Below are 287,703 nucleotides of genomic sequence, written 5' to 3'. Positions count from 1 at the left end.
TGAAGCGCCCAGCTGGAGGCAGCTCTCAAACTGCTCCTGATCTCACGCAGTGATGATCCCGGGTGTGGATGTCTGTCTTTGGAAGCCTTGTTAGATACACCCTCATCTCTCAAGCTGATGAGAGCAGGCGGCCTGTGCCTGTCATTGAGGTGTCACGTCCATAGCTCCTGCTCTCTGACAGTGGACAATCTGTCTGCTCTCCTGAACTCAACCTGCTCCTCTGAAAGAAGGAGATGTCAGCCTTGGCCAGTTCCCAGGAGGACTGCCGTGCAACTAAAGTCACTTCTCTGAGCACACTTGAAAGCACTGCAAGCTCCCTAGTAAAGCTAAGAGGGGACCTTCCACCTCCCTATCTGGATGCACCATAGACAGAAGTTTCATCTGCTCACTTTCCTTCCATTAGATTGCCAGCCTTTTGAAGAAGTCCAGGATGGGACAGGAACGAGCCTACCTTCCATCCCTCCCTTCCTCTTTCCTTCCTGCCTTTGTTTATAATTAATCAATTTTAAAAAGTGTTCATTTTGGCTGTGCTGGGTCTGCATTGCTGCACACACACTTTCTCTAGCTGCACCAAGTAGGGGCTCCTCTCTAGTTGTGATGCGTGGCCTTCTTACTGCAGTGGCTTCTCTTGTTGTGGGTTTCCCAGGTGGCGCTAGTGGTAAAGAATCTGCCTGGAGTGCAGGAGACCCAGGTTCCATCCCTGGGTTGGAAAGATCCCCTGGAGGAGGGCATGACAACCCACTCCAGTATTTTTGCCTGGAAAGTTCCAGGGACAGAGGAGCCTGGCAGGCTTCAGTACATGGGGTCACACAGAGTTGGACACAACTGAGTGACTAACATGTCCTCCTGTTGTGGAGCACAGGCTCAGTAGTTGTGGCACACGGGCTTAGTGGCTCCGCTGCACGTGGAATCTTCCCATACCAGGGACTCAACCTGTGTCCCCTGCATTGGCAGGCGGATTCTTAACCACTGGACAACCAGGGAAGTCTCTTTCCTGTCTTTCTTTCTCTCTCTTACTTTGACTTGGAACTTTTTCCACTGACAATCCATAGTACCCAAGCCACGCTGGGCCCAGGCAGGAACTCCGGTCTGAGACAAGAATGGATGTTGTGGTCTGCCTTGCTCTGGATTTGCTCAAGAAAAACATAGGTTGCCTGTTTACTCCATTTTATTTATTTATTTTTAAAATCAGAGGTGACTTGATTACTTTAAAAGCCAATGACATTGATGCATTTTCACCTTTCTGGATCCATGGTTAAAGGGACAGCATTTTCAGAGATGATTGTGTAGAGCAGCAAGTGTGTGCAAAAGTATTGGAAGAAAATATATAAATGAGAACAGCACTCGTAAAGTCTACCTCTGAAGCACTCAGAAAACATGGTTATAGGCATCGCACAAGTCTTGAGGGTTGCTTCAGGGAAACTGCATCTTTGCAATGACTGAATCTCCACCTTCAGGGACGGAGGAACAGACTGAATCTGTCTCTTGGTCAGGGACCAGTGGGGAGGAGAGGTCGGTTAATGACTAAGGGACAGCAGCACCAGCAGCACAGCCCTGACCGGCAGAGCTCCCAAGCATATCTCAATCCCCCACACAGCCTCTGTCCAGCAAGAGCCTCTAACTAGTGTTGCACACACACGGCAGAGTGACCATTGGAACTGAGGCCTGATTAATGTGTGTTTCTCCATAGTAATATCGAACTTTTAAAAGTTCTAAAAATTGTTTTTAAAAATATTCATTTTTTATTATTGGGCTGCATCAAGTCTTAGTTGTGGCACACAGGATCTTTGTTGCATCATGCAGATCCTTTGATGTGGCACGTGCTCCAGTGGGAGCTTTTCCAGTTGGTTCCGTATGTCTCTGACGTTCCTCCATAACTCTCCCTTTATGGAGCACTTCCTTACTTTCTAGCACTGTAAGATGCTCCAGGTTCATTTTGTATACCCCAGTCCTAGAATCAGCTGTTTCTCCATAGAGCCCTAGTTCCTTCTCATTGGAGTGTGATATTAGAAGCCAAGATCTGGTCAATAGATGTGTTCATTGCTACCTGGGTCTTATTGCTTCTGGCGCCTCTCAAATGACAGAGCAAGAAAATATATGTGTATATGCTAACTTGTGTACACATACACATCTCTAAATATGTCTAAATGTAGCAATATTTATTTATATTAAGTTAAACATGAGGGGAAACAGTGGAAACAGTGTCAGACTTCATTTTGGGGGGCTCCAAAATCACTGCAGATGGTGATTGCAGCCATGAAATTAAAAGACGCTTACTCCTTGGAAGGAAAGTTATGACCAACCTAGATAGCATATTGAAAAGCAGAGACATTACTTTGCCAAGAAAGGTCCATTTAGTCAAGGCTATGGTTTTTCCAGTGGTCATGTATGGATGTGAGAGTTGGACTGTGAAGAAAGCAGAATGCAGAATTGATGCTTTTGAACTGTGGTGTTGGAGAAGACTCTTGAGAGTCCCTTGGACTGCAAGGAGATCCAACCAGTCCATCCTAAAGGAGATCAGTCCTGGGTGTTGATTGGAAGGACTGATGCTAAAGTTGAAACTCCAATACTTTGGCGACCTCATGCGAAGAGCTGACTTATTGGAAAAGACCCTGATTCTGGGAGGGATTGGGGGCAGGAGGAGAAGGGGACGACAGAGGATGAGATGGCTGGATGGCATCACCGACTCGATGGACATGAGTTTGAGTGAACTCCAGGAGTTGGTGATGGACAGGGAGGCCTGGCGTGCTGTGATTCATGGGGTCACAAAGAGTCAGACACGACTGAGCTACCTGGATCTTATTGGACACATACTGATGTCTCCAACTCTAATCTATTACCGCATGTATCATTCTAGTATCCTCCCATTGCTTATGTGTAAACCAACACTCCATTAGTGAGAAACCTGGCTCCAATCATCCACCATCCATTTATGTAATTATTATATATATTGAGTAGTTTTACAATTGTTAACCCTTACCCCTATGGATGGAGAAGGCAATGGCACCCCACTCCAGCACTCTTGCCTGGAAAATCCCATGGACGGAGGAGCCTGGTGGGCTGCAGTCCAGTGGAACAATGGACTGGTTCAAAATTGGGAAAGGAGTATATTGGGAAAGGCTGTATATTGTCATTCTGCTTATTTAACTTATATGCAGAGTACATCATGTGAAATGCCATCATGGATGAAGAACAAGCTGGAATCGAGGTTGCGGGAGAAATATCAATAACTTCAGATATGCAGATGACACCACCGTTATGGCAGAAAGCAAAGAGGAACTAAAGAGCCTCTTGATTAAGGTGAAAGAGGAGAGTGAAAAAGTTGGCTTAAAACTCAACTTTCAGAAAATGAAATTCATGGCATCCGGTCCCATCACTTCATGGCAAATAGATGGGGAAACAATGGAAACAGTGACAGACTTTAGTTTCTTGGGCTCCAAAATCACTGCAGATGGTGACTGCAATCATGAAATTAAAAGACGCTTGCTCCTTGGAAAGAAAGCTATGACAAATCTAGACAGCGTATTATAAAGCAGACACATCACTTTGTCAGCAAAGGTGCTTATAGTCAAACCTCTGGTTTTTCCAGTAGTCATGTATGGATGTGAGAGCTGAACTAAGAAAAAGAAGGCTAAGTGCCGAAGTATTAATGCTTCTGAACTGTGGTGTTGGAGAAGACTCTTGAGAGTCCCTTGGACTGCAAGGAGATCCAACCAGTCAATCCTAAAAGAAATCAACCCTGAATATTCATTGGAAGGATTGATGATGTAGCTGAAACTCCAGTACTTTGGCCACCTAATGCACAGAGTTGACTTATTGGAAAAGACTCTGATGCTGGGAAAGATTGAGGGCAAGAGAAGGGGGCTACGAAGGATGAAATGGTTGGATGGAATCACTGACTCAGTGGACATGAGTTTGAGCAAACTCTGGGAGATAGTGAAGGACAGGGAAGCCTGGCAAGCTGCAGTTCATGGGGTCGCAAAGAGCTGGACACAGAGTGACTGAATAACAACAACCCCCAAGGGAAACACTGTATCGACTACAGTTCAGTATGTATGTATAGTTCCCTTTGCCTTTAGTCCTAAGTCTTCTGTCTGCTGCTGCTGCTTTTTTTTTTTTTTTAATTGTGCTGTGAAGCATGTGAGATCTTATAGTTTCCTGACTGTAAGGAATTGAACCTGTGTCCCCTGCATTGGAAGCGTGGACTCTTAACCACTGGACTGGCAGCGAAGTCCCTCCACTCATTTCTTAAGTTACTGTCCCAATCCCTTCAGTGACATTACTTCATCCATTTCTAATACAGTTGAATTCTCTTGTCATCTGCATTCTATCCTGGGATTCTCCAGCCTCTTAAATGATTTTTTAAATTTACACAGCTTAAATTCTTCTTTTCTCTGTAAAGTTCTATGGGTTTGATAAATGCATAGTATCAGGTATCCACCATTACAGCATCATATAGTTTCTCTGCCTTAAAAACAAAAATCACCTGGGTTTTGCTCAAATAAGCCTTCTTTTCCAAACCTCTGGCAACCACTGTTTACCATCTCTACAGTTATGCCTTTTCTAAAATGTCATATAAATGGAATCATAAAATATGATATCATAAAAAATCAAAAAAGCCTTTTCAGATTGGCTTCTTTCATTTTGGCAATATATATTTAATATTCACCCATATTTACAGTCCATGGGGTCACAAAAGAGTTGGACGCGACTTAGTGACTAAACAACATAACTTAGAAAATTTTATTTTTCTAATTTAATTGATGTAATTGATTTTTAACCTTTTAGACTTGCCAGGTGGCTCAGTGGTAAAGAGTCTGCCTGCCAAGCAGGAGACACTGGTTTAACCCCTGGGTTGGGAAGATCCCCTGGAAAAGGAAATGGTAACCTGCTCCACTATTCTTTCCTGGGAAACCCCAAGGACAGAGGAGCCTGATGGGCTAAACAGCAACAATTCCTTTTTATCACTAAATAGTATTCCACTGAATAGATTTATCACTGCTTATCCTTTAACTCCTTGGAAGGAAAGTTATGACCAACCTAGATAGCATACTCAAAAGCAGAGACATTACTTTGCCAACAAAGGTCCGTCTAGTCAAGGCCATGGTTTTTCCAGTGGTCATGTATGGATGTGAGAGTTGGGCTGTGAAGAAGGCTGAGTGCCAAAGAATTAATGCTTCTGAACTGTGGTGTTGGAGAAGACTCTTGAGAGTCCCTTGGACTGCAAGGAGATTCAACCAGTCCATCCTAAAGGAGATCAGTCCTGGGTGTTGATTGGAAGGACTGATGCTAAAGCTGAAGAAACTCCAATACTTTGGCCACCTCATACGAAGAGTTGACTCATTAGAAAAGACCCTGATGCTGGGAGGGATTGGGGGCAGGAGGAGAAGGGGACGAGAGAGGATGAGATGGCTGGATGGCTTCACCGATTCGATGCACATGAGTTTGAGTGACCTCCGGGAGTCGGTGATGGACAGGGAGGCCTGGCGTGCTGTGATTCATGGGGTTGCAAAGAGTTGGACACGACTGAGTGACTGAACTGAATTGATCCTTTAACTTGGGGCTTCCCAGGTGGCAGGTGGCTTCCCAGTGGTAAAGAACCTGCTTGCTAATGCAGGAGACATACGAGACATGGGTTTGATCCCTGGGTCAGGAAGATCCTCTGGAGGAGGGCAGGGCAACCTACTCAGTATTCTTGCCTGGAGAATCCCCATGGACAGAGGAACCTGGTGGGCTACAAGTCCATAGGGTCACATAGAGTCAGACACAACTGAAGCGACTTAGTGTGCATGCACACACTCTTTCACTTACTGAAGAATATCTTGGTTGCTTCCAGTTTGGGATAATTATGAATAAAATTACTATAAGTATTAATGGACAGACTTTTGCGTGGACATAGTTCTCAATCCAGTTGGATAAATGCCTAGGAGTATGACTGGGTTGTTTGGTAAGGCTGGGTTGCACTTTGTAAGAAACTGCCAAATGATCTTCCAAAGTGGCTGCTCTATTTTGCATTCCCATCAGCAATATGAGTTCCTGTTGCTTCACATTTCCTCATCAGCAATTGGTATTGTCAGTTTTTTGGATTTTAGCCATTCTAATACGTGTGTAGCAGTATTGCATTGCTGTTTTGATTTGCATTTCCCTAATGACAAACGACGTTAAACATCTTTTCATTTGCTTATTTGCCATCTGTATATCTTCTATAGATCATTTTTGTTTTTAAATAATTTCAAATCTACAGAAAGAAGACAGATACAGTAGGAAGAGCTTCACTATTCTTGAACAACATGAACTTAAGTTGCTGGCTTGATGCCCTGTATTGAATGCGTATTTCCTACAAAGACAGTCTCCTAAATAAGCACAATGCACAGCTAACATTGGGAAATTAACATTGACACATTACTCACATCTACTCCTCAGACCTTATTCAAGTTTCACCAGTTGTTTCAGTCACATCCTTTATAGCAGAAGGATTAGGTTTAGAATCACATGAAGCATTTAATTGTCAAATCTTCTAGTTTCCCTCAGTCTGGAAATATTCCCACTGTTCCTGACTTTCCTTGACTTTCCTAACTTTAATATTTTTGAAGGTTTTTGAATACAGACCAGGTATTTTGTAACTGTCCCTCAGTTTGGTTTGACTGATGTCCCCTCATGTTTAGATTCAGATTTGTATGAGTGGGAAGGTCACAGGTTGCTCTTCTAGGTATACCTTATCAGATCAGATCAGATCAGTCCCTCAGTCGTGTCCGACTCTTTGCGACCCCATGAAGTAGCATCAATTTTCAATTTATCCCATTACTGATGATGGTAACTTGATTAAGCTGGATTTGTATCTACCAAGCTTCTTTACTACAAAATTACTTTTTACCTTTGTAATTAGTAAACATTTTGTGGGGAAAGTGTTTTGAAAATACTATCTCATTCCTCATCAAACTTCCTCCTATTAGTTCTAACATCCACTGATGATTCTTAGATGAGTTACTCTTAGTTGTGAAATGATGCTTTTCTGACTCCACTCTTCCTTTTACAGCTGGCATTCTGCCATAGGGAAGCATTCTACTGTTCTTCCCATTTAATCATGAGTATCAGTACAGATAGCTTCCCTGGGGGCTCAGATGGTAAAGCGTCTGCCTGCAATGTGGGAGACCTGGGTTTGATCCCTGGGTCGGGAAGATCCCCTGGAGAAGGAAATGGCAACCCACTCCAGTACTCTTGCCTGGAAAATTCCATGGACAGAGGAGCCTGGTAGGCTACAGTCCATGGGGTTGCAAAGAGTCAGATATGACTGAGCAACTTCACTTCACTTATCAGTACAGATTCATGGGTTTTCATTCAGTTGCCCCAGACGTGGCCAGGGGGAGCTCCTTCTGTGTGTTTGCCATGTCCGTATCATTCTTTGGGCACCTCCTTATTTTCTGGCACCACAAGATGTTCCAGGCTCATCTTGTTCTTTCCCTAATCTGCCCTTTTAATGGAGAATGGTATTTAGAAAGCAAGATCTGGACACTAGGGGAACTTGTGCCTTTGGGGATGTCACTGCTCCCAGGGACTCTCAGTGAACGGGGATGGGAACAGAAATAGGAAACACATGAATGCATATACATACATGCAAACATACATACACCTATTTATATAACACACACGCATTTACATCTGCATTTATTTTTATATCTATTTTAATGTACATTGAAAACCACGTACTTGCACTGATAACTCCAATTGTCATCTAGTCCTAAAGTGTTCTATGTGTGTTTGCTAGGGCTAACCGTAACAAAACCCCACAGACCGGGTGGCTTACACAACAGATACTCAATTTCTCACAGTCCTGGAGGACTGCAGATGAACAGATACGTGATAAAGCAAGTATTGTAAATATTAATTGTATCATGTAGGTGGAACATGCATAAGTGTTTACTGCACAATTCTCTGAATTTTTCTGTATATTTGACATTTTTTACAATAGAATGTTGGTAAGGGAAAGAGTAGGAACCACTGTGAATAAAAAAAAAAATCACTAGTTCACATTTATCATGTATTACAATGTGCTGGGCCTGTACCAAGCACTGTTATAATCATCTCACTTAATTTTCTAACAGCCCCATATTATTATTTTCTGGTGCTATTATTTTCCCCATTTGATAGCTAAGCAGTCTGAGGCTCGGAGAGGTTAAGTCACTTATCTGAAGTAATAACGCTTGTAAATAGAGGTGGGACTCTAATTCAGAAATGTGTGATTCCATAATTGATGCTCTTAACTCTCTTAGATCTAGAACACCAGCATTCCTGTCCACCCTCCATCCATCTCTATGATTAAAAAAAAAAAGTTAAAACCCAATAAATGGCTTCTAATGACTCCTTGATTTTTTACATTTCTCCAGGATGGAATTATACTTTTGCAGAAGGAAAAATAAAGTTCTTATTTAAGTTCTCTTCTTTCGGGGATGGTATCATCTCCCTCCCAGAAGTCTTGGCAGTTGTACATTCTTTTCCAGGGGGTAAGAAAACTGGTAGCAGTCAGTTGTCCTGTCTGCGTGTCCTGTTGTACTCTGAAGTAGGGCAGGCTCTTTTTATGCATGAGAACACTGTGAGGCTCAGAGACTTTACATACATTGACCAAGTCACACAGGATTATGGGACTGGGCAGCTCTGACGCTCAAGTCTCCTGATGCCCAGTTTGGGGGCTTTGGTCTTGGCACTTCTCTCTTAACTGGTCTCCAGACTTGTTTCCGTCTAAACCCAGCTTGACAATTAAGCAGCACTTGTTCTCAAAGGCCAATGGTTACTGTGGGTATTTTCCAAACAGTCGTACTTGCCGATCTGCCCTCCTCGCCTGGCATAAATTCCCAGAGAGTAAGCAGAGATCTGACATGCTTTTGGTCTTCGACATGCGCTCTTGGTCACCTGCGTGTCTTCCCTGAAAGGGCTGTTTTCTGTCTAGTTTTCCGTTCTCACAGAGGGCGTGTAAAACGCCTGGATGCCCGACCTCGTGCGTCACTGTGTCCCTAGGGGAGCTGCAGCAGAAAGGGGGGGGGGGGGGGGAGTGAGGGGGTGGGGCTGGTGTGGGTAGCGGGGAAGGGGGCGATCTTACCCAACAGTAAAGGCAGAGACGAGGCCCCAGAGGAGGCCGTGCTTTGTCCCGGCTCAGCAGGGCCGCAGCCTGAACAGGCGCCGGCCTCGCTCGTGCCCTGACGCCCCTGGAGCGAAACTGGAGGCCCTGGGCGCGCCAGCTGACCAGATGGCCTGAGCTGCAAACCCCAGAGACCCCGGGCGGGTTCTGGCAGCCCCCAGACCCGGGCCTGGGTCTCGCCGCCACAAGGCTCAGCTCAGCCCGAGCGCCCCCATTAGGAGGTGCGGCCCACGGAGGTGGCGTGACTGGGCCGGCCGGATAGCCCCACCCGGAGCCCAGAGGCGCGGCGCCCGCGGCCCACGCGGGGCGGGCGGGACGGGGGTCGTCCGCTGGCGTGCCCGCGGGCTTTCACCCGCAAAGCAGCCGTCCGAGGTTCCGGTCTCCGCCTGGGGTCGCCTGAGTACTGCGTCTACCAGGGCTCCTCCGGAGGGCGTGGGGGAAGGGGGAAGAAGCAGCTGCGCCACGGCTGCTTGCGGCCTGTGCCCAAGGCGGGGTCGGTTTCTAGGCAACGAGGCCCTTGCACGGGTCGCGCCCTCCCTCTTCTGGGTCGGTCTCCCCTCCCCCATTGAAGCTCTGCAGAGTCAGAGCCCCGGGACCCAAGGCGGAGCCCAGGTGTGGCCTGGGGGCCTGGGGGTGTGGAGCCCGACGGGCGTGGGAGTGGGTGACTCCAGGGCTGCCCAGCTGCCGGCCGGAGTTTCTCCGACTTCGGTGGGGCTGCGCTGGGGGCTGGGGACCCGGACGGCCCGAGGCGGGGGCGACAAGTCTGTTTCCTCCCGGTCTCCGCCTGCGCCGGCTGAAACGAGTCTTTCCGGTGGGGCTGCCCAGCCGGGTCCGCCCCGCCCGGCCTCCCGGAACCCGCTCGGAGACGTGAACGACCCCGCCCGGGCCGAGGGCGCGAGGAGGAGGGTGGGTGGAGCGGCTGGAGAGGCAAGAGCCCGGGTCCTGGGTTCTAGCGAGCTCTGGAGCCCCTCTTTCTGATCCGGTGGCTCCCCAAGGGCACCCTGACCGAAGGTTTATGTTGAAGCTTCCTGGGTGATTCTGCGAATCAAGGCTGCGAATAAAGTAACCTTATTACTTTACAACTGGGGAAACTGAGGCACACACTGTGCCAAGGTCTTACCGTAAGTTAGCCAACCACAAGGAAGCCAAGGGAAAGCCTACAAGGAGAGACCCCACGAAGGCCAGGATTTTTCCCAGGGCCTGAGTCCTGAGGGATTGGAGTAGAAGAGGCAGGCAGGGACGCAGGAAGGTCTGGGCACGCTGCCCTGACAGGTTCGCAGGATCACCGCGGCGGTCCCCAGCCTCACGAAATTAATGAGGAAGAGGCCTTTCTTTCCTCAGTCGAGGAGTAGAGGTTCCGCTTAACCTCTGCAGACAGTAAGACAGCGACCACTCTCCTCCCAGCCTGGCGCCAGCATGAACCCGAGGGCATGTCAGCAGGAGCCAGGAACTGGAGGCGAAGCATCCTTCATTTCCTCTGCGGCAGTGGAACGAGTGAGGTCTCTGATTGCCAGAGTCTTGTTTTTTTCAAAATTGCAGCATGCTGAGACCGAAAGCGGGGTACCCTGGAGGATTCTTTTATATGCTCAACCTTGAGTCAGACTTGCAATCAGCATTTGATCAAGAAACTTGGTCAGTTTCTCAAAATGCAGAATCAATCGCCGGTTTTACTTTTTTGCTTGGCATTTCCTTGGGTTAGTCTCGGTTCTGAGGATGAAAGATTATAAACTATTGTCTTAAATTCTACCCTGATTAGCATCTTTCCTCCATCCAGGATTTCCCTGGAGCCAGATATTTGCAGCTTCAGGATTATGACTTTTTTAAAATATAAATTTGATGAATTTTTATCCATTCCCCAAATTAGAAACTCCCTTAATTACAGGAGAAAACATTTTCAAAGAGAAAAGGTAGACTTTTAGAGCAAGCCCAGGAGCAATGCTTCTAAAGAAAATCTCAGGGCAGGCAGGTCCTCAGAACCAAGTGAGATGGTCTTTCTGCAGCTGTCAGGCCCACCGTCTTTCAGTTAGTTCTTGACTAAAAAATAAAGAATAAATGAAGGTTTCCTTGAAGCTGTTCATTCTCCTGCAGAGGATTCTACTTTGAGAGAAAGCATGGTGTTGGTTCAAATTCTTTTAAAACTGGGCTTGGGTGGCCAGATGGTAGATGGGGGGAAATTTCGCTTTGTGAAAGTATTTCCAGCTAATAAATGAAGAAAGAATTATAGACAGAACATCACCATTTTGTATTCTTAATGAATGGTTAGATCTAGGCATGATCAGCTATGACTACTAAGTCTTGAAAAGAGCACATGATGTGCTAATGAAAAAACTCATCACCAGCTATGAAATCATCTTGATACTCCTTACAACCCTGCCCTCACACAAATCAAAGCAGCATCTGATCAAGAGTCATCTAGATCAACAACACTGTGGAACATAATCAAAATGATCTACATCTTGTGAAACTATAAATGGCCCAGTTCTTTAATAATAATTGTGTAGAAAATATTGCATTTAGATTCTAAATTGGATAAATGAAAGGAAAAATTGACATTCATAGGACACTTGTAAATTTGAACACTACTGGGTATTGGATATTTAAAAAGTATTATTACATTATATCAGATGGATAATATCATGGTTATATTTTTAAGTATTTACAAACATTTAAACATTTTCAATGTATGTTGAAATTTGGAAATGCAGTACTAAAATACAGATGAAATGATATGAAATCTGGAATTTATTTCTAAATAATCTTATGTAGAAATAAGAAAAAGTAAGTGTTGGAAACAGGGTTGAACATTAGTAATGAGTATATGGTGGTTCATTTTATTATTCTTTTTTTTATGTTTTACTTTTTGCAAGGTATTCTCAAACTTGGGAACCAGCCTTGTAGCCTGACAAAATTACCTGGGATGGAGCTCAGGACGACTGGCCCTTGTCTTGCTCTGTGACTGTACATGTCACTTCTCACTTGTCCATTCAAAAAAAACTCTGGAGAACCTCCTGTCTGCTTGGGCTTCTAAATCATGGCATCTGCCAAATAGAAGCATGGAAGGCTTTGCAAAAGAATTGACATTTGATATGGATTCTGACAGAAGAAAAGGAGTTCCCTGGGTGGCATCAGTTCATCTTCTATAAGGTAAGGTGGTTAGACTAGGTCTACATCCATTTAATCCTAATAGATTCTGGGGTTTTAATGTGCCGGTAACCAATTTTTTTCTTCTCTGGGTGTCCCTCCAGGGAGTTGAGCGACACCCCCCCCCACCTCCCACCCGCTCCACACTGTGTACTTCTTGTCATCATCCTTTATGTTGTTAGCTGAGACAATCCAAACGTGAGTCCCCTAGTTGTGTTTGAAGGCCAAAGCATCATCATATTAACCAGTCTATAACCTTCTTTGGGAATGGTCTCTTGGACTCCTAGATTTATTTCTGTCTATCTGGTTCCCAAGGCATTTCACTTAGTAACTTTAGCTATACCAAGGCTCAGCCTTGGTGGTAAAGCCCATTTGCTCCTCAAAACATGGGTGCCTATAGTGAATACTCTCTGCCTTCCCAACTGTTCTTAACCTCCCTCTCTTCCTGTAGGACATGCAGTTTAATATACAGCATGCAGCCTGGCCTTCAGGTTAATTGTTCATGCTGATACTCTGCCAAAACAGGTCACACTTTGTGCTTTGATGGCCTTTTCACCCATGTGACATGAACCATCTGTTGGGGCAAAGCTTAAAACACTAGTTGCCATTTAGCAAGTAGTTGGAAGTATCACGTCTTTACTCCATTATGGAGAATTATTCTCTTTTCATCTTCTTGGTTTTGTGGATGTTTGTACTTTAAAAGGACAATTTCTGAAACTCTTGGAGAAGTAAGATATGACTATTTAAATTTGGTTGCTCCGTGTTTGTTGAATGAGTTTGCCTGGGCTATGATGCTGAATCAAATATGCTGTTTTTTTAGGGACCTGGCAGCATCTAGCAGTGTGATCCAGAGCCTGGTGGAGGGCTGGGAATGCTAGCAGCTCCTCTAATTTTTACTGCTGTAAACCAAAGGTACACTTCACTGTGGGAAAATATTGGGAAATTAGCTATGATATATTGTATGTTTCCAGTGACTGCTCAAAAGCTTCTTATACTAATTTAATTAGAATAATTTACCTTAATAGGAAACTATAATTTTCTACTTTTTCCAATCGGTTGAACCAATTTGTATTTTTTTTACCCACCCAGATGGAATTTATTACACCAAAGCTAATAACCTAAACCTTAATTTTTGTGCTAGCCATCATTATAACTGAGGAATTATGCTATAAGAATAGTTGAGACCTCTGCTTCTGGCTCTGGAACACCAGGCTAGATCAAACTAAACTTCCTACCTCAAACAAGTAAAACAGCTGGATAATTTAGTGAATATATCTGACAGTGAGAACCTGAGAGGGCAAGATCCTAGAGAGAATGGAAACATAGGAAGGTGAGCCTGACATTTGACATTTGTCTAAGCTATGTCTAAAATATGTCTAAAATATGCCAGAGTCTGGGTGGTTTAAACAGTAGACATTTCTTTCTCACAGTTATAGAGGCTGAAAGTCTAAGATCAAGGTGTCAGCAGATTTGGTTCTTGGTGATGGCTGCCTGGCAGATTGCCACCTTCTCTCTGTGTCTGTCTTCACATGGCAGAGAGAGAGCTCTGGTGTCTCTTCTTCATCCTACAAGAGCACTAATCCCATCATAGAGGCTACACCCTACACCTGACCCAACCTAAACCTGATTACCTTCCCAAGGCTTCACTTCCTTATATGAGCACTTTGAGGGCCAGGGCTTCAGTATATGAATGGGGGAGGCACAAATATTCAGTATATAACAGCACTGTTATTCCCCTTAAGACATCTCTAAGAACAGTGATTTCAATGCTAAGAAGTTGAGAAAAGCTTTGGCAATCTCATAGAGACCCTGCTAATATCCTGGGCTTTTGGTTAGGACTTCTGAAAGGTCTCTTCCCTGGTGGCTCAGACAGTAAAGCGTCTACCTACAATGCGGGAGACCCAGGTTCAATCCCTGGGTCAGGAAGATCTCCTGGAGAAGGAAATGGCAACCCACTCCAGTATTCTTGCCTGGAAAATCCCATGGATGGTGGAACCTGGTAGGCTACAGTCCATGGGTTGCAAAGAGTCGGACACAACTGAGTGACTTCACTTCACTCTGAAAGGTTACACCAGTAGGAAGGGCAAATCACAAAAGGACCAACTCAACTCTCACAAAGGTTCAGCTTTGACTCAAACTAGGTTAAGATGGTCTGCCTCTATACTAACTGCATTACAAAAGCAAAAGAAAATCTCTGGAGAAAGATAGCATTACCTACAAAACTACATTTGTTCTACAACTTTTCATATACAACATGTTGCAGTTGATCAAAATGTATTAGGCATACTAGGAGATAAGACCAAGTCACCTTTAACCAAGAGAAGAAATAGATAATATAAACTGATTCACAGAAATCCAGTTATTGGAGTTATCAGATATAGACATGTATTGATAGAATAACCTCTGATCAATACATTTCAGGAGATAAAGACAAAATGGAAAATTCCAACAGGAAATGTGTGTATATATATATATAAAGAATAGATGGAAATTTTACAAGAGAGAGAATGTAATTAAAAATAAGAACATATTAGATGAGTTCAAAGTAGATTAGACAGATGAAGAGAGGTGAACTGGAAGAAAGAAAATGATCTTAAATGAATCACCAAGAGATAAAAGAGTGGAAAATACAGAAAGAGTGTATCATATTTTGGACATAGTAAAAGGTTTTAGCAAAATTGTAACTGAAGTCCCAGAAAATGACAGGGAGAGAGAGAATTGAACAGAGCAATTTTTGAATAGATAATGGCCAGAAATTTTCCAAAATTGATAAAATACATAAATCCACAGATTCAAGAATCCCTTTAGAGCCCTGTGAGTGAGTGAAAGTCACTTAGTCACATCCAGCTCTTTGCGACCCCATGGACTGTTGTCCATGGAATTCTCCAGACCAGAATACTGGAGGGGGTAGCTGTTCCCTTCTGCAGGGGATCTTCCCAACCCAGGGATCAAACCTAGGTCTCCCACATTGCAGGCATATTCTTTACCAGCTGAGCCACAAGAGAAGCCCAGGAATACTGGAGTGGGTACCCTAACTTCTCCAGCAGATCTTCCCGCCCCAGGAATCAAACCGGAGTCTCCTGCATTGCAGGTGGATTCTTCATCAGCTGAGCTACCAGGGAAGCCTTTAGAGCCCTAAGCAGTGTAAATTCAAAAAAAAAAAAATCACATCTAGACACATCCGAGTCAAACTACCAAAAATCAAAGAACAACACACTATGCAAACAAGGACTAAAGAGATTGTTGAGAGGCAGAAAGATAAATATTTCTGTGACCACACAAATTTGGCACTGTCAGTAATAATTCATGGAAAATGTATTTTTCTGATTCTTATTGGATCAAACAATTGGATCAAACTATCTTATTGATTGTTTTCATGTCTTTGAAGCTAGCATTTTCTTAAAGAAGGATCACACTCTGTTTTACCCACATGCCACCCATACTCCAAGAGTCAGGTGCCAAGAGCTTCCTGCTAGCCTGAAAACCATGCCATTGAGTCTGGCAGTCGGCATGTGTATAGTGTATAAATACTCATAGCTCTCTTTCTGTTCACCCCAAGTTTGCTGAGCTTTGCCAAAGGTCAGGTTCAGTGTTGGGCAGTGCCTGTCCTCAGTTCAGTTTAGTTCAGTCACTCAGTTGTGTCCAACTCTGCAACCCCATGAATCGCAGTATGCCAGGCCTCCCTGTCCATCACCAACTCCCAGAGTTCACTCAAACTCATGTCCATCGAGTCGGTGATGCCATCCAGCCATCTCATCCTCTGTCGTCCCCTTCTCCTCCTGCCCCCAATCCCTCCCAGCATCAGAGTCTTTTCCAATGAGTCAGCTCTTCGCATGAGGTGGCCAAAGTATTGGAGTTTCAGCTTTAGCATCAGTCCTTCTAATCAACACCCAGGACTAATCTCCTTTAGAATGGACTGCTTGGATCTGCTTGCAGTCCAAGGGACTCTCAAGGGTCTTCTCTAACACCACAGTTCAAAAGCATCAATTCTTCAGTGTTCCACTTTCTTCACAGTCCAACTCTCACATCCATACATGATCACTGGAAAAACCATAGCCTTGACTAGACAGACCTTTGTTGGCCAAGTAGTGTCTCTGCTTTTTGATATGCTATCTAGGTTGGTCATAACTTTCCTTTCAAGGAGTAAGCATCTTTTAACTTCATGGCTGCAATCCTGCCTAGTGGAGCTCAAAACTTGAGAGAGAGAGAGAGGCAGGCATGGATGGGACCCCACATCTCTGAGTGTGCGCTGTACTTAAGACACAGGAGCCCAGTGAGAGAGGGACTCATTCTTTCTGCAGAGTTCCTTTCTCAAATATTCATTGAGCACCTATTATGTGCCAGACTCATTAACATGTTTTTTTTTCCCCCTTGTCTTATTTTTTTCTGAACTAAGACCCATAGTCTTTCCAAAAAAAACTATGACTTTTTTTTTTTTTTGGCTGTGCCATGTGGCATGCAGGATCGAAACTATGCTGGGGTTGAACCTGTGCCCCCTGCTTTGAAAGCACAAAGCCCTAGCCCCTGGATGGACATCATTTTTTTTAAAGGGGAAGATTTTTCTCCCCAGTCAGTGAGTTTTGTGAAATACCTATAAAATTAACAGCAAACAGGTAAACACAAGAGGCCAAGGTAGGGAAAAGGGGAAGAGGAAGGCAAATAACCCTTACAGAACCTCCACTGTTTATTCTCTCATTGATCCCCATGATAACCAAATGTGGGAAGTGTGGGTACACTTTATAGGTTGGAAATTCAGGCACAGAGAGGTTGAGTAACTTGTCCCAAGGCCCCAGCTTACAAATTGAGTAGCTGGTCTATAGACGCCAAGCCTTTTGACTCTGGGTCCAGTGTTCTTCCTACACAAGGCAACTGAGTAGTAGGTGTCCTGGAGACCTTCTTTTTCACTCATGGATCCCCTGGGCTTGGGGCTGGTATTTGTGAGGCAATGTGAGGAGTCTGAGGGAACACATTTCATCCTCCTTGTCTGCTCTGCTGATGGGTTGAAATGCCTAGAAGTCCCAGATGGGGTTGGAGTCTGGTGCCTCCTCCACCCACCGCTCACCCCATTGGCCTTCCTGTCTTTGGGACTTAGCATCAGCATGTCATCTTCTGACAGGTAGAGAGATAGAGCAACTGAAGGTGAATAAAGGCTTTTGTCTTTGTGGATGATCCTCTCATCATCAGGGGGGTCCTAGCATTTTCTTGACAGTTTCTAGAGGGTCCTTTACTTATTTAGAACTGGCATCTGCATCTGGCTCTTGTGCAAGATGTTCACCTAGTCCTTTTGGCCAACAGTGTAGCTTCAAAACCAGACCAGAGAAAAATGAAGAAAAGACCATTCATAGGTGTCGTAGTCTTCTCGGGCTGCCTTAATAAAATACCATAGATTGGATGGCTTAAACAATAGAAACTGATTTTCTCAAAATTTTGGAGGGTAGAAGTCTGAGATCAAGATACCTGTATGGACAGGCTCTGAGCTCTCTTTCTGGCTTGCAGAGGACTGCCTTCTAACTGTGTCCTCATATGGCATAAAGAGTGAGCTCACTGGAATTGTAATAAGCCACTAATCCCATCATGGGAGCCCCACCCTCATGATGTCATCTAACCTAATTACCTCTCAAAGCCTCCGTCTCTGAGTACTATCTCATGAGAGGTTAGAGCTTCAACATATAAATTTCTGTGTACATCCTAAGTCGCTTCAGTTGTGCCTGACTCTGTATGACCCCATGGGCTGTAGCCCACCAGGCTCCTCCACCCATGGGATTCTCCAGGCAAGAATACTGGAGTGGGTTGCCATGTGTAAATTTGGAGGGGACACAATTCAGCCCATAGACATTGGTTTTTCCTTCAAGCAAATCTCGTCATCTCTTACCAGGGTAATGGGCATATTATGATTCCAAAAGGGTAGCAAGTAAGAGCCACTGCCCTGATGTTTGTTCTTTAACATTTGTCTTTTCAGGGGTCCCTTTGGCAGTTTCATAGTCAGGTTTCAGGAGAGACCAGTTTCCCATACTGAGAAAAAAGACCCCAAGGAGGCTATATGCAAGTTCTCTGAGTGAGTTTTGGTGGGGGGTGGGTGGGAACCAGATGTCCCAGGTGGTATTGAGCATGTGTCTAGACACCTGGAGACCTAAGGGAGGTGACTGCTGCTCCCATCTGAAGGTCAGGTCATTAAGTGGCCTTTACACATTTTATAGCTTTCCCAATTAATTGTTTTTAAATCTCTGAAGTTTGAACCTTATAGGTTCAGCTGCTGAAAACAAAGATGCTGTAGAGGCTGTTGCCCTATTTTTCTTTGGATGGTCTGTCTCTGTGCCCCAAACTCACTCCCACTGATCCTCAGAAGAATCTATTTACTAGATCTTCCTTTTGGGGACCTGGTCCCCTTGTTTCTGGTAGGACCTCATGCTGTGTGCTCTAGGGTTCCGAGCGAAGGTTTTGACGCCCAGCCCAGCCCTCTTTCAGGTTCTGGGCCTGCACCAGAAGTCTGAGTGGGGTGTCCAAGCCTCAGTGCTCCTACCAGGCTGAGGACTCCTGCTGCTTGGCCTGTGGCCACTTCTGGCCAGCCTGGACCTAAGCTTTTCCCTGGACTGGACTCTGGTCTCTGCTTCTGATCGGCGACACCCTCTCCCAGTTTCCCGGTGCCCTTGAAAACCACTGCTGACCTTTCATGGCTTCCCTGGTGACCCTTCTGCACACACACCCCTGTCCCTAGCACGTGAGCAACTGTCCTGGGTCTTCCTGGGGCCTGTTCCCTCCCTCCTCGCCCTTTGAGGGTGCCCCTGACCATACCTGCCAAGTGGCTTGTCAGGAGGCTGGTGACACCTCCAGGGAGGGCAGTCTAGGGGCAGGGGGCAGGGGACTTCAGCAAAGCTGGTGGGTCTGGATTGCTCTGCTGTGACCTAGAAACAGGGCTTTACAGAATTGCCCTGTACTACGTGCTCTCCACACCCCTGGAAGTTTGGCAGCGGGAGGATGGATTCATGCACAGTTTAGTAACAAAAAGCAGCACTTCCCATTTTGACTGCTCAGGGTTGACAACGTGGCAGCAATACAACTGGATCAAGCTGGCCCGTGTCGGGAGGCACTCGGGGCAAGAACAAGGCCTTCACGTGTGCTCTCTTATTTAGCTCTCACATCTACCCCTGGGGGATGTATGGATCAAGCTGGCCCGTGTCAGGAGGTACTCAGGGCAAGAACAAGGACTTCACGTGAGCTCTCTTATTTAGCTCTCACAACTACCCCTGGGGGAGGTGGTTTCTCTGAAAACATAAGACTCAGAGAAGTTAGGTACCTTGGCCACGGTCACACAGCACATCTATGACAGGGTATGATTTTAAACCATACCCACCGAGGCCCAGGCTCACAAGGCGCGAGGCTGGAATGAGCACCTTCTGTTGCTCCACACACAGAGCAGCCTCAGGATAGGGGTGGGCAACTGATATTTCCAAAGATACTTAGTCTTTTCTTCTTTGAAAAAGTACGCCACTATGCAAGTCTTCAAATATGACTGTGCTTCACTACTTGCTAGACAGACCTGGATAAATGCAGAGCGTGCAGGATAAAGGGCCGCAGCGGTGGGTGCCTTGGCAGCTAATAAACCAGTTGGGAGGTACTGTTCTCACCCTGCCCCGTGCCTGGAGCTGCCCCGAGCTCCACTCCAGAGGGCAAGACTCTGCCTTGATGCTTGTCAGGGCTGTGCCCACGCACAGCTCTGGGTAAACCTTTGCCTTCACCCAAGTGACCGTGTGTCCCAAGGGATACATTTATGCTAAATAGCACCTTCTGAGATCCTGCTCCCTCCTGAAGGAATGATACCCAGTTTCAGAGAATCCAGAGGAGGGCCTCGTGGCCAGGCCCTTACTGGGATAGAGTAGAAATCTCCACTCAGCTGCCACTGGACCCAACTCGCCCCTCCCTCCCTCGACTGCCCCAAAGCTCTTTTCTGCAGAGAGGGCCCCACATCCCAAGCCCTCTGACCGCTGGCAGCCACATCTAACCAGCCACCACTCCCAGCTTCCTAGTCACCCCCACACTGGGAGTCGGGCCAGGCTTGCAGGCAGCGTCTGGCCTGACGAGGTGGTGGCCGGGGGTGGTGGCTATGTCTGATTGAAGTCCCCATTTCCCTCCTACAAAGGCAGCATAATTAATCAGGCAGTAATGAATTCAGGTACCCCCGGCTTGTCACCTCAAGAGATAGGCTCTCTGAGAGCACTGGAATTCACAAGAGGCAATCAGGTCACCATTATGATTTTTTAGTATTAAATGTTAAGAGGAAGATGTATTGGAATTTGACCAAAATTTTGTCTGTTTACCTTTGAGAACCCCTCGCCCATTTTCTTTCTTTCTATTATTTATTTATAATTTACTTTGGGCCATTCTGGGTCTTTGTTGCTGTGTGTGGGCTTTCTCTAGTTGCGGTGAGTGGGAGTTGCTCTTCTTCATTGCAGTGCACGGGCTCCTCATTGCGGGGGCTGCTCCTGTGGTGGAGCATGGACTCTAGGCTCGAGGGCTTCAGAAGTTGTGGTGCACTGGATTCGTTGCCCCACAGTATGTGGGACCTTAGTTCCAGATCAGGGATCAAACCTGTGTCCTCAGCATTGGCCGGCATATTCTTAACCACTGGACCATCTAGGAAGTCCCCTGACCCATTTTCTTTCTCTCTTCCTTTGGCTCGTGGAGCTGGGGCACTTGGGGTGGGTGGTCCTCTGGCTGACTCTGATCCTCCACCTGAGGTTTTCTCAGTTCAAGGATGACTGTCCCCTTGTGTCCCTGTTATTCAGCATCCTCTCATGTGAGGCCTTGGGGAAGGGGAGGCGGGTGTTCCCCTCACTGAGAATTCAGGCTCCCCAGTGCTCTGCCACCAGGGCTCTGGAGATGGACCAAGTGGGCAAAGGTGTTGGGAGGGCTGTGGGATGCTGTGACTGGGCCCTGATTACACTGACCTGTACTCTTCAGCTTCCAGGAGCAGCCAGCCCAGGAGCACAGTGGGGCTATCAGCAAAGCAGGGATGCTGATCCAAGTTCAAATCCCAGTCTTCCCAGGGCCACACTGGGAGCTTTGGAGAAAATTGCAGAAGTTGGAGTTGGCATCCGTCAACGTAGTGGGATGAAACAAAGTGGCAGTCGTGGGCCACCTTGCATATGGCCTGCACACAGTAGGCCCTCAGCTAGTGAAGGCTTCTGCAGGTGGGGCCCATGGAGCCCCAGGCTTTGGGCTGAGGGAGGCCCAGGCCTAGCCCATTAGAGGCTGCTGAGCTCCACATGGAAACCCCAGCTGGCTGTGGGGCCCAAGGTGTAGTGTGGTGAAGTGGCTTCTGGTCAGTGCCAGCGCACGTCCCTACCAGATTTAGGACCAGTGGCCCCCCAGTGCCATGAGAATACTGTGAAAGCTTCCCAGAGGAGGTGCTATTTGATCCCCTTTAAAGGAATACATCAAAGCCCTACAGGTTGGCCCAAAGCTGCTGTGTCCCTGTAGACAGTGGATAAGTAACTTGAAATTCCCTGTGTCCCAAGCACCTGCTGTGTGCTCAATCAGGAAAGCAAGTGATAAGCCGAAAAGACAAGCTGCTCAAATGGGCAAAGAATATGAGTAGGTATGAATAGGTATATGAATATGAATAGGTTCACCAAAGAGGCATGGAAAGTGGCTCGGAAATTGATTTTTAAAAAGAATGCTCAGTCCTGCCAAACCTGAAGGGAGATGCAACTTAAGTCAAGTAGTGTGTGTGTGTATATATATATATATATATATATATATATACACACACACTGGAATAGTACTCAGCCAGAAAAAGAGAATGAAATAGGGTTTCCCTGGTGGCTCAGTGGTAAAGAATCTGCCAATGCAGGAGACATGGGTTTGATCCCTAATCTGGGAAGATCCCACATGCCAAGAAGCAACCAAGCCGCATGAGCCATAGCTATTGAATCTATGCTCTAGAGCCTGGGAGCCACAAGTACTGAACCCAGAGCCACAACTACTGAACCTGTGTGCCTCAACTACTAAAGCCCATGCACCCCAGAGCCCACATTCAGCAACAGGAGAAGCCACTGCAATGAGAAGCCTGCACACCACCACTACAGAAAAGCCCTCATAGCAGCGAAGACCCGGCACAGCCAGAAGTGAATAAATAGAATTATTTTTTAAATAAAATGAAGTAACGCTCTCTGCAGCAACGTGGATGGACCTAGAGATTATCATAGGAAGTGAAGTAAGCTAGACAGAGAACGACAAATATCATATGATACCATTTATATGTGGAAACTACAGAAATGATACAAATGAACTTATTTACAGAACAGGAACAGCCTCACAGACTTGGAAAACAAACTTATGGTTACCAAAGGGGCAAGATGGGCAGGGGAGGAATAAATTAGGAATTTGGCATTAACATACTGCTGCTATGTAAAATAGATAATCAACAGGGACCTGCTGTCTAGAACACAGAACTATACTTAATATTCTGTAGTAACCTATATGAAAGAATATTGAAATCTGAATAAGAATGAATATGTGTATAAATGAATCACTTTGCTGTACACCTGAAACTAACACAACATTGTAACTCAACTGTTGTTGTTTAGCCACTCGTTTGTGTCCGACTCTTCTTCGGCTCTATGGACTGTATCCTTTCAGGCTCCTCTGTCCATGGGGTTTTCCAGGCAAGAATACTGGGGTGGTTACCATTCCCTTCTCTAGGGAATCTTCCCAACCCAGGGATAAACCTGAGTCTCCTGTTTTGCAGGCAGATCCTTTACTGCTGAGCCACTGGGGAAGTCCAAAACAACTGCACTCTAACAAAAAATTAAATTTGAAAAATGAGGTAGCATTTCTCACTCATCAGATGTATAAAAATTTACATGTCTGATAGTATCAGGTACTAGTGAGAATGTCAGGATAGTGCTCTCAGAGCTACCTATTGGTGCAACTGTTTTGGAGGGCCTAGCCATGTCCTTTAGAACTTCAAATGTGTATACCCTGAAACCCAGCAATTTCCCTTCTGCTTTACCTGCCCCCAAGAAACATACATATGCACACAGAGAGAAATGATCACACCAGTCTTCGTAATTGTAGAAACCCAAATGCCCATCAGTATTGGAATGCCTAAATAGATTAAGGCATCTTCGCAGTGTGGAGTTTTATATAGCAATTTAAAAAAATTGAGTTGAACCTATATGTATGCAAATAGATCTCTAAGATTGAGTAAAAAAAAAAATCTGCAGAACAATACATGTATTTTTCACGTAAAAAAAAAAAAAAACCTTCATCAATAACGACAAATACTGCATAGTTTTAACGGAGTTCTATGTGTATTGCAAAAGCAGAGAACAAAAATCAGAAAAAATATGTACAGACTCATGTACAGTGGCTACCTTTGAGCAGGTTGAGTGGTAGCCATGGATTATAGGAGTTTGGCAAGGATGGAATGGCTTGAGTTTTCTCTACAATGCTATAGGCTTTGGGGAGACAAATGGGTTACTGTACCTTATGTAGAATATAGATTAATTTTGAAAAGAGTATGCTAGGGGAAACAGACTGCATGTAGGCACAGTTGGCAGAATACAACATGAAAAGCTGAGAGAATGGCGAAGAAGGAATGGGAGTGAGCATACTGTGTGCAAAAGCCCTCTGGGGCTGGCCGAGGGGAGGAAAGGGAAGAGCAGAGTGAGAAAGTCAGGGAGCCTGGACACGCAGAAGGAACCCCCAGGGAGGGAAGGTGAAGAGCCAGGCTGCTGATTGCTTTGTCCTTGACTGGAGAGGGAGCATGACACACAGAGATGCCCTTCCTGATGCTGAAGTTTCCAGCTGTGACAGCTAAGGTTCCTCCCCACACTCCTCCTCTCTTCCTTTCAAGCTGGAAATCTATTTCTCTTGCTGGCTTAGAGAGGAAGTCTTGATTAGTTTTGCATAAGGACCCTGAATTACAACTCAGTACTCCGGGACTTCCCTGGTGGTCCAGTGGTTAAGAATCTGCCTGCCAGTGCAGAGAGCATGGGTTCGATACCTGGTCTGGGAAGAGTCCACATGCTGGGGAGCAACTAAGCCTATGTGCCACAACTGCTGAGGCCTACATGCCTAGAGACTGTGCTCTACAACAGAAGACACTGCAATGAGAAGCCCCACACACCAGAACAAAGAGTAGCCCCTACTCGCTGCAAGTAGAGAAAGTCCATGTGCAGCAACAAAGACCCAGTGCAGCCAAAAATAAAAATTTTAAAAAGTCAGTACTCCTGGGACTTCCCTGGTGGTCCAGTGGTTATGAATGTGCCTTGCAATGCAGGGGGCACAGGTTCGATCCCTGGCTGGGGAACGAAGATCCCACATGCTGTGTAGCAACTAAGCCCCCACACTGGAGCCTATGAGTCAGAACTAGAAATCCCGCATGCCTGCAACTGTTGAGCCCACCCACCACAACTAGAGTCGAAACGCTGCAACGAAAGATCCTGTATGATGCAAGAAGATCTCATGTGCTGCAACTAAGACTGATGCAGCCAATAAAAAATAAATTAAAAATCAGTACTGCTGCTGACCCCTCTGAGAGCATCATCTGCAGGAATGGACACTGACCCTGGACACACCTTTGCTGTAAAGGGCTGCCCAACAGGTCTAGAAACCTGCTTCTGCCCATGTCTGTGTGGATGGGGAACCTGCTTCTCCTGGGTCATGCTCAGGGGTCCTCAGGTTTACAAGGTGGGGATGGTATGGGAGCCTCAGTTGCAGCCAACTGGGCAACCTTCAGCCCTGGGCTCAGTATCCTGGCACAGAGCTAGGCCAGAAAAATGTGCAAAAAAGAGTAAAACTTATCTCCAAAGCTCCATAGTATGGGGGCTTTGGAGTCCGATCTGAATTCATACGCCAGCTCATTCCCACGGCTGGTACGTGTAACTGTGCAACCTCAGATACACCAGCAGCCTTTCTGGGAACTAAATAAATAAAATGTTATCAAGCTCTCAGCTCCATGAATGTCGCCCAGAGGTGGTTGAAAATAATGATGCTAACATACATCTCCTGTCTCTTCAAGACCTTTATCAGAACAGCAGACCTTGACGTACTGTGAATGTGGTTTCTGATGGATTGGATTGGTCAAAAGTTCATTTGGGTTTTTGCAGAAGATCTTACAGAAATGCCTGAATGAACTTTTTGGCCAAACCAATACTTAGTTTATTCTAGTGTGATGTTCAAGAAAACTCTTCTTTTAACTCAGTAACTCTTTCCTATCCTGCATTTCTTAAAATTGGAGGCTTATAGTTTCAGAAATCTTTATGAAGGAATGAGACCTAAGAAGAGAGATCCCAGTGAGCCTGGATTGGGAAAGGCCAGTAAAGAAATTGCTTCCAGCCATCCAGAGGCGAGGCGTTGAGAGAAATGGCCCCTCCTCTGCCATGTTGGCTGGCCCCTGTGGGACCCCAGTCAGCTAGTGAGGCATCCATCATTCCCACCAGCAAAGCCAGGACCAGGGAGAGGTGAGCGAGGCACCTGCCTGGGGGCAAAATTTAAGGCGGTGTCAAAACTGGGCTTCCCAGGTGGCACTAGTGGTAAAGAACCCACCTGCCAATATAGGAGACATAGGAGATGTGGGTTCAGTCCCTGGGTTGGGAAGATCCCCTGGAGGAGGAAATGACAACTCACTCCAGTATTCTTGCCTGGAGAATCCCATGGACAGAGAGCCTGCGGGCTACAGTCCATAGGGTCACAAAAAGTCAGACACGACTGAAGCAACTTAGCATGCACAGCATGCCAAAGCACTCAGTAATCAAGATAAATAATATTTTAATGCAATATATGTTTAATAAGAATTAATGCAAAAAAAAAATCTACGATGAACAAAGTATCATCACTTTACACCCTGGCTTCCAGTCTCATCTTACTGACCCCATAAGCTGCTGTCAAGCTGTTTTCATCCTCCTTGCTGGGCTCTCTTGGGCATGGCTTGGTCTGCCTAGGTCTAGGAGAAAGGGGCTGGGGAATGGACTCTGTAATTTGTCTTCCATCAGCATGGGGAGGAGCAAGGAAACCTTTCTGGACAATTATCTTTTGAGTGTGTGTGTGTGTGATTTTTTTTTTTTTTAAAGCACAGCACACACTGGCTTTTTTAAAAATAAAAATTATTTGGCTGTGCTGGGTCTTAGTTGCAGCATGTGGGATCTAGTTCCCTGACCAGGGATCGAATCGTGCCCCCTGCTTTGGGAATGCAGCATCTTAGCCACTGGACCACCAGGGAAGTTCCTATATGATTTTTTAAAATATTTATTTTTTGGGGACCCTGTAGAGGAAATAGATTTAAACAAAATAAAACCTAAAAACAAGGGATAGGAACATGAGAATTTAGAGAAAGCAGATTTGAAAACAGTTTTCAGAAAGCCTTCTACTGTCTGTCATCTGATTTTTCAGAAAATAGCCAGGGATTTGCAAAAGCAAATTTTCAGTTTTAAGTGCCTTTATTTCCCCTCAATGATGCTGCTGCAGTAAATACAGTTCAAGTGCACATCCCACTTGCCCCTCTAGAATCTGAGCATTCTGTACACCTGGCTTGAAAGCTCAGCTGGTTTGCCCTCAGACACCACCCATCTCAGTCCCAGGCTCATCCCTCCATCCCTGGCTGAGGGGGCTGGATGCCCAGCTAGTATGGAAGAGACACCATACTGGCTGGGCATCCAGTATGGGACACCTAGGTCTCTGCCACCTAGGAAGAGACAAGACAGCTACAATGTAGAAGATGTTGGCTTGATGAGACAATCCCTTAGTTGGTTAAATACCCTCCCAAAAGGAATGTGCTCTGTGCTAAGTCTCTCAGTCATGTCCGACTCTCTGCAACCCCATGGACTGTAGCCTGCCAGGCTCCTCTGTCTGTGGGATTCTCCAGGCAAAAATGCTGGAGTGGATTGCTGTGCCCTCCTCCAAGGACTCTTCCCAACCCAGGGAATGGGGTTGGGGCAGGGGGGAAAGGCCTTTTTATTTAAGTTGGAAATCATGTAACAATTTTTGTTGCGATACAGTATTTAAATCAAACTAGATTAATAATGTAATCATATGCATTTATTCTGCTATTCTACATATTAAAAAAGAAACTAATTTGAGAATATTTAGAAATAAGGGCTTCCCTGGTGGCTCAGTGGTAAAGAGTCCGCCTGCAATGATCCCTGGGTCAGGAAGATCACCTAGAGAAGGAAATGGAAACCCACTCCAGTGTTCTTGCCTAGAGAATCCCTTGGACAGGGGAGCCTGGTGGGATATAGTCCATGGGGTCTCAAAAGAGTCAGACGTGACTGAGCAACTAAACAACAAGCTGTTGGTGGTGATTATTTGTGGTGTGTGTTCTTCGCTCACTGCTGAGGAGGCTGCTGTTCTATCAAGAGGGATGTCGGGGGACTAGGTTGGGGGAGCTGGAGGAAATCTAGGGCAGAGGAAGACCCCATTTCCAAAAGAGACAGCAATGGAGGCAGGCAGTTGAGTTTTAAGTTTTCAAGCAAATACTGCTTTTAAAAAAACTGGATTCTATAATTTTTTTATATTAATGATATACTTTAAATTATTACTAAAAATGCCATCCAAGGGAACGGGAAAATGGAATCCGTTTTGTCCTTCCCTTTATCTGTGGACTTCATTTTAAAATCACTTTATTTTCAGCACCTTGGTTTTGTTGTCTTTGCCAGAAAGTAACTTTTCTGTTCAACAGTATATTAATGCAGAATAGAAATAAAGATGCTTTAAAAAAATTCTTTCAAGCACAAAAGGAGATGGTTTTCAACAGATAATTTTACATATTTACATATTTTACCTTAAGCATTTTGTAGTCTCTGCCTACTGGTGAATGGATCAGATTTTTGCACTCTTCAAAATGAACCAGTTTGGCTTCTAAGCCTTTGCGAAGGACGGAAATGAATTCTAACTTTTTTTTTTTTCACTTTATTTTCGCATCTTCACATTTCCTTATTTCACATGGTTTAAAATAAAATGCCTCCAGCATTATTTTTCCTTTTTCAAGAGCAAAGTGAATGTGACTTTTCGGAGGGGTCACAGGATGCCCTGGAGGCCTGTGGGTGTTGTTGGACTGCTGCCTGCTTTCAGCTTGACTGAAGGGCTTGTCAGAGTTTTCATCTCCTAAGAAACGCGCCGCCGGCGATGGCCAGAAGCAGGGGAAGGCAGCAGTATGAGTCCCACGCTGGTTTCTTTCCCACTGACATCAAATCCTGAGGTTTTAAAATTAATCCCACACAAAGACAGCCCTTCATTGTGGTGCCTGTTTGAAATTAGATGAGCAGTAATGACCTTTCTAAGATGTCTCGTTGTTAAGATAGCCCCCTGTTGAAATTGAAAGGCTGCCGAGGGGGCCCCCCGACCAGAGTGGGTGAGATGCCTCAGCAGTCAGCCGGGTCAAGGTAACCGCCTGGCCTGGCCGGAGGTGCTGCCGGGTGGCAGGAAGTGGCCACTAGCCCAGATGGCCATGGTCCTCGGGCTCCTACAACCTGGAGCCACCGATGCTCCCCAGGTCTGAGCTGCTGACTGGCCCCAGCTGAGAATGGCTCCCACCTCCAGGTCAAACAGATTCCTTGAGTTCTAACAAGCATTTTTTGTTAAAGGAACCTGGAGATATAAAGGGACTCGACCTGAACATTAACAAAGAATGCAGTCACCTTCCAAGAAGGAGGAGCACAGAATGGGGACTGGTCCTCTGCAGAACCCCTGCGATACCCCACTTAATCTTACTTCTCTTGCACAGTGGCTTTTCTTTCCCACATCATGTGGCTTCCACACCAAACCGCCTTACCCGGGATCCGGGTGCAGCCAAGCGGGCAAGCCCGGTTCAGGCAGCTAACTGTGCCGTCCGAATCCAGGGCAGCGCGGCCACCTCTCCGCCAGGCCCTGGGCACCCATCCATCGTCTCTGTGGTACCTACGGGCTCTTCACACAGTGGCCACTAAGAAAACTTCTCAGGGAGAACAGGTTTGAATGGCAACGTCCCTGCACATTAACAGAAACAGCGGAGCATTTAGAGCTTATGTGGTTTGAATGTGACCTTCTTACCAGACTAGACCGGAATAACAATTTAGTTATTTTCGATAACTGCTATGCTTCTAAATAATTAGATATTGTAATCATTTCCATCAGTGACTCCGTTCGGAGCCCTGTTTCAGTTAACACGGTCATGGTGCCACCGTGGCCTGCATGAAGGGCTCAGTCTTTGGAAATAGAAAGTGTGTGTTAAGCATCCTGTTATTTTTACTGCCCACCACAAGCTCGGCTATATTTTTCCCATTGTTCCTATTTGGAGAAGGCGTCTATGCTGTTGAATTTTGAAATTCCTACTGTCCTCTGCAAAGGTTGCATCTCATTTGAGTTGCTTCTTTTAACCCTTGGCAGTGGTTTTGAAGAGAAGAGGCACAGGGAGACGGTCTGAGTATTTTGTAAACAACCAAAGCTGATTTATCAAAAGAGCACTTTTTTTTTTTTTTCCTAGCGTCATGGTCTCTGTCAAACTTCTTTCTGTATTCTGAGTGCTGGAGAATGCGCATTTGGAAAGTTAGAACGACAGCCTCCTTCTCTGTTTTAATATATTTCACCTCTCTGAGGCAGACGGATCAGAAGCTCACAAGGAAAACCGATGCCCTTTCCCGCAGCAAAATTAACCAGAATCACGTGGAAAACAATCCAAGCCTTGTAGGGAAGGGGAGCCATTAAAATGTGCCCTGAGCGATGGGCTGCACCCAATCTCGCAGCCTGGCTCGCTCGGCGGCAGACAGGAGGCTGCTCCCCGGGATGGAGGGAGCCTTGTTGTAGTGCCACAATTAAAATCAGCTCCTCTGCCAAAAAATAAAAGGGAGGAGGGAAGAAGGAGAACATCAAAGACAGATTGAAATGTGTAGTTAGTAATAAGAGTGGTCTCCTCTTGAACCAAAGCCTGCAGCGATTCACGGCCCCCTTGTTAATGAGAAATTTTGACCTCTGGTTTGTAAGTTAAACTTGTAATCCCAGCTAATGAAGTAAATCACTTCCAACTTGAGTCTGTTGTTCCCCCGTCTGCTTTGCACACTGGGTGTGAGAGTGAAGAGCCAGGTACACACACACACACACACACACATACACATACAGATCGAGGGGAAATATAATTATTCGGTGACTGCAGAGTTTCTTGCTTGTTGAGGACGTGCTCACAGTGACGCCGCAGGCACGGACTGTGGACCTATCCGTTATTTTATGGTACCCTGTGTGTTGATAAGAGAGAAAGCCTCTTAGACTCTGGGTTGAACAGCAGGATTGAATGACACTGCAGGGAGGTAAGCCGGGGACCCTACACACCACATTTCTTCATTTCTTAAGCAAATGGAAGTACATCTTACTCAGTTCGAGGCCAGTGACTGAGCAGACAGTCTAGTCCTTTGCATAGGGAAGAAGTCGATGGAGATTTACTGAAGAAATGTTGCTGAATGAAGGAAAGACTGGTTGGGTGATGTGGAACTTGGAGGGTAGAAAGCATTGCTCAGGAATGTGTGTCCAGGAGAGGCAGGGCTGAGGAGTCTGTGAGCTGCCTGACTTCCGGCTGCGCTGAGGCTCAGTAGGGAGAAGAGCCATTGTGTTCAACTGGATACAGCTGGGATGCTCAGGGGCTTTCTCCTTCGAGTGACAGATTGTAGCGCAGACAAATAGGCTAAAAAATTACCCAGTTTTTATTGCGTGAGGGCAAACATAAGTATTAGGCTGTTTCGTCTCAGAAGGATTTCATTCAGAGAACTGTTGAGATTCTGATGCAGGGCCCTATTTTTTACTCAATTCTATGATGCATCATGTTCTATTCCTCCCAATGAGTCTACAGTCTCTAAAAATTTCCAGATCCCTCTCTAAAAATTATCAGTGATCTTAGTTTTTGACTGGGCAACAATCGCCTTAATTTTTGGCCAGGAGACAACTCAGCCACACAGTCTAGTGCCATCCTTGGCATAGTGACCTTGGGGCATGAGCTGTCAGAGGTGAGACTTCTGGTCTTTGGGAGATGTTAGCCTCCCCCCAGAGTTCAGGCCACCACCCTCTAATCAAGGCGGACTTTACCGCTGGCAGGGGGTGGGGGGAGGTGGCAGCCCCCAGAACCTGCTGGAACCACGAATCAGGGGGAGCCCCCATGGCGCAGGGATGTCCCTGCCCACCCTCTCTGTAGGCAGGATCTGTGTAACAAAATCCCACAGTGGAAAATGGCTCTTGTTTGGCAAATCTGGGGAGGCAGGCCCCTTTTTCATCATCTCCCATATTGGACGTCCTTGTCCCTCTCCTGTCCCTTGGCATATGTTGGCCTAAAAGGTTTCTGAAAACTTCAAACTCTCTGGGCGTAAGGAAGGAGTTGGGGAGGGAAGATGTTTTTAAAGCACTGATTCCTGTTATTTCCGTTGAAGGGCATCCAGACCTAGTCTCCTCTGGTTTTTCATTAGACAAAGCAAAGCATTTGGGCATTTGTCCTGTTTGTATGACCCTGCAGAGAGCTCTGGGGTGAGTCCCCAGGCAGGAAAAGTCACTGACCGGGTGTCTGAAATCTGAGGACGTCTGGGGCCCGAGGCTGGGCATTTAGATCTGCTATAAACAACAGTGCGTTTTATGTCAAGTGATTTGAATAATCTCATCTTTCCTCTAAATTTGAGCATGTATAAAATATTAATTTTGTCAACAAGTGGAGAAAATGCCACAGTGAATTTGTTCTCCGATGGGGTACCTGGTATGTGGAGGAGCCAGTCGAGAAGGGGCCATGATGAACATAATCATGGTTTATTAGCTGCACGGGCTTTTTCCTTTGTTTCTTTTCATTTAATTCAAAGTGGAACAACTCAGCATGCAAAACTAAAATTAGCTGGAAAAAAAGGTGTAAGTGAATAAACAGGCAGATCCATTAGAGTCGATGGGTTATCGGATCCCTTGCCACTCCTCAGACAGCGGCCTATTAAAAGTGGTAATGTTCGCTGCCGGCAGTGCCCCTGGCAAAGAAAGAAGGCCAAGGCAGGCCTATTTCACATGCATCAGACACAGGAATTAAATAGACCAATGTTCCCTAAAAGACTGAAGTACATCTCTTTCTGACGTTCATCTCAGGCAAAAATTCATTGATCTCAGTATGTCCCTTGGCAATTATAAAATATTAAATCCAAGTCACACTTTTCTAGTTGGCTTAATTTTTTCTCTTTTCACAGCTTTCTATTTGATCAGTTTTAACAAGTTAGGAATAGCATCTAATAATAAAAAGTGCAGAGTTTAAAAGTTTGTTCTTTTGACATTCTTTCCTTTCTTTATTTTGTTTTGGGTTGGCATTAACTTTGCATTATATAAATGACTTGAATGCTATTTTAACAAACAGAATGAGTGAGCCAGAAGGTTCTTTATTGAGAATGATATTCATTAGTCAGTATCCAATGATAACGATAGCCTGATTTAAGGCTTTTTTTTTTTTTTTTAGCACATGCCCAAATAGCCTTCTTTTTGTTTTGTAGTCATTAATGCTCCCCTCTTCCAAAATTACCATGTGGTTTCAGCTGGGAGTATCTGGTAGGGCTAGAGGTTTGACTATGTTCCCACCGAGATTTACAAAAGATGTAAATTCCTTTCCCCATTTTTATGCATATGTAATTTTTTTAGCGTTTGATGTTTGTTAATTCAGAATATAACATAAATGCTAGCACAGACACACATGAGAAAAATGCAGAATTTTGGGAGCCCATTTTCATTAGACTATCAGTATGGGAATTATTGAAGGGAAAAACATTGCATAATAGTAACTTTACTCTCCAATTCTCCTTGCCATAAACTATGAGAACATTCTCTCCAAATTTATAATTTATAATGTATAGAATCATTTTATGTGAAATAATAAATTCTTCTGAAACAAAATCTACTATGATCTCCTTACATTTAAGTTTTCATGTGGGGGAAGTTATTCATCAGTTGCCCACCATATACCAATTACTTTATGAAAAGCTTTATTTAAATAATTTGATCCTTACCACAAACTCATGAGGTCATGATATTGTCTCCATTTTTCAGATGGGTGCAAGGGCCTCACAATCATGCAGCAACTTCCGTCTCTGGGCAAGCAGGCCAGTCCCTTGGGGGTTTTGACAGCAGGATCAGAAAGAAAAAGAGAGGGAAAGAAGGTCAAGCTAGAGAGCGAGAGGCCTGGTGGATAGTGTTGAGGAGGGTAGAAAAGATGGGGCCACCACAGTACTCCAGGGAGAAAGCAGGAGAGAAGAGCCGGGTTCCAAAGGAGTGCTGTAATCTGTTATCTCCTTCAGACTGTTAGACAAGTGTGAGGGTTGAACTTGGCTTATTTTGAAATTACCTTTAAGTTGGTCAATGGTGTTTCATCTGAGACTCTTCCCTGAGACTGGACCACGTGGGTGATGGCTTTAGAACTACTAGGGTTGTTTGAAATGGCCAGTTACAAACAGTGTTTCAAAGAGAATTCAAAATAGAGCCGGAGCATGAGGACGAGAGGCTGTAAGTCTGGTGGCTTCTGGGCTTCGGATAGGCTCAACCCGGGTCTCTAAAGGGACCTTGCATGCAGAATTTTCTGCACAGTCTTTTTGTGGCCGCCATTGTCGTTCCCCTCCTGTTCCTGTTTCCCTTCCTGCCCATGCCTCCTCTCTCTCACTGTGCAAGGATGGTGTATCACATTTTTTCTCTCTGAGATAGTAGGAAGAGACCTCTCAAGGAGACGATTAGTGCCTTAGGGTTCAAACTGTGCCTTGAGCCATCTTTTATCATGGTCCAAGCCACACAGGGCCTGCTGTGAGACCCCCTGCCCAGGGCCAACAGTGTGTGCAGTCGTGGTGGACTCACCCATCTCTGCATCTCCCACAGTGGTGTCCCCTCTCTGAGTCACTAGCCCCCTTTAAGATCTGCTCCCTCCTCTGCATACTGAGACCTCTTTTTATCACTCCAGCACCTAGAACATGGCTTGACACAGAACAGGTGTTCAGGAAAGATCCACTGAGCAGAAGGATGGATGGCTGGCTTGGTGGCGAATGGATGGATGGACAGATTGGAGGATGGTTGAGAGTATCTCATAAACTCATGTCAGGAACTGAATGAGCTACCCCTCCCCGGAGCATGAGTGTTTTTTGAAAGACCTAGTATCGACTAAAATAATCAATAAACAATCTATGATAGGAATAGAAAAGAGTTTATTTGAATCAAACTGACTATAGTCTAGAAGCCGGCCTCTCAGCTAACTCTGAGGGACTGCTCCGGAGAAGTGTGGTTTTCAGCACAGCTTTATATCTCATCAGAACAAAGAACATTAAACAAGTCAGGGATACATTCCTTCAAGGTGTCCAAAAAATAGATCAGCAGTACACAGCTAGTCAGTATGGCCTCGGCACCCGGAGAGGGAATCTTATCATGGAAAGAGGACCAGCACTGGTGTCCCAGGAAGGAAGGCTTTTTCATCTTTATTTTTAATATGGACATTCTGTATTTCCGGTCAATGCACCCTTTCCTTAATACCGAAAGCAGATGTATAATGTATGTTTGATAGGCCATAAACAGGCTGTTTTAGTTAGCATACAGTGCAAGTTAATTCATATATAAGCCAGAATGACTTCCCCATACCTCAGTACATGAACATTTCTTTTATCACTAGGTAGGATGCTGCACACACAAAGAAATGTTACCCCAAATTGGGGTCCCCCAAATTGTGCTCCTCTAACCACTTATTACGTGACTTGCCTGAGCAGCCTGTTTACTGAGTCCCTGGGCCCCGCTCAAGACCTACTTCATCAGAATTGTGTGTTTTGAACAGGTGCACTCCAGTATTTGAGGATTCTTGTGCACTCCAGTGGGCTTTCCCAGGTATTGTTAGTGGTAAGGAACCTGCCTGCCAATGCAGGAGACATAAGACAGCAAGTTCAATCCCTGGGTTGGGAAGATTCCCCTGGAGGAGGGCATGGCAACCTACTCCAATATTCTTTCCTGGAGAAGCCCATGGACAGAGGAACCTGGTGGGCATTTGAGCATTTGAGCACTTCTGCTATCCTAAATTGGAGAAGGAAATGGCAACCCACTCCAGTGTTCTTGCCTGGAGAATCCCATGGACGGAAAAGCCTGGTAGGCTGCAGTCCATGGGGTCGCACAGAGTCGGACACAACTGAAGCGACTTAGCAGCAGCAGCTATCCTAAAAGTAAGATTTCAGCAGTCCGGATGCTGATCTGAAAAAGGTGGAATGGAAACTCTTTCCTGGTGTCAGCAGCTAGAACCTCCTTTCTGCACCACCTACTGTTTATCTGCTGAGCCCAGGCAGCCTGAGGATCCAGCCCAGCCTCCTGAACACAAGGGGCCCTGCCAGTCACAAGGCAGAGGCTATGTTCCCATAATCCTCATCCCAACTCTGTCAGCAGCAGGCACCTTCCTCACTTCCTGGGATCAGGGTGGGCCTCTGCAGCTTTGTCCTGCCCCCATGCTGCCACATTAAGCTCCTTGGGTCCCAGGGACCTTGTGTAGTGAGGGGTCCCAGGCTCTTTGGGTCAGTGGTTTGCTACAAGCTTGTCCAGCCAGTTCTCCCAAAGGAGGGAGCCTAGACCTTCCTTCTGGGATTCAGGGAGGAGTTCCTGAGATAGAGCTGTTGTTGGGGTCAGCTAACAAAGCTGCTTCTTCTTGGGTGGAGCCTCAGTCATCTCATCTGTTAACTGGGAGTAAGAACAACCTCCATGCTTGGTTGCTTCAGACGTCTTGTGAAGGTGAGAGGCCTTGGCAAGTCTTAGTGTAAACAAAGGCTGTGTGCATATGTGCCCATTTGAACTAACAGTCCTCAAGTGCATCTGGGGTGATTTCTTTCCTCCATGGTGGAGCTGGGGCAGGGCTGTCCTCCTCCCCCGATCTGAACTTCTGCATGCCTTGTGGGGTGGAGGGTGGGGTGGGAAGGACAAGGGCCCCTCGAAGGTCTGTGTGCAGTGAGACTTTGCACAGACTTGGAGGGTCTCAGCCTCTCCTCCAACCCCCTTTTCCAGATTAAATGTTTGCATCCTTTTTATATTAGGAATTTGATCTCCTTTGTGAGCATTACACCCAAGTACCTCTAAAATGCTTCCCTGGTGGCTCAGACAATAAAGAATCCACCTGCAATGCAGAAGACCCGGGTTCAATCCCTGGGTTTGGAAGATCCCCTGGAGAAGGGAACAGCTACCCACTCTGGTATTCTTGCCTGGAGAATTCCATGGACAGAGGAACCTGGTTGACTACAGTCCATAGGGTCGCAAAGAGTCAGACACTATTGAGCAACTAACACTTTCACTTTTCACCTGTAAAATACAGCCGTGGCTAGTATCTATGAATTGGCTGTTTTTGGTGTGCATGCATACCTCCATGTATGTGTGCGTGTGTGTGTGCGTGCACACGTGTGTGTGTGTGTGTGTGTGTGTGTGTAATGTATATTCGAGACAGGCAAAATGGTTTACATATTCCCAACCCATGTTAACATGATGTTCTTTCCTGAACATAACATGTTTCTGAAAATTCCCAAATCTTTCACTCTGAAACTCAACAATATTGTCATTAACATGGTTCTGTTTAAAGAACACTTGGCTGAACTTGGTTGCCTTTTAACGACACGCTCATTTGAAAAGGTCAGGGTATTGTGTTGCTGGAGCTGTGACCTAAGCATAACCCTTTGCTGCTACCTGGGTTTCTGATCTGTGGTGTTAGCATTCGGAAACGCTCTTTCCCTTCGAGTTTCAGCAGCTAAATAAGTTGCAGCCCCTTCAGCTATACTCATAAAAATTTGCTTCCAGACAACATGGTCTGTTTATTGTGTAATAATCGAAATGGCACTAAATTGCAGTGATTGCCGAACACTTAGGAATTGTGTTAACCTCTTAAGTGCTAAGCGGTTGGCTGCCTGTCTCCCCACTCAGATGTGCAGCCCCAAAGTGTTTCTCTTCCTCTGCCTCCCTCAGTCAGTGGGGGAGGCCAGTGTCCTCGACCTCAAGTCCTGCCTTGGGAGCAGGCCGGAGGCTGCTGGCACCACGCTCACCAGAAGACAGTCCTGCCCAGCCGGTGGCAGAGACAGTGAGCTGTCCCTACCCAGGGTCCCTAGAGGCTGGATCAGCCAGTCTTGGCCCACAAAGTCCCACCTCTGTCCCTTGGCTTCAGCCGTGTTGTGTTTCATGACAGCTGCTTTATAGTTTAGTTCGAAGATCGATTCTCCAAAGAGCAAAGGGAATAACTCGTCTTTCTGCCAGAGCCGCCACCTTTGGGAAGCGGCTCCGGTTTGGGCGAGTCCCTGGCTGCCCCGCAGAAGCCGGGTGGCCACGGCCTTGGCGTCCCTGGGCCTTGACCGCCCGCCGCCAGCCCTGTCCACACTGCTCCTGCGAGCGGCGGGCCCGGGAAGGAAGAGTTAACCAGAAATGGAGCGGCGCAGCTCCGGGGCAGGCAGCCTCGCTGCAGAACCGAGCAGCGTTCGTGCAAAGGCAAGTCATTTCCCGAAACACTGCAGACACACGGCCTCGGGCAGCCTAAAACCTTTGGAGACCAAAATGGCTCGCAGGGGTTGGAAGTAATAAGGTGTTTTTCCCTTCTTTCTCCTTCACTGAAATTCTACGAGGTTGCTCTGCTTGCTGGGGAACAATGGTGCTGTTTTTGTGTTTTCTGTGGGTATTAAGATCCATTACGCTGTGACATTTTTAAGATTGGTTATCCTGGAGTTTGGTGTTAAATTGAAGTTGTTTGTTTTGAATTTAATTCTTTCATTTTTCAAATGGAAAAAGGCGACTCGGCGGGGCGGTGATGCTGGCTCGCTGAAGTGTGCCCGTACTTGTTCTTGGGCAGAGACCTCTGCCGTCCCCGGACCTCGGCAGAATTAGCCCTGAAAGAACATGACCTATTTCTCTATCAGAAAGTCTAAGAATCCTGGGAGACGACTTTCAAAACTAGGAACCAGGGGTCGTTTCCATTGTATGTCGAGAAACAGGATACGAGCTGGTTTTTAGCAGAATGTTATACATCCAATCTGTTATGCCTAATGCAGCCTGCATATAATTATTACCACTCTCTGTTTACAACAGCAGCAAAATCAGCTTCCATCCACCAAATGACCTGGCAGCAGCGGGCCAGCCGCCTCTGAAATGACATCTGTTAACTCTTTGTCAAATGCCTTCTCATTGTCCCTTTCTCCCAAGCAGCGCTGTGGTTAATTATGACCTGAGCATATGACACAGACTTTCGAGTGGAGAGAACCACTTAGGGGCAAGGAGAAATCTAGCCCCAAGAAATTCTCTTCTCTCACCCCCTTTAAAAAAAAAAAGCCATAGTAAATTGTTTTAAAATAAACATTCATTTATTGACCAGAATATGTTGTTGAAATATGTTTTGACTGAGGTCCAAGATTATAGCGTTACTATATAGCATTGTGTCGAGAGGCCCAGCCCTTCACAGGAAAAAGAATCACATCAAATTCTTGTCAATCCCTAAGAAAGTTTCTATCAGGGGAACCTGGGCGCCTTGATGCCTGTGAGCAGGGAGCACATTTGTGCCTCTGTCACCAACTTGGTTAATGGCGAAAGGTGGTTTCCTTCCAATAAAGATTGGTCTCTGGAACTGGGAAAGACCAATCTGATAAACCAACATTTCAGCACAGCCACAATAAGGAAGTAAAGGGCGTGAAAGTGTTAGTTGCTCCGTCATGTTCAACTCTTCATGATTCCATGGAACGTAGCCCCACAAGGCTCCTCTGTCCTTGGGATTCTCCAGGCAAAAATACTGGAGTGGGTTGCCATTCCCTTCTCCAGGGGATCTTCCCGACCCAGGGATCGAACTGAGATCTCCTGAACAGCAAGCAAATTCTTTACTGTCTGAGCCACCAATAAGGAAGTAAAGTGCCATTTATATCCGGGCGCCCGGAGCTCATGAGGGGCTGGGTTTTCTCCTTGGAGTCTAAGTGGGGTGGCTGGTTTCTGGTACTAGATCTGATGTTGCATCTGGGGGCCTCCTTGCCTTCACCCCCCAGGTGGTGAGCTCACAGCTGCGCGCGTGGACCCTCACTTTGGATCCATCCAGCAGCGCAGGGCTGAGTGTGTGCTGGTCTAGCCTCTGGGTCTGTGCTCTCTGCCTGCTCTTGGCCGAGGTTCTTGCTAAGTGTCTCCCACTGCGGTAGCCCATTAGCTCCTTTGTGTGAAGATCATCAAAGAATTGGCCAGGAATTGGGCTAAGTCACCCTACAGGGCCACAGGGCTCGAGCCTGCCCTGGACACCAGTCCTTGAGAAATCTAGAATGACGTCCCTCACCTTGCCCACCTAGGGGAGAGGCACTTGGGGTCCCACCATGCTCAGGAAGGTCTCCTAGACCCTTCCATCCTGAAGGAAGCTCCTGATAGCGGCCTCCGGGTTGCATCTGGACCCCTGTCTTCAGATTGAGAGGTGTAGTTGGTGGCCAGGAGATTTCAAAACTTTCAATCTAAGACCCCAGGGAGCCCTGCCCTGTGTTTGGCAGAGGGGACCCTGACGAGACAGCCTGGTCAGAGACATGAACAAGGACTGTTCTCCAATCTGTGGACAGTAAATGGAAACCCATTCCATGCTGATGTTCTCAAATACTGGTTTCATTTCCTCTGCTGCTTCTGATGGAATGCATTTTAGTATAATTTAGAAAAATTCATTAGCTGTCCAAATCCCATCTTTCCAGCCACGTCCTCTAAGTTGCCACCCACATGGGTTCTGAGGGCAGGTCCTGGCACTTCCTCGCTAAAGGGTGGGCTCAACTCTTGGAAACCACAAGTGTGAAAGGGGTCCCAGGTGTAAGCTTGTGTGAACATTCCCGTGCTGCCTCAGACATCAGTTTCTTTATATACAGGTGTCTAAATGTGCTTTTGCTTGGAATCCAAGGCCAGACCAAGTAGACGGCAAGTTTTGGAGTAGAGGGAACAACTCCAGAGGTGGCCAACTTGGGGAAGGAGGAGCAGCGTTTCTGTGTGGATTCTTTCATTCACTAAGACCCTGACGCAGAAGCCACCCAAAGAGCCTAGACTGTGAGTCGAAGTCATACGCTTAGGCTAGTCCTCCTGTGCTGTGTCTCCTGTCCCAGTCAGGAGTAAACATCTGTGTGCGAGAGGTCCTGTTTCCTAATTTGTGGCAACGGGTTCCTCCGAATAATTATATTCAAAATAAGTTCTGTGACGGGAGCAGAATTTGAAGGCAGTATTGAAATGAGTGCCCTGGCTTTGTTCCCTGCTGGCTTCCTGCCAGTGAGGTGGGGCTGCGAGACCAGTTTCTGAAACCACGGCCCACAACACACAGCCAGGTGTTGACACAGATTTCATGTGTTCTCGCTCTTTTTTAAAAAAAATTGAGATATAATTGATTTACAACGTTGTGTTCATTTCAGGTGTACAGGAGTGATTCAGTTATATGTGTATATATTTATGTATTCTTCATTTAAAAATTAACAAATAATTATTTATTTTGGCTGTACTGGGTATTCACTGCTGCACACGAGCTTTCTCGAGTTGCGATGCACGGGCTTCTCATTTCGGTGGGTTTTTGGTGCGGAGCACAGGCTCTAGGGCTTGAGGGCTCTACAGCACGGGCTCAGTATTGTGGCCACAAACTTAGTTGCCCTGTACTATATGGGACCTTTCCCACCCAGGGATCGAACTGGTGTCCCCTGCTTTGCAAGGTAGGTTCTTCACCACTGGACCACCAGGGAAGCCCTATATAGTCTTTTTTTAGATTCTTTTCCATTACAAGAGATTGAGTATAGTTTCCTGTGCTATAGTTATCTACTTTATATATATAAATGTATAAATTTTAACCCCAAACTCCTAATTTATCCCTCCCCACTTTGACCTTTGATAACCACGTTTGTTTTTTATGTCTGTGAGTCTGTTTCTGTTCTGTAAGTAAGTTCACCTGTATCACGTTTTTAGATTCCGTATATATCTCATGTGTTCTTCTGCCACATCATAGAGCCCTGACCCGGGCCCATCCTGCAGGCAGCATCTCCCCCGAGCAATTGGATAAATTACCTCATGTCACCCCTGCTCCACTTTTGAGACCTTGTTCCTGGGGAAAGGAGTAGAAGAAGGTGATGGGAAGTCAAACCTCTCGTGCCCGGTCCCTCTGCCCACTCTGTCCTACACGGTACAGGCCATAGAGGCTTCCTTGCAAGCCTGCTTTCCCATGACACTCCTCTCCTCCTTGCTCAGGACACAGCAGGGTGCAGACTAGCTCAGGGGGACCCTGAAAGGTGGGTCTGGGTCAGTCCTGAGGCCACAACCCTTCCCTGCCACATCCACAGGGCTGGAGCTTTGGGCCTGAGACTCAGGACCTAAAGTTTCCTTTTAGAGTCGGTCCTGGGGATGCACATGTGGATTAAATTAGAGCAATATGTTTTTCTAACAGCATCTTGGCTGAAAAGCCAAGCAGATAAATGGAAACAAACACAGCTTTATGTGAATGAAAAGGGGCTGACGAGGCAGCCACTTCTGCCTGAAGCGCCATAGCCAGCAGGGTTGCCCTCCTGGGGTCTCCCCCTCCTCCCGCTTCCCCCTCCAGCCCTGACCCTGGAAGCATTCACCAGAGGGCTCCTCAAGGCCCCTCACCCAGCCTCTGCCCTGGCTGAACTGGCTTCCTGCCCATCTCCAAACCCGATTTGTGCTGCCCACTCTTGACCACAGTCATCACCTATGCTGTGCTCTCTGTGCAGGTATGTGTGTGTGTGTGTGTTCAGTCGCTTCAGTCTTGTCCGCCTCTGTGTGACCCCACAGACTGCAGCCCGCCAGGCTCCTCTGTCCATGGAATTCTCCAGGCAAGAATACTGGAGTGGGTTACCATGCCTTCCTCCAGGGGATCTTCCCAGCCCAGGGATCGAACCCGTGCCTCCTGCATTGCAGGTGGGTTCTTTACCTACTAAGCCAGCTGGGAAGCCCTCTCTGTGTAGAATTTTCCCTCAAGTCCACGTGGCACTAGTGTGAAGAGTACACAACCCAGAGTCACCTCAGGCAGGTAATTTACCTGTTTCATTTCAGTTTCCTCATTGTCTCCCCTGCAGTGTTCAGAGAGGACTGAGGGAAATATTCACACGAAGCCCTTAACAGTAGTAGTTAAGTAGTTAAGCTGTGGGCCACAGCTACTGATGATTAGCTGTGATGTGTTGATCATCATCATCATTATGATTACTATTACTACCACCTCTCCAAACTCCACCTGGCCTCGGGGCACCACTCTGTCTCCGCCCCACTGATCACCTCCATTGAAGGGGTCATCTCCTCCTTGTGGAGTTCCTTCTGCACCTCTGACAGATGGTTTCATGCTGGGCTGAAGGCAGGGGACCTGCAGGGCAGGAGCTTTGTCAGAGTAGCAGCAGACGCAAAGATGGTGGCTATTTGGGTAACATTTGTTGGTAGATTGGTTTGTGACTACAGCTTTTGCTGTTGGGTTGAATGAAAAGGAAAGAGTGGGCCAAGCTCTCCCAAGAAGGCAGCCCGTATGCATCACTCGTGGGCCCACTTACAGGTCTTTCTTACGGAGCTGGTCCTGAGGCTCCTGGGGAACCAGGTGGTAACTTCCTAGCCATTGAATGCTAGTCGGAAACTGATTGGGCTTCCCTGGTGGCTCAGTGGTGAAGAACCTGCTGCCAATGCAGGAGACATGGGTTTGATCCCTGGGTCAGGAAGATCCCCTAGAGAAGGAAATGGCAACCCTCTCCAGTATTCTTGCCTGGGAAATCTCATGGATGGTGGAGCCTGATGAGCTGCAGTCCATGGGGTTGCAAAGAGTCGTACACGGCTAAGCACACACATGTATGTAGGAGCTGATTAGTCCCTGGGTGACTCAAGAGTCCAGGAGCAGTGTTTTGTATTATCTGAAGCCACTCTATTTGTAAACACTTTCAAGGCCTTTCACTAAAGGAACCCCTTCCTGGTGTGATAGAGCATTAGTGGACTCCCTCCTTCTCCACTCTCCCCTGTGCCCACAGGCTGCTTCCCCACCAGAAATCCTTCCTCATCAGACAGCCCCACTCAGCTGACATTCCCCTGTAGTGGTGGTGGTTTAGTCCCTAAGTCGTGTCCGACTCTTGTAATCCCATGATCTGTAGCCTACCAGGCTCCTCTGTCCATGGGATTCTCCAGGCAAGAATACTGGAGTGGGTTCCTTCTCTAGGGGATCTTCCTGACTCAGGCATCAAACCGGGGTCTCCTGCATTGCAGGCTGATTCTTTACCCACTGAGGCCCCAGGGAAGCCCGAATACCCCCTGCTGCTGCTGCTGCTAAGTCACTTCAGTCATGTCCGACTCTGTGCGACCCCATAGACGGCAGCCCACCAGGCTTCCCCGTCCCTGGGATTCTCCAGGCAAGAACACTGGAGTGGGTTGCCATTTCCTTCTCCAATGCATGAAAGTGAAAAGTGAAAGTAAAGTCCCTCAGTCGTGTCCGACTCTAGCGACCCCATGGACCGCAGCCCACCAGGCTCCTCCGTCCATGGGATTTTCCAGGCAAAAGTACTGGAGTGGGGTGCCGTTGCCTTCTCCATACCCCCTAGTAGACCGTAATCTTCAATAGGGAAGGGAAGGGGTTGTTTTCCAACTTGTACACCTGCCTCCAATGGCGAGGCACTTGTAGAAGTTGCAGGCCAGGCAACTGCTCTGAATCTCGAGTGTCTGAAATTACTACCTAGGAATGCTCAACCCTCCTCTCCTTGTGACCTTCTCAGCTCTGTATCTGCACTTCTCTCCCAGACATACCACGTTCTCCTGGAAGGCAGGGACTGCATCCAGCTCCTCCTTGTCATCCTCCCAATGCTGAGAACATGATGGGTGTTACATAAATAGATGCTGTAAGTGAATGAGTGGAAGGAGACAGAGAGTGTGAGATAACAGAAAATATGTTTTGGTCTTTGACTTTGGTTCCTGTCATGAGATTCCTGAAGCCCTGGTAATTTTCTGGGTGGTAGGAGTGTCTTTGGTTCTAATGAAGTGACTCTGGGCGGGGCAGGGGGTGGGAGGCGGTGCTCCTGGATGACAACTGGCCACCAGAGAGACCAAGCCGTGATTAGAAGCTTGAAATTTTCAGCCCCGCCCCTGATTCTCTTGAAAAGGAAGAAAATGAAGTTAATGATAGATCATGTCTGTCTGATGAAGCCACCACAAAAATCCCAGAAGTACAGGGTTCAGAGAACTTCCAGGTTGGTGAACACAGCCACATACCAGGAGGGTGAAGCACCCTAACTCTATGGACACAGAAGCTCCTGGACTTGGGACTCTCCTGGATCTTGCCCTGTGTGTCTCTATATCTGGCTGCTCATCATATTTATCATATCCTTTTATAACCTGGTAAATGTAAGTAACCACTTTCCTGAGTTTTGTGAGCTGCTCTAGCAAATTAATTGAGCCCAAAGAGAGGGTTGGGGATTATTGGAGCTGAAGCTCCAATACTCTGGCCACCTGATTCAAAGAGCCGACTCACTGAAAAAGACCCCAGGGCTGGGAGAGATTGAAGGCAAAAAGAGAAGTGGGTGGCAGAGGATGAGGTAGTATCTAACATGAATGGACTCAATGGACATGAATTTGAGCAAACTCTGGGAAATAGTGAAGCCTGGAGTACTGCAGTCCATGGGGTCACAAATTTGGACATGAATTAGCAACTGAACAACGATAACAACAAAGAGAGGGTTGTGGGAGCTTCTGATTTATAGCTGATCCATCAGAAGCACAGGTGGCAACCCAGACTTGTAACTGGCATCTGAAAGCAGGGTGGGGAGCAGGGCAGCTTTGTGAGACTGAGCCCTTAACCATGGGATCTGACAATATCTTCAGGTTGATTGTGGCAGAACTGAGTTAAATGGTAGGACATCCAGCTGATGTTGCAGACTTGCTTGCTGTAGGAACCGCCCCAGCCCCCCACCACCCCCACCACACACACACATCTGGTGACCAGAAGCATGAGAAGTGTTCCATGTGAAAGTAAAGACAAAGATGCAGGAGGATGAAGGAGCAAGTTTTCTTCTTAATAGAGAGAGATTGCTAAGACAATGACAATGAAGGTACTGTTAGGATATTGTCACAAGAAGCTGGCTGTGAGTGGGCTTGTGTGAAGCTCCTCTGGGCAGTAACCTTTACCAAGGGTGGCCCCATAGGGGATAAATGCCCTCTCTCTTTCCAATCTTGAGCCGGAGAATCCCTGGGGGCTGAACCCCCACTAAAAGCCAGAGGCAAAGGAACCCACTAATGCGGACCACCTGGGCCAGCCCTGAGGGTGGAGGGCCAGGTAAAGAGGGATGTGGAAGGGCAAAAGGAGCAGGCTTGGCTCTCTGGGGAAGGGGAAGTGGGTCTCATTTCTCAGCAGTGTTCTCTGATGGGTACAGAAAAGGGCCTTCATCTGCTTTGCCCATTCTGTTGCTTGGCGAACAGATTCTGTTGCTTTTTATATTCCCCACAGAAGACAGACAGAGACTCAGGTAGGGTCCTGCTCAGAGACAAACCACAGTCATCCCCATGCCCCATCTTCCTACACCCCAGCCTCAGAAGGGGGATCAGAAGTCACATGTTTAAAATCACAACGAGGATCCATCCACAAACTCGTTTGGGATTATCGAGGTCAGAGTGCATGGGAAGGAAAAAAAGCAGATTTCTCTTTGAGTTAAAAGTTTTCAACATACAAGCTACTCTTCTATGCATGTCATTTTTGGAGACAAAGGGCAGTTGGAAAATTAGTAAGTAGCTTTTTATTTTTTCTTTTCCTTCTTATTTGATGCTAGTGTCTTAAGAATCTGAATTTATATTAAAAATGTGAAAGTGCCAAACCTCAAAGCAAGTCCGTGGAGCCTAAATAAGTGGAATGGGAGTGGAGAAGAAACACGGAGGCGAGGTTGTGATGTGGCGTGGCGCAGGAGGCCCTGTGGGCCTGCTCATCTGGAATTCTGCAGCGCGGTTGTGTGGGATCACAACGCTTTCCGGCACTTGTTCATATCTTATTGCCACGGGTGAGACGGGAAGCCAACAGCAGCATCCCACACATTCAAAAGACCTGCGTTGCTGGTGGACGGCTTGGACCGGGTCTCTGTTGAGAAGTCCCAGTCAGGGGGAAGGGCTTATCGCCCAGCAGGTCCCCCTTTTATCTCCATAAAGTGGGGACCCCCTGTCTCAGGGTCCTGCTAAGCACCTCCCTTTCTGGGGCAGTTTTTGTAGCTTGCTTTTCCACCATCTCTCTCTATATATATATATAAATGTATATTGTGGTGATGTGTCCAGATCTAGGTTGTTCATTTTAATTCCTGAATATATTTCATCATATGACTGTACTACATTTTTTCATTGGAATATAATTGCTTTATAAAGTGTTAGTTTCTGCTGTACAATAACGTGAATCAGCCGTGTGTATACATGTACTACATTTTATTTATCCATTGCTCAATTAATGAAAGTTTAGGATGGTCCCAGTTTGGTGCTAATAGACAATGCTGCAGGTAACACATTTTAGAATTTCCTTGTGCACCCAGGCTTGGGCACTCTGGGGAATGTAGCTAAAAGCAGAACTTGCAGGTGATGGGTTAGTGCATCTTCGACTTGCTGAGTTCTTGCCCAATTCACCTCCAAATTCTGCCGTGAAGGTACAGTCCCACGGGGAACACAAAACCGGTCCCATTTCCAACATCCTTGCCAACAGCTGATGTCATCAGAAGATTGTTACATTTTGCCATTCTTATTTATGTTGACCTATTTAATAGTAAGCTTGAATATCTTGTCACATATTTATGGACTTCTTTTTTTCTCACCTATGATTTACCTGATGATATCCTGACATTTCTATTAGATTATTCATATTTTTCTTATTTATAACAGTTTGCGAAATACTCTGGATATGATTTTTGTTGTTGTTGTTATAGGGGTTGTAAATATTTCCTCCAAGCTTGTGGACTGTGGGTTTTCTTTTGACTGGACTGTGGCTTTTTTTGTTTATTTTGGTTTGGTTTTTAACATTGCTAGTGGTGTCTTTTTGATGTGCAGAACTTTAAAATTTTAATGTGGTAAAAGTCTCTCTTTTGTGGTTGGTAATTTTTCTATTTTATTCAAAAAATCCTTCTGTAACCTCAGTGACATAAAAATATTTTCCTATATTTTTCTTAATTCAAATGGATTGAGGCATAATTTACACACAATAAAACGCACCCATTTGAAGTATAGTGCCTGCCGCATTTTGACAAATGTATACGACCATGTTGGAGAAGGCAATGGCACCCCACTCCAGTACTCTTGCCTGGAAAATCCCATGGACAGAGGAGCCTGGAAGGCTGCAGTCCATGGGGTCGCTAAGAGTCGGACACGACTGAGTGACTTCATTTTCACTTTTCACTTTCATGCATTGGAGAAGGAAATGGCAACCCACTCCAGTGTTCTTGCCTGGAGAATCCCAGGGATGGGGGAGCCTGGTGGGCTGCCGTCTATGGGGTCGCACAGAGTCGGACATGACTGAAGTGACTTAGCAGCAGCAGCAGCAGCAGCATACAACCATGTAACCCTGCCCCCCAAAGAAAATATAGAATGTTACCTCATACATGCCCAGACAGACTGCCTTCCTACTCTCCAACCCTAGGCAATGACTCATCAACTTTCTGTCACTATAAATGAGCTTAACTTTTCCAGATTTCATATCAATAAAATATATGGCACATAGATAGACTTCTGGCTTCTTCATGTGCAGCATCATGGTTTTGACTGTCATCCATGCTGTCACATGTACATCATTTTTATTGCTGAGTAGTATTCCACTGTATGGATATAACACAATTTATTTTTCCAGCAAATCTGTTACACATTTATTTCCAATAGGGCTATTATGAGTAACGCTGCTATGAACACTTGTGTGCCCATATTTGTTATGTATATACGTTTTGCTGTTTCTTAGGTAAATATCTAGGTGTGGAATCACTGATTCACATATAAGTATACGTTTAACATTATTATGAAAACTGCTAGGCTGTTTGCAAACAAATTCAACCATTTTACATTTCTGAAATATAAGAGAGTTCTAGTTGCTCCACCAAAATTTGGTATGGTCAGTCTTTTTAATTTTAACCTATTTTAGTGGGTGTTTGCTGCTGCTGCTGCCACTGCTAAGTCGCTTCAGTCGTGTCCGACTCTGTGCGACCTCATAGATGGCAGCCCACCAGGCTCCCCCATCCCTGGGATTCTCCAGGCAAGAACACTAGAGTGGGTTGCCATTTCCTTCTCCAATGCATGAAAGGGAAAAGTGAAAGTGAAGTCACTCAGTCGTGTCCGACTCTTAGCGACCCCATGGACTGCAGCCCACCAGGCTCCTCCGTCCATGGGATTTTCCAGGCAAGAGACTAGAGTGGGGTGCCATTGCAGTGGGTGTTTAGTGGTATCTTATTGTGGTCTTAATTGATATCTCCCTAATGATTAATAATGTTGAACATCTGTTCATGTGTTTCTTGACCTGTGAAATGTCTATTCATATCTTTTTCCCGTTTTCATTTTGGGTTGTTTGTCTTATTGAATCATTTGTAGATATTATGAAGTCCTTTGTACGACATGTGTTAAGAACATTTACTCTCCACTTATGTCTTGAATTTTTATTTTTTGAAAGTGTCTTTCAGAAAGCAGTTTTTTTTTTATTTTGATAGAATCCAGTTTGTCAAAACTGTCTTTTATGAAAAGAAAATACGTCTTATTCAGCACATCTTTGCTTACCGCTGCCACTGCTGCTGCTGGTGCTGCTGCTAAGTCGCTTCTGTCAAGTCCGACTCTGTGCAACCCCATAAACGGCTCCCTGGGATTGCTTACTACCAGCTCACAAAGATTTTCTCCTATGTTTACTACTGTAGATTTTATCATTTTATATTTTACATTTAGGTCTATGAATCCATTTCAAGTTAATTTCTGTGTAAGTTGTGAGATAAGGGTTGAGCTGATTTTTTTCCCCTACACATGTCCAGTTGTTCTGGCACCATTTGCTGTAAAGACTATCATTTTCCCAATCAAATAACCTTAGAAGTTGTGTCAAAAATCAAGTAACTGAAAGAAAAAAAAAATCAAGTAACTAAGCGTGGGCCTATTTCTGGACTTCTGATGAGTTTTTCAGAATCTATATCCAGTTATCTATACGTCTATCCTGACACCAATTGTCCTTTTTAAAAAATGTTATTTATTTATTTATTTATTTTTGGCTGTGCTGGGTCTTTGTTGCTACACAGGCTTTTCTCTAGTCGGGGCAAGTGGGGGGCTGCTCTTTAGCTTGGGGCTTGGGCTTCTCATTACAGTGGCTTCTCCCGTTGGCGGTACGTGGACTCCAGGTGCGTGGGCTCCGTAGTTGTGGCTCTGGGCCTGGTTGCTCCACAGCTTGTGGGATCCTCCCGGATGAGGGGTTGAACCTGTGTCTCTTGCACTGGCAGTCAGATTCTTCACCACTGAGTCACCAAGGAAACCCCATGCTGTCTTGGTTACTATCGTTTTACCAAAAGTCTTGAAGTCAGTTAGCACAAGTCCTCCAACTTTTCTTTTTTTCAAAATTGTTTTGGATGTTCTAGACCTTTGCATTTCCATATAAATTTTAGAGTAAGTTTGTCCCATTCAACCCAAACATAAAAGCCCACTGACATTTCTAATTGGGATTGTTTTGAATCTGTAGATCCACTTGGAAAGAATTGACATTTTAACTATACTGAGTCTTCAATCAATAAACATGGAATATTTCTCCACTTATTTAGGTCTTCTTTAATTTATCTCAAGTGTTTTATAGTTTTAAATATAAAAGTCTTGAAAATCTATTGTTAAATTTGTTGCTGTTTAGGCTTCCCAATGATTCAGTGGGTAAAGAATCCGCCTGCAATGCAGGAGACACAAGAGATGCGGGTTCAATTCCTGGGTTGGGAAGATCCTCCGGAGAAGGGCATTGCAACCTACTCCAGTATTCTTGACTGGAGAATCCCACAGTCAAAGCATCTCAAAGAGTCGGACACAACTGAGTGACTAAACTCACAGATACACAGACACACACACATACAGTCACTAAATTTTGTCCAACTCTTTGCAGCCTCATGAACTATAGCCCACCAGACTCCTCTGTCCATGGGACTTCCCAGGCAAGAATACTGGAGTGGGTTGCCATTTCCTTCTGCAGGGGACCCTCCTGACTCAGGGATCAAACATGAGTCCCTTGTATTGACAGGTAGATTCTTTACCACTGAGTCACCAGAGAAGCCCCCATTGTTAAAATTAGTCCTATATAATTTCCTGGTTTTAGGTGCTATTGTAAATTTTTAAAACTTAAATTTTCAATTGTTTGTTGCTAATATGGAAAAAAGTTGGGTTTTTAATACTGAATTTAACTCTGGGGCTTTATTAAATTCACTTATTATTTCTAGTAGGCTTTTGAACATTTCTTAGAATTTTTGTGTATGATATTATGTCATCTTTGAAGAAAAAAATTCTTCCTAAATAGGATGTCTGTGTTAAAATTTTCTTACCTTATTGCATTGACTAGGATATTCAATGCAATGTTAAATAGAAGTGCGGTGAGAGTGGAAATCTTGTTATTCCTGACCTCAGAATGAAAACATTCAGTATGATGTTAGGTGTAGCCCAATAAAGAGGTGCCCTTTATTGGGCTCAAGACGTTCCTTTCTAGTCCTTGTTTGCTGAGTTTTTTCTTTTTCATAAATGATTGATGAATTTTGTCAAAAGCTTCTTTTTGCATCTGTTGAGATGGTCATATGAATTTTTCTCCTTTATTTCACTAACAAAATGAATTGCATTGATTTTTAAAATGTTAAACCCATCTAACATTCCTCAGGAAAACCACATTTGGTCATCTATTGTTGGAACTAATTTGCTCGTATTTTGTTGAAGACTTATATACCAATGTTAATGAAGTATATCAGCCTGGAGTATTCTTTTCTTGTAATGTACGTGTTTGGTTTCAGTTCAGTGCAGTTGCTCAGTCATGTCCAACTCTTCGCGACCCCATGGACCACAGCACGCCAGGCCTCCCTGTCCATCACCAACTCCCAGAGTATACTCAAACTCATCTCCATTGAGTCAGTGATGCCATCCAACCATCTCATCCTCTGTCATCCCCTTCTCCTTCTGCCTTCAATCTTTCCCAGCATCAGGGTCTTTTCAAATGAGTCACCTCTTTGCATCAGGTGGCCAAAGTATTGGAGTTTCAGCTTCAACATCAGTCCTTCCAATGAACACTCAGGACTGATCTCCTTTAGAATGGACTGGATGGATCTCCTTGCAGTCCAAGGGACTCTCAAGAGCCTTCTCCAACACCACAGTTCAAAAGCATCAATTCTTTGGTGCTCAGCTTTCTTTATAGTCCAACTCTCACATCTATACATGATTACTGGAAAAACCATAGCTTTGACTATACAGACCTTTGTTGGTAAAGTAATGTCTCTGCTTTTTAATATGCTGTCTAGGTTGGTCATAACTTTCCTTCTAAGGAGCAAACGTCTTTTAATTTCATAGCTGCATTATCAGGTTAATATTGGCTTCATAAAATGGGGTGGGAAGTGGTTCCTTTCTTCTGTATTTTCTGAAAAAAAATTTATGTATCCTTATGAATGATTTCTTAAGTGTTTCACAGGAATAATCAGTGAAGCCACCTAGGCCCAGTAATTTTGTTAGTTTTAAAAGTTGTTGTTCTGTTGCTAATCATATAAGACTGCAATTCCATGGACTGAAGCACACCAGTTTTCTCTGTTCTTCACTATCTCCTAAAATCTGCTCAAATTCACGCCCACTTAGTAGGTTATGCTATTAAGCAATCTCATCCTCTGCTGCCCTCTTGTCCTTTTGCCTTCAATCTTTTCCAGCATCAGGGTCTTTTCCAATGAGTTGGCTTTTGTATAAGATGGCCAAAGTATTGGAGCTTCAGCTTTAGCATCAGCCCTTCCAGTGAATATTCAAAGTTGATTTCCTTTAGGATTGACTGGTTTGATTTCCTTGCAGTCCAAGGGACTCTCAAGAGTCTTCTCCAGCACCACAATTTACAAGCATCAATCCTTCAGCACTCAGCCTTCTTTATGGTTCGGCTCTCACATCCCTATGTGACTATTGGAAAAACCATGAAAGTGCAAGTCTCTCAGTCATGTCTGACTCTTTTCGAGTCTATGGACTGGAGCCTGTCAGGCTCTTCTGTCCATGGAATTCTCCAGGCCAGAATACTGGAGTGGGTAGCCTATCCCTTCTCCAGGGGATCTTCCTGACTCAGGAATGGAACCAAGGTCTCCTGCATTACAGGCAGATTCTTAACCAGCTGAGCTACAAGGGAAGCCCCCATAGTTTTGACTCTTTGGACCTTTGTCAGCAAAGTGACATCTCTGCTTTTTAATATGCTGTCTAGATTTGGAGGACTATTTAGAATCTCTGTTTCTTACTGAGTCAGTTTTGTTTCTTTGTATCTCTCAAGCAACTTGTCCAGTTTTCTGCATCATCAAATTTTATTGACATAGAGATGTTTGTAATATACCTCATTATTCTTTTAATGTTTGTATATTATTTAGTATGACTTTTCTTTTGCATATGGTGTTGGTAATTATCTTCACTTTTTTGTGATCAATTTAACCAGAAGTTTTTAGATCTTATTGATTTTTTAAAAAATCATGTTTTAATGTCGTTGCTTTTTCTCTATTGTTTTTCATCTTCAATTTGTTTATGTTTTATCTTATTTATATTATTTCCTATATTCTATTTTTCTTGGGTTTGATTTTCTTTTCTTTTTCTAGTTTCTTAATATGGTATCATAGATTATTAAATTTAGACTTTTATTTTCTAAATATATGCATTGAAAGACCTCGGTTTTCAGCTAAGCACTATTTACACTCAAGTCCACATTAGCTGTGTACCAGTAATTTAGCTTGTTTCATTTAATTAACTGTGATTTCTTCTTCTGTTGTTGTTCAGTTGTTAAGTTGTATGTGACTCTTTGTGACCCCATGAACAGCATGCCAGGCTTCCCTGTTCTTCACTGTCTCCCTGAGGTTGCTCAAACTCACATCCATTGACTCAGTGATGTCATCCAACCACCTTATCTTCTGTCATCCCCTTCTCCTCCTGCCCTCAATCTTTCCCAGCATCAGGGACTTTTCAAATGAGTCAGCTCTTCCCATCAGGTGGCCAAAGTACTGGAGCTTCCGCTTCAGCATCAGTCCTTCCAATGAATATTCAGGGTTGATTTCCTTTACGATTGACTGGTTTGATCTCCTTGCTGTCCAAGGCTACAACACCACAATTCGAAAGCGTCAGTTCTTCGATGCTCAGCTTTCTTTACGGTCCAACTCCTACATGCACACATGACTACTGGAAAAGTCATAGCTTTGACTCTATGGACCTTTGTAGGCAAAGTGATATCTCTGCTTTTGAATACGCTGTCTAGGTTTGTCGTAGCTATTAAAAGGAGCAAGTGTCTTTTAATTTTGTGGTTGCAATCACCGTCTGTGTTGATTTTGGAGCCCAAGAAAATGAAATCTGACACTGTCTCCACATTTTCCCTGTCTATTTGCCATGAAGTGATAGGACCAATGCCATGATCTTTGGTTTTTAAATGTTAGTTTTCAGCCAGCTTTTTCACTCTTCTCTTTCATCTTCATCAAGAGGCTCTTTAGTTCCTCTTCACTTTCTGCCATTAAGGTGGTATTATCTGCATATCTGAGGTTGTTGATATTTCTCCCAGCAATCTTGATTCCAGCTTGGGATTCATCCAGCCTAGCATTTCATATGATGTACTCTACATATAAGTTGAATAAGCAGGGTGATTTCTTCTTTACCCATTGAATATTTAAAACTGTATTATTTAATTTACAAATATTTAGGTATTTAATAGATATCTTATTGTTGCTGCTGCTGATAAGTCACTTCAGTCATGTCCGACTCTGTGCGACCCCATAGACGGCAGCCCACCAGGCTCCCCCGTCCCTGGGATTCTCCAGGCAAGAACACTGGAGTGGGTTGCCATTTCCTTCTCCAATGTATGAAAGTGAAAAGTGAAAGTGAAGACGCTCAGTCGTATCCAACTCTTAGTGACCCCATGGACTGCAGCCCACCAGGCTCCTCCATCCATGGGATTTTCCAGGCAAGAGTGCTAGAGTGGGGTGCCATTGCCTTCTCCGTATCTTAGTGTTACTGATTTTTAATTTAACATTGTATGATCAGAAAAACCTATTATTTCAATCCTTTTAGACTTATGGAGGCTTGTGTTATATAACAGCCAGTAGTCTATTTTGGTGACTGATTAAAGTGCACTTGAAGTGAATGTGTATCCTTCCATTATTTAGAGTAGGGTTCTATAAATGTCAGTTATGTCAAGATGGTCGATAATGTTCAATTCTCTATACTGCTTGATATTGTTCTACAGATCCCCGAAACTGCTCATTTTTAAAAGTTTTTTCTTTCTGCTTAAATTTATTTCTATGCTTTCAAATTCTGTCTTCATGTTTGCTGGTTTTTATCTTCTTCAGTGTCTATTCTGATATTAACCCCATCCAGTGAAATTTTCATTTCATATTTAAATTTTTCATCTCTAGAAGTTCAATTTGGCTTTTCTCTTTATACCTTTCATTAGTCTTACTATATTCCCTTTAAATCCTTCAATTTAAGGATTTAAATTTTTAAAATAGCTGATTAAATATTTGCCTGATAATATTATCATCTCTATTATTTCTGGTATATTGTATTGCCTCATTTTTTTCATGGTTATAGGTCACATTTTCACATACCTAATAATTTTTATTGGATGCTAGACATTGTTTCAGAGAAGGCAATGGCACCCCACTCCAGTACTCTTGCCTGGAAAATCCCATGGATGGAGGAGCCTGGTGGGCTGCAGTCCATGGGGTGGCTAAGAGTCAGACACGACTGAGTGACTTCACTTTCACTTTTCACTTTCATGCATTGGAGAAGGAAATGGCAACCCACTCCAGTGTTCTTGCCTGGAGAATCCCAGGGACGGGGGAGCCTGGTGGGCTGCCGTCTATGGGGTCACACAGAGTCGGACACGACTGAAGCAACTTAGCAGCAGCAGACATTGTTTAGTCACTGGATTTTGTTGTCTTCCTTTCAAGAAAGTGAAGTTTTATTTTGACAACCAACCAAGTTACCTGTGGATCATTTGAAGCATTTTTTTTTTTAAACGTTTGTTATGTTGGGTCTAGAGTTGTCTTTCTGCTAGGCCTAGTTTGGCTCCAATACTGCACTGTGTTCCTTCTAGGGTATTTACTGAATGGCCTCTGTGTTCAACGAATTCTCTCCACCCTGCCTGTTAGAATTCTAACATCTTCCAGCTCTGCGTGAGCTCTGGGAATTTTCCCACTTATTGCTTCTTGATAACTGTTCTTTTCAGGATAAGCTGCTCCTTATCCAGCCTCTTTGAGTCTCACATTATACATACAGTTTAATTGCAACTAAAGAATCAAGGGAATGCCTATACATATTTCTAGAGATTGTACTGTACAGAACTCGTTTTTCTCTATTGTGTCCTGAAAATTCCAGTCTCCTTCACTTCTCTGAACTCTTGTCTCTGTATTCTTAATTGAATAGAAGTGCCTTGCTCTGTTTGAATAATTCCTTCCCCTGTGGCACCGTCCAAAGGTGCCGCCCAGCAGAAAGCTAAAGTGATTATCAGAACCCACTTCATCCGTTTCCTTTCTCTCAGACATCAAGTCCTGCACTGCCTGTTGTTTGGTGTTAGAAAATAGGTGATTTGGGGGATTCCCAAGTTGCTCAGTGGTAAAGAATCCGCCTGTTGACGTGGGTTGGGAAGATCCCTGGGTCGGGAAGATTCCCTGGAGAAGGAAATGGCAACCCACTCTAGTTTCTTACTGGGAAATCCCATGGACAGAAGAACCTGGCAAGCTCAGTCCATGGGGTCACAAAGAGCCAGACGTGGCTTAGCGACGAAATAGCAGCAGCATATTAACTATATCTCAATAAAACTGGATGAGAAAAAAATGTTGCTTTAAAAACAAAAAAGAATATGGTGGATTTGTATATTTTGTCCAATTTTCTAATTGTTTGTGGTATATGATGGCCAGATACAGAAATTTACCTATGTTATTTAAATGTTTACATCTTGCTTTTCACATTTAGGATTTTATTTTCATATATACTGTGAAATGGTAGGGGGAGATGATTTTATTTTTTTCTATGTGTAGTCAGTAGTCCCAACAATACTTATTGAGTAATTCCTTTGTCCACTCATTTTAAAGTCACCTCTCTCATATGTCAAGCTTCTATATTTGCATTCATCACTTCATTCTATTTTGTTTCTTTGGTTCTCGCTGTATTTTTTTTTCAAACTGTTTTGGTCAAGCTAGGGCCTATGTCTTCCCATGTAAATTTTAGAATAAGTTTGACTTCATCTACAAAAAATTTTGCTGAGAATTTGATAGAAGTTGCATTAAACCTGTAGATCATTTTAGGGAGAAATCACATGTTTACTGTGTTGTGTCTTCCAGTTAATGAACATAGTATGTCTCTTCAGGTATTTAGGTCTTTGATTTCTTTCATCAGCATTTTGTAATTTTCATCAAATAGACCTTTTACATATTTTGTTGGATTTATACCTAAGTATTTAATTTTATTTGGTACAATTTTAAATGCTATTGCATTCTTTTAGTTTTAACTTGTTCACGTGAGTATATAGAAATGCAATTGATTTTGTGTGTGTTGATGGTGTCTCCTGCAACTGTACTGAACTCATTTATAAGCTCTAGGAGGTGTTTTTGTTGTTTTTCTGTAAATTTCTTGTGATTTTACTCATCAACAGCATGTCATATGCAAATAAGAGAATGTTTTATTTGTTCCATCCCATCTGTATGCTTTTAATTTCTTTCTCTGGGCTTCTCTGGTGGCTCAGACAGTAAAGAATCTGCTTGCAGTGCAGCAGACCTGGGTTCAATACCTAGGTCAGGAAGATCCCCTGGAGAAAGGAATGGCTACCCACTCAAGTGTTCTTGCCCGAAGAATTCCATGGAGAGAGGTGGGCTTTTAATTAATTAATTTTTTTTTTGTATGCTTTTAATTTCTTTTTCTAGACTCTTGAGATGGGAGTGTAGATGATTTATTTGAGACTTTTCCTTTTTTTCAAATGTAAGCATTTAGTTGTATAAATTTCCTTCTCATCACTTCTTTAGCTACATCTCACAAATTTAGATATGTTGTGTCTTCATTGTTTTCATTTTCACAAAGTGATATATTTTTAAAATTTCTTTGAGGCTTCTTCTTTGATCCATGGACTGTTTAAAAGTGAGTTGTTTAGTTTCAAAGCATCCAGAGATTTTCTTGTTGTCTTTCTGTTATTGATTTCTAGTTTGAGTCCTTTATGGTCAGAGAACACACTCTGTATGATTTCAATCGGTTTAAATTTGTTAAGATTTGTTTTATAACCCAGGACATGGTCTATGTTGGCTGAGCCCATGTGCTCCAGCAAAACTCCTATGGGCCATAACTAAGACCTGACACAGCCAAAATTAATTGATTAATTATTTTTTTTAAAAAAGATCTTACTCTCTTGGCAATTTTAAAATATATATAATACAATATTATTAATTGTGGTCACCATACTTTGTATTACCTCTCCCAGGACTTATTTTTTTATCACTAGAACTTTACATCTTTTGACGGCCTTCACCCGTTTTCTCCGCCCCCAGCTCCTGCCTCTGGCCACCACCAGTCTGTTCTTTGTATCTGTGAGTTTAGTTTGCCTTTGTTTGTTTATATCATTTTTGTTTTTAGATTCCACATATAAGTGAAACAGTATTTTTCTTTCTCTGACTTATCTCACTTAGCATAGTGCCCTCAAGTTTCATCCATATTGTTCCACACGGCAAGATTTCATTCTTTTTATGGTTGAATAATATCCCATTGTATAAATACACCAAATATTCTGTATCCATTGTCCATCAATGAACACTTACATTGTTTCCATGTCTTGGCTAGTATATGAACAAGGGTGCAATGAACATTTTGGGACATATTTGAGTTAGTGCTTTCATTTTATGCAGATGAATATCCAGAGGGAGAATTGTTGGTTCATATGGTAGTTCTATTTTTAATGTTTTGAGGAGCCTCCATACTGTTTTCCATAGTGGCTGTACCACTTTACATCCAACCACCCACACACAATGGTTCCCTTTCTCCACATCCTCGTCAATATTTATTATCTCTCGTCTTTTTGCTAATAATCATTCTAACAGATATGAGGTGATATCTTATTATGGTTTTGATTTGCATTTCCCTGCTGATTAGGGATGTTAAATACCTGTTGGCCATCTGTATGTCTTCTTTGGAAAAGCATCTATTTAGATCCTCTGCCCATTTAAAAATTTTAAATATATATTGAGTTTGCCATCTATTTTGGATATTAACCCTTTATCAGATATATGATTTGCAAGTATTTTCTCCCATTTTGTAGGCTGCCTTTTCTTTTTGTTGATGTTTTCTTTTGCTGTGCAGAAGCTTTTTAGTTTGATATAGTCCCACTTGTTTATTTTTGCATTTGTTGCCTTTGCTTTTGGTGTCAAATCTAAAAAATCATTGCCAATTTTAAAAAAATTAATGTTTGCATGATATGTCTTTTCCATCCTTTTATTTTTAACCTCTCTCTGTTGTTATGTTTGAAGTGAGTTTTTCGTAGGCAGCATATCCTTGGGTTGTGCTTTTTTACATGCTCTGTCAATCTCTGTCTTTTAATTTGTGAATTTAGAGCATTCATTTTTAAAGCACTTACTGATATGTTCGAGTTTAAGTCTGCCATTTTATTATTTGTTTTCTGTTTGTTGTCTCTGATTCTCATTGCTCTGTTTCTTTTTTTCTTACCTTCCCATGGGCTATTTGAGCATTTTTAGAGCTTCATTTTGAACTCTCTATGGTATGTTTGAGTATATCGCTCTGTATGGTTTTCTAAGTATTGCTCTAGGTGTTACCGTATACACATATAGCATCACAGTCTACTGGTGTCAGCATTTGACCACGTCAAGTGAAGGGTAGAAGCCATACTTCCATTTAGATCCTTTTACCATCTCCACATTCTAAACATAATGGACTTGTTTCCTCTCTATATACCAGTTGGTGTTATAACCTTTTCTTCAACCACAAAATATGATCAAACAGATTCGTGAGGTGAAGGATAGTCTGTTGTACTGACTTCTATTTTTCACCCATTCCATTGCTTTTCTTTCTTTTCTGAATGACTCCGTCTTCTACTTTTATCATTTTCTTTCTGTTTGAAGAGCTTCCTTTAAGAATGGATCTGCAAGCAACAAATTATCTTGAGTTTTCTTTATCTGAGAAGGACTTTCTTTTCTCTTATTCCTGAAAGAATAGTTTCACTGGTTAGAAGATTCATAGTTAATGGTTCTTCAGCACTTGAAAAATGCTGTGCCACTTCCTTCTGACCTCCATGGTTCCAGATGAGAAATTCATTGTTATTTAAATTGATCTTTCTTTACAGGTAATGTGTTGTTACTCATTGACTGTTTTTATGATTTTTTCCCCATCATTTTTAGTTTTCAGAGGTTTGATGAAGCTATATCTTGGTGTAGATTTCTTCTAGAATTTCTTCTCATATTTTTCAGTCCCACATTCTTTTCTCCTCTCCTTCTTGGACTTGGATCATATTAACGTTACATCTTTTATTACTGTCTACAGAATTCTGAAGCTCTGTAAATTCTTAATCTGCTTTCTATTTAGATTGAGTAAATTCTATTGATCTGTTTTCAAGTTCATCATTTCTATCCTCTGTCATCTCCGTTTTACTATTGAATCCATCTAGCAAGTTTTTTTTTTCCAGTTGTTGTATTTTTTAGTTTTATAATTTCCATTTGGTTGTCTTTTATTACAGTTATTTTTTGCTAAGATTTTTAATTTTTAAATTTATTCTCTGAGAATTTGTGTTTGTTGAAGAATTTTTATGGCATGGCTTTAAAATTGTCAGGTGGTTCTGACATCTAATCCATCTAGTTATTAGAGTCAGTTTTCTCATTTAAACTGTTTTTCTTTGGAATGATGAGCGATTTTTCAATTGTATCCTAGATACTTTTGTCTTTATGTTATGATACTCTTGACTTTTGTATGCAGGTCAAGAAGCAACAGTTAGAACTGGACATGGAACACCGGACTGGTTCCAAATAGGGAAAGGAGTACATTAAGGCTGTATATTGTCACCCTGCTTGTTTAACTTATATGCAGAGTGTGTGTGTGTGGGGGTGGGTGGGTGGGTGTGTGCATGCACGCACGCATGCATGCATGCTTAGTTGCTTAGTTGTGTCTGACTCTTTGCAACCCCATGGACTATAACCCACCAGGCTCCTCTGTCCTCTGTCCATGGGGATTCTCCAGGCAAGAATACTGGAGTGGGTTGCCATGCCCTCCTCCAGGGGATCTTCCCAACCCAGGGATCAAACCCAGGTCTCCTGCATTGCAAGTAGATTCTTTACCATCTGAGCCAACCAGAGAAGCCCTATATGCAGAGTATATCATACGAAATGCTGGGTTGGATGAAGCACAAACTGGAATCAAGAGTGCCAGGAGAAATATCAATAACCTCAGATATACAGATGACACCACCCTTATGGCAGAAAGTTAAGAGGAACTAAAGATCCTCTTGATGAAAGTGAAAGCGGAGAGTGAAAAAGCTGGGTTAAAACTCAACATTCATCACTCATTATCAGAGAAATGCAAATCAAAACCACTATGAGGTACCATTTCACACCAGTCAGAATGGCTGCGATCCAAAAGTCTACAAGCAATAAATGCTGGAGAGGGTGTGGAGAAAAGGGAACCCTCTTACACTGTTGGTGGGAATGCAAACTAGTACAGCCACTATGGAGAACAGTGTGGAGATTCCTTAAAAAACTGGAAATAGAACTGCCTTATGATCCAGCAATCCCACTGCTGGGCATACACACTGAGGAAACCAGAAGGGAAAGAGATATGTGTACCCCAGTGTTCATCGCAGCACTGTTTATAATAGCCAGGACATGGAAGCAACCTAGATGTCCATCAGCAGATGAATGGATAAGAAAGCAGTGGTACATATACACAATGGAGTATTACTCAGCCATTAAAAAGAATATATTTGAATCAGTTCTAATGAGGTGGATGAAACTGGAGCCTATTATACAGAGTGAAGTAAGCCAGAAAGAAAAACACCAATACAGTATACTAACACATATATATGGAATTTAGAAAGATGCTAACAATAACCCTGTGTACGAGACAGCAAAAGAGACACTAATGTATAGAAGAGTCTTATGGACTCTGTTGCAGAGGGAGAGGGTGAGAAGATTTGGGAGAATGGCATTGAAACATGTATAATATCATGTATGAAACAAGTTGCCAGTCCAGGTTCGATGCATGATACTGGATGCTTGGGGCTAGTACACTGGGATGACCCAGAGGGATGGTATGGGGAGGAAGGAGGGAGAAAGGTTCAGAATGGGGAACACATGTATACCTGTGGCGGATTCATTTTGATATTTGGCAAAACTAATACAATTTGTAAAGTTTAAAAATAAAATTAAAAAAAAAAAAAAAACCTCAACATTCAAAAAACTAAGATCATGGCATCCGGTCCTATCACCTCATGGCAAATAGATGGGAAAACAATGGCAACAGTGACAGACTTTATTTTTTTGGACTCCAAAGTCACTGCAGATGGTGACTGCAGCCATGAAATTAAAGGGCACTTGCTCCTTGGAAGAAAAGCTGTGACCAACCTAGACAGCATTTTTAAAAAGCAGAGACATTACTTTGCTGACAAAGGTCTGTCTAGTCAAGGCTATCATTTTTCCAGTAGTCATGTATGGATATGAGAGTTGGACTATAAAGAAGGCTGAGCGCCGAAGAATTGATGCTTTTGAACTGTGGAGAAGACTCTTGAGAGTCCCGTGGACTGCAAGGAGATCAAAGCAGTCAATCCTAAAGGAAATCAGTCCTAAATATTCATTGGAAGGACTGATGCTGAAGCTCCAATACTTTGGCCACCTGATGGGAAAACTCACTGGAAAAGATTGTTCTAATGCTGGGAAGATTGAAGGCAGGAGGAGAAGGGGATGACAGAGGATGAGATGATTGGATGGCATCACTGACTCGATGGACATGAATTTGCGCAAGCTCCGGGAATTGGTGATGGACAGGGAAGCCTGGTGTACTGCAGTCCATGGAGTTTCAAAGAGTCAGACACAACTGAGTGACTGAACTAAACTGAACTCTTGACTTATTTAATCCGTTTTAGCATATAGGTGCTGGTATATACATTATATATATATATATATATACACACACACACACACACACACACACACAGACACATACTGAAAGAGATGGGAATACCAGACCACCTGATCTGCCTCTTGAGAAATTTATATGCAGGTCAGGAAGCAACAATTAGAACTGGACATGGAACAACAGACTGGTTCCAAATAGGAAAAGGAACACGTCAAGGCTGTATATTGTCACCCTGCTTATTTAACTTATATGCAGAGTACATCATGAGAAACGCTGGGCTGGAAGAAGCACAAGCTGGAATCAAGATTGCCGGGAGAAATATCAATAACCTGAGATATGCAGATGACACCACCCTTATGGCAGAAAGTGAAGAGGAACTAAAAAGCCTCTTGATGAAAGTGAAAGTGGAGAGTGAAAAAGTTGGCTTAAAGCTCAACATTCAGAAAACGAAGGTCATGGCATCTGGTCCCATCACTTCATGGGAAATAGATGGGGAAACAGTGGAAACAGTGTCAGACTTTATTTTTCTGGGCTCCAAAATCACTACAGATGGTGACTGCAGCCATGAAATTAAAAGATGCTTACTCCTTGGAAGGTAAGTTATGACTAACCTAGATAGCATATTCAAAAGCAGAGACATTACTTTGCCAACAAAGGTTCATCTAGTCAAGGCTATGGTTTTTCCTGTGGTCATGTATGGATGTGAGAGTTGGACTGTGAAGAAGGCTGAGTGCCAAAGAATTGATGCTTTTGCACTGTGGTGTTGGAGAAGACTCTTGAGAGTCCCTTGGACTGCAAGGAGATCCAACCAGTCCATCCTAAAGGAGATCAGCCCTGGGATTTCTTTGGAAGGACTGATGCTGAAGCTGAAACTCCAGTACTTTGGCCACCTCATGTGAAGAGTTGACTCATTAGAAAAGACTCTGATGCTGGGAGGGATTGAGGGCAGGAGGAGAAGGGGACGACAGAGGATGAGATGGCTGGATGGCATCACTGACTCGATGGACGTGAGTCTGAGTGAACTCCAGGAGTTGGTGATGGACAGGGAGGCCTGGCGTGCTGCGATTCATGGGGTCGCAAAGAGTCGGACATGACTGAGTGACTGAACTGAACTGAACTGAAATACATCATATGTAGACGTATATGTATACCTGAACCTACATGTGTTAGTTACAGTGATGGTTTGCTTATGGAATCCTTTCAGTGTGACTCTGGGCTTCTAGCTTCGTTCTTCTAGTGCTGCTGGTGCTACTGCTCAGTCTCTGTGGACGTCATCTGTCAGTGCCATTCCCAAGGCTGCCTGGCATTGCTGCAACATCTTCTTCAGCTAGAGGGTTAGGGATGGGGAACAAAAGCTGCTGGGCCTGGATCTTTCTATGCTGCTAGCTGCTGCTGCCCCTGCAGATTGACCAGTTCACCAACCTCTACTCTGGTGGTTCAACTGTTGTAGGTGGGCCAGATCACCTGCCAGTGCCTCCATCACAGAGCGGGCACTGGGGCTCCCCACTAAGTCTCTTTGGGCCTTTTCTTTGTCCTTTGTCCAGAAAGAGCAGACCTTTTGGTTCTGAGTTGTAGGAATCTTTGACACCTACTCCTTGGTATATGTGAGATAAAAAGGAAAACTGGGGAAATTCACTGTGTTGTTGTTCCTCAAGTCCTGAAGCCCCTAGCTAGTCCACCTTCTGCTTTCTGACTTTAAGAGTCTTTTAACCATTGTCTGTTAAATAATTTCCAAGATATTTAGTTATCATTAGAGGGCAGTGTTTTAACACCTTTTCTTTACTCCACGGGTGAGGAGGTCTTCCTGCCCTAGGTTTGTGGGGATGGTTGAATATACAACTGCTGAGATGGGCAAATGAGCTTCCCAGGTTTTTAATAGTCACATATAGTCATAGCCTGAGGCAGGACACCACATGCCGTGCAGGGTCACATGGGGATTGCGCTTGGGAACAGAGTGAACAAACAGGGGCTGTAGGAGGCAGGCCACACAGTATCAGGAAGATGGGGTGCCCCCTGATTCCCACAGGAGAATGTGATTAACTTGTTTGAATAATTCCATGGACTGATAGAGTACTGAAACCTAATACTCAGGATACAAAGGGACCTGGGTCCCTTTGATAAGGAGGTTGTTTGGCTAGGGGATCATATCTGTGGAAGCAGAGTGAGGAGGGAACCTGCAGTTATGCCATTTGAGGGCCTCCTGATTTTCCCAGGTGTCAAGACAGCACACCGTATTGAGTCTTACAACACAGAAGCAGAAAAAAGCATCATCTTTTGCCAGAACTGGTACTCAAGTTTTATTTTAAAAATTCCTAAGAATTTAATTTTTATCAAATTGTTGTATTCTGATCCAGGTTTGTTTTGATATTAAACCTGCTTTTCTCCAGACCTTCTATTAAAATTGTGGGTATCTTCTTGGGCCATCAGCATGAATCCTGAGCACACTGAATACAGATTGCAATGATTTAGAAAGTGTTATTTGGAACTTCCTTTCTGGTCCAGTGACCAAGACTCTGTGCTCCCAATGCAGAGGGTCCAGGTTCAATCCCTGGTCAGGGAACTAGATCCCACATGCTGCAACTAAAGATCCCATGTGCCACAGCTAGCAATCCTGTGTGCCAGCACAGCCAAATAAATAAGTAAATAAATATTTTTTTAAAAAAGAAAGTGCTATTTTAGTTATGCTTTTAATTGAAAAGTAACATAACCATATTAGAGATAATTTGGGAACTATGGAAAAGGGAAAAACCTCTACAATCATACTGATTCTCATTTTAGTGTACTTTCTACAGTCTTTTTTTCCACCCAAAATTTAAAACTGTAAATATAGACTGCATAGAGTTTGTTCATCTGCTTTTATGCCTGGTGTTTTATCAGAGTTCTTCTATCTCTTTTTCTTTCCTTAACAATTCAAGAAAACATTTATTAGGTGGGGCTGAACAAGGGAGGAAGCTGAGGTCATCCAAGGTACCCCTTGCATCCTGAGAGTTGAGCAGGACATCTGCAGAGGAGGGTGTTTCAATGCACGATGAGGGTGTCAGAACCCATGATGGATGAGGAGAACATCTGTGCAAGGGTGTGACCTAGCACAGATGTCAGAGCTGAAGGGGAATGAGAAAGACATCTGAGGATTTGGGAAGAGGGCAGTGACTGGATACTTGAAGCCTCTGGGAGCTGTGTTTCTCATAGTTGGAAAACGGAGAATACTAGATTGGAATTATTGGTAAGAACTCATAATTTTCTATATATATAGAAGTATATGAAAGTGAAAGTGTTAGCCATTCAGTAGTGTCCGACTCTTTGCAACCCCGTGGCCTGTAGCCTGCCAGGCTCCTCTATTCACGGAATTCTCCAGGCAAGAATACTGGAGAGGGTAGCCATTCCCTTCTCCAGTGGATCTTCCTGACCCAGGGATCAAACCCATGTCTCCTGCATTGCAGGTGGATTCTTTACCGTCTGAGCCACCAGGAAAACCCATGGAAGTATATAAATACGTATAAAAGCATGAGATGTACACACACACTTATATTCCCTGGCATTGTCCACTGAGAATGTCTGGGAGAAATGATATCCCAGTAGCAAAGAGTATGCTTAGCCCTATATCTTGGCTTCTAAATACTAGTCTCCATTATAAAGAACTAGAGGTCCTTGCAGGAAGGGCACTCTAGGATCAGAGCAGGAAAAATACAAGATGACCTTGTTATGCCAGGAAGCAAGGAGGTATTAAAAATAATGAGGGCATGTCAAAAGAATATGAAAGTCAGCATAAAGAAGTTCCTACTGGACAAATCTGGGGTAATTGAAGCACCAAAGTAAGTAAGGTAACAGATTATAACCCAACGAATAGAATAGAAGTGGATGACTATGAAGTCACTGACATAAACAGATAAACAAATAGATGGAAAATTCCACAAAGAACCAAGTATTACATAATTTCAAAGTACTATTCATTACAAACAGGAAAGGAGTAACTTTAAGGAGGAGAAACCTGGTAGACACCACCTTAGTCTGATGGTCAAAGCAATCATCTTCAGTAAGGGGACAAATAGAAATCATATACAACTTGGTAGACTGCAATGAGCAAAAAAGAATACCTGTCTGGGATAGTCTCTTCAAAAATGCATAACCTGAATCTTTATTTTTTTTTTAATTAAGGTAAAATTCAAGTAACATAAACATCACCATTTTAAAGCAAATGATTCTGTGAAATTTAGTTCATTCATAATGTTATGGAATTGCCACCTCCATCTAGTTCAAAAGTATGTTCATTACTCAAAAAAAAAAAAAACAAAAACCCAACAACAAAAAAGCACCCTACTCATTAAGCAGTAACTCCCTATTACTACATACCTCCTGTCCCTGGAAACCACTAACCTGCTTTCTGCCTCTATGGATTTACCTATTCTGGATATTGCATATAAATGGACTCATATAATATGTAACCTTTTGTGTCTGCCTTCTTTCACCTTAGATAATGCTTTTGAAATTCATCCATGTAGCATATATCAACACCTTTTCATGGCTGAATAGTATTCCATTGTATAGATATGCCACCCTTTTATAAAATTAACTTTTATTGAAGTACAGGCTTCCCTGATAGCTCAGTTGGTAAAGAATCTGCCTGCAATGCAGGAGACCCTGGTTTGATTCCTGGGTCCGGAAGATCCCCTGGAGAAGGGATAGGCTACCCACTCCAGTATTCTTGGGCTTTCCTGTGGCTCAGCTGGTAAAGAGTCCACCTGCAATGCAGGAGACCTGGGTTCAATCCCTGGGTTGGGAAGATATCCTGGAGAAGGGAAAGGCTACCCACCCTAATATTCTGGTCTGGAGAATTCCATGGCCTGTATAGTCCATGGGATTGCAAAGAGTTGGACACAACTGAGCAACTTTCACTTCACTTTATTGGAGTATAGTTGATTTACAGTGTTGTGTTAGTTCCTGCTTTACAGATAAATAAATCTGTTATACATACAGATTATATATGTTATATACCCACTCTTTTAAAAATTCCTTTCACATATAGATCATTACAGAATATTGAGTAGAGTTCCCTGTGCTATACTGCTGCTGCTGCCAAGTCACTTCAGTCGTGTCCGACTCTGTGCAATCCCATGGACTGCAGCCCACCAGGCTCCGCTGTCCCTGGGATTCTCCAGGCAAGAACACTGGAGTGGGTTGCCATTTCCTTCTCCAGTGCTATACAGTAGATTCTTATTAGTTACCTATTTTATATATAGTAGTATGTATATGTCAATCCCTATCTCCCAATTTATCCTTCTCCCTTTTCCCCCTTGGTAACCATGAGGTTTTTTTCTGTTTTGTGAATAGGTTCATTTACACCATTTTTCATCACTTTCACTTTCACCTTCTGTTTCACACCTTGTTTTTAAGATTCCACGTATATATACCAGGGCTTTTCAGGTGGTGCTAGTGGTAAAGAACCCACCTGCCAATGAAGAAGATGTAAAGAGATGTGGGCTCACCCCCTGGGTCAGGAAGATCCCCTGGAGGAGAGCATGGCAACCCACTCCAGTATTCTTGCCTGAGAATCCCTTGGACAGAGGAGCCTGGCAGGTTACAGTCCATAGGGTTGCAAAGAGGCAGACACGACTGAAGCCGCTTAGCACTGCACACATATATACCATCTTTTGTTTGTCTATTCAACCACTGCTGAACATTTGGGTTGTTTCTACTTATCAGCTATTGTGAGTAGTGCTGTGCAAGTATTTATTTGGCCATCTGTTTGTAATTCTTTTGAGGCTGTACCTAAGAGTAGAATTGCTGGATCATATACCCTGCTCTTGTCATGAGAAAATTATCAGTGAGCCAAAACTGAGGAACATTCTGTAAAATAACTGACTTATAATCATCAAAAGTGTTGAGAATATGAAAGTTAGGGAAAGATAGGGGAAATTTCCCAGATGGAGATACTAAAAACACATGGCCATGGCTGCTAAATGCAGCACATGATTCTGGACTGGTTACCTTGCTGTTAAGAAAGCTATCAGAAGAGGCGGTGACCCAGTGGGTCAGAGGAGTAGATGTTGATAATGTATCAGTGTACTTGCCTGATGGTTGAGATTGTTTGGTGACTATATGAGAGAATGTCCTTGTTTGTGAAAAACTCACATCAGTATTTGGGGGTGATGGACGGCAAATCGTGTCAATGAGTTACTATGAAATAGCTCATCAAAAAAAATTTTGTTTTACATGGTGATTGCAACATCTCTGTGGATTTGGGATTGTTTCAAAATGAAAAACAATTAATTTAAAATATTTGATACATTTTCCTTCAAGGTTGTCCATACTTGTTTCCAATTTTCTCCTATTCTTGCCTCCTCATTCCACTTGATAGGGTGAGTATTGAAGTCATCGATGAGCTCTATGCTCCTGAATCCAGCGGTAAGCCCCAGGCTGGGCCTCATGCCTGCCTCATCAGTGGCATCTGGCAGGTTGATCTCATCTTCCTCATTCAGCCTCCTGGCCTTCCTCCCACTTTGCTGGCTGCTCCTTCTCAGACTCCTCTGCTAATCCCTTCTTGTCTCTCCTAACTTTTAGACCTTGGGTGCCAAGGCTCAGTCCTGGGGCCTTTTCCCTATTCTTTCTCCCCTCACTCCCTTGGAGACCTCATCCAGTCTTTATCTACTACCTCTCAACCAATGAGCCTCCAACTTCTGTCTGTAGTCTGTCCTCCTCCCGAGTTCCCCACTTGTGTACCTGACTATCTGCCTGCTCACCATCTCCACTCATATGTCTAACAGGCATCTCAACTCAGCATATCCAAACCTGAGCTCCCAACCTTCTGTTGGGAAGGTTACTCTCCCCCCAATAGTCTTCCTCATCTCAGTAAAATGCAACTCCATCCTTGCTTTGCTCAGGGCAAAAACTTGAAATCGCCCTAGACAGTTTAGTGTCTTTTATATCCCATATCCAAACAGACAGCAAATGACCTTGACTCTTCTTTTCAAAGTGTATTCCAAAATCTTACCACCTCTGCTGCTTCTACCCTGCTCCAAGCCACCTTCATCACTCCTCCAGACTATTACTGTAGCGTCTAACTGGTCTCTCTTCCTCTCCCTTTGCCCACTTCAGTCCATGTCATTCCTCTAATGACCATCCTGCAGTGAATGCTCATCTCAGTCTCTTAAAAGTCCAACTCCTAGTAATGGCCCACAGGCTACCTTAGATTAGGATGCTCTAGAGGCTGATGCTGAGACAAGAGCTTGAGTACAAGAGGTTCATTTGGGAGGTCCCCAGGAGCAGAGAGAGAGAGAGAAATGGGAAAGTAAGACAGGGAAAGGAAGGTTGCCAATACAAGGTGTGTTAAAAGTGAGTTATTGCTGTGGGCACCAGGGCTTCATGCTTCTGGGGACCTCTGGGAGGCTGCCGAGGGCATGCCTCACAAGCGTTAAGGCATTTGGGTATTTATTCACCAACTCCACATTGTCTGAGAGCTACTTCCAAGGATAATAACTCCCTGACATGCCTTGCTGTATTCCTGTGGCCAGAAAAGGCCCTCAGACAGAGAGCTGCAGGGGCAGTAGGAAGCCAGAGGGTCTGCACGCATCAGTGGGCAGCGCTGAGGGGACACAGGTGGGGCACCGGCAGCACTTTCTTCAAAGGCCCCACATGATCTGACTTCTGTCCTACACCAAGTCCCCCTGTGACCTCACCTATCACTCCTGTACTTACTCCAGCCACACAAGCTTCCTTCTGGCTGTGTCTCAAACACATCATGCATGATTTTACCTGCCACAGGACCTTTGCACTCGCAGCCACCATGCCCAAAGTGCTCTTCCACCAGATATCTGCATGTCTCCCACCTTACCTTCTTTAGGGGTTTTATCTAAATGTTACCAGCTCAGCAAGGCTTCCTGGGAAAACAGATGGCACCCTCCAGTTAGAACAAGCTGAAGAGAGTTTAATAAAATACTATTACAAAAAGTGGACAGGGTTTAGGGAAACCAGAAATGGTGATGAGTCACCCTGGGACTAATAAAGGCAGCCATAGTTACCATCCCTAGGCTTGAAAGGGCAAGAAAAGGAAGATGTTCTTGGAGCTGGGTGGGCTGCATGAAAAGACTCCTGATAGGGGGTGAGGCCTTTGGATGAGGGATGCTGACCTCAGTTGTATTCTGCCCTCCAGTCTCCTGAAGGTGTTTCTCATCAGCCATGACCAAAAGAAAGGCAGAGGATAAGAGAACCATGCTGTTCACAGATGTTAGCCCACCAGGAAAAGGGCAGGAATAGAGGGACAAATGGTAGATGTCCAGTACGTTGGCTGAAATAGCAATACACACATAACTGCCTATCCCTTTCTCTGCTTCACATTTTCCCCTTGACTTAGCACCATCTAACCTATGATACGGAGAAGGCAATGGCACCCCACTCCAGTACTCTTGCCTGGAAAATCCCATGGATGGAGGAGCCTGGTAGGCTGCAGTCCACGGGGTCACTAAGAGTCAGACACGACTGAGCGACTTCACTTTCACTTTTCACTTTCATGCATTGGAGAAGGAAATGGCAACCCACTCCAGTGTTCTTGCCTGGAGAGTCCCAGGGACGGGGGAGCCTGGTGGGCTGCCGTCTATGGGGTCGCACAGAGTCGGACACGACTGAAGCGACTTAGTAGTAGTAACCTATGAATGTTTTGCTTATTTATTCATTTATTTTGATGGCGCATCTCCCTCTACTGGAGCATAAGCTCCACAAGGTCGGGGATCTGCCTTCCTCTTTCACTGTCGTGCGTCAGCAGCACCGGCACCGGGCTTCCCAGATGGTGCTGGTGGTAGAGAACCTGCCTGCAATACAGGAGACACGGGAGATGCAGATTTGGTCCCTGGGTTGGGAAGATCCCCTGGAGGAGGGCATGGCAACCCACTCTAGTATTCTTGCCTGGAGAATCCCATGGACAGAGGAGCCTGGCGGGCTACAGTCCATGGGGTTGCAGAGTCAGACGTGACTAAAGCAACTTAGCACACACATGCACAGCGCCTACACTAGTGCTAGGCATATAGTTGAGAGAAAGTGAAAGTGTTAGTCGCTCAGTCATGTCTGACTCTTCGTGACCCCATGGACTAAGGCCTGGAGGCTCCTCTGTCCACGGGATTCTCTAGGCAAGAATACTGGAGTGGGTAGTCATTCCCTTCTCCAGGGGGTCTTCCTGACCCAGGGATAAAACCCAGGGCTCCTGCATTGTAGGCAGATTTTTTTTTACCATCTGAGCCACCAAGGAAGACCATAGGCATATAGTTGGTGCTCAATAAAAAGTTTCTGATTAGTTAAGGTTGCTACTTAGCTCTGGCAGAGAGAATAACACCCCCAAATATGTCCACATCCTAAACCTAGGAATCTGTGAATGTATTAGATGTTGTGGCAAAGAACAAGTAAGGTTGCAAATATAATTCAGGTTAATCAGTTGATCTTGAAATAGTGAGATTATCCTGGATTATCTGGGTGAAAGTGAAAGTCATTCAGGTGTGTCTGGCACTTCCAGGCCAGAATACTGGAGTAGGTAGCCATTCCCTTCTCCAGGGGATCTTTCCAACCCAGGGATTGAACCCAGGTCACCTGCATTGCAGGCAGATTCTTTACCATCTTAGCCACAAAGGAAGCCCATATATCTGGTTGGGCCCAATGTAATCATGAGTCCAGAAGAGTCAGAGTCAGAGATATTTAAAGATATTACAGTACTGGCTTTGAAGATGGAGGGGGCCATGAGACAAAGAATGTGGGCAGCCTCTAGAAACTGGAAAAGTCAAAGAAACACATTCTTCCCTAGAGCCACCAGTCAGCTCCACGGACACCTTGCTTTTAGCCTGGCAAACCCATGTCAAAATTCCAATCTCTAGAACTGCATCATGATAAATTTATGTTTTAAGACACTAAGTTTGTGGTACTAAGTCACAGCAGCAATATGAAGTTAACACAATAGTTGCTGCTTTCAGTGGCAGGAGTGTGGACTCCAGGGCTGCCCCTCTGGCCCTCGTTAGCTGTGGGATCTCACACCTTTCCTTTTCTCTGTAAATGAGACTTGATCGCTGCTTCATCCCAGGTGTGGTTGAAGGATTTGGTGAGTTAATGCGTGAAACACTCATGGCTCAGAGCCTGACCTCCTTAGAAGCCCCTCTGCTTGAACCCAGGCCCTACAAGGGCCTGGCAGACTGGAGACAATAAGTATTTATAGAAGGATAAATACATTTCATCAAATGATGTTCCATAATAGATGTCATCTTCTCTCTGTTTTTAGGACACATTCCCACATTTAAACACATTTTTTTATTGGAGTGTAGTTGCTTTACAAAGTTGTGTTAGTTTCTGCTGTACAGCAAAGTGAATCAGCACATGTACACATATATCCCCTCCTTTGGAGATTTCCTTCCCATCTAGGCGACCATAGAGCATTGAGTAGAGTGCTCTGTGCTCTACAGTAGGTTCTTATTAGTTATCTATTTTATACATAGTATCAAGAGTGTATATATGCCAGTCCCAATCTCCCAATTCATCCCACCACCCCTCTTTCCCCCTTGGTATCCATACATTTGTTCTCTATATTTGTGTCTGTATTTCTGCTTTGTAAATAAGATCGTCTACGGCTGTATTACCCTGAATGTCCCCTGTCTTGTCTGATCTCTGAACCCCTATTTTAATTTTTACTATTGTAAATAAAATTTGAGAATCCTTGTGCACAGCTTTTTTTTCCCTGAAATTTTAGCTTTCTACTTCTTCCAAACAAGAGTTCTAGTTGGCTGCAAGGCTGGTGCTCATCACACCAAGCAGGTAGGTAGCTACCTACTCTGCCTTCAGCGCAGAGTGGGCAGGTGACCACCCCCCTCCCACCCCTGGGGACAGTGAGCCCCTATGTGGTCAGCCCAGCTGGAGATGGCAGATGGGGAGGGGAAAGAAGGCAGACAAGAGGCTGTGTCTGAAGGCACTTTGACAAATTCCATTCCTGGGCTGGGCTTCCACTGGGCTCCTCCACCGGGGCATGGGAAGTAGGGGAGGCTGAGAGAATGGAGAGCCACGAGAGTAAGTGATGGTGCCGCAGTCATCTGAGCCAAGGGAGCCTCTTCGTGATGCAAGAGAAGAGTCAGGGGCCAGTTCAGCAGCTCTAGGTGGTGCCGGCCAGGATGAGCACATCCAAACCACCCTCCCTCCCGGCACTCGTCCAGGACTGAGCTCTGAAGGCTGCACACCCACTACCTGGGCAGGAGGTGAGGGTTTCCCCAGATGTCTGGGGTGGTGAGAGAGCCTGAGCTCTGAGAGCAGGGGACAGAGGAAGGGAGGTGCCAGCCTTCTGCAATGCCAGACCACTGTCCATCTGCCACCTCTGTGCTGCTGACAGTCAGTGCCCCCCAAACCCTCAGAACCTGCATCTGCAACCCAGAGGGGAGGAAAGGGTTGTGAAGTGAAGCCAGCAGGAGAACAAAGGAGGCTTTGCTGCAGAGGGAGGCACCTTCATCTGAGGCCTCCAGGGCCTGGGGAAGTGACTCACAGGGCCCCCAGGAGGGATCCACCCATGGGGGCTCTGTGGGCCTGAGAATGCAGCCCAGCTGCCCTCGGGCTGGGAAAGGGGGTGTCAGTCTCCTACTTTTGTTGGGTGGGGCCTCCCCCAGCGCTCCCCCTACTGCCCTCCCTCAGGATCTGGTATGCATCCAGCCTAGGGGCTTTGGGGATGGCCCTGTGCTCATTGGACACTGCCAGGCCCGGCTGTCGCCACTGCTTCAACTTCTGCTACTTTGGCTGCAGGCACGGGCCCCTCTGCCCAAGCTTCACTCCCACTGGCCCAGCAGGGACCTGGGCTCCCCAACTCTCGCCAGGGCCACACTGCTCCTCTGCCAGAGCGAGGCCATCAGTGCCACCCAAAGGTGGCAATGTTGGTGTCTGACTCTGTCCCAGGCTCCCTGGATCCCTGCGATGAGAACTTGGACAGCCCTGGCAGCGCACCCCGGCTCCTCGAGCAGTTGCACAACCTCCGCCGCCGCCAACTCCACCCCCCGCCCGCCCCAATTATGCTCCTTATATTGTGTGGCAACCGGGCGAGAATTCCAGGACCTTGTGCGTACTCGTACAAATCTGCTTGGTGCTGTTTGGCTGCAGGGATAGGCGTGTCCTGTGAGCCCCGGGAAATGGGGGTGTGTTCGCGTCCAAGGGGGCGTGGCCCGCGTCCGGAGTGGGAGCAGCCGCCCCGCCCTGCTGGTGCAGACTGTTCGCCCCAGACCGCAGCTTCCGAGGGAGCCCTGGCCAGAGTCCAGGACACAGAGGAGGAAGCTCCGGTGACATTCTAGACATGGGCTTAGAGCAGCAAGCTTGGCTCCCAGCCGCTCAAGCCCGTGGCAGGTGGCGCACCTCCCACTCCGTCCAGCCAGGGATGTGGGGACCCGTGTTCTCCTGGGGGCTGGGCGGGCATCCTTCCAGGCGCTTGGCTTAGGCGTTCTAGCGCTTCCCGGGCTCCGCCCCTGCTCTTCTAAGAATTTGTCGTGGTTTGTGATGGTTATGTGAGGAGGTCCTGGGAGTCAGGGCCGGGGTGACCCAGCTGTTGTCATCCTAGAGCCATGACTCTGGGTCAAGGAGATGATTGTCCAGCTTGCTGTCAGGCCCAGAGATAGCTGTCAGGACTGGCTGTTGAGTGTAATGGAAACAAAGACGAAAATCCAAATGCAACTGACCTCTGGCCCTCTCCTTTGTGTTCGTCCTGGGGAGTGTGCCTGCTTCAGTCCCTGGATGTCTCATTAGAATTTCAAGGATGCCTCGTTCACTATGGAGGTACCACTATGGAACTCCAGTCATTGGGGCTGGAGAGGTGGTTGACTCTACTTGCAAACCAAGGAATTTGGGGGTAATTCGACAGTTGTTCGATGTTGTGACCAACTTGAAAACTGTCATATGGAAAGTTCTCTTCCAGATAAGTTTACAGAGCCTCTAACAATTCTTGTGGATAAATAGATGTCTTCTCTTAGCCTTGTGGGCTGTCTTGTTCTCCAAGCACCTGCAGTGACTGGCACATGCTGACCCTCAGTCAATGGCACTCATCGGGTGACCAGGAAGATAAAGATCTTTGCAGTGAGGACCCGTTTGCTGACTGAGGTCCAAAGCCACTGCAGCCACATTAGGCCACTGTTCAAGTCAAAGTTACATGATCCCAAAATAGAACAAATACTGTCCCAGGACAACCTTCCATTGGGGGTGGGAGGGAGAGATTGGAAACTAGAGTGCTTCTTCCCTGTGAATAAACAACTACTTCCAAGCAGCAGTGCCTGGATACGCATCCCAGAAGTGGTTCCCACTCTCCCTGAGCCTCTGAGGTTTGAAGAGCTCCCTGTGGATCACTCAGGTGCCTTGTTTTTCCAATTCTGGGGCTTGGGAGCAGAGAGCTGCCATCTGGCGTTCCCAAACAAGATCAGCCGGGGAGCAGGGGGTAAGGTTTGGGGAGTTTTCCCAGGGGCTGGGCTCTCCTTGCATTAAAAGCTCTCAGGGCAGTGCCCCTGGACTTACAGAGGATGTGTGGCAGGGCCAGATGCGGGGGCTATGAGATCCTATTCTGACCTTCGAACCTCACTGGGGTTGGGTTCCATCTGGGTCAATCTGTGGCTCCTGAGAGAATTTCACTGCTAGCCTGACCCCTGGCAGGAAGCTGCCCCTAGCTGCCATCCATTCCTTTTTCTTTACCTCGGTCCACAAAAGGCTAACCCGTGAGCCTTTGTCTCCAGGTGGGGCAAGGCTTCTCTCTACATGGAGTTGCCCACTTTGGGTGGAGAGTGGGTGAGCAGAAAGGGGGCCAGCCACATCCTCATCACATCTGAGACAAGGCCAGCATTATGTGGCTGTCAGTTTGTGGCTGAAAACATCTGCCCACCCACCTTAAAGTCAACCGAAGTCAAACTTCGGTCTGATGACCATCAATCTGTGACATCACAGTTCTTACAACATCCCTTGTCAACCCAGATGTCAGGCTCAAGGCCAGCACCTGTCCTCTCTGACCAACAGCTGGCCCTCCAGCTTGATCTAGAACTGCCCAGTGGCTTGAGTCAAGTGCTCTGCCTCAAACTGAAGATTCTCTGGCAGCTCCTGCATTTGTATGTCCCACTTTGTCATCCCCTTAGGGGAAACTCCGATCTTATGGGTCCTACTGTGTCCTCCAGGGCCACTGCAGCTGACCTCTTGTGTCTGGGGAGTCAGGAGGGTAAGAAGGGCCCAGTGGGATGGGGCCATCTTAACAGACAGCATTCTCCAGAGATCGCAGGACTGCCTCCTGGATGGGGAGCAGGGTAGCCCCCAGTCCTGTGCTCTAATTTAGGCTCAGCTAAATTGGTCTTCCCTTGGTCAGGAGCCATTTCTCGCATCCTTGCTTCTCTACCCGTTTGTCAGCTGGTTTGGTTTATATATGTGCGTGCATGCCTGCTCAGTCGTGTCTGACTTTTTGCGACCCCATGAACTGCAGCCTGCCAGGCTCCTCTGTCCGTGGGATTTTCCAGGCAGGAATACTGGAGTGGGTTGCCCTTTCCTCCTCCAGGGGACCTTCCTAACCCAGTGATCTAATCTGAATCTCATCCATTGGCAAGCGGATTCTTTACCACTGAGCCACCTGGGAAGCCCCTGGTTTACATATGCTTGCTAAGTCACTTCACTCCTGTCTGACTCTTTGCAACCCTGTGGACTATTGCCCACCAAGCTCCTCTGTCTATGGGATTTTCCAGGCAAGAACACTGGCGTGGGTTGTCATTTCCTCCTCCCAGGGGATCTTCCCAACCCATCAAAACTGTGGATTCTTTACCACTGGCTACCTGGGAAGCCCCTGGTTGACATATACTCATGAGCAAAATGAATACAGTGTAAAAGGGCCCAACTCTCCACAGCAACTCTTTACCTAGACCAAGAAGGCTCAGTATGTGGGACTAGGGCTACTCAAGGTCCTTATTCAGTGGTCAAGCCAAGTCACAAGTGTGGGGGCAGTGGCTCCAGAGTAATCCACACCAGAGTACCTTTTTGTGGCTGCCTCGGTGGATCAGAAACAAAGCGCTACAGCTAGGTGTATAATTTATAAAATATCCTTTATTTATTCTATGGAACACAGTCAAGTGGGAGCTTCGGGAAAAAAAAATTTTTTTAAGATAATAGTGTTGTGACCTGGTTTTGAGCCCCATTGATCAGGCAGTGGCCAACATCTCCTGCTGTGGCTTTGACAAATTCTCTCCTGCACAGGCAGAGAGGTCTGGTGGGAAACAGGGAAGTGTTGGCACAGTCATCTGTCCAGTTGCTTATAATCAAGAATAATTTATGAAGAGCAGAAGTAACATTTATACTGCTGGTTTGTGATCAAGAGATGACTTACAATCTAGTGTATTCATTCCAGGAAGTATAAAAATGTTTTTACTTATTGTTTATGGGGACTTTCTTAGAATTTTAGCATTTCTTTGGGAACACAGTATTTCTCTACAAATTTAGAAATTCCCTAGATTATATAAAATCAAACTTCCTGGTTTGACTTAATTAGTAAGGAAATAATTAAGAGTAACATTCGGTAAGGTAGTTACTCTTTTTATTTATTTTTTTAGCACAATGGTTTAATCAAAGATGGTTTGCTTGAAAATGTTAGGGGATCTCCACCAATGGGCAACTATGCTGGCTATCATGCCAGAAAAATCCATAAACGCACGCGCCACTGAGCTGTTTTCACCAGACTTCCTTTCTAATAAACACAACACTTCTTCCTCCTCTCAGATGTGAACCTCAGAAGCCAAAATGCCCATGTGCCAACTGTAGGCATGTTGCTGAGCAAAGAAGGCTGGCAAATCTGTCCAGCAAATTCACTCTATGGTGGGATGGCAACAGCTTTGTGGCCTTGGAGGAGTGGCTGTGCATGCCCTCCAGGCAGTACGAGGTTGGTGGCCCCTAGCAGCAGGGGAAAAGGTCCTTGCTTAGTTAGAACATAAGAACTTTGAGGGAAAATACAAACGGGCTCATTAAAAGTGGACGTCTTGTGAATACGTTCCAACTCCTCCCCCTGCAACCCCCCGACCTAGGGGGACCTGCAGCTCCCCATGCTTTCGCCGGCTGCATGTCCCCAGGCTGACCTGGGCCAGGGACTGCCACCTTCTCCTACCGCTCTGTGGTGCTCCAAAGAGGACGTCAACCCTCAACCAAAAAAACCAGAGGGAAAAATCACAAACGCTGAAAACTGGGTTCAAAAGCTCCCCCGGACACCTTTGGTCTGCCTTCCCCCAGCTTGTATCTGGTTAGGGGCTGTGAATCAGAATTCAGAAACTGTGCTGCCCAGAGGGGACAAGGTACAGCCGTGAGGAAACACCCCAAAGCAATAAATAACAGCCAGCTCGGGACCCTTGTCCCTGCCCCTCCCCCAACTACCACCGCTGGTTTTTCCTCCCTGGAACCCAAGGAATCTCATCCTCAAACCTCCCTGCTGGGCACGGAATGCTGGAATCTGGTTTCCCGCTTCGGCACAGGACGGAGCCTCAGTCTTTCGCTTTATAGCATCATTTATGGCATGAACTAGGAACATAATGTGTTTACACAAACACACGACAATTGTACATCAGCATCTTTACAATATTAAAGGAATCATATACAAGTCTACAGGCATCGTACAAGGGGTGGGGCCGGCCGGGACGCCCCACCCGCCCAGCAGTTCTCTGCAGTTTCTCCACCCCCTGGGGAAGAGCCATCTGGGGAGGGGAAGTGTGACAAGACAGGGGGTATCCATCTTTGGGCCTGTCATCTGGGAGGCAGCAGGTCTGCGAGGACTCCAGCAGGATTCCAGTCCTCGTTGGAATCTGGGGCCAAGAACCCAAGGTCTGACTGTGTCCAGGTCTTACTGGCAGACTAGTGTAACCATAGTTTAAAAATTCAGTATGCAGGTGAGTGTGGGAAAATCAGAGTGGAGGACGGCTTCCTGAGCTGGGGACCCAGAGGATGCTGCTGACAGATGGGCTCCTCCACCATGGGGCCCATTCCTGAGGTAAGGATGCAGCGTGGCCCCGGTGCTGATCCCGACGGGGAGTGACTCCTCTCAGAGCCCATGAGGGTGCACACAGATAGAAACCAAAGCCCCCGGGCATGAGTAGGTCAAGTGACGCTCAAGAGTGGCCTGTGCCCCAAGCGGCAGCAAAGACAGGGTCTCGAATGGTCCCAGAGTGGTCCCTCCCCCATGCCCATACCACCCTCCTCCCAGCAGCCCCACCCCGTGGGGCCGTGTTTCAGCCCCGATGGCACTGCCATGCCTGCCCTCTGTCCCTAGAGCAGGGACCAGGAGTCTCCAAGTCCTGTTCTGCAGGAACCCGGGCAGAGGGTCCCGCAGCTCTTCCACCGCCCCCACACAGACGTGCTGCCGTGTCCCACTGAGCTGAGCACCAGATAAAGAAGCAGGGGTCCTTGTCGGCCTCTCTGACTTGTGCACTGACAGTTACTTCCGTCTTAAATACTGTAGAAAAATAAGCCATCTCTGACGCAAGAGACCCACTGGAGTCTGCCGCATGGAGAAAGACGGACAGCTCCTCTGGAGTGGACCGGGGAGGCCTCTGCTGACCCTGCCTCTGCACATACAGAGCCTCCAGGGTGCTGTACCAGGCTGGGAGCCCAGGGGCCCAGATGACTGGTGGCGGAGTTCCCCCCTCGGCATCTTTGGGTCACATCCATGGTCCTCTGGTGGGCATGCCTCCAGCATCCCACATTCTGTTATGATGCCCTGGGCCTTGGGGCTCCCCAGGCGGGCTCTGGACCCTCCGGCCCCACCCTCAGTCTCATGCCCACTGCTAAGCAGGCGTAGGCAGAACTCCCCAGCACTGTTTCCAGGTCCCTGGGGGTGTCCCTAGGGCCAAGGGGCCTCAGGTGGACACTGAGGCAGGGCCTAGTCCAGGGGCTCCTGCTTTATTCGGACGGCAGTGGGGGTGGGCTGTGGTCGCCGCTCCTCCCGGCAAAGCACATACTCGCTGAACTGGGAGGAGTCCACGCCCCCCCCGCAGGATGCAGCCACGCTGAAACCCCTCTGGAAGAGCCTCTCCAGGACCTGCCAGGGAAGAAACAGGGGTCAGCAAAGCCCAGCCGCAACAATCTGCCCCCCGGGGCCTGGTGGGCAGGTGGGCACTTGCCAGACCCCTTCTCCTGACAGGGGTCTGGGCACAGACACCAGCCGGGCAGCCACAGAAGGGCCAGGGCCCCTTAAGAGATAAAACCTGGATGGGTGCCATCCCACTGCCCTCAGGGGTCCACAACCTTGACTGGGCCCCTCTCTCCCAGACACATGGTCCTGGGTCCCCCTCCCCCACTGAGGCCCCAGCAACAGAGACCCGGCCCCTGGCCTCGGGGCAGCCACCTGCTTCCCTGAGCTGGGAATCCCAGATGGTTTGAGGCCTGGGGCCTGATCAGCTCAAGGGAGCTCGCGGTGGAGAGGAGTTCTCTCCCATCTCTGCAGGTCTCCATGTCCACATGGGTTTGTGCCTCTGTGAGAGGGAGGCTCAGTCACTGTGTCTGACACCCGTGTCCTGCAACTAACTAGCAAGTTCTGAAGGACAGCCTACAGTTTTCCCTACCAAGTGCGCTCTGCCCCAACCAAGCCTGAAGCAGGAGTCTGCTCTTGGGTCTGGAAGAGCCTGCGGAAAATAGGCCCCCACTCCATCTGGGGCTCTCCAACTCTTAGACCCATGTGGGGAAAACCAGTCTAGAAATGCTCTGGGAAGCTGTGCCGTGGGTGCTGGTGGCCCCAGGTCAGCATGATGAGGAAGGGGGCTCCAAACCGCCCCCACTCTCAGCCTCTGACCTGCTGCTCCTACTGCCTGGGTTTAATTTGAAGCCAAAGTCAGACTCTGGGTGTCAAATGAAGCACACTTTGTTGAAAATACTCTAGGCCATTTTTATAGAACATCCTTTTGGAAAAAAAAAAAAAGCACAGATCAATTTTTTTAAGTCCATCCCCCAGGCGCCATCATTTAATTATGAGCGGGACATAAATTATGCATCGACACATTGTTGCCTTTTCTGTAAGATGGCACGGAGGGCCTCGCCATCCCAGGGACCCGGCCTCCCCCCCACACCAATCTCCCTCTGCCGCTGCCCCAGGGCTTCAGGGAGGCAGTGGGGGAGGAGGCAGGGGCAGTCCGGCCCTCACCTGCACCGAGTTGAGCCGGCAGTAGCCGTTGAGCGGGAAGCGGATGACGTGCGTGGGGTCCTGGTTCCAACCAGCGTTGACCGAGTTGCACATGACGTCCCCGGTCTCGGGGAAGACCTCCTCGATGAGGGCCTTCTCGCCGCTGAGCGCGATCCGCTCGCCCAGGTCCGGCGTGACCCGCACCACCAGGCAGTCGCAGGCCCGGCTGCGGCGCCGCTGCTCCTGCTCCTGCTGCCAGCGCTCCAGCTCGCGCACCATGGGCTGTAGCTGGTAATAGCGCGCCTCCTCGTACAGCAGGCTGAAGTCCTGCAGGCATGTGCATACGGTGGGGGCGGTGGGGGTCCGCCCTTCGGGCTCCGGAGCTCCGCGCCCCACTCCCGCTCAAAGTCCAGGGGAATTGTGCCCCCATCCCCACCCCCAGCACAATGTGGGCTGGGATGGTTGTCCCCATTGTACAGATGGGGAAAGTGAGGCTCCGGTGAGTGTGCCCCCCAAAATCTCTGGCCTCCGCCCAGTGGCAGTGGCTGGTGTGCACCTGTCCCAGACCCCATAAGCCCTTCCATCGGGCCCCAAAGCCACGGGAGCAGCTTTATCCCCCTCCCCCGAAGCAGAGAGAAGTTTCTAGAAAGACCTGGAGGCTAGACTAGAGGAGCCTGAGGCTGTGTGGATGGTTGGGGACCCGCTGCCTTCCCTGAGAGGACAGGCTGGGGTGGGCACAAGGCAGCCCCGGCCTCCCTCCCTGGAGATGCTCACTGTCCTACAGGGAGGAGAAAGGGACCTGCCTGGGTTGGATTTTCAGCAGCAGCAGCATCTACCAGACCTTTTCTGAGCCTTAGTTTCCTCATCTATAAAATGGATGTTATCACGCAGCTCAAAGAGTGGGTGAAGCTTAAAGGTCAGCAAGGTTGCTCCCTGCCTTCGCCAGCAGTGTGAGGAGGTGTCTGGGGTGGGGCCCCACCTCTCACCAGCAGCTCAACCCCGGGCTGGCGGGCTCACACTGACCTCCCCTCAAGGCCCTGACATTGGTCCCCTGCCCCCTCAAACACATGTCCACCCACACCCACCCTAGCCCTGAGCAGCTGATGACCCATGACCAGACCACTCGGCTCAAGTCCCGCTGGTGAGCCTGAGGAGCCCTGGGGGCAGGCAAGGAAGCCCAATCCCCAAAGCTGGGCCCACACCGCTGGCCCTAAGTCCCTCTGCCTGCTGACTGACCCTAGCCTTCAGAGTCACCCCAGGCCTGCCATCAGTCAAGAGCCTATCCTGTCAAGAACCACAAGAGTTCATCACAGCTTCATGCCGGGCCCCAGTTCTCATCCACTAGAGGTTTTAAATGATATCTGCAAACCAGCAACCCCCACATCCTTCCTCAAAGCCCAGAATACCTCCCCCAGACGCCCCACCAGTTCTTCCAAATAGGCGTGGAATGCTTCAGCCTGTTCTACCCTGGGCCTCCACACATCCACTCAGGGCTCAAGCTTCAGGTCAGGGGAATCCCCAAGCCCCCTGACCCCCGCTATCCACACTGTGGCTTTTGCATCTTTTTCCCAAATGTGAATCTAATCGACCACTTTGTTCCACCTTCGCTGCCTCCACCTTCCTGCTCCCTCCACATCCTTCACACAACAGATCTGAGGGTCCTGCCCCTACTCACCCTCCCTCTGCATTCAGGGCAAAACACCCAGAGTGCAAGGACCGAGGACCGGACACAGTCTGCAGCCTCTTCCTGCTCTTCCCCTCCCAGTTCACACAGCCCCAGGCTGCCACCTATCTAGCTCCCTACCCTCGCTGCTCCTCACCCCCAAGACCCTCATACCCTTCTGCCTCTGTTTCTCCATCATCACCCAGAGAAACACCCTTCCCTCCAAACCCACCCAGGCCAGCTTCCCTGTGGTTCCCTCTCACCGTACTTCCTGTTTCTCTGCCCCTGTGGAATTTAAGTGGTTTTCTGTTCAACATCTATCATCCCATAAACTATAACCACTGTGAGCACAGGACCTATGTCTGCCTCTCCCCACTGCATTTTTAGCCTGAGTTCAGTTGCTGGCATCGTTGGGTCCTCTGGGTGCCAGAAGGAAGGACATTTGCTGGTTGGAGCTGGGGTAGCCCCAGCCTGGATTTCCTGCCTCTGGGATCCCTGAGCCACAGAGGAGTCCAACCCTGGAGGCAGGACTCTCAGAACCAGGTTGGCTGCGGCAGACAGGCTCATCCCAGGACCGGGGGGTGAGAACTTTTGTTTAAAGTTCTTTTTGGTGTGGATCAGGGTGTTCCCTCTGCCAAGTGCCGACAAGGACCAGCTTTGGGAACCTCTAACTCCTGTAACTCCAGCACAAGACGGTCCTTCAGCATACAACTGGGGTAAGCGCTTGCTGTCGCTGCTTAATTGTTGTTACACCCTGATAAATAAGCTAAAAATGTGAGAAAACAAAATTAGTTTAGAAAAACTGATTTAGCCCTCGGCTCCATCGTTTAAGTTTTTATGGTTGCCATGACAACCATGGGTCCGCTTATTAAGTCACAGCGTCCCCTGTGTAATGCCACCGCACAGGCTGTGCCGGGGAGCCGCAGGCTGCGGACTTACCTTGAAGTCATCAGGAAGCAGCAGTTTGGATGTCCGCAGGAAGCTCAAAACATAGCGGAAAATCTCCCCATCCCGGTCGATGAAATAGTGTTGCTTCAAACTGTCCAGGACAATGGGCTCGGTGCCATTGAAGAGGCGGCTTATTCTGGGAGAGATGGAAGGTGGGATGCGGGATGGAAGGGCTGGTCTACTGCCCCGCCCCCCACTCCTTAGAGCCCACCCTGCTGGATGGGTGAGAGGCATTACATGAGTGATTCTGGGACTACCCCAGGCCTGAAAAGGACGTGTGCACACACCGGTGGCAGCCAGGACACCAGCATGGCAACTAGCACATGCAAACGCCCCATCTACACTCACAAGCCATAGGCAGAGAGAGTCACACCCAGCTCTACACCCCTGTCCGCTGACACAGGTGACAGGCCTGTAAAACTACAGTGAGACAGACACCTTGTCCCATGCGCACAAACCCTTGCCCAACAGACCCGCCCAGAAAACCCCCACCAACCATCAGATACCCCAGCCCGCAGCCACACACCTGGTGAAGACGTGTAAACCAGCCAAGACACTCCTGGGTCACACGCCTCACCCAACCTGCATGAACAAGCATTGGACACAACACACCCAGCAACAGGCACAGGGTCACACGGTCTCCGCCCTCGAGCACACCGACCACAGGCAGAACCAGACACATCCTGGCGAGGGACACACCAACAACATGAGTCCACCAGAGAGACAGCTAGGCACACTCAACAAACTTACAAATGATCCACCCACAGCTTTGGCTCAGGGCAGACCAGAGGGACGGCACATGTGGGTGCAGTCACAGGGTACAGACACCCACAGTCCAGTGTGTGCACACCTACTACAGCATGTGACACCTGCCACAGGGTGTGCACACCAGTGAGGGGGGGACTGGGAGGGAGGCAGCTCCCAGCACCCCATCCTCTGAAGGGTGCTGGTTCTGACGGAAGCATAGGACCTGAAGGACGCTCTTGGGGAGCCCCGACGCCTGGCCCCCTCCACTTCCGGGCGGAGGAACCAGGCCTCCCCACTGCCCAGGGCGGCAGGCTCTGGTTTGGCTCACGTCCCCTGCAGACCTCCCCAGTGGGGAGGGTTAGGATCCCCTGAAGAGGGGTGGGGGACATCAAGAGCTTGACTCGGGAATAGGAGGGAGGTTGGCAGGGTTTCCCCAGGGACACCACCTCGGCAGGCAGGCCACACACACGCCCCCAGATGGACTCAGCATAGCCTGGGAGAAGGGTGGCTGGATCCTGGCCCCAGGCCTCCCAGCTCAGTCTGTACAATTCAAGGCTCAGCCCCCTCAGTCTCTACCTGCAGCGGCAAGGACCTCCAGGAAAGTTCCCGTCCCCCTCGGCAGCCCATCCCACCCTCCGCTCCAAGTCACCGCTCTCAGGCTGTCTCACCCCTGCCACCCAGGGCAATGAGCTGGGTAGAAGCTGAGGGGTCACAGCACCCACAGCCTCTCTAGAGGCCTCCCACCAACAGTGTCTGCTCTGCTGGCCTGGCACACTCATCAGCCAGGAGGTTGAGTGACTAACCCCTTTTCACTCTGGGGACATGGCCCAGTAGGGCTGTATATAAGTCAAAGCTGCCTCATAGATGAGTGTGAGCGGGTCAGAACCCATGGAGAGGTGTGGAGCAGCCTGAGTCTGTGAAACCAGGGCTGCGGTCACCCAGATACAACTCATCTCAGAGTTCCGAAAGCCATGGAGCCCTCTTGACCTCCCTAGGCCTGGTAACAATGACAATGGGGTACCCTCCCCTGCTGGCAAGCTCTGCGGGCTCCATGCCTATTCTAGGCGTTAAATTCCCCAGACCTAACCTCAGCAGAGCACGGGCATCCAGATGTCAGAATGAAGGCCACCTAGCATGCCTGGACAGACAGGACGGAGTGAGGCTGTCAGGCACCACGGGCAGTCTTCAGCAGACCGCAGAAGGACCCCATGTGGCACCGGCAGGAAGATGGAAGAGCCACGTCTATAGGTCAGCCTCCCCACGGAACTTTCTCCAGGCTTCCTGGTTGAGCTCAAGCGTTCTGTGCAACAAGCAATATTTCCAGGCCCTTTGTGTTGCAAACCCCTCAGACCATCCTGGTGGTCTAGGGGACTCCTGGTCCACCACATTCCAGGGCTGCCTGGGTTCTAGGTCGTCTTAAGGGTCCAAGGCTAGAAGGCTCTCAGTCTGTCTTATCTTGGGACTGGCTGGTTCTAGGTCTTTCCATGGTTCAGCGTCTCTTCCCAGCCTAAGGCCTCTCGTGCCCTCAGGGTCTGAAACTATCAGAGAGGTGTGCAGCCTGAGGGAAGGTTAGGGCAGTCACCTCAAAGGCACCCACTGACCCTTGTGAGGTCTTAGAGAGCCTGTTCCTACCCCGGGCCACCCTCCAAGGGAGGCTGTAAGTTTGGGGTACTGACTTCAGACGGTGTATAAGGAATAAGCTGGCCAGTTCTGACCCCAGCTGATAGGGGTCACCTTCTTTTCTCTTCTTTCTTTTTTTTAAGTTTTGGCTCTAATTTCCTGGATGTTTCAGTGGTTACACCTAGGTTTACTTCCTAGGTTCCTGGACCTTGGTGGCCTCCCACAGCCAGGATGGACACCAGCAAGGGGCTGAGATGCAGGAGCTAAGTGATGTCCAGCAAGCGTGAGGCAGACACAGGAGTCCACTCCCAGTCCTGGGCAGCTGGGCTGGGCGGGTTCCGGGCGAGGACCTTTGGCCATCCTGGGCTGACTAGCACCCATGGGGGCTCCCTGCTATGGAGCCGCCCTGACCAACCAAGAACGACAGCCCAGGCCTAGCTCTGTGGGCACAGGGTCCGAAGGGGTGAAGGCACAAGCCCCCTTATCTCACAGCATTGCCCAGGGTGGGACTTGACATCCAGAACAAGCCCCCTCCCCCGGTGACCTTAACACAATCCTCTATTTCCAGGTGACTTATACCTCAGTGACCCTGGGTGAGCCACTGATCATTTTTTCCAGAATTACTGAAAAACTGTTTTGTTTTAATTTTAACATTCACTCAAAGAAGGAAGAGAGACATCTGAAGGGCTCCAGCCAGCACAGCTGCCCAATGCACATGTCAGGCCTGGCCTGACCCACTGTCCTGACTGTCCTACAAGTCATTCCACCTCCATGACCTCTAGGCCAGAGCTTCCGTCTCAGGAGCACCTCTCCTGCGGGCCAGGCCAGGCAGAGCTATCCAGGCAGAACAGCAGATTTATCCTGAGGTTCAGCCCTGGGGAAAAATGCAGACTGCCACCCCCTCTGGGCCCATCCTGGTGGCCCGAGGGTCCCACAGGTCATGGGACCACTGAGGCAGTCTGGCCAGGGGGCCTGCCCCAAAGCAGGATGTGGGGTGGCGGGGCGGGGGGGGGGCCAGTTTGGACAGCTAGGAGGGGAGGACCACCCCGCCTGCCAAGCTCTAGGCAGCAGCCTGGAGGCAGAATGAGGAGGCTGGTCCTTCCAGGCCTGGGCTGTGATTACTCCAGAAAGGCAAGTGTCTGATTTCCAGAAACACTTTTCAGAGAGGTGGTGGGCAAGGGTTTTATGAATGTCACTCGCAAATGTCAGCTGATTAAGGGATGATCTATCTCAAACAACGCGTGAATGCCGCAGAAGGCAAAATTGAAATGAAATAAGCAGAATCCATCTCCCATCCTAGACAGGGCCCTGCCGGTTAGTGTCAGACTCTGGCAAGTTAGCGCCAGGCCAACATAGCCGACGTGGCCTCCTGGCTGCTGCCCCCCAAGGTCCCCAGGTCACAAGTGCCCCAGGCCTAGCCTCTGTCTGCGGAGGGGGAGAGCTCCAACCACACCTGCACCCCACACTCCTATTCTGAACCAGACGCTGCATTGGCCTCCAGCAGTCCCTCCTCCAGGGCACCCCCTTGGCCTCCAATGCGCTCTCTATGCAGCCACCTCCACACACTACAAATCCTTCCTCCATAAGCAACCACACGAGCGACAAGGCGGCTAGATCAGAAAGCTTCCCAGAGACATCCCTCGGCATCTGGGGGATTAATTAACTCCTCTTTTTATTTTAAATGTCTAAAACAGAGGTGATGTCCGCAGGCGTGGCCCTCCCGCTGCCAGGCCTTGGCGGTGGCCACCTTTCGGTACCCAGAACAGGCGGTCCCGGGCTCAGCCAGCAGCATGCAGCATCACCTCCCGGAGCTGCTCAGAGACCCATCCCACCTCCAGTCAGCCCTGCTGTTACATGCCAACGGAGAAACCTAGGAGAGAAATGCCCGACAGGCAAGAGCAGGGCAGTGCCTGGAGCCCCCACAGGCTCAGGAATCAGGGGCACCAGGGAGCCAGGCAGAGGGTAAAGCTCCTTGGTCAGAGATCCTTCATCTGCTGATGGTGCTATGTGGCTCATGCTTGTCCATAGCTGTGGATATCCCCGGACATCCTGGAATTCTTAGCCAGTCACTGCCACCCACCCCCTCCCAACTCCAAAGGAGCCTGCTGCTAGCCCTGAGGGTCCAGCAGTAGCCACTCAAACAAAGATGACAAATCGCAGCTGCCCCCCACCCCCATCCTTGAACTTATGCACTATCCTAGTCGTTAAGACTTGGAAATAGGATGAACTACTTCTCCCCCAGATGATCCCAAGAAGTACACTGCATGGCTCAGAACCAGTCTCCTGCACAGGCCAGGTGTGAGTCACACACAAGAGGAACCTGAAGGATCATGAGGTTCTCCAGCCAGCTGCTGGCCAGCTTCGGGTGGGGCTGGCTCTGAAAAGTGGCCTCTGCCAGTGGGTCAGGAGCTCCACCAGTACCACCAGCTCAGGGCCACAAGTCCCTGTGCTGGGCAGCCATGGGCAGGCGGGGCTGGGAGCAGGGGGACCCTGGGGAGCCCCGTGTGTCGGCTGGCAGCAGGCTTCATATGTCTCCTATGGCCACCACACGCCCTGGTGCTGTGAGGGGCTCGGCTCTTACCTGGAGTCTGGGTACTTGGTGAGCGTGGCCAGGCTGCTGGTGTACATGTGGCCGCCCACGTCGATGTGCACAGGCGCATTGGACTTCGTGAGCTGGGCTGGCAGCGGGATCCCCTGGGCGGCCAGGGGAGACACAGGCGACCGGGTAAGAGACAACCGAGACATGCTTCCTCCCTCCTGGAGATGGAAACAAGGGGCACAACAAGGGTTTCTCCACGACGGAGCTAGGCACTCCCTTGATTGCCAATGTGATCACAGATCTAATCAGATCACTTCTGCTTGTGCCTGATCACATATTCGCCTGACAAATTATGGCCACCACTGTAATTAAGTGTATTTGCATCATTTTCTTCAAAGTACCAGAGGGGCAAAAAAAAGAAAGATGCTTATTAGCAATAAGATATCAAGAAAAAAAATTTTTTTCAAGGTGTCAGCCTCCAGGGGCATAAAACAAACTGCAAAATTCTAATTAAAGGTCGCAGGCTTATGTGTTAGATGTGAAATATCCCCTGACAAACGAATCACCAATTTGTGAATTGGGATTCAGGGGTTTTTGCAAGTTTGTCTCAGTAACGAGACACCTCTAAATTAGTGACTTCCTCAGCACCTAAGGCGTTGAGTTTTATACATGTAGTAAATTTCACATCAAATTAAGAGCATTTTTGTTTCGAGAAAATACATAATCGTACAGCCAGTCAACAGCCATCTCTTGAGCACCACGGCTATGGCTGCAAGGAAGGACAGCCAGTGAGCAGGTGCTCAGGAAGAGGGCATAAAGGGGGCCACCAGCCCCTGACCCAGCCCACCCTGCCAGCTCTCACCGCCGTGCCGGTGCTGCCGTGGGCGTGAAGCGAGGACCCGCTCGGCCGCTCCTTGCGGTGAGGCATCTAGGCTTCCATCGCTGCCCAGAACATCTGTGGGGAGCACCGACAAAACCAAACACGACTTACTCCTCAATGGTCTTGGGTGCCGTGTCTCCCAGTCAAAGACGCTTATAATTGTCCTCTCTGAACATGCTTCCCAAGACCCCATGCCCTACCACAGAGATGGCAACTAGCCTGACCCCACACCCCAAGGCAAGCCTCTGGGCCATCGGAGATTAGTTATACACACATGCATGCACACACATTCACTCACACACGTGTTCTCAGGGCAGCTCCATGTCTGCTAATTCAGCTAATGACAGTACTGAAACATATGCTCACCATTATTGCCCCCAAAATGTTTCAGAACAAATCCGATTTGCTTGGTATTTTGGTTTCGAGCCACATTACCAAGCGTGTCTCCTCTTGCTTCAGAGAGCACCCTGGGAACCACAGCTCGGAGAGGATCCCCCACCCTCCAGGGGCTGGAGAGCCCCACAACCGCTTTAAATACGGTCTCTGCAGTGTTAACATGCAGCCTGAGACTGGCTGGACCCAGAGAAGCCTCTTCCAGCAGGAGCCAGGGAAGAGCGAAAGTCACCAAGGAAGCCGCCGCTCCCTCTGTGGCTCCTTAGAGAGGAAAACTTGTCTTTGTTTGCCCAGCCTGCACCTCTGCAGCTTCTCCCCAGGCCCCCAGAAAGGTCTTGTCTGTGCCTAATATATTCCAGATCCCCTCGGGATCAAGCCCCAAGGCATTACAGAGATGGCCAGAAGGAGACAGCAGCTCAGCTAATGAACCCTCCTGCTTCTCCCTATGGTCACTCAGCGACTCTCCTCTGTGTCCCGGCCACCTGAAATTGTCCCACAGTCTCCAGAAGCTGCCTGAAGACATTCTGCAGACCCTACGTAGGAGGGTTGGAGAAGAGCAGTTTTAAGCAGACCCTTCCACTGACCTGGGGCTGGGGAAGGTGGACACAGGGAATATCACCCTCTCCCCTCCCCCCACTGGCTTCCCCACACCTAAAGCTGTACTTATCTCTTGCAGGTTTAACCCCACCCTCCCTCAAGGATTGACTTTGTGCCTTGAAATTCAACATCCAGTTTTCATACATGGACCAAGGTCGAATGAGAATCAAAGCCTGCAAATTTCAGTCAGGTCATTCTCCTAGGATTTGTTCTGCCCTCCGTGTGCTGGCAAGTTCTCTGACAGGAAACGGGGGTGGGGGTTGCCATTAGCAGACAGTGATGTTTAACTTACAGCCATCCAGGGTCGGCTGCTTTTGGCATTCCTGAGTTCCCTCAAGTTTCAAGAAAGAAAACCAGGTCACTTATCTCAAGTTCTGAGAAACCAAAACACATCTCAGGAATGGGTTCTCCTGCCCTGGGAGGCTCTGCTGGGGGGAGGAGTCAGAAGGAAAGCCGCACTGAGTATAAACTGCTGGAAGGAATTCCAATGGAAATTCTATCAAAGCGGACTTTGCCCTACTACCAGGACGCTGCTCGGAAGTGACATTTCACACCAAGTACCCATCAAAAAGCTGCTCCATCCTGTTCTCACCCAGCCTCTTTTCCATCGCAAGCACAACCTGATGTTCACGGCAAACCAGACACTCACCATTGGAAGCCCCAGGCTGTACGCCTTGACGCGAACCTCCACTGCTCCCTCCGACAAACGCATCTGTGCTGGACAAGGACCCTTTCCCCGACACCACTGCTGAGGTCAGAAGCACAAAGTAGGTGCAGGAAGAGACACAAGTTCATTCTGCCAGCACCCGCATCAAACCCACGACCCATCCCCCGCGCGGCACGGCCCTCCCGACGTCGGCCAAGACCGCCTGTTGCAGGGGCCTCGGCGGTACCGGGCTCCACGGCCCGGCCCGCGGGTTTCCAAACTGGCTGGTATTGACCCGTTTCTCCGAACTGAGGCGGGAGCCCCGGGTCCCACGCCCGCCCGCTGCCAAGCCCCGCCCGCCAGAGCAGAGGGAAGCGAGCAGAATGCCACGCTCATTTACACACAAAATGATTTTGTGTCCCATTGTGCTCGCAGTTGTTCAGCTCTCTGGGGGTGATTAAACTGGCTGAGCTGCGGCAGCTTGAGACGATTTCACTAAATCGCTTCTTCGTGAAGTCGCTTCTTTGCTAAGCTGTTATTTTAACCATAAAAGGTAAACAGAAGGCGCCTGGAGAACTCTCTTCAGCTCTGCGCCCAGGGCGCCAGCCCCGGGGCCAGAGAGCCGGGGGCCTGCCGAGTTGTCCAGGAGGTGGGCCAGAAGGGAGGCAGGCGGGCCACCTGGCGCGCGCCTGCCTTGCCGCGTAGCCCGCCGGCCGGTGTGAACTTCGGGGCGGCCGGAGCCGGCTGGGCCCAGGCCCGCGGCGCCGCGGGGCTGGGGTGGCCGCGGAACCCAAACCGCCTGGCAGGACCGGGAGGGTGTGCGGCAGGGGCGGGGCGGAAGACGAAGTTAAATCAAGAGGCAGACACTTAGAGACCACAGATGGGAAGCTCGCCTAATTAAGGACGTAAAAGCGCTTTTGTTCTCAAAGTTTATTGTTGCCAGGGTTTAAAAAAAAAATTAATTGAAACTAATGCTGTTATTCACTCGTGCAGTTAAATTCCTCCATGCACATTTGAGACACGGAGTGAAAACTTGAAGCTTATCTTTTTGCAGTCGGGGGTGGGGGCAACGGGAGGACGGAAACGCGCTCCAGCTACGGGGGAGGAGGGAGGCATTTGCGAGTGTGAGCGGTGCCCGCGTCCAGGTCAGGGGCTACCGCCGGGCAACAGGGATCCGGACGCGGCGATCGCGTCTCCGCGCGGCCCGCCTGGGGGCTCCAGACCCCGAGCGCTTGGAACGACCACCAGCGCGCCAGCCCCTCCCGCTCTGTCTCGGACTCGCGGGTGGGCGTCACGGGACGCACGTCCGTCCCGTTGGAGACTTTTCCTCGCTCTGATTTGGACACCAAGCCGGGCCCAGTCAGCCTGAAGCCCAGGCTGCGTGAGCCGGGTTTTGACCTCGGAAACTCGCTGGCCCTGCAGGGCGTTCGGCCCTGCACCGAGGCCCGAGTGCCGGGACCTGAGGAAACCCCCACCCCACGCCACCCCACCCCGCGCGGCAGGAAGCTCGCTGACCGCCAGTGAGGGGAGGGTCCACCCGGGGCGAGGGCCGGCCCACGTGGGCAATCCCCCACTCCCGCGCCAGGCCTTTGTGCTGGGTGCCCCCTCGCCGTCAGCCCCCGCCGCCCTGCACCCGGACAAAGCAGCCGCCCCCGCCCAGGTCCGAATCCCGGCCGGGCGACTTTCCGGGTATTGCAGCCACTTCGGGGACTGGGGTGCGCGTCGCTGAGTGGTGGCCGCCCGCGCGGTGCTTACCTCGGAGCCGGAGCGGCGGATCGGGCTCGGGTGCAGCCCCCGCCCCCCGCAGCCGCCGGTCTTGGGAGCCGGGCTCAGCCTCGCAGCCTGTGCTCGCTGCGCGGGTCGCTCCGGTCTCGTCCTGGAGTTACTTTCTCTCTCGCCCCCAACCCTCCCCCCACCCACCCCTCCCGCCCCGGCCCCCGCTTCGCGCGGCCCCTCGCGGCGCGGCGCGCCGGGGCCTCCCCTCCCCGCCCTCCCCTCGCCTCCTCCCCTCCTCGCGGCCGCCGCCGCCGCCTCCTCTTCGCGCCGCTCTCCGGCTGCCCTCCCGCCGCTCCCACCTCCTTTCCTCCCTCCTCTTTTCTCCAGCGGCCTTCTCCGACTGCTGGCGAGAAAACCAGCCCCCCACCTTAGCCTGTAGCCCGCGCCCCGTCTCGGCCGAGCCCGGACGCAAAGGGCAGCGATCCGGCTCAAAATTAACCCAGCGCGGCGAGCGCGAGCGGGAGCGCGCGGCGACTCCTGGCTCGGGGCTCGGCTGTGCCGCGGGGCAGAGGATTAGAGTCGCAATTAGCTCCGCGCGCCCGCGCCTGCCGCGCTCGGCGACAAAAATGCGCCGTTTCCCTTCCTTTAGCCGGGCGAGTACACCCGCCTCCCCCGGAGCCCGCGCCTTCCCGCCGGGGCCTCCGCCAGGACCCTCCCGGGAGCCGTGCGCCCAGGCCCCCGCGCCCTCCGCCGCCCAGCCCCCCGCCCCCCGCCGGCCAGCCACGCGGCGCCCAGGCCTCCTCCGGGCTCGGGAGGGGGCGGGGGAGAAGCTGATTTTAATCATTGTCATTTCATCTGATGTAATATTTCCCCGGGCGCTTTCAGCTGGGCATAAATTTTCGGCTCCCAAATAAGTAACACAGGGCACGTTTCTCACATTTCTTGACTCCTCGGTTACAAAGAGGAGAGCAGCCGCCGCCGCGGCGCCCGGGGGAAGGGGCGGGACTTGGGAAGAAAGTAGGCTGCGAGTCGGCCGGGGCAGGAGAGGAGCTGGGGGCCAGGGCCACCCCTCCCCCTCCCCGGCCGTCCTCCCTGAGTCCCTGCCCCGACTGCCCCTCTACCGGGGCGCAGCGCCGCGCGTGACGTCTGCGGACGCGCGGTCTGCCACCGCCGGGGAGGGGAGCACGGGGGGCGCCCGGCCGGCCGCCCGCGGCCAGACGCGCCATTTCCTTTCCGCGCGCGGCGCGATGGAGACGTCTACCGCCAAGACTCCTCGCGGCACCGAGGCCTGCGCTCCGGGCGTCCCCTCGATCCCCGGGTCGGCTGCCCCGTCCTCCTCTCCTACCTCCTCCTCCTCCCCTTCCTCTTTCTCCTGTTTCCCTTGCGCCCCGTCCGTCCCCCCGCCCCCACCCCCACCCCCCTCCTCCTGGACCATTTCCCGGCTCCTAGGAAACGGAGCGCGGAGCCTCCGGTGCACTCCGCCCGGCCTGCACTGCGCCCCCGTCCGGCTCTCCCGGGACGCCCGGGCCAGAGCCAGGCTCGAGCTGGAGGACCGGTGCGCTCCGGCGCGGAGCGGCGCTGGGGCCCCCACCCCGAGGTCCAGCCGGATCTGGGCGCCCTCTAGCGGCCTCACTCACAGGGGGCGCTCGGGGCGGCTCCGAACCCGGGCGGGGGAAGGTGGTGAGAGGAGGACCCGGTGGGGCCCTGCCTGCGTTGACCAGGGGACCTCGCGCGTGGAAAGAGCTCCTCTAACTTCTCCACGCGGGAATAAGCAGAAACTTCCCTCCAAGGGAAGGTTTTATTTATTTATTTATTTTAGAGCTCGAACTACAGGAGAAGGGGGAAATTTTCTCATTAAAGTTACATCCCTGCAGTTAGTTCAATTACTTGATATATGCAGAAGATGTTGTAAATTTATAGATTTAAATAGCTTACAAAGATGCCGCAGGCCCCATCAGTTAATTTCCTTAATTTATGGATTTTTAGCTGCTCCTAGAACAGAAAGGGGCCGTGGAAGTAGGTCAGGGATCTGTACAGCGGCTGCAGCACGGCCCAGGGGCTGCCCACCCTGCTCCCCACGCCCTGGCGCCCCCCAGACTTCTGGCTCCCAGCTCGGTCCTGACAGTACCACTCTTTGCTCTCTACATCTGGGCCAGGCCCTGCAGGTCTGCTTTGCTCCCTGGTGACTGCCCCAGTCTCTCCAGGGCTGCTCAAGGCTAAGGAGCAGCAAAGCCCGCATCTACACCCTTCCCTTCCGGCACTGAGAGATGGACCCAAATAAGAAGGGAAGCAAGTATCCAAATACTTGGACCTCCAGTGTCCTCACTTCAGTGCTGGCTGGGATCACAAATGGAGAAGGTCATGTGTAGATAAAACAAACCTTTTCAGCCTTTGAGTGCTTAGGGGGAAGGAGGAGGCATGAGGAAGTCAGGCTCCCTTTGCAGGAGCACCAGGGTGCAGGCTCAGTCATGTTCCACTCTTTGCAGCCCTGTGGACTGCAGCCCGCTGGGCTCCTCTGTCCATGGGACTTTCCAGGCAAGAATACTGGAGTGAGTTGCCATTTCCTCCTCCAAGGGATGTTCCCCACCCAGGGGTTGAACCCCAGCCTCCTGCATCTCCTGCACTGTCGGAGGATTCTTTACTGCTGAGACACCCTGGAAGGCCCATTGAGAAACACAGATCCACTGAAAACCTGCTTATCATGGGGCTGTCCCTGTGGCTCCCATCACCCCTCACCACTCTCCCCTCACCCCCAGGTGCCTGCTAGGGCTTCTTTGTTTTGTGTTCAATATGGGTGAATATATACATATAAATTAATACTTAGAAGATGGGTATAAACCAAACTGTTTTAGGAAGCCACATGGCGATGTGATTAGTATTGGTATTCATGATTTAACATTTCTTTTCCCACTAGATGAAGTTTCTAAGATTTGCAAGGTACATGTCAAGGACGGGTGTATAAATGGATTTTTATTTATTCACAACTCCAAGACTAATTGCTTCTCTTTGCCTCAAGGCCACGAGATTGGTTTTAATATGACACTTCAAAAGTATTCATGGGACTACAGAGATAGTAAGTGTCATTGTTAAAGAGACAGATCTCACCGTGGTACTGGTGACCCTGCAAAGAGGAGGTTCCATTTCATTTTAAATTCCTCGATGTGTTTTTAAGAGTTTCACTTTATACCAACTGTATTAAAAATGCACAATTTAATCGAAATAAGAACTGACCATTTTGGAAGACCTTTATTTCCTTAATATTGCTGGGAAATTTGTTTTCATATTCCTGAATCCTTTTATTAAAGAGCTGAACTTTATACGTGTCATTAAGAAGAGTAAGTTTGGGCCATAATTTATTCTCAAGTGTTTTAAAAGTTCCCGGCTAAATGTCAACCATCTTTTACATTGAGAGACTTGGACATGGGCTGTGATAGGCACTTAATGATCTGTGGTGTATAATGTAATGGTGAGGGTTTTTTTTTTTTTTAATTGAAGATGTATAATTAGAACTGAAAACATACTGAAACATCTTGTGCAATACATCTCGTTTCATTACTATAGTCCAAGAAATTGGATGTGAGTGATTGGACGAAATTGGATGTGAGTCTAATCAGAATGGAACTTGCTTTATCAGTAGATTTGACTAGCCCTTGAGCCCTTATGGTTTACATATTTTAAAAGTGGGTTCAAACTTAAGCTTGCTTTGAGGTTGCTGTCCGTGAGTTCACACGAAGCTGATGCAGGTTGGGCCCTGCATCTAGGTGCTGTGGATAAGACAGTCTCTGGACATTTCAAAGTGGTTTCCAGTGTAATTTTGTATTTTGTTGCTGCTGTCTGCAGACTATATTTTAAGATGAAGACCTAAATAAGAAAATGAGGTCCCAGGGTCTGCTGAACTCAACCTTTTCAGAAAATCCATGACCAGATAGCAGATGAATAGGCTGTATGTAACACAGCGGCTGCTGTCTGAGAGGGGCGAGTGTGGGGTGGGGGGTATGGGGAAAAGCTGGGGTGTTGAGGCAAGGCTGTCTGCTTCCCCACCCCAGGCTGCCTGGGGTGAAAACCAGACCCCTGTAGGTCTGTGCCCACCTCCAGGCTAGAATGGAGCCAGCCTGTCCCAGAGATCACAGTCTGACATCTACTTGACCTCTTCCTCCACACCAGGAATCCCCCAGTCTTCTTTCTAGGATCCCAGTGAACCTGGAGAATAAAGGGGGTAGTGAAATGGGGGGTGGTTAGTGCTGCTCTATGCAAATGGAGCTCCTGACTGTCAGCCAGTTGACCTAGTCCCTGGAGAGTTGCAGTCCAACTATGACTGAGAGATGGGAGGTAATAAAACAGGACCACTCAGCCCTCAGGGAGTTTTGCCCAGTCCCCAACACCATGCTCTGAGGGACTTCTGCTTCTGATGGAGCGAAAGTAGAGCCCATCTGCAGGGGCTATAGACCATCCCCTCCTTCTTGCCTTCTGCCTGCAGCCCAGGTATCCTGCTCAAAGCCAAGCCACCTGCCCTCTCCAGGAGCCAGCATCAGGGTGACAATGAGACAAGACCAGGAATCCTAACATGGTGGCAGTTTGTGGATGACCTCTAGGGGATCAAAACCCCACCATTGATCAATATTCGGCATCTGAACCTTCTTCCCAAGAGAAGTTTCAGCATGTTTACCAGATTCTCAGAGTCTCTGTGAATTTGTGTGCAAGTAATAAAACTCTTGGAAGAAAAGTTATGACAAACCTAGACAGCAAATTAAAAAGCAGAGACATCACTTAGCCAACAAAGGCCCATCTAGTCAAAGCTATGGTTTTTCCAGTAGACCATGTACTGGTGTGACAGTTGGACCTAAAGAAGGCTGAGTGATGAAAACTTGATGCTTTCCAACTGCAGTGCTGGAGAAGACTCTTGAGTCCCTTGGACTGCAAGGGGATCAATCAGTCCTAAGGGAAGTCAACTCTGAATATTCATTGGAAGGACTGTTGCTGAAGCTGAAGCTCCAATACTTTGGCCACCTGATGGGAAGAGCCAACTCACTGGAAAAGATCCTGATGCTGGGAAAGATTGAGGCAGGAGGAGAAGGGGGCGACAGAGGATGACATAGTTGGATGGCATCACTGACTCAGTGAACATGAGTTTGAGCAAACTCCAGGAGATGGTGAAGGACAGGGAAGCCTGGCATGCTGCAGTCCATGAGGTTGCAAAGAGTTGGACATGACTTAGTGACTGAACAACAAAACCATCACAATGGCTTCATGATCAGGAAAGTAGATTTGTTTTGTATAAAAGCCAGTGGAGGCAGAGTGGCCCTGAAGTCCACTCGGAGACTCAGCAGAGTGTCCAGGGACCCAGGCTCCCTCCACTTTCCCCTGCCGTCCTCTGCACACCCTCCATTCTTATGCCATGTCCTGCCTGGTTTCAAAATAATGTAGTTCAAAGCTTCCTGCGCAGAGAACAAGGAGGTGCTCCTGAAACCGTTTGGTGGTGTATCAGGGGCTCCGAAGAGCTCCAGTACCGTAGTCCTTTATGTCACACCCTGGGAACTTACTGAGCTACAGTTTTATAATCAAAGGAAGAGTAGGGAGGGAGAGAAGAATTTCTTTCCCTTTCTTGAGTAGATATCATGCCTCCATCATCAGCTCCTCCTCCAGGTTGAGCAGGGGAGTTTTCTTGTCCCTGTGTGTACAAGGTAAAGAAAGAAAGTGAAGTCGCTCAGTTGTGTCTGACTCTTTGTGATCCCTTGGACCGTAGCCTACCAGGCTCCTCTGTCCATGGAATTTTCCAGGCAAGAGTACTGGAGTGGGTTGCCATTTCCTTCTCCAGGCAGTCTTCCCAACCCAGGGATCGAACCCGGGTCTCCCGCATTGCAGGCAGACGCTTTACCATCTGAGTCACCAGGGAAGCCTGGTGTACAAGCTAGGTCCACAAATTATCCTTTTTCATGTATGCAGAGAGCATGTCCTAGGGATCATTGACTTCCTGAGCTCACTGGGCAGGATGTGGGTCTCATGCCAACATCGCTGTATTGTTTGGGGGCACGTCTCATGCTTCTGTTGCCTGGTTTTGTTAAGCAAGCCTGCTTGGTTTTATGGTTAAGCAAACCTGCTCTCCTGAGTAATCATTAACTTACAGGGGTCTCCCATATTTTTTCTACTTACAATCTCCTAATAAGATTAACTAATCTATTAATTAATCACCTATTTTGTCCCTCTACCCTGTCCCTATCAATCCAGTGGCCCTCACAGCTCTCTCTGGCCCATCCCACTGGCCAACTTGCAAGCCATTCCCAGGGAAAATGTGAACCAATCAGGCTTAGTCCTGGCCTTGGGGGGAGCTGGAGGTGCTGCGTGGGGAGGAAGGTAGACCCTGAGCACAGTCAGGATTTGCCTGGGGAAAGGAGGAGAGGATGGGTTTTGTGTTGGGGACCCCAGAGGTGAAGAGCTGTTGACCAGAACCCTGAGCTGGAAGGAAGGAACAAGTGTTAGTCTCTCAGTCGTGTCCAATTCTTTATAACCCCATGGACTGTAACCCGCCAGACTCCTCTGTCCATGGAATTCTCCAGGCAAGAATACTGGAGTCGGTAGCCTTTCCCTTGCCTAGGGATCGAACCCAGGACTCCAGCATTGCAGGCAGATTCTTTTACCATCTGAGCCACCAGGGCAGACCCACCTGGAAGGAAGGCAGAGCACCTGCAGAGAGGCTGCCACACAGATGATGCTCCAGATCCTTCTAGAGTCCCAGGAGACAGCTGACCTGCCAAAATATGGCTGCCCCCAGGCAACCAAGCCAGGCCACTGGCCCCAGGCCCTCTGCCCTCCTCACCTCTGGCTTCGTCTCAGGTCTCTTTCTCTGTAGCTACATCAGTGAAGTCACGAGGTCCTCCCAGCAACCCCTCAAGGTTTGAAGACGAGGCTGCTCCCTGTCAACAGCACCTGGTGTTCATCAGGGCCCTTGACATGTGTGGCTCTCCCCATGACACACACAGAAAAGAATTCCAGAAATATGAGGCTGTTGCGGTCACTGGGGGCCGACGAGGCCCTCCCTAGGGTCCTGCAGGCCTCGCAGCCAGTGTCAGGCTGGCCTGGACGCCTGGGAAACACCAAATCCTGCCCCTAAATGGCTTTGTGTGGCTGCCACTCAGGCTCCAGGCAACCACTGAAGTGGCCCTGGGTCACAGGACCCCAGGGGCCCTGCGCATGCATTGACACAGGCCTCAGGGAAAAATAGAGTTGAGACAGGGAGACAGCCTTTGATCAGTCAGCAACCTGCCCAGGGCTCCTTCCTCCGGCCAAAGCTCAGTATACCCACCGTCTTCCTTGTCCCAGGCAATTCATTCTCCCGGGGCCTATTCTGTAGCAGCAGTCCCCAACCTTTTTGGCACCAGGAACTGGTTTTGTGGCAGATCATTTTACCCTGGACGGGGAGCGGGGGATGGTTTCAGGATGATTGCAGCACATTCCGTTAATTGTGTACTTTAGTTCTATTATTTCTACATCAGCTCCGCCTGGATCAGCTAGCATCAGATCTGGAGGTTGGGGACTCCTGCTGCAGGGAGACAGTCTGTATATGGCAGGAACTTGGACTTCTGAGTACAACTGGGTGACCTTCAGTTTCATCTCATGGAGTCATGTAGCCGCCCCTGTAACGTGAGAACAGCAATAGTGCAGAGCTGCTGCCCGCGTTGGGAGATTTCAGTGTGACAGCTAACATGGAGAACTGGGCTCAGCCCAGCGTAAGCACCCTTGGAAGGAGCATGGTTGCTCGCTCTTCCAACTGACCTTCCAGAACCTCTGGTGGGGCCGTCGTTACACCCCCGGATCCTACTTCAAGCCCTGTTGGCCCAACACCTACCTACAGGAGACACCCATAAGCTAGGGAAGGTGAGTGAGAGGGAGGCCCCTTGACTGCAAGATTTCGGGGTTAAAACCTCGTGATTGTATAATTAAGATAAGCATGTATACATTAAAGGGGAGAATGTAAAGGTTGCCTAACATTTCAAGATAAAACAAACTTCAGAGAAATTTCATGCTTGCTTTGGGCCATGCCCTTGGGGTAGGGGTAGGAAGTGTCCTTAGGCTCCTCGGAGCTCAGTGCGCTTGGAGGTGGATGGAATCCCAGGTTGGGACCCAGGGGGCAAAGAGGAGGCCCCGGAGGGCATCTAGGGTCTGCTGATAAATTCTTCCCATTTTTCAAACTGTGAAACTCCTTACTGGCTTTTTTAAAGTATTTTTAAATTTGAAGAAAGACTACATGATCATTGTAAAACAAAATCAAAACCCATACACACGGTGAAATGTACAAAGGAGAAACAAAAATTGGTTTCTTCGTCCCAGGGAGCAATGAGTCAGTGATCCGGTGTTTGTTCTGCCAGTGGCCTTCCTGTTCTTGTTCACGCGGCACAGATACACACACAACGCACACACAGTCAGACACACGAGCACAACCGTGGACACAGATAGTTGCACAGACATAGAAGTGGCAGACACAAAGGGAGATGCAGTGCACACACAAGCACACACAAGGTTGCACGAGTGCAGATACACCTGGAGTTGCACAGAAGCAAAGACACGTGTGCATATACGTCTGAGCACCTAGGCACATGTGCACACGGGTACATGGTGTTTAAACTATGGCACCAAACTCTTCATACCAGCCTGCAGTCTGTCTTCCCCGCTACTGTGTATTTCAAAATACAGAAAATCACCTAACAAATATCTACATACCCACCACCCAGACGTGCCAAATGGTCACAGCTCCAATATTGGCTTCAGATCCCTTTTTAAAAATCAAATGAAAAGATACAGCCCAGTTTAAACCCCTCGCCTCTTCCCCCCACCCTGTAATTGCACCCCCAAAGGTGCTACAGTCCTGAGCACATGTTGATACTTTTTGCAACACATGAATGTATTCAGAAACAATGATGACATTTGTGTGTGTGTGGAACTTTCACATAGATGGTATCCATGGCTGCCTCCTCTTGCACTGTGTTTTGGCCACTTAACTCTTCTCACATTCCTGGTAGGCACCCTCCCTTGTCACTCCTTTGATCTGCTGGGGGCTGGGGGGCTCTGCCTCCTGCCCTGGCCCCTCCCTCAGCCAGCGCATCTGTGTGTTATGTGTCAGGGGTCCCCAAAGGCCTTTCCTGGTGGAACTGGGTCTTTGATGCTTTTGCTGAAAACTGTGGTTTCTGGCCACTATGGTGTCAGAGGGAAGGAACGGCCCCACCTCCCACCTCCATCTCCCACCTTCCACCTCCCAGCAGGCTGCTTTTGGAAGAGCTGTATGGGTAGGTGTGGTCCACTCTTCCCAGCTCCCTTCCTCCCTCTCCCTCCCCCAGCCCTCATTCCCCTCCTTTCTGCCTCCTCTCCCACCCCCTCCCTTTGCCCATCCTCCTCCTCCTTCTTCAGTCCCCCTCCCTTCTCCTCCCTGCGCCTCTCTCTCTCCACCTCTAGGCGATGCAAGCCTCTGGCTGGAAAGCTGGAAGGTCACCCAAGGAAGTGCAAAAAGAAAAGGCATCTTGCTATATCTCAAAATATTATCTCCCAACAAATTGTTACAGCTCTGTTTTTGCATTTAGGTCTCTTATCCTCTTAGAATTAACTTTTGTTTGTGGTTTGAGGTCAGGATCTAACAAAGAATTTGTTTTTCAAAATGGCTAGCCAGTCTTCCTGGTGAATCAAGCAGTAAAAATTTTATGTTAGGATTTTGACTGGGACTTGGGAGAATGAAGGTTTGATTTTTGCTTTCTTAACAGAGGAATGTGGGATTACAGGTAAATTGTAAAAAGAAGAAAAAAATTGTGATTTTAGTAATTAAAGTTCCAAATTACGTCCCACTCCAACACACACACCCACCACCACCACCACCGTACCCACCCTGACAGTCTCATATTCCTCTTCCTAGAGAACCTCAGTTTGGTACATGATAGACTAAATTATTGATACCGTTTTTCCCTGCCTTGCAGTGGCTTTTGACATCTATACCCTTGCCAGGGCATCATGCTTGGGAGAATGTACTCCTCCAATCCCCCATCCTGGGCTTCACTGAAGGGAAGTTAGCAGATGCTGCTTAAGGAGCAGAGGCTTGAAGTGTGTGAACCTGCCTCCTGATCGAGCTTCTGCCATTGCAGGAGGAAGAAAATGCCCCAGGCTGCCACTGACCTTCCAGGCTGAGCCCCAGAACGAACCACGTGGGTGGGGCTGCACTAGCAACCACCAACTTGTGAGCAATAAGTGGTTGTTGTTGTATGCCACTGAAACTGTGGGTTTCTTTGTCACACAGCAAAAGCTGACCGATACAAACTGTATCCTTGTGTGTGTGTGTGTGTGTGTGTGTGCGCGCTCGCGCGCCACAATCCCAATCCAATTGGAATAGGAATGTATATTCTATATATATATGTGTGTGTGTGTGTGTGCGTTATCTTTTAGTCTATGATTTAGAATTATGTAATATATATTTATTATAGATTATATACAATATAAATAATATATAAAGTAAAATACATTTATGTGTATTTGTCTGTTTATTTATTACACATCTTGGCCCACCCTTAATATTGGCAGGGTTCAAAACAAGAGGATAAGTGGAGATCCACATATCTTATGTCTAAATACTTGAAAGTGAAGGTCACTCAGTCATGTCTGACTCTTTGCAATCCCATGGACTATACAGTCCATGGAATTCTCCAGGCCAGAATACTGGAGTGGGTAGCCTTTCCCTGCTCCAGGGGATCTTCCCAACCCAGGGATCGAACCCAGGTCTCCCGCATTGCAGGCGGATTCTTTACCTGCTGAGCCACCAGGGAAGCCCAAGAATACTGGAGTGGGTAGCCTATCTCTTCTCCAGCGGATCTTCCTGGATCCAGGAATTGAACCAGGGTCTCCTGCATTGCAGGTGAATTCTTTACCAGCTGAGCTATTGGGGAAGCCCAGGCAAACTCTTATTTGCAGTATGTGGGATCTAGTTCCTTGACCAGGAATCGAACCCAGGCCCTCTGCACTGAGAGCACGGAGTCTTAGCCCCTGGGCCACCAGGGAAGTCCCTATTTGTCCTTTGCTTTGGTTGCCCCGGCGTGTTCCAGGTACTGCAGCTCCTGAAAGTTGTACTGGTATGACAGGTCCCTGAAACTTCACTGGGCTTACCCCCTCACCCTTTGGAGTATGTGGATCCACAACATACTAGCTACTTCTTGTTCATTCATTCTGATGAGCACGAGGTTATTGATACAGCAGATCAATGCAATATTTTGCAAGATAGGAAGCCAATTCAGATCTTTGGGGCCTATGATTAGACAGGGGCCTGAAGAGTGAATATATTTCTGGGGTAAGACTGTGAAGGTATACTATTAGCCATTCCAACTGAACACAAACTATTTTTTAAAGATTTATTTTGGCTGCACCAGGTCTTAGCTGCAGCATGCGGGATCTAGTTCCCTGACCAGGGATAGAACCCAGGCCTCCTGCATTGGGAGCATGCAGTCTTAGCCTCTAGACCACCAGGGAAGTCCCTGCAAACTGTTTTTGAACCTCTTTCCTGTTAAGGATAGAACGTAATGCATTTGCCAGATCAATGGCCAAGTACTACGGACTGAGGCTGTGATAATTTGCACTAGCGAGACTGTCACATTTGTCACAGCAGCTGTGATTCTGACTAGAACTTGACTGGTTTGCACTGTCATCTCTGAGATCTGTCTTGTTTTTGCAGGGGCCAAACTGGTCAGTTCCATGGAACTGTAATGAGGACCATCACCCTTTGATCCTTGAGCTTTTAAAAGGGCGCTCCAATATCTGGTACCACCCTTCCCCTCCCCCATTTGGGATGCGACATTGTGTGTTTTTTTTTATATTTTTAAGATTTTTATTTATTTATTCTTCGCTGTGCTGGGTCTTTGTTCCTGCATGCAGGCTACTCTCTAGCTGAGGTGGGTGGGCTTCTCCTTGCGGTGGCTTCTCTTGTTGCGGAGCATGGTCTCTGGGACACACGGCCTTCAGCAGCTGTGTGGCCACACAGCCTTCAGCTGCAGAGGCTCCGTTGCCCCATGGCATCTGGGATCTTAGTTCCCAGACCAGGAATCGAACCCATGTACCCTGCATTGTAAGGTGGATTCTTAACCCCTGGTCTAGCAGGGAAGTCCCAGAGATACTTTTTTTTTTTTAATTTACTATCTCAGAAGGGAAAAGAAGACAGTTTCAGAGGCTTCCTCTTTGCCTACCCCACCACAAAATCTCTCACCTTCCAAGCCAAGGAGTCAAAGTGGGGTTTGTGACAATTACTGTCTCTAATTACACTTTGGGGAGTGGGGAAATGACCACTGGGTGACGCTATGGACCCACTGGATCCACTGTGAACCAGGCCTGGTCCAGTATTCCATCTATCACCTGGGCTGTAGGGCCCCACTCTAACAGAGGGCCACCACCGTACACCAGAGCTCAGCGGATCTTTATCAAGCCGGACTCTGTCTTACGTCCTAGATTTATTCAGGTGGCCTCTTTCTGCAGGACACATTTTGGAGGAGGACTGAGGTATGATCACGAGATACACTTGCTTTGTGTTACCGGCTCATCCTGCGGGCTTGGTATCTCCTTTCGTCAGTGGGTTCCGGATCTGAAAACTGACCTCCAGAAACTTGATGAGGAATCCTGACATTTTTGTTTCACTGGCAGGATTGCCCTTGGCCTCTTGACTGTCCTTTCTTGATTTCTTTGATTGTACAGCTTGAGTAGGACATTTGTTGGCTGCCCATCTATTTTATGTCCAGGGAACACCTTGTTCTCGAGGACTTGCTATAGGCCTGGTCACCTGGGGCCACTCTGACCTGACCACTCACTATAATGATTGCATCCACCTCTCTTCGGATGGGTCAGCATCACCACCAGACCGAGATTGTTTGGGGCTCCCTTGCCCTCGTTGCTGTTAGTGACCCTTGTTCCAGGAGAGCTGACCCCGCCAGCTCCAGGCCCACAGAGGCGAGCCGTCGTCCACCATCCCAGTGATGCTGGGCTCCTCTTAAATGCGCACCCCCTCTGCTAGGGGAGCGGTGTGTCCACCAGGCCCTCCAGACGAGCGTACTCCTCCACTGGTTTTCCCCGCCTTAGGGCTTTAGCACATCCACTCCAGCCCACCCTCTCCACAGAGCCCTTTAATTCCCCCTTCTACCATCTAACACAAAAATCCCGGCTTCCTAAACATACAGGCCATGCTGTTTTCTGTGCTTCTTTTTTAACTTTTTAAAGAGTATTGATTTATTTGGCTGCACTGGTTCTTAGCTGCGGCACGTGAACTCTTAATTGTGGCATGTGGGATCTAAGCTCCCTGACCAGGGACTGAACCCAGGTCCCCTGCATTGGGAGCTCGGAGTCTTAGCCGCTGGCCCACCAGGGAAGTACCTCTCTGTGCTTCTAGCAGCATCTTTGCGCCACCTCCATGGTCCTTGTTAGGGAACCTACATCTCAGGAAAGTGCTGTCACACCGGTAAGATTTCCCATCAGTCTAGCCTTCTGTGTCTCTCCCGCCATCTGACTTTGGATGATACACCTTCAAAATCCAGTCTCACCTGTGCTGTCCTGGCTCCTGCCCCTGGGCTCTAGTTCCTTTCCTTCCTTATCAAGTCCAGCACTGCTTTGGCCTGGTCATTGTGTGATTTGACCCCCAATTACAGGTCTAGTGACCGAAAGGGGAGATGGAGGCAGATCCTGGAGGGGCTTCATAAATCGCCGAGCAGAGAGTCTGCATTTTTCCTAAAGGAATAAGGAAGTAGTAACCCTTAATAGGGAGAAGGCAATGGCACCCCACTCCAGTACTCTTGCCTGGAAAATCCCATGGACGGAGGAGCCTGGTAGGCTGCAGTCCATGGGGTCGCTAAGAGTCGGACACGACTGAGCGACTTCACTTTCACTTTTCACTTTCATGCATTGGAGAAGGAAATGGCAACCCACTCCAGTGTTCTTGCCTGGAGAATCTCAGGGACAGGGGAGTCTGGTAGGCTGCCGTCTATGGGGTCACACAGAGTCGGACACGACTGAAGTGACTTAGCATAGCATAGCAACCCTTAATAGGGGCTTCCCAGGTGGCGCTACTGGTAAAGAACCTGCCTGCCAATGCAGGAGACATAAGAGACACGACTTCCGTCCCTGGGTAGGGAAGACTCCCTGGAGGAGGGCTTGGCAACCCACTCCAGTATTATTGCCTGGAGAATCCCATGGACAGAGAAGCCTGGTGGGCTACAGTCCATGGATTTGCAAAGAGTTGGACACAACTGAAGTGATTTAGCAGGAACAGCAGAGGCAGCCCTTAATAGGGAAGAATGGGTTACTTCTGCAAGGCTCAGAAGGTTCAAGAAAATCAAGGGATTTCAGATTTGGGGTGCATCAACTCAGATGTCCCATCTGAAATGTCAAGGGGCCATCCTCTCCCCATCAGAGCACAGTCTTGACACAGAGCTAAGTTAGGTTGAGTTTAATCTTCTTTGGAACTTGGCTGCTCTGAGATCCTCCTCTTTGCTCTCCCACCACAGGACTTGAGGACCTCCTTTCACACTTAGCTCTTATCTACTCTCAGCTTTTGGTTATCTTTTTTTTCAAAGGGCTAGTCAAGTTTAGCCATAGCCACCTAATTCCACTTATTTTGCTATTTCTCAGGTATCCAAATAGCTGCCCTCAGCATTGCATTTCCTTTCACAGGTGAACTATCTTAATTCATTGAAGGCGAACATTCCAACAATTGCACCGTCAGCTTGTTGTAATCCACCTACTCCTGTCGCCAGGCAGGAGATGGGCGAACCTGCCCCCAAATCCCACCCAGCACCTGCTTTCTCAGACTCCTCAGCTCTCGCTGCTGTAGGAGGGGTTCCCCGGCAAGAGGAACTTACTAGCACGCAAGGGCTAGATAAGGGAGCGTTCCCAGGACCCAGAAGTCGCTCTCCAATGCTGTGTCAGTTTCCTGTTGCTGTTATAACAAGTTGCCGCAAACAGAGTGGCTCAGAGCAGCACAAGTTTACTACCTTACAGTTCCGGAGTTCAGAAGTTGAGAATGGGTCCCAGGACTGTGTTCCTTCTGAAGGCTCCAGGAAGAAGGCGTTTCCCTGCTTTTTCCAGTGTCTGGAGGCTGTCTGCCTTCCTTGGTCCGTGGCTTCTTCCTTCCATCATTCTGACCTCTGCTTCCATTGTTTCCGCTTCCTCCCTGACTCTGACCCTTCTGCTTCCTTTAAATTCTTTTTTAATTAAAAAAATTATTTCTTTACTTATTTATTTGGCTGCAGTGGGTCTTAGTGGTGGCACGCGGGATCTGTAGTTGTGGCCTTTGACATCTTAGTGGCAGCATGTGGAATCTAGCTCCCAGATGAAGGATCGAACCTGGACTTTCTGCATTGGGAACTTGGAATCTTAGCCACTGGACCACCAGGGAAGCCCCTGCCTCCCTTTATAAGGGCACTTGTGATTACATTGTCCCCCACCCCCTCCCCGGATGAGCCAGGATCACCACTCCACCTCTCAATCCTTAATAATAGTGGAGAAAATCCTTTGGCCCTGTAAACTAGCATATTCACAAGTTCTGGGGGTTAGGACGTGGACATCTTTGGGGGCCATTGTTCAGACCAGGTAGGTGGAGCTTTGAGGCTGGATGGCCCTTCAGAATTGCTGTATGAATGTGCCGGACCTTTCGTTTCCATGTCGATTAGACACTGGGTGCACCCTGGCCTTAAGCAAGCACCTGTCTTTAGCCTACGTGTGTGCCCGCTAAGTCCCTTCAGTCGTGTCCAGCTCTTTTTGACCCCTGGGACTGCAGCCTGCCAGGCTTCTCTGTCCATGGGGTTCTCCAGGCAAGAATACTGGAGTGGGTTGCCATTTCCTCCTCCAGGGGATCTTCCTGACTCAGGAATCAAACCCATTTCTCTTGTGCCTGCTGCAGTGGCAGGTGGGGTCTTCATCACTAGCACCACCTGGGAAGCCCCTGTCTTTAGTCTAGACAATCCCATAAGAGCATTGTCTGCCAGCGGTGCTGCTGACCCTGGCAGCTCTGCCCTCCCGAGGGGCATCTGGGTGCCTCACCATGGCATCCACCACCATCCCTTTTCCTCCTTCCCTCACTGGCCACACAATCTTTTACCCCTGGACATTTGCACATGCTCTTTTCCTTCATCTCCCTCTTGTCCTGATCTGGGTGCAATCACCACTTCCTCCAGGAAGTCTTCCCTGACTTCTCTATCCAGGTCATCTGCACTACAGCCCTCCGGAGCTCAGGAAGCTGCACCTGCAGTGTTAACACATCATTAGCATCAGACTCCCCAGGTAGAGCGAGCTCTGTGAGGCAAGGATGGGGTTTGGTTTTGTTCACTACTGTGTCCCCTTCACTGAGCACAGTGTGCCTCCCACAAGTGCTCAGAAGGTATTTGTTGAATAAATGAATGAGGGGAACTATTGCTTTCTTAATTAGGTGGATACATCAAATTCGGCAGCATGAGTGGATAGCATTTGTCTATTTCTCTGCTGATGACTATTTAAAGTGTTTCCAGTGTTTTAATAGCTAGTTCACATCATGCTGCAGTGATCATTTCCTGAATATTCTTGTCTTCCTGCCTGGAGTTTCTGCAAGACAGATTTCTAGAGATGGAACTGCAGGGCCCATGAGAGTGTCCCTGGGATGGGGACTGGGTCCAGTCCCTCCCTGGGCAGCGGGGTCCCTGGCGAGTCCCCTGCCTGAGTTTCTACTGTGGGCACAGAAGGAGCAGGAGAAGTGGGTAATGCACAGTGGGACAGGGAAGCAGCAAACAGCCCTCCAGGGGAGCAGGGGTAAGCCCGATAAAGAGCCTTGGTGGCACTCCGGGTCCCAGGCTTGGGCCCCTGCAGCCCTTCTGTGTGTGTGTGTCCCCCCATCTTCCTGGGCCTCTCATCAGGTCCTCCTTCAACTGAAACTGCTGCCAACACTTTTCTTATACTTGCTACCAAAAGGTCCCAGCTGTTGTAAGCTCCAATCACGTCATTGATGTCTGAATATATGACTTTTATATTTTACATGCCTTCCTTGGGAACTGAGAGGTGTGCATGTGTGTGTGTGTGTGAGAGAGAGAGACAAAGAGACTCAGAGGGATCTGTGAAAACCTTTTTAAAAAATTTTTATTTATTCCTATTTATTTTTGGCTGTGCAGGGTCTTCGTTGTTGCGCGGGCTTTTCTCTAGTTGTGACAAGCAGGGGGCTACTCTAGCTGCGGTGTGCTGGCATTCTCATTGCGGAGGCTTTCCTTGTTGCAGAGCTCGGGTTCCAGGGCACACGGGCTTCAGCAGTTGCAGTGTGAGGGCTCAGTAGTTGCTGCTCCGCGGCTCTAGGGCACTGGCTCAATAGTTGTGGGGCACGGGCTTAGTTGCTCTGTCACGGGGGCTCTTCCTGGATTAGGGATCGAACCAGTGTCTCCTGCATTGGTAGGCAGATTCTTTACCACTGAGCCACCAGGGAAGCCCTGTGATAAACTTTTGTATGTATTCCAGAGGCCTCTGAAAAGATGATGCATTCTCTGGGGGAAGTGGTGCAAAGTGACATTTATGCTATAAGCTTATCAGCGTTTCCTGAGGTTTGTGACAGGAGCTGGAGGCAGGCTGTTCCGGGAGAGTCTTTTGTGCACCTGCCCTGACTGGCTCAGACAGTAAAGAATCCGCCTGCAGTGTGGGAGCCCTGGGTTCCATCCCTGTGGTGGGAAGATCCCCTTGAGGAGGAAATGGCAGCCCACTCCAGTATTCTTGCCTGGAGAATCCCCAAGGACAGAGGAGCCTGGTGGGCTACAGTCCCTGGGGTGGCAAAGAGTCGGACACGACTGAGTGACCACGTGCACACGTGCACACACCCACCCTCCCCATCGTGCTCCTATAGGGGCAGCAGAAGCTCTCTGACCTGACTGAGTGGCTGAGGGTCGATCCACGTGGGGGACCCACAGTCCCAGCATCATCCCACGTGCTGGGCCCTGGTTCTTAGCAGGAGCACACGGGAGCTGGCACCATGTGCCCCCAGCGCCCAGCACAGTGCCTGGCACGTGTGACGGCTCAGGAAACCTGGTGTGGATGAGTGTCCATGGCCTCTCCTCTTATGGATCTTTCTTTTTTTTTAACGTTTTTTTCTTCTTAGCCTCACCGTGAGGCATGTGGGATCCTAGTTCCCTGATTGAACCTGAGTCCCCTGCAGTGGAAGCACAGAATCTTAACCACTGGGCCGCCAAGGAAGTCCTTTTCTCAAAAAAAAATTATTATTTTATCTTTTGGCCGCGCCCTGCAGAAAGTGGGATCTTAGTTCCCCAATCAGGGATCAAAACTGCAACCCCTGCATTGGAAGGTCAGAATCTTAATCACAGGGCAGCCAGGGAAGTCCCTTATGCATTTTTTTTAACGCATCTTTTTGGACATAGAAAAGCTGTCACATCTCCAGGTCTCAAAGCCCTCCTGTGGCTTCCCATTGTTTCTAGCACAAACTCCAATCTCCTTATCACCACGAAGAGGTACTGTCTTCCCCACCCCGCACACAGGAGGCAAGCGTCCTGCGGGAACTCAAGCCCACTCTGCCTGGGGGTGGGGGTGGGGGTGGCGATTCCTTGGAGGGGTGTCCTTGGAGGCAGCCCTATGGGATGGCACTCTTCTCAGCCATTGGGCTCCAGAGGCCGGTCACTCCCTGCCCCAGATCAGGGCCCTCAGCCCCACCCTGGGCCCTGCGACCTCACAGACCCCATTAGGCCAGCAACCCTGGCTGCAAACCCACGGAGAGCCTGAGCCCTGAAAAATGATGGCGAACCTGGTCCTTGTGCCATTCATTCTCCTGTGACCCAGGCCTCCCACAGGGTGGGTGCGAGGCTGGGCACCGAGGGCACCTGCTTGGTGGGAGGTGCGGATAGTGTCTCCAAGTGAAATGCCAAGTGGAGACGAATGACTCCTGAGTTGTGGGCACCCGGTACGTGAGGCCTGGGTTGAGTCAGGCGGGGCCTGGGGGCTTGGACCCCCAGCTGTTCCCCCTACCCCTTCAAGGGGCCGGGCTGCGGGCTCTTCACCTTCACCCAGGTGCCCAGGATTTCCCAGAAACAGTTGCCTCGGCTTCATGCCTGAAACCTCAAACACAAATAATTTTCAATTTGCCTGGGAGTTTCAATCGCACAATCCAATGTTAAATAATAGATTAGATGCCTCAGGGAGAGAAACAGGATTTAAGCAGAAGAAATAAATAAAAGGAAAAGTAAAATTCAGCACATGGGCTTGGAGAGTAAGAATGCAGCTTTCCTTCCTGACCTACCTGCCTTCACTGCCCTGGTCCATCCTGTCTGGCTGGGTCGTCTTTCCCGAGTCAGCCCAAACTGCCCTTCGCCCACCTGGGTCTCCCCACCAGCAGGTCCCAGCCCCACTGCCAGGCTTTGTACCCCGAAGAGAGGCCCAACTCGCAGCCCAGGTGATGCCACCTAGTTCGCAGTCAGGCTGACTCACACACAGCGGTTCCAGATAGGTAGACACAGACTGTCCCAGGTGACAGGCAGATGACAGGAATGACATGACAGGGTTGGGTGCAGGCACAGGTGTGGGATGAGGGCATCCTTGGACCAAGAGTAGGCTGAAGAACGTATGTCTGTGAAGCATGACTTTCTACAAGCTCTGTGCTCCCTGCCGCCCGCTCCCCTCCCCAGCCAGCTACAGTTGGTCCTTGTCATCACAAGCAATCACACCATCTCCAAGGTCACAGACACCCAACGCCCACCTTACTTCCTCTACAGAACCCCCCACCTTCCCCTGCCGGCAGCCCTTCCTGCCCTCACAGCCCTTCTTGTTGAGCCCAGATCCCTTGGGCCACTGCTTCTGTCTCCCTTTCCTTCTTTCCACCCCATGTGCCCAGCAGGAGTCTAGTTCTAACCTTTTTCTGCAGAAGCATGAGAGCACGCTGGGGGATTCCAGGGCCAGAGTGCCAGGGGCTGAATCTTGGAACATCCTCTTCATAGCTGTGCGAGCTTGGGCAAATTACATAACCTCTCTGTGTGCCAGTTTCCTCTTCTGTAAAAACTGGGAGGATAAATGACTATACCTACCTTTCAGGGTTGTGGTGACGATTACATAAGGTAATATACATGAAATGCTTAGAGCAGTCTCCAGTATAGCAGTAAAGCCAGAATTCTTAACATTGCTTCAGAGGCCTAGGAGGGAACGAAGCAGAATCCTGGTGGTTCAGTGATTAAGATTCCATGCTTCCACTGCAGGGGACATGGATTCAATCCCTGGTTGAGGAATTAAGATCCCACATGGAAAAAAAGATGAAGGCACTCGACAAGCAGAGAAGTGCATGAATTCAGGATACACTTAGGGGACAGAGAGAATGACCTCCAGGGCCGGTCGGGGATGGAAGGCTGATGAGAGGCCTGGGGAGGAAAGCTGGGAGAGATGGGAGGTGCCCTGAGACAGCCGGCAGGGATGCGGTCTGAGGTCAGGGCTGGAGGTGCCGGTTTGGGAGTCCACCTGACAGCGGAGTGTGGGTGGCGAGCTGGTCCAGGGAGCATGGTGACTGTCGAATTCAGAACATGGGATAGCTGGGGACTCAGAAGCGAGCCATTTCTGTGGGGGGGTGGGGGTGGAACTGGCAGGCAGACCACAGTGGATTCAAGAGCAAAAGGCTGGAGGAGGCGTGAGGTGGCGGGACAAGTTTTGCAGAGAAGGAGCAGACAGAAATGGGGCCAGGGCTGGAGGGCCTCTTTGGTTTGCGGGCTAAGGCTTCTTTGGTTTTGAAGACAGGGAGCTGCTGCTGAAGCCTAATGAGCCAGCAGAGAGAGGGCAATGCCTCTGAGGAGGAGACAAGGGGCTGGGCTCTGAGACGGATTGGAGGGTGGACCCTGGCAGGGCAGGGGGAGGGGGGCAACTGGGCTCGGTGCTCTTGGAGCATCAGTTTGACAGAAGACGTGAGGGCCTATCTGGCCCTCCCCTTTCCTTTCACTGCACTAAGAGGCACTCTGTCAGTTCTGCACATTTCTGTGTGCGTGTGCATGCGTGCATGTGTGTGCCCGTGTAGGCATGTGTGTGTGTGTGCACCCATGTGAGCATGTGTGTGGGGTGTGGCTGTGGTCACAGAAGGCTCGGGTCACCCTCATGGACAGTGGAGGACGAATGCTTGCAGGCTGTTGGTGGCCCTGAGAGGTTTGTGATGGTGAATGTGCGGAGAGCCCAGGGGGTCCTCTCCTCTTGCAGCTGAGGGGGCAGGCTGCAGGGGTTGGCTGCTTTGGGGTTTGCCAGGGGCAGGAGACAGAAGGAACAATGGCCAAGGTGGGTCAGGGTGTGCCCCCAATCTAAGCTTGCCAAAGAGGGGAGTGAAGCCGGCCGGACTGAAGGCAGCACCCCAGCTGACCCCTGACCCCTCTGTCCGGGTGGACCGGTCTGTGCCCTCCAGGGCTTCCTGAAAGCTTACCTCCTCATTAGAGGGCGCTGGGGATGTTTGGGGTCCTCCGGAGCTGGTGGGTTTGAGACTGACCTCCACGGTCTGCCTGGAGAGAGAGTTGGGGAAGCATGGTCCCCGCGGCCCCAAGGCTGGGAGGGGCAGCGGGCAGAAGACCAACACAGCCTCCTCTGTGTCTGGGGCACGCTCCGGACCGCAAGAGCCACACACAACCGGGGCGTTGCTGCCACCTCGTGGACAGGCCGGGGATGCTCAGGCCGAGGATCGGGAGTGAGGATTTAGCGCCCTCTGGTGGCATAGTGCTGTCTCTGCCTGAGAAGGCGTGCGCCCTGGCGCGCCCCCTTCCCCGCCCGCTCCTTGAACTGCACTGACGTCGAGCGGGGCGGGGCGGTGGGCGTGCACAAAAGTGAGGGCGCCCAATCCTCTGGGTGGGATTCCAGCACCTGGTGCGGTTGCTGTGCAGCTCTGGGAGGGACTCCCTGTGCCTCAGTCTTTTCATCTATAAGGTAGAGGCGTGGTCAGGGCTGCCAGGAGGGGTGTATCAAGCAGCGCGTGGGCGTGGCCAGCATCGCACCTGCCCATCAAGAGCGCTTTGATTCATGCCGGCACATCCTCGGGCCCCACAGTTTGAAATTACTCACTTTGACCTCTGACCCCGGGCCCTTGTTCTGGGCTTCAGGTGCTCTCAGGAGCAGCCTGCCAGCCTACTTTCGCCCCTCCCCCCTCTATCGGAGGCCTACCCAGAGGTGGGGGAGGGGACCGAAGTTCCCAGGTGTCCCCACCTCCTGCAGACCCCTGGGCACTGTCTGCTGTCATTTTGCAACTGAGTCTCCTGTGCAAAGGGCCCTTCTGCAGAGCGTGAGAAGTCAGGGAGCAGCGCCGGCCTCACCGTCAGGCCCGACCATCCAGAGGAACCAAAGCTCGGGGCTCGCAGGCCCTTTCCCTCGCCTGGGCCCTGTAGACCCTGGAGGCCGCCCTCTCCAGCAAGAGGAGCCAAGGCTGACACACGCCGCCAGCCTTATCCAGGGTCATTGTACCCACCAGCATGGGGGCCCAGAGATGGGGCAGGATGATTTCAGCCCTGCTCAGCCCCAGACCGTCCACCCCCAGGTCCTGGAGAGCACCCTGGTCCATTCCTGGGGCCCTGTGCTTAGTGCTTAGTTGCTCAGTCGTATCCGACTCTTTGCGACCCCAGGGACTATAGCCCACTAGGCACCTCTGTCCATGGGGATTCTCCAGGCAAGAATATTGGAGTGGGTTGCCATGCCCTCCTCCAGGGGATCTTCCCAACCCAGGGATTGAACCCAGGTCTCCTGCATTGCAGGCTGATTCTTTACCGTCTGAGCCACCAGGGGTCCTGGGGCCATGGATCAACACTAATCATCCTGTCCCAGGTCTGGTCCCCCAGCATTGGGTGAGGTGGGGGACATACCAGGAGGAAATTCACTTGGTTAGCCATGGGTGCTCCCCAGAGAGGAGAGGGCTGAGAGGATGGTGGGAGAGGGAGGAGACCACCTCCAGCCCTCAGGTCTCTCCTGGGGCTCCCATCCCCCACCAAGGGGACTCAACCTGAGGATGAAATTGATAAACAAGCCCTGCCTGGAAGGGGAGAGGATGCTGGACAACTGTCCCTCCATCCACTGCCTGTCTACCACTATCTGGAGGGCCAGGGCCCATGGTGACAGCAGATGGGAGGGTTTTGTCATGTCGTGGAGCCAGAGGTGCCGCTTGGCTTGACCTGGCATCTCATCTCCCCAGAGACTCTGGGGCTCATAGGCCTCATGGGGACCTTAGGTTTGGGGGACATCTATTCTCTTTAACCGGCTTCCCAGGTGGCACTAGTGGTAAAGAACCAGCTTGCCAGTGCAGGAGATAGAAGACTTGTGGGTTCAATCCCTGGGTCAGGAAGATTCCCTGGAGGAGGGCACGACAACCCACTCCAGTATTCTCTCTTGCCTAGAGATTCTCACAGACAGAGGAGACCGGTGGGCTACAGTCCACAGGGTCACAAAGAGTCAGACTCGATGGAAATGACTTAGTTGTACGCATTTTCTTTAACACTCAGAGAGCCGGGCTCACGTCTGGGGAGGTCTTAGCCACTGTCAGGACAAAGGCCTGGTAGGGACTTCACTGTGGGTTGCCCCAGAAAGGGCCCATTTGGAGGACCAAGCCTGCAAAGGGCACTGGGGGTTCAGTGGTTATTTTTTCTAACTTGATGGACCTGCATGACCCCTGGGGGGAGCCTGTAGCCCCTTCTTGGGTCCCTGACCCAAATGGCCCCCTTCAGACTATACCCCACAAAGTGGGGAACAAAGGAGAACTGTCCACAGTACCCCCAACCCCTCAACGCATATACAGGCTCACACGCATGTACACACACTCTCACCCCAGACACAGATGCCCATAAGACAGATCCCTGCCGCACCACTCACAAATATACACAAACACAGACTCGCATGCTACCCTCCTTCCCCAGAAACACACACACACTTTCCTGTATCAACAGTTAAGTCCACTGTCTCCAAGCCCTAGGGCTAGATGAGGCGGGGCTTGGGGGCTGGAGCTGGGTCCAGGACCACCTCAGTGGATCCAGGGTGAGGTCTCAGGGCTGGGCTTCTGGAGCTTGTGCTGGGGGCCATCAAATGGTGATCATGATCATGGCCTGCACTGTGTCCCCTGCCACTGCCACCAGAAGGAAAGACCCTCTTTGATGGATGTTTTGTGTGTGTGCATGCGTGCTCAGTCACTTCAGTCGTGTCTGACTCTTCAGTCATGTCCATGCACTGTAGCCCACCAGGCTCCTCTGTCCATGGGGATTCTCCAGGCAAGAACACTGGAGTGGGTTTCCACGCCCTCCTCCAGGGGATTTTCTCAACCCAGGGATGGAACCCCCGTCTCCTGTGTCTCCTGCATTGGCAGGCAGGTTCCTTACCGCTAGCGTACCTGGGAAGCCTGTGTTGTGTGTGTACATCTGCCCAACCCAGGCCTGGTTGTCTCTGTGAGATGACACAAGGTATCTTTTCCTACTTTCCAACACACACACACGCTAACATGGAAGGATGGTCCCCAGGGCAATCCTGATGGTCTCCAAGCAGCAGCACTGAGTGAAGGCGCCCTGCAGGCTGCCCCCGCCTGGCTTCTCGGTCTCTCTTTGTTGAGCAGACCAGTGACATTGCCATGTGCGTACATGCTAAGTCGCTTCAGTCATGTCTGACTCTGTGGGACCCTATGGACTACAGCCTGTTAGGCTCCTCTGTCCATGGGAATCTCCAGGCAAGAATACTGGAGACACATTTGCCAAATGTGTCCTCAACCAGAGACACTGTTTCTACATGGTGAATTCTGCCTCACTTTGTGGGCACCGCAGCCCAGGAGAGGCAGTTTCTGGGTCATGGTGAGCCAGGCTCTCCCTGCCTCTTCTCACATTGACCTGGCCCTGGCCTGGGTGTGGGTCAGCCTCTCAGCCTCTTCCTGCCTTCCACACCTTTGAGTCTCTCAGGCCCTGACCCCAGCCTCCTCCCTGCCCCTCTGAATTCCTTCTGTGCTATGATCCAGGTCGCTGTCAGCTGCAACCCAAGGAGAGGTCTTGCCCTACTCGGCATTCTTGGATGCCTGTGGCCTGGAGCAAGTAGGGGGCAGCCTCAACCCCCTTGTTCTACTTTTAAACTTTCTAGAGCCCCAAAAGAAAGATGGAGTAGCTCATGCCAGCGTGAGCCTGGCTGGGATCCAGTAGCCTGTTTCACCCTGAGGACCAGCAGCATCCTGTCAGGGTCTGGGAGCTTCTGCCTTAGCACATGGGAACAGACAGGGAGCAATCTCCTGGGAGGGATCCGCAGACAGGCCACAGAAAGACCCAGGAGGGCCTGCGGCAGAATGCTGGGGGACAGGCTGACAGAAAGATGAGACCCAAAGTTTCTGACAGACAGACGGCCCTAGAAACAGCCAGGCCGCACTTCCCATTAAAACAAGACCCCAAAACTGCCGCGGTCATGCCCACGCTCAGAGCTCCAACACTTTCTCTGAGACCTTTCAAGAGTCACCCTGGCTTTTGACAATTTCAGAACCATTTCTGCATGTGACAGTGGAAGCTTTTGGAGGAGGTGGTTCCTCTACAGCTTCTCCCCTCCCTCCGCCAGTGCTGGTTCAAATAGAAGCAGGCAACCCTGGCGGCTTTGAGGTGTTCTGTCAGGCGAATGAAGTCAGGGATCAAGGCTAGTGTTGGGGGGTCTGCAGATGACATCATTGGGCCAGAGCCCTGCTTATCCCGAGGTTCAGAAAGCCAGAGACAGGACTTCCCTGGTGGTCCAGTGGTTAATAATCAGCGGGCCAATGCAGGGAACACGGACTCGATCCCTGGTCTAGAAGATTCCACATGCCTCAGGGTAGTTAAGCCCATGCACCACAACTTCTGAACCTGTGCCCTCTAGAGCCCGAGCTCCGCAACAAGAGAAGCCACTGCAATGAGAAACCCTCCTACTGCAACTAGAGAAAGCTTGCGCACAGTAACTAAGACCCAGCACAGCCAATAAAACAAAATAGAAAAGCAAGCCAGGGGTGGCATCATTCTCACCCGGAAATGCCACACCCCCTGAGATCCATGTGCAGTGTAGCAGTGACCGCAGGGGCAACCCCAAAGGACAGTTGGTCTGGAGAGCTTGTCAGTGCTCTGGCAGTCCCCAGAAAGCCCCCACAAAGTGCACTGATAGAAGGGCCTCCACGGGGACAGGTCTGTCTTCTTTCAGGATGAAGTGTGCCGGTACTGAGATCTCAGGACCTCGTTGGTGGCGTCCTGGCCTTGGGAGCCTGGGTGGAGACGCTACTGCGGGCCCTGAACCGGCACTGCTGGGGCCTCTGCTTCTTCTGCGCATGCCCTGGGCGAGGCCTGCAGGCGCCTGGCTCCCACCATCCTCCCAAGGGAGAAAGAGACCCAGAAAGCCCCGGGGAAGGGTCCCTGTGCTCCCGCACCAACACACAAAGTATAGACACCCCTGCTCTGGAAACCATGTGCTTTATTTCAAACCTCATTCCAAGGGAAACTCCCCCCTGGGTCGTAGAAAAGCTGCAAACCCTGCGGTTTGGTTCAAGGCAATGCTAAGGGAAATCCCTTACTGCTGGGGCCCTCGTCCGCTGGGCCTCAGACTTCCCTGGTCATCCCTGGTCATCCTGACTCTTCATGGAGCTGGGTGTGGGCAGCCGGGACTCTGGAGTGTCCAGGTCACCGCCCTCCCCCGCAGCCCCTAGCATCTTCCTTATTTGAGGAGTATGGAAGGGGGTTATGGGACAAGGGCCAGCGTCTGGTCCAAGGCCTGGGCCTCTGTCCCCCCGCCGAAGGGCCTGCGCCACCCTCAGAGCCCTGTTGCTCTGGGTACATCTCTGCTCCCAGGTGAGGCCCCAAGGAGGAGTGGGATGCCCCTGCGGACCGGTGAGTGGGTGGGGCTGGCCCCGCCCCTCAGTACAGGTCTGCAAAGGGCTTGGAATAGTTGAACATCAGGTAGTCCATGTAATAGAAGTCGTAGGTGCGCTGCCGCTGCAGGGTAGAGAGCTGGGCGAAGTACTGGTGGGTGATGCGGGCTGTCGTCCGCGCCTCCTCCGAGTGCCGGTCCTTGAACCGGGGGAAGGTTAGGTTCCGTGGTGCGTGGATGAGGCTCAGGAAGAAGTTGGCATCGTCCTCCATGCTCTCAAACTTGCCCACAAAATCATAGTCGATGAGACAGGGGCTGCAGAGTCGGCTGACATGGTCCCAGTGGATGTCCATGCCCACCGGCCGGTGCACGTCCAGCAGGTACTGTACGAACTCGGGGAACCGTACGCCGGAGCCCGTCCGCAGGGCCTCCCGAGAGGCGTTGGCCCGGTACCGGGCCAGGATGGCCTTGCCGAAGACGGGGTGATAGTAGCTATTGGGGTGCTCGAACTTGTCGCGGAAGGCGGAGACCAGCCTCTCGAAGGGCTCGCGCACGAAGAGCATCTTGGTGTAGGTGCCCAGGCGGTGGAGGATGCCCTGGCGGTCGAAGGTGTCCAGCCGCTTGAGGGCGCTGCCGTAGTGCACGGTGTCGTGCTGGATGTCGGTGGTGGACGAGGCCAGCCCGGCCAGCACCATGAGCACGCGCTTCCAGTTGGAGCAGCCTGCCTTGGGCACCTCGCAGTACAGCACGCGGTGGCGGTCCTCCACGAAGATGCGGGACACGTGGCGGGGTGTGACCGCCCTGCGGCTGCTGCTCGCGCGGTACTTGGCGCACGCCTCCCGCATCACCCGCTTGCGCTCCCGCTGGGTCTCGCGCAGTCTGGCCCAGCGGCCGTCCAGGGCCCCGGGGGCCGGCCGGGCCAACGTGCCGGCCGAGCTGTTGGCTGGGAGGGCCGCCGCAGCCGGCATTTTCTTGATGAGCAGCCGTCGGCGGCGCTGCCGGGGTCGCAGACGGGCCCCCACGTTTAGCTGAGCTTGAGGGTCCTGGGACATCCGCAGGCTCAGGCCCCGCGGGGCGCGGCTGGACAAGTCTCGGGTAACCCTCTCCGTGGCTGCCTTAAAAGGACCATCCTGGAAACTGCCTGGTGGGAGGTCCTGGGGCGAGAAGAGAGGTTGGTTAGTAGCATGGACAGATTGGCTGGGCACTAAGGCTCCCACGGGACCGGGCACTCGCCAAGGCCGAGGTCCCTGCCTCCTCTGTGGACTGAGGTTTTCTCAAATGAGGGCGAAGGGGACAGCCTGGCCCTGCAGGATGCAACCCCTTTGGTCTGAACCCGCATACAGTCCCCAGAGCCCTGTCTCCCTTCAAGGGTCGTGGTGTGTGTGTGGCGGGGGTTGGGGGTTGGGGGCGGGGAGCAAGTGTTATTTTGGCCACTAGATGGCGCAGGTCTCCCAGGAACAACCTCCTGGCCAGGAGGCGAAGGGGGAGCTGGTGGCCTGAAGGAACCAGGCTCAGATTTAACGCTTCTATTAGCACAGGCGGGAGCCGCCATCCACGGGAAAGGGAAATTCATGGGTCCAAGGTCCCCGGCTTTGTTCCCAAGGCTCCTGGGAAAGGCAGGACACATTTTTCTTTCCAAGAATGGATTTAATGTGAGCTCTGAATTTCTTCCCTGGCCTCCCCAACCTTCCCCAAGCCGCCCATGCTGAGATTTATCAAACTCTCAGAACTCACGTTGTGCGGCTGCTGTGGCCTGATGCTGAACTTTATTCCTAAAAAGCAAACAGAGAGGATAGTATTGGCAGTGGAAGTACCACGTGGTCTCCTGTAAGCAGTGGAACCTGCCTGTAGGTTCCTGACTGTGGGCGCCTGGGCTCGAGGGGACTTGTTGTGAGCTTGATGAAAAAACAGTTCAGGAGGCCAGGAGGAGAGGCAAGGCACGGTGCAAGTGCCCCTCCACTTCTCTGACCCATGTGGAGAGTGGGGTGCAGCAAAGACTTGGTCCCATCGGCTCCCACCTGATGTTCACTTCTGAGCATCCTACATCCTAGTGTGACCTGGAGAGTCCAGAAGGTGCCCCGCCCACATACCTGCTCAATGGAGCAGCTGGGAACCTCACAGGCTGCCCCCACCTCACACTGTCATTAAGACACACGGAAGGGCCCCTTCAGGAAGATCTATCCATCTTCTATGTCCTGGCTCTGTGAATATGGCACACTTGTGTCTGTACTTGGCACACAGGTCTGGGAGTGGACTCATTCCCCTTGGATTGGGGCCTCCCCACTGGCTCTGGAAAGTTCCTTCACCTCGGCATCTGCTTTGCAATTTGGGCCACTAGCTGGTCCTGGAGCTCTAGGGTGAGCTGATCTCATTCCGCCCACCCTGGTTTCCTCCAAAGGGCTGAGGAGAGCCCCACATAGTGACTGACTGCAGGCAAGCCCTTACTGGGGAAAAGGGGGAGATGGAGAGAGATCAGTGCATCACTGGCCACACCCTGGATCATCCCCTCTGCCCCCCCCCCGCCAAGGAGTTGCTTTGTCTGCACTGGGGCTGGGGTCACTCAGGACAAGTAAGCTTTGGAGAGGCAAATCTTTGGCCAAGAAGAGAGGATTTGGCCCATTTGAAGGGAGGTCCTGGGAGGATGAGAGGATTTCCTTCAAGGAGGCGGCACTATTTAGGAGTCTTGGCCTTCTTCCCCATCCCTACCGGGCCACGGAGGCATTGGGCTCTTCCCGCTCCTGTGCCATGTGAGTGGACATGGCTTCTCTGAGGCTTTGCCACAAGCCACAGTCACAATCAGAACCAACGATCCTTTAAACAAGCGGAGAGCTCCAGCTCCCAGCTGGCACAATGGGGCACTGCCTAAGCCACACCTGGTTGAGTTCTGGCTGCTGCTTGGGGGTGGGGGTGGGGGGTTGTTCTGGAGACACTTCCCCTGTTGTGCCTGTGCACTCGCAGAGTTCCAGTGTCTGGAGCCCAGCTGGCCAGGGGACACCCAGGCTCTCTGTCCCTGACCCAGGGACTCTGCCGATTCTTTGTGAGGTCTAGTTTTACAGGTTCAGCCCCTGCTATGATCCTGGCCTTATACTGCTCAGTCTGAGGATGTGCCCACAGTTCTTCATTCATCAGTAAGTGAGAGTGGGAGGATGTGAGGTCACCTCTGGTTTGGGAAACCTAAATTCCCTGAGCCTGCCAGGACCTTTCCCAAGACCCCAAAGAGGTGCAAGTGAAGGCACAGCTTGTCACACTGCATCTTTCATCTGCCACAGTGCTCTTCTTTGACCTCTTTGTCCAGGGACTGACCCTTCCCTGGGCAAAGGGCCGAGTGTCCACACCTTTCTGGGCATCTCCCAGCTTATGAGCATTATATGTGTGTGTGTGTGTGTGTGTGTGTGTGTGTGTGTGCATGGGTCAGCTCTGAAACAGGCCTTCCTGGCTCTTCCATGGAGAGAGGGAAGCTCCATGTAGAACTGACCGCACCCCTCAGGAGGGTGGGGTGTGAGCAGTGGGTGCTTGACCTTGAGGCAAAAGCCTCTAAAATTAAGCCCCTCACCAGGATCCCCCAGTCAGCCCACAGCCTCCTTCCCTTGGCTAGCCACCTCCTACCCCCGCTGCACTCTTTCTTCATGCGGCCTGTCCCCAGCATGAGCTTCCTAAGCTCATTTCCAGCTGATACGTGCGGGTTTCCTCCTGCAGCTGATAATCACAGATCCCTCCACCAGAAGGGCCCCTCTGCACACTCAGTTTTCCTCCACACTGCCGGGTTTCCTTAATTATTTTCTTCTGGTGACGGCAGCTGGCTCTGTTAAATCACCTCTCCTCCTCAGAGTCTCAGATACGGGAATTTACTCTGCTTGTCAATCCTGTCAGCTTGTCAGGGTGCGATGGTGCTTATTTATATTCCTTTTCTGGAGCAAATGAGTCATGCCAGATTTGGCCGAGAGTGGGGCTGAGAAGCCACTTACAGAAGGCATCTTGCCAGCAGGCAAAGTGAGACAAGGATGTGCTTGCAGAGGTCACAGCCTCTACAGCCATGACCTCCCACTGGCACCATTCCCTCAGCCTGGAGGGTGGTGGACTGTGAGGCCTGACCCATTTTTATCTGTGCAGACTTCACAAGAGGGCCCTGAGCCTAAGGGCTTTCCAAGGCTGGTCAGGCCAGAGCTCTGAGTGCGGGCTGGCAATAAAGTTCTTGCTGACAGAGCCCAGGGCTGCATGAGTCTCCTGACCTCTTGGGCACTTTTCCCCAACAAAGCCAACCTGGCCGAAATTGCCCCCTTTGAAAAAAAAAAAGGATTACCTTGTGGAAAACCCAATAACAGATTTTATATGGAGCTTGAGTTTGCCACAAGCTGAATGGTCATGACCCTTAAACTTATGGCAGCTTGTTTGCAAAGACTGTGAGCCCATCCCATTTGGTCACTTTGGAATAAAGAAACTTAACAATGGAATGTAACAGAAATGGCCCCATTGGCCAGAGGCTAAGTGTCCTTACTTTTTCCATCAAGGAAGTAGCTCTACATGCACTGCTCAGATAAAGGTTGAAACAAAGACCACCTGCAGCTCTAAGATGTGACAGCTAGGAGATGTCTTGTGCATCTGAGACTTGGGGGAGGGGGGGCGGTGGTCTGTGCATTCCCCAGAGGACTGCATTTCAGGACCCTGGACAGCTCTGGGGAGCCAGCCAGGGAAGTGCCTCTACTGCACAACCAGGAAAGTATTGCCACCAGGGGCCCTGGAACCCATGCCATGGGGAACCTGGAGGGGGCTTGGCCTCACTATAAGACCACCTGCCAAGCCCCCAAATAGGTGTACAACGCAGATGAAAGCCACAGCCCCGCCCTCTCTTCCATCCGGTGTCACCACGCTGCCTCTCATCTCCTGTCCCCGGCCTTCACTCTGCGACAGGAACCCCCAGGGCCAGTCATGTATGCACTCTCCTTTCAGTGTCTGAGTCTCCTGTCTTCTCCCTTCAGCATAATATTAACAACCTTTAAGGGAGCCCTCTCCCCCCATACAGTAAGAAATAAACAACCACTTTCTCTCTCTGGACAGAGGACATTCGCAGAGCGGTTGAAACACATGCAGTACGATAAGAGTGAGCATCGGTGAGAATAAACAAGGCGTGAGTTATTGAGGCTGCCAACTGCGCTCCACACTGTGAGCTCTTCATTGGCTGAAGGTTTTCTTCTGAGCGTCTGGCTGAAAAAGCTTTCTGGTTACCTGCCAAGGGGAGGCAGAGGCTGATGTGAGAGTGTGTGAGGCCAGTTTCCTATAATTAGGCCAGGCAGCTTGGACCTGAGGCAGAGCTGGGGAGGGGAGGTTTCAAGCATGTGGGCTGTTGAGGGGAGGGTCCCTTGCCCACCACTCCTCTCTGAATTACAAGAGGGAGACCTGCTGGGTTGCATTCAGAAGCCACAATCCTGGATGCCCAGGACCCACTGGGGGTAGGGCTTGGAAACCAGTCTTTCAGTCAGGTTGTGTAGACAGGCAACACTGATGGGGGTCCAAACAGGACCCAAGTACTTAGAAAGGGCTGCCTCATGAGCCCCTGACCCCTTAGCCCCAGGTGGGTCATTTGAGGAGAGTGATTGCTATTCTGGCTGCTCAAATTCTAGCCCTGGGCCCTGACGGGCAGTGGGGAGAGGGTCCTGGCACTCTAAACACTGCAACCTTGGGGAAAGCATGGCCATCCCAAAGGAGCAGACCCACAAAGTGGGGCAGAGATGGGAGAGAACTGGAGAGGCCACAGGACACGAGTGGAAGTTCAAAGACCCTGCCCTGTCGGGAGCTTCAGACTCGTGGTCCTTGGATTCCCCAGAGGTTTCTGCACTGAGCTGGGATTCCTTGGCTCCTTTCCCACAGCCTGGCTCTTCTAGTGACTGAGCCCACGTGGTGGACATCCCCATGCCCACACATCCACTTATGCTGCCCATCTGGCCAGGAACTCTAGGGGTTTCAGGCTGGAGGGAGCCAGAAGGGACATTGAAGGCAAATCCCCCACTGCAGCCTGGTTCCCTCATGTGTGAGAATCAGCCTCCAGGCATCGGTCGCACCCCAGGTTCCCTGGCAGCTGCCTCTGGGGGATGAGTGCCGTCACCTGCTCTGCTGTTTCCACATCCCAATTAGAAAGAAATAGACACCTACCATGCATGCCAGGAGAAAGGCCTCCCTGCTCTGGGGCAGCTGCACAGCTGGCCAGTGTGCAGGACCTCACACAAGCGGTGATGAGCTACAAGGTGTGAAACTGGGATGCTGGCAGGAAAAAAATGCAACCAGGGCACATGTACTGCCTTCCCACTGTGGTCAGAGAGGAAACCCCAAGGGAGCTGCCAGGCTCTACTCCACAGGAAATCTGAAAGGTTTCTGAATCAGGGTCCTCCAGAGAAACAACCAATAGGAGATATATATATATATATATATATATATATATATATATATATATATATATACACACACATTATTTGTATATCATATAGCAGGGGGATTATTTTAAGGAATTGGCTCTTGTGATTGTGGGGTTTGGGTGAAATCTGCAGGGCAGGCCAACAGGCTAGAGATCCAGGGAAGAGCTGATGGTGCAGCTCAGGTCTGAGGGCCGTCTGGAGGCAGAATTCCTGCCTTCTTTCCTCCTGTGGCCTTCAACTGATTAGATGAGGCCCACCCACGTATGGAGGGTAATCTGCTTTACTTGAAGTCTATTTTCTTTTTTTAATTAATGAGAAGGATTGGGGGGTGCTGTGCTAGGTCTCTATTGCTGCACTCAGGCTTACTCTAGTTGTGGTGAGCAGGGGCTACTCTTTGTACAGGCTTCTCATTGCAGTGGCTTCTCTTGTTAAAGCATGGGCTGTAGGTGCATGGGCTTCAGTATTTGTAGCAAGCAGGCTCAGCAGTTGCTACACGCAGGCCCCAGAGCACACGGACTTTAGTAATTGCAGTGTGTGGGCACTTAGTCACTCCATGGCATGTGGGATCTTCCCAGACCAGGGATCAAATCTGTATTCCCTGCATTGGCAAGCAGACTGCTGACCACTGGACCGCTAGGGAAGTCCACTTAAAGTCCATTGATCTAAAGGTAATCACATCTAAAAAATTCCCTCCCAGTAACATCTAGACTGGTGTCTGACTAACTATCTGGGCACCATAGCCTAGTCAAGTTGACATATAAACTTGACCCTCACAGGAGGTATATTAATTTCCTAGGGCTGCTCTAACAGAGTATCACAAGGCTAGCTGGTTTAAAAATAACAAAAATTTATTCTCTCACAGTTCTGGAGGCCAGATGTCTGAAATGAAGGTGTCAGCAGGGCCCTGCTTCCTCTGAATGCTCAAGAGGAGCATCCTTCCTTGCCTTGTCTAGCTATCTGGCTGCCCCAGATGCTCCTTGGCTGCAGCAGTTTACATCCAATCTCTGCCTCCATCTTTTTATCTTTGTAAGTCTTTATTGAATTTGTTACAATATTGCTTCTGTGTTGTGGTCTTTTGGCCAGGAGGCATGTTGGATCTTATCTCCCCAACCAGGGACTGAACTCACATCCTCTGCATTGGAAGGCAAAGTCTTGACTGTGGTACCACCAGGGAAGTCCCCCATCTCCATCTTCACATGATTATTTTATGTACCTGTCTACTTGTCTCTTCTCCCTTGGCCATTCTGAATTTTTTGGTTGCTCAGTCATTGTGTCTGACTCTGCCCCTCACTATCTCCCAGTTTGCTGAAGTTCATGTCCATTGAATCAGTGATACCATCCAACCATCTCATCCTCTTTTGCCCTTTTCTTCTTTTGCCTTTAGTTTTTCCCAGCATCAGGGTATTTTCCAACAAGTCAGCTGTTTGCATCAGGTGGCCAAAGTCCTGGACATTCTGAATTAGGGCCCATCCTAATGACTTCATCTTGATGACATCAGCAAAGACCCTATATATATTATGGTCACCTTCACAGGTACTAGAGGTTGAGACTTCAACCTCTTTGGCGGGAAGTGGGGCACAATTCAAGCTCATAGTGGGGGAAGGGGGAGTGACTTCAGGGGGCTTTAAGAGCACTGGCCAGAACTGCCCAGAGGAGGCGAGGGAACACTTATGCTGCAGGATTGGGTGCCCAATCAGTGACAAAGGATTGTGTTAGTTCTCTGTGTTCTTGGGACAAGGACTGTGTCAACATCTGGCACCAGGCCTGGCATACAGCAGGAGCTCAATAAATGCTTGAGGAAAAGCTGATGTTGCCTGAACTGAGAGCTGGCCCTGGAGTGGGGGATGGGTATTGGGCTTCTCCAGGGTTCTGGCTGGAGTCCACCAACCCCCAGCGGGGCTTCTCCAGCTCAGCCTGGCAGCCTGGGGAGGGTCTGTGCATCTGGTGGCAGCTGCCAGCCAAGTGGCTGGATGGAGACATGTGCTGCCCTGGCCGAGGGTCTGTCCACCCACCCAGGCTATGCGGGGTTTGGGGGTCTGGGTGGTCAGAGCAAGGACACACTCAGCTGGCTGCCTCCCACTGCCACCTGGGGGGGCCCCTGGCTGGGCCTGCCTCTGGGCCCCCATGGTGGCCATTCCTCCTCTGACTCTTCCTACCAGCTCAGGCTCTGCCCTTTTGAGGGGCAAGCCCTGCCAAACCCCCTCTGGCCTCTGTCTGCCTACTTGTGAGCTGCTCTGTTCCTCTGGGCCGGTTGTTAATATATGCAGATTTGATGCAAAATGGAAGTTTAAACACTCTCAGCAATTAGAGGGCAGCTTGGACTGAGGGCACAGAATTCAGATGGAAGAAGCCTCACCAAAGGGCCTTAAATTCTCACTTGTGTTCACTGGAACATTCAACTCATTAAGTTCTCTGCTAGGGCCTCAGCGCACAGCGCTGCCATCTCTGCTGCTCCCAGGGCCCAGGGCACGAAAATGGGGCTCCAGGAGACGGGGGGGGTGCCCAGACAAAGGTGCCGGCTGCTGCTGGAACCCAAAGATGGATGGCTCTGGGGTCAGAACCTGGACCTTGGGGAAAGGCAGGGGTCAGGCCAAACGTGCTCCCAGGCAGGACGGTGGGTGGCCCTGCAGGGCCCTGTCCTCTGGCCTCAGCCTCTGGATGGAGGAGCTTCAAGTTGTTCTGAGACAACCAAACTCACAGTGGGGTCCCACAGTGACCCCTGACCCTTGGCCCAGACTTGAGCAAGTGTTTCCTCTCCCTTAACCAAGAGACTGCACCCCGAGTCACAGCTTTTAACAAAGGGTCGGTATATTGGGCTTCCCTGGTGGCTCAGCTGGTAAAGAATCCACCTGCAATGCGGGAGACCTGGGTTCGATCCTTGGGTTGAGAAGTTCCCCTGGAGAAGGGAAAGGCTACCCATTCCAGTGTTCTGGCCTGAAGAATTCCATGGACTACAGTGCATGGGGTTGTGAGAGCTGGACATGATTGAGAGACTTTCAGTATATTTAAAGGGCTTCCCAGGTGGTCAGTGGTAAAGAGACCTCCTGCTAATGCAGGAGACATCGATTTGATTCCTGGAGGAGGAAATGGCAACCCACTTCAGTATTCTTGCCTGGAAAATCCCATGGACAGAGGAGCCTGGCGGGCTGCACTCCATAGGGTCGCAGAGTCGGACATGACTGACCATGCACACACAAGTCAGTATATGTAAAAAGAGGAAAAAAAGAAAATGAGAACACTGCTTTGTGACTTAACCTCCCTGAGCTTTAGTGTCCTCATCTGGTAAAGGGGATGAAAATACCTATCTTGTGGGTCTGCAAATGTGTAAATGAAGTGATGCACAGTGCTGGGCACAGAGAGAGCTCAGAGGATGGAGGTCCCCGGCTCGTGATGCTCCCATCACCTGGGCACCTTTGCAGCGCCTGGGTTTCCCTGAGCCCAGCTCCTGCACCAGCGCAGGGACTCTGGGACCTGCCTGCGGGGGAGGGAAGCGGAAATCTTCCCGTCCTGGGCAGATGGGCACCTGACGGCTCTGACTGCTCCTTGCTTTGTTTAGTGATTCCATCCCCTCGCCTCTGTGATTAGGATCCACGATTCAGCTGAGTAGTTCCCTGTCAGCTCAGCCTTGGCTGTGAATTCCCTTGGAGCTGTCAGTGTGGCGCATCTGAGCTGCCTGTCAGTCAACCAGCCAGCCTGTTAGCTGGTCTGCAAAGCTCACAGCTGTGCTGCTGCCCACCCCCACACCTCTGTCCCTCACCCAGTTGGGGGAGGGGTGTCTCTGAGCATCGTCTGTGTGCCTGCCTGTTCTCAGGGGAGGGGTCCTCAGCTCCCACTTTGAGGCTCCCCTCTGTCCGAGCCTGGGGTGACTCCATCGTGTCTGGGGGTGGGGGTGTGGCCCCCGTGCACATGCCATGCATACGCAGCTGCACTGCCACGTGTGCACATCGATTAGAGCAGGAGTTGGTAGGTCTTGTGCTGTGTTTCACCACGAGTGCACCTGTGTGCTTTCTGCTGTGTGTTCTGGCCTGCGCTGGGTGGGGAGGGTGTGTTCACATCCAGGCACAGTTCACATGTGGCACATGCTTTAGAGCAAGTCCCGCTTTTTTCTTCCTTTTACGTATTCAACCTGGGCCTGGAAGGATAAGCAGGAGCGAGTGAATGCTGCTGCAGATGAGAAAGAACCCAGTTCATGACACTTGCCAGCAAAGCCACAGTGGCCCCTGGCGGCCCCCATCCCTGCCTCCCCTGCAGTATGAGACCTGTGACAGTCACAGTCACACAGGCGGCCACCATCTGTCCATTTGCCCCACACCGAGCACTGCATGTGCCAGGCAGTGTCTTAGGCACCGGTGACAGCGTCTTGGCTGTGAACGAGACAGTCATGGCTCTGTCCTCATGGAGTTTTCAGTCTAGTGAGGAGGTGAGGCACTGAACAGCAGCCTTCCATGTGTGAGGGGGCAATTTAGGATGTGGTAGGCAGCATGTGGTGGGGGATGCCAGCAATCCCAGGGCATCAGGTGAGGTCTCCCTCAGGTAGTGACAATTAATTGGCACCTGGGCTTCCTCAATGGCCCCATGGGTAAAGAACCTGCCTGCAGTTCAGGAGACACAGGGGATGCGGGTTCGAATCCTGGGTCGGGAAGATCCCCTGAAGTACGAAATGGCAACCAACTCCAGTATTCTTTCTTGGAGAATTCCACGGACAGAGGATCCTGGTGGGCTATAGCCTACGGGGTCGCAGAGTCAGATGTGACTGAGCAACTAAGTCCAAACGTGGGTAACGAGGGCATCTCTGGCAGACTTTGGTGGCCTTGCACCATGGTATCAGGTTTCATGGAAGGGCGTCAAGAAATGGCAGGACCAAGGCTGCAGAGGGCAAAGGCAGAAGGTCCTTCGCTTCTCTCCTAAGCCCTGAGGGAACGCCTAGAAGGGGTTTAAGCTGAGCGTTATTGTGAATTTAAGGGTCATTCTGAGGTGAAGAGTTGAAAACAGAGCAGAAAGTCTGGTCAACGAATGTTGCCATTGTCCGGGCGGAGATGTCTGAGGCCTGGACCCAGGTGAGGATGGCCGAATATGGAGGAAAAGGGATCTTACCCGCTGGTGGTCCAGTGCACAAGATCTCACCCTCCAATGCAGGGGGTGCAGATTTGATTCCTGGTTGGGGAGCTAAGATCCCATATGCCTCACATCCAAACTCCCCAAACCCCAAAAAACATAAAACAGAAGTAGTATTGTAATATTCAATAAAGATGTTCCTTTAAAAAAAATCTTAAAGAAAGTGGAGAAAGATGTGAAGACTATTTCAGGAGGAATAGTCAGCAGTGGGCGTGCTGGTTAAGGTTTAACCACTGGCTCCGGGGGTGGTGGAGTGGGGGTGGGGAGGAGCCTAGTTGGTAGTGTTTGCTGATTTCCGTGGTATAAATACTCCTACCATGGCAGATTCCAAGCTACAGGTGTGAATGTGGAGTTGGGACCTCATGGGCTGGTACCAGCTGGCTCCCTGCATCAGCAGGACCCAGGGACTGACCGGGAGCAGAGTCAGGGATGCTGGCTTCTTACTTGAGCAGTGGGTGGATGCTGATGCCCCTTCCCGCAAAGGGAGGCAGATCCTGGCCAAGTCTGAGATGCCAATGGGTCTCCCAACAGCAGATATCCACGATCAGCATGATTGCCAATGTATAGCCATTTGGGGTGCCCTGCTAGGGACCAGCGCATCCATCCCTGAGCCCCTGGGCAACCCTTTGTAGGAACGTGACTCCCCCAGGAGGCCTGAGGTGCCTCCCTCATCGAGTGGCCCCTGCAGCAGGTGGGGGGAGCACGTCAAAGAAGCATCAGCTAGATGGATTTACAGCTGAAGGAGGGGGAAGAAGGGAGGACAGGGTTAGCAGGTGTATAAGTGGGGGCGCATTTGTGATTCTTGGGGGTCAGTGACAGTGTGGGACCAGCACTTTCCAAAGACAGAGAGCAGCGCTGAGGCAGCCAGTTACCTGAAGCCCTGGCAGTGAGCCTGGCCCGAGTCCTGCCTTTGTCCTGAGCCTGTGGGGAGCCACGGCTTCAGCTCTGAGTGGCCGTGGCCAGGTTAAATGGATGGATGTAATGTTCCTCTTGTTTGGCTGTCAGGGCCCCTGGTGACCGCTCTCCAGCCAGCTCTGCAGGAAAGGGCCTAATTTGGCTTAAATATTGGTGAGTTTCCATCGGGGGTGACCAGAAAATAAAAATGAGGGAGTCATTCTGGAGCCCGAGGCTGCAGTCGGCCCACCAAGGGGCTGCCTGTTTGCAGGAAGAATGCCAACCGCACCGACTGGCCCAGGCCTGTGACAGACGCTTCTTCACTGGAGCCAAGTCAGGTCATCGGAGGCTGCCGACGGGGCAGCCTCATTACCACGGTGGCCCGACCGCAAGATAATGATCGGTCTGGTTCTGGCCGGCTTCTGGATGTGACAATCCGGCCGCCGCGTCAATTACTGAGCTGGTCTGTGGCTGTCAGACCCGTCACGGCTGTTGCCTGCGATACCCTGAAAAGCCACAAAGCAAATCCTTCTAGCTGATGCTTCCCTGAAGTGTCCCCCCGCCCCCAACTGCTGCAGGGGCTGCTCGGTAAGGGAGGCGCCCCAGGCCCCCTGGGGGAGTCGGGTTCCAACAGAGCGCTGCCCAGGGGCTCAGAGATGGAAGCGCTGGTCCTTAGCAGGGTGCCCCAGATGGCCATGCATGGCCACTGATCATGCCCAGAGGGGTCCCTGGCCTTGATTCCAGCACCACCCAGGCCCATCCGGTCTCTAGGGTCTCCTCCAGCCCAGCCAAGACCCTTAAGGGGCAGCAGCATTTCAGAGGCCATCCTCTGTGTCCCTGAGCAGAATGGAGTTCCTGGTGACTCACAGATGGCAAAGGGCAGGCAGGGGACCCTGGCAGTCAACCCAGGTGTTCTCTGCCATCGGTCTGGAGAGATGCAATTCACAGCTAAACAGAACCTCAAGACAGGTCCTTGGAAGTGGAGTTGGTCCAGTCAAGGATTGGGCCACCAGCAGCTCAGGAAGTCTCTGACCCGAGGATTTGGTCAGCTCTTCTTCCCTGGTAGCTCCGATGGTAAAGAACCCACTTACAATGCAGGAGACCCAGGTTTGATCCCTGGGTTGGGAAGATCTCCTGGAGAAGGGAATGTATACCCACACCAGTATTCTTGCCTAGAGAATCCCATGGACAGAGGAGCCTGGTGGGCTACAGTCCATGGGGTTGCAATGAGTCAGATATGACTGAGTGACTAACACTTTTAGGGATTCCCTGGTGGCTCAGATGGTAAAGTATCTGCCTGTAATGCAGGAGACCCAGGTTCGATCCCTGGATCGGGAAGATCTGGAGAAGAAAATGGCTACCCACTCCAGTATTCTTGCCTGGAGAATTCCATGAACAGAGGAGACTGGTGGGCTACAGTCCATGGGGTTGCAGAATCAGACACGACTGAGTGACTATCACTTTTCCAAGAGGTAAGGCATTAACCCTGACCTTGGCAATGGCTGGCTGTGGAGATGCCCCTTCCCTGGACACCTGGCTAAAACCTACTTTCTCTCCCTTCTGGCTGGTCAGCCCTTGGCTCCTCCCAGCTCAGCACCCAAAGGTCCAATCAGCAATGGACCACACTGGGCTGACAAGGGGCTGACCACAGCAGCCCCAGGCCGTCCTCGGGAGCACAGACATCTGATCCTCCTGGCATTTGAGGGATGTCATGTTAACTCTGAGAGGCACCCTTTGCAGGGAACGTGATGTCTGTGTTTGCCTGGGTGGGGCGGGGGCTGCCGGATTCCTGGCAGGCACTGTCTGAGGTCCTTGAACATTCCCTTCAAGGCTCAGTTCTCCTCTTAGCCTTGGCCTGCGAATCAGCAGCAAAGCCCTGGAAATTAGACCTGCCCACTTTGCAAAGAGAACACGGTCCCCGTGTAATAGCTGCTCGAAGGGTGGCAAGGGTCACTGTGAACAGAGAGCTGAAGAAGATGTTCTGAGCTGTTTTTCTGCTTCCTTTGAAGTCCAACCAGCAGCTGCTCTCGGGACGACGAGCACAGATCACAGGCACAGACTTGGCCCCTCCCGGCTATGTGCATTTCCTTCCGAATTAAGACTCCTGTCTGGATTGCCGGGCACGTGTTTTAGGCATCACTTTGCAGTCGAGAATGTGCAATTCCACAAAACAAAAGCAGCCCAACTCAGGCCTCCGTCCTTCCACATCTGTGTGCAGCAGAGGTGAGGAGGGCCCACCCGCGTTAGCGTGTTTGCAGCCATCCTCTCTAGAATGAATGATTCGCTGGCTGGGTGAGAACAGCTCAGCCCACTGAGGCTTTTTCTGCAGGATTAAACGTCATTCCTTCTAATGACTTGATTTATGTCTGGAGGTTTACAGCTCCAAACAAAATATTGTGATGATGGCAATAAATCACACCAGGGATGCTTACAACGGCGACGAGCATGTTTTCTGTTTGTTAGGGAGGTGATTACAGAATGAGGGGCTGCTGTGTAACAGCATATGTTGGGCAGGGAGTGTCTGGAAGGCATCAGGCAGAGGGGCACCTGGATAGGCGGGTATCAGGCTTTGAATGCCCAAGACTTGTGTGAGAATCTGTGGCTGGAGTTGGCAGAGATTTCGGAAGAGCTGGAAACTCACAGGGAGGTACCATCATGCTGGGTACTGGGGGAGGCTCATGGTTGGTGGACATCCCGAGAATATCATCTCCAGCTTTCGGCCACTGTCTGCCCTGTTGCATCCATGCTGAGACCAAGAGCCAGCTGAGGTCGGGGCCCAGGAATCCACTCTCTCCGACTGAGAACATGAACCAACTGAGGTCAGGGCCCAGGAATCCATGCACGCTTCTGGAGGCTACACTGCTCCTCTGCGCATCAAACAGCATCTGGAACACATTGGGGCCATTTTCCAGTCTGCAGCCCTGTCTTGGGTAAAGAGAGGACCTGGCTGGGCCAGGCTAGGATCACTTTGCAGGGCAAGGCTCCTGGGTAGAATGAGGGCTGATTCCACTGCAGACAGGTGCCCCTGGCTGGCATCTCTCATTCACGATCTGCAGACAGGGGTTCTCCACACACCCCCTCCCACCCCTGCCCAACACACACTCTGGAGACCTCACCCTTCAGAACAGAGTACAGAGAGACTGAAGTCAACCTCAAGGCTTAGACAGGACCCCAGCCTGGGCTCAGGAAGAATTCCACAGCCCTGCTTCCCCAGCTCCCGTCCTCAGCTGAAGTCCTGAGGTCAGCTGAAGTCAGAGTCCTCAGGTGAAGTCAGGGACGCCACCCGCCGTGCCCCCAGTGTCTGTGAATGGGAGCAGGGCAGAGGCTGGAGATGGCATGCAAGAGGGGGAACACTCGAGGGGCAGCCACAAAGCAACCTGGACCATTTCCACCAGCCCAAATGAAGCTCCCTTCTGGCCAGAAATCTGTGAGAGCACAAGCCTTTATGTTGGTAAAATGGATCCTGTCCCTGGTGTCAAACTGGGGGAAAGGTGATGTGAGGAGGCTGGACTGGAGTAAAAGTTTTGGGGAGAGGTCTGCTCATCCCTCAGGCTTCCTTGGTGGTTCAGTGGTAAAGAATCCACCTGACAATGCAAGAGATGCAGGTTCGATCCCTAGGTCAGGGAGATTCCCTGTAAAAGGAAATAGCAACCCACTAATGGTATTCTTGGGAAATCCCATGGACAGAGAGGCCTGGTGGGCTACAGTCCATGGGGTTGCAAAAGAACCAGACATGACTTAGCAACTAAACAACAACAACTGCTCATTGCATGGGAACACAGTGGCTCTTCTGGTCCGTGCACTCTCTTTCTAGGCAAAGAGATTGTTCTGAGAAGAGCCCCATGGCCTACAGTGCCACTGGAGGTCATGACAAGAGGCAACTCAGGGATGCTGAGCACTGGGGGAAAGTGATGTATGACCACGTATTGGCTCCAGCCGCTGCTCACGGCACATTTAACTGGGAGGTGTGGGTGGGGAAATCGGGGCGGGGGGAAGGCTCATGTGATACACACAGGATGTCTTCCACATCAGACATGATGCAGCACAGGTGATGGATGGGAGATGGCATGTGAGTGGTGCAGAGGATAGTGGTGGGATGAGCAGAGGATGGCATGTGGGTGGTGGTGGTGGATGGTGGGGAGATGGTTGGTGGACATGGATGGAACGTGGATAGTGGGTGAATGGGTTGAGGTCTGGGGGGGGGATTTTTTTAAAACAATTTTTTAATTGGAGTATAGCTGATCCCCTGGAAAATGGAATGGCTACCCACTCCAGTATTCTTGCCTGGAGAATGCCATGGACAGAGGAGCCCTATGGGCTACAATCCATGGGGTTGCAGAGAGTTGGACAAGACTGAGCGACCAACATACACACACAGCTGACTTACAATGTCGTGTTGGTTTCAGATGCACAGCAAAGTGAATCAGCTATGCATATACATATACTTGAAGCTGCACCTCCAATACTTTGGCCACCTGATGCGAAGAGACCGTTTATTGGAAAAGACCCTGCTTCTGGGAAAGGTTGAAGGCAAAAGGGGAAGGGGCAGCAGAGAATGAGACAGTTGGATGGCCAAGCTGACTCAGTGGACATGAGTCTGAGCAAGCTCTGGGAGACAGTGAAGGACAGGGTGTGCTGTGGTCCATGGTTCACAAGGAGTCAGACACGATTTAGCATCTGAACAACACACACACATATCCACTCTGTTTTAGATTCTCTTCCCATACAGGTCATTACAGAGTGCTGAGTAGAGTTCCCTGTGCTGCACAGCAGGTCCCCATTAGTTACCTATTTGATGTCTAGCAGGCTGTACATGTCACTCAGGGAAAGGACTTGAGATGGGGGTTGGGCGAGGACTGGACAGGTGGGTAGCTGGAGGGGGGACAGAGGGACGAGGAAGCTACACAGACACAGGCAGGCTCCAGCCCAGCCCCACTGGCCAACGATGCAGCCTGTGGCTGTGCCCTCCCAGGGAGCGAGATGGACAGAAAGCCCAGCCCCTGACCAGTTCTGGCTTCCCTGAGGCTCAGGAGGTGGCCAGCATACAGCAGCAGTGGTAACCCAGGACCCCCTCTGACCCCCTTGGGCCCTGAGTGTGCATCCTGGCTGCTTCAGAAGACGGCACGACCCTTTCCACCAAACGCGGAGAGCAATCTCCAGTATGTCCAGAGACAAAGCTTCTGTCCATCTTTGATGAAAACAAAGGCCAAAAAAAAAAAATGTTGTCTGTTTTATAAAGTGCGGCAAATTTTGATAATGAAAACTTCAGAACATAGAAAACCGAAACCTTTCTAATTCCGGGCAGCTAAGGAATAATGGTAATGTATTTCAACTTCAAAAGCAAGAAATAACCTTTTATCACCTAATTTAACAATGTTACTGGGAAAATATGTTAAGAGAATGTGAAAATGCTATTTAAATGATAAAATATGCTATCCTGGATGGCAAGGATTCTAATTGCCACGCTCAGAGTCCAAACACACTTCCACGCCAGCTCCGACAGACACTGCTAATGACACGGTGTCCGTAACCAGGCACGGCAGAGAGGGTCAGCGCCTCTCCTGGGATCTGCCAGAACCCGACAGCTGTCTGGGCTCCGCAGCGCTCATCAAGAGCCCTGCCTTGTGAAGTACGAACCGGTTTGGTATTAATATTAATCGGCCAACACATTAATATTAATCAGTTAATATATACTTCCCATGACAACAAGAGATAAAGGAATCTTATTATGTGGGGGATCAGGGAACACGGAATTTCTAAGTGGATTTCTTTGGGATGCATGGCATGAAGGAGCCTAAGCCTCTTAGGCATGTCGTCTCCGCAGAGAGAGGAACTGGGGCGCGCATGTGGAAATATATGAGCAGGAAGCACCCGAGGTGGGATGGATCCTCTCCGGGGCAGCGAGATGTCTCCCCTAGCTGGTGAGCTGGTTGGTGGGAACGTGGCTGTGGGGAGGTGTGGGTGGCTCCCACATCCCTTCCTCTCCGAGGAAGAACCATTCTTGGGGGGAGCAGCCTGCACAGCCCCCAAGGAGAGAATACAGTGACAGCCCTCGACCCCCAGTCTTCCTGGTCCTGATGAAAGGGGGCTGGGGAATTACTTACCTGGGGCCTGGAAGGTGCTGAGGACACAAGGGTGTCTCATGCACTTCTGCAGGGGAGGTTGTGCTGTTTTGCTTGAGGGCATGAGTCTCAGGTTACCTGTGTTGCTGGCATCCAGGCTGCTGGCCCTGTCGGTGGCAGAGCCAGGGGCCAGGCCAGACCTGGCTGACTCCAGGCCTTTGTTCTAACCATGAGGCAACACTGCCTGCCAGTGTCTGGGGACAGTGGGCTGGCCAGGCAGGGCCTCACAGCAGGTCTCACAGAGTCATCACTACTGGCCTCACATGGATAGGATGAGTACTCGGGCTGCCCACTCTGGGGTTCCTGGGAAGACCAGCCAGTTGGGCAGTGGCAGGGCCCTCTCCCACCAAGGACTGCCTTCCTGCATGCTCGCCTGCAGACAGCTTCCAGAGGCAAAGGCACATCTGAGCACAATTAACATTTTAAGCACTAATTATTTTCCTTGGGTGTCTAAGTCTGAGGATTCTTCAATCTCAGTTTAATTGGAGAAAAATGGTCATCAGTTATTGAACAGCGGGAAGGCGGCTCCACGCTTCCCCAATACCGAGCCAAGCTGAGAATCATCCAGACATATGAGTCGCTGTGGGCGGGCCACAGGCAAGGGTGCGGTGGGCGGGCCTCAGGCACCCTGCCCTGCCCTCCCAGACATCTGCCCAGAAGGCTCTGGGGCCGAGTTAATTACTCGCCTTTTTGTCTTTTCCATTTTGCTCTACTTTCTGCAACAGCATCTGTTGCAAGAAAACCAAGTGCAAGAGGAAATGGGATTCATTATTAAAAGGAGAGCTTATAACGTTCCCTTCACTCCCCCTTGTACTTGATGATAATCTGAGCTCATGATGAAATCCTCAGGCCCTCCCTGGTGGGGCTGGCACGGGGGGTCGGCAGAGGATGCCCTGGCCTGCAGCTGAGTGACACAGTGACACTGGCCCGAACAGACACTGGCTGTTCAGTCCAGTGCCCACCGCTGCCTCTCCCCTCCCCTGGGGGTGGGCACCCGCTGTCCAGGGTCTCATGGGAGAACCATGAGGTTTTCGTGCCCACACTCGTGGAAAACCGAAAGGAACGTTTTATTTTGCTTTGCCTGTTTTTTTCCCACTTTGATTCTCTCTGAGCAACCAATTAAAAGACTCATTAGTTCAGCAGCCCTGACAGGGAGCTGAGAAGGTGGCCCCCAGGAGCCTGGCGGCTGGTGAATCGGGGGAGTGAAAGCACTCTTCTGGCAGAACCTCTGTAGACAGGATGGCCTGGCCCAAGGCTGGGGGGCAGTGGGGTGGTCCGAGACACAGCCGGGTGCTAAATCTGTGGCTTCTCGGGGGACAGGCCCTCAGGTCCGAGTAGCCCTGGGGAGAAATGCACAAGAGACTCTAAGGAGAAGGGGTCTGACCCAGTGAGTGCCCTTGCTGGGGACCAGAGCCCCGGCTGAGGGCATCTAGTTGTGTGTGCAGCTGGGAAAGCTGAGTTCAGCTGTGTCCATCCGTGGTCATGTGACAGTCCCCTGTCCAAGGGCACATACTCCTACCTGCTCCCCGACTCCACTGGGTAACCTCCCCTAGTCAGGCCCTGTGACCCCACTCACTAATGACCCCACAGTGACACCTTCCTGCTCAGAACCTCCCCTTCTCCAGCCCCATGTCACTCTCAGCTTCCATATCCCTGGCCTCTCCTCCTTGGGAAGGGATCTGACACAGAGCAGCCTGATGCACTGATGCGGGGTCTGGGTCTTTCCTGGCCTGACCCCGCTGGCCTGCCTCTGGGTGCCGTGGCCCCTCAATCATGTCAGCTGCCTGGGATCACCCTTGACACAGGCTCTGGCTTCACCGAGGCCCTCGGGCCTGCAGGACTCAGGTGATACAGCCTATGGACAGACAAAGGGCAGGAGCCACTCGGAGACCCGAGTGCCTGATATGTTCCCTCCCCATCTGAGGTGGGGGCCTGCTGTACGTGCCTTCCCTCTGCAGGGGGCCCCTGCCTCCCTTCCCTGGAGCTCTGATTAGAGGGGTGGGTCTCCCATCTCAGCAACTTACCCTCAACACCCAGAGACCACCCTGGGGGCCACTCAGGGAAGACCTCGCTCTGCTCCCACACTGAGCCTGCTGTCCTGGTCAGTGAGGATATTTGTCGATTCCAGGTACCCTTGTAGAAGCTCTGGACCCTTACAGAAGCCCACTAGGTTGGTGCCATTTTGACCCAAATGGACTCACGAAGAGACGGAGATGCACACACATGAAGCCACCCAAGGACACACAGCTGGTCAGTGGCCGAGCCAGGATCTGAGCCGAGTGCTCCTTGGCCCCGGGTCAGCTCTCCTCCCCACCACTGCTTTCTCACGGAGTCATTCTTGCCTGGAGTCAGGGTCCTGCTGAGTGAGAGACACAGGTGGCCTCGCTCCCTCTCCTCAGCACCTGGCCCCTCACCTGCACCCACAGGGCCTCTCTCAGGGTCGACTCCGGGGCAGGGGAATTTTCCTCGCTAACCCCTCTCCAGCTTCAGCCCTAGCGTCATCCAAAGCAGCATCTGGAACATCTCTGATGCCTTTAGGCACCTGTGTGCACCTGTGTGCACCTGTGGGACGTGAGCTTCCCAACCTGACGTCTTTCTTTAGACTCCCCTTGGCTCTCTGCCTGCAGTCCCGGCTGCCTCCACCTGGGCTGTGGTCCCTCTTTTCCTGTGGCACCAGCTTCCAGATGAATGAAGGTGGCCTGGCCCTGAAGAGAGTCTCCACCAAGCCTGTGAGCAGCAGCAGTTCACTGGCCTGCAGACTCAGTTTCACCATCTCTATAATGGGAAATCAGTGGCTTTGTGTCCACAGGAAATTGTGTCTTCCAGAGGAAAGGGTGATGTGAACAATCTGGTGAGGGAGTGTGCAGACCACTCCCCACCCACCCCCCACCTGTGTTCTGATGGTAGGAGCCCCTGGGTGCCCAGGTCTGGATCACAGCCTCCGTCTTCCCCTCCCCAGCAGGGAGCACTGCCCAGGCTGCAAGCAGAAGTGAACCCCCTGGAACGAAGCCTCTGGTGAAGGGAACCTGGGCTGCTGGAGGGGACAGTGCTGGCACCAGAATGCAGGGGGTACCATGTGACTCTGGGAGCAAGCCCTCCTGCTGGAAGCTGTGGCTCCATCTTCTGCCTTGGCAGGTTCCAGACCTGCTCCAGTATTTCATCTCCTCTCATGGAAAATGGCTTGATAATGATTACTGCGGGGAGGGTGGCAGGAGCTCATCCACTGGAGAGGAAAAGCAGAGTGCCCAAGCCTACAAAGTACCTGGGGTAAATTTAGATCTGAATGCTCAGTATCACAGGCTTCTCAGGTGGAGCTAGTGGTAAAGAACCCGTCTGCCAATGCAGGAGATGTAAGAGACTCGAGTTCAATCCCTGGGTCGGGAAGACCCCCTGGAGGAGGGCATGGCAACCCACCCCAGTATTCTTGCCTGGAGACTCCCTTGGATAGAGGAACCTGGTGGGCTACAGTCTATAGTGTTGCAGAGTTGGACATGACTGAAGTGACTTAGCACGCGAACTCAGTATCACATCGAGGGGTGGCCCAGCTCTCACAGCCCCTCCAGGTCAAAAGAAGAACTGCTTTGGATGAGGTGGGGGCAGATCCAGCCTCAGGCCTAAGGGCAGCCTCCCCCTTGGTTCCTGATTAGAGGTGGGCTCTGCACAGGGCAGTTCTGTCCATCATCTCCTCCTGCTGCCCATTCTGAGACAAACAGGAATCTCCAACCCCCAGACCACACTCAGAGCTTGTTAGGAGTGTAAAGTTTGCAGCCGCACCCAGGGGGCAGCTGCAGGGGGAGTCAAGACCAGCCTTGAGGCTGCTTCTACTGGTCTCTACCAAAAAGCCATGCCCTACATGTGCAGGCGAAGACAAGTTCAAAGCTCAGAAGACGTCTTTAGAATTGCTTTTGTCACGAAACATTTCATTTACTAAAAATAAAATGTGTAATGGTATAAAGAAAAAGAATACAAACATCCAGGCATTCACCACCCAGCTTAAGAAACACAGCTTTATTAAATAGTATCAACATCACCCAGATTCCCTTGGCCCCTCTCCAACATCCCCATCCTGCCCGGCCAGGATGCCCACTGCACTGAATTCTGTGTTTATCATTCCCTTGCCTTTTAAAGGTCATTTTTCTTTTGCACGTGCTTATACTCCTAAGCAACTTGTTTATTTTTGCGAAGTAGCTTGGAATTGGCCTTGGTGGGAGCAGTTACACCATAGACGTTGGACAATGTGACAGTGCCACACATCAGGGCTCAGTTGGTTTGTTCCCTGCCCCCAAAGCCCATTTACCAGCATGTGCCTGGTTGCAGACCACCTCCGGGAGGGAGGCATCACCTTCTGGAAGAGGCTCCTGTCAGCTGAGGTCAAATCTCTGAATTAAGGGTGCAGCTGTGAGCCATTAGCAGTCCACACTCACAGTGGCAGGTGACAGGTGCATCACCGGGAAAGCAGAGCTGGGCGGGACACCCACAGCATCAACTGCAAAGAGTTATAGCAAGATCCAGATAAGATGTGGCCCCACAAATCTGTCCCCCTTGTTTTTTATTCTGTGGCTCACAGTATTTACAGGCCATTCCCCTGGAGTCAAGCACATGCTTACCAGAGCTCTTCCCAACCTGAAATTATTTATGACTTGGCATTCAGGGAGGAAAAGCAATTTTCTCGAAATGTCTGATGTCATGATATATAGTCCATTTGACATGCATGTGCCCAAGCCCACTGCTCTGCGGGTCTGCCCCTCAATTACTATTACCCTGAATTAGCAAGGAAAATTAATACTGCTTGGCAGGATACTAACTCAAATAGCATCCAAACAAAATGCCTAGAGAATCTTCTAGAAAAATACATACCTTGGAAGAAATTACCAAATGCACCGGTTATTTGGCCAGAGCACCGTTTCCCAGGGCTCTTTGGTTAAGTGATGCTGGAGTGAGGTCTGGTTTCCTGGCTCATGGAGGCCCCTCCTAGCTACTCAAGGTTGCATGGCTGTGTACGGGTCACACCCCTTTACTGTAAACTCTAAGAACCGCGTGTATGCACGCTAAGTCATGTCAATCGTGTCTGACTCTGTGCAACCCCACGGACCATAGCCCGCCAGGCTCCTCTGTCCACGGGATTCTCTGTGGACAAGAATTCTCCACAGGCAAGAATACTGGAGTGGGTTGCTATGCCCTCCTCCAGGGGATCTTCCTGACCCAGGGATCGAACCTGTGTCTCTTGTTTCCTGCATTGGCAGGTGGGTTGTTTACCACTAGCACCGCCTACATGAATGGAGAAACAAATTGTGGTGTATCCATACAGTGGAATTTGACTGTCTGTAAAAAGAAATAAGCTACACCATGGATGACGCTCACAGACCTTGCGCTGAACAAAAGAAGCCTTTCTGTACATACTGCGGTATTTCAGATAAAATTCTACAATAGGCAAAACTAATCTCTAGTGTCAGAATAAGATGGGTGGCTAACCGAGGGATGGGGTGGAGGGAGGTGAATGAGCAGGCATATAAAAGAATGTTCTGGAGGTGAAGGAAATTCTGTATATCTTGATTGGGAAGACGGTATACATTTGTCAGAACTCACTTACACAGTGTTTTCCTGTGTATAAATTATACCTCAATTAAACTGATAAAAAATTGTGTGAACACGTTTTAGAACTCTAAAGTGCCGTGTTAAAAACACTGCTATTTCCGCTTTACAGATATCATGCTCATATCTCAGAAACCAAATGGCAATTCCTGGAAGGAAAAGGCTTTTATAAAACTGAAAAAAAGAAGTGACTTCAATGACATGAGCAGGAACTCCCCTGGTAGTCCACTGGCTAAGACTCCGTGCTCCCAATGCACAGGGCCCAGGTTTGAGGCCACACACTGCAACTAAAGATCCCACGTGTTACAACCAAGACCAAGTGCAGCCAAATAAACAAAAAGAAATATAAAAGTGTTTTTCTTTTTCAAATAACATTAGCTGCAGTTAATTTTCAATGATCCTTGAGTAAGCAAAGCAATTTGGGAAAAAATTGCTCTCATAAAGGAAGCCTTTAGGCAAATACGGGAGGGAGGAGCCAGGAGAGTGGGGGCCGGAAGTGCAGGGAGGCTGGGATCAGATAAGATTTGGGGATGACTGGGTGAAGTGGCCACCATGGAAGCCCGGCGACACTGCTCACAGCCGAGTTTCCCTCCAGAGATTGCTCTAGGCGGGGCTGCAGAAAGTCGCCTCACCCAAGGTCGCATCTTCCTGGGGCTGTCTCACCCAGTGACTGGCTGATGCAGACTGTGAAGGCTGCAGCCCCTTGCATGAATTCGGGGCCATCCCAGCTCCAAAGCTCCATGTGGGGCTGGCTGGCTACATCACAGTCTGACTTCTCCCTCTGCCTGCTCTTGCTTCCCTCCCTTCCCCCACAGGTGTTGATCCAAGAGAACGCCCTCCCCACATAAATCCTGCACTTCCTCAGAGTCTGCTCTGCAGGAATCTGACCTTTGGTGCCAGAGATCTCAGAGAGTAGATGCTAAGGTGAGGGACAATGGAGTTGGTTGGCTCTTGCCTCTCTGGAAGGGTATCGAAAGACTCTCATCTTCTGCAGTAAGAGGACCAGTCCTAGGACTTCACAGTAGGAGGAGCAGAGCTGCAGAGAAGGTTATTTCTCAGCAATGTCAAGCACCTGATGGAAAAGGAATGGGAACGGGAGAAATGGGGTGGGGATATCTGGATGGATGGATGTAAAGAGGAAAGGGACTATACTCCTGAGAGAGGTGAAGGACCCAGAAATATACATAGAACTTTATTCTGAGGGTGTTAGGTGAGAAATCAGAACATCAAGTTGAATGCTGCTGCTGCTGCTAAGTTGCTTCAGTCATGTCCGACTCTGTGCAACCCCATAGATGGCAGCCCAGCAGGCTCCCCAGTCCCTAAGTTGAATAAGGAGGGACAATTTATAGGGGAGCACTTTCCTGGGATACAGGATTGAGCAGTATGGCAAGGACCCCAGATGCTGCTGCTAAAACACTGCTAGGATGGTTCTTAGAAGCACAGGGAAGGTGATGGTCCACACAAATGAAGCAGACAAGATAGAACTGCTGTGGCAGACAGTGCAGGAAGAGATCAAAAGGCTCACAAAGGTGATCATGCCGGGGTGATGAATGAAAGGCTGGAGAACTCACCACATCACTGTGTTTTGCAGGAGGACCGGGGGGGGGGGTGCTCCCCTGTCTAAAGCAGTAGAGAATGCACTGGTGAGAGGGGCACCAGTATCAATGAGAAGCTCAGTAGTGGCTCTCCTATGTAGGACAGGACTGAATAAAGAGCCATCATTAGAGATCAGGAGTCCCTGTTATCAAGGGGAGATGATAGGCTCATGAAATAATATTACAAAACCCACATGGCAGTGCTCAGCCATCATAAACAAATTCTAATGAGCAGCAATGTCAGGGCATCAACCAAGAGGAGCTGACCTGCAGAAAGCTATGAAGAAGGTTAAGAGAACATGGCATCACAAGGGCAAGAAAGATGGGCAGCCATCAAGGGTACTGATCAACATATATAATGGGAAGAAGCCAAAGATGGACAACCAGGAGGCTGAGGGTAGCTGTTTCAATAAAATGGCATGATCTCTGGACCAGTTTTCAAATCCAGAACTCAATGACTGAAGGGAGGTTGGGTCCCCAAGAGGACAAACCTTCTAGTCATCATGGCAACTGTGCATAGCAGGCCTTCCTCAAAGTGACTGGCAACTATTTATTTGGATAAGTGCATGCTGCAGGGGTTGGGGGAAATGACACCTAAATATGTCTAGATTTTTGCCTGAGTTGACATTTGTATCTTGGGACTTGGCTCTTGGAAACCTGACCTGTCATGTAGCCTTCCTGGTAGAGTGAGAGAATATAGGGACCAGGTAATAGATTTGTCGACAAAGATCCATATAATCAAAGCCATGGTTTTTCCAGTAGTTGTGTATGGGTGTGAGAGTTGGACCATAAAGAAGGCTGAGCACTGAAGAACTGATGCTTTCAAACTGTGGTGCTGGAGAAGACTCTTGAGAGTCCCTTGGAGAGCAAGGAGATCAAACCAGTCAATCTTAAAGGAAATCAACCTTGAATATTCACTGGAAAGACTTATGCTAAGGCTGAAGCTCCAATACTTTGGCCACCTGATGCGAAGAGCCGACTCACTGGAAAAGATCCTGATGCTGGGAAAGATTGAGGGCAAGAAGAGAAGGGGATGAAAGAGGATGAGATGGCTGGATGGCATCATCAACTCAATGGACATGAGTTTGAGAAACTCTAGGAGATAGTGAAGGACAGGGAACCTGGAGTGCTGCCCTTCATGGGATCAAAAAAAATCAGACATGACTGAGCAACTGAACAACAACAATTAATGGCCCATTAGCTGCTTCAAGTCAGGCTCACAGACTCCCCCACTCCAATGGTCATTTTCCCCATTACAACTGAAATGAACACATGTGATAGATGGCAGAGGCCCTATGTCCTGACCTATGGGATAAGAGCTACCCTAGTAAGGAATGCCTAGTAAGCCTTTGGAATTTACTCTACTCCCTGAGCCAAGATATTAAATCAAAGGTAATATTTAATTTTCCATTTTGCCATTCCTGGGGAAATGGCAGAGACTAGTGCTAACTTTAAAGACCTAAAAGATGCAGGAATAGTCAAACCATCAAATTGCCATGTAATTCACCAGTCTAGTCCCTACAAATGACAAATGGATACTGGAGGATGACAGTAGATTGCTGCAGACTCTCAAGCTGTAGCCCCAACTGTAACCACTGTGTCAGGTGTGGTATCTTTGCTAGATTTACGTGGCCTCGGGTACATGGTATATGACCATGGTTTGACAAATAGATTCTTTTCCATCCCTGTCAAAAAAAGAGTATCAGAAATAGTTCAAGTTGACTTGGAATGGACAACAGTAGACGTTTAGTTTGCTCCAAAACTACTTTAACTCTCCTGTCCTCTGTCATAATATAGTCCCAATAAACTTCCTGCACATAAATCTCTGTCTCAGAGTCTGCTTTCCCAAGGAAGCAAGCATGCAAAAGCTTGAAACAGAAATACAGCTTTGCAATCAGAGGCTAAGCCCTGGTTCAAGACCTGGCAAGACTGAGGCCATCACAGAAGATCTGAGCAGAGTTGATTCAGATAGGATCATGTCCATAACTGCAAGGACTAATAGTGTGACTGAAGCAAAAGGCAGGATTCTTTCTGGAATCTAAGCTGTACTAAGAAGCATAGCAACTAGAAATTAGGTGACTGAAACCAGGCTGAGACCAGGCACTAAGACAGGCCTGAAAATGGGAACCTGTGGTGGCAACTCAGCCAACTGGAAGAAGGGAGGCTGTTTTCAGGACCACGGACAGCTCCTAATAGCTTTTTGGGGGGGTGGGGGGGGAGGGGCGGGCAGGTTGTGTTCTGCCAGGAGCCCTTGGAAATGCACAGTGTGAAGTCTGTCAAAAAACATCACTGTGGATAACCAGGTGAAGTCCTGGCCATTAGCATGATCAAGTGAAATGACTGCAACTGAGTCTCAACATCATGAACTTTTCAGAAAGCTCAGAAGCCAAGATGCACACATGATACCAGTTCTGGGGGCCAATACAAAAATAAAGCATTTATCTCTAGAAGGGCTCAATGTCCAGTGAGGAAGACAGGCAGGTGAACATGTAATGGCCTTTAGGGGTCCTTGAACCTCTGGAGATGGTAAGCTGGTAAGCAGGGTGTGAGTATGTGTGTGTGTACGTGTGTGTGGGGTGTGTGTGTGTGTGTGTGGTGTGTGTGGGTGTGTGTGTGGGTGGGTGGGTGAAAGAGAGAGAGAGAACAGGAGAAGAGAGAAAAGGAGAGGAAGAGGAAGGCCCCCAAGTGTTAAGATCTACTCTTCCAGTTGAAACTCCATGATGTGGCTTAATCTTGAGAGTCTAAGAGTATGTCTTAGGCTGCTGGCCTAGGCCTGTTTCACAGTGACTCTCCTCTGCCTAGAAAGGGTGCTTCCACTAATTCTCTGAAGTGGCCTCGGCCAGCAATGTCTCTGACCCAGACTCACTTTCAAATGGCTACACAGCCCACAGGCCACAGGGAAACCCCAAGTCTTCTTGCCTGATAGGTGCTCAGACGTTGAACTTTAGTGTGACACTCGGTTTTCATGACACAGATCTGCAAACATACCCACAGCCTTGGGGGTCACTGGGGCTGTCCTTTCACCTTCAGGGACTGGGAATTTCTGCTAAGGAACCCCACAACCCATAGTGAGGCACCCTTGTAGGAAGCTGCGAGAGGTCTGCTTGATGACCTGGCTTGACTTTCTCTACTCAGGACTTGCTGCACAAGTCTAGCACAGCCTCATATTTGCATTTAATTCCAGGACAAGTTGTAGGCATTTATTACAAATTGATTTAGAAAATATTTTAAAGCACAGACTTCTTTTAAAAATTAGTATGGAAGGACTGATAAGGAATGTGACAAGGTCCCCATTCTTACTCCTGCTTCTTTCTGAGAGTTAACTTCCTCTACCTAGGCTGCACCTGACCAAAGCCTTGGCTTTAGGCTTGTCTGGTTCTCTACGTGTGTGTGTGTTAGTCACTCAGTCGTGTCTGACACTTTGCGACTCTAGGGACGGTAACCCTCCAGACTCCTCTGTCCATGGGATTCTCCAGGCAAGAATACTGGAGTGGGTAGCCATTCCTTTCTCCAGGGGATCTTCCCAAGCCAGGGACTGCACCTTTGTCTCCTGTACTGCAGGCAGATTCTTTACCATCTGAGCCACCAGGGAATGTTTATCAGCCCAAACCCCATCAGATCCCTTGATCTTCTCTTTCCAAGAGATGCCCAGAGCCTGGATGTCAGAGAAGACACAGCTCCCTACCCAGCCCTCACCCCTTCAGAAATCCATTTGTCACAGGGCATGTCTTGACCTTCCTCTCTCTATTTCCACCCACAGAGAGAAAGGGAGAAAGTGAAATGTAAGTTCATGGAGATTTTAGAAAGAGTCTCCTTTTAGGTGACTCTTGAAAATGAAGATGTCATTTTCAAACTATGACCTGAGCATTCAGGGAATATTAGAAGAGACAAATGTGTTTTTGTAAATACATAGTACCTGTGAACTCTTGGGAACAGCATTTTTGGGACTGGTGGAATAAGCCTTGAATCCCATTTAGCATACGAGCAGACAGACAATTTCATACCCATGCATTCATAAATGTAAGTACCCCTCGTGATGAAAATCACGCAGCGATTTTCAGCAAAAAGTAAATGAATGACATAATTCTTATTTATTAACTAGCCCTGAGCACACAGGATAAAACAAGTGTTATTTGGGATGAGTAAGTCCAGACATTGTATGAAGTGTCTGAGGATAATCAGAGCCTCAGGGGAGGAAGACAACTGGTCACCCAGTCTGAAGAAGGGGAGGGAAGGAAAGAGGGAATGTTTTCTGCTTCTATGACTTCCAGGGGAATGGGTGAAGATGGGGTGAGGCCAATCTTTCTCTGCTTGTTATCATTCTATCTCGTGGGAGTGGGAGAAATGTCAGCTTGGCTGGTAACAGCCATGGCTGAGAGTGGGCTGAGAAACAGATTAGGTGTTTGGAACAGCTAACAGGAGAGTCACCTAAAAGGGACTGTTTCTAAAATCTCCATGAACCTACATTTCACTTTTTCCCTTTCTCTCTGCGGGTGGAAATGGAGAGAGGAAGGTCAAGACATGCCCTGTGACTTTAACTGATAACTGATTTCTGAAGGGGTGAGCGCTGGGTAGGGAGCTGTGTCTTGAATTTGGACACAGCCCACAACAGGGAGTTCAGCTGGAAGGGAGGGAAGGCAAGATTCTCACAGTCTTAATTAATCCTGGCAATTTCCTCTCCTCCCACTGTCCCCATCTCTGGCCAAGCAAGCATGTGTGCCCTTGTTAAAGAACTTGAGCCCCATCTTTCCAGATGTCCAAAAGAAAAAAGTTAAAGTGAAGTCGCTCAGTCGTGTCCGACTCTTTGCAACCCCATGGACTGTAGCCTACCAGGCTCCTCACTCCGTGGAATTCTCCAGGCAAGAGTACTGGAGTGGGTTGCCATTTCCCTCTCCAGGGGATCTTCCCAACCCAGGGATCGAACCCGGGTCTCCCGCATTCCAGGTAGATGCTTTAACCTCTGAGCCACCAGGGAAGCCCCAGATATCCCAGATGTCCAAGAGAACTGATATTGACATCAGAATAAAAGCACACACGTCTGTATTGGCTTTCTGACTCATTGGGTATCCATGACTCCCTGCATTGACAGAACTAAAGTTTTGCAGTAATATGGGAAAGTGTTTCATAAATTCCACTTGGCTACAGCCTCCCTGGGTTGTGGCATTTTGCCAAAAACCCAGGGATGGAGACCTAAGAATGGCCACAGAGTCTTTACAAAGGTTGACACAGGTCCTTCTGCCTCTGCAATCATGCCATCTCCCCAATTAATTTTAATGACTCTGGGAAGGGCAGAGATCAAATGTTGCCCAAATTTTTGAAACACACATCTTCAAGGCCATTTGAAGTGGCCAGTCTGTGACCCCCATCCTCTCACCCTGGCCGAGGGCAGCCAGGGAGGATGGAAGACACAGAGTCCCCAGATCAGCTCTGGGATGTTATGAGCAGGCTGAGATTATGATATATTTATCTAGCAGAATGTTCTCTAGCTACATGTCATATCCTCATCAAGAATGGGAAAAGGGTAATTGGATTTAAATGTCAAGATGTTCCCAGTGTAGGGTGGAAGGCACACATCTATTTTCTCAGCTACACTGTTTTTTTGGTCTTATGATAATGAAAACTGCAACCACTTGTTGCTGAGGATGACAGGAGAAAATTCTCCAGGATTCGGAGCTAAATGCTGAGTCACAGCCCAGGGACCAGGTGGGCGAATGGCAAATGCAGGAGTCATGCGACAGGTGGTCAGAGAAAGAGGGAGAGCCCAGCATCAGGCACGGGGACAGGCTGGGCAGAGGACAAGCTGAAGGCCCCGGGGGAGCCCCAGGGGAAGTAATGGCTACAGCACCCAGCCTGGGAGGAGGGCGTGACAAGCCCAGGTACTCCCTGAGGTTAACTCCTTCTAGGAGTTCTGTCCTGCGGCTTTTTCCTTGATTTTGTGAAGCTGACTGTAAGGACCTGACAGCAAGGGGAAGTGAACTGTCTCAGCTCTAATCCAGGCCACCCTTATCCCCGGTCACCAGGCAGGTGATTTCTACTGCGGCTTTGAATGTATTTCCCACTGGCTCTGCACTTGGATGGAGAAGGACACACCGCACATTGTTTCTTTCCTGTATGTTGGGGACAGAGCTGTGGGCTGTATCCTACAAGGCCACAGACCTCCAACTTCGTGATGGAGGGAGGTGGGGGAGCGGGGTAGTGTGCCCACTGGTGCTAGACCATCTCTTCAGGAACAGGAGGGGAGTCTGGCCAGGACACTTCCCCAGCCCCAAGCACCTGGGACTTCTGCAGTGTCCCAGCCCCCCAGACTGCCCACACACACTGTCTGCCAAGTAGGCGGCCACCGGGATTGTCCTGGCAGGCACGCACTGCGCACCTAGTCTGAGCTGAAGCAGGGCTCCCTGAGTGCCTCACAAGGGTCCTCAGGGAGATCATTTCTCTGCCAAAGCAAAGCCCTGCTCTCCAGAGAAGAGTGCATGTGTGTGCTAAGTCGCCTCGTTTGTGTCCGACTCTTTGCAACCCTATGGACTGTAGCTCACCAGGCTCCTCTGTCCATAGGACTCTCCAAGCAAGAATACTAGAGTGGTTGCCATACCCTCCTCCAGGGGATCTTCTCAACCCAGGGATTGAGCCCCTGTCTCCTGTATTGGCAGGTGGATTCTTTACCTACTGAGTCACCAGGAAAGTCCCCGCTGGAGACACAGTGCCTGGCTAAAGAAACAGCCAGGTGGGAGGGGAACTGGGTTAGCCCAGGGTGAGGTGGGGAGCCTTTTTATGTGCCAGCAGGAAGCACCACCCACTCCTTCCCTCGGAGGGCCCCTTGCGATTCTGCCTGCATCTGGGGTTGAGCCCTGGGTTAGACTAACACCTCCTCCCCTGACAACATCCAGGCTTCTAGTTGACGAAGGGAGGCAGTCTCCCCAGGAGTTGGGATTGGAGTCCTAGAGGGCCCCTGGGGGTGGCAGGCAGGACCCCAGGGCAGTACTGAGTCTGACTTAATCAGTTCCTGGCCAGCGCCTCACTGCCGGTTCCCCCCAAAGCACCTGGACTTTGAAGTTCTCTCTAATCCACCCTCCAGCCTCCGTTCCTGCCCTTCAGGGCCCAATTCTCAGTTCAGTAAGCATGACTGACAGGAATGGAAGCAAGTCATTCAGCCCAAGGGCAGAGTTTGGACTGCTGCTAGGAACTTGGTGGGGGCTTGCCTGGAAAATCCCACGGATGGAGGGGCCTGGTAGGCTACAGTCCGTGGGGTTGCAAAGAGTCGGACACGACTGACCAACTTCACCTTACCTTACCTTCCTGGTGGCTCAGTGGTAAAGAATCTGCCTGCCAGTGCAGGAGACATGGGTTCGATCCCTGAGTCAAGAAGATCCCTTGGAGAAGGACATGGCAACCCACTGCAATATTCTTGCTTGAAGAATCCCATGGACGGAGGAGCCTGGGGTGCTATGATCCATAGGGTCACAAAGAGTCAGACACGACTGAGGGACTAAACAACAACAGGAACTCTGAGGTGCACAGGCTTAGGAAGAGATTCCAGAGACTGCCTCCACCCAGAGGCCTCCAGGGCCATCTCCAGGCTGAGAGTCGATGCAGGGGGGCAAGGCTAGAGGCCCTTCCAAGAGGAGGCTGGGGCTCAGGTGTCTGTCTGGTCACCACAAGTTCTTGGCTTGGTTCCTCAACAGGGAGCTGTCCGCCTTATCAATGGTGGGATGACACCTTTGGAAAATGCCCCTGGTGGCTCAGACGGTGAAGAATCCGCCTGCAGTGCAGGAGACCTGGGTTTGATCCCTGGGTCAGGAAGATCCCCTGGAGAAGGGAATGGCTACCCACTCCAGTATTCTTGCCTGGAGAATCCCACGGACAGAGGAGCCTGGCGGGCTACAGTCCATGGGGTTGCAAAGAGTCGGACACGGCTGAGTGGCTTAACACACAAGGACATGGAGGAGATATTTGATTCCATTCACAGGTGTGAGTGATCCTACTGGTGGAAGGCAGAGTCTGGTTTTCTGTGGCTGATGTAGACAGAAGTGTGTGTGTGTGTGTGTGTGACAGAGAGAGAGAGAGAGAGAGAGAGTGAGGGAGAGAAGATGGACTAGGGCGGACCCCCCTGGCCATCTGTGGGCTGGGAACCAGGACATGGGTCAGTGCTCAGCTGGAGGTTGGCCCTGCCCCCTCTCCCATCCACCACCTCACGCTGCCAGGGGTGTACTTGGTGCCTCTCCCCGTCAATCTGTGAGTTCTCTTCTCCAACCCACCCCCGCTTACTCTGCGTGTGAAGTGTTTGAAGCCTTGTCTGGAGGTGCCCCCTCACCCCCTGCTGGGAAGCAAGGTGGCTTCTGTGGTTGGATGAGGGGGTGGGAGAGGGAACCTGAAGCTGACCCCGCCTCTCCTCTCTTCCATCTCTCCCCAGCCAGGCTGTGTCCAGGGACTGTCTTTGTCTCTGCTAACAGCTGGGATTTTTCTAACAGAAAGCCAGGTCTGACATTGCTCCCTGCCAGCAAGCACATGCCTTTGAAGGTTGCCTCCTCTCAGCCCGGGGCCACGGGCTTCTCCACCTGAAATTGACTGCAGCCTCTAGCTTCTCTTGACTGAGACACAGAGGACCCCGGGACAGAGACCCTGCTCACCCTCTGCTCAACTTGATGCAGGGAGCGGGGATGTTTGCTTTGGGGACCAACTAGGGGGGTTGATGGTTGTCACCGGGACCTCACCCCCAACTGTCCAGGCACAATCTTTACTCTCCCGTCTCCTGGGTAGGAAAGGCACTCAGGGTAAATCAGAGCTCCCAGGGAGGGGTGCTAGGCCTGATGGGAGGGGCAGCTCTGGGGGCAGGAAGCTGGGTCCCCACTCCCAGTGGACTGTGGAGCTGGCTCTCCTGCCCCACACAGGTGCCCTCCCGCCTTCTCTCTGCACTGAGCTCCTATAACTGGAGTGACAAAGGCAGTGCATACTCCTTGGAGGTAGGAGCCTGGGATTTGGCCTGGCCAGCCACCACCTCCTCCCCTTCCTCCCACCCCACCCGAAGGCAGCACCCCAAGTCATGTCATGGGGGCACAGCCCAGCAGACGCACCCCAATGCTGTCTGCTCACAGAGAAAGGAGCCTTAACTTGGAGAACCCACAGACGGTCAACCAAAGTCTCTGCAGCAGGCTGTGGATGTGCAGGGGGGCCCCCAGATCCGTGCTGCTAGATGCCAGGTGTGCCACACACAGGGAGCCGCCACTCTGAGGTCACTTGTTTTCTGGGAGCTGAAGCTAGAATCAGGGCTGATCTATCAATCATACTCCATCTTGTGCAGGGAGGGTTAAGGATGGCATACAAGATAAGACAGCATAAATTAAAAGAGGGACTGACAAAGGAAAAACAAGAGAGGGGCTATAAATGGATCCTGAAGCAAAGCTGAAAGTTGCATTTCACAATGACATATTCACTTGAGAATAGGCTGTGATATAATAAAGAATATAACTGGTCTTTGTCCTCAGGTTATTGGCAGAGAGCTTATAAAAACCCTTGGAATTTCCTGAGTGGTGGGGGTCTTTGTTATGCTAACGAAGGGACTCTTGCTGGCCCTCCTGAGAGCTTCAGGATGGGAGCTGGTCACCAGAAGAAGGGTCAACCATCTACTTAGAGGACAGGAACTTTTCAGCCCCTGATGGAAGAGGGGTGGGGCCCTGGAGACTGAGTTCCACCCTTTGGTCAATGATTAACTGATCCTGTCTCCATTCAGAAACCTCAGCAAAAACACTGGACACTGAGGCTCAGAGGAGCTCCTGGTTAAACACAACGACGTGCCAGGAGGGTGACATGCCCTGACTCCACGGGGAAGGACGTGGACGCTCTGGATTCAGGACCTTCCCGTATCTGCTCTCTATGCGCCCTTTATAATGAAACTGTAACTGTAAACATCCCACTTCCCTGGGTTCCGTGAGGCTGTCTAACTAGTTATCAAACTTGAGGGGATCATGGGACCCCTGAATTTGAGCAGGGTGGGTAGCCTGGGGACCCCACTTGTGGCTGGAGCCTGCATGATGCTTAGCTGTATGGACTGTGGCCTCCCTGCGAGGTCTGATGCCAAGTCTTGAGTGTTGCAACTGCACTCTAGTACCCACCCCACTCCTAGTCACAGGAGAGACAACGTGGGCGCGAGCTTCCTGAGGGCCAATGCGGAACAAGGGTTCTTGCCGATCTCATCCTTAGATTAAGGGGTCATGAGCTTCAGGGAGCTGTTTTCCGGACCCTCCAAAGAAAGAGACAGCATCTCAGGGAACACATTCAGCTCTTGGCTGCGCTCACAGCCCAACGCTCAGTGTGGTGGCAGACCTGGCCGGGCTCCAGCATGTGGATGAAAGGCCCCCACACTTGCACCCCGATCTCTGCCACGTGATCAAGGTGCTGAAATGTCTCTCCTGTTTCCCCTGAGGCTATGAGCTGCTTCAGGTGGAAATGGGGTCTGAGGCAGCCAGCAAGGAAAACAGAACAACCTCATGCCTCTCCTCTGCCTAGGCTCTTCTTGGGCAAACCAGAGAATTGGGCCACACTTGGCCATGCAGGGCCCAGGGCTCCATGGGAAGAACTTGAACTTGTCTCCAATCATTGTGTGCAGGCATCCAGACACACTAAAACACATCCCATGAGCTGAAGGTCATGAGCCGAGTCCCCCTGAAACTGAGTTCCCCTACAAGTTTAGGGTTAACCTCTCTATCCAAAACTTTATTCTTTTTCCCGTCCTCTGCCTGTTTCCCTCAGGACTGAGGCGCAGCAAAGAAAAGGGGGATCGAAGCTAAGCAAGACGCTGCAGGGCCTGCCTGGGTGCAGAGGCCTTTCTGTGGCCCGTTTATGGTTCGTAGAAAAAGGCTTCAGTCTCCACGGGTTTCTGTGAGTTTCAAAGAGCAGATTCAAGCAGTTACTATTTAGGGAAATGAGGGAAGGCAGAAACAAAGGAAGAACAGTCAAGAGACAACAGTTCAGCAACAAAACAGAGTCCTAGTTCCTCCTCGAAGGATATGTGGTTGTTCTGCAGGAACTAAGACCTCCCCCCCACCACCATCCAGGTGGAGGGTGGTGACAACCCGCTGAGGACAGGTGTGTAGATCCCAGACTGGCTGGCGCCAGAGGTTGATGATTGGGATTCCTGAAACACTACCAACCAATCAGAAGAAAGGCATTCCCCCTGCAGCCCTCACCCCAAATCTTACCTTTAAAAACCTTATGGCCCGGGACTTCCCTGAAAGTCCAGGGGTTAAGACTAGGAACTCCCAAAGCAGGGAGCGTGAGTTCAATCCCTAGTCGGGGAACTAAGATCCCACATGCCACATGTTGCAGCTCCCAAAATAAACAAGCAAATGCATGCTAAGTCACTCCAGTCCTGTCTGACTCTTTGTGACCCCATGGACTGTAGCCCACCAGTCCCCTCTGTCCATGGGATTTCCCAGGCAAGAATACTGGAGTGGGTTGCCATTTCCTCCTCCAGGGGATCTTCCCAACCTAGGGATCGAACCAGCGCCTCTTAAGTCTCTTGCATTGGCAGGTAGGTTCTTTACCACTAGTACCACCTGGGAAGCCCAAATAAACAAATAAATAAAGTTTTAAAAAAAAATCACCTTATGCTCTAGCCAGCCAGGAGGATGGATTTGAGACAAGCCTATGGGGCTTCCCTGATGGCTCAGACGGTAAAGCGTCTGCCTGCAATGCGGGAGACCTGGATTTGACTCCTGGGTCAGGAAGATCCCCTGGAGAAGGAAATGGCAATCCACTCCAGCACTCTTGCCTGGAAAATCCCATGGATGGAGGAGCCTGATAGGCTACAGTCCATAGGGTTGCAAAGAGTCGGACAGGACTGAGCGACTTCACTTTCACTTTCACTTTAAGTCTCACATCTTCTCGGTTGGTGCTTACTCAATTAAGAACCCTTTCTGTGCTCCGAACTCTGATGGTTCCATTTGTTTGGCTTCACTCTGATGGTTCGGTTTGTTTGTGTGTCAGATACACAAACCTGGGTTTGATAACAAAACAGCAAAGGGAGCAGCAGCAAATGCCAGACCCTGGGAGGGGCAGAGGCAACAATACTTTTGAATGAAAAAGAGGACAGGACTGCATAGCCCCAGGCTGAGCTTCATCCCCATATTATCTCATTTAATTCTCATAATGACCTTGTGAGGAAGGCTCTATGACTAATCTTACACCCAATTTACAAATAGGGAAACTAGCCTCAGAGAAGTGAAGTTTCCCTGCTTCATCCTTGCCCCACCCCAGTTGTTCCTCGACACAGCACCAGAGTGATCCTTTACAATGTAAATCAGAAAATGTTATTTCCTTGTGAAAGCGCCTCAATCACATCCCACCTGTGGCTGGCCACTCCCGAGCTGGTACCCAAGGAAGGTCCTGCCTGGTAACTTGCCTTGTGATCCCCTCTCCCTGCATGTGGGAGACCAGCCCCTAATACACAACACGCAGGAGCCAGCTAATGTGATGCATGCCACTTCTGAGGGTAAATTACAGAGACACTGAGATGCCCCATCTGGTCTGCCCTGTCCTGCTTCCTTACTCTGAAAGAAGCCAGCTCCCAGGTTGAGTCATCCTATGGAGACGCCCATGCAGCAAGGAACCGAGGGAGTTCTTGGGCCTGGGAGGAATGACTCCTCCCAAAAGCTGTTTGGTTGAGCTTAGAAACAGATGCGCCCTCAGTCACACCTTCAAATGAGCCTGCCGCCCTGACTGCACCTTGACTGTGCCCCATTTCCCTCTGGCTCTCACTGGATTTCCCTCCAAGTTCCATCGGTGACTGAGGCCTGGAGCTCTTGGGATGCCCAAAAGGCAGGGCATCCTGGAACAAAACAAGGGTGGACCCATTTCATCTGCATCTCACTCCTGCTAGATGCCAGCAGAGCAGTTCCCTGCATTTTGTCAGCACCTGGTCAGATGCTCTTCCTGCCTGTCCCCAGCCCCTCCCACAGGACAAGATGCAGTCCACAGAGGGTGGATTGAAAGTTGGGCTAGAGCAGTCGGCACCATGGGTGTGAGCCTGCCTCCATCCTGAGGCCCAAGGCTCCCTCAAGGGGGCAAGCCTGCCTTAGGGTGCATTCTTTGCCTGGGAAGCCCCAGCCCCTCTGGATCCCAGCTCACAGTCTCCCAGGGAGCTGGAAGGGGTGGGGTCTACCTCCCTCCCTCCCCTGCTCCAGGCTTCCTCACACCTCTCTTCCTTAGTGGGCTGTGAGTCTCTTGAGGACAGGTCGGTTTAGTTCATGTCAGTCGCTCAGTCGTGTCTGACTCTTTGTGACCCCACGGACTGCAACACACCAGGCTTCCCTGTTCATCTCCAACTCCAAGAGCTTGCTCAAACTCATGTCCATTGAGTCACTGATGCCATCCAACCATCTCATCCTCTGTCGTCCCCTTCTCCTCCTGCCTTCAATCTTTTCCAGCATTGGGGTCTTTTCCAATGAGTCAGTTTTTTACATAAGGCGGCCAAAATATTAGAGTTTTAGCTTCAGCATCAGTCCTTCCAGTGAACATTCAGGACTAATTTCCTTTAAGATTGACTGGTTGGATCTCCTTGCAGTCCAAGGGACTCTCAAGAGTCTTCTCCAACACCACAGTTCAGAAGCATCAACTGATGCCTTTGAGGACAGGTACACAGGCCTCCCAGGCCCAACTGGATACCTGCAGCCAGCCCCAGCAAGGCCAGAGGAGAGACCAGGAAGCTGGATGACCCAAACCCGAGTATCAGGGCACATGCTCCTGAGACTGCTGAAGCCCCTGGGACACGGTTACATGAGGTCCAGCCTGAACATGCCCCTTCTTCACCTGGCACCAGTTGGCACTACTCCATCCCCCTTCTTTGGATCTAGCAGCACATCCATCATTGAGGGCTGTGCTATGAAGTCCTGGAAAAGCCAGGGGAAGAAGCAGATGCTATCCAGGAAGGTGAGGGTACCACCACCCCTGCATAGGAGCCACCCCAAAGCAGCAGCTGCATACGACCAGATGGAGGACACAGACACCACCCCTCTCTCAGGCTGGAGCCGGGAGAGGATTCTGAACCAGATGGGGCTGTTTATTATCCTGACTTTGTCCAAGAAACGATGGGTTGGGCAGAATATACCTGAAAGAGTAGCTAAGCAATCAGGCACAAAGTGGACTGGAGTGGGTGGTCTAGAGCTAAACAACTGAAATCTATTCTGGAAATAAAGTTCTGCCAGACTTTTTGTGGACTGTCACAAAGGCAGGGCTATGAGCCTGCCACGAGGCTCAGGCTGGCTGGAGCCCCCGGGCTCTGCTCGTGGCAGGCCCACAGCAGTGCCCATAGTCCTGCCCTTGACCCTCTGGGGACCACCCATACATGACCCGCCACAGGTGGTAGAGCCTGGCTAGGTTCCGGGCTCAGGCAGTGGGACCAGGGCAGCAAAGGGGAGGCACAGAGGTTTTTGCAAACAGCACACAGAAGCTGGCCTGGAATGCAGCCACCCACCCGCTACAGCAGGAGACGTCCCCAGGGAGCAGATTCGCTTGGCACCTGGTCACAGTAATTACTGCTGAACTTTAAAACCGAACGCAGCAAAACCGCAAATATTTAACATGTGGTCCTCCTCCCGGGGGGCACGCAGGAAACAGGAGCAAATGGCCAGCTTCACAACATGAACTCAGAGTCTGCTCACACAACAGATTAATAAAGAAGCCAGCTGAGACAAGGGACCCCCAGCGAACAGCAGCCAGCCCCCCACTCCCAGTGCCACTCCTTGGGACAGTCGCAGACTCTCAGCTCCCCTGAGGGTCACATGCCACACACGTGCACAGACACTCGTGTGCATGGATGCACCTGCTCACAGGCTTGCAGCCCCCTCCACCTGCCTTGTCCTCGGGGGGTCCCAGAGCCAGGACTCCTGAGGTGATGGTAAGAGCTGCTGTGAGAGCCTCCTGGGTTAGCACGAGACTGGTCTAGCCCTGTCTTTCCACCCTAAGCTCTGCAAATGGAGGGCCTCCAGGAGGGGATGCCCACAGTGCCGGATCTCCCTGCTGGCAGGAACCCAGATTCAGCCTTGGAGCCAGAACACACATGATTCTGAAGACAGCCATGTGTCCAGCACCGTGACCTGGGCACACCTGGGGAGCCCGACACACAGCTGTTGGCTCCTGCGTGATTCTGGACAAAGCGCATCATCCCATCACTGGAGGGGGACTCACCAGGTCAGGAGCAATGGGGGAGTGCGGCCAGGCCCGAGCTGTTGTGGGGGCTGTGGGGAGGAAGCAGCGGGGAGGCTGGGCAGATGGGAAGCCCCGATGTCCCCTTGTCCTCTGGCTCCCTTGGCTCACAATCCTCAGCCCATAGCTCTCTTGCCTCTTGCCAGGGGAGCCTCTCCTTCATGGCGTGGTGGTCGTGATGAAGATGCAAACCCACAGGCACCTTTGCTAAGTGTAGGGCTGGGCACTTTGTGAGGGGCAAAGAGTTGGTGGGTGTCTCTGCTCCCAGGAAAGGGACCCAGCTCCATCCTATTTCCCACCTAGCAGGGAAGTCTAGGGCTCAAGACCTTGGGCCGCCCCTAGGCTGATGCCTCACATTTAAATGGCCCAATGCCCAGGGTGGCCAGGCCCATGTGACCCGGCTCTGTCCCCTGTCCAGAGCCCCACCTTGCACTCCCAGGGGACAGCATGGCTATCTTAAGACAGCAGTGGCCCGAAGACCCTCTGCCCAGGTGCACGAAGGTCTCAGGGCAGAGCCAGGTCCATTCCAGTTCCCAGCTGACCACCCTCTTCCAGGTCCAGCGTGCCCACACCCCCATGAGTAATGCCGCTCCTGCCCCATCCTGGCTGTGCCTCTCTGGGCTAGTGGGGGCAAGCTAGAGCCCCGAGGGGCCCCATTCCAAGCATCCCCAGTGGCAAGTCCAGCTGAGCCCAGGCCCGCACCCAGTCCACCCTGAGCTGAGCCTCCCCAAAGGGTCTACCATGACCAGACAAGGGGGCACAAGGGGACACTGGGCCCCGGGGCGTAGGGTCACTTGTGGTTGGATGCCCCAGCCTGAGTCTCCCCGCCCTCCCCTCCTTCCCTACTCACACCTTTTTAAGACCTCCCAGGGTCCCCGGTGAGGACCAGGTGGGAGGTGGGTGGGGGGGAAGGAAGAAAGAGCCACAGGAGAAACCCCCACCTCCCAGCTGGGTGGCATTCGGAACAAAGGAGGAAGGGAAGGAGGGAGGAGTCAGCCCTTTCTACTAAGGAGGACACCAAGGCCCCTTCATGTGCCAGCAGAGGGAGCGGTCAGAGCAGGGCATGCGCTGCCTCCAAGACCGCCCCCGGGGCCCAGCAGGGAGGCCGGGCTGGCGCAGTGACCAAGGACTGTGGCTGCTGGTTTTTCATTTTCACCTTTCACAAATTTCATTACCGAAAATTTCAGGTTTGAAGGGAAGGGTTGGGACTTCAGGCTCAGCTCTCAGAATGAGGGTCTGGAGGAGCCTGACAGCGACCAGTGGATGCGCTCTGGGGCGGGATGGCCCTGGGGTGCCTCTGGGACAATGGGGGTGGGGTCAGCCTGGAGCCAAAGGGAGATGCCCTTCCAAGCTTGGGACGCCCCCAGCCCTGATCAAGGCTCTGTGACATGCAGAGCCATAGACCTGGAGACCCAGGTGTGACCCCTCAACCACTCAGCTCCTGATGTACGCACACAGTGTGACACGCTTGCACACGCACGCTCACGGCCCTTGTGACTTCTGCCCCCCACCCCCAGCACGTCACATGCACAGACAGCTCCCCAGAGCTCGGACACTCACTAGCTGCCCCCTCTCTCCATCACCTGCCGGGTCCCTCCACCAGGGAACTGCCTTGGAGCAGCTCCAGTCTGGCTCCTAGCTGGGATCAGCCCAGCTGTGGCCGCTCTCTCTCTGGGCCCCCTGGAACAGCTCCAGGAGGAGGGGCTGGTGGGGATGGCCCAGGCCCCTCTCTGGACCCCGCCCCTCTGTGTGCAACCTGGTCCTTCCTGCTTTGCCATGCCTGCCTTGGGCAGCAGGCCCTCAGCACACCCTCTGCTGCCCTGAGGGCTCCAGGGAGTTGGGGGGGAGGGTGGTGGAGGAGGAGACTGGCATGGGAATGGGGGGAGGGCAGGCCCAGAAGGGCAGGCCGGGCCATCTCTGGCAGACGGGAGTCACCCAGCTGCACCGCAGGTCTGGGCCTGCTCCTGCACGCAGTGGGGGAGGGGCGTCCTCCAGGCTGCAGACGCACGTTAAGGTGTCTTCAATTATTCATGGGCACTTGGACGAGCTGCCTGCTTGCTTCCAGCAACCCGGCAGCTTCACGCAGAGAGCTGCTTTCGGCCCCTCTGGCTGAACCCCCGAGGGGCCCTGGGTGACTCCATCCAGGAAGGATCACTTGGGAGAGCAAAGACCCCACAGGCCGTACCTGACTCCGCGGGGCAGTGGGGAGAGGGGCCGGCCCAGCACCTCTCCCTTCTTCTGAGAGGCTACAAGAGGTTAGGGGCCCACACCAGGGCACAGATACCACTTGTGGGTCAGGGTTCATCAAGAAGGGGGCAGGCAACAGAGCAGAAGATGGACAGGGCCTGCCCAGGGAGACTGGGGTAGGGTTTGGGTTTCATGGGGAGGAGCCAGTTCAGGCCCTGGGTGGCTGGTAACCAGTGGAGCCTGCTCAAGGGCACGTGGCCGGAGGCCATGGTCATGGAAAACCTGAAACCAGAGCAGCTGTGCTCACTCAGGGCCTGCAGAGTGGCTGTTGTGAGCCCCCACGAAGAGCTGGGGCACCGAGGAGGTGGCCCCAGTACCCTTTAGGCTGTACCCGTTTCTGCCGGGGACGTGAGACCTACACCAGGGAGAGCAGTACCCACACTCTGCTCCTCTCACCCCACCTCCCCGTTTCCATCCTACCAGCACCCGCTGCACACTCCCCCCGACTCAGTCCCTATTGTTTGGGCGGAGTGACGCGCACACACACACGCCAAGAGGGACCTGTGCTCCAGCTGCACCAGCACATTAGTCCATCCCTAGCACAGGCATGGGCTCAGGAAGGTTCAGGTGATGACACAGCTAGGGTGACAGCGGAGGCCTGGAGATGCCGGGGCCGCCCTTGGGGAGAGACTGCCTGGGAGTAAAGCCCTTAAAGAGAAACACAGGTGAAGAAGGGAGAAGCTGGGCGCTTATGACCAGGATAGCACCCGAATACAGCCCTACCTGATGCCGTCCCTGTCAACTGAGAAGTTCCCGTCAGCCCAGGACCCTTCTCCCTACAGACGCCCCTCCTCTCTCTAGCACCTGCTTCCTCCAGCAGCAAAGGGACAATGGGTAAGCACAGAGCTCCAGCCGTCACTTCTCCCTTCCAGGCACCAGCTAAGGGCGCAGTGACCGTGAGATGGCCCAGAGTAGCACATCCTTCAGGCACCTTCTTCCAGAAGAGGACTCAGGAGACCTCAGGGGGCTGCAGCCTCTGGCATGTACAGCAGCACCCTGATGATGGACACAGGACCTGACACCTACCTTCATGTAGACACACACATGCACACACACTCACAGACATGGGCTTCTGTACACCAGTGCATGCACACACACACTCAGATATGCACGCAGAGACGCTGGCACCTACAGGTACACACATTCTCAAATATGTTCACAGTCCTACGCACACCCCAAAGGCCGGGCTCTTACTCTCCAGGCTGCTCACATGCACAGATCTGTTCACACACACAGGCACACGTGTGCACACGAGCCCAGGGCGTGCTCACATTCCCACTAAGCCACACAATCGGTGGGACTGCATGTTGGGAACGGAATCGTGACCTGGGTGAGTGCCCTCAGCTTGCGGGGGAGGTGGGCAGACTCTGACACCGCCTCCTGGTCTCTAGCAGGTCCCGGAGCAGAGCCATGGATCTGGGGAAGGGTGAACACCAGGTGAAAAATGATTAGCTGTCACTTGGCACTTGACTGATGCCGCTTGCTCTTGGCAAAGGGCTGACACGCTATTGATCCATTTAGTGTACTCATGCCAGCAGCCCACAGCCTGAGCCAGGGCCAGCCAAAGAACGCGAGGAGCAGGGGAGACGAGGGCTGAATCGGCGTGAGGGGCGGGGATGCTGGGCCAGTGGTTTACACTGGGTGGGAAATGGTGGTTTTTCTCCAGCAACCTCATCTCGGTAGTCATGCCTCTTCAGGTTTGTGTCCTAGTCGTGAATGTCCAGCCCAGGTTGGAGAGGGGAAGGGGTGGACCCCCAGAGGTCAGAGGGAAACTTCATGACAAGACTACAGGAACCCCTGAATTTGAGGAAATATCAGCATTTGCACCTTGTTCCAGAAGAAGCTGGAAAACAAGCTTCCTCTCTGTTTCCCGAATTTAGTCCACAGGAAGGACTATAGCTTCAGTTGATCAATTAGCCTTTACTGCCCTCCCTCTGCCTTCCTTCTTATTGTCCATCCCTCCATCAGTCTGTCTGTCCATCCATCCATTTATCCACCCATCAACCTGCCAACCCACCCACCCATCCATCCAACAGTTGATATGTCCATCTGTCTATCCAGCTGCTTGTCCACCCACCCACCATCTGTCCAACTCTCCATAAGTGCTTCCTTCTTTCCTTCTCTTTCCTTCCCTTCATCTGTCCATCTATCCATCCTTCTGTCCATTCAACACACAGCGTATTAAGCACTTAGCCTGTGCTAAGATAAGCACCCTCTGTGGTGATGAGAGGTGAGAAGGCGGCTGGAGGTGGACTGAGGCAGGAACAGACCTGGGCCCTGTCCTGGGGGTGCCCAGTTTCTGCAGACAGAGGACAGCGCACGGAGGGGAGACTAGACTGTCGTGAGCTGACTCAGGGCGCCCTCTGCTGGTGGAAAGGCAAACGCACACCTCGAAAGCCAACATGGGCTCTAGGGACCTTGGAATCGGGCTTCAGTGTGGGTCACAGCTTCCAGAAAGGGTCCCAAGGGACTGAAAATCTTCTTGTTGGGCCCTATCACCTCCAACAAGGTTTTCATTTGTGTATATGTGGACTTTGGTTTCCTGTTGCTACCCACCCGCCACATCTGGGACAAATGGCATTGAGCCTGGGGATGGCCACAGGCACAGGCCGAGGACAGACAGACCATGTCTGGTCAGACCAGCTTCCGCCACCCTGGCTTGGGCTGGGTCCAAGCACTATTACTCCGTGTGTCCAGGCTGAGCCAGAGCACAGCAACAATGGGCAGGGCCATCTGTGTTGTGGGCTCCCCCATCCCTGGCCCAGCTCTCGGGCTAGGCTGACCCTGCAGGGGGAGAGGAATCAAGGGGTGGCCTTTAGGATGGGAAGGTGGGCTCCTGCACTGCACACCTCTGCCTGCCCAGCTCCCTGCCTGCTGTACCCTCATTGCTTTGGAGGGAAGGAGTCACCCAGCTCTCATCACGACGTGTGATATAGACACCGTGGGAGCCCCAGAAGGCTAAAGGCAGGGAAGGGGCTGTCACCCTGCAGCAGGCAAATGCCAGGTGCGGCAGCAGAGCTTCAGCTGTGCACGACTTTGTCTGGTGAACAGCAGCTGATGGGATGGAGTGTGGTGTGTAAGTGTGTGCGTGTGTGTGTACGTGTTATGCGGTCTGTGATATGGTCTCTGTGTGTGTGTGTGCCATGTGATGTGAGTGTGTTATGTAGTCTGTGACGTGGTCTCTGTGTGTGTGCACATGTGTGTGGACGACAGGGCCCACACAGCTCCTCCCTGGCTCTCCAAAGGTACGGGGAGTCTTGGGTCCTTTCCCTCCTCTGCCAGGTTGGTCCCTGGTCAGGAAGGTCTGGCTGGGAGTTTTCACCACTCAGAGGGGTAACTCCAAGCCTCTGCAGAAGACAGCCATTCTGGCTGCGATCCAAAAGTCTACAAGCAATAAATGCTGGAGAGGGTGTGGAGAAAAGGGAACCCTCTTACACTGTTGGTGGGAATGCGAACTAGTACAGCCACTATGGAGAACAGTGTGGAGATTCCTTAAAAAACTGGAAATAGAACTGCCTTATGATCCAGCAATCCCACTGCTGGGCATACACACTGAGGAAACCAGAAGGGAAAGAGACACGTGTACCCCAATGTTCATCGCAGCACTGTTTCTAATAGCCAGGACATGGAAGCAACCTAGATGTCCATCAGCAGATGAATGGATAAGAAAGCAGTGGTACATATACACAATGGAGTATTACTCAGCCATTAAAAAGAATACATTTGAATCAGTTCTAATGAGATGGATGAAACTGGAGCCTATTATACAGAGTGAAGTAAGCCAGAAAGAAAAACACCAATACAGTATACTAATGCATATATATGGAATTTAGAAAGATGGTAACAATAACCCTGTATACGAGACAGCAAAAGAGACATTGATGTATAGAACAGTCTTTTGGACTCTGTGGGAGAAGGAGAGGGTGGGATGATTTGGGAGAATGGCATTGAAACATGCATAATATCATATATGAAACGAATCACCAGTCCAGGTTCGATGCACGATACTGGATGCTTGGGGCTGGTGCACTGGGACGACCCAGAGGGATGGTATGGGGAGGGAGGAGGGAGGAGGGTTCAGGATGGGGAACACACGTACACCTGTGGTGGATTCATTTTGATATATGGCAAAACCAATACAATATTGTAAAGTTAAAAAATAAAAAAAATTAAAAAAATAATGAAGAAGACAGCCATTCAGACAGACAGCAAGGCTGCCCCAGTCCCAAATGCTACCCACGGATTAATCAGTGCTGAAGCTCCCAAGGTGGGGAAGCTGGAGCCCAGGTGTCTCCTTGTGGCCCTACCCCGTCATCCAGTGGCTGACACCTTGAGTGTCCAGGGGCACTCTCACGACGGCCGGCAGCCTCCCTGGCTGGTTTGCAGGAGATGGTCATAAGCCATGTGAAGCCCGGCTTGCTGCGAATGGTTCTGGCTCCACTGTACACGTTTCTTTATTTCTTGTAACCAAAGTAAATTGCTCCAGGGACTTTCCTGGTGGCCCAGTGGTTAAGAATCTGCCTTGCAATGCAGGGGACAAGTGTTCAATCTCTGGATGGGAAACGTAAGATCTCATATACCACAGGGCAGCTAAGCCCAAGTGCCCCAGTTAGAGAGTCCATGCATCACAATGAAAGATCCTGCATGAGGCCATGAAGATACCACATGCTGGAACTAAGACTCAACACGGTCAAATAGACAATAAATAAATAATATAAAAATAATAAAGTAAATTGCTCCAGGCCCCATTCTGCTGAGAGGAGGCTCAGGCCCAGCCATTTTTGGCCCCCTCTCTTCCTTTGAGGGTCCTGAGAATCCCCCAGGCTTAGACAGTCTGGGCTATCCGGGAAGGCCCTCTGTCTTTTGGTTTTGCTTGACAACTGCAGGTAGGTGGAGGAACAACCCTCAAACTCTGTCCAGTCTCCCCAGATGTCCCTACAGACCCTGAGTGCTGCAACTAAAGTGTAAATAAAGAAAAAAATTTTAACTAAAAATAAAAGACCCCCCCATCCCTTTTCCCAAGAACAGTTCCTCCATGAGCTCAGGCTTTCCAAAACAAACACCAGAAGTGGGGGAGTGTCTCCTCAGATATAAATACACTGCCCCCAAAGGACACACAGAGACCTCAGAAGGAAAAATTCAAACCAGGACTAAACACAGATGACTCTCACTAGGGACTATCTTGCAACTCAGCACGGCCTCTTCCTGCCTGCCCTGCAGGTCCCCCTCCCTCACAGACACAGCGCCCCATCCTCCCACCCCAGGCCTGGGTCTCCCTCCAGGTCTGTCCTTACACCCTGGGGGGAGTCTTTGCTCTGATCCAGCTTCTCCAGTCTTAGGCCCCTGCCTCCCGACCCATGCCCACTCGACAGAAGGTATTTGCCTTATATCAAAGGAAGTGTAAACGGTTTTTAAAAAACATTTTAGCAGCTTCAGCAACAGTTTGGAAAACATGTATTATTTTGGAGGTGTCAGACGCCCGCCCTGTCTCTGGCTGTAGAGTGTCACACCTGTGACATCACCAGGGAAAGAAGGGGCTGGCGGGCAAGGTGGTTCCAGGCCATGGGAACCAAGCCTTGTGGTCCAGAGACCCCCTCATGTGGAGCAAGACCTGGAAACCTCCTTCCGTCTCTCGAGTAGCAGCAGGGATTCAGCGTTCAAAGGGCAGCTCCACAGGCCCCACTTGCAGCCTCAGTCCTGGCCCACCCCCAAGCCCCAGGTGTCTGCGTTCGGGAAACCACTGACGAAAACTGCCCATCCTGGCCAGGCACCGCAGTGACCATCTGCATGAGTCATTTTACAACAGGAGGTCCTGGTAAGGAACACGGAACTAACAAGCCACCACCAACCAGAAGAATCTGGGAAAGGTCAAGAGGAGACAGGAGACACCAGTGCATATGTCCTACCGACCTCCAAGAATCCTCGCTGGCATCCATCTTGGCAGGGCAATGCGTGTGCCACCAGGAACGACCCTGAGTCAGAATGATTGGCCAGAAACAACCCCGAAACTAACCCCATCACCATGAAATGCGGGACTTTGAGCTGAGTCTACGCTGCTTCTGGGCCTCCCCACCTCCGACCCCTGCAGGCCAGGAAGCTTCTGGGTGGACAGTGGGTTGAACATATCCATTCATCTCATCGTCCTCCCAAGATTCTAGTGTAATGACAGCCAAGGAACAAAACAGATGGAGGCCCCATGGGAGCAGAGGGGACAGCAGATGACAGATTCCGACACGTATCTGGAACTTGGAGAGTTGGATGGAGGGTTGTAACAGATTCTTCAGGGTGACAGAAAGGCATAGCTGAGCTTATGGAAGTGCGTGTGGAGGGCTGATCTGCTTCCCAGAACCCAGAGAGGCTCAGGACTCAGAGCAGCTCAGCCGCCAGGGCTGGAGTGTGGGCTTGAAAGCCCAGCAGCCAGGCAGACTGTACCATAAGCACCACCTGCACCCGGACTGTACCGAGCAGGAGATGGAAAATTTCCCCTCTGAGGAAACTGCAGAGGGTCTGAGGGCTCCGGATTGGGAGGGGAGCAGGGCAGCTCTGAAATAAGAGGACTGACTGCACCCACCAGGAGTTCCCCCCTCAAGCTGGAGACTGCAAATCTCTCCGTTATGGGTTAAGTTGTGTCCTCCCCAAATTCATATGTTGAAGCCCTCAGGACTGCAGAATGTGTCTTTCAAGAGGCAGTGAAGTTAAAAGGAGGTCATGTGGGTGGGTTCTAATCCAATGTAATTGGTGTCCTTCATAAGAAGAATTCAGACATAGATAAAGATACGTGAAGACACAGGGAGGGGACTTCCCTGGTGGTCCAATGGCTAAGACTCAGGGCTCTGAATGCAGGGGTCCTGGGTTCGATCCCTGACCAGGGAACTAGATACCACATGCTGCAACTAAGCATTTGCATGCCTTAACTAAGGGTTCACACGCCCCAGCTAAAAGATTCCCTGTGCCTCAGTGCAGACCCGGCATATCCAGGTCTTATAAATAAATAAATAATAATGTTTTTTCAGAGACACAAGGAGAAGACAGCTACCTGTAAGACAAGGAGACAGGCCTCAGAAGAAAGCAATGCTACCAACACCTTGGTCTTGGACTTCCAGCCACCAGGACTGTGACTAAACACATTTCTGTTGCTTGAGCCCCTTAGTCTGTGGTGGTCTGTGGTGGACCTAGCATATAACTCACACTTCCTTGGAAGACTCCAGTTAGATGGCCTATTCCTCCCCGCACCTCATGAAGTAAAGCCCTGCCCCCAACCTTACATCAAATAATCAGGTGTTTGGCAACTTGCTCTCAACTATGAATTGACATCTAAGGGTCATCAAGCATTTGAGAACAGCGTCCAACATGACAGAGACCAAAAGAAGCAAACAGGTAAAGATGACCCCAGAGGAAACAGAAATAATTCACAAACTAGCCAGAGAACTGCAAACACCTTAAATATAAATCAATAGGGAGCTGGTTAAATAAACCAATGGCACATCTTTACAATGAAGACCTTTAGGCCATTAAAAAGGGTGAAAAGAATCTTTACATGTCTCGTGGAAAGAGGTCCATCATGTAGCACCGCACGTGTGCGGACTAAGTTGATCCAGTCGTGTCTAAGTCTTTGCATCACTATGGACTGTAGCCCACCAGGATCCTCTGTCCCTGGGGATTCTCTAGGCAAGAATACTGGAGTGGGTTGCCATGCCTTCTTCCAGGGCATCTTCCCGACCCAGGGACAGAACCTGAGTCTCTTATGTCTCTGCACTGGCAAGCAGGTTCATTACCGTTAGGGACACCTGGGAAGCCCCCGTGAAGCATTAGGTGAAAGAAAACAGATTACAGTGTGAAGAATGTGATTGTGTTTATGCAAATTGCATGTATATAAGCAGGGCCTGGCAGAGGGTGGTAAGCAGGCTCACAGTGTTTATGCGTTGAGAATATCTTCTAAATGGACTCACAAATGTGCTGGTAAAAAAAAAATCTCTATGGCTTTCTTGACTTCCAGGCTTGCCCAGTTATCTTTGGACCCACAGAGGGCATTCCTGTTTGATCTAGAGGGCTTGGAACTCACATACTTTCCTAAAGAGGCCAGCATGAAACCAGGCACACAGACATTCAGGGACTGCTTACTGAATAAACGGATGGATGGGAGTATGGGTGGCTGGTTGGACATGATCACAGGATCTTGCAGGTAGCCAGATGACAAGCGAGGTCAGCAAATCCAGCAAAGAGGTGAGGAACATCTCGGGCGCTGAGCTATCTGCCTGCTGAAGACCTGCACACCACCAGGGCTCCTGTCACCTCCCGCCTGAGCAGACAGCGATGCCCGGAAAAGGGGTTGAACCTGTTGAGTTGCCAAGGCAACCAGAAGCATGCTGGGATGCAGAGCTGACAGTCCCAGCAAGTCTTATCTTCCATTTTCTAAATCACAGCCCTTTTGGCACTACCTTAAGGTCCGTCTCTATCAGTTCCCAAACCAGTCCTCTGGGTCTGCTTCCCTTCCTGCCCCTGGTTCCCAAAGCAGTCCTCTGGGTCTGCTTCCCTCCTGCCCCCAGTTCCAGGAGAAGCTGCAGGACTGAGGCCAAAACCTCTTGAGTTCCCCACACCTGGGAATGGGAGTTCCGGCTCCTGAAGGGGCTCAGATCACGCAGAAGACAAGGCAGGGGATGGGCCAGGCAGACAGTGGACTGGGAACGGCAGGCCACTCATAGCACACCCATGACTTGGACCAAACAGCAGTCCCAGGAGAGTCGGGAAAGGGAGGCCCACGGGTGTAGGGTGAGCTAGTGACTTGTTTGAAGGCAGAGCTGGAGTTCTTTACTGGTGGGAGCAGAGGGGCAGCTCAGATGGCAACAGGGTAAACATGAAAACAGCAGAGCAAGCATCCTGGACAAGCCCCCTAGAAGGAAGTGGGTATGTGGGAGAAGATGGCAGCCAGTGGCCTTGGTGCTGGGGTCAGGGGTCTGGGGAGGATGGGGCTGACTGGCTCTGCAGGGAGGGTGCAGTGGGAACCCGTGTTGGATCGAGTGCTGTGTGTCAGCAGGCTGTGCACTCCCCCAATGGGCAAGGCTGCTCGGCGAAGCTGCAGCCAAAGTCTCAAGGCTTCAGGCAGTGTGAGCAGGCCTGGTGTCAGGATCTCACACCAGGCAGGATGGGGAAGGAGGTGCTGAAGCATGGGACATGGGGAGAGCAAAGGGAGGGCCATATCCAGCTGCGTCAGGCCCCAGAGTAGGAGAGTGAGAGAACGAAAAGGCTGTCAGGATTCTGGAAGGACCCAAGCCTGGGCTCTGTCATCTGATGACAAAGGGACGTTTGCCTGTGACCCCTGATGAGGCCTGGAAGCAGAGAGGTCTGTCCCTGTCTCTAAGGCTTGCTGGGCCACTGGCGTGCATGCTAAGTCACTGCAGTCGTGTCTGACTCTTTGTGACCCTATGGAACGTAGCCCGCCAGGCTCTTCTCACCATGGGATTCTCCAGGCAAGAGTACTGGAGTGGGTTGCCATACCCTCCTCGAGGGGATCTTTCCCACCCAGGGACTGAACCCGTCTCACGTCTCCAGAACTGGCAGGCAGCTTCTTTACCACTAGTGCCACCTGGGAAGCCCTTGCTAGGCCATTCAAGTCTCCTAAACCAGCATGTCTCAACCTCCAAGTGCATTCAAACCACCTGGGAATCTTATAAAAATGCAGATTCTAATTCAGTAGATCTGGCAGCAGGCTGGAGAGTCTGCACCTTTAGGAAGCTCCCAGCGTATTTAGGAAGCTCCCAAGCTTTGTGGACGCTTCTGGTCCACAGCCACACTTTCAGTAGCGTGATTCCGATTATGAACGCTTGCTGTCAGCCATGCAGAATCCTGGGCACAACCTAGGCCTAAAGAATCAGAATCTGCATTTTGACAGGTTGTCCAAGTGACCTGCAGCTACGTTAAAGTCTGAGAAACACTATTCTGAATCCAGTGGCTTTCAAAATTGTTTGCATAGTGGAGTTGCCTGGGGAGCTCGGAAAACTGCTTCTGCCCAGGTCTCTTTCCCCCAGGAGATTTGGATTTGATTGGTCTTGGATGGGAAGGCTGGGGCTTTGTGGGGGCAACTTGGACATCAGATTTTTAACACTTCTGCAGGGTTTCCCAGGCAGTGCTAGTGGTAAGGAACCCTCCTGCCAATGCAGGAGACATGAGACTCGAATTCGATCCCTGGGAAAATTGCCAGAGGAGGGCATGGCAACCCACTCCAGTATTCTTGCCTGGAGAATCCCATGGATAGAGGAGCCTGGCAGGCTGCAGTCCATGGAGTTGCAAAGAGTCGGACACGACTAAGTGACTGAGCATGCAGGTGACTCTAACACGCAGCCCAGGCTGAGAACCATTATTCTAAGTTGCAGCTGCCCCTTCAGGTGCCAGGTATGGAAGCTGGCTGCTCTCCCCCAGCCTTGCACTCCTCAGTCACGCTCTGTCTAGAATCCATGGCTCAAAACACCTGGCAGATTCAAAACCCCAGTCCCAGCCTCTCCAGCAATAACAACTCGAAATGCTCGGGTTTTGCCTGGTAGCTACATGCCTCAAAGAATGGAGACCCTGGGAAGGGAAAGAGGGTGGGGAGGCAACTCCCTTATCAGCACAACTGCCTACACCCTGGTGGCCTTTGAGACGGTACCTCAAAGGGCTGAGGTGGGAGCCTGCTGCTTCTTTAATGCTGCAATGGTATACCTGCCAGGGGGACCAATCCCCATTCTTCTGCTTTGAGAGGAGATGCTGCAAGATGTGGCACTTTTCACAAAACACTGTGGACTGGGAGAAGCCACAAGTAGCAAGTTGAACCTCGTTTCAACACCTGCTGAACTACGCTCATTCCTGAAATGGCAGTGAGCAAGGCCCAGGCTCCAGACCCCTTGTGTGCATCAGGGATGAACGGGTCTGTGGCAGGTGATGCTGGGTTACCTGTGGCAGGCAGGGGGTGTGAGTACCAGAAACCCCAGTGCTGGGCTCAGGGCCTCATTGTTGGATCCTGGCTGTGGTCCATGGGGTGAGGGCCACACTGGTTGGCCGGTCTCCCTCTATATAATCCTTTCTTCCCCTTTTTAGAAATATTTGTATGTTTATTTATCTGGCTGTCCTGGGTCTTAGTTGCGGCCTGAGGCATCTCCAGTCTTTGTTGCAGTGTGTGGGATCTTCGGTTGCAGCATGTGGGATCTAGTTCCCCAACCAGGGATCCAACCTGGGCTCTCGGCATTGGGAGCATGGAGCCTTAGCCACTGAGCCACTCAGGAAGTCCCTACATCGTTTCTGAAGGAGTCACAAACTAGGCCTGGAGGCTATGGGTTTTTACAGCATGTGCCTATAAAATGGATATGAGGGTGGAGAGAGATGGATGTACAGACAGGCAGGGTAGAAGGGCAGAGGGTAACGAGCAGGAACCAAGGAAGGTCCCAGCTTCCGAGCTGGGTTGGGGGTACTTCTGAGACTATGGCAAGAAGCCCCTTTTCCAGACCCTGGCTCAGGGCTGCCCCCACTCAGGATGAGGTATTTCTACTCTTAGGCTCCTATGGGACAGTCTGCTGCTGAAGGGTAAGGCCTAAAATTAAGGCTCAATGCCACGTGCTGCCTGGTGAAACTGGGAGGGCCTCCAGCAGCCCAATGCAAGCCCCCTCCCCACTCAGCTCCTGCAGAGAAGGTCCTCTAGCCAAAAAACCCATCAAGGGGACCAGACAGTTTCTGCTTACCTGAGTAGCAGGTTTCAGTGCCCCAGCGGCCCGTGGAATCATTCAAACAAGCCAGTGACATCCTCCTGTGAGACCCAGGGGCCGCCTCACCCTCCTGATACTACTAGCCTGCCTCCCGTGGCCCCTGCTTGTTTTCTCTCCCTGTGACCTGAGGGGTGTGACATGCGGGGTCCTCCTCCCCCAGGCTGTGACTAGTCCATGGCTATTGAGCTCATCTGTCTAGTGTTGAGGGTTTACCATCCCCACACCATAGGCTGGGGATCCCCTTTTACTAAAGAAGTGAACAGGTGCTCAGCTCTACACTGAGCGGGCCCAGTGCAGAGACTCAGAAGATATACAGTTTACTTCCAAGATTGTGCCACATTGAAAAGTAAAGTCCAAAGTTTATTACTATCTCATTTTGCTTTGTAACAAGATAAAGATCTCAGAACTTTTGAATCCAATTACTGGCCCCCATGCAAGCTTCCATGTTATTCCAGTTCCTAAACCCCCACAAGATGGGTGTTTATTTTTATTATTATATTTTATTTTTTGGCTGTGCTGGGTCTTTGTGGCTGTGCCCAAGCTTTCTCGGGTTGTGGCAAGGGCGGGGGCTACTCTCTGGTTGCAGTGCTCAGGCTTCTCATTGTGGTGGCTTCTCTTGTGGAGAACAGGCTCTAGGTGTCCGGGCTTCAGTAGTTGTGGCTTGTGGGCTAAAGAGTGTGGACTCAGTAGTTGTGGTACATGGGCATGTGGGATCTTCCTGGACCAGGGACTTAACCTGGCAGGTGGATTCTTAACCACTGGACGACCAGGGAAGTCCAGGTTTTTATTATTTTTTAAAGTAAATATTTATATTCAACTACCTCACACACATGCTCAGTTGCTAAGTCATGTCTGATTCTTATGATCCCATGGACTGTAGCCCGCCAGGCTCTTCTGGATTCTCCAGGCAAGAATACTGGTGTGGGTTGCCATTTCCTACTCCAGGGGATATTCCTGACCCAGGGACCAAACATGCATTTCCTGCACTGCAGGTAGGTTCTTTACCACTGAGCCACCAGGGAAGGATCAACAAATAGATCAGTGGAAAAGAATTAAGACACCAGAAACAAATCCTTACATTTAAAGCCAATTTATTTTGACCAAAGCAGCAAGGCAATTCAATGGCGGTGGGGAGGGGCAAGATAGCTTTCAATAAGCACTGCTAGGAAACTGGATATCTACCTGCAAAAGATCACTGTGCATTAGTCGCTGAGTCTTATCTGACCCTTTGTGACCCCATGGACTGTCAGACTCCTCTGTCCCTGGGATTTCCAGGCAAGAATACTGGAGTGGGTTGCCAGTTCCTTCTCTAGAGGATCTTCCCGACCCAGGGATGGAACCCATGTCTCTTGCATCTCCCACATTGCAAGCAGGTTCTTTACCATCTGAGCCATCAGGGAAGAAAAAGACCATAACCTCACATAAAACACAAACATTAACTCAAGATGTATCACAGACATAGACAGAAGAGCTGAAACAGGAAAACTTTAAAAGGAAAGCATAGGTGGAAAATCTGTATAACTTTAAGCTAGGCAAAGATTTCTTACATACAACGCCAAAAGAATGATCCATAAAAGAAAAAAAGAGAGAGAGAGAGAAATGTACTTCTTCAAATTTAAAAACTCTTTGTACTTCAAAAGACACCATTAAGAAAATGAAAACACAAACCACAGATGGGAGAAATTATTTGCAAATCTAATAAGTACTTGTATCTACAAAACAAAATAACAACTCCATAAAAGACAAATAACTCAATTTAAAAGATGGGCAAAAGATCTGAATAGATATTTCACCAAAGAATATATTCAAATGACTAATAAGCAGAAGAGAATATGCTGAATCGCATTAGTCATTAGAGAAGGCAAATTAAACTTACAATGAGATACCCTCACACTCACTAGAATGCCTATAATGAAAAAGACAGATAATAACAAGTGTTGATGAGAATGTGGAGAAATGGGAACCCTCATACATGATTGGCGGGAACATAAACAGTGTAGCCATTTTGGCAACAGTTTCTTTAAAAATTCAACATAAAGCTACTAAACAATCTAGCAATTCTACTCCCAAGCATCTACCCAAGAGAAACGAAAACATATGTTCACAGGAAGACTTGCATATGAATGTTCATAGTGACATTATTCATAACAGACAAAAAGTATAAGCATTCCAGGTGTCCATCGATTGCTGAGTGGATAAACCAAGAATCCATGGATCAGAATACTGCTGAACGATAAAGAGGGATAACTACCGATGCAGGCTACGTGATGACAAGTGATCACAAACATGATGCTAAGTGAAACAAGCCAGATGCAAAAGACTACATATTGTATGATTACATTTATGAGCAAATCTATAAAGACAGAAAGTAGATTAGTGGATGCCTGAGGCAATGGGGAGTGACTGCAAATGGCAGAGATCTGGGGAGGGGGCGGTGGCAATGAATATACCCTAAAATTGGATTGTGGTGATTACCCAGCTCTGTACATTTATTAAAAAATCACTGAAGTGTGCACTTAAAACAGGTGAATTTTATGGCATGTAAATCATACCCGAATAAAGCTGTTTTGTGTAAAAAGGCTCTGGCCGCGGGCCTGGTGGCAGGAGTCCCCTGGTGCTCACTGCTTCTCGCTAATCCGTCTCACTTTCTGGTCCTGGGATTTCACTTTCCTTCTGGAGTTTTAAGGAAGTTGTAGGTTCTGTTTTGCCCAGAGTGGGTGGGTGCATCAGCTCTGTCAGTCACGCTACCGATCTTTGCTTTCTTGGGATTCTGGCACTTTCTGCTCCCAGAGGAGTGCTGTGTGTTAATCTCAGGGAAGCAAAAGGAAGAAACAAAGAACTGGCTTTGGGGAGGGATGGTCCAGCCTGGGTGTGAGCTCCACCTGACTCCTGCTGTTGGATCTGGTTCCCTCACCCCCGCTCGAGGACACAGGACAGCGGGTGTGTGTGTGTGGGGGGGGGGGTCATGCAGTGCCAATGCCCTTCCTTCCTCTTTCTCTGATGAGCAGGGAGCCCCAGCATGGTGTCAGCCTCAGACCTTAATTTGGGGCCCTAAAGTGGAAAGAAGGGGCAGTTCTAAACATCACAGGACTCCTGGGACCAGTCTGCTTTGGAAAGAGGTGGGTGGACACCAGGAATTCCCCATCACCCTACTTTCTGGGGCTTACCAGGTGGCGCAGTGGTAAAGAATCCTCCTGCCAGGAGATTCAAGAGACTTGAGTTTGATCCCTGGGTTTGGAAGATGCCATGGAGTAGGAAATGGCAACCCACTCCAGTATTCTTTCCTGGAACATTCCATGGACAGAGAAGCCCGGCGGGCTACAGTCCCTGGGGGTTTCAAAGGGTCGGACACAACTGACCATGTGCACACACACTACTCGCTGCTGAGTTCCATGAGCACAGGGACCTCACGGCCCTATTCCCTGCAGATTCCCAGTGTCTGGCTATACTGGGACTCAATAGATATCTCTAACATAAATGAACGAAACTGGAAAAGCACCTCCTGCAGTAAGAACCCACCTCCTTCTGACCGGTGGCCTTCCTGCCCTCACTGACTGTCACCCCATTCCCAGGCAGGTGCAGGCTGGCACACATTTTGCAAGCCCTGTATATTGTACGTGCCTGATGAGCAGACTTGGTTTAGCCCAGAAAATCCTTTAATTACTGCTGCTACTTCTGGCTGGGTTCTGGGAAGGAACTAATTCAAGCAGCAATCACTCAACCTGAAATATTATGAATGTAATTTCATTATTTGGTCTGCTCCGGTCGCAGGCAGGGGGTTACAATAACTGGTTTGCCGAGTTCCTGCTGGAATGGTAATTAATTTCTCACCCACTTCTGTGGTGACAACCTGCAGACAACTCCTGCCCCGGTGCCCAAGTCACTTGCCCCAGCCCAGGCCCTGATGTGTGTGTCCCACGCTGCTTGTGGCAGGTGCGACTATCAGTGTGCACAACGAGGAGGCAGCCCCAAACTTCAGTGGGAAATGGTCCCTATGTGAGCTGCGAGCCCAAGGCACACACACACACCTCATGGTTGCATACATATACACTCCCACACAGGACCGTGAACGAGAGTCAGACACGCACACCCATTCACAGAGGTCTCTGTCCTTCACCAGTAGATCTATGAACAAATCAGAATATGTCTGCAACGCATAGGAAAGAAGTGCACTCCACACATCAGCATGGCAGTATATGCCAGCACCCCGGCTGGCCCTCCAACACTTGTGCGTCTCAGCTCTGAGTGGCGGTCAGTTGTTGTTCAGTCGCTAAGTCATGTCCAGCTCTTTGTGACCCCATAACTGCAGCACACGAGGCTTCCCTGTCCTTCACTGTCTCCCAGAGTTTGCTCAAATTCATGTCCATTGAATCAGTGACGCCATCCAACCATCATCTTCTGTCGCCCCCTTCTCTTCTTGCCCTCAATCTTTCTCAGCATCAGGGTCTTTTCCAATGAGTTGGGTCTTTGCATCCAAAGTGTTGGAGCTTCAGCTTCAGCGTCAGTTCTTCCAAGGAATATTCAGGGTTGATTTCCTTTAAGATTGACTGCTTTGATCTGTGTCTTTGGGACCCAAACACCCAGGTTCTAACTCCCTGACACTTCTGCAGATCAGTCACCTTCTGGGCGTCCCACCCCAGGTCCCATGCCTGAATGGTGAGGGGTGATCTGGTGGAGCCCCTAAGCTGGGTAGGGGTCCCTCGGGCTCCGGGAGGCCACCACTGATCAGCAGACAGCTGGAAAACTCTGCCTGGGACTGGCTTGAAGGGAATCTTGCCAAGGCTGGAAAGAGTTAATGAGTTCCTTGTCCACCAAGGAGACCTACCACCTCTCTGTCCTGGGGGTGATGGTGGGGGTGGGTAGCACAAGGAAGGTGGGGGGGGGCAGGTCTCAGCCCCGAGGAGGTTGGGGCGGTGGACGGCCCCTCTCCTTCCAGCCCATCTGACCAATAGGAGGTGCCAAGTGTGACCAACTAACTCTGAAAACACTTTCTAAAATTTGAGCAGCCACTTATAAATCAGAAGAAATGACATAACTGTATGTTACAGATGTCTTGCTTCCTTGAAAGAATAAAAAGGAAGATCTGGCTACCCTGGGCCCACATCCCACACAGAACTCTTGGCTGGAGCTGAGCAGCGGCCCTGCCCAAGGAGCCAGGAGCCATCTGTCCCAACCCCGCTCCTGGTCGTCTCCCTGGCAGCTCTATGCAGGGACATTTTCTGATGGGCCTGGTGACCCCACACTATTTTTTACTGACATCCCCCCTCATCCCTTCCTCTTTCTTAGCTCCCTCTGTCCTGGGCACGCCCAGACCCTGAGGGCAAGGGGTGGAAAGCACTCACAGATGCTTTAGCCTTTGGGGAGCTGGGGTGGGGACCCCAGACTCCTCCCAGGCTGCCTTTTCTTCCCGGGACCTATGCACATTGAGATATATGAGCAAAATGCGGTGAGGGGTTCACAGATCACCCCCTGGGTCCAACCCCCTGGGAACTGCCTGGACTGAGAGTCACTGGCTGGGGACTGGGCCCTTGACCTGTTTTAAAGAAAGAAAAATAGTGCTAAGTTGTGTCCCACGCTTGTGACCCTGTGGACTGTAGCCCGCCAGGCTCCTCTGCCCACAAGATTCTCCAGGCAAGAATACTGGAGTGGCTTGCCATTTCCTTCTCCAGGGGATCTTCCTGACCCAGGAATCAAACCCAGGTCTCCAGCATTGCAGGTAGATTCTTTACCAACTGAGCGACGCGGGACCTGCTTTGGGGCACCCAAGCTGGGGTGAGTGGGGAGCTTGGATGGGGCCAGCCTCCTCTGTAGGTGGTCAGTCTTCAGCACTTCTGAGGAGGGTTGGGAAACACTGTGGCCAGGCTGTAGGGCTCAGGGAGAGGCAGCCCCCAGTTTCCTGCCTGTACCCCAGACCAGGAGCGTGGGAAGACCCCCTCCCCCCAGGGCTCCTCACCTCTCTGTTGGGAGCCAATCAGCTGTGCAGGGGCATCGGAGCAGCAGCTGTTGAGGGCAATGGAACCCATTTAAGTTCGGCTGTTTTCCCCCATATAAATAGAAAATTTTAAGTGAGAGAATTGTCCACCAAGTTTTGCCATGATCCAAGTTAAAACTGTCGGTTTCCCTGGTGGGTCACTTGCAGTGTGGGAGACCCAAGTTCGATCCCTGGGTCGGGAAGACCCCCTGGTGAAGGGAATGGCAACTCACTCCAGTATTCTTGCCTGGGAAACCCCATGGACAGAGGAACCTGGTGGGCTATGGTCCATGGGGCCTCAAAGAGTCAGAAACTGAGCAACTAAACTTTAAAATTAAAACTGTAGAGCCACAAATCCTGAGGGATAAGCTTTATAATGGAAACATCAGTAGATACATAACAATGAGCTTCTGACTCAGATGAGATCTGCCTAAGTCCCCAGCTTCCTGCAAAGATTTTGGGAAGGACACCCATAGTGACCCTAAAGCCACATGAAAAATGTCACCATAAATGGAAAGGCAGTTGGCAGGCAGTTGGGGTTCAGGTGAGAGCCCCCACAGAGCCTGGCCAGAGGTACTCAGGTCTCAGCCCACACACAGAGCATCCCTGATGGGCCTGCTGCACCACGGACCCACAGAGGCTTCCAGAACCGTCCTCCAGCACTTCTGTTGTCATAACTACCACCGTGACCTTTTCCGGGTTGAGAAAAAAAAAACACACACACACAAGAACCACCCGGTGACATGGAGAAAGGCGACAATCATAGCAACAGCCCTTGTCCTTGGATCAGGTTGCGGCACAGAACCACCTCTGTGCCGCCCACGTTAGCAACCTAGGACTTCTGGAAGGTTAGTGGGGCCTGGATAAGCATGTGTTAGGACCTGACCTGGCCCTTCCCCATGCTAGCAGCGAAAGTCACTGTGTCCTGAGCCCCCTCCCCATGCCCCCTCCCACCGCCCTGAGACTGCAGACCAAGTGGGGCTGAGCAGGGAAACAAGCCAGGCACGAGGCCACCCCTGGAGCCCTGTGCCTTGGGGACTGAGGTCTTGCCCTGCCCTCCTGCTCTTCCTGACAGAGCTCTTGGGCTGAGCTGCAGGGGGTGGGGTTGACTCTGATGTCAAGTCAAGTGACCCCACTGCCACTGAAGATGCCTGGTTGGTGAATGGGCACAGAGTGGGGGAGGTGTGGGGTGCATGCCCCACTGCTGGCTGCCCAGGTAAGCTCACCGCAGTGACCCAGACCAGGTGTACTGCTAGGGCATCTCACACAGATCTTGAGCCCCCCTCCTCCTATCTGGGTTCCTCCTATTCATTCTGGGCGGGGCAGATGGGAAAGGAGTCAACCCACACCTGAGCCCCGCTCTGGGCCCACGGAGTAGTGACTCACACTGCAGGGGAATAGAGCCTGATTCACCTCCCAGGTGGGGGCCTGGGGGCTGTGGAACAATCAGCTGCTGTGGAGACACAACCTGAAACCCGGGCTTCCGGGGGAGGCTTGAGCCTCGGAACCTCCAGCCCAGCTCAGGTCACTCAGCCCTGTCCAGCTCCACCTGGACTGGGACACAAAGGGAGACCCAGTTTCCCTGCTGCACTGTAATTTCAGAAGGGGTCTTTGTGTGGGCTGTATTAACCAAGAAGCCAGAGAAGCCCTGGGGCTTGGGCAGGGAGTCAGGCTGCCAAAGAAATCTGCTGCGTGTTGGCAAGAAATGCCCTTTGAGAAGATGGCAGAAAGACATCAGAAAATGTAAGAACTGCTGACCGTGCCGTTAACGAGTGGCAACGGGCAAGGAGTGCAAAGTGAGCCTAGGAAGGGTTTTGCAAGCAGGCAAAGCTGCGTTTGAATCTGGGTTCTGCCACTCTAGCTGCGGGACTTTGGGCAACTGACCTAACCTCTCTGAATCTAAGTTCAGGACAATGATGCCTGCATCTCACTGGGTGAAGGGAGATAAAGCAAAGGCACCCTAGACAGTGCCTGGCGCCAGTAAATGATAACTATTACTAGGCTTCATGCACACTGAAGCTTAATTACATTGTCTCATTTAAAAAATTATCATCGTACATGAGTGTAGAGCTCTGTGGTTTTCAAAGCTATCTTTGTCCATTACTTCATTAGAGCCTCACAGTGATCCTGTATTCTATTTTTAGCATTTTACTTTAGTTCCTTTAAAACATAAGTCTTGCTCTTATTGGATACGATTGTCCCAATTTTCCGTTCCGCTCTCCTTCTTAATTTCCCCACCCTGAGGAACCTTTAGCATAACAATGCCGGGACCATCTTCTATTAATATCAATTTTCAGATTACAGTGATAAGATGTCTGTTTCCTAATTTAATTAGGTGATTCCTGTATTTAGTTCCTACACGCTCATTATTTTTCATTTAGCGTCTTCTAAATGCACCGAAGGAAAAGCGAGGCTCTAGCTGGTACACCTCCAGGCTGTCTTCCGCAGTGGGGAGGGAGGAACCCAGGAAATGGGGCCACGTCAGAGAGGCAGGTGCCAGGGGCCTGGGGGCTGGGGCAGTGTCTCAGGAGAGGGGATGGGGGCAGAGAAAGTCCTACTGCAGAGGGGCTCACGGTGGGCACCCCTGAGGGAGGGCTAGGTCTCTCACAAAGCTCCCCCCAAAAGCAGACTTCAAAGAAGACTCCAAAACTGGCACCCCCAGGGCCCATCAGCCCCTCTGGGCTCCGGTGCCAACACTTGAAGGCCACGTGATTCTTCTTTTAAAAAAAAATAATTTATTTATTTGGCTGTGTTCGGTCTTAGTTTCAGCATGAGAGATCTTGGTTGCATCACGCAAGATCTTTTGTTATGGTGCATGGGCTCCACAGTTGCCTCATCGGTGCTCTAGAGCACTCGGGCTCAGTAGCTGTGGCTCGGCCTCAGTGGCTCCATGGCATGTGAGATCACAGTTCCCTGACCAGGGACTGAACCGTGTCCCCTGTATTGCAAGGCAGTCTTAACCACTGGACCACCAGCGAAGTCCCTTGAGGGCTATGTGTTCGGACATATCCCCCTCCCTTTTCTGGCTCTCACTGATTGCCATGGAGGTCCCATGCCCCTTCATCAGTACTATTCTCTGCACAGCTCCAGGGGGCGCCCGTCACACCATCGTTTAAATCAATTGTACCCTGGAATCAGCACAGAGCAGTGTGAGTGGTGCCCCCAAAGTGTGCAGGCCCTGCCTCAACGCTCCCACTCCATCAAGGCGGGGCTCAGCCATCATGCCACGGGCTCTGGTCACCCCTGGTCCCCAACCCTCCAACTATCCACATTGACCCGACCAGCTTTCTTCCCTCTGCCAGCACAGTGATAGCTAGGCTGATCTTGCTCATTGCCCGACCTGTGGCGCCAGAAGGAACCCTCACTAAAGCCACTCAAGTTGAGGAAAGGGGGACAGGAAGCCCCAGGGCCACACTTGGAAGGAGTACTGCTACAAGCATCCTGGCCGCAGTTCTGACTTTGAGAATCCACTGCGTTCTGTGTCATGGGGCAGGCCCTCCAGAGAACTGAAAACTCAGTTACCCAGCATTAATTTTGCTTTTGGTTTTGCATGTATGCGTGCTAAGTCACTTGAATTGCGTCTGACTCTGTGCAACCCTATGGACTGTAGCCTGCCAGGCTCCTCTGTCCATGGGATTCTCCAGGCAAGATTTCATTTCCTCCTGGAGGGGATCTTCCCAACCCAGGGATTGAACCCACGTCTCTGATGTCTCCTGCATCGGCGGGCAGGTTCTTTACCACTAGTGCCACCTGCGAAGCCCTTCTTTTTGGTTTTACCTAGAGTTAATTTTCCTTCGCTGTGGTCGCAGAAAGGCGAGGCAAGGTATGGCGAGTGAGGCAACCTTAGTGAATCCCGGGCAGCATTTGGTGAAGAGAGTTTGAACACACACGCTTGCAGGTGCATTGTTTAGAAACACTGAGTTCTGAGAGTCCCAGCCGTGCTGATTTTGCAATGATATATTGCCAGCTACTTAACAGGATGGATCATTGCAATTACATGTCACTTCTGATATTCCCAGTCACAACAAGGAGGTGTCAGCTTCGCAAGGGTTGTAGGAAATATATATGCTGTTCCGCAATGCCGTTAGGAAAGGGTTTCAGGAGACAGACTCAAGAGGATTCCAATAAAACCCACCTGCCTGGGCAAAGCAGACAGCACCATGGAAACTGGAAGGGCTGGTTCCCCTGGCCAGGGAGGGAGTGTGGGCTTAGGCACCCGGGCTCCAGAGGCTGCCCATCCTCTGGCAGTGGAGAGGGGTCAGGATGGCCAGCACACTTCTGGTTATCCCATCACCCTCACATGGGTGAGCTGTTGAGAGCAACTCAGCAGTTACTCCTATGGCCTTTGGCCTGGTGGCATCTCAGAGTTAAAAGGATCACACCCAAACACAGGCAGTCACTGCAGGAACAAGACAAATCCTCTGAGATTGTTCTGTAGCCTTCAGAATTGGCACAGGCAGTAACCATGGAACCAACAGTGAGAGCCACACTTTCTCTGGCCAACACAGCCCTGCTCCAGGGAACCAAAGGAGAAGTTCTGGTGATTTCTGAGTCAATTCTGGCTCTGTCAGTTCCTATGAGATATAGGGCACCATACTTAGCATCTGTCAATCCTAAAGGAAATCAACCCTGAATATTCACTGGAAGGACTGATGCTGAAGCTGAAGCTCCAATACTTTGGCCACCTGAGGAGAACTGACTCCTTGGTAAAGACCCTAATGCTGGGAAAGACTGAGGGTGGGAGGAGAAGGGGGCGACAGAGGATAAGATGGCTGGGTGGCATCACTGACTCAATGGACATGAATTTGAGCAAACTCAGGGAGACAGTGAAGGACAGAGAAGCCTGGTGTGCTGAAGTTCAAGGGGTTGCAAAGGGTTGGACATGACTGAGCGACTGGACAACAACAAACACTTAACATGCACTGGGGAGAGACACCCCGGGCTCTTCACTGCTGCTGCCAAAGGTCAGCGTCTTGTCACCTCTTGTGCCCTGGAGAAGGCAATCAAGCAAGCCACAGCTCCCCTCCTCCAGGAAGCCCTCCTGACTCCTCCAGTCAGGACTTTGCCCTCAGGTGTGTGACAGCGAAGGATCGAGTGTGTGACCTGTGTGAAAGGAGATGCAGTGGAGGAGGAGTGGGGCAGGGCGGGAGCTTTCTGCTCCTCTCACCTGTTCCTGTGATCTGTGAGTCTGCAACCCTGGGTGGAGGAGACACAGGGCTCCATACACTCTGCCTAGCATCTCAGAGGCCATCTGCCCAAAATAGAACACGTGGTCTCTACTCCCCTCCCCCAACCACTCCCTGTCTGGAGTGTCTCCCTTGATGGGTGGCACCCCAGCTCCCCTCTACCAATGCCAGAAACCCTGAGCCAGAGTCACCTTGAAACCCTGACAGCTGCCCTTCTCAGCCTCCCATCCGTGTGGCTGCCAACTCTGCCCCAACCCTATGATGCCACTGAACCATCCTCTCCTGTCCCTGCCTGCCTGCCCCAGGCTTCGCCCTCTCTTCTGTCCCCACTCCACCCCTCCAAGCCGCTCTCTGCGCGCCTGAGGCCTCTTCCTCTGCTACTGTCCACAGTTTCACAACATGCAGTCACTGGAGTGGGCTCTCTGATGGCTGCTGCACCCTCAGAATCCCCAGGGCTCCCTGACTGAGCCTGCAGCAAAGGCTTGGGCCCCTGTGACACTCCAAGGGCTCATGAGAACCGGAGCCTGCCTGAGCCTTCAGCCATGAGTGTGGGTCCCTAGGTCTCACTCCAGCCCCTGATGCACTGGGAGCTCTTCCCACGCATATTTTCTCATGCGTCCTTGATCCACGCTCTGCTCTGGGCCCAGACAGGTCGGACTGAGCAAGCATCACTGGCGTTGAGAAGGCAGCAGGTGCTGTGGGCAACATTTGGCTCCCTACGGATGAATCCCAGCATGGCAGGTAACCTCTCGTACCTCAGGAGTCTTGTCTGTCAAATGGTGTAATAGTGTTTAACTCAAGGGGTCCAAAGGTATTGAATGGGCACTAAATACATGTCAGATGTGTGTCTTAGTGCTGAGCTCACAGTGAGCAACTGGGAGCATTAGCCCCCATCAGTGTTGTCTGTGTCCTCTCTGTAAGCCTTGGGACCTCATTTATTGTAAGAATTACATGCACTAAAAGCTGAAGCTCCAATACTTTGGTCATCTGATACAAAGAGCTGACTCATTGGGAAAGACTCTGATCCTGAGAAAGACTGAAGGCAAAAGAAGCGGGCAGCAGAGGATGAGACGGTTGGATGGTTGGATCACTGACTCAGTGGACATGAATTTGAGCAAACTCCGAAAGATAGTGAAGGACAGGGAAACCTGGTGTGTTGCAGTCCACAGGGCGGCAAAGTGTCGTACAGGACTTAGTGACGGAACACACACGCAAACATGGAAAGGCGGACTTCCCTGGTGGTCCAGCGGTTAAGAGTCCACACTCCCAGGGGGCATGGGTTCCTAAGATCCTGCATGCTGGGAGGCACAGCCACAGGGGAAAATAAAACCACATAAAGGGCTTTGCACAAGACTTGGCATGTGGTATACTTTTGTTATTACTATTATTATTCCTGGATGCCCCGGAAGTAATATCCTAGGGCTGGTTATGGACTGAGTCATCAGAGACTACCTGCAGGGCCCCCTGGGCCATCCCTGTGGCTGCCTTCCTCCCTGAGCATCCCAGCACTGGCCTCAGTCCCCAGCATCCCCACCACCCACAGTTCCACGGCTTTGGGAAAGCAAAGAGCCACTTCACTAAAACGTGGGGGTGGCCTCTTTAATAAAACATCCACTCTACAAAAACCAAGCATTTAAAAAAATAATAATCCACTCTACAAAAACCAAGCATTAAAAAAAAGAAAAAACACGACTATCTGTAGTGTGCTAGCAACAGAATCTGTTATCATAAGGTCACATTTTTGAAAACGTATCAACAAATAAGCCAATCCATGTACTGTTCATTTTGGCTTCATGGGTCACGAACAATGTCTCACCTCACCCCATTAAAACAAAATCCATCCCACTTAAAAGAATGGAGAAGAAATGGTACAATTAGAACATCACAGGAGAGGGAGGTGGGGGAGGGATGAAGCAGGAGGCTGGGTTTAGCAGTTGTAAGCTTTTATATACAGAATGGATAAACAACGAGGTCCGACTGCATAGTTCAGAGAACTGTATTCAGCATCCTATGACAATCCGTAATGGAAAAGAATATGAAACAAAAGAAGGTATATGTGTATATAACTGACTCATTTTGCTGTAAAACAATAATCAATACAACATGGCAAATCAACTATACTTCCATTTAAAAAATAAATTTCAAAAAGAACATTGAATTGTGCAGCCTCGACTGGATGGTCTAGGCCAGGGGGGCGCCAGCCTCTGGGCCACTGACCAGTTTCTGTCTGTGGCCTGTTAGGAACCAGGCTGTACAGCAGGTGAGCGGTGGGAGACAGAGCAAAGCTTCATCTGCATTTACAGCTGCTTCTCATCGCTTACATTACTGTCTGAGCTCCACCTCCTGTCAGATCAGCCGGGGCTTGAAGCATCCAGAAACCATCCCCCTGCCCTGGTCTGTGGAAAAATTGTCTTCCATGAAACTGGTCACTGATGCCACTGAGTAGGCGGAGTGCGTGAGTGCTTAGTCACTCGGTCGTGTCTGACTCTTGGTGATCCCACGGACTGTAGCCTGCCAGGCTCCTCTGTCCATGGAATTTTCCAGGAAAGAATACTGGAGTGGGGTGCCATTTCCTACTCCAGGGGATCTTCCAGATCCAGGAATCGAACCCGCGTCTCTTGAGTCTCTTGCATTAGCAGGCGAATTCTTTTACCATTGAGCCACTTAGGAAGCCACAGGGTCAGTGGCTAACCAATAACTCAAAGCTGGGCAGATGTACTCCTCCCCACAGAAGAACACAGGACCACATATGAATTCTTGCCAAAAAAGGGAAAACAAACCTATATCTGATCAACTGCTAAATTTACGTAATTTACAGGGAGTACAAGGGGCAGAAGGGTATGTTGAGCTATACCAAACAGGCACGATCAGCAAAAATCCCAACTGTGGGAAACTTACAGAACCTGTGACCCAGTTTCCTCAAGTAAATAGCAAGAGGGAAGTAAAGGCACGCAGGACATCTTAGAAACTGAGAGAAGCTTAAACGACTTGCCCACCAGTTGTAATGTGTGAGCCTTATCCAGATACTGACAAAACAAATCGGAAATAAAGATATTTATCACCTTTGTGGGATGACTAGAAATGTGAACACTGGACATTTGATGAGATTAAACAATTGTTGAATGTTAAAAGAAAGAATTCTTATCTTTTCTACTAAGAAATACATTGCAATATTTATGGCTTTATGGTTATACAGGGAAGCGGGGGAGGGGAATAAATTGGGATTAACATAAACACACTACTTTACATAAAATAGATAACTAATAAGGACCTACTGTGTAGCACAGGGAACTCTACTCAATACTCTGTAATGACGTACATGGGAAAAGAACCTGAGAAAGAGTGGATGTGGGTATACGCATAACTGATCCACTTTTCTGTACGGCGGAAACTGACACAACACTGCCAATCAACTGTACTCCAATAAGAAAATTTTTAAAAAGAAATATTTAGGGGATGTCCCTCGTGGTACAATGGATAAGAATCCCCTTGCCAATGGAGGGGACACAGGATCCCTGGTCCGGATGATCCCACATGCCGTGGAGCAACCAAGCCTGTGAGCCACAACTACTGAGCCCGTGCTCTGGGGCCTGAGAGTCAAACCTCGACGCCCATGCTCCTAGAGCACGTGCTCCGCGACACGAGAAGCCACAGCGTAAGAAGTCCTCACACCACAACTGGAAAAAGCCTGCAAACAGCAACAAAGACCCAGTGTGGCCAAACTAAACCAAGACACTTTTTAAAAAGAAATACTTATGACTGAACTGATTGGCCCTAGTATATATGCTTTGAAAAGAGAAGCGTATGGGGCTGTGGATGAGGCCCCGTTGAGGCTGCTGGGTGCTCGGGACGTGGGGTTCACTGTACTATTCTAATCCACTTCTCTGTGTGTCCCACGCTCTCCATAATACAAAGTTCTGCCTTGTATTCAAGTCTGTATATAAAGACGGGTCACTCATACACACATGGAGAGTGCCCTCTGCACCTCCAGGGCCAGCATGTTGGGATGTGTTAGTCCCAGTTCTGGTCGGCTCTCTTCCACTTTGGGAAGGGGCAAGAGTAGTCTCCTGGGTCAAGATGTGAGTTTCCGGAGGCCTCAGGGCCTGGCAATATTGGAGACATGAAAAACAGTGGGACAGGTAGATTCTCTGATACCCAAGAACACCTAATCTTAGAATGAAGGTAGGTTAACCGGCAGTGGTTTATGTTCCAACAGGTTTGATCTAAAATATAGCAAACATTTTGGAAAATAGCGTTTGGTTTACAGAAGTTGGCAATCCCACAGGATTGCACTTAATGCACAAAGCAGGTGAGATTTGCTGACTAGTCTCTGAAAAGTTCAGGTGCTTTTAAGAGCTGGTAGCTGCATGGGAGAAATCTGAAGGACACGCCAACCCCAAGGGACCACAAACAGCTAATGACTCTGTCCGCCTTTTCAAGCTTGTTTCTGCATCTTCACCTGACCACCCTCCCCCTCCCACCTTGGCCAACGCCACCAACAGCGGGTCCCAGACGGCATTCCCAGGAAAGTTTCTGCTACTGGAAAAAAGACCAGAAGAGCCCGTGGGGAATGTCCTCTGCAGATGCCCCCACCGCTTTGACCAATCTGGATGACAGGGCAGCCTCTCTCGTCTACATCTCCCAGGGCCGAAATTCTGACTCGTCTAGGACTCTTGGGGCCAAACCACCCATGCAGCTGGATACATACACTTTGTAAGCACTGGTTTCCAACAGATAAATGTAATCAAGGTTTATGTGCACAGAGAAGACAACAGGATGGGATTGTTTCACTTGAAAGACCAGAAGAAAATTGTAACTAATGTTGTGGAAAATTACTTTGATATTGCTTTCTTGGTACCGAATCACAATTAGGCTGCCGTGAGAAGTACAGGGGAAGAATAAATGAATAGTAACAAATCAACACAAACAGCCTGTGTCAGGAACACTTTGCTCAGGGAGAGTAACGTAAGCATTACTTAAAGTTTTATGACTGCGTTTGAGGTGATTTACGTAGAACGTACAGGTGCTACGCCCAGGTGGTCTGGCTCCATTTACAGCCAGAAGAAGGGAGCTCAAAACCCAAGCGAGCTCCACACCTGGGTCTGCCAGGTCCTTGCCATCCCCGGCTGCAGGGGGAGGCTGGCCTCAGCTTCCTGCCATCCCGCCTGCCAGTCTATGCTATGCTATGCTAAGTCACTTCAGTCGTGTCTGACTCTGTGCGACCCCATAGATGGCAGCCCACCAGGCTCACCCATCCCTGGGATTCTCCAGGCAAGAACACTGGAGTGGGTTGCCATTGCCTTCTCCAATGCATGAAAGCGAAAAGTGAAGTCACTCAGTCATATCTGACTCCCAGCGACCCCATGGACTGCAGCCTACCAGGCTCCTCCGTCCATGGGATTTTCCAGGCAAGAGTACTGGAGTGGGGTGCACCCACCCCAGAAACCCTCACTGTCCGCTGGGCCCCCACTCCACCAGTGATGGAGGTAATCCACACGTGTGCACCGGGGTAGCTGTGCAGGCCATGCCAGCTGGCGAGGACAGGAATCCACGACACAAGGGGCAAGGTCTCTGTGCCGTCAGCTGCTGCAGCATGGCAGGGCACATATCGAGGTCACCAGCCAGCGACCCCACTCAGGACTATCACACCGGTCCCCAGAAGACACCACAGATGGGCACCCGGCCCCAGTGGACACCACAGACACACTCGAGTCTTCTCTCCCAGGCTGGTCCCACAGAAAGCAGACACAGGACATGAGAACCCTCTGCCTACGTGTGCCCCAACCACGCGTGCGCACACCAAGACGTGCAGAGGACACACGGCGCTGTTATCCCCAAGCCGCGCCCAGAGGCCTTTTTCGGGAGCTCGCTCCCGCTCATACAACACACAACTGCAGAGAACAGCTCTGAGTGCTCTGGGTGGCGCGGCCCACGGAGCTAGGTGCTGCTCACAGAGTCGCTGGCCACTCTGGGGCCCACATGAAGCTGCAAAGCCTCCACAGAGGGACCGGCTCAGTCACGGGTCTCTGCTTCCGAAGCTGGGAAGCAGCCAGACACATCTTTGACAGCCACCTCCGTAGAGGGTCGGGCCCAAGCGTGAGTCAGCACCAGTGACTCACCACCAGCCCCAGGGGGTCTGCCTGGCGCTGGGCTGCTTCTCGCTGATGCTCAGGGATGAGACAAACGACTCACCAGCCTCTCCCGCCAGGGTCTCCAACAGCAGCTGCCAGGCCTAGCTCTGGCCTCCTGCTCCTTTCGCCTTTCCATATGGCACCTACGGGCACCCAGGCTGAGCTCAGCATGGGTGCAGGCTGCCCTGAGCATGTGAGCCGTGGCGGGCCCTGTGCCCTCCCCACTCAGGGCCAGGGACCCCCTAACACTGTGTCCCGCACTCCTGGGCTGTGCACTGTAGGCAGGGATGGTGTGGGGAATCCCTCTGCCTAACCCTCCAGCCTCAGCGCCCCTTTCCTTCTGTCTGTGTCCAGCAGCCCAGGGGTGTCCAGCCATCAAGGACCCTCCCCTAACAAGGCCTCTGGGACCTCTGTTGTAAACGCAGGTGCTTGGCCTGGCAACCGTGCTATCCCTTCATGTGATGCCAATGATTCCTGGCCTTGGCCCCACACTGGCGGCCCTCCAGTTCGGCCGTGCTGTCTGGGACTTGGCCACGTCTCAGTCAGAGGGGCCTTGCCTGAGCGTCCCTCTCTACCTTCTGTCCACCCTGAGGCTCCAGGACCATCCTTCCTGCTCTCCCCTCACTGCCATCCCCACCTCTGCAAGTCCAGTGGGCTGGGAGGCCGTAGGTGGGGAGGCCAGCAGGAGGCTCTTCAGCTTTACAAAGCCGGGAGGCACCGAGGCACCCCACTTTCTTGCCCAGGCTGAAGAGGCTGAATTTGAGAGGTCCCCAGCGCTGGGCAGAGAATCAGAGTCCCATTGGGGAGGCCTGGGCTCAGGGAGAAGTCACTTGTCCTCTGATATCCCAGATCATGTGGGAGAGGACCCGAGAGGTGGTGGGACCCTGAAATCTTAGTTTCACCAGAGGCAACGACCAGAATGAGAGAGGGGCAGCCTGGCCATTCTTCCCAAGAGGAGTGCACGGGCCAGACGTCAGAGGTCAGAGGCCAGAACCACATGGTTGGTGGCCTGACCACAGTGCCCCCACACTGTGGCTGGTGACTGGAACCTCTGCCTTGGCCCCATGGCAGCACAGAGGCCTGTACTTCGGGCGGGAGAGCCAGGTCAAGCAGGCAGCAGGGCCGAGTGCAAGGGCTCACCTGGTGCCTGGTGGGGGGTGAGCTCCGTGGGGTCCTGCAGGCTGATGAAGAGAAGGAGTCCTGCAGCTCCGAACAGCAGGATGGACGAGAACATGCAAGCCAGTCGCATCGTTCCTGCTCGCGGGGACATCCGGGGCTCGCTCCGGGGTCACCTCTCGGGTGCGGGAGGCACGTTCTTCCCTCATTGTCCACACTGGGCGTCCATCAGGCCAGGTCTACGGAGCAGTGGGGGAGAAAGACGGCCCATCACTGAGGCCCAGGGCCCCGGTCACTGCTCGTGACCAAGCAGAGTCCCTGGACCCCTCCACCCTTACTCATATGCATCCCTTTGACCTTCTCAAGTCCAAGGAGGCTAAGGCTGGTCACCACCTGGGGCTGAGACACCAGCTTCCTGCCAGGGTCTCCTGTATCTGGACCTTTAGAAAAGCCACGGAGAGAGATACTCCCCAGCTCCTGCCCAGGGGGGGACCCTGGTGTGGACCCCTATCACCCACAGCCAGGGGACAGCAGCCACCCCCCGCACTGTTCAGGCAGGAATCCGGGTCCCTGTGGCTCACAATTGGCCCAGTAGACAGAGAAGTTCTTGGGTCTGTCTCTGCCTTGGCTCCCATCTACAGGATGCTGGGGACAAGGGTCTCCATAGAACCAGAAGCTTTGAGAAGGGGCCTCTCAGGCCCAGAGATGTCAGAGACTGACTGACTCGCCACTGTATCAGCCAGAGCTGTCCCTGCCCCCCACAGATGGAAGGATGAGCTGGGTGGAATCATAGCCCTGCTGGATAGTCGCACCGACAGGGGCTGAAGTTCCAGCCAGATCATGGTCATCCCAGCTCTCGAAGCGGTCTGGAGCTGACACGGGGTGGCCAGACCCAGGTCTGACAGATCCCAGGCTCAGAGGCTGTGTGCCAGCAGATGGACACCTGCTGCTCCAGCCACTGCAGACCCAGGCCATGCCCATGTTGCTTGCCCCCACCCTCATTCCCCTTGAAGTAAAAGAAATGCCTACCAAGTATCCTGATGCCAACTAGTGACATCAGTTGGGTGAAGCTGTGGGTCAAGACGGGGGCACCCTGGGACTTCCCTGGTGGTCCAGTGGTTAGGATTTCGAGTTTCCACAGCACGGGGCATGGGTTCGATCCCTGGTCGGGAGAACTAGGATCCTGTATGCCATGTGGCGTGGCCGAAAGAAAAAGATGACAGCTCCCCAAGGCCATCTGCCTAAAGGAAAGATGTAAGTTCCTGCAGTGGGGGGTGGGGTGGGGGTGGGCTGGGGGTGTGGCGGGGTGGTTCGAGCAAGCTATCACTTGTTCCCCTTATCTTCACCCGATCCTACCCACCTGGGTCCAGGGACATCACCCTCTTTCCACCTAAGAAGCCCTTTGGGAACTTGCCCCTGTCTGGCACAGGGCAATGCCCGAGGAAGGCTGAGGCCAGGTGGGCAGTGCCCAGTAACCCCTGAGACACAGCAGGGTGCTGATCAGGCCCCAGACCAGTGTGCCACTCAGCACAAGGATGAGCCCTGCCTGGAGTCTCCTTGGCTTGACATTCTGAACAGGGAACTCATCTCTGACCCGGCACCCAGGTGCTGGGGGAGGAAACCCCAGCTTTTGTCCCTCTGTATCCAACCTGAAGATGGGGCACGAGGCAGGAAGTGATAAACAGAGAAACCCCACCTTCCTCTGCCCAAACACACATTCCCAAGGACTAGACAGTTCTCAGCAAGGCTCTGAGGCTGAGAGTTAAATTGCAAGTTTGGGTTTCTCCCCTCTGCAGTCTCTGTAATTATTTTTTCACTCAGTTAACTTTAATTAACCTGCCCCAGGCCTCCATGCACGGGAACACGCCTGAATGCCAGGTTCTCTGAGCTGTGCGAGCAGGAGTTTCCCACGACCTCCCAGCTTTCATGTTTCAGAGGCAGTGCTGACCAGGTGCTGTTTGCCTCTGGCATTGGCTCCAGGGTTCTAGCTGGCCCTGACCTCCCTGCAACAGCCCCTCCTGCACCACACCCCCCCCCCCCGCCCCGCTCCACCTTGCTACAGAGAAAGGCGGCTGCTTCCTGCCAAAACCAGGGATACCCTGCCTCCAGCTTGCAGTGGGTGAAAATGGGCAGTAACATGTCCCCAAAGGCTCAGACCCTGAAGCCCCTCAGGGTCTGCAACCTCCCTCTCCATGGTGGCCCCAGATGGGACCATTCTGGGGACCTGGCTCATCATTCTGAAAAGACGCAGGTGCCGGAGTGCAGGCCCCAGGCTCCAGGGAAGGACAAAGCCCACAGCATGCCCAATGGCCTGCGGTCTCCCAGGACCCTCCCTCAGTGATGACAGGCCCTCTGCGCAGGACCCACAGGTTGAACTATAAGCAAGGCCATGGCTATAAGGACACCCAGCTTATGCTGGCCAAGGTGTTGATATGCTGCCTGCAGACACACCAGCCTTCAGAGTGAGACACGAGGTCAGGAAACCAATCTGATCTAGGGTGAACCCCCAAATTAGGACATTTCTCAAGGTGGGGAGAAGAAAAAAGAGAGGAAGAAGGGAAGAAAGGATGGCAAGTCGATGGCCAGCAGACACAGTGGCCTGGTAAAGCAGCTAATAATGTGTTGCCCAATCTTGACCCAAAGACTATTTGATGAGGAAAAGGGACTCAGAGGCACGTGTGATCATTATTGCATTGTTTGTATGGTGGCTGGCACTGCAGAAGTGACTGCAGAAGAGCTGCTCAGTTTCCTCTTCTTTCTAATCTGTCACACGGTCACCGTTCAAGTCGGTACAGATTTCCCTCCTCCTCCAGCCATGACCTGTTCTCACTTGTTTCTGAACCAGCCCAAACTAAGCCCACCAACTGGAGCCAGGCTTCCAGCAGCCCATGTGCCTGGAGCCAGGCTGAAGACCACATCCCTGACCCCAAATCTGGGGAGAAGAGAACACAGCCCCAGAACCTGCACTTTCACGGTGGCAGGAGCATCAACTATTCAAGCATCTCAGTTTAGAGACTCTCTCCTTGTCAGCCCCCAAGAGAATATAAGCACTCTCTCTACACCCAGGGAAGCTGGTGTTAGAGACATGCATGGCTTCCCCTGCCCAGACTTAGCTTCTATGCCTCAGACCCCAGCACCCACCCCTCCATTGGACCTTTCTCCCAGGGTTGGCTCTCACTGGAGACCATCTGATTAGCTAACTCCCTGCTTCGTGCAAACAGGAATCAAAGGTTAGCCTGCCTCCTCTCCTGGGGGAATGGTTTGCAGCCTGACTGAGTCTTCAAGGCCCCAGGAGGGAAAAAACAACATCACAGAATCTGTAGGAAACTCCTTCCTTTAAAGAGAGGTAGGTGAGAGATCACCAACAGACCACCAGACACTCCAGACGGTGGGCACATCTGATCCCCTATAGTCCCCATGAGAGTCCTTGTCTTCAAAGTCACATGTTATTTTCAAGGCCACAGGGAGATGATGTTCAAAGGCTGTCTCCCTCTCCTGCGAGTTGAGCTGCTGCCTGGGGAGGGGACACAACAGTCAAGGCTGGAGGTGGGCTGCCCAGGACCCGACAAACACATTCACAAGCCCCCACTCCCAGTGGGATGGGTATAGGCTCAGCACACACTACATCACACTCCAATGACAAGTGAAGAACCTTCTCCTACTTCCCTTCTAAGATCAGCAGACAAGAAGAAAATTCAAATGATGGAGTGGAAGGGGGAGGGGTAAGGCAAGAAAAATAAATAGCCCATTGAGATTTCAGAAGGTCCTGCCCTCCTCACAGTTCCTAGCTCTCCCGGGGGCTTCTCTCCCTGAGGCCCCGAATGGCGTCACCAATTTTTACAGGAAGAAAGAGAAATCCAATTAATCTTGTAAACACCTCCTGGGACACAGGGCAGGGCCAAGGATTTCTCCTATTTCCTTATTTATCTGATTTAAAATTTTGTCTCTAGAAAATTCACTTCAGGGCACAAGCAAGGACTTGGGAATTCAGCCAAAATGCACGCACCTCCAGTGGCGAAGGGCCGGCAGGCAGACGGACGGACGGATGGCTCCAAGGACACACTTGGCTGCGGATGCTCCAAGGCCTGGATACTCCCCCCAGTCACCCAGAGGACCCCCTCAGGCTGTGGAGACCCACCCCTGTGCCCCACTGGAGGCAGGAGGAGGCGTCCAGCCTCGCACCGGTGGGTGCACCCACTGGGTGTGCGGGCCCCGGGCCCGGGAAAGTTCTCTGACCAGTCGCTTCCTCCTCGAACCGGCAGGAGTGAACAGTGACGTCCCTCCTGGCTGAGGGCTCTAAGAGAAGCTGCTCATCGGGAGAGAGGCTGCTATGGCAACTTGAGGAGAATGGAGCCAGACATTGCCGTCACCTTGAATCCGGCACCAAGCATTCCACAATGGCAGCAGAGGGGGCCACGCTTCCAGCTCTGCCCCCACCGAGGCCGGCGCTGGGGCTGACCCACCGGCTTCCCTCCTCAGCCTCCTGGCCTCGGTAACTCATTTGCTCTTTGCTGAAACAAAGCACACAGCCCAGTCCCCTGAGAACACCACCTCCATCTGTTTTTGTCAGAGTTCTTCCCTGTGTTCAGCTCCTGCTTACTTCTGAGATGGGGTTCTTCTCGATTTCAGCTCATTAAAATCCTACAGCTAATTAAAACTGCTCTAACGGCAGCGGCGATGGCAGCCGCAAACTCTGGGACGAGTCCCTCCAGTTTTTATGCACAGGCATAAAGTTGCAATGCTCTTTGAGGATGACGGATGGCTGCAAGGGCTCAAGACTCTGAGGTGGGGCTGCAGACTCCTGCCTCACCGCTGACACGGCAGAGCGCTGACCTGGGTCCTGAAATGGGCAGGGCCCAGCCTCAGCACATCCGGGCAGGCACGACTGCCCCCCATTCCTGGGGGAAGCAATTTACTTGATAACCACTCCCTTGTTACAAGGCAGGGATTCCCTCCAATCTCCCACGCTGTCTGCAGGGAGAAAGAAAGGCGACCCCGAGGCGAAGGCCGAGGTACAAATCAGGTTCAAACAGCCCCAAACCTTGTCCCCACAGCCCCACTAGGAACACCACAGCCCAGCTCATACAAAGAGGATGAAGGGAAGCCTGCAAACACACAGCCATGGCAGGAGGGTCCTGAAAGCCTGGCCAAGATGTCACAGACTGCAGTGTCCTCTTTGCTATTAGGAATAAACCAAACTATGGGTATCATCTCTGGCCAGAACTTATATTTTTAAGGTACTTTATTACCCTAAATAAAGGACAGGGTATGGAAAAATAATCCTACAGGTAAAAAAACTAACTCCCTCCCCACCAGCTTGCAGGTGGTATCCTCAATCTTGTGAGCGCGGGTATCTCAGTTACAGCCCTTCCTCCACTATGTGGAGAGCATTCTCATGCCTGTTTTGGACTCTTTGCTCATCTTTGTATTCCCAGCACTTAGCACAGTGCCTGGCACAGGTGATCAATAACCTTTGCCACATGTTGAATGAGTGTGAGTTAATAGAGGTGATTGGACCATCTGGAGAGAGACACTCCATGAACCTGGAATTTTAAAAAGGTCATTTCTGTTTCAGGGAGCTGAGGGTCTGTTTTGATCAGGTCTGAGCTGGAATCAGGTTCAACGAGTAGTCCAATCCTATGACGAAGAAGAGACAAGGAACTGAGCTCCACCAGGGAACCTGACAAAACTGACCGCTCCCAAACACCCTAGGCACACTCACCACCAGGATGCCATTTCTGTATCTTCATGTCTGATAGGACAGATTTCAAAACATGGGGCTTGAAGACTAAATGATGACTCTATTTCTATATGTATGAGTATATTAGAACACACAATACAAACAAATATTTGTCATTTAGATACTGTAAAATGGATGATTTTCAAACCTTTAAAATACAGTATGATGCGAGGGAACTCCCAAACAAAACTGTAGTTTGCATTGGTCAGTCGGTTCAGTCACTCAGTTGTGTCCAACTCTTTTCGACCCCATGGACTGCAGCACACCAGGCTTTACTGTCTGTCAACAGCTCCTGGAGCTTGCTCAGACTCATGCCCACGAATTGTTGATGCCATCCAGTCATTTCATCCTCTGTTTCCCCCTTCTCCTCCTGTTTTCAATCTTTCCCAGCATCAGGGTCTTTTCTAAGGAGTCAGTTCTTTGCATCAGGTGGCCAAAGTATTGTAGTTTCAGCTTCAACATCAGTCCTTCCAATGAATATTCAGGACTGATTTCCTTTATGACTGACTGGTTTGATCTCCTTGCAGTCCAAAGGACTCTCAAGAGTCTTCTCCAACACCACAGTTCAAAAGCATCAATTCTTCAGTGCTCAGCTTTCTTTACAGTCCAACTCTCACATCCATACATGACTACTGGAAAAACCATAGTTTTTTGTTGACTAGACGGACCTTTGTCAACGAAGTAATGTCTCTGCTTTTTAATATGCTGTCTAGGTTGGTAATGGGAGAAGGCAATGGCACCCCACTCCGGTACTGTTGCCTGGAAAATCCCATGGATGGAGGAGCTTGGTAGGCTGCAGTCCATGGGGTCGCTAAGAGTCAGATACGACTGAGCAACTTCACTTTCACTTTCCACTTTCATGCATTGGAGAAGGAAATGGCAACCCACTCCAGTGTTCTTGCTTGGAGAATCCCATGGACGGAGAAGCCTGGTAGGCTGAAGTCCATGGGGTTGCACAGAGTCGGACACGACTGAAGCGACTTAGCAGCAGCAGCAGCAGGTTGGTCATAGCTTTTCTTCCAAGGAGCAAGTGTCTTTTAATTTCACAGCTGCAGTCACCATCTGCAGTGATTTTAGAGCCCCCCAAAATAAAGTTTCTTACTGTTTCCATTATTTCCCCATCTATCTGCCATGAAGCGATGGGCCCAGAAACCATGATCTTATTTTTCTGAATGTTGAGTTTTAAGCCAGCTTTTTCACTCTCCTCTTTCACTTTCATCAAGAGTCTCTTTCATTTCTCTTCACTTTCTGCCATAAGGGTGGTGTCATCTGCATATCTGAGGTTATTGATATTTCTTCCAGCAATCTTGATTTCAGCTTGTGCATTTTGAGTGATGTATGCTGCATATAAGTTAAATAAGCATGGTGACAATATAGAGCCTTGATGGACTCGTTTCCATATTTGGAAGCAGTCCATTGTTCCATGTCTGGTTCTAACTGTTGCTTCTTGACCTGCATACAGATTTCTCAGGAGGCAGGTCTAGTGGTCTGGTATTCCCATCTCTTTCAGATTTTTCCACAGTTTGTTTTGATCTACACAGTCAACAGCTTTGGCATAGTCAGTAAGGCAGAAGGAGATGTTTTTCTGTAATTCTCTTGCTTTTCCTATGATCTAACACATGTTGGCAATTTGATCTCTGGTTCCTCTGTCTTTTCTAAAACCAGCATGAACATCTGGAAGTTCACGGTTCACATACTATTGAAACCTAGCTTGGAGAATTTTAAGCATTACTTTACTAGTGTGTGAGATGAGTGTAATTGTGCGGTAGTTTGAACATTCTTTGACATTGTCTTTCTTTGGGATTGGAATGAAAATTGACCTTTTCCAGTCCTGTGGCCAGGACTGAGGTTTCCAAATTTGCTGGCATATTGAGTGCAACACTTTCACAGCATCATCTTTTAGGACTTGAAATAGCTCAACTGGAATTCCATCATCTCCACTAGCTTTGTTCATAGTAATGCTTCCCATGGCCCAGTTGACTTCACCTTCCAGGATGTCTGGCTTAGGTGAGTGCTCATACCATCGTGGTTATCTGAGCCATGAAGATCTCCTTTGTATAGTTCTTCTGTGCATCCTTTTTTTTTTTAACATGAGAACCCCATGAGTATCAGTTTACATGGCTTGATCAAAAACCAGTGAAAGCAATTCATGGTATAACATGAGTGAAACTTGAGGACATTATGCTGTGAAAGGAGCCAGTCACAATAGGACAAATACTATATGATTCCATGTAGACAAACTCAGAGACAGGAAGTAGAATAGTGGTTACCAGGGACTGCAGGGGCGAGAGAATGGGGAATTATTACTTAATGGGGACAGACTTTCAGTTGGAGAATATGAAAAAAGTTCTGGAGAAGTGCAGAGGTGATGGCTGCAGAACAATGTGAATGTACTTAATGCCTTTGGACTTAAAAATGGTTAAAATGGTTTACATTATATATATAAATAACAACAACAATATTAATTTTACTTCAATCAAAAATCAGTGAAAGCAAACTGAGCAGAAATCACTATCTTATCATTTCACTCATCCCGCAGGTGCAGGCCCTGGGGCCAAGAAGGACCAGAATTGTCAAGTTCATGCCTGTGTGAAACATGACCAGAATAGAGAGGAAATGGGTTTACAAACCCAGGCAGCCCCCTCCCCCAAAGTGGCCAGATGTCATGGGATGCAAGCAAAGCTCAGAGCAGGGAGCCTAGGTTCTGGGCCTGGCTGTCCCTCCAGTTTAACTGTTGACCCTTAGGACTTGGTTTGCCTAATCTTGGAATCAATCTGCATCCAGAATAAGCACTGTAGATGAGTTTCCAAGTTCCTTGCAGCTCTAGGGTGTGACTAACACGTTTTGGAGAACAGAAAGACATCTTGTGAATTGTATTTGCAGGAGGCCAGTTTCAGGCAGAGCAGGTGGCACTCTGGCGAGGTGTCCCTCACCCACACCTGCTGACTGTCCCTTGCCACAAATCTGGGTCGATGCTGTGTCTCTATGGACCAAAGCTGCCAAACTGTTTCCCTTCAAGATAATCTTATCCCTATTGTAAAGGACAAAGGACCCTCATGCAAGTGTCAAACTGGAAAATAATTCTCAGGTTCTTTCTGGTCCACAGTCATGCCTGAGGCCTGCCTGGTTGAGGCGAGTCTCTCCTGGGTCCACTCTACCTAGGTGACCACTGCTCTATGTTTGAACCCATCAAGTCCAGCTGGGACAGTGCCTCATTTAATGATAAAAATCATTTTAAGGCAGAAGTCTAAAAGTCTAAACAGGGCTAATGATTTAAGTCCCACCATGTTCATGGTCACCGTTGTCATTTAAAAATCTTTAATTTTTAAAGAATGTAAAAGGGCAACATGAGGCATCCTTGTGGTGATAGAAATGTCCTCTATTTTGACTGTATCTATGTCAACATTCTTACTGGGATACTACACTGTAGTTTTACAAGACATTACTATTGGGGGGAAATGGATAAAGGGTACACAGTATTTCTCTGTAATACTTCTTACAACCATATGTTAATCTATAATTATTTCAAAATAAGAAGTGTAATTAAAAAAATCAAGCACTTGAAAGTTACTGGCCTTTCAGCTCATGCATAATGGAAGCCAAATTCTAATGTTGTGCATGTAAATAATAGATAACATTTTCATGGATCAGCACCATCCTCTGCTGTATAAGAAACACTTTAAAGGTAAGGGAATATGCCTTTAACAGGAAAATTTGATGTGTTGCAACTACTGGTTGATCTTTGTGCATTTTTCAATTGCAAATTGCACTTTAAAAATGCAAACAATTATTAATATTGATTTGGACTAAAACAATATTGAATTTCAATATATTTCCAGCTCTTTTATGAATTACCCTGTGGATACGTGGTGATTATGATAAAAGAGCATTTGCATGCTCGATTTCTTTTCGGTGAGGAACCTTGAAGAGGGCTGATGTGATCCATGGATAATGAACTTCACAGGGACAAGGCTGGCTCCAGAGTCCTCTGCCAGGTCCTTAAACTTAGCAGCTGGAAGGAACTTTCAGGGCCACTCTCCCCTCTGGGCTTTATCCAAACCAGTATCACAGAGCACAGGCTATGAACAACTGCTTTGCGAGGCCTGGAATGGGGCTTAGCATCAGTTTTTTTTTTTAAGTTTTTAAAAATGTATTTATGTTTAATTGAAGGATAATTGCTTTACAGTATTGTGTTGCACAGTATTGTGTTGGCTTCTGCCAAACATCAACATGAATCAGCCATAGATATACCTATGTCCCCTCCTTGTTGAACCTCCCTCCAACCTCCCTCTCCATCCACCCCTCTAGGTTGTTACAGAGCCCTGGTTTGAGTTCCCTGAGTCATAGAGCAAATTTCCACTGGCTGCCTATTTTGTCCCAGAGGGGCCTGTCCTCAGCCTGTTGGGGCTTCCCTGGTAGCTCAGATGGTGAAGAATCTGCCTGCTAACACAGGAGGCCCCGGTTCGATTCCTGGGTCGGGAAGATCCCTTGGAGAAGGGATAGGCTATCCACTCCAGTATTCCTGGGCTTCCCTGGTAACTCAGATGGTAAAGAATCTGCCTGCAATGCAGGAGACCTGGGTTTGATCCCTGGGTCAGGAAGATCCCCTAGAGGAGGGCATGACAACCCACTCTAGTATTCCTGCCTGGAGAATCCCCATGGACAGAGGCGCTTGGTGGGCTACAGTCCATGGGGTTGCAAAGAGTCAGACACGACTGAGAGATTAAGCACATCTATTTTACATACAGTAACATGTTTCCCTGTTACCCTCTCCATACATCCCACCCTCTCCTTCCTACCCACTTCCCATGTCCGTAAGTCTGTTTTCTATTTCTGTGTCTCCACTGCTGCATTGCAAATAAGTTCCTCAGTACCATCTTTCTAGATTCCATATATATGCTTTAGTATACGATATTCATTTTTCTCTTTCTGGGTGTCAGAGCTTTTAAGAGAAAAGGAATAAACATTTGTCATGCTTTGTTAATGTTCCAGGCATTATGCTGGGTACTACATAAACATCCCATTTAGCTTTCACACAATAACCTCTCGAAGTAGAAATCTTTATCCCTGTTTGTCACAGGATTGGTTTTCTGTAAGGAGAGGTTGAGATAGAGTTTGGGGTGCAAGATGTGATCAAGGTTCAATATCTATGAAGAGAAAAGGAAGGAAGGGGAAGTGAGTAGAAGGAGAAGTCGGTCAGGGACACAGGTTCGACAAAGCCTTGATGGGAGCTCAGGAGTGGCTGTCGGCTGTCAGAGCGCCCAGCAGCCAGCAGAAATGGCTGTGCCTGTATGCTTCCACCTGATTCGGTAGCTGGATGCAGAGTTCCCGGGGAAGGGCATGACGTGAGATGAGGCAGTCTCCTGCAGATCCTTAGGGAGCTTACAGCTGACCCCCCTGTCCCATGGGTGGCCAGTAAGTCCTTCCTGCAAGGGGCTCGAGGAAGCATATCTCCAAGTCCTCTGCTCTGTTTTACAAATGATAAAATTAAGACCCAGAGAGACTAAACATTGTCAAGGTTACACAGTAAATAAGCCACCCCGGATCTCTTTGACTCGCTTCTTCCAAACAAAAGCGTAGATCAGACTGTCCTGACCTTCAGTTACTGAGACACGAGGGTTTGAAAGTCTCCTGAGGAACAAGCAGAAAGTTTGACTGCATAAGCAGATACCTTTGTTTCACCTCTACTAACATCTCTGCAACACACACACACGTGCCCGTGCACACACACACATACGCTTACTTTTTGGCAATTATCTCATTGCTAATGGTAGGCGGGGATGTGGATTATTTGGGTTAAAAGTTCCCCTGACAGTACAGCCTGGAGAGCATCTTCCCTCCCAGCAGAGCTGTCGGATTTTGCCAAGAGCAGCAGACGATGTATGAAGCTGCACGGCCTCCTTTTACTTTTAGAAAGCACTGAGCTGTTCACATTTTCCAGCTGCTCTGACATCCAACAGCCACAGCAGGGAAAATTACAGGGAGGAAAAAATTGCATATTTACTTCTCAAAATTGAGAGTTGGGGTATAATATGGACAGAAAGGAGTGTATGAGTAAATCCAGAATGCCCTGGCCCCTGGCAGGGTGCAGCTGCTGCCAAGTTGCAAATGGCAATCCATAGACTCCAGAGGAGGAGAGAATGGCAAGGAGGGCTGGCTTCCTTCCAGGGAATCCCTCTCCCTGTGCTGCCCCCAGAGGACTTGCCTTTGTGTTCCCAGCTGGCAAAAGTGCCTGGCAGAGAGGAGGTATTTGGGCAATGTGTGGTGAGTGATGAAAGGTTAGGAAGAGGAGGGAGGAAGGGGAGGAATGCTTGTACCCTAGAGCCAGCTGAGTCCTTTTGAAGTTGAGGTCATATGGAGCCTGGCAGATAGCCCCTGGGTGTCCTGTGGGACAAAGATGGCTTTTCTGAGCTGGCTCCAGGGTTGACCACCACATTCTTGATTTTTACTAGTCCAGCATTACTGTCCCTGGATTTCTCAGAACAGGCTGGCTCCTTCCAACCTGAGGGCTCAAAGACTAAGAATATGGCAGAACAATCAAGTCTGTTGGCTCTGTCCTGATTGTTGTGTGGAGAATCGGGTCTCTCTCAAGCTCTCAGGAAGAGCCCAAGACTGTGAGTGACCTGGAAGTTCTAATGAGTGGCTATGCATGAGGTAGGAGCCTGCCTTCTTCATAAGCTTCTGCCTCACTTCTTCCTCCACTTGACTTCCCGTATTTCAAGTCTCCTCCCCCTCAATGCCTTCCCCCTCTTTCATCACAGAGTGTTGGAAAGCCATAAATTTAGGACCAACCTCCACTCCCTTCCTTTTCCCCCTACATCCAACTGTGGATTTGGTCCCCTGCACCTGTCCTATGTTTCCCAGCCTTTCGGGGTGGCTGATTCAGCACTGGGGTCATGGACAGCTCCCTACCTCCATCCCAGTTCCTGTATTGCATTTGCTGTCCTTCCCTGTTTAAAACCATCTGAGCGCCCCCAGTTCCCCCGTGGTCCAAGTTTAAATGTCTCAGCATGTCCCACAAGGCCTGTGAGTACCAAGTCTCATATTTTACCATTTCCTGACAGCCCCCAGGCCAGGCAAGGCATCTACCTTGTATGTTTTAAAGAGGCCGTGGGCTTTCCTCCAACACACGTTAACAGTGAGAAGTTAGTGTAGAGAAAAGATCATTGGACTCTGAACTGTCAGCTACTTAACATTAAATTTTCTCTCTGGGAGACTTTGGGTATCATTATTTTACATTTCTGAGCTTCAGTTTTCTCAACCAGGAAGTCAGTCTCTGGGAGACCGACAGCATAAGCTTCTTTGTGAAGATTCCTGCTGTGATGGGATGCTGTTCTGGGATGGAGGGAAGAGGCTCAGGGCAGGTAGAGTGGGCTGCTGGGTCCCCGTCCCTTCCCTGTGGAGCAGATGATCCCCACGGTTGATCTTGCCCCTCTCTCCAAATGGTTCTGTTGACTTTTTTGCTTACCTTGAACAACCTACAAGGCAAGGGTGGGGGTGGGGATGGGTCTGGCTTTTCTCTCCCTGAGCCTGTAGTCTATTTTCTGAAGTCTTGAGTCCTGGATGTCCTCATCTTTCAGTCTCAAGGACACAGGCAGGAAAGGGTTAAACCTTTACAACCTTGAACATGCCATGCTTGCCAGGCTGGAATGGTGGGCAACACCCAGTGAACTGGGAACATCTGAAAGCAGAATGGTATCCACACAGGCCCCATGTGTGCCCTGTACCACTCTGCACGTGGAGGGGGCACTTGAGTTCTGACTCTCTACAGGTTGCTAAAAACAGGAAGACACGGGTGCAAATACATATTTTTATGATATGAGACTCAGAATGGCCAATCGACGGTCTTCAGTGAAGCTTTGCTTGGAGCAGCCCATTTCCTAAAATGGGTTTTCCTGATGGCTCAGATACTAAAGAATCTGCCTGTAATGCAGGAGAACCAGGTTCTAACCCTGGGTTGGGAAGATCCCCTGAAGGAAGGCATGGCAACCCACTCCAGTATTCTTGCCTAGAGAGTCCCATGGACAGAGGAGCCTGGTCAGCTACAGTCCACAGGGTCAAATAATCATATGAAATTTCAATATGAAAATTCTTTTTTAAATGACCATTGGTAGTGGATCCAAATCTTCAGATTTTCCTGTTTGTAAACTTGGATTTTTAACTTGAAATTTCCTGATTCTCCAATTGGCAAGCAATGTACATTTTAAAAATAGACTTGAGCCAATAAAAAACTCATATTCAAGTTGGATTTGGCCTGGGTTCCACTACTGCTGCCTGTGCCATGAAAAGCAAAGCCTGGATTAAAGAAAAGCACCTGATCACTGGATAAAAATGCCTAACAGTTCAAAGAATTTTGTGCAAGATCAGCTAAGGGGAGAAAAAGCTTATGAGTCAGTCATGTTGGAGCAAAGCTGCAGCAGTCCCGCTGGTCAGGAGTGGCTTCCTACAGCTCTGGAAGTGGATGGCACTCAGGCAGAAACAGGGGCTTCCAACCCAGGGCATCTATCTCTGCCTGGAGGACAGTCACTATGGTGAGACAGGGGAGTCATGACGTAGGATCCCCACAGAGTAGTGGCACACACACAGGCTCACATTCGAATGTACCTGTTATGGACTGAATGGTGTCCCTCCCTCCCAGTTCATAGGTTTAAGTCCTAATACCCAGTACCTCAAAATAGGATCTTATTTGAAAAGATCATTGCAGAGGTAATGAATTAGAATGAGGTTACACTGGAGGAGGGTGCACCTCTAATCTAACAGGACTGACGTTCTTGTAAAAAGGGGAAATCTGGACACAGATATGCACATGAAGAGATGTTCTGAGAGGATAAAGGCAGAGATTCACAAGCCAAGGGGATGCCAAAGACTGCAGGCAATCCCCCAGAGGCCTGGAACAGACTCCTCCTCACCATCCTCAAAGGGAACCACTTTGATCTCAGATGTCTGGACTCCAGAACTGAGACAGCATGTTTGGGTTGTTTAACCACCCCCAGCCTGTGGTATTCTGTTACGGCAGCCTCAGCAAAGGAATATACCCCTGTAGCAGAAGACTCAGCCCTCACCTACAGGGCAGCATCCTTGGTGGGAGACAGAAGAGCTGGGGTGTTGCCAGGAGACCAGCTCTCGCCTGGTTCAGTGGTTGCCATCAATTGTATTCAGTGTCAGGCTCAGCATTTGCCATGATCCCTGTGACAACCAGCATGTGTTTGGAGGTGAATAATAGAAAACCCCAGCTTGGTGGGAATCTCAAAGTTTCACAGTGTCACTAGGACTCAGGTCCTTCCTGGGGCTCCACTCCTCTACAAGCACTATAAGGGTCCCTGAGACACAGGCTGTATCCTCAGATGGCTCCTTTATGGTTGTATGATGGCTGAACCACGGTCCAGCTTGCAGCCATCCTCATTACAACAGGACAGAGAGAGTCCCATCCCCAACTGAACCCTGAGCTGATGACACCTCTGGGGCTGGGGGAACGCAGGCCTGGGTTTCCTGGAACCAGTGGAGGTGGAACTGGCCTCCCAGGAGCTGAGGCTGGGTTGAGTCCTTCCTAAACTCAAAAACTAGGGAACAAGACGTGGAGGGAGGGGTGACCTGGAACTGGCCACTGAGTTCACTGCACAGTTATCTCGTCTGCTCCATACAAAAGCTGTGTGAACAACTATACTCCCATTTTAATGATGAGGAAACAGACTCAGAGAGGCTGAGTAACTTACCCAAGGCCACACCGCTAGGAACTGGTGGTCAGATTTGAATTCAGGGCTAAGCTAAAGGACATGCATCAGATTTGAATTCAGGGCTAAGCTAAAGGACATGCTCTCCACCATTCCTCTTGCTGACTGTGGAATCAACCCTGCCTGTGACGGAGTAAGGCATATTCCAGACACTCACCAGCAGAGACCTGTATCGGTCGGGGGAGGGGGTAGAGGACGGGGGTGATCAGGGCTGCTCTGCTGCTCTCAGGATCCCTCTCTAAGCCACACCCTGCCTGCAACACTGGCCCCCTGGCTCCCAAGCAGACACTCAAGACACAGTGAGAGCTTGAGTGACCACAAGAGCGAGGAAGAGGGCCCTTGCTCATGCATGAATGCTTATGTGACTACATGGGTGCCCATATATGTGTAAAGAGGCAGACCTGTCTCTGTGACTCTGGCCTATGGATGGAGTGGGTGAAGAACCATGTACTTGTGCCTGGGTGAATATGTGCATGAGTAGACATATGTGTGCATGTGTGTGCCAATGTGTGTGGGATCCAGAACCTCTCACCTCCCTGCCCTGTGGCCACCAGCTGGGAGCAGTCCAGCTGCAGCCCAGGCTGTTCCCAGCGCCTGGACAATGACCTCAGCAGCCCTCACACCCAGCTCAGCGGTGGTCCCCCACCCCAACTGCGCTGCCTGGGGTCGGGCCTCTTCCCTGGCAGAGGAGAACAAGGCTCCCTTTTCTGCAGGGCCCAGAGGGAAGGCAGTGAGAGGCTGGGCTGTGGGGGAGCACTCAGGAGTGGCAGCCCAGCAGGACCATCTGCCATCCGTGGGGTGCCCCCCTCTCCCCCCTCCGTCCTCCTTCCGCCTCAGGGTGCATCACTCTGGAGACCCCTGGGAATTTGAAGCTAATTTTCCACGATCATTAGTGATGGAAAGACCTCAGGTTCTGCCTTTAATTAAAGTCAAACGTGGGGCTGAGGAGACGCGCTGCACGCCGGCGTCCTCTTCTCACTTGTAAAAGCCATATGCAAATAATTAAGCCAGGCATGGAAGCCATAATTAAAAATTTCACAAACCCCCTCATTAGCTGAGCAGCCTGCGTGGAGGAGTGGAACTGAGTCCCTCCCCCATGTCGGTGGCAGCTCCAACAGATGGTTAATTGGGGCTGGGGTTGGGGGAGGGCTGCACCTACGTGACTGGGCACCTGGCAACGAGCTGACAGGGTGCTGACCTCCCAGACCAGCAGTGATGACCTCTCACCTCTGTCGAGGAAGCTTCCAGCTAAGGACCAGGGCTCCCAGAGTGATGTGGGTGAATCCAAACACCCATCCACCTATCCCAGGGCGAAGAGGACCACAACACAGGACCCTGGTTCCCAAATCTCACAGCCCCTCTGGTTCGAGTCCTCATGTGTACAACTAGAGACTAGAGATGGCTCCAGCTGGACCTCATCAAAGTCCCTCCCCTCAGTGTGTCCAAGAGGGTGGCGGGACCCTTGGATGGAGGCAGGCTCAGCAGACCGCTTCTCTCTCCCAGCAGCTGCATGTGCAATGGCCTTTAATCCCCCTCCATGCACACAGATATCCCCAGGCCTGGGGGCCATTGTGCAGTGAATGATCTATCTGAAGACAGAGGCCTCAGATAGGATCTCCCGCCCCCAACATCCCAGAAGCATTCCATCAGCCCCAGTTTCAGTCAGCATCCGGAGAGCTGTGAGTGGAGTGACATGGCAACCTCATGGTCCCAGTCATTCTCTGGCTCTCTCTCCCTCTCCAACTCCCGAGCCTCAGCCCCTTTAGACATCTGGTCCACCTTGTGTCCTGAATTGATCCTACCCAGCCAGTCATCGCAGGCATAATCTCCACATGTTCTCTCCCACTGCCAAATGAATATTCACTTGTCACGATCGCCACCACTTGTTTTCCATCCTTCCTGATCAATGGCACTCCTCTGAAGGAGCTGTACTTTCCAGAGGCATTGGTCAACACCTGGGAAGCTGCCCATCAAGCATGAGGACAGGATCTGTCCTGGCTGTGACCAGCCCTCCTCATCTGTAGACCACTGGCCATGGCCGTCAGAGTGTCTACATAGTTGGCTCTCAGAAACTGGCTCTCCTTTTGCGGATTTGGGGATCTTACGGGGCCACAGGAAGTCACAGGGCCGAGATCTGAGTTCTGTCCTGCTCAGGTCAATCTCAACCCAGAGGAGCCCCCATCGGAGTTTTTCACCAGGTGCCTGAACTCACCCCTTTCCACCTTCCTGGTGGCTCGGGAAACATCATTCCTCTTTCTGTCTCTCCTCTGGAGAACAGAAGGGACATGAGTCCTTCTGCCAAGGACCATCAGACACATCCCTTACCCCCTCAGCATCCTGCTTCTGGAAGCTGGCCCGGTGCAGCCTTATTCTTGTTTCTCAGCTGTCCCCAACATGCTTTGATGGGCAGTTCCGCAAGTCAGCTCAGGGTCCCTTCAATTCGCCCACCCTCCAAGTCAAGCTGCCCTGGTGGTCAGAGCCCCTGCCCCACCTTCTCCTTCTGTCCCTCTGTTACTGACCAGGGTTCTTGGCTTTCCTCAATCAATAGAAATTGATAAGACCAGATAAGAAATTCACACAAGGCTTTTCTGGGGCCCCTGCTGCAGTGAGGGAGAGTGAGCTGTTTCCTTATGTGGGGTGAGGGTAGGGGTGGGTTCAGGGGTCAGGCCAGAGGGTGGCTTAGGTGGTTTGCCCACTCCTTTGGTGATGTTGTGTGCGGGGGCATGCCCGGTACCCTGCTTCTGTTCCTGGATCTTCAGTGGCAGGTGGGTTTTTCGGTCTTCTTGTATCTTGTCCGTAATTCGCCCCAACTTCACGAGCACACAGTTAGTTTTAGTCACTTATAGTTTCCTTGAATTTTGTTGCTCCAGGAGATATTTGGCCAGGTGCAAGCACTGTAAGGGTCCCAGATCTCAGGTCCCAGCCTGTCTCACCTCCACATCCCCCAGTTACAAGTGCCTCTCCCTAAGAATCTGAAGTTGAAGCTCCAATACTTTGGCCACCTGATACAAGGAGCCTGGCGCTCACTGGAAAAGACCCTGATGCTGGGAAAGAGTGAAGGCGGGAGGAGAAGGAGACGACAGAGGACGAGATGGTTGGATGGCGTCACTGACTCGATGGATGTGAGTTGGAGCACACTCTGGGAAGTGGTGAAGGACAGGGAGACGTGGCATGCTGCAGTGCATGGGGGTGTAAAGAGTCGGACACAACTTAGTCACTGAACTGAACTCTTAGCCACTGACACAGGATGGTTCAATTCAGGTCAGTTCAGTTCAGTGGCTCAGTCGTGTCCGACTCATCCGACACAGGATGGTACACAGAAGTAATTCATTTGGATGGGGAAGGGGACTATCCCACTAATACAAACCATTTATAAATCTTTTTGACCCAGTTTGATTCTTGAAAAGTCACTGTGAAACATTTCAGACAAAAAATATATTAAAATAATATGAAGAACAACCAGTATACTTACCCTCAACTTAAAGAATAGGCCAATTACTAATATTTGGAGTCTCTTTTGTATTCCTTCCTACTACTTAACCCCTCCCTTCCCTCTAGAGGTAACCACAAATGTAATAAATATTTAGTCAGCACCTACTATGTGCTTGGCACTGTTTTAGGCAACAGGGATCTACTGGTGAACAAAACAGACAAAGATTCTGCCCTTGTAGAATTACGTTCCAATCAGGGCTTCCCTGGTAGCTCAGATGGTAAAGAATCTGCCTGCAATGCAAGCAACCTGGGTTTGATCTCTGGGTCGGGAAGATCGCCTGGAGAAGGAAATGGCAACCCACTCCAGTATTCTTGCCTGGAAAATCCCATGGACAGGAGAGCCTGGTGGGATATAGTCCATGAGGTCTCAAAAGAGTCGGACATGACTAAGCAACTAACACACACACACAGACACACACACAGGAAAGAGATAGTGCTACCAAAATAGTAAATTAGTAAATTACAAATAATACTAGAGGGTGATAAATGCTATGGAGAAAAGGAAAATAGCAGGGTGAAGGGGATAGGAGGGTTGGAGGCTAGAGTTAGTCTCAAGACCTAAGCATGTGAGTGGAGGTTTCATTGAGAAGTGCCATTCGAACCATGTGGACATCTAGGGAACAGCCTGTGCAAAGGCCCTGGGGTGGGAGCATTCCTGACACCCAGAGGGTTGGGAAAAGTGAACATAATGAAGGTGAAATGAGATAAGGTAAAAGAAGTAATAAAGGGCCAATCAGGGACCACTGAGGGCTTCCCAGGTGGCACCAGTGGTAAAGAACCTGCCTGCCAATGCAGGAGACATAAGAGACACGGGTTCAATCCCTGGGTCAGGAAGATCCCCTGGAGGAGGGCATGGCAACTCATTCCAGTATTTTCGTCTGGAGAATCCCATGGACAGAGGACCCTGGCAGGCTACGGTCCATAGAGTCGCAAAAAGTCAGACATGACTGAAGCGACTTCGCACACGTGGACCACTGAGAGGGTGCTGGCCTTGACTCAGTGAGCTGGGGAGAGAAGAAAGACATTATCTGACTTGATTTCAGCAGGACCCCTCTGGCCATGTAGGTAGGTAGGCAAGGGCAGAAACAAGCAACAGGCAATCGTAATAATCCAGGGGAGAAATTTCAGCCTCAACATGAAAGTCCACGTCTGCCATTCTCAGGAGAATTGGCACTTTCGGAAGACAGCTTTATTATGATGTTGAAAATTACATGTTTTCACTTTGATGCTCAGATATCACTGTGTGTCTCAGGTCCCCTTGCTGAGGTTTTCTCAGGTGAGTATTCTGGATCCTGAAAAAAACTGTAAGTTACTCTTTACATCAAGCCTGGCCCTCCCAGCTGGTTTTCATACCCAGCAGTGCAGGAAACTCAGCTGCCTGGTATATGTGAGCAAAATGGAAATGAGATAATGAGATGTACAGTGATGACTGAGAAGGCCCGGAGTGGCCAGGTTGCTTGGGTCCAAATCCCAGCTCCATCACTCATCAACTCTGTAGCTCCTGAGCAAGTGACTTAACTTCCTCGTGCCTCAGTTTTCCCATCTGCAAAATGGGGGTAATAATAGTTGCCTCCCCAAATTGTTGTAAGGACTGAATGAATAAAGGTGATGCTCTTAGAGAAGTGCCTGGCACACAGATAGTGCTCCGTCATGTTAGTGGCTGCTTTGGGGAAGACAAGCAGAGATCCCCAAAAGTGCTTTTTGCCAGGCAAATCCATCAACCCGGACCTAAAGAAACAACTCCTAGCAAAGCCTGAATATCAGCAAGAACTTGGAGCTGTGGAAGCTTCCAACAGGGGTCTCTGAGAAATGTTTCAGGGACTAAGGCTATAGGCAGACCTACAGAAAAATGTGACGTTTCTGGAAAGGGCTTCCATGAAACTGGCCCTCGAGCACTTCATCAAGAAGGGAAAATAAGCAGCCGTTCTAAGCACTATGCCTCTGCAGCCTGTGCTGGCCTTGGGCAACCTCTACAACACGTATCACGATGAGCAATGGGGTTGATATTTATTCTGAAGTTCTGTGTTTGCAAAACTATTTCAATCATGTCTGCTGAGTGTGCTGAAAACTTCACAATGATCAATTTCATAAGTTCAATGCAGTTGGTCTTTTCCCTGATGATTAAAAATATAATACAGTCAGTCGTTCAGTCTTGTCCGACTCTTTGCAACCCTCTAGACTGTAGCCTGCCAGGCTCCTCTGTCCATGGGATTTTCTAGGCAAGGATACTGGAGTGGGTTGCCACCTCCTCCTCCAGGGGATCTTCCCAACACAGGGATAGAACCCAGGTTTCCTGCATTGAAGGGCAGATTCTTTAGCACTGAGTCACTTGGAAAGCCCTAAAATATGGTAACGTCTACCTTCAGCCCATTTATTCACTAAGCACTTTTGATAATTTCAGTTCAGACCTAGAGAACCCAGTGGGCAATCCAAATTCTTTGGCATGCAAATTTTCACAGAATTAAGGAAACAGCACAGCATCCAATGCATTGGGTGGGTGTTTCTGGTTCTTGTGAGGTGTTTTTTTGTTTTTTTTTTAACAAATTAATTATTTTGCTAGCGAGGTTGATGTCTTCTTTAAAAACTGGCAAACGCTGAAACTTGGCAGAGAATGATGGAGTATATTCTGAAAATATTTATGAGGCTTTCCCTTGTATCCACACACACACACACACACACACTCCTTTTCTTGAATTTGGCATTGCAAGAACACCCATAATGGAAGTCTAATATTATTTTCCAATTCAGCTCATTTACTTCGAAGAAATTTGACTCCAGTTCAGAGACATAATCAATTCTATTGGTAGTCTCCAAGGCTTAGAAAAACAGCATTTCCTCTCAGATTGGCTCCTGAGCCATGGATCACACACACCTAGGTAGCTATGCATGGTTTCCTTTATCACCCATTCATCACAACTAATAGCCAAATAATAGATCTGACCTTTTGCAAAACTTTTACCCTGCCACCCTCGTAATGGATTTCCTCCAGGCTATGTTTTCAGCTTCTTCACTAAGGCAAGGTCTGGCTGCCTCAATGTAGATTTCATGGGAGTTTTCAAAAGGTGAGAATCTGTATCCTTGAAGTGTGCAAGAGTTTTGCACAGGTTGGTGACAAGATCCTGATAATGCTAGTTTCTTTCATGTGAAGCAGAGAATGACGTTTTGCAGGGGAAAATTAGACCCACAGACTTTAGAATAAACTTCATGTGATCTTGGCCCAACATTTTAAGCTATGAGGGTGGTTTGGCATGACTGCCCAGAATTTGCCAAGGAAAGTGCACCTCATCTTTGCACTACAGATAAATCTACCCTTGATATAAACCTCATGCATCATTATCATTAGTTTTGTCCCAGAAAGGGCCAAAGAAAGCAAAACTTGATGCTCAATTTGATTTGTAGATGGCAGTGTGACCTTCAGGGCCAGCAGGCAGAGGGTGGTGGGGCAAGCCAGGCACCCATCCAGACATAGGCTCCAAGAAGCAGGAATATGGCTGTGGGTTTCTTTTGCATAAAAAGTGGTGAGCACAGTGTACTGTGGTGATGGAAATGATTTTACTTTGATTTCCAGCTTGTGTAGTGTTAGGACCAACTTCAACTCTTGGAAGGGATAGAACTGAAGATGTAACAACCTCACAGTCTCTTTTTTGTGCTACTCTTTAGTAAAAACAAAAATCAAACTTTTCCCCAAAGCATATCTTCACTGTAAAACAGAAACTGCATATGTTTATGATGTATAATGGGAACTACGGTACACATGTCAACATAAACACACAATAATAGTCCACAATATACACAACACAAGTGTCAGAGAGTAAAAGCTCAGAATCTCTTTCATTCAAAATTCCAGAGTCCCAGGAGAATTGAGAGAAGCTTTCCTTTCTATGGCTTGATTATGAAAATCTAATTTTATACTTTGAACCCTTTCCACAAAACACCTCTCCAATGACAAAATATTCTTTTTCAAGCCTTTCAAATCCTCCTCTCCCTCCCCAGATACTGATACACCTGCCGGAGCTTCATCTGCCTGTCCCTCTTCCTCCCATCCCCCTGGAGAATTACTACTGTTGACCCTCTGGGGAAGGTGGTGAAACAATACCACTTGTTTTTCCAAACCCTAATTGCTCAGAGACCTTCTTTCCCTCCCCCACAAAGCCACAGTACCTCTTCCCATCTTGGTCAGGACCAAGCCCCAACATCCATCATGCTGGAGGGTGGAGTTCCCCGAGGCTGTGTGTCCTCTTAGCCCGTGAATGCTCTCCAAAGGAAGGCAGAGGTAACCATCAAGGACCCACTGCATAGAGCAAGCAACTCTGATCAGGATTACGTAACAACCTAAATGGGAAAGACCCTTGAGAGTCCTTTGGACTGCAAAGAGATCAAACCAGTCACTTCTAAAGGAAATCGATCCTGAATATTATTTGGAAGGGCTGATGCTGAAGCTGAAGCTCCAATACTTTGGCCACCTGATGCAAAGAGCCAACTCATTCAAAAAGACCTTGATGCTAAGAAAGACTGAAGGCAAAAGGACAAGGGGGTGACAGAGAATGAGACGGCTGGATGGCATCACCAACTCAATGGACACGAATTTGAGTGAACTCTGGGAGATACTGGAGGACAGAAGATCCTGGCATGTTGCAGTCCATGGGGTTGCAAAGAGTCAGACATGACTTACTGACTGAACATCAGCAACAAATGGGGGAAGGATTTGAAAAAGAATAGATACATGTATATGTATAATTGAATCACTTTGCTGTACACCTGAAACCATCACAACATTGTTAATCAACTATACTCCAAAATAAAATAAAAAGTTTTTTAAAAAAGGAAGGCAGGGGCTTACGCAACATGCCTAGTATGGAAAACCCAGGGTCCCCAAGCTCTAAGCTGCTATCCCCTGGCAACAATCACTCAGACGCAATTTAGTTAATTCCCTTCCACGTCTCAGCACTCATGGCAGCCTTCCCACATACAATAGCAGAGGGGGCAGAGTCAGGGGCATGGAGGGACCTCAGAATCATCCTTTCTCAAGCCGAGACAATTAAAAACCAAGTGTCAGAGTTGCTCTCTGCCACGTGCAGGGTTATGGCCACTCTCGTTCTTCCCCTCAGGCCCTGTTGTTTTAGGATGATATGAGGTGACTCTAAAAATGGCCAATATTTCTCTGCCGACACAAAGGCATAAATCACTACATCTTCGGTGCTTTCTTTGTGGTATTGATTCTTCTGAGAACGAAGGCAGATGGTTCCGATATGGCATCATCTCATATTCCCCCAGCCTGATTTATAGATTTCTTTGTGCATTACCTGAACATAAACCAGTCTTGCATTATTTCTTGCACACTTGTCAAATTAAGGTAAGACATTCTTGTTGACCTTTAAACCTTAAAAAAAAAAAAAACATTAAATATGACTGAGACATTTTCCAGCAAGCATAAAAATGAGCTGGGTCCTCAGATGCCAATTAAGAGGATGTAATTATGAAGGGGATCATTGTGCTTTGGGTAATGACTTAAGTTTAGTTTTAACGTGCTCACTCAATGGAGGAAAAGAAAATAAGCTGGTTACGAATAGTTTCGTGAAAGAGACGAGAACAATTTGGCACCATTTGTCCCGTAATTTACCAAAATGGGAAGGAGCTGGGGGAGCTTGGCACCCCAGCCTTCCAGAAGAGAAGAAATGCTTCTTGAAAGGTGCAGAGAGAAGCAGCAGTGGCAAGAACCAAAATAGAGACAAGGCGGCCGTTTGCTGTGATGTTATCAAACAGAGCCGGCACCAGCCTTCAGGCTGTGTGAGGGTGTGAATTGGATCTAACTTTCAGCAGGGGAGGAAATTCCGTTTGGGCGCTGCGTTAAGGCTTTCTCCTTCGTTGTTTCTCCCTCTGCCCTTCCCACCACCAAGCCCAGAACCAGGAAAAGAGTCTCTGGGCAACATCCACACGAGGCTGGTATTGTCTGCTGGGACACAGACACAGTGAATGCTCCATTCACTCTTCTACAAACTCCACGCTTCAAGGCTAAGTGATGTTGGCTGCACCTGTGTGGCCCAGCCTCGGTATGTGCAAACCTAGGAATGCACACACGCAGAGCCCATGAGGCTGACTTTGGCATGTTTGAGGTCCCTTTCAGAAAAATACCCACTCAATGCACTTTAATCATTTATGAAGCTAGTATGAAGGTTGAAAGACAAAAGCAGTACAAACAACAGTGATTACAACAATTAGTTAGGGGATACAACAGATAAAAAGATGTAAAATGTGACATCAGAACCATAAAACATGGGGAGTGAGGGAATGGGGGAGGAATAATGTTAAGCTTTGCAGTGGGATCAAACTTAAATTGTTACCAACTTAAAATAGACTATTACAGCTATAAGTTGTCATGTGTAAGCCTCATGGTACACAAAGCAAAAACTTATAGTAAATACACAAAAGATAAAGAGAAAGGAATATGAGCATACCTCTAAAGAAAGTTATCAAATCACAAAGAAGGCAAGAGAAGATAGAAGCAGAGAAGCACTATAAAACAGCCAGAAAACAAAGAATAAGCACATATGTATCAATAATTACTTTAAATGTACATGAAATAACTTCTCCAATTGAAAGACATAGAGGGAATTGTCTGGTGGCCAGTGGTTAAGACTCTGTGCTTCAAATGCAGGGGGCAAGGGTTTGATCCTTGGTTGGGAAATAAGATCCCACATAACATGTGGTGTGGCCAAAAAAAAAAAAAAAAGACATAGAAAGGAGACAGATACAAGAACAAGACTCATTTATATGCTGCCTATAAGAGACTCACTTTGGATGTAGGAATACAGGTAGATTGAAAGTGTAGAGTGGGAAAAGATAATCCATGCAAATGGAAACCAAAAGAAAGTTTGAATAGTTATACATCAGACAAAATGAAGTGAAGTCACTCAGTTGTGTCCGACTCTTTGCAACCTCATGGACTACAGCCTACAAGGCTCCTCTGTCCACTGAATTTTCCAGGCAAGAGTACTGGAGTGGGTTATCATTTCCTTCTCCAGGGGAGCTTCCCGACCCAGGGATCGAACCCAGGTTTCCCACATTGCAGACAGACACTTTACTGTCCGAGCCACCTTCACACCTCAAGGAACTAGAGAAAGTACAAATGAAACCCAAAATTAGTAGAAGGAAGGAAATAGAAAAGATTAGAGCAGAAATGAATGAAGAAATATGGGACGTCTCTGGTGATTAGGTGGTTAAGAATCCACCTTCTAATGCAGGGGATACGGGTTCAATTCCTGGTCATGAAACTAAGATCCCACATACCACAGGGCAACTAAGTCCATGCTCCATAACTAGAGAGAAGCCTGAATATGGCAACTACTGAGCTCGTGCACTCTGGAGCCCTCAAGCTGCAATGAAAGATGCTTCATGCCGCAACTAAGACCAGACAAAGACACAAAATAAACAAATTTTTTTAAATTAATGAGACAGAGACTAAAAGGACATTAGAAAAGATCAATGAAACTAAAAACTGGTTCTTTGAAAAGATAAACAAAATGGACAACCTTTAGCTAGACTTACCAAGAAAAAAAGAGAGATGACTCAAATAAATAAAATCAGAAATGAGAGAGGAAACAATACAACTGATATCACAGAAATACAAAAGATCAGAAGAGACTACTATGAACAATTACACATCAAGACATTTGCTGACCTAGAAAAAAATGGGTAAATTTCTAGAAATATACAACTTGTCAAGACTTAATTATGATGAAAGAGAAAATCTGAACAGGTCTTCCTCGGTGGTTAAGAACCTGCCTGCTAATTTAGGGTACATGAGTTCGATTCCTGCTCTGGGAAGATTCTACATGCAGAGGGGCAACTGAGCTTGTGGGCCACAACTACGAAGCCGGCGCTCTAGAGCCCACGTGCCTCAGTGACTGATGCCCATTCACTCTAAAGCTCATGCTCTGCAACAAAAGAAGCCACCACGATGAGAAACCCACACACTGCAACTAGCCAGTAGCCGCCGCTTGTCACAACTGGAGGAAGCCCATGTGCAGCAATGAATACTCAGCACAGCCAAAAATAAAATTAATTAATTACTTAAAAAAAAAATTGGAACAGACTGATTGTTAGTAAGAAGATTGAATCAGTAACCAAAAACCTCCCAACAAACAAGAGTCTAGGGCAAGACAACACCCCCTCTGGTGAATTCTACCAAACATTCAAACAAGAATTAATACCAATCCTTCTGAAACGCTTCCAAAAGACAAAAGAGGAAGAAAGGAACTCTTCTAATTCAATGCTGCTACTGCTACTGCTAAGTCACTTCAGTCGTGTCCGACTCTGTGCGACCCCATAGACGGCAGCCCACCAGGCTCCCAAGTCCCTGGGATTCTCCAGGCAAGAACACTGGAGTGGGTTGCCATTTCCTTCTCCAAAATTCAAGGCTAACATCGCTCTTATACAAAAACCAGACAAAGATGCCACAGGAAAAGAAAACTACAGACCAATATCTCCGGTGAACACAGAAGCAAAATCCCTGAACAAAACATTACCATACCAAATTCCACAATACATTAAAAGAATCATATATCATGATCAAATGGGATTTATTCCAAGAATGCAAGGATGGTGCAGTGCCTGCAAATCAGTGTAATATACCACATTAAAAAATGGAAGATAAAAATCATTTGCTCATCTCAATAGACAGTAAAAAGCATTTGACAAAATTCAACATCTATTTATTATTAAAAACTCTCAACAAAATGAGTATAGAGAGAACATACCTCAACATAATAAAGGCCATATATGACAAGCTAACAGCTGACATCATACTTAGCAGTGAAAATCTGAAAGCTTTTCCTCTAAGATCAGGAAAAAGGCAAGGATGCCCACTCTCACTACTTTTATTCAGCATAGTATTAGAAGTCCTAGCCGCAAAAAAACAGTCAAGAAAAACTAATAAATAAATAAAAGGCATGCAAACTGGAAGGGAATAAGTAAAACAGTCACTAGCTACAGATGACATATTATACATAGAAAACCCTAAAGACTCATCAAAAACTGTCAGAACTAAGAAACAGATCCAGTAAAGTTGCAGGGTACAAAATCAACACATTAAAATCTGTTGCATTTCTATATACTAAAAAGGGACTATTAGAGAAATTAGGAAAAACAATCCTATAAAATTACATCAAAAATAGAATAAGTTTAACCAAACAGGTGAAATACCTGTATATTGAAAACTTATACATGTTAACTTAAGAAACTGAAAAAGACACAAATAAATGGAAAGATATTCCATGTTGATGGACTAAAAGAATTAATATTGTTAAAATACTACTCAAAGCAATCTACAGACTCAAGGCAATTCCTATCAAAATTCCAATGACATTTTTCGCAGAAATAGCAAAATAATGCTAAAATTTACATAACACCATAAAAGACAACAAATAGCCAAAGCAATCTTAAGAACTGGAGTAACAATCTTAAGATACCTGGAGTTAACAGGCAAATTTGGCCTTGGAGTACAAAATGAAGCAGGCCAAAGGCTAACAGAGTTTTGCCAAGAGAACTCACTGGTCAAAGCAAACACCCTCTTCCAACAACACAAGAGACGACTCTACACATGAACATCATCAGATGGTCAATACTGAAATCAGATTGACTATATTCTTTGCAGCCAAAGATGGAGAAGCTCTATACAGTCAGCAAAAACAAGACTGGGAGCTGACTGTGGCTCAGATCATGAACTCCTTATTGCCAAATTCAAACTTAAATTGAAGAAAGTAGGGAAAACCACTAGACCATTCAGGTATGACCTAAATCAAATCCCTTACGATTATACAGTAGAAGTGACAAATAGATTCAAGGGATTAGATCTGATAGAGTGTCTGAAGAACTATGGATAGAGGTTTCTGACATTGTACAAGAGACAGAGATCAAGACCATCAAAAAGAAAAAGAAATTCTAAATGGCAACCGGTTCTCTGAGGAGGCCTTACAAATAGCTGAGAAAAGAAGAGAAGCTAAAGGCAAAGGAGAAAAGGGAAGATATACCCATTTGAATGCAGAGTTCCAAAGAACAGCAAGGAGAGATAAGAAAGCCTTCCTCAGCGATCAATGCAAAGAAATAGAGGAAAACAACAGACTGGGAAAGACTAGAGATCTCTTCTAGAAAGTCAGAGAAACCAAGGGAACATTTCATGCAAAGATGGGCACAATAAAGGACAGAAATGGTATGGACCTAACAGAAGCAGAAGATATTAAGATGAGGTGGCAAGAATACACAGAAGAACTATACAAAAAATATCTTTATGACCCAGATAATCATGAGGGTGTGATCACTGACCTAAGCCAGACATCCTGGAACATGAAGTCAAGTGGGCCTTAGAAAGAATCACTACGAACAAAGCTAGTGGAGGTGATGGAATTCCAGTTGAGCTATTTCAAATCCTGGAAGATGATGCTGTGAAAGTGCTGCACTCAATATGCCAGCAAATCTGAAAAACTCAGCAGTGGCTACAGGACTGGAAAAGGTAAGTTTTCATCCCAATCCCAAAGAAAGACAATGCCAAAGAATGTTCAAACTACTGCACAGTTGCACTCATCTCACAAGATAGCAATGGCACCCCACTCCAGTACTCTTGCCTGGAAAATCCCATGGACAGAGGAGCCTGGTAGGCTGCAGTCCATGGGGTCGCTAAGAGTCGGACACGACTGAGCGACTTCACTTTCACTTTTCACTTTCATGCACTGGAGGAGGAAATGGCAACCCACTCCAGTGTTCTTGCCTGGAGAACCCCAGGGACGGGGGACCTGGTGGGCTGCCATCTACGGGGTCGCACAGAGTTGGACACGACTGAAGTGACTTAGCAGCAGTAGCAGCAGCACAAGCTAGCAAAGTAACACTCAAAATTCTCCAAGCCAGGCTTCAACAGTATGTGAACCATGAACTTTCAGATGTTAAAGCTGGATTTAGAAAAGACAGAGGAACCAGAGATCAAATTGCCAACATGTGTTGGATCATAGAAAAAGCAAGAGAATTCCAGGAAAACATCCACTTCTGCTTTATTGACTATGCCAAGTCTTTGTGTGGATCACAACAAACTGTGGAAAATTCTTCAAAAGACGGGAATACCAGACCACTAAACCTGCCTTCTGAGAAATCTGTATGCAGGTCAAGAAGCAACAGTTAGAACTGGACATGGAATAACAGACTGGTTCCAAACCAGGAAGGGAGTACATAAAGGCTTATATTCTCACCCTGCTTATTAAATGTATATGCAGAGTACATCATGCAAAATGCCAGGCTGTATGAAGCATAAACTGGAATCAAGATTGACAGGAGAAATATCAATAACCTCAGATACGCAGATGACACCATCCTTAAAAGAGAAGAACTAAAGAGCCTCTTGATGCAAGTGAAAGAGGAGAATTAAAAAGTTGGTTTGAAACTCAACATTCATGGCTAACAAACACATGAAAAGATGCTCAACATTGCTTATTATTAGAGAAATACAAATCAAAACTACAATGAGATATCACCTCACACCAGTTAGAATGGCCCTCCTCAAAAAGTCTACAAACACTAAATGCTGGAGAGGGTGTGGAGAAAAGGGAACATTCTTGCACTGTTGGTGGGAATGTAAATTGATACAGCCACTATGGAAGACAGTATGGAGATTCCTTAAAAAACTAGGAATAAAACCACCATATGATCCAGCAGTCTCACTCCCAGGCATATATCCAAAGGAAACCAGAATTGAAAGAGACACATGTATCACATTGTTTATTGCAGCACTATTTACAGTAGCTAGAACACGGAAGCAACCTAGATGTCCATTGACAGATGAATGGATAAGGAAGTTATACCCAATGGAATATTACTCAGCCATAAGAAGGAATGCATTTGAGTCAGTTGTAATGAGGTGGATGAACCTAGAACCTATCATACGGAGTGAAGTAAGTCAGAAAAAGAAAGATAAATACCGTATTCTAACACACACACACACACACACACATATATATATATACGAATCTAGAAAAATGGCACTCAAGAACTTATTTACAGGGCAACAATGGAGAAACAGACATAGAGAATAGACTTATGGACATGGGGAGAGGGGAGGAGAGGGTGAGATGTGTGGAGAGAGTAACATGGAAACTTACATTACCATATGTAAAATAGATAGCCAACGGGAATTTGCTGTATGTCTCAGGAAACTCAAACAGGGGCCCTGTATCAACCTAGAGGGGTGGGGTGGGGAGGGAGATGGAAGGGAGTTTCAAAACGGAGGGGATATATGTATACCTATGGCTGATTCATGTTGAGGTTTGACAGAAAACAGCAAAATTCTGTAAAGTAATTATCCTTCAATAAAAAATAAATTAATTTAAAAAAACCCTTCAACGTTCAGAAAACTAAGATCATGGTATCCAGTCCCATCACTTCATGGCAATAGATGGTGAAACAATGGAAACAGTAAGAGACTTTATTTTGGGGTGCTCCAAAATCACTGCAGATGGTGACTGCAGCCATGAAATTAAAAGATGTTCTTTGGGAAAAAAAGCTATGACCAACCCAGACAGCATATTAAAAAGCAAAGATATTACTTTGTCAACAAAGGTCCGTCTAGTCAAAGCTATGGTTTTTCCAATAGTCATTCATGTATGGATGTGAGAATTGGACTATAAAGAAAGCTTAGCACCGAAGAATTGAGGCTTTTGAACTGTGGTGTTGGAGAAGACTCTTGAGAGTCCCTTGGACTCCAGGGAGATCAAACTAGTCAGTTGTAAAGGAAATCAGTCTTGAATATTCATTGGAAGGACTGATGCTGAAGCTAAAACTCCAATACTTTGGCCTGATGAGAACTGACTTCTTAGAAAAGACCCTGATGCTGGGAAAGTTTGAAGGTGGGAGGAGAATGGGACAACAGAGGATGAGATGGCATCACCAACTCGATGGACATGAGTTTGAGCAAGCTCTGGGAGTTGGTGATGGACAGGGAAGCCTAGCATGCTGTAGTCCCTGGGGCTGCAAAGAGTGAGACATGACTGAGTGACTGAACTGAACTGAATCTTAAGAAAGAACAAAGCTGGAGGCATCATGATCTCTAATTTCAAGTTACATTACAAAGCTATGGCATTTAAAACAGTATGGTGTTGGCATAAAAACAGAAACATGGATCAGCTGAATAAAACAGAGATACCAGAAATAAACCCCTGCATACCTGGTCAATTAATTTATGACAAAGGAGTCAAGAATATACAATGTGGAAAAAAACAGTCTTGTCAATAAATGCTGTAGAGAAAACCAGACAGACATCACACATAAAAAAATGAAACTGAACCACTCAGATCAGATCAGTCACTCAGTCGTGTCTGACTCTTTGCGACTCCATGAATTGCAGCATGCCAGGCCTCCCTGTCCATTACAAACTCCCTGAGTTCACTCAGACTCACGTCCATCGAGTCAGTGATGCCATCCAGCCATCTCATCCTCTGTCATCCCCTTCTCCTCTTGCTCCCAATCCTTCCCAGCATCAGAGTCTTTTCCAATGAGTCAACTCTTTGCATGAGGTGGCCAAAGTACTGGAGTTTCAGCTTTAGCATCATTCCTTCCAAAGATATCCCAGGGCTGATCTCCTTCAGAATGGACTGGTTGGATCTCCTTGCAGTCCAAGGGACTCTCAAGAGTCTTCTCCAACACCACAGTTCAAAAGCATCAATTCTTCAGCGCTCAGCCTTCTTCACAGTCCAACTCTCACATCCATACATGACCACAGGAAAAACCATAGCCTTGACTAGACGAATCTTTGTTGGCAAAGTAATGTCTCTGCTTTTCAATATGCTATCTAGGTTGGTCATAACTTTCCTTCCAAGGAGTAAGCATCTTTTAATTTCATGGCTGCAGTCACCATCTGCAGTGATTCTGGAGCCCAGAAAAATAAAGTCTGACACTGTTTCCACTGTTTCCCCATCTATTTCCCATGAAGTGGTGGGACTGGATGCCATGATCTTCGTTTTCTGAATGTTGAGCTTTAAGCCAACTTTTTCACTCTCCACTTTCACTTTCATCAAGAGGCTTTTGAGTTCCTCTTCACTTTCTGCCATAAAGGTGGTGTCATCTGCATATCTGAGGTTATTGATATTTCTCCCGGCAATCTTGATTCCAGCTTGTGTTTCTTCCAGTCCAGCATTTCTCATGATGTACTCTGTATATAAGTTAAATAAACAGGGTGACAATATACAGCCTTGACGGACTCCTTTTCCTATTTGGAACCAGTCTGTTGTTCCATGTCCAGTTCTAACTGTTGCTTCCTGACCTGCATACAGGTTTCTCAAGAGGCAGATCAGGTGGTCTGGTATTCCCATCTCTTTCAGAATTTTCCACAGGTTATTGTGATCCACACAGTCAAAGGCTTTGGCATAGTCAATAAAGCAGAAATAGATGTTTTTCTGGAACTCTCTTGCTTTTTCCATGATCCAGTGGATGTTGGCAATTTGATCTCTGGTTCCTCTGCCTTTTCTAAAACCAGCTTGAACATCAGGAAGTTCACGGTTCACGTATTGCTGAAGCCTGGCTTGGAGAATTTTGAGCATTATTTTACTAGCGTGTGAGATGAGTGCAATTGTGTGGTAGTTTGAGCATTCTTTGGCGTTGTCTTTCTTTGGGATTGGAATGAAAACTGACCTTTTCCAGTCCTGTGGCCACTGCTGAGTTTTCCAAATTTGCTGGCATATGGAGTGCAGCACTTTCACAGCATCATCTTTTAGGATTTGGAATAGCTCAACTGGAATTCTATCACCTCCACTAGCTTTGTTCGTAGTGATGCTTTCTAAGGCCCACTTGACTTCACATTCCAGGATGTCTGGCTCTAGGTCAGTGATCACACCATCGTGATTATCTGGGTCATGAAGATCTTTTTTGTACAGTTCTTCTGTGTATTCTTGCCATCTCTTCTTAATATCTTCTGCTTCTGTTAGGTCCATACCATTTCTGTCCTTTATCGAGCCCATCTTTGCATGAAATGTTCCTTTGGTATCTCTGATTTTCTTGAAGAGATCTCTAGTCTTTCGCATTCTGTTGTTTTCCTCTATTTTTTGCATTGATCGCTGAGGAAGGCTTTCTTATCTCTTCTTGCTATTCTTTGGAACTCTGCATTCAGATGTTTATATCTTTCCTTTTCTCCTTTGCTTTTTGCTTCTCTTCTTTTCACAGCTATTTGTAAGGCCTCCCCAGACAGCCATTTTGCTTTTTTGCATTTCTTTTCCATGTGGATGGTCTTGATCCCTGTCTCCTGTACAATGTCACGAACCTCATTCCATAGTTCATCAGGCACTCTATCTATCAGATCTAGGCCCTTAAATCTATTTCTCACTTCCACTGTATAATCATAGGGGATTTGATTTAGGTCATACCTGAATGGTCTAGTGGTTTTCCCTACTTTCTTCAATTTAAGTCTGAATTTGCTAATAAGGAGTTCATGGTCTGAGCCACAGTCAGCTCCTGGTCTTGTTTTTGCTGACTGTATAGAGCTTCTCCATCTTTGGCTGCAAAGAATATAATCAATCTGATTTCGGTGTTGACCATCTGGTGATGTCCATGTATAGAGTATTCTCTTGTGTTGTTGGAAGAGCGTGTTTGTTATGACCAGTGCATTTTCTTGGCAAAACTCTATTAGTCTTTGCCCTGCTTCATTCCGTATTCCAAGGCCAAATTTGCCTGTTACTCCAGGTGTTTCTTGACTTCCTACTTTTGTATTCCAGTCCCCTATAATGAAAAGGACATCTTTTTTGGGTGTTAGTTCTAAAAGGTCTTGTAGGTCTTCATAGAACTGTTCCACTTCAGCTTCTTCAGCGTTACTGGTTGGGGCATAGACTTGGATTGCTGTGATATTGAATGGTTTGCCTTGGAAACGAACAGAGATCATTCTGTCATTTTTGAGATTGCATCCAAGTACTGCATTTCTTACACCAAACACAAAAATTAACTCAAAATGGATTAAAGACAGTAAGAGCTAAAAATCATAAAACTAGAAGAAAATATAGTTTGTAAGCTCCTCAACATAGGCTTGGTGATGATTTTTTGAATCTGACACCAAATGCCAAAGTAACAAAAATAAGTTCATAGATACAAGTAACGGATTGGTGGTTGTTGGAGGCAGGGGGCTGGGGGATGGGGGATGGGAGAAATAGTGAATTCTTCTGAGGGAAGCTATAAACTAATAAATTATTTAAACTACAATAAATGGAATTTTTTGCTGGAGAGGGTGTGGAGAAAAGGGAACCCTCTTACACTGTCGGTGGGAATGCAAACTAGTACAGCCACTATGGAGAACAGTGTGGAGATTCCTTAAAAAACTGGAAATAGAACTGCCTTATGATCCAGCAATCCCACTGCTGGGCATACACACTGAGGAAACCAGAAGGGAAAGAGACACGTGTACCCCAATGTTCATCGCAGCACTGTTTATAATAGCCAAGACATGGAAGCAACCTAGATGTCCATCAGCAGATGAATGGGTAAGAAAGCTATGGTACATATACACAATGGAGTATTACTCAGCCATTAAAAAGAATAAATTTGAATCAGTTCTAATGAGGTGGATGAAACTGGAGCCTATTATACAGAGTGAAGTGAGCCAGAAAGAAAAACACCAATACAGTATACTAATGCATATATACGGAATTTAGAAAGATGGTAACAATAACCCTGTATACAAGACAGCAAAAGAGACATTGATGTATAGAACAGTCTTTTGGACTCTGTGGGAGAGGGAGAGAGTGGGATGATTTGGGAGAATGGCATTGAAACATGTATAATATCATATATGAAACGAGTCGCCAGTCCAGGTTCAATGCACGATACTGGATGCTTGGGGCTGGTGCACTGGGATGACCCAGAGGGATGGTATGGGGAGGGAGGAGGGAGGAGGGTTCAGGATGGGGAATACATGTATACCTGTGGTGGATTCATTTTGATATATGGCAAAAGCAATACAATATTGTAAAGTTAAAAATAAAATTAAATTTAAAAAAATAAATGGAATTTTAAAAATGCCCACTTAACAGTCAACCTCGAATTAAATCTACCCCCAAAGCTCACTAAGATAACAAAAGGACCACACTGATAATGCCCAGCTGCCTACTGGAGCCCTGTCTCCATCCTGTCTCCATATCTCGCATGTATGCACAGAGGCTGTCTCCACCCTTCTCCTCCGAAGGGCGAAATGCCCTAAACCCCTTCTCTGCTTGAATCAGGCTCTGAGTTCCATGGCCTGTCCAGCCACTCTCACCTTCCACTCCCTTCTTTTCTCTGCTGTGATAATTCTGCATTTTCCTGGGTAAACCTGTTCTCTCTTCCTTCAGGGCTTCCCTTGTGGCTCAGCCAGTAAAGAATCTGCCCACAATGCAGGAGACCTGGGTTCAATCCCTGGGTTGGGAAGATCCCTTGGAGAAGAGAAAGGCTACCCCCTCCAGTATTCTGGCCTGGAGAATTCCATGGTCTATACAGTCCATGGGGTCGCAAAGAGTCGGACATGACTGAGCGACTTTCACTTTCTCTTCCTTCCAGGACTGATGACCTCTGTCTTTCTTTCTCTCATTACCTTGATTACCTTGACTACACAAAGACCTGGGAAACGCCAGGCAGAGAGAACTCTCCTTATGAGGCTGGGAGGAGGGGATGCTGGGGTGTCCACCTGTTAGAGATTGTTTCCCAGACACGCTTATCTGCAGGCATCTGTATGTGTATGTGCACACACACACATGCATGAGTGCTCATTCAGTGTGAAAGGAAACACACACTCCCTAGCGGTTCCCTGTCCCCCCTGGTCACACGGGGCATGAAGTGTCCAGTTCCAGACACAAGTGCTCCATCTCAAGCCACATGTCTAATTCACATGGCCTACATAACTGAGCACTAATGCATCCTTCCTGTCCTGCAGCCCATGGCGCTCAACCTCAGCCCGGTGACCCAGGAGAAAACGGGATAAGACAGAGGGGTTCTGATGCCGCAGTCAGAAGGGCTGAGGCTGGTGCCAGGAGAGACCTGGTTTTCAGCAACCAGCTGCAGGGAGGCCACTTGTCTCTTCCCAAAACTGATGACGTCACTCACCTGCCTCAATTTGACCCTGTCCACCACCTCCCCAGGGCTGGGCGGGCTACTCAGAGCCCTGTTCAGGCAAACAAAGCTTACAGAGTGCAACCGTGTGCAAGCTCAGGCTGCTCCAGACTGGCACAGGGTTGGGGAGCACCTCCCAGAAGGCTTGCTTCCTCAGAGGAGAAGTCCTCACACTCCTTCCTGGGGCCTGGCAGCCAAGTCTCCCCTGGTCCAGATGGAAGAAGCTGCAGGACAGTGCTTAAGAAAACCAATGGTTTTTCTTTTCCCTTTGGCTTTGCAGATCCTCAGCTTTTTTCAGTAAGACAGTTCTGATTGGATTTCTAAAATATTTCCATTTGCCTTTTTTCTCTACTTTCACACCCACCTGTGTCTTAAGGATCAATTAAACCCTGCTATGTGCTACATGCTAAGCCACTTTAGTCATATCTGACTCTTCAGGACCCTATGGACTATACCCATCCGGCTCCTCTGTCCATGGATTTCTCCAGGCAAGAATACTGGAGTGGGTTGCCATGCCCTCCTCCAGGGGATCTTCCTGACACAGGGATCAAGCCTGCATTTCCTGCGGCTCCTGCATTTCAGGCAGATTCTTTACCGTTGAGCTATAGGGAAGCCCAATTAAACCCTAGGAGTCAGCCAACTATGGCCCACAGGTCAATACCTACCAGCAATCTGTTTCTTTAAATAAAGTTTTATTGGGACACAGCAATACTCATTCATTTTCGTATCATCTATGGCTACTTCATGTTCTGACTGCAGAGTTGAGTAGTTTCAGCAGAGACCTTTTGGCTCACAGAGCCTAAGATATTTGCTACCTGGCCTTTTAAGCAAAGGTTTGCTGACCTCTGACCTGAACTACACATATAATTCACTTGTAAGTCATCAATCAAGTACCTTTTGAGATGTCCAATAAATTGGGTAAGCCATTCAATGGGGTGTCCCAGGTGGCAGTGGTAAAAAAACTCCCTGGCCAATGGAGGAAATGCAAGAGACATGGGTCAGAAAGATGTCCCAGAGTAGGAGATGGCAACCTGCTCCAATATTCTTGCCTGGAAAATTCCAAGGACAGAGGAGCCTGGCAAAGGGTTGCAAAGAATCGGACACAACTGAGCATGCACACACACACACACCACACACACACAAGCCATTCCACACCATCACTCAAAGAAATGAAAATCCCAGAAGCTCAAGGTAAACCATATAGAATCCCACTTCTAAATCCATACATCTCTTAAAATGACACACATACACAGGGATATATTCTCATAGGAAAAAAAACTTCAAACAATACAACTAAAGATCATTTTGAAAGCTCCCCAATCCTGGGATAATTGGGCACAATTTCTTCCAGACTTCTTTCTAGCTATGCATTTATAATTATGTAAATACAGAATATACAGTTTGGGCTTTTTTGCATGCATGTATTTTTTAGCTGTAAATGTATATAAGTACATACTGTTCACAGTCTGCTTTTTAACTTAACAATACATTTTGGATATTTTTCCCAGACAGTACATACATGCTTTTTAACCATCTAGAAAATTTGAAGATTGGGTGTTGCAGATTCTAATCTCAATGCACAGAAACATCTGGAGTGGCCACTGAACTTAGCATAACCAGCTCTCCTTCTTCCCAAGAAAGAGGAGCCAGTGTCCAGAGGGCACGTCAGAAAGCAACCTTTCAGCGGATGCACTGCAGGGCCCTGGCACACACACACACCCCATCTAGCTGAAGGCAACTCCCCACCCCCGAAAGCCCTGCTCCTCCTCTACAACTTGTGCCCCATCAAGAAGTCTTTGCATGACCCTCAGCCACTCCTGGCAGAGTCCCTAAGATCCATGACTCCAAAAACACCATTCAAAGGAGCTATTTGAAAGGAGAATCACTGTGAATTTAAATGACTTTCTCAGAAGCTTGACTTTTAAAAAAGGAAGATGAATCTGGCCCTTGCAAATACAAAACAGATTGAGAAGCTGAGCTTTGTGGAGTGACTTAAACAGGCATTCAGAGCTGGCACCCACTGGGAACAGTGCGGCAAAGGCGGGCGTCAGGAACAGGCAGAGCCTGGAACTTGGCTCATGAGCACCTGCCTCCTCCCACCTTTGAATCGCCTCTTCATTGCCCCCTGCCTTCATTATCACTCCTACCTTCACCTCTTCCCTTTATTCCACAAACCCTCACTGAGCACTGCACCCACTATGTGCCAGCTTGTATATACTGCCCTTGAAGAGGTCCCAGCGATGCCAAGACAGTCCCGAAGCAAGGGGCCATGGCATGTGGCTCTGGTCTGGGAAATGGAAGAGCCCTGTGCCTAGGACATCAAGGTGAGAACTGAAGGAGGAGAGGGGCAAGTGAGGATGGTTGAGGGGTATGAACCTCTCCCACCAGATGCATGTGATTTTCCCTTTGAAAAAGACCCACTCTGGAGACTTCCCTGGTGGTTCAATGGCTAGGACTACATGCAGGGGGCCTGGGTTCAATCCCTGGTCAGGGAACTAGATCCCACATGCCACAACTAAGACCCAGCATGGCCAAATAAGTAAATAAATATTAAAAAGAGATCCACTCCTGCTGACGGTGAACAGATCTGTGGGAGGGAGCTGCTCCGCTCATCTGCTCTAGCTATCCAGGGGAAGCATGAGTGGTGCCGGGTAAACACTGGCCATAGGCACAGGGGACCCACACACACTGGGCAGGGGCTGTACAGACTGCAGAGAAGAGCATGGCTGGGAGGTGGGCACTGCCTCTCTCCTGAAGGTCCAGCCATGATGGTCCAGCCATGGACACACATGGGGCTCAACCTCGGGTTGGGTCCCTCTTCGTTCATTGATTGGAATCAAGACCCGTCTGCCAGCTCCACACAGCTTCTGTGCCCTCTTGTGCTAGAAAATTTCCTGCCACGAAAGCATGTATAGATGGACGTCATTCACCTGGACACCTGGGGAGTCTGGGGCTAAGGAAGGAGATCAAGCTGAGTAAGGAAAGAACATTCATGCCTGGAAAAGCAGTTGTTGGAAGGAAAGGGACTTCTGTGTTAAGGATGACAACAAACACCATTTGTCTAACTTCTTTCCTTCCAAACTTCCATTGAAAGGATCAAATAAATTTAGAAACGGGAAGGCTGGGAGTTTGAGCCTGTGTCCATGGAGGAAATTTGGTCAGGGCACAGGGCAGGAAAACACACAAACAGGAATTCCAGCCAGCCCAGTGCAGTGGGCACAGGAAGGGTGACAGGGCAGCCTCTGGGAGGTCAGGGTGCCTGGAAGAGTCCAAGGACCACAAAGGAGGTCCAGGAAAGCTTCAGGAGGACGCCAAGGGTCAGACCCCTGGAGTGACCTCCACAGGTGGGTACTAATACATCTCACAACGTAGCTTCAGGGTCTATAAAGCAGATGATTGGGGAAAAGGAGACTTGACATTTCCCCAGTCGTAAAGGTTTTTAACGCTTTTTAAATGATAAATTATGCAAACAAAATTAAGTGAGAATATTAAAGGCTTGACTAATAAAATCTGGCACTCCCTCTCACACCTTTGTGCTCAGCGAACAGAATACAATTTTCTCAATCACTCTCAGAATATTTAGAAATATGGGCTTATATTAGACTACAGAAAAAAATCTCAATAGAAGTCATTATTTTATCATGATGCAATAAAAATAGAATCTAACAAACAAGAGAGAGGAAAACATGTTGGCTACAGCATTGCTTTTAATAGAAAAAAATTTCAAAAAATATAAATTTCCACTAGTAGAAAAATGTTTAATTAAATTTTGGTCCATCCAAACTCTGGAATCCTATGCAACTGCTGAAAAGAATCACCTGATTCATCTAATAGAGCTCCAGAAGAAGAGAATGGGGTACTAGTAGAAAAAGTAATAAATTGAGGGAATATGACTGAGAATGTTTCAGATCAGAAGAAATGTGATTGCTTTTTGTCCTGAAAATGTACATGCAAAGCTAAAATCTGGGCAAAAAATTTAAAAATTCACCCATCTTGGTGATTTCTAAAGCTCTAGAAAACAAGAAAGGAAAATCTTAAACTTTACCCGAAAGAAAAGACAGATCATCTGCCAGCATTTAGACCACAGTAGACACGTTAGGGGCTTCCCAGGTGGAGCTACTGATAAAGAACCTGCTGATGCAGGAGACATAAGAGATGCAGGTTTGATCCCTGGGTTGGGAAGATCCCCTGGAGGAGGGCATGGCACCCCACTCTAGTATTCTTGCCCGGAAAATCGTATGGACACAGGAACCTGATGGGCTATGGCCCATAGGGCCGCAAAGAGTTGAACACCACTGAAATGACTTAGCACAGGCATCTTAGCATCAAGAGATGCTTAGAAGACAGTAGAGGAATATAATTTTTTGTAGGTGTTATAGGAAAATAAAGGTTATTCTATTCAATTATTCAAGAATGAGGGCAAAATAAAGACATTTCCAGACACCCAAAGCTGCAGGTGTGCCAGCTAAAATAAAAGAATTCTTAAAGGATATATTTCTTTAAGAAAAATGAACTCAGAATGAATGGTATTTAAAAAAACAGGAACACGGTAAAATACGTTAGCAAATTTAACTATCAACTCTACGTATTAAAAATACTATTTTTGCATTAAGGTAGCAAAAAATTCTCAACAACAAGGAAGATGGAAGGAGAAAGTGTTTAGTATGCAGTCCCCGTGTGCAAAGATGCTTGATTGTTTTGGAGGACAACAGAGATAATAACTTTAGACTTGCTAAAAAATTTATAGTTAAATATGTATGTTAACATTTTGAGGGTACTCAAATGATAAAAAAAAATCTATAGTTTTCAAATCAATAAGGAAAAAAAGAAAGGAAAAGGAAAATTGCATTGACTGGACAAGAAGTAAGAAAGGAACATAAACAGAAGCCACAAAAAAGATGATATAAATAAATCCAAAATATTAGTGATAACAATAAATATTAAGATTGTGCGTTAATTCGTTCTGTCATGTCCAAGTCTTTGCGGCCCCATGGACTACTGTAACCCACCAGGCTCCTCTCTGTTCATGGAATTTTTCAGGCAAGAATACTGGAGCAGGTTTTGCCATTTTCTACTCCAGGGGATCTTCCTGAACCAGGGATTGAACCATGTCTCTTGCTTCTCCTGCACTGGCAGGCAGATTCTTTGTCACCAGTGCCACCTGGAAAGCCCTTCAGAGATTGCTGCTGCTGCTGCTGCTAAGTCGCTTCAGTCGTGTCCGACTCTGTGCAACCCCATAGGTGGCAGCCCACCAGGCTTCCCCGTCCCTGGGATTCTCCAGGCAAGAACACTGGAGTGGGTTGCCATTTCCTTCTCCAATGTAGGAAAGTGAAAAGTGAAAGTGAAGTCACTCAGTCGTGTCTGACTCTTAGTGACCCCACGGACTGCAGCCTACCAGGCTCCTCTGTCCATGGGATTTTCTAGGCAAAAGTACTGGAGTGGGGTGCCATTGCCTTCTCCGCTTAAGAGATTAAGCCCCTCTAATATTTGGCGTGCTCACTATATGCCAAACTGTGGTATAAGCATTTTACATATATTGGCTTATTTAATCCTGCAAACAAGCACATGAGCTAGGGACATTATAATTACATTTTATAGATGGGGTAACTGAAGCCCCAAGAGGTTAAAGAATGTGTACAAGTGCCCACTGCCAATAGAGAGCGGAGCCAGGGTACAGACTGGCACATGCAGAATCCCCAACCCATACACTCCGTCATACTCTCTGCCTTCAGAAACAGTGCTTATATACACACAGAGCCTGCTGCCAGCCAATGAAAACCATTAATTTTGATGGTAAAATCCTTTTAAAAGCAACACAGAAAGGCTGGAAGGAAGTAGCTGGAAAGGGGAACGCCAGGAAGTACTAACCAAAGGAAAGATGACATGATATTATTATCAAATAAAAGTGAGTTCAAAGCAAAAAAAGAATTAATAGAGGTAAAGAGAGGCACAACACAAGAAGAAGAACAATCTGAAAAAGAAGGTATAACAATTAGGAACTTGCAGGCATCTAACAACAGAACCTCAAAATACATAAAGCCGAAAGTGGCAATCACAAGAAAAACTAACAAATTCATCATAAGAGTGGGAGATTTTAACCGGTCTCACTCAGAAATCGGAAGATCAAACCAACAGAAAAAATTAGCAAGTGTATAGAAAATTTCAAAAGCACAGTTGCAAAATTAACTTTATATATGCATGTGTATATGTGCATATATGAAATATGCAAATATAAATATATGTGTGTATTCTTATAGCCAGAAAATAGAGAAGATACATTATGTTCAAGAACATGTAAACATTTATAAAAACTGACCACATACTGAATACCAGATTACAATGTATTTTGAGGAACTAATACACTACAGATCACATTCTCTGACCACAATGTACTTATATTTATTTTTTAATAATTAAACATTTTATTAATTTATTTATTTTTGGCTGAGCTCGGTCTTTGTTCCTACATGTGGGCTTTCTCTAGTTGTAGCGAGTGGGGGCTACTCTCCATTGTGGTGAGTGCTTCTCATTGTGGTGGCTTCTCGTTGCAAGCGTGGGTTCAGTAGTTGCGGCTCACGGGCTCTAGAGCACTGGCTCAGTAGTGGTGGTGCACGGGCTTAGTTGCTCTACGGCACGTGGGATCTTCCCCGATCACGGATCGAACCTGTGTCCCCTGCGTTGGGAGGCGAATTCTTAACCACTGGACCACCAGGGAAGTCCCTGTACTTAATGAATGATAAACTACATACTTGATGCATTCTAAGATTTACGTTTTCATATCATCTCTGAAACCATGATACATCTGACTATAGAGGGGATGTTAGAATTTAAATAGCAGTGATTTTTTTTCTTTCTTATTCTCATATAAAATGATGGTGTACATTACAGTCAGCATCAATTTAAATTTCACATAAACACAGTAGGTTTTTAAAATGTATGAGATAGAGTATTATCTAACTAGAAATTAATAACAAAAAATATAGAGTTTTAAAATATTCTCCTGAATACCTCTTTTATATCAAAGAGAAAATAAAAATAACAACTTCAGACTATGAAAAATTATAATAATGACAATTTATGCACATCAAAACTTATGGAATGTAGTCAGAACTATACTCAGAGGAAATTTTTTATCACTTTAAATGTTTTATTCTTAAAGAAAAAAGGTAACAAGTGAATTGGACATTCAACTTAAAATTAGAAAATGAACAAGATAATAAACCTTAAAAAAGGATTAAAGATGAAAGAAGAAACTACAGATCTTTCAGAGTTCAATAGCAGGATGAAAAAATTCAATAATTGTTTCTTAGAAAAGATCAATAAAATATATAAATCTCTGGTAAGTCTAATCAAAAAAGAAAGAGAGAAAAACATTAATGAGAAAGAGTTATAACCAGACATGCAAAAAAAAGCCTATTAAAATATAAGAATACCAAGTGGAATTCCATGCTAATAAATTTTAAAATCTTGATTAAATGTATGATAGTCTAGGGAAGCAGAAGCTACACACTCTGATTTAAGAAGTAGAAAAGCTGAATAGAAAATAAGTGTTGAAAACAATCATTCCTACCCCCAGAGGCATTGTCTTCAGACGGATTTCACTGGAAAATTTCAAACCTTCAAGGAACAGAAATTTTCTATGCTATTTAAAATGTTCCGGAGGATAAAGAAAGGAGAGAAACTTCCTAATTAATTTTATGAATAACACATAACCCTGGCACCAAAACCTGCCAAAGATGAAACAAAAATAAAATCGTAGACTAATCTTGCTTGTCACTCTAGATGTAAAAATCCTAAATAAAAGATCATGGCAGACACACGGCCCCACCATCCCCACCCCCAGATCCAAATGCATGGAAGTGCTGGATAAAATATAATATCAAATAATTAAATACTTAATCAGGCTTAAAGGAAAAAAGGGAAATCTTTGGAGGCAAAAAATGAAGAGATGTGAAAACCGGAGCAATAAGCTGTCAGCTGGCGCCCAGAGGCCCAGAACGGCAGATGGCAGACCCCAGAAGCCAGAGCTACAGTGTTACTGTCCACAAGGGGCACGAGATCCAGCCTGGCTCTCCTCTCTCAATAAGAGGAGCTGCAACTGAGCTCCTACACTACAGGGGATCTCACCTCAGTGAAATGGGGGCTGGAACATTCAACCTCTGTCTGGGGAAATACAAAAGATCTTAGAGAGAAGCAGTTTCCAGAAAGAAAGGCAATCCCAACCCTGTACTATGGCCATGAAATCCAAATTTACACCATATGTGTGGTGCTGGAGTTCCAGCATGCAGACGTAATGGGGAAAACGAGTCCCAGCTGACGCATTCGTGGAACTCTCAGCAGAAACAATTTTTGAAATGTTCTGAAGCAATGCTTTTACAACCCAGGAGCCACAAAGCTACCATCAAAAAGCAAAAAAAAGAAATCACCCATCTTAAATTAGCTTGTGTAATTTTTTGCTTCCCTAGAATATCATACAGAAATTATAATCTGCTCAAGGAAATGATTCACCATGAGGGAAAATCAGCAGATAAACAAACAGAAGGATGAACGCTCCATGAATACAATAAGGAGAAACCCAAAAAGATAATATGTTTTAAATTATTAAGTGAGTGAAAGAAAGATTAAAAATAATGAAAGAACAAAAACTACAAAAACAAGCATGCAGACTTAAAAGGTCTCCAGAGAATTTCTAGAAATAAAAAAAAACGATTGAAGTTAAAAATACAGTACAGAGTTTAATAACAGAAGATGTAGCAGCCCAGGATATAAATCTCACATTATCACCCAAAATGCATACATAGAAAGGACAAGACTGAGGTAACAAGCAAGTGAACAGATGAGACAGTCCCAGATAATACTAACAATCATGGAGACGCTGGCAAAAACGCATCCCCAGGGACTAAAACAAAGTCAGATCCTTCTAGAAAACTTACAATAATGATCTTGAGACAAGTATTAGTGTCAGTATAGAGTCTGTGAAGCATTCCAGGGAACTCTAATAACTAAGACTTACATAGAAATGACCATGCTCCAGGAGCTGTTTTAAGTACTTTACATATAAAAACTCATTTATTATCACAACAACCTAAGAGTTTGGCAGCGAGAAAACCGATAAAGACTTTATGTAATTCTCCTCCACTATTATGCCCTGAAGTAGAGTCAGATCCATGTAGCTATCTGCAGAGTTCATGTTCATAACCAACATGCTATACCATTCCTGTATATGAGGCTGGCATTTCAGAGGCTCGCATCAAGAATAAAGGAAAAGAACTATTGGAAGAGATGATGTCTGAAAATGTTTCAGAACTTAAAAAAGTCATCAGATTGAATAAATGTTTCAACTTCCCAGCAGGAGAAATGAAATTATATACCTAGATATACCTGAATGAAGCTGAGGAAAATCAAAACAAAGAGAAAAATCACAAAAACAACTAGAGATAAAGACATTATCCACAAAGGACTGACAGAAAAACTCCTAGCTTCTCTGAGGAATAGTGGAGACCAAAAGGCAGCGGACTAAGTCTTCAAAGATCTTCACAACCCAGATAATTACGATGGTGTGATCACTCACCTAGAGCCAGCCATTCTGGAATGTGAAGCAAGTGGACCTTAGGAAGCATCACTACGAACAAAGCTAGTGGAGGTGATGGAATTCCAGCTGGGCTATTTCAAATCCTAAAAGATGATGCTGTGAAAGTGCTGCACTCCATATGCCAGCAAATTTGGAAAACTCAGCAGTGGGGCTACAGGACTGGAAAAGGTCAGTTTTCATTCCAATCCCAAAGAAAGACAATGCCAAAGAAAGTTCAAACTACTGCACAATTGTACTCATCTCACACGCTAGCAAAGTAATGCTCAAAATTCCCCAAGCCAGGCTTCAACAATATGTGAACCGTGAACTTCCACATGTTCAAGCTGGTTTTAGAAAAGGCAGAGGATCCAGAGATCAAATTACCAACATGTGTTGGATCATCAAAAAAGCAAGAGAGTTCCAGAAAAACATCTACTTCTGCTTTATTGACTATGCCAAAGCCTTTGACTATATGCATCACAACAAACTGTGGAAAATTCTGAAAGAGATGGGAATACCAGACCACCTGACCTGCCTCTTGAGAAATCTGTATGCAAGTCAGGAAGAAACAGTTAGCACTGGACATGGAACAACAGACTGGTTCCAAATAGGAAAAGGAGTACATCAAGGCTATATATTGTTACCCTGCTTATTTAACTTACATGCGGAGTACATCATGAGAAACGCTGGACTGGAAGAAACACAAGCTGGAATCAAGACTGCTGGGAGAAATATCAATAATCTCATATATGCAGATGACACCACCCTTATGGCAGAAAGTGAAGAATAATTAAAGAGCCTCTTAATGAAAGTGAAAGAGGAGAGTGAAAAAGTTGGCTTAAAGCTCAACATTCAGAAAACTAAGATCACGGCATCCGGTCCCATCACTTCATGGCAAATAGATGGGGAAACAGTGGCAGACTTTATTTTTAGGGGCTCCAAAATCACTGCAAATGGTGACTGCAGCCATGAAATAAAAAGATGCTTACTCCCTGGAAGAAAAGTTATGACCATCCTAGACGTATTAAAAAGCAGAGACATTACTTGGCCAACAAAGGTCTGTCTAGTCAAGGCTGTGTTTTTTCCAGTAGTCATGTATGGATGTGAGAGTTGGACTGTGAAGAAAGCTGAGCACCGAAGAATTGATGCTTCTGAACTGTGGTGTTGGAGAAGACTCTTGGGAGTCCCTTGGACTACACGGAGATCCAACCAGTCCATCCTAAAGGACATCAGTCCTGAGTGTTCATTGGAAGGACTGATGTTGAAGCTGAAACTCCAATACTTTGGCCACCTGATGTGAAGAACTGACTCATTTGAAAAGACCCTGATGCTGGGAAAGATTGAAGGCAGGAGGAGAAGGGGACGACAGAGGATGAGATGGTTGGATGGCATCACCGACTCAATGGACATGAGTTTGGGTAAACTCTGGGAGTTGGTGATGGACAAGAAGGCCTGGCGTGCTGTAGTCCATGGGGTCACAAAGAGTCGGACACGACTGAGCAACTGAACTAAACTGAACTGAAAGTCTTCAAAGAGCTAAAGGAATAGAACTATCATTCCAGAGTTTTATACCCTGATTAAACCTTAAGGGCAAAATCATATTTAAATGAACAAAGTCCCAGAGAGTCTTTGGTCTTCCACACAGGTCTTTTCTGAAAGGACTACTAAAGAGTTATGAGGTTAGAAATGGAAGTTGGGACTTTCCTACTGTCCAGTGGTTAAAACTTTGCCTTCCAATGCATTTTGATCCCTGGTCAGGGAACTAAGATTCACATGCTGCATGGCCAAGAAAACCACAAAAACATAGACCAGAAGCAGTATTGTAACAAATTCAATTAAGACTTTAAAAATGGTCCACATCAAAAAAATCTTTTAAAAAAAAGAGACAGAGAGAGAGAAATGGACCCAGAGAGAAGGTAGAAGATGCGATAAGCAAAGGTGAGCAAAAAGTTGGTAAACATTTGTAAATTCAGATAATCACTAATTGTAAATAATAACAACAGTAGCAATGATTTAAAAATTGGGGAGTTTATTAACAATATAGTGCTAACTAGACAAAAGGTATGGGATGAGGAAATAATCAAAATTAATGTGTTCTACAATCATTGTGCTGCTTTGGAAGAAAGTAGAAATTTTTATTTAATTCATATTCTATTAAGCCAAGTATTCATACTTAAAAATTGAAGGTCATCATTGAAAGAATAAAAAATAGAATATATAACGTTCAAATCACTAAATGAAGCAAAAAAGAATATATGATTCATCTTTTAGAAAAGAGAGAAGATTTTTAAAAAAGAAACAATGAAAAAGCAAGGAATGTAGAAAACACAAAATAAAACAGAAAAAAGAATGCAAATACACCAGTAATCACACACACACAGAGACAGATTAATTTTGCTATGAGAAACTCTTCCAAAACATGATTTAGAAATGTTAAAAATAAAGAGAAATTACAGAGCTACAGCATCTAAAAGATAACAAAAATTGTTGTTAACAATATTAATATAAGGTAAAATAAAATCTAAGGCAAAAAAGCTTCAGTGGGGTTTTAAAAAGTTCTTAGAGAAAAAAGGAATAACTCACTAGGAAGATATAACAACCTTGAACCCGTATGCACCTAATAAAATTAATATAGTTTTTTAAAATATAGAGTAAAAATTGATAAGATTACAAAGAAAAATCAACATATTGATAACCATAATAGGAGATTTTAACACATCTCATCCTGAAATTGATAAATTCAGCAACCAAACACTTAAAGATACAGGAGATACAAACAATACAATTAACAAAACTGAGCTAAAGAATGTGTATATATATATATAGAGAGATATAGATATAGATATAGGTAGATAAAGGAATTCTGCACCTAACAGAGGGTATATATTATTTCAAACATAATAGAACAAGAAATGACCATATACTAAGAAACAAAGCAATTCTCAACTAAAATTAAAGAATTAATAACATGCAAACCACTATCTCTGGCTATAATGCAGCAAAATTGGAAAGCAGGAAAGAAAAATACGCTCTTGAAATGCTTAAGAGTCTAAATAATTCATGAGTCAAAGAAACACAAAGGAAATTATAAAACTTCTGGCTACTGAACAAGCAGTATAATATAATAATTATGTACCCCAATAAATTAAGATTAATCCAGAAATGCATTATAGAGTGGCTCAATATTAGAATATCTATTAATATAATTGATTGCATCACTAGGTCAAAGGATAAAAATCATGTTTATCTACATAAATTAAATACATCTGCAGGGGAGGAGGAAAAAGATTACATATGTTGTTGTTTTCAGTCACTAAGTTGTGTCTGACTCCCTGTGACCCCATGGGCTGCAGTGTGCCAGGCTCCCCTGTCCTTCACTATCTCCGAGAGTTTGTTCAAACTCATGTCCGTTGAGTCACAGATAAACACTAGAAAGATAGAATACTTTGTTTTTCTAAGTTATGAAATTCTTATCCCATAGACAGCATCATGATTAATAATGAAACATTAAAGTCAGGAATAGAACCAGGGAATCCAGCTATTATTTAATATTGTCCTGAGAAGACTTGCCAATTTAATTAGAAAGGAAAATTAAATTAAAAATATATACAAATAAAAAATAAAAAGGAGTAAATCTTCATGACCTTGAGTTAGGCAAGGCATTTTTAAATACAATACCAAAGCACAGCAACAAAAGAAAAAAATTTTAAAAACTGGACTTCATAAAAGTTAAAAACTTTTGTGCTAAAAATGACACTATCAAGAAACTAATAAGATAACCCAACAGAATGGGATAAAATATTTGCAAATTATATATGTGATAAGGAACTTATATCCAGAATATATTAACACAAAGAAATCTTACAATTTGATAGTTAACAAAATTAATTTATAGACAAAGGATCTGAATAGACATTTTCTGAGCACATGCTGAGTTGCTTCAGTCCAACCCTGTGTGACTCTGTGCGACCTTATGGAGTGCAGCCTGCCGGGCTCCTCTGTCCATGGGACTCTCCAGGCAAGAATACTGGAGTGGGTTGCCATGCCCTCCTCCAGGGGATCTTCTGGACCCAGGGATTGAAACTGTGTCTCTTATGTCTACCTGCACTGGCAGGCAGTTCTTTATTACTAGCACCACCTGGGAAGTGCAGACATTTTCCAAGGATGTACAAATGACCAAACATCAGGTAAAAAGATGCTCAAATCGTTAATCATTAGAGAAATGCAAATAAAAACTACAATGAAATCAAATACTAAACGCAAATCAAATACTACTTCACACTCACTAGGATGACTAAAATCTAAAGGACAGACAAAAACAAATTGGCAAGAAAGTGGAAAAATGAGAATACCCATACACAGCTGGTGGGAACATGAAATGGTACAGCCTTTTTGGAAAGCAGCCTGGCAGTTTCTCACAAGGTTAAGCATACAGTTACCTAAGGACCCAGAATTTCCACTCCTCTGTATATGCCCCAAAGAGATGAAAACACACACAATCACACACACACACACACACACATACACAAAGAAATTTGCCCAATAATGTGTACACACCAACTTTATTAATCATAGCCAAAAGGTAGAAACAACCCAATTCCATCAACTAATAAAAGGATAAAATAGTATATGTAGCACATACATCACAATGGAATATTATTCAGCCATAAAAAGAATGAAGTGCCACAATATGAATGAACCTTGAAGTCATTATGTTAAGTAAAAAAAAGGAAAGAAAGAAACAGACCACATATTATACGACTCAATGTATAAGTCCAGAATAGGCAAACTTATACAGACAGAAAGTAGATTAGTGACTACATAGGACTGGGGAGGTATAACTAAGGAGTGACTGCTCATAAGTACAGAGTTTCTTTTGGGGGTGATGAAAATGTTACTGATGGTTGTACATCGATGTGGACATCCTGTGAACTATTAAACTGTACACTTTAAATGGGTGAATAGTATGGTATGTAATTATGTCTCAATAAAGTTGTGTGTGGGGGGTGGAGAGAGAGCGAGACAGGGAAGGAGACGGAGAACCTCCAGATTTCAGTCACCGTATTGGGACCCGCTAGTCTGTCTTCTCAGCTTTCTCTGCACTTTGCCAGAGGTTAAGTGTCTGTGCTCCGAGGATCAATGCTCTCACTTTTACCAACTTCAATGCTCTCTTACGTTCTCTGGAACTTCAAACCAGCAGCTCTCCCCTCTCCCACCTGCATCTCATTGGATCATTCCCATTGATATAATATCCTGTTATTTCTCCCAATGAAATACCAAACAACAACAAAAAACCTCTCCTCTTTCCCCTTTCCATGTCTTTGCTCTCTTTCACAGCAAAACCTGAGTGCCATGTTCACAATCTCATCTCTTGCCATTGTCTCATAGACCCACTTAAATCAGAACATTGTTTCCCCCACTTCATTGAAGCCACTCTTGCCAAGGCACATAGTGGATCCACTGGTCAACCCTTGGTCCTCATCTTACCTGACCTGCCACCAACATCTGACACAGGTACCACAAGCTCCTCCATGAAGCACCTTCTTTACTTGGCTCCTAGAACACGATGAAGGTGAAAGAGGAGACTGAAAAAGCTGGCTTAAAACTCAACATTCAAAAAACTAAGATCGTGGCTCAGATATGCAGATGACACCACCCTTATGGCAGAAAGTGAAGAGGAACTAAAAAGCCTCTTGATGAAAGTGAAAGAGGAGAGTGAAAAAGTTGGTTTAAAGATCAACATTCAGAAAACTAAGATCATGGCATCTGGTCCCATCACTTCATGGCAAATAGATGGGGGAACAATGGAAACAGTGTAGACTTTTAATTTTCTTGGGCTTCAAAATTACTGCAGATGGTGACTGCAGCCATGAAATTAAAAGACGCTTGCTCCTTGGAAGAAAAGCTATGACCAACCTAGACAGCATATTAAAAAGTAGAGACGTTACTTGACCAACAAAGGTCCGTCTACTCAAAGCTGTGATTTTTCAAGTACTCATGTATGGATGTGAGAGTTGGACCATAAAGAAAGTTGAGTGCCAAAGAATTGATGCTTTTGAACTGGAGAAGACTCTTGAGGGTCCCTTGGACTGCAGGGAGATCAAACCAGTCAATCGTAAAGGAAATCAGTCCTGAATATTCATTGGAAAGACTGATGCTGAAGCTAAAGCTCCAATACTTTGGCCACCTGATGCAAAGAGCCAACTCATTAGAAAAGACCCTGATGCTGGGAAAGATTGAAGGCAGGAGGAGAAGGGGCGACAGAGGATGAGATGGTTGGACGGCATCACTGACTCAATGGACATGAGTTTGAGCAAGCTCCGAGAGATGGTGAAGAACAATGAAGCCTGGCATGTTGCAGTCCACGGGGTAGCAAAGAGTTGGACACAACTGAGCCACTGAACAACAACCACAAGGACACGACACTCTCCTGCATTCTTCCCACATTCCCAGTCACTTCTTGGTCTCTTCGGTTTGTCCCTTCTCATTTTCCTGACTTCTTCATGTTTGAATATTCTTGGTCTCAGTCTTTGGTCCTCTTTTCTTCTCTATCTACACTCGCTCCTTTGCTGACCTCAGTCAGTCTTATGGCTTCAAAAGGCACATGCTGATGACTCCCAAATTTATACTGCAAGCTCCTACCACTCTCTCTAACTCCAGACTCATATCTAACCAAATATTCAACATCTGCAGTGGGTTGTGTGTTGGACATCTCAAATACTGCATGTCCTTAACTGAATCCCCTCCAACACCAGTTTTGCCCTCTATCTTTCCCATCTCAACTGTGGGTAACTCCATCTTTCAAGTTGCTCAGACTAAAACTTTCTTTTCCTCACACCCCATCTATGAATAATCCATAAGGAAATCCTGTAAGCTGTCTTCAAAATCTCTGGAATCTGATGCAGACTCTCCACGTCATGCTACTATCTCGGCCCAGACCACCAGCTCTCACTGCAACAGCCTGCCAGCTCTCTTTGCCTTCATCTGGCAGCAAGAAAAGAATGATTCTCTCAAAACATAACTCGATCATGGCACACTCCCCTGTTCAAAATTCCACAGCTGCTCCCACCTCACATGGAGTAAAGTCGGATTCCTTTATCCTGCCCTGCACAACCTGAATCATCGACCATCTCCCCATCCACCCTCCCTCCCCTGGCCTCATTCCCAGCTGCCCTCCCCTCCATCTCTCCACCTCTTTGCTGTTCCTCACTCCTAACTAAAGACCTTTCACTAAGTGTCCCTCGGCCTGGAAAATCTTTGCCTGGATCAGGATTACTCAATCTCGGCAGCAACAACACTTGGGGCCAGACAATTCTTTGTTATGGGGGCTGCTCTGTGCCTTGTAGGATGTCAAAAAGTATCTCTCGTCTGTACCCACTAGATACCAATAGCACCTCCCAAGATGTTACCAAATTCCCCAGGGCAGGCACAATCACCCCAGGTTGAGAACCACTGTCCCGGATCACCCGCCTGGCCTATGTCCTCCTTTCCTCCAAATCTCACCTTTGAGGCCTACTCTGACCCATCCATTTCCTCCTCCCTGACCCCCAGCTCCAACCCACTTTACCCTGCTTGGCTCTTCAAAGCAACTCTCATCATGGCTTCATGGGGGACTGGGATCTTCCTCTCTTTTGTTTCCTGACAGGTTCCCAGCGCCTGACACACAATTGGTTTCAATACATATTTGTTGAGTAAATGAATCAGAAGACTCAATATAGTAAAACACAATAAATAAAGTAAAAGGTCAATTTATCTGCAACCTTCTCCTAAATTTATCTATAAGTGAAAACACAGTCCAAATACAAATTTCTATTGGATAGTATTTGAAATTTGACCCAATATTTCTAAGAGTGTACCTAAATGAATAAAAACGTGATATCACACAAGCACAAGAGGAGAGTTGCCCTCTAAGGTATTACAAATGTTTATTTCTAAGCTACAATCATTAAAATAGTGGGTTCTGGTACTAGAATAGACAGACAAAAACAGAAGAGACCCAAAGCAGCTCAGTAAATAAAAGAATTAAGCAAATGATGAAGCTGGCATTTTAAAAAAAGCAAGCTAAGAGTGAGTGCTCAATAAATAATGATTGGCTGGCCATTTTGCACCCGCAGTATATACGCATGTGATGTGGAAATAAATATAGAAGTAGTAATACACGCCAGGGAAATAGCTCAAAGAGTCCTAGGGAGTTGCCTCTGGGGAGCAGGACTGGGAGAGGTGGGGAGGAATGACACAGGAGATTGCTGGATATATTATACACCTTTTATTCTTATGCTTTTAAAATGACACATACATATTACCTTGATGTAAATACAAGTTATTTCAAAAAAACAATAGGCCTGCCCCTCTTTAACCTGTCAAATTGACAAAGATTTAAAAAAATAAAGATTTGCTGGTATGAAAAAAGGCACACTCCTGCACCGCTGAGTCTTTCTGTAAGGTGATGTATCAGGAAGTATTAAAAGTCTTAAAAGTGGGCATACCCTTTGAGCCAACAATTCCACTTCTAGAAATTCACCCTGAAATAACACAAAGGAATACTAACAAGAACATTCACATCAACGTTCTTTAAAACTGAAAAACAAAGATGAAAACCCCCCAATATGTCCAACTGGGAATGGTTTATATAAATTATGATAAATTCATTGGAAGGAACCCCAAGTGGGTGTTAAAAGCAGGATGAAAAGAGATCCATTACCAGGGAAAGCCGTTCATGATGTATAAAGTGATTAAACAGGTTATGTGCAGTGGGCATAAAAATTATCGCATTTTTTAGAAAATGAATATGACTTATGAGTTTATGTACATAAAGTGATTTAAACAGAAGATTCTCCCACGCTGTGACGATGGATGGGAACCCCAGATACAGAGTAGTATGGGCAATGAGACTTTTCTTTTCTGCTCTTCAGGCATTCCTGCAGGGAATCACTAAGATTTGTGAAGGTGAAGGCAGAAAGCTTCAGGTGAGGTCCCTCAGGTATGGGGTGGAGGAATCTGCCCAGGTCCCTCTGCTACCCATTCACCCACCAAACCCCACGCTGAGTGGTCCAATTGGCCAGGGCTGGACTTGCCAGGATCCAGCTGCTCTTGGGGTCCAGCCAGCAGCTTGATGCCTGCAGCCCCAGCAGTGAAGACCCCCTTCCAGCAGACTGTGGATGGGGGATGTCGCAGGACGGAAGCCCCATCTGGGCAGGTCACAGCTGCCTGCAGCCCGACAGTTCTTCAGCAAGGCCTTCAGTCTGGGTAGTGACCATCCCTTTCCAGGGCTCTGGCCCTTACCCTCCAGGGGGAGAATTGATCACCTTGTCAATGAAGCTCTGGGCTCCAAATTCCTCCAGCTCAGAAGCCAAATGCAGCTTGTGGGCATATTGTTTGGGCATGTAAGACTTTGATTTTTAAATTCTGAATTAGTCTCCAGATTTTTGAAAGGGAAAGACTTCACGTTAAAATCTACCTATTGTTGAATATTCAAATATCTGGCTACCCTGAACCAATTACTGCAATGGCAGCTGGATCTGAGCTCCCTTCCCCTCTTCTGAAGAGACAAGTGTCCCCAGGCACCCCAAACTGCACCACCTCCTTTCCAGGAGGCCCCGGCTGCGCTGGCGGGGGCTGGGGGGGGGGGTGTGAATTTTCCACCCGGCGGGAAAATTCCATGTCTGGGCTACGTCATGCTCTCTCCCTACCTTATCAGGCCCCTCTTTCCTCTTACCATTGGCTGTGGGAACCAGTGCTCACATCCCAGTGCCTTCAGCCCCTGCTCTGATCTGTTCCTTTGGGACAGTGGGGGGTTTTGTTGCAGAAAATCTCTCCAAGTTTACCCCCTATCCAAAGCAGCTCAGATCCAGGGGAGTCCTTTGAGCCTGCTGCTGCTCCAACTCTCCCCCGGGAGACCTGGACTGAAGTCAAGGCCTGGTCCCTGCCTCACCCCGGCCCTGGGCTTAAGAAGGGGACACAGAGCAGAAAGAAGCATCCCGATCTTTGGGGACTCTGATGCCAGCAAAACAGACTCACTGGGCAGACAGTTGGTTTAGGAAAACCAAAATCCCCAAGAGCTTAGTTTCCTGGAAACGCTGAGGTTTATTGGGAAAGGCTCTTGGTAGAGGCCCCTGTGAGGAAATGAGGAGGGCAGAAGTGGGCAGATGGAGAAACAGACCTCAATGCCTCACAACTCAGGCCTGAACCGGCCCCACAGGGGGATCTGGAGTGGGGATGGATGGACACAGCCAGTCATTGAATGCAGATGGGGTGTAACCTTGGGTGATTTTTTAAAAAATGTTTATTTATTTGGCTGTGCCAGGTCTTAGTTGCGGCACTAAGATCATTAGTTGTGGCACGTGGAATCTAGTTCCTTGACCAGGGATTGAACCTGGGCCCCCTGCATTGAGAGCGTAAAGTCTTAGCCACTGGACCACCAGGGAAGTCTTGTGAGGGCAATTATTTGGTGAGGAGGGATGCTGCTGGGAGCATCAGCTGCAGATATTCCCAGCAGCCCCCATGGTAGCGTCTGGCAGAGCATCACTTGGGGATGGTCAGGGAAGCATCCTGGAGGGCACTGCCAGCCTGAGCGCTAGAGGCAGCCTCTCTGGAAGAGGCAGGGATGGGGATGGGGGCTGCTCTGGGAGAGACTCCTCTCTCTCAGGCAAGGCCTTCTAGGGAGAGCTAGACACACCAGAAGAGAGTGCACTGAAAATTCAGTCACATCCCGGCATTTATTTGAAACACAACATTAATTCTGACTGTCATTAGAGTCTATTTCAATTTTGTAATAACATAAAAAGTTAAGAGTCTAATTTATTCATACAAATCTTGTTAGCATCCAATTTCCACATAATGTAACATATTCCTTAAAAAGCTGACAAAGCAGGAGAAATTAAAAACGAGGGGGAAAAAAGACATCCACGGGCGCTCGCTGTCACAAAGCAAAGGTGAGGGGGAGAGCAGAATGGCTCCAGAAAGGGCTGGAAGCTTGGAACAGGAACCAGTGGACCGTGGAGGGGCAGCTGTGCCGCCTGAAAGATTTGGGGTCATCACATCCCAGGCTGCCCCCTAGATGCTGTGGGGGGCGCTCCTCTTCACTACCTGCATGGCCCCCCGTCCCAGCAAGCCTCCCTGCCCTTCCAGCTCCACCGACAGCTCCCTAACACTTTTCTCAGCAAATCCACCCTCGAGAGCCTGTAACTCCTCTTAATTACACGTCTGCAGTGTTTGCATTAGATAGCTGTCACCCTGTAATTTACCCATACATGGATTTTAATTGTACATTAATCTTTCCTACACGCCACTCCTTTGCTAGAATCCATAACAGCAGCACTTTGGGCCATTTTGTTTATTCCTTAACCAAAAATAGCTGATTACTGTAATTGCAGACTGTCCCTCTTCTTATTTTCCAGGACTGCCTGCTGTGTGCTAGGGAGAGACTCCTGTCACCTGCAGGCTGCCTGTACACACCATATTGGGCTGTTTTGCAGCTGGCATACATCTCAGAGGAAAGGGCAGCAGCAACAAGCAATCTTCCAATCACCTGCCACGCGCTCCCTGAGAGCCTCTGCTCATAGTCTTTCTCTCAAGCTGAAGGATCTGGGTGCTGGGAGCACTCGCTTGGCTTAGGGACATTCTCTCAAGAGAGGATGACAAGAGAGGGCAACATGTCAACCTAAGGAATCCGCCGCTAGGAGGTTCCAAGGTCACTCAGAGAACCAGGTCAGAGAACTATAACTTACAAAGCCTTGGATGGCTGCCAGGGCCCCAGGAAGCTACATTTAGCATAAATTCTCCCAGCAGCAGGAGGAAGGTTTAACTCCCTTTCCAACAGAATCTGAATGGAATTTGTTACAGGAACATTGTGATTGAAATATCACCAATTGGTTTTTCATGACAACTCTACAGTAGATTGCAATTGTGATGGTTTTGTTGGTATGTGTGTGCATATGTGTGTGTGTGGCAGGGTGGGGGGGTGGCTGTTGTATTCTCCAGCTGGCCAAGGTGGCAGGAAGAGAGCCCCATACAATATTTATGAAATCCAAATGAAGCCCTACACTGGCAGTGAGCTGATATCATAACACAGATTTCAAAACTGCCTTGACATTTGCCCAAGATCAAATCTCCCCTTTTGAAGCCCCATGAGGCTCCGTGCCAACAGTGTTATGCCCACTTGCCCCCTCCAGCAACCTTCTCCATTTAAGCCCTGTGATTAACACTAGATTGGAGGAATCGCAGGATTGGAGTGGTACAGCCTAGACTAATATCAATGGAAGTCCGATTTTCCTTTGGGAAAACAGACGCTGTGGTTTTCAGCAATGAAAGACAGGAGTTTTGATAATTTTTATTGTTAAACACTTTTCGACATGCAAAACAAAGCACCAAACTGCGATGATCTCCTTATTGAAGAGGCTCTGACAGCATATTTGGATGAAGAGAGATGGGCAGAGAAGATCCATCACACATCAGTCCAGGAAACAAAAACAAAAGTGTGAAATGTATTTCCTCAGGGCCACAGATCTCGTTTGGTGGCTCAGTGGTAAAGAATTCACCTGTCAATGAAGGAGATGCAGGTTCGATCCCTGGGTTGGGAAGATCCCCTGGAGAAGGAAATGGCAACCCACTCCAGGATTCTCGCCTGGGAAATCCCATGAACAGAGAAGCCTGGACGGCTACTGTCCATGGGGTCACAAAGAGTTGGACACGACTGAGCGATTAAAACAACAAACAACAACACAAATCTCATTTAATTGCAACCTTTGATTTGTTTCAGGAGACCCCCTTAGGAAGAGTGTCACCAGCCTTCCCAGGACCTGGGTATCAAGTCATTTCCTAAGTGGTCCCTCAGGGCATCCTCCACCCAAAGGGCTCCATCGTCTATCACCACCCAGTACCTGTGGCTTTTACAGACAAGGTTCCCCAGGTACCAGGACCCGGGAGTGGTGAAATTCTGCATGAAATGCTGCATGGGAAACACTGCATGAAATATTGTATGAGATTCAGGCCTAAGTCCCCAGAGACTGTTTACGAGTAAAAGGGGAGGGCGATTTAGTTGGGTTTTGATAAACACTTCATATAGCACATCCTAAGAGGAGCAGAATCCTTGTCAAGCATGCATCTTTATGAGCTGCCCGCCTATAAACCTTGCACGAAAGGTCCATGCTTAATGTTGGTTTGGCAGTAAATTGGCGCGATGCATGGGTCTGCTGCATCAAATTAGCATCAACCCATAAAACGTTACTGAACGATTCCTCAAATCTGCCAAGTCTTCAAATCAATTTGGAGAAAGCGTCAAAGGTTTTTTGTTTTTTTTTAACTTTGATAAACTTTTCATATTAGTTATCACAGAAGAGCATAAACCTTTCTAATCTGTCTTTTCACAAAAAAAGGTGTTGTTTTTCCCAAACTGCTTTTAGCTCTTCCATCTTCCACACCCGCCTCCACATCGCATAAACAATATGTGTCATGGATTCTTTGTTGCCCTATTTTAAAGCGATTGGTATTTAGCTCACACTGTCCCTGCCCCACAACCCTGGAGAAAATTTCTACTGACAGCAGGATGAAGTTCTCACCCCTGGCCTTTGACATGCAGAACCACGTCTCCTCCGGGAAGCCTTCTATAACTCTCCAGTGAGCTCTGATCATTGTTCTATGAGGGTCATGTCAACTAGACCAGAGTTTCCTGGGGGCTCAACACACTTCTTTCCCTGAGGACGTCACGTTTTGGACCTTCAGGGGTGGGGCTCATAGTGGGTGATCCTTGAGGAGTCATCTCCCCCTCCCCATCTCTGAGGGCCAGCCCATGTCCCCCCTTCTATAGAGCCCCTTCTGGCAGATGCTCTGGCTAGAATCCCTTGCCCTCACTCCCCAGCCCCAGAGATCTCGACCTCCCAGTCACCTCCCCATGGGTCGCATCAGAGTTGTATGTGAATCTCTCTCTGGAGCCAATGGCTGGGTCCCCGAACCAAACAAGAACAGAAGCTGGATTTGAACCTGGGTCTGACTCAGAGCTCTCATCCCCCACTGGCCATGCTCCTCTCCAAATAAAATGATGTCACACTTGAGGAGAAAAGGACCAAGCCACCCCCAAAGAAAGGAGGCTTTATCATGGCCCCCATCCAAATGTGATGCGGCAGCAACGGATGAGGTGATAACAGACATGGCGCTTTCACCTTCACTTCACCGGATGGCATGTCCTCGGCGCCCTTTGCATGCCATCTGTGAGAGGCTGGTGTTGAAAAGCTGAGGAGGTGGCTTGGAGGGGGGATGGAGTCTTGCTTTCTACAGAGGGACCCAATGGCAGATAAGCCCATCAGGGACGAGGGGCCCAGAGGTGCTTCTAAATGGCCAGTGCCTGGAGCCCTGGGGGTGAGCACAGCTGCTGGAGGGGGTCTTTTAGAGCAGTGGTCGCCAACTTTTCTGGCACCAGGGGTCGGTTTTCTGGAAGACAATTTTTCCATGGACTGGGTGATGAGGGAGGGTGGGAATGGTTCGGGTGGTAATGTGGGCGATGGGGAGAGATAGGGAGTGGCAGATGAAGCTTCCCTTGCCCGCCACTCACCTCCTACTGGGAGGCCTGGTTCCTAACAGGCCACGGACCAATACAGGCTGGGTACCCCAGAGTTAGAGGAATGGAGCACCAGGGTGGGACACCCTCCAGGGTTGGTGAATTCAACTTCCAGAGCCCTCCTCATAGCAGCCCAGGCTTCCAACAAGCCCTGTCCAGTCATCTGGGGCGGGAGAGGACAGAAGCCAACGGGCCAGGCTCTGTTGCCCGGTCCTTCATTCAGTGGGTGTTCACGGGTCCCACTCTGCACCAGGACTGTCCTAGGCACTGAGGCAGGGCTGCGCACACGACACATCGGGTGGTCTCAATGCTCCTGGGATTTGTGAAGGCAAAGAAAGACAAGCCCCGGAGAGTGCGATAGACCATGGGAATTCATCCAGTGATTCTGGGACAGGTGCCCAGGTCCCCAGCTTCATCCAGAGAAACACCTGTCTACCTGTTGCCTAACAATGTGGCGGATTTACACCTGCTTGGCAGAGGGAATCACCGGCACCCTAGATATTTAAGATACTTCATGTTTTAGAGATGGAAATGAATTTTCAAATTTGTTCAAGAATGTTTTCAATTTCAATGCATCCCTGGCCAAAAAAAAAAAAAAAAAAATTGCATTAGTCGCCTGGGGAATAAGATGGAAATCACAGTGTGATACCTCTACACACTCATAGAAGAGCTAAAGGAAAGAAACTGACAACACAAAGTGTGGGAAAGGAAGTGCAGCAGCTGCTACTCTCAGTGCCTGGTATGTGTCAGGGGAATTAGTACCACCACTGCAGAAAACTGTTTGCCATCACCTACGGAACGAACATGGGCGTATTCTGAGACTCAGCAATTCTCTTCCAGGTACATGTTTATTAAATTGTGTACCCACGCCCAAGACATACACGCAGGAAGGTCCACAGCAGCACTGTCCATAAGCCCCAAACTCTGAACAACCCGAATGTCAATCAACAGGAGAGCCAAAAAAGAAATCGGGATGTCTTCCCACCATGGGATCCTATACAGTAACAAGAACAACTTTCCTGGTGGTCTAGTGGTTAGGATTCCAGCTTCCAGTGCAGGGACACAGGTTTGATCCCTGGTCAGGGAACTAAGATCTAACATGCCACAGGGCAACTAAGCCCACAAGTAAAGAGGGCACGCACTACACAGAGGAGCCCGTGCTCCACAACAAAGACCCAGAGCAGCCAAAAAGAAAAGGGAAAAAGAAAAGAACAAGCTACGACTGTCTACAGCCACGTGGGGAACTCTCACAAACATAATGGAAAGCCAGACACAAAGGTACGCGGACTCCACTTCTGTCAAGTTTAAGAAGAAAGAAAACCAATCCACGCCGTTATGAGTAAGAAGAGTAGTCACCCGTGCGGGAGGGGAAGCGCCTGGAAGGGGTCACAGGGATGCTGCCATGTTCTGGTCCCCACTCTGGGGCAGGGCACACAGCCTGTTTTGTTTGCAGATATTCAGTGCATCATATACCACAGTCTGTGCGCATTTCAGAGTGGATACTGTATTTAGAATAAAAAATTTTCAAAAGGGATCCCACCTACACTGCTGGTGGGAATGTAAATTGGTGCTGCCACTATGGAAAACAGCATGGAGGTTCGTCAAAAAACTAAAAATAGAGTTGCCATTCGATCCAGCAGTCCCACTCCTGGGCGTATATCCGGAGAAAACTCTAATTCAAAAAGATACACGCACCCCCACGTTCACGGCAAAACTATTCACGATAGCCAAGACAGAACAACCTAACTTCCATCAGCAGATGACGGGATAAGAAGATGTGGGACATAATACAACGGAGTATTACTCAACCGTAAAAAGGAATGAAATAGCGCCATCTGCAGTAACATGCATGGACCCAGAGAGTACCGTACTAAGCAAAGTTAATCACAAAAAGAAAGACAAATGCCATGTGATATCACTGACATGTGGAATCTCAAATATGATGCAAATGAACTTATTTACGAAACAGAAACAAACTCAAAGATATAGAGAATAGACCAATGGCTGCCAAGAGGGGTTTGGGGGAGGGAAGGACTGGGAGTGTGGGCTTAACAGATGCAAACTATGATACGTAAGATAGATAAACAATAAGATACCACTGTACAGTACAGGAAACTATATTCAATATGCTGGGATAAAACATATTGGAAAACAATATGGAAAAGAATATATATTAATATTTACATGTATAACTGAATCACCACTATATAGAAGGAATTAACACAACATGGGAAATCTCCTAAACATCAATAATTTTTTTTTTTTTTAAAGATTTCCAATGTACTGAATACAGGACAAGGAAGAGGCATCCACAGGAGACTGCTGAGAAAGGGGACACCACTCAGTAGGGCCACATGCATCCCTAAGCCTTTGTCACATAACTAGACAAGGCCCTTGATTGCCAGGTTTCCTTGCTTCTGAGATGGAGAAGGACAGTTCAGTTCAGTTCAGTCGCTCAGTCGTGTCTGACTCTTTGTGACCCCATGAATTGCAGCACACCAGGCCTCCCTGTCCATCACCATCTCCTGGAGTTCACTCAAACTCATGTCCATCGAGTCGGTGATGCCATCCAGCCATCTCATCCTCTGTCGTCCCATTCTCCTCCTGCCCCTAATCCCTCCCAGCATCAGTCTTTTCTAATGAGTCAACTCTTCACATGAGGTGGCCAAAGTACTGGAGTTTCAGCTTTAGCATCATTCCTTCCAAAGAAATCCCAGGGCTGATCTCCTTCAGAATGGACTGGTTGGATTTCCTTGCAGTCCAAGGGACTCTCAAGAGTCTTCTCCAACACCACAGTTCAAAAGCATCAATTCTTCGGCGCTCAGCTGACTGAACCTTGGCTAAAAGACCAAACATAGGAGTTTATGAAGATGATGAAATAACAGCAGTTGCCATCTACTGTGGGCAGGCTATCTGTTAGGCACAACAGCTCTATGAGGTGTATTCTACTGTCATCTCCGTTTTATAGATGAGGAAACTGAGTCCCCAGTCCACAGAGTGACCACGTAGTAAAGCTGGGCCTTGAACCCAGGCCTTGAACCTGACTCCGGGATCTGGCTTCAGTCACAACCCCAGGGTGGCAGCGGGGTGGAGCGAGAGGGTGGAGCTGGTTGCCATGGCTGTCCATTGACACTTTAATTTATGGCAGAGGGAATTGAGAAGCGTTAAATAATAGGCATAGATTGTGTTTTCCCAGGGATGAATGGTCATGAAATTAAATTTGCAGATGTGCCAACCCTCAGGAGGTGAAATGACTTCAGCGGAGACGGAGGCCTGGAATCTAAGCAGGAGATGGCAAGATGGACCCAGCCTGAAGCAACGCGGTTGCCCACACACACCAAGGCAGTGCTGCTGTTCAGTTTTTCAGTCGTGTCCGACTCTTTGTGACCCCATGAACTCAGCATGCCAGGCTTCCCTGTTCTTCACCATCTCCCAGAGTTTGCTTAAACTCACGTCCATTGAGTCGATGATGCCATCTAACTATCTCATCCTCTGTCACCCCTTTCTCCTCCGGCCTTCAATCTTTCTCAGGAGTAACTGCTGCGTGGGATGCCGAGGTGGCCGTGCCCACCAACAGCAGGTGGCCCCTGTACGGTGGCAGCGGCAGGCTCAGTCCCTGAGCACAGCGACAGGAGGGGGCATCCGGCTGAGGGCACCATATGGCAGCAGGTCACCACGCCCCATGCGCACACCACCCCCAGTCCTGCGCCAGCCTCCACCAAAGAGATCCAACCAAGACGTGGGAGACTGAAGGAACCACTGAGAAAAGCCCCTTGGAAGGAAGGCTCAAATTGGACCTAGATGTGTATAAGGGAGGGCTTCCCAGGTGGCCCTAGTGGTAAAGAACTCGCCTGCCAATGCAGGAGACATAAGGGACACGGGTTCAACCCCTGGGTCAAGAAGATCCCCTGGAGGAGGGCGCTTGGCAACCCACTCCAGTATTCTTGCCTAGAAAATCCCATCCGCAGAGGAGCCTGACGGGCTACAGTCCTTTGGGTCACAAAGTGTCAGACATGCCTGAAGTGATTTAGCATGAATACATGTATATAAGGGAAAGGATAAAAAAAGAATATTCCCGGTGAACGAGGCAGAAGGAGTCCCCAAAAGGCTGGCTGCATCACCCACCGTTTCCACCTGCGTAGACAAATAGCTTACATCATGAACTGGGTCAACCAGTGTAGACAGACTGCGTTGTACCTTGGGCTTAACCACCTCAGCTCTGGGAGACACAGCCTGACGGTCAGGGCCTTGTCGGAGGGTTGAGCTGAGCTCGGCCACGGGGAAGCCCCGAAAGCCAGAGAGAGTTTTAGAGTTTGTACGAAGACCCCACTGAAAGTGGGGCAGGCACAGACTAAATGGAAGATTCCAGGGCTCACGCTGTTGACTCAACCAGTGTAGACAGACTGCCTGCACCATGCACTGGCTCAGTGGGTGTAGACAGAGTATCTGCATCACACAAGGGCTCCACCAGTGTAGACAGACTGCAGGGTTAAGCGCACTCTGCCCGCCATCACTGACCACCTTCTCCATGCCAAGCTCATCTCAGCCAAGACACCAGGGAGACCAGGATTTACATCAAGCCCTGCTGCATTTGCTCGGCTTCCTCCAGACCTGGCAGGAGGTGCAGAACATGGCAGGTCCACCGTCAGTGTTTGCTGGGGGTCTGGATGCTCCCTGCAGAGCAGGGGAAGCAGAGCCCCCGCATCTCAGGGCTGGAGTAGGGTCCCGGTGCCCACAGGCTGGGACAGATGGGACTTTCCCAGGGAGATGAGTCAGCCCCCCAAGAAGAGGCAGCCTCGGAAGTGGGGACAACCAGTCTGCCAAGTATGAGTCAACGTGAGCCCAGGCTAGGGTCTGCTGGCAGGGCACTCTCCTGGGCCACCTTTCCATTCTTGAGACTGACGAGCACAAGGGCACGACCTGTGGTCCGCAGTGGCAAGGCAGGGGCGGGGCAGCAGCCAGAATCTGAAGAGGCCAAACTCCAGGCAAAGAGCCCAGGGGCTGGAGGAAATCAGCCCCAGAGAGGCCTGGGGTCCATGGAGTGGACCTGTGCCTCCCAGCATCCTCTCCTGGGCTCTCCTCCCACATCGGAGTCCGGCCCCGCCAGGGAGGAGCTGGCTCAGGGCCAGGCAGAGTGAGGACAAGGTGACAGTGACCCGGGCTGCTGCCAGCAGCTCAGCACGGCCGCTCGGCTCAGGGCCCGAAGCCAGCAGCGTGGGAACAACGGGAAGCGGGGTGACTCACAGACCTGCTCCCCCCACCCGCGTTCTGGAAGACAGAGCCGGGGGGACCCAGCTGAGGGCTGCAGGGAAGCCGGGGCCTGAGCCGAGCTCAGCCAGCCACAGGGAGCTCAATGACATTGGAGGGGGGTTAGGAGCTTGAGGCCATGGGCAGAGCCCCTCGCAGAGGGTGGGGGCAGGCAAGGAAAGGAGAGAGAACCGAGGCAGGGCCCAGGAGAGGAGCTCTTTCTGAGTCAGGTGCCTACCAGCTGTGGGTCAGACTCAAGAGGATGGCAGCTTAGGGACCTACCAAGGATGAAACCTCTGGCCAGCAGGGGGGCATTAAGGAGGGTGTCCGATCAGCTGTCCTCATGAAAGCACCAACCCTGCGCGGTCACCTGTTGTGCGCCCACCACGAGCCAGGCCTAAATGGTGAACGCCTGGGGGGAGGCAGCGGAAGACCCAAGGGCTCAGGGGTTGGCTGAGGAGGTGAGACAGGTGGGCAGGGCCACAGAGGCAGGGCCGCACAAGTGGCTGCCTGACTGGGGGATCGAACCCAACGAGAGTGGAGGAGCACTTGGAACATTTTGGTTCGAGGGGCCCTGCCTCAGGGTGCTGACGTCTTCCAGTCGTGGTCCTGACCATCTCACGTCCCCTCGTCTTCTCTGCTCTGCACCGAACCAGGCCCCAGTAGATTCAGGTCCACCGTCCCTCTGGAGGACCACAGCTGCCTCCCTCCAGGATTACTGCAGCCCCCTCCTCGCTGGGCTCCCTGCTCTGCAGCAGTCCCAGGTCCCTCCCTGGCCTTTGAGGCTCTTTACAGTCAGGACTCTGTGTATCTCCAACCCCATCTCCCTCTTTCACCCTGCTGGCCACATGGGCCTTCCCACAGCTCCTGGTCAGCTCCATCTCTCTCACTCATTCACATTCTGCACTGGAAAGCTCCCTCCATGCTTAGTTACAGCTCTTCTTTCAGGGCTCAGGGGGAGAGTCACCTCCTCCAGGAAGTCCTCCAGGGCCGTCGGTCTAGGTCAGATTACTCTATCGTAAATCTCTGTTTTGCAACCACACGGATATTTCCTCTACATGTTCATCAGGGCCTAGAATCACACATGCGTTGGTGACCTGTTTAGTAATAGGGCCGTCTGGCACGGCATGAATCGGTGCGTGATGAGTGGATGGTGATGGAGTTTCTGTTCCACCAGATGACAAAACCTGCAAGAGGAGGGACCACTCTTAGTTTGGCCTTTCCCAGAGCCTGATCCAGCAACAGACACCAAATACACGCTTGTGTTTGGTCACTGAATGGAGGGCAACAGGGAATCTGACACTGGGAGTATGGGACGCAGCATTCTTTAGCTTTAGGTTTCAACATTAACAGTTCTAATTTAGGTCAAATAAATGTCGTTGACCAGGCCCAGCTCTAGCCTTGAGTTGGCAGGGACAGGGTGTCTTGCTCTCAGTCACCAGTAGCAAGAAGTACCGATTTCCCAGGAGTGCGTGACCTTCAAGGTGGGGAGTGGAAATGCTGGGACCCAGGCCCCCTGCCTACAGACACTCTCTGACTTCCCCAAAGGTAGCTTTCACGATGGAATTTTGCTTCTCACTGTCAACCCACCCGGATTGCACACAGGCCGCTCCAGCCTGCCAGTGGCTGAGGATGCATCTGTGGCCAGCAGGTGCAGGCTGGAGCACCAGATCACAAATGACAGGTAGTTTTGTACAGGGTAAAAGTCACAACTTTTTCCCACGGCCAATTTGTAAGTCTCATCTTCTGTCGCCGTGATTTACCGACCGCAGGGTCACACATCCTCCAGCTGGAAGGAAATGAGACGGCGTCTCCTGTGTCCTCTGCTACCTGAGCTAATGTGGCTCTGTCCTCCAGCTGCCTGAACTCAAGAGTTTCCTCTGCCTTTGGGCAGCCTTTTCCCAGGAGGGAGGGAACACAGCTGCTCTGCCGTCAGACGAGCTTTGGCAGTGGCTCCAAAGAGCTGGGGAGCCTACTGTCACCACACCGTTAGCACGCTCTTGCCTGCCCCCAGCAAACATCCCCAGGCTCCCAGATACTGTGGCCACATACACATCCAGACAATCATTCTTGATCGCTTTTTTATGTCTCGTTGTCCCGTGTCACAGTCACATTGATCTCCTTGGGCCAGCACTACATAAATTTCCTGTTTATAACTCATTACCTTTTGATTAGCTGAAAGGCTGGGTACTGGTTTCACAGTGTTTACTGACTCTAATTGCCAGTTATTCATGAAAAAGCTACCATAATCTTTTGTCCATTTTCTTGCCCATATGTTCCCTCCAAGCTCCATGTTTCTCCCACATGGTTCCCACACATGGGTAAACCAGGAAGGTGTGGCAGGTATGGCTAAGACAGGTGTCTGAGACTCTAGGCCAGGCAGCAGGCAAGAGATCGGGCACCACACCTTCCCCCAACATTCCCCCAAAGATCCCAGTGCCTACTGTATGTGCCTTCAACCAGATGCATCAGCTAGCAATGAATACAACTCCCATCTGTTCGATCGGCACAACCACAAACAGCCTATCCGGCCACCACTGACACCAACCAGAGTGATGAGCAGAGAAGCAGCCTGCACGGCATTTCCAATCAGGAGAATCTGATGTTCCTTCTTTAGAAGGTGAATTCTGAGATGAGCCCACCAGGCATATTTTCCCAACAACCATATGGCAAAAAAAAGTAGTTACTGAACTTTCTCAGACTTATTAGCTTTCATAAACAGAGATTTGAATAAATGTTTAAAAAATGAAATTCCCTTGATACTCTGTAATCAGTATATGTTCATTATGGAAACACAGCAAATATGTATGAAATTTCCCAAGTGATATCTGGCTACAAGATTAAAAAGGCATGTCCAACTGCAGGCTGAGTTACAGAGCATACTTCTCCGGTCACCATTCAGGACAACTCTGCGAAGCCCAAGAGGTCAGACAAGGCTGTTTCTTTCCTAGCTGAAGCAGGGAAAATCAGAAGATGCTCCCTTTTGCCTGCTCAGGCAATCCGGAAGTGAGCCCCTCCCCCCACTGATTGATTGATGTCTCTCTATAAATAATTAATCTTTGACCTTGCTTTAAGAAAGCCTTGACTTTTTAATTTGGGGTCTTTTTAAAAATCAATACAGGGGGAACATAATTCACTCTCACGGAGTCTGATTCCAGGTAAATAAATAAATATGCTGTGCCTTCCCTCTGTCCCAGGGTGAATGGGCCAGGCAATGGATGGGGTCAGACTTTGCCGGGGGGGGGGGGGGGGGGGGGCGGGGTTTCTATTCAACTGCTATTAGAGTATCGATCATCCTATGAGGTTTAATTCTCTTCAGAGTTTGAATGTTATTCCTCCTTTGGGTCACTTCACAGAGGCAAGTCTGACCAAGTCTTTGGAATGCGCTTCACGCCATCCAAGGGCTCCCCACAACACGTCCTGCCATATGCAGTGGGCTGTCTGGATTAAAACAGGGCCTCCTCCAGGGACCAGAATGTCACCCTTCCTGGTGGCCTGTCTGCCTTGCTTTGGGGACAGGAGCAGAGGGTGGCTAGGAGAGGCTATGGCAGCTGGGAAATTTTAAAGAGGGCTCTGCCACTCTTGCCTGGAGGCTGCACTGTTCTAGGGCTGGACTTAGGGAAAGTTCTCCACCCCACGGGCAAGGGTCAAGGTGAACTCAGATATGAGAGATCAGCGGAAGGAAGGGATCTTGGTAGTGCAGCTTGTAAGCAGCCCAAGGATGGGAAAGGGGCTTGTCTGCCCCTAACCCCTCTGCAACCGCCACTCCTCCCCGACACTGGTCCCTTCACTCACTGGCCTCTCCTTCAGGCTCTGCTGCCAGGCCAGATTGCGGCCAAGCACAAACAGGGGGCCCAGTCCGCTTCACTTAGCAGAGCCAATCACGGCCCAGGCTCCAGCTGGGAGGCGGCCCAAGGACCAGGGTCCACCACAGTATTGGAGACTGCTAAGGGACAGGGAATCCCGGGGTTGGCCCCTACTTTTCGGCTAGGACAGACAGCCGGGCAACGAGTGCCCACAGCCCAGGGCGCTGCATGGTTGCCGCCGCGTCCAGGTCGGGGTCGCAGGGCCTGGAGCCCTAAATGTACCGCCAAAGTTAGGGGAAGAGACAGGGGTCACCTCCGACACAAGCGCCAGCACTGGCACGACTAAATCCCGCGAACGCGCCTTGGCCGGGCGGGGACAGCCTCGGGCGAGGCCAGAGCTGGTCGCAGAACTAGAAGCCAGCAGCTAGAGCTGCAGCCGCCGCCGGAGCTCGGCTGGGTCCCGCGGTAAAGCGGATCCTTTCACCGCCTACTCCCGGGCTCCTGCACCACTGCACTCCTGGACACGCGCACGCACACACCTTCACAGGATCACTGACGCACATACACTCTCCTTGAGTACAAAACAGGCTGGTGCGCCGGAGAGTCGTGGGGTGAGGATGCGCGCAAATGGAACGCGGGCGCACCTTCCGCCGTAGCGTAGGAAGCCAAGAAGGTAGCCTCTAACTCCTCCCTCGAGCCTCCCCGTCACAACCTGTCCCCGAGTCCCCGTCCCCAGCGCGCGGGAAAGCTCGGGGAGCCCCCGGGCTCCGGCACGGCTCTCTCCAGGGCCGACGCTGCCTCCCCGAGCCCAGCATCCAGGGCGAAGAAGAGGAGCGGAGGATCCGCAGGGACCGAGTGAGCCCGCGGGGTGACAGTTCGCAGACGCGCGGCGACAAGCAAAATCCAAGGAGCAAAAGTCTAATTAAAGTTCCCGCTACTGGAGCCAGTCCCCAAAGTGCGGCCAGACTGGAACCCCGCGCTCTCTATCCCCGCTCGCGGCTTGGAACTCTTACCACGTCGTTTCTCGGGGCTTCTCGGGGCTGGGGCGCAGTGCAGTCCCAGGGGACCCTTCGGGGCTCCGCTCCCGGCGGAAGCCGGCACAGGGCGGGGACGGAGTGGGGCGGGGGCGCAGCGCACTTACCTGGCGCAGCCGGCGATTTCGGGGCCGCGGGAGGCTCCAGCCCCGGCGCGGTTCTCCACTGCGAATCCTCCGTTTCGGGGCGCCCGGGCTGTAGGGCGCCCTCCGCCCCGGCTAGGGCCCGGCGTCTCCTCCTGCTCCGAGCGGAGCCCCGTGAGGTCGGCGAGGCGAGAGGCGAAGGGCCGGCCACCGGAGCGCGCAGAAGAGGGAGAGGGCACGGCGGCGTGTTCCTCCTCTGTCCCCGGCTCCGGTCCGCCCCCCTCGCGTCTCCCGCTGCCGTCGTCTCCTCTCCTCACAGCCCCGCTGGATCCGGTTCTCGCGCCAGGAAGGCTCCCAGCGAAGTGCGAGCGGAGCCTCCGGCGAGGCTGGAAATAGCGCCGCGCCCGCCCGGCGCCCCGCCCCCGGCCTGGGCCCCGCCCCGCGGTGGTGGCGGCCGCGGCGGTGGCCGGGTCGGGAGGGGATCACACCTCAATCGACTCTTCCCTCCCGGGAGCTCTCGGGCGCCGCGCCCACGCGCGCTCTCCTACTCGCGCGGCCCCACGGGCGGCTAAGCTGGGAGGGAAACGCCGCTGGGCGCGGTCCGGCGGCCCGGGGGTGGGGGTGGGGATGCCCCGAGCGGCGCCCGTCTCCCAGGTTCCCCCTGAGCAGGACTCTGGGCTGCCACTTGGCTCCAGACCGCAGCCGAGCGCTGCCACTGCCTCGCTGGGTCGCACGCTGGCGCGGACCCGAGAAGAGGACAAGGCGTCACCAGAGCGGGCCGTGACCGCAGCTGGGCAAGAGGGCGCGCCTAGGACCCGACGTTGCGGGGGCGCGGGGCAGGCGGAACGCAGAGGATAGATCCGAAGACTGTGAGAGGTTCCTGGGCTACAGCCTCGGTGGGTTTCAGTCAAAATCTTGGGCAGCCTCGAACCCTGTGTCCGCATGGATCCCCAAATTCCTGGGGCTCTGGATTCAGCTGAAAGTGCCCTCCTTTCAGCCCTTTCAGCTGAAAGGCTATCTCCTTGAAGTCCCTGTTGTGTCAGGGTGTAGGGGTCAGCCTGGGTCCACCAACGCCTCTACCTACGCACCCTACAATAACAGAGTGGACACATGACATATCCATTGCCACACAACCCCAGGGCAGAGCAGGGAGGCAAAGGGAGTGGGGGGGGGGGGAGGGGGCTCTGATTCTTGTCCTTGTTCTTTAGGAGAAGCGGCAGCCCCCACCTGCAGGGGGCAAGCAGGTGCCAGGAAGGAAAGCAGGCTGGCTTTCACAGAAACTGTATGAAACTGTAAATCAGTCACCTCTTCATCTTGAAGGGATGCTCAGGATTTTCAGAAACCTTTAGGAAAATAAAGTGAAGGATGTTCACCCTCCTCTCATGTTATCTGCTGATAGGCTACCTTGATCTCCCTTAGTTCCTGCAACAACAAACCAGGTGTTATTATTCCTGTTTTATAGAGGAGGAAACTGAGGTTCAAGTTTGGCCCCAAGCATACAAGTCACAAGCCACCAAGTTGCTGGAATCCACACATCTGGAGGATGGCAGAGCTGGCACTGGGCCTGCTGATTCCAAATAGAATAGGTTGGATGCTAGGATTTCCTCTCCAAGACTTTGAGCTCAGAGACTGTCAGACCCAGGACCCTAGCCCCAGCCACAGCTCCACTGGCCACATGTTACTTCTATGTGTATGGGAGAGGGTGAGAGGGGGTGGATGTATACTGCTGAAATCGAGGTGCTTCACCTCAGTCAGATTGGAGGGGCTTGAATACAAGGGACAAGCATTCAAATGTCAGGAAGAGCAGGGCCGTTCAGTTCAGTTGTTCAGTGGTGTCCGACTCTTTGCAACCCCATGGACTACAGCACACCAGGCCTGCCTGTCCATCACCAACTCCTGGAGCTTGCTCAAACTCACGTCCATCAGGGTCTTTTCCAATGAGTCAATTCTTTGCATCAGATGGCCAAAGTATTGGAGCTTCAGCTTCAGCATCAGTCCTTCCAATGAATATTCAGGACTGATTTCCTTTAGGATTGACTGGTTTGATCTCCTTGCAGTCCAAGGAGAGCAGGACAGTAGTGTCTTTATCCATCCCATGAGCAAAAGCTGTTGGAACAGAGCAGAAGGAAAGATGGCAAGAAGGAGGGCTGTGGTTGTTGGTGAAGTGAGCAGAAAGCTACTTGCCCAAGGAGGAGCCCAGAGTGCACTGCCCCATCCCAGCCCCTGTGCCCTTCCTCCCTACACCTCCAGTCCCCTCTCACCACCTGGGGTCCTGGCTGTGCAGCTGGGCTGTTTGCTGAAGAAGCCTGGTGGTCAAGGGAATCTCTTCAGTACTATGCACACTCACTCAGACAAACCCCCACCCACACACACACACACACACACACACACACACACACATTGGGCAGTGGGGAAAGGATGCGGAGAGGAGTTTCTGTCCCCTGACCCCAGCCCTGCAGCCAGGAAGAGGCTCTGGACCATAAGTGTTTCCCCTGGATGAGTCTACACAAGTTCTACCTCAACAGGACATGTCTACACAGGTTTTCCCCAGGCCAGGCCAGCCGTGAGTGTGGCTGGTCAGGCTGTCTCAGCTGCCCTGTGCATCTGTGCACAGTGATCCTACTGGGAAGGACGGTTTTTCCATTAGCTTTTCCCACTGTACTTATTAGCACTTATTTGCATCTAATATTCAGGCAGACCCGCTAAGAATCAACAATGCTGCATTCCTTTGATATATGCTACACATTCAGTTTTGCACTCAGTCTTCCTTCTGGTTTCCAGAGGCCCTCAGGAAAATCCCCAAAGGGTGTCTGCCATCCCTGGCACCAATGTACACTGAGTTATCCTCCTCGGGATTTGCCCAGGGCTGTATGCCCTTTTTTGAAAGTCAGGCTCGGCCTCTGCGGCAAGGAAGGTAGAGAGATGCTGCAAAGCCGGCATGGAGCCCTGTGCGCACTTACGGTTCTTGATATGTGTGTCTCTGCTGAAAGATCAGTGGCAAATTGGTCCCTTTGCATCCCAACTAAGGGAAAAAGACACATGCACTAGATGGCCTCCTGAGTCCACATCCCAGGCCCCAGGAGAGCAAACAGAGGCTTGGGAGCTCTTCTGTTGCCACCAAAGGTGTGGGTGCAGGAGGGGGCCTGTGTAGGTTTGGCTGAGGGCAGTGGGCAAACCACCTTTCCCCTGCTGGGCCCCAGACCATTCCTGGGAGCAGCAGAGATCCTTACAGGCTTGGGGCAGGGAGCTGAAGGCAGCACAGTGGGGGATGCACTTTGTGTTTGATGCAGGGCATGCAAGCCCACTGGTAGGACTGAATCCTTAGTCCTAAACCCTCCATTCTGTTGCAATGAGAAGCACCAGGGCACCGTTCTCGGGAGGCAGATGGAAGCCATCTGGAATGGCAGGTCTGGGAGTACCTGTCTCCATTATCCTGTGGGAGAAAGACGAGAATGATGGGATGGACCGGGGACCCATCTCAGCTCTCCAATGGCTAGCTGGATGGCCTTGAGTGCATCTCCTAGCCCTTCCCTGAAGCTCTGATACTTTTGTCCACCTGCTGCAAAGAGCCAACTCATTGGAAAAAGACAGGAAAAGATGAGAGAGGGAGAAGAAGGGGGCGACAGAGGATGAGAAGGTTGGATGGCATCACCGACTCAGTGAACATGAGTGTGAGCAAATTCGTGGAGATAGTGAAGGACAGGGTAGCACTGCAGTAGACCCTACTGCAGTCCATGGGGTCTCAAAGAGTCAGACACGACTTATCGACTGAACAACAACAACCCTTCCCAGTCTGTTTCTTCATTAGCAAAATGAACAATAGACGCCACCCTGCTATAGGGCAGCAGGGTTTCACAGATAAGGTGAAGGGTGGGAAAGCATTTTGGAAAATGGAATCCATGGCTGGCCTGCTCTGACTCACACTCAGATCAGCCACCTTAGGGCTTCGGCGTCCAGCATCTGGCCCTATTGGTGGTGGTGGTGGTGGTTTGTTTCTAAGTCATGTCCGACATTTTTGCAACCCCATGGACTATAGCCCACCAGGTTCCTCTGTCCATGGGATTTCCCAGGCAAGAATACTAGAGTGGGTTGCTATTTTCATCTCCAGGGGATCTTCCCGACCCAGGGATGGATCCTGTGACTCCTGCACTGGCAGATGGATTCTTTACCACTGAGCCACCAGGGAAGCCCTACACTGGCCTCTAACATATCTGACCCCAGCGTTTCCCAAAGTCAGTTCAACACACCTCTGACATGCTGATTTGAGCACCATTTAGATGGGAGACTCTCTCTTGGGAAACTGGCTGCTTCGCAGCGGCTCTGAGATGGTGGCCAAGCCTCCCCACAACCTCACCGCCCCATTTGAACAGTGAGGGGAGTGCAGCTCAGGCTCTTGAGGCCCCTCCAGGCCCGAGCTGTGGTTCCACAGTCCCTAAAATCTCCTCACCTGGAAAGGAGACCCAGAGATTCCTTTGGCCACTTGGAACCTTGTCAGATGAATGTTCCTTTCCTGCCCTTTTCCTCCACTTCCCATGACCTTTCTCCTTTTCTGTCCCCTTTTTGGTTTCTGAGGAGCTGGAAGAAATGGGTTGCTCTGTTTCCTTCTATGTTGAGTGGCCTGAAATTCCCTGAATGTCAGAGTGCCTGTGTGAAAGTGGGCTGCATTAGCAATGCTGTTGGGGTTCCAGGCACCCACACATCCCAGACACCTGCTATAATTTCTCAAAACTCACCATCGTAAGAACATTTCTTTGTAAGATTTTTTTTTTTTTTTTGGCTGCACCGAATCTTAGGTGCCCGATGTGGGATCTTAGTTGCAAGTTGCAGGATCTAATTCCCTGCCTGGGGATCAAACCCAGACTCCTCTGCATTGGGAGCTTGGACACTCAACTACTGGACCACCAGGGAAGTAACCAACAGTTCCTTTTTAAAGAGCGAGTTTCTGGGTCAGACTAATGTGACACCAGTGTTTGTCCTTAACACGATGAGAGTGGGGGAACAGAAAAGGTTTGCTAAGTAGCACACAGTAGAAACTGACTGTGGTTAAATTAAGTAACAAAGGAGGGCTTCTTGAAAGGACACTGGGGGTCTCAGAGCAGAGGCAGAGCCTAGCATCTGGGAAGGAGGAGAGCAGCTACTAGGGCAGAGGGTTAGAGGACCCTTGGGGTCTCCAGGAAGGGATACCCGGCTTTCCATCTAATATCCGCGCATCTGCAGATAGATTTTTGTTGACTCTAGAGTCCAAGAAGGAGCCAGATCCAAGTCCATGTCCAGCCCATCCGTGCAAACTGGGCTCAGAGCCAGCCTGGTTTCTCTCTTGAGGTCTTGCCAATTTCAAGTTCATTCTGGTGTTTCTTAATTAAAAAAAAAAAAAAGAAAAGAAAGAAAGAAAGAAAACCACTATGGAGCTAGTCTGCTGCTGGTCACTCCTTGAGTTCCCACGAATCTTTAAGCCCCACCATCCCCTGGTGGTCCGCGTATGGTGGAGAGGGGACATCGTTGAAGAGGGTGCTTAACTGCAGGAGGGGATCCAATAGACCCTGAATATAAATGGTGGAGGTTTTTCTTCATACTTCAGGGTGAAAAGTGTAAAATTCTAGACTACTTATGTGTCACAACTCATAAATGCGATTTAATTTGGACCAAACGAATTCAGCCTTCACATCATGTGGGCTGAGTTGAAGTTTACTTGTTTGGTGTCAAAGTCAATGAGAATGGGGTAGGGGGCACATCTCCCCTACCTTGGAAGATAAACGGGCATTGACTTTTCTTGCCGCTGTGGTGTTTCTGTGCATCTATCTGTATCCAGATACAAATGAGCTCATTATGAGAAGTTCTCCCTACTCAATCAAGGTCACTTGGCTGACCTTCTTTTTTTGGGCTATGTGCTGTTAGTAATTAACTGAGGTGACTGTTAAAATGAGGAATTACTGTATGACATAAATAAATGGCACTTCTTTTTAAACACTCACTGATTGGGAGAGCTTGCGGATTCTCTAGGACTCCTGGCTTTGCCCAGACTGGCACAACTCAGCTTCCTTTCTTGTGCCTACTGGTGGCTCCCCGGAGTAGAGTGGCTGTAGGTTACTCAGCTCATGCAGGGCTCTGTGGGATCTGAGAGAGGCAGTGGGGTCTCTGAGGGCAGAATTTCATCTCTAGCATCATCAGCTTGTGTGCCCTTACCACAAAAGTCATGGATCACTTCATCTCTTTCCATTATGTGGTAAGGAAGTGGGGCTTAAGTATTATCTGAGTTCCTGAGATAGCTAAAGGCGTTTTTTTTAAAAAGGATGAAAACTTGAATGCTATTCTAAATTTAATGCTTCGTATTAAGAACTGGGTTTGGAGATTTTTGAAAAGAAAGGATCGCTTTGAACTGAACAAAATATTTCCACAGGAACACTCTAGAAATATTTATCAGATGCCACTGGGAGCACGCCATTGGGAAAGGAGGGGCACCCTGAGACTTCCCTGATTGGGGAGGAGGGGAATATATCATAAGATGAGCTTAGAAACGTGACTCAAAGAGGACACTCAAGTGGCGATTTCTTAGCCAGACTAGAAAAACTACCTTCTAGAAGAGCCATAGGTCTGAGCCCACAGAGCTGGAAGGCAAGGTGGTCACTAAGCTCTGTTACAATGTGTACTTGTCTGAGGACAGGCACTCTCAGAATCTCCCAGATGCAGTGTGTTAGTCTCAAGATTTTCTCAGACCCTCCTGGCAAAGGCAATGTGTGCCTGAAACCTTGTGGGTGGCCACAGCAGAGATGGAGAAACAGCAGCAGGTCTTGCCCTTCTCCAGGCAGTCCTGAGCAAGTGGCATTTTTGAGTGTACCAGGAGCCCACACAGCACCTGGCAGCATGCATCTCTCCACCGGGACTGAAAACAAAAGCCTGGTGAATGATGCATCCAAGGAAACAAATCAGAAGTCCATCAATCAGGCAGCACGCCCTGCCCCCTCCCAGAGTGACCTCCAGGGCAGCAGATCAGAAATGCCTGTTCCTGGACCAGCATCCAAACCAGGTCCCTAACCTGCAGTCTCTGCCATCCACTCCTCTGTGCGAAGATGCTGCCACAGGAAACAGCTAAGTTAACATTGGTGGGAATCACCTGAACCTTTCTCCTGCACATGAAGGAGAAACTGGAAAAGCCTGAGAAAGTTTGATTCCTGAGCCCCTCCAGAGGTTTTTCAAGCCTGGCGTGTCACGGAGAGCCAGCCAGCCACCCAGGAAACTCCCGTCCCAGCCTTGTGAAGCCATCCCCCAGAGCAGAGAGCATGCCAAGGTCACCAGGCTTTGGAAGCAGATGACCTGCTGAAGGTTTGTGGAGGAAAGGATGTCTCCAGCCTCCCAGGACTTCTGGGTGCAGAGGTGTTCTGCAGCAAAACCCTTTTGGGTACCTCGTGAAATTAAACCCTGTCAATGACAATAGAAGGCAGTTGTGGCAGAAACTGGGATAAGCAACTGCCATTTCATCGCCAAGTTCTTCCAGAGCTGAGGAAACTTCATCCTTCAGGCAGAGCCCGAGATGCTCTGGAGTTCAGAGCGCTGCCCAGTGGCGTCCTGTCAGTAGCTATGGAAACAGCGAGCCAGATGCCTCCCTATCGGCTTTTGTGCCAGAGACATCTTGCTGTCAGTAGTGTTTCAAGTTGGCTTTAAAAAAACAAGACAACCCAAATATCCTCTTTTGACACCACGCAAAGGGCCCCGTGGCATGGAGGCAGTCCTGCAGGTCCCAGCATGATGCCTGTCACGCTCTGTCCCTCATCCCTGTCCCTAGACAGGGCTTCCTAGCTGCCTGTTCTTAGCAGTGATGTCTTAGGATCAAATAAGTCCACCTTTTGTGCCTGTCCCAGCCTTGGTGTCTTGGTCCCAAGATTTAGGGCAGAGGGGTGGGGGCAGGTGGGACATAACCCTGGTTAAAGGTGTGCTGAGATGAACCAGCTGGAGGCAAGCCCAAGGGTGAAGCCCAGCCCCTACTGTGGTTTCTAGCCTCCTGCCCTTAGGCACAGACTGCCCAGCCCCACCTTCTTTGGGGAACTGCTAGAGGCAGGATGGGAGAGGCAAAGAGAAGAGCAGCTCCCAGTCAAGCAAGAAGGCAGATGGATGGACTAGAATTCAAGGCAGATCATGATGGCACCGTGAGAGAGATGGTTGAGTCATCTTGCCGGGGAATCAGGGAAGGACTAAGTGGAGGAGGTGGCATTTGACCTGACCTAATCTCATCTGGCCTGTTCTTACTCGTAGACTCACAGCCACAGAGAATCAGGGGGACTATAATCCAATGTATATTAATATTTTGTTTAACATGGTATTCTTAATTAACATGAAGAATACCATAGTTAATAGATACAGCTAATGGCAAGTTGCTGTATATTATGGGGAGCTCAACCTGGTCCTCTGTGATAACCTAGAGGGGTGGGAGAGGGTGGGAGGTGTGAGGGAGGCTCAAGAGGGAGGCAACATATGTATACCTATGGCTGATTCATGATGATGTATGGCAGAAACCAACATAACATTGTAAACCAATTATCCTCCAATTAAAAATAAATAAAAAAGAATACCCTGGCATCGACAGATAAAGGACTCTCATTTCCATGCCCAGAGAAAGGGTAGACGCTACAATTAGAAGGTAGGATTGCTGAATTCTGGAAAACATGGGTAGCACTTAGAAATGACAATGTCTGGGGAAAACAATCAGAGCCTTTTGAGGGAGTAAAGAGGGTATAGACAAGGCAAGACAAGCATTTTATTTGTGTAGAATAAAAGATGTCTCATCAAAGTCAATTAAAAAATATGAAGCCTACATCATTCTATTTTCTAAAATCATAAGCGGGTTGTACCACATGAGAGATGTTTGAAACAGGGAAAGCCACTGGAGCACAGTTTAGTCTCTGTCTTGGGTTATGGTCCCCAAAGGAAGACCTAAGACAAGTATTTGGGTTCAGGAAATTTATTTGAGTGTGACCTCAGGAAGCTTAAGGCAGACCAACAACCTTTGATGGCACCAGGGAAAGCTCTAGAGAGAGAAGAGAGATACAGGAGCTTAAGGTTGAAAACATCTCCGGGGTTGAACTCAGATGGGCTAAGGGGATCAATAGGGTTTGCTACAATGTCATTATCAGCACAAGACACTCTACACAAATTACTGTTTACATAGCTTTTCTGCTCTGGTTCGGTCGTGATAAAGCATGCCTTGGTGGTGTTAAAGTGCCAATATTAAAAGTTCTCCCTGTGGTATTTTTGAGATGATGGCAGCAGTATAATTTTGAATCCCCTAATGAAAACAGCCGGGGCTTCCCAGGTGGCTCGGTGGTAAAGAATCCGCCTGCCAATGCAGGAGATGCAGGTTTGATCCGTCTGTTCGGATGATCCCCCGGAGAAGAAAATGGCAACCCATTCCAGTATTCTTACCTGAGAAATCCCATGGACAAAGGAGCCTGGTGGGCTACACAGTCCCCGGAGTGGCAAATGAGTCTGACACAGCTTAGCAACTAAACGGCAACAATGAAAACAGACAGACCAGCTAGATAGTTAGACTGAAAACCAGTGGGAAACGTTCTCAAAGAAACGAGGGGGCAATGGGACTTCCCTGGAGGTCCAGTGGTTAGGACTCTGTGCTGCCGCTGCCATGAGTGTGGGGTTCCATCCTTGCTGGGGAAACTGAACAGCCTGCAAGTCATGCAGCATGGATAAACAAATAAAAACTAACTAAAAACCTAGTGAGCAATGTATCCCCCACAAACAATAGGATAACTAGCAAAAGGAAGAAAGAGGGTGCTTGTCATGCCTGAGAGCTAGAGAGTCCCCACCTGAAACACCCAGCAGGTATTCACTGAGAAGCACAGAGATTCAGTTTTAGAACAGTAGCTGAAGCTGGGAGGGGTTTTGTCCCCTCCAACATCAGGTAAAGTGCAGAAGGCATGAGATAAGATGATTTAAAGAGGATGGAGCATCCTGAAACTGGCCAGCCCGGTCTTCCTTCCAGGAGGAGACACTGCTGAAAGAGGAATCAGAACTGAATAGAGCAGGGACAAAAGAGGGACAGGAAACAGAAGATCCAGATAAAAGTGGAGACATGTTTATAAGAGCAAAGAATGCTGGAAATCAAACCGCAGGATCTTTTAACTGCATGAGATGAAAGAGGGAGCTTTATGAAGTTAGAAAAGCTATCTTGAACTAAACTTCTTCCTAAATGCTAAGAAAAATTAATTTCATCTTTATAGAAATGAGCACAAGAGAAGAAACAAGGTCATACTCCAAACAAAGTAAAAAAAGAGAGAATAAGGAATAGAAGATCATCCCTTCAGACAATTAAAAGCATACAGAAAGACATATCTACAAACAAATAGGAAGCTATAACCTACTATTTGCAAAAACAAAAGCTGTAAGAAATTAAGGAAATGGTATAACAAACAACATAAATCAGAAATGTTAAAAAACTCAGAAATGAAATGACAAACTCAGGAAGGAATTTGAGTTAAAAAACATTTCAGAAATTAAGATTGAACTAGGAAGAACACTGGAGTAAATAAACATGACAGATATTGCACTAGAAGAAATAGGAGATTGGGAAAACGGAAAATATTAAAAATCCAAAAGAAATGAACATGATACAAAAGAGTCAAGAGAAAATGACAAATATTGAAGCTAGATAAAGATGACTTAACGTACAAAGAGAGAAGTCCCTGAAGGAAAACACAAAAGTAGAGATCAGAACAAATATTAAAAGATATAATTCAAGGAAACCTTTCAGGAAAAAGTAAGGGTTGACATATGACCCAGCAATCCCACTACTGGGCATATACTCTGAGAAAACCGTAATTCAAAAAGACACATGTATGCCAATGTTCACTGCAGCACAATTTACATTAGCCAGGACATGGAAGCAACCTAGATGTCCAATGACAGATGAATAGATAAAGAAGATGAGGTACATATATACAATGGAATATTGCTCAGCGACGAAAAGGAACCAAACTGGGTCATCTGTAGAGGTGTGGATGGACCTAGAGCCTGTCACAGAGTGAAGTCAATCAGAAGGAGAAAAGCAAATATCATATATTGATGCATATATGTGGAATCTAAAAGAAAAAAATGGTACAGATGAACCTATTTGCAGGGCAGGAATAGAGATGCAGACATAGAGAATGGATATGTGGACACGGGCTTTGGGGAAGGGGAGGGCGGGGTGAATTGGGAGATGAGAATCGACGCTACACACTACCACATGCAAAATAATAGCTAGTGGGGAACTGCTGTGTATCTCAGGGAGCGCATCTTGGTGCTCTGAGATGACCTAGATGGGTGGGATGGGGCGGGGGTGGGGGAGATCCGAGAGGGAGGGGATACATGTATATGTATAGATGATTCACTTAGTTGTAAAGCAGAAACCAACACACAATTGAAAGCAACTGTACTCCAATTTAAAAAAAAGAAAGAAGAAAGGGTTGAAACTACACATTGAAGGCTCATATCACGCTCTTCCGAATATCGACCCAGAATGACCAACGTCAGGGTATCATTGTTAGTAAAATAATGAGGCTTTGAAGAAAAATAAAGTTCCTTTGAGTAAGCAGAAATAGCGAATGACTTGTAAGGGGCAGAAAATTGGCTCCTTGTCAACTTTTTGACTGTAACACGTGTCATGAGAAAATAGAGGACTTTACTGAAGATATTCAAGAAAATAAATTGTGAACCAAGGATCTAGGGAAACTGACTTTCAAGTATAAAGGGTACAAACTCTTACCAGGGGGCAAAAATTCAGGGACTATTGGCCCCTTCCTGGGAAATCTACCAGAGAACCAAAGTGACTAGAGAAACATCAACATAAAGAGGTGAACACTAGCACTAACTATGTGGTTGTTTATGGAATTAAAAATAAACAAGGATAAAAAATGAAAGAGTACAGTATATGTAATGGCTATACATTATGATAATATAGATTATATAACAGCTATTTCTTGGGCTTCCCAGGTGGCATAGTGGTACAAAAATCCACCTGCCAATGAAGGAGACACAGGAGACACGGATCCATCCCTGGGTTGGGAGGATCTCCTGGAGGGGGAAATGGCAACCTATTCCAGAGTTCTTGCCTGAAAAATCCCATGGTGAGAAGCCTAGTGGGCTATAGTCCATGGGGTCACAAGGAGTCACACATGACTGAGTGCACATACACACAGCTATTTATTAATGGGAGGAATAAGAGAATGGGGAAAGAATATGGAAACAATTTAAAAAATATTTTAAAAGTATAATAATTTTATTGTACTTCAGTTCAGTTCAGTTGCTCAGTTGTATCCTACTCTTTGCAACCCCATGAATCACAGCACACCAGGCCTCCCTGTCCATCACCAACTCCCGGAGTTCACTCAAACTCATGTCCATCGAGTCGGTGATGCCATCCAGCCATCTCATCCTCTGTCGTCCCCTTCTCCTCCTGCCCCCAATCCCTCCCAGCATCAGAGTCTTTTCCAACGAGTCAACTCTTCGCATGAGGTGGCCAAAGTACTGGAGTTTCAGCTTCAGTATCAGTCCTTCCAATGAACACCCAGGACTGATCTCCTTTAGGATGGACTGGTGGTTTTAGGCTTAATAGAAGTCAAATAAGATCTTGTTATATCTGTCAGAAATTTGTCAGCAAAAATATAACTTGGTGTGATAAAATTCTTTTAGTTTTAATTGAGATGTAGTTAACTTACAGTGTTGTTTTAGTTTCAAGTGTAGAACAAAGTGATTCAGTTACACATGTATAATATTGTAGGAATATATATTCTTTTTCAGATTGTTCTCCATTATAGATTATTACGAGATATTGAATATAGTTCCCTGTGCTATACAGTAGGTCCTTGTTGGTTACCAAGTTTTAATGCAGTACTGTGTATATCTTAATCCCAAACTCCTAATTTATCCCCCTCACCCCCGCTTTCCTCTTGGTAACTGTAAGATTGTTTTCTATGTCCATGAGTCTATTTCTGTTTTGTAAATAAGTTCATTTGTATCATTTTTAAAATTCCACATGTAAATGATATTGTATGGTATGTGTCTTTCTCTGTCTGACTTACGTGACTTAAGATGATAATTTTTCGGTCTATCTAGGTTGCTGCAGGTGGCATTATCCCATTCCTTTTATGGCTGAGTAATATTCCATTGCACATATGTGCCCCATCTTCTTTTCCCAGTCGTCTACTGATAGACATTTAGGTCGCTTCTATGTGCTGGCTGCTGTAAACAGTGCTCCTGTGAACACTGGGGTGCATGTATCTTTTCAAATTAGAGTTTTCTCCAGATATATGCCCAGGAGTAAGATTACAGGATCATATGGCAACTCTATTTTTAGTATTTTTTAAGGAATCCCTATACTGCTCTCCACAGTGACTGCACCAATTTACATTCCCACCAACAGTGCAGGCAAGTTCCTTTCTCTCCGCACCCTCTCTAGCGTTCACCATCTGTAGACTTTTTAATGATGGCCATTCTGACTGGTGTGAGGTGATGCTTCATTGTTTCGTGAATAATTTTTAACAATGATGTTGATTGAGGTAGGATTAGTGTTTTACACTGAGACTTTTGTGCGTGTCATATGAGACAAAGCAAATAAGTAATAGTTGGATATTCTGATTCTGTCATCTTCTGTGCTCTTGAGAATTATGATTCTTGGGTGAGAGAAAGGAATTCAGGTATAAGAAAAATGAGTTTGAATAAATACTCAAGAATTCTCAAATTAAATGGGAAGAATCAGTACATGCTTGTGAGGCATGGTAATCACTTTTTTTTAACTCATAGAATTAATTTTTAAGAACTGTTTTAGGTTCACAGCAAAACTGACTAGAAGGTACACAGAGTTCCCGCTCTACCGGCTCCCACTGCGGAACACAGCCTCCCCGGCCACCAGCACTCGGTGTCAGTGCGGTGTCTTTATGACAATCAGCCAACACTGACCAACCGCAACCAGGGTCCACTGTTTACATTGGGGTCCCGTCTTTGTACTGTATGTTCTGTGGATTTTGACAAATGTACAGTGACGTGTACTGACCACTGTATTAATAGTATACAGAATATTTTCACTATCCTAAAAATCAGAACCATAGAGATGTAGACTTTTTGAATTGGCTTCCCTCATTTAGCAATATGTGTTTAAGTTTCTTTCATGCCTCTTTGTGGCTTGATAGCTCATTCTTTTATTTCTTTGTATACTTTGGATAGCAATCCTCTATCAGATTTTACAATATTTTCTCCCAGTCTATGGTTTATTTTTCATTTTCTTGACATTTTATGTTTTTATTTAAAAGGTAGATAGAATTCTATATCTAGAGATAACATGGAGACTTGCAGTATTAAAAGATCATGTCAAAAGGACGTGGAAACCATCTGTAAGAGGTTCCCAGGGGCCAAATATGGAACCATTTGAGCTGCAATAAAGATTATAATTGTAATGAATTGAAATCTATCAAATGTGTTTAAACCTTTAATGCATAAAGCTACTTAAAACATAGTCACCTTCAGAAGAGAAAGAACAAATTTATTCTCTCAAAAGCAGGTAAATAAAGGGCAAGAATCAAACATTTATCCTGCCTTTAAAATGTAAACTGCACCACTGAGTAGCCCAGCAGTGCATGAGTGGAAGCACTCAAGGTAATATATGAAAGAAAAAGGATAGAATTAGAATACCACGATTTTAAAGCCGCAGTGAATGAACGGAGCTAGGCATTGTTCAGCAACAGCTGTTAACCGCACAGAGGAGCCGCAAACTGACATTATGTGTCTCCTAATGAAATAACACAACATCACCTATGGTCTCGCCAAAAGGACTGAACTGAGTCTGGTCCAACCTCTGGATTCAGCTCCCAACTTGCAGGAGATACAGAGGAATACGTTGAACGCCACCAAGAGTATCAATCAGCAGAATCCAGGCAGTGGGCACCTCTGGGTCAAAAGGCTAGATTCTTCAACAGATAAATTGTAAAGAACAGAAAGGGGTGGAGGAGGAAAGCCTGTCAGTTAAAAGAGACTCAAAAGAGAGATGGGATTTTGAAAGATGGCAAGACTACAGCACCCGTGTAGGAAGGCACTTGGGTGACAAAACTGTCAAGAAAGACAAGAGACCAGATTCCTATCAGAGTCCGGAGAGGGGTCACTTCTGTAGGGAGGACGGCAGCTGAGTTAGAAAGCAGGGACATGATGGGCATCTGTGAACATTCAGGTGAGGTTCTACTTCTTCATCTGGGTGGTGGTTGTTATAATAAATCTTCAAGGTATACATTTGTTGGGCTTATTTTCCTGTTTTATTTTACAATGAAAATACTTCTTTAAAAAAGTCCTCCTCATCCCCAGTTTCATCCTCAAGGCTGTGACTGTGACTGGTTTCCTGATATGATGTCTTAGGGCTTTGGCTCCAGAGTAAGGATGCTGGGTGTCTAATTAGAAGGACCCGACAACCCACCAGTATATATAGTCCAGAAGGCCAGAGAGCATGCCTGTCGTGTTCACTGCCATAGTCCTAGCTGCACCTGACGTGTAGAAGATGCTCAATAAATACGCGTTGAATTGATATATGACAGGAGCTGGACTCAGAGGTTTCACTTTGTTGGGATGAAATACCAATGTAATTGGTCATAGAAAAGATAACTGTGACCCCACCACAAAAAGGCCCATCTCTTCTTGTTTCTGAGTTGGTTGTATCCACAGCTCTGAGGTCAGGTTCTGGCCCACCATTGGATATCACCCACCCTGGTCACTCAGATGGTAAAGACTCCACCAGCAATGCAGGAGACTCGGGTTCGATCCCTGAGTTGGAAAGATCCCTTGGAGAAGGGACTGGCAACGCACTTCAGTATTCTTGCCTGGAGAATGCCATGGACAGATGAGCTTGGTGGGTTACAGTCCACGGGGCTACAGAGTCAGACACGACCGAGAGGCTGAACAGCGACAATGACCTGCGCAGAGACGGTCCCACTCACGATGGCATCTCCCATACTTGACTAGAAAAGGTGAGCAGGTGGTTTGTGGGACAGGAGGGAGCTTCCTCTACCTGGAGTTTGTTTGCAGTTCTCTTCCCAGAGCACGAATACTATCTGCCCTTCCACACGCACCACCGCCCTCCTCCCAGTTTTCCAAGAGATGAGTTCTAGAAATCCCGGGGACTCTGATTCCCTACAGTCAGACCTCTGGGTCACCTATTCCAGACAGTCACTGGCTGAGACTCATCCTAGTGCAGGGAGCTGATGATTCCTTCCACATCGTCGTCATCCTTGGAAGCATCAGACTCAGAGTGACTAAGACAAGCCTGGACCTCCCCTCACAGCTTATCGCCTGGCCAGCAGACATTAAGACCTCTGTGCCTCGAAATTTCCAGGAAAGGATATAGGTTCCCTTGTCTAATAAAAAGCAGAAGAAAAATAGATTAAATCATATTTCTCTCAGGTAACCCTCTTTTCCACCAGTTAAGTACAGTAAACCTATTTTAAGAGCATCACTCAGGAGGCATAAACTTTATTTCACTGCATCGTATAATCCCCTGTAATAGAAAACCAGTAATGAGGATGCCAGCGGCAGGTGCAAAAGGCAGTTTTACATCAATAGAAAATTCAATTCTAATTAATCTCTTCACAGCCAACATAATTGAGTCTTCACGGGGACCACCTAGACTCACCCCACCCCACTCCCACTGTTCCCTTCCACGGGCCTGTCTTGCCCACTGCTGTGCTGGAATTTGTCTGGAAACAAAGGGAGAAACAAGGCTGATACCATCTCCGGCAATGTGGGTTTGCAGAGCAGTCTCTTTATTTCCATCACCGAGTTATTACTGACATCCAAGGCTCCAAGCAGTCTCAGAGGTCTTCCCTGGGTATGTAAATAGCATCCTGCTTTGTTATTTATTTCTTAGTTCTCTTCTTCCCTCCCCTGCCCCCAGGGTTGCTTTCCGGTGCTTTTTTTTTTTCCCAAAGACATCACAAGGGTCACATCTCTCTCTGCTATCACAGTGCTCTCCACTTTTGCAGCACAAGAAAGAATTATGAGCTGGTGAGTGCCTGTGTCCTACGCACGGGTGTATGTCTTGTCGGCCTCCCCATCCTCCCTGGTTGAGGCCATAATTTGTGCATGGGTGACAGCCAGTTTAAAAGCCATTCCTGGGAAGCCATAAGAAAATGCACAGGATTCATAAACTCCCGATATTGCCTCATCTGATCTATTTCCTTCATTGCTTTCTTCTCCCGATGTTAAACTGTGATCAGCCTTGGCATGGAGCGAAGTTGCATCAGCCTCATGTTTCAGACCAGCTCTGTTAATTAAAATGCTCCCTCTCTGCCCATTTCCAATAGGCTCTCCTCCCAGGAAATGTGAGCGCACAGAAAAAGCCCAGATCAGACTTGGATTGGATCTTCACGCCCACTGTGAGCAACAAGCCAAGCAGATTTGGGTGGGGGCACTGCTCAAAAGCTACGGTCTGGCACAGAAAGAGGATGCTGCAACTTCAGAGCCCTCCTTCTTTTAAAAAAAGATTTATTTCTTTGGATGCATTGCCATGTGGAATCTTTCCTTGCGGCATGCAGGCTTCTCTCTAGTTGAGCTTCTCTCTAGTTGCAGCGAGCAGGCTCCAGAGCATGCGAGCTCAATAGCTGTGTCATTCAGGCTTAGTTGCCCTGTGGCGTGTGGGATCTTAGTTCCCCACCCGGGGATCGAACCTGCATGCCCCGCACTAGAAGGGGGATTCTTAACCATTGAGCCACCAGGGAAGTCCCTCAGAGCCTGAAGAACCCTTGAAGCAGGGTTCATGGTCCCTGAAATCAGAACAAGCAGCTTGCCAGGGTGAGTGATCTCCCACCTTATTTGGAGTCTAAGGTTTGCTTTGGATGCCTTGGAAAACTCTGTACCCTCTGTTGCTAAAGGTAGATCTGTGTCTCTGCCTCGCCCGGGTGAAGTGTTGGCACTGCCAGATGAGGTTGTGAACATCATCGGGTGTGGGTGGAGTGGTCCTGCCCACCCAGGAGCCCATCACCTTCATCACCACCTGATACCCATTTGCCAACAGCCAAAGTCCCCAGCCAGGAATCAAGGGCTGGGCTTGAGCAGAAAATCAGGGTCCATCTCTTGCTCCCCATCATCCTTGTACCTTGGGGTCCCAGAAGCTAGGAACACTCAGTGCTTTCATGCTTGCTCCAATAAAGATAATGAGGGCAGCAGAAAGCCCAGAGGACCAAAGCAAGGCTTGGGAACGGGGTCCAGATAGACTTCTCGGCACTAGGGTTTGGGCTCTGTTGTACAGTTTGGGGTCAGAGGACCAGAAGGCTCTCTGTCAAGACTCGCTCTGTATTGATTTCCCTCAAAGACTTTGAGGTGCCCTGGTTTCCCTGGACAAACACCCATTTTTAAACACACACTCACTTCCCAAACCCCTCACAGGGCCAGCCTCCATTCACCTGCTCCCCTCCCTGTCCCCCAGGGGTCATCCCTCCTCCCTTGCCTGCTTGCTGCCCACCTGTTCCTTATTGCCCTGCTGCTATGGGTGCTGAGCTGGCTTCTTCCCTCTAGTCTTCAGGTCTGAGATCATCCTCTGGCTGCCTCTTGCTCTTCTTCTGCACTGATGGCTGGATAGAGAAGATAGGAAAGAGGTCTAAATGACCACCCTGGTGATGCTGGGAGGAGTGGGGAGGTGTTGGCACCACAATGAGTCACCATCTCCCAGGCCTACTCCCCATTCTCATATCACATCCTCGAGGTCCAGCCATCCCCACTAACCTAGAGGTGCTCACTGAAGCCCCAGACTGTTACAGGGCTAAACTAATCAAGGTCAGATAATGGAGGAGGTGGGTGCGGAAGCCTTGACCATGGGGGGAAAGTTACCACCACTTTCTAATGTTTTAGATATTACACTGAAGGCTGGAGTCAAAACCCTTTGAGGCCTGAAATCTTGAATTTCTGTGGATTGCTATGTAGGTGACATTCAACAACAAAAATAAATTCCACAAAATCCTGTCTCCACATGGAAGTATGACTGAGGGTTATACTTCTGGAGGGTGAGACAGGGAGGGCACAGGGCCTGCCCTTAGGGAAGGCCATCAGCTCGGTCCTGCCATACTCGAACCTCTTCAGGAGAAAGCACAAACCTCCCCAGGCTGCACAGTGCCCCAGGGCTTTAGGACTTAACCCTAATCTCAGTGGAAGACTAGGTGTTGCTTTTTACAGGGGGCTCCAGCTGACACTCCTACACAGCCCCGATCCTCACCGCCTCCCCACTGACGACTCATGAGGTCTTAACTGGTCACCCTTTCTGAGTCTCATGTCCCTGTGGTCCTTCCTCCACTATGCTTCTAAAATACAACTTGTCAAGTCAGATCCACAATCTCTACCCTGGGAATTTAAAACCAGCTTCTCCTTGCTTTGCACCATTCTCTAGATATGTCACTGCTTTCCTCCTGCCTGAGATGGTTGGATGGCATCACTGACTCGATAGACATAAGTTTGAGCAAGCTCCGGGAGTTGGTGATGGACAGGGAAGCCTGGCATGCTGCAGTCCCTGGGGTTGCAAAGAGTCAGACACAACTGAGTGACTGAACCTGAACTGATATTCCTGTTCGTACTGTTCTGCTGGAATGCCTGCCCTGCCACACACTGCCACCCTGTACCCTCTTGTGCCTGCTACTGCCTCTTACCCAATATTGTTCTGAGAGTCTTAGCCTGTGCAATAAGTCAAGAAAAAATATAGATATGTATAATGATGCAAAAAAGAAGGTAACTACTTGAAGATTCTGTGCTTTTTAAAAAAAAAAATTGAAAAATGGTAAGAACATCAACAACAAAAAAAGAACTGAGATCCATAGTTTCCCTATATACAAATAGTAACTTGTTAAATATAGTGAAAAAGTCTCATTTACCATGGCAACAAAATATTTGAAATATCCAGGGATAAACCAAAAAAAATACGCAATAACTGTACCAGAAAAATCTATAAAACTGTTCTGTGAGATATGGAATAAGAGCTTAATAAATGAAGAGCCATGTTATGGCATAGGAAGACTTCATAATAAAAATATTTCAGTTTTCCCTAAATTAATCTACAAATGTAACTTCAATAAAAAAAATCCCAGCGGGATTTAAGGAGAAGAACATGATAAAATTCAATTGGAAGAATTCCAAATGACCAGGAAGACCTGTTTTTTAAAGAGAAACAATGAAGGAAAATTTGGCTTATTGGCTATTGAAACAGAATATAAAGGGACGCACCTTAAAAATAGAAATAGACAAAACAACAGAATAAAGAAGTGGATCCACAATAAACAAATGGATCCTCACATGTGCAGACATTTGGGATTACTAAGGATAAAGGCAGATACTTAATGAATACTTCCCTTGTGCTGGGCCCTGTTCTAGGTACTTTACACACATTGATTCGTTTAATCCTGACAACAGCTCTAGCAGGTTGGTTACTGTTACTATCTCAAGTTACAGATGAGGAAACTAAAACAAGAGAGGTTGAATAATTGGTCAGAGCGACAGACAAAGTTGGTGTAAGAAGCATAGTCTATAAATACACGTCAATGGGATAAAAGGAAGAAAATGGAATTAGATTCCTACCTCAAACCGTGTACAAAATTGGATTCCAGATGTGGGAAAGGTTTCAATGTAAGAAGAATCGAGGGTACTAGATGCTCATAGCATCACTAGTCACAGTCTCCAAAAGGTGGAGACAACCAAATGTTCACCAGCTGATGAATGGATGAGCAAAATGTGGCTTGTCCACGCCATGGTATATTATTAACCCATGGAAAGGAAGGAAGGGTTAGTACATGCTACAGTGTTACGTAAATCTTGAAAACATTACATTGAGTGAAAGAAACCAGGCACAAAAGGCTACATGTTGAATGATTTTATTTAAATGAAACATCCAGAACAGGTAAGTCTACACAGGGAACTCTACTCAATTGTGCTCAATCATGTCCAACTCTCTGTATGCACACGGACAGCAGCCCCCAGGCTCCTGTGTCGATGGAATGTCCCAGGGAAGAATACCGGAGCCGATTGCCATTTCCTATTCCAGGGATCTCCCGACACGGGGACTGAACCCCTGTCTCTTATGTCTCCTGCAACGGCAGGCAGATTGTTTACTACTAGTGCCAACTAAGAAGCTTGTAATGACCTTTATGGGAAAAGAATCTAAAAAAGAGTGGGTATTTGTGTACGTATAACTGATTCGTTTTGCTGAACAACAGAAACTAATACAACATTGTAAATCAGCAATACCCCAATAAAAATGAATTAAAACATCAGTTCAGTTCAGTTCAGTTCATTCGCTCAGTCGAGTCTGACTCTTTGCGACCCTGTGAATCTCAGCACGCCAGGCCTCCCTGTCCATCACCACCTTCCAGAGTTCACTCAAACTCATGTCCATTGAGTCGGTGATGCCATCCAGCCACCTCATCCTCTGTCGTCCCCTTCTCCTCCTGCCCCCAATCCCTCCCAGCATCAGAGTCTTTTCCAATAAATCAACTCTTCACATGAGGTGGCCAAAGTATTGGAGTTTCAGCTTCAACATCAGTCTTTACAATGAACACCCAGGACTGATCTCCTTTAGGATGGACTGGTTGGATCTCCTTACAGTCCAAGGGACTCTCAAAAGTCTTCTCCAACACCACCGTTCAAAAGCATCAATTCTTCGGTGCTCAGCTTTCTTCACAGTCCAACTCTCACATCCATACATGACCACTGGAAAAACCATAGCCTTGACTAGACAGACCTTTTTTGTTGGCAAAGTAATATCTCTGCTTTTCAATATGCTATCTAGGTTGGTCATAACTTTCCTTCCAAGGAGTAAGCGTCTTTTAATTTCATGGCTGCAGTCACCATCTGCAGTGATTCTGGAGCCCAGAAAAACAGTCTGACACTGTTTCCACTGTTTCCCCATCTATTTCCCATGAAGTGCTGGGACCAGATGCCATGATCTTTGTTTTCTGAATGTTGAGCTTTAAGCCAACTTTTTCACTCTCCTCTTTCACTTTCATCAAGAGGCTCTTTAGTTCTTCTTCACTTTCTGCCCTAAGGATGGTGTCATCTGCATATCTGAGATTATTGATATTTCTCTTGGCAATCTTGATTCCAGCTTGTGCTTCTTCCAGTCCAGCGTTTCTCATGATGTACTCTGCATAGAAGTTAAATAAGCAGGGTGACAATATACAGCCTTGACGTACTCCTTTTCCTATTTGGAACCAGTCTGTTGTTCCATGTCCAGTTCTGAGTGTTGCTTCCTGACCTGCATACATGTTTCTCAAGAGGCAGGTCAGGTGGTCTGGTATGCCCATCTCTTTCAGAATTTTCCACAGTTTATTGTGATCCACACAGTCAAAGGCTTTGGCATAGTCAATAAAGCAGAAATAGATGTTTTTCTGGAACTCTCTTGCTTTTTCCATGATCCAGCGGATGTTGGCAATTTGATCTCTGGTTCCTCTGCCTTTTCTAAATCCAGCTTGAACATTAGGAAGTTCACGGTTCATGTACTGCTGAAGCCTGGCTTGGAGAATTTTGAGTATTACTTTACTAGCGTGTGAGATGAGTGCAGTTGTGCGGTAGTTTGAGCATTGTTTGGCATTGCCTTTCTTTGGGATTGGAATGAAAACTGACCTTTTCCAGTCCTGTGGCCACTGCTGAGTTTTCCAAATTTGCTGGCATATTGAGTGCAGCACATTCACAGCATCATCTTTTAGGATTTGAAATAGCTCCACTGGAATTCCATCACCTCCACTAGCTTTGTTCGTAGTGATTCTTTCTAAGGCCTACTTGCTTCACATTCCAGGATGTCTGGCTCTAGGTGAGTGATCGCACTATCATGATTATCTTGGTCGTGAAGCTCTTTTTTGTACAGTTCTTCTGTGTATTCTTGCCACTTCTTCTTAATATCTACTGCTTCTGTTAGGTCCATACCATTTCTGTCCTTTA

General features: G+C 48.8%; 2 protein-coding genes, 3 long non-coding RNA genes and 1 other non-coding gene across 14 annotated transcripts; 3 read left to right on the top strand and 3 right to left on the bottom strand.

The window, feature by feature from the left end:
- Nucleotides 1-9,404: 9,404 nt before the first annotated feature.
- Nucleotides 9,405-22,846, top strand: LOC147353602 (uncharacterized). 2 transcript variants are annotated; one of them, XR_015145755.1, is made up of 5 exons: nucleotides 9,405-9,745; nucleotides 12,001-12,277; nucleotides 13,095-13,186; nucleotides 18,234-18,329; nucleotides 21,233-22,846. It is a non-coding gene; the product is annotated as an uncharacterized LOC147353602 (long non-coding RNA). The 2 variants fall into 2 exon arrangements; XR_015145754.1 differs by having other exon boundaries at nucleotides 9,678-10,632.
- An 18,571-nt stretch (nucleotides 22,847-41,417) lies between these two features.
- On the top strand, nucleotides 41,418-47,415 carry LOC147353601 (uncharacterized). Of its 2 annotated transcripts, none has more exons than XR_015145752.1 (3): nucleotides 41,418-41,940; nucleotides 43,973-44,572; nucleotides 45,991-47,415. It is a non-coding gene; the product is annotated as an uncharacterized LOC147353601 (long non-coding RNA). The 2 variants fall into 2 exon arrangements; XR_015145753.1 differs by having other exon boundaries at nucleotides 41,423-41,940; nucleotides 43,973-44,070.
- Nucleotides 47,416-78,960: 31,545 nt separating this feature from the next.
- Nucleotides 78,961-93,593, bottom strand: KCTD15 (potassium channel tetramerization domain containing 15). 4 transcript variants are annotated; one of them, XM_086351767.1, is made up of 7 exons: nucleotides 93,370-93,593; nucleotides 91,618-91,713; nucleotides 89,961-90,053; nucleotides 89,141-89,316; nucleotides 84,184-84,328; nucleotides 81,603-81,908; nucleotides 78,961-80,504 (listed from the first exon to the last, which is right to left on the bottom strand). In XM_086351767.1, the coding sequence occupies exons 3-7, from the start codon at nucleotides 90,024-90,026 to the stop codon at nucleotides 80,346-80,348; spliced, it is 852 nt and encodes a 283-aa protein (XP_086207893.1). In that variant the 5' UTR covers nucleotides 90,027-90,053; nucleotides 91,618-91,713; nucleotides 93,370-93,593; the 3' UTR covers nucleotides 78,961-80,345. The 4 variants fall into 4 exon arrangements, with proteins under 4 accessions (XP_086207893.1, XP_086207892.1, XP_086207895.1 ...); XM_086351766.1 differs by having other exon boundaries at nucleotides 91,618-91,716; nucleotides 93,370-93,592; XM_086351769.1 differs by lacking the exon at nucleotides 93,370-93,593 and adding an exon at nucleotides 92,019-92,436.
- Nucleotides 93,594-110,407: 16,814 nt separating this feature from the next.
- Nucleotides 110,408-114,910, bottom strand: LOC147353599 (uncharacterized). Its single transcript, XR_015146715.1, has 2 exons — nucleotides 114,728-114,910; nucleotides 110,408-110,728 (listed from the first exon to the last, which is right to left on the bottom strand). It is a non-coding gene; the product is annotated as an uncharacterized LOC147353599 (long non-coding RNA).
- Nucleotides 114,911-119,707: 4,797 nt separating this feature from the next.
- On the bottom strand, nucleotides 119,708-265,302 carry CHST8 (carbohydrate sulfotransferase 8). 4 transcript variants are annotated; one of them, XM_086349630.1, is made up of 4 exons: nucleotides 264,799-265,302; nucleotides 193,448-193,662; nucleotides 121,852-121,889; nucleotides 119,708-121,271 (listed from the first exon to the last, which is right to left on the bottom strand). In XM_086349630.1, the coding sequence occupies exons 2-4, from the start codon at nucleotides 193,575-193,577 to the stop codon at nucleotides 120,165-120,167; spliced, it is 1,275 nt and encodes a 424-aa protein (XP_086205756.1). In that variant the 5' UTR covers nucleotides 193,578-193,662; nucleotides 264,799-265,302; the 3' UTR covers nucleotides 119,708-120,164. The 4 variants fall into 4 exon arrangements, with proteins under 4 accessions (XP_086205756.1, XP_086205758.1, XP_086205759.1 ...); XM_086349632.1 differs by lacking the exon at nucleotides 264,799-265,302 and adding an exon at nucleotides 197,430-197,689; XM_086349633.1 differs by lacking the exon at nucleotides 264,799-265,302 and adding an exon at nucleotides 134,082-135,418 and having other exon boundaries at nucleotides 193,448-193,584.
- Nucleotides 133,800-133,871, top strand: TRNAY-GUA (transfer RNA tyrosine (anticodon GUA)). Its single transcript has one exon. It is a non-coding gene; the product is annotated as a tRNA-Tyr (tRNA).
- Nucleotides 265,303-287,703: the final 22,401 nt, after the last annotated feature.

This window comes from Bos grunniens, chromosome 18, assembly GCF_055505025.1.
Source record: "Bos grunniens cultivar Pamir isolate PY7600 chromosome 18, Bosgru_T2T1.0, whole genome shotgun sequence".
Lineage (NCBI taxonomy): Eukaryota > Metazoa > Chordata > Mammalia > Artiodactyla > Bovidae > Bos > Bos grunniens.
This window is presented reverse-complemented; position numbering and strand designations above follow the sequence as displayed.

Excerpts from the sequence above, each read along its gene's own strand:
- KCTD15 (XM_086351767.1), bottom strand. The coding sequence starts at position 90,026 with ATGCCTCACCGCAAGGAGCGGCCGAGCGGGTCCTCGCTTCACGCCCAC. Across the intron at positions 89,317-89,960 it reads ACGGCAGCACCGGCACGGCG|GAGGGAGGAAGCATGTCTCG; the intron begins GTGAGAGCTGGC and ends TTCCATCTCCAG. Across the intron at positions 84,329-89,140 it reads ACCAAGTACCCAGACTCCAG|AATAAGCCGCCTCTTCAATG; the intron begins GTAAGAGCCGAG and ends CATCTCTCCCAG.
- CHST8 (XM_086349630.1), bottom strand. The coding sequence starts at position 193,577 with ATGTCCCCGCGAGCAGGAACGATGCGACTGGCTTGCATGTTCTCGTCC. Across the intron at positions 121,890-193,447 it reads CACCCCCCACCAGGCACCAG|GAATAAAGTTCAGCATCAGG; the intron begins GTGAGCCCTTGC and ends TTTGCTTTTTAG. Across the intron at positions 121,272-121,851 it reads GGCCACAGCAGCCGCACAAC|GACCTCCCACCAGGCAGTTT; the intron begins GTGAGTTCTGAG and ends TTCTCGCCCCAG.